Source organism: Kogia breviceps, chromosome 4 (assembly GCF_026419965.1).
Source record: "Kogia breviceps isolate mKogBre1 chromosome 4, mKogBre1 haplotype 1, whole genome shotgun sequence".
Lineage (NCBI taxonomy): Eukaryota > Metazoa > Chordata > Mammalia > Artiodactyla > Physeteridae > Kogia > Kogia breviceps.
In genome coordinates, this window is record NC_081313.1 from 3,823,486 (window position 1) to 4,111,843 (window position 288,358).

At 46.2% G+C, this 288,358-nt stretch overlaps 1 protein-coding gene across 1 annotated transcript; it reads left to right on the forward strand.

The window, feature by feature from the left end:
• Positions 1-39,463: 39,463 nt before the first annotated feature.
• Positions 39,464-197,763, forward strand: ADAMTS16 (ADAM metallopeptidase with thrombospondin type 1 motif 16). The gene is made up of 23 exons (XM_067033287.1): positions 39,464-39,595; positions 39,685-39,787; positions 46,690-47,015; positions 78,801-79,086; positions 82,069-82,268; positions 83,752-83,835; positions 85,987-86,146; positions 87,662-87,767; positions 95,434-95,571; positions 103,472-103,625; positions 113,633-113,728; positions 118,453-118,601; positions 119,753-119,925; positions 121,734-121,864; positions 123,803-123,926; positions 124,357-124,601; positions 126,468-126,606; positions 145,616-145,742; positions 183,600-183,801; positions 183,908-184,102; positions 187,001-187,225; positions 196,518-196,665; positions 197,416-197,763. Exons 1-23 carry the CDS (start codon positions 39,464-39,466, stop codon positions 197,529-197,531), a joined length of 3,759 nt encoding a protein of 1,252 aa, XP_066889388.1. The 3' UTR covers positions 197,532-197,763.
• Positions 197,764-288,358: the final 90,595 nt, after the last annotated feature.

Here is a 288,358-nt window from a genome sequence, read left to right on the forward strand (position 1 = left end):
GGTGCTTTGTGACCACCTAGAGGGGTGGGATAGGGAGGGTGGGAGGGAGGGAGAGGCAAGACAGAAGAGATATGCAGACATATGTATGTGTATAACTGATTCACTTTGTTATAAAGCAGAAACTAACACACTATTGTAAAACAATTATACTCCAATAAAGATGATTAAAAAATGTGTACTTTTTAAAAAACTCTAACACAATGGAAATAAGATGTACGTTTCTAGAAAATTCCACGTTTCACACTTTACTGTAAAATCTCCGTGGGTCTGATCTTTTATCTAAGATGGAATTTCTCTGTTCTGAGTGTCACTGTGTTTGTAGTTGGTGCACAGAGAAGGTGAAGTCTCTGAAGTGTCCCTCCCACAAGGGGACACGCCAAGACACTTATCCCTCAGAGGAGCCCTGCACCCGCCCCCCAGCAATCAGTTCTGGGATCCGAAATCAAATCCAAGTATTTGCTCCCTGGGAGAGAAAGATGAAGAGGAGGTCTGAAAGAGTAAACTCTGTGAATTGACTATATCATGGATATCAAATAGAAATATACAGAAAACTAGCTGGAAGAATAGTGAGTAAGTCTAAATAATAGAAATAAAAGTAGAAAGAGGAAGTGCTGGGTAGAGATTTACAGTGATGCAAAGTCAGAAAGCCAGGTTGAAGTGGACTTGAAGATGGGAAAAGGTCATTCATTCAACTATTTTAGGAACAGCTCCATGCATTTCTGGAATGCCAAGGAAAGCTTGCAAGAATCTCCAGGGCTGGAGGGAGGGAATTTGAAGCACCTCGGCCTGTTCCACAAGCACCCTGAGTGTTCCAGTAACAACTTCTTGCTTGATATTATGACATTGTTTATTGTCAGCTGCCCCTGGCACTGTCCCATGTGGCCAAAATCTCTTGCCCACGGGAAAGCCTTCCTCACACAATAGGCCTGGGAGAGAGAAAATTGTCCTTGAGAAGAATGGCATTTCAGCTGGAAAGGAATTCTACCAGAGGCCAGGACCCCTGTATCTGCAGCCCAGAGTTCTGTGTCTCCGTGTCTGCCCTGAAGGCCGGCCTGGAAGGCCTCAGTGGCTGGCGTTATAACCCCGGTTTCCAGATACATTTTCTGAAAGCGTAAACTTTGCTGGCTGGGAGTGTATAAACCTGGAGGGAATTTTTACTTTTTCTTGGAAGGCATTTGTCTCCCAGTATCTTAGAACTTAACAGTCTGCTTGTTATTGTGACAGTATGGCCTTCTAGCCCAGGAGCCCTACTCTGTGTGTGTGTGTGTGTCTGTGTGTCTGTGTGTCTGTGTGTCTGTCTGTGAAATGCATGATTTGCCCTTGTTTCCTCTGAATTGCCTCCTCCAGCCCCTGTCAGGCCACAGGGACCTTGCTCTCCGATTCCCCTCTTTATCTTCTCCAGAGATGTAGCAAGTTTGCTTCTAGATTGCCACGCTGCCTGATTTCCATGTTGACATTTAATTTTTAACATAAAGTTTGGATTTACAGAAACACAGAAAAGGGTGAGGTAACTGACTGTTTACCAGCCTGGGACGCTCTCCTCACGTTGGCGTCTGCTGTGTTAGGGACTTGCTATTGGACAAAACCATAAACCCTTCTCCTCAAAGCTGGTGACTCAGGGAAACAAGTAGGGGTACCAGAGAGAAGTAAGAAACCAGGAGGTATTGTTAAACAGAAACAGACATTCTCGCAGGCTGGGCGATCTATAGTAAAACATTTAGGCATGTAAATGTCATCCATCACACCCACTGTCATATTCCTTCATGGCCCTTTGAAGTGCAGCCTTGGGAAGGCAGGGGTTTTCACATCGGAGTTGCCAGCATCATCTTAAACAGTTCTGTTTCCTCATGTGTCCTCTTACCTGAATCCTATTTGCCCTCGCTGTTCCTCTCCACTGTCCCCCACTTCCCTACCCTGATATCAAAAACTCTTTCACCGGGCTTCCCTGGTGGCGCAGTGGTTGACAGTCCGCCTGCCAATGCAGGGGACAGGGGTTCGTGCCCCGGTCCGGGAAGATCCCACATGCCGCGGAGCGGCTGGGCCCGTGAGCCGTGGCCGCTGAGCCTGCGCGTCCGGAGCCTGTGCTCCGCGACGGGAGAGGCCACAATGGTGAGAGGCCCGCGTACCGCAAAAAAAAGCTCTCTCACCAATTGGTGGACCTCATGTTGTTTTCTTCCTGTGTCCCTTGAGGCCAAATTCTCCGCAATGGAGCTCATCAAACTCCAGGAATTATCCATCACCTCATACCCTTTATCCAAAACAACTTGTTCCCGAGTCCAAGCTTGCACTTGTCACCACACAACAGACCAGTAAATTGAGAGACAAGGTGTTGGGGCAAAGGAATAGCTACTTTATTCAGAAAGCCAGCAGACCGAGAAGATGGTGGACAAGCATCCTATAGAACCATCTTACCTGAGTTAGAATTCAGGCTTTTATACTAAAAGAGGAGGGGCTGTGCCTGGTTGTTGAAAACTTCTTGGTGCTGGAATCCTTTGTTCTTGCAGCTGTCCAAGTAGGTCTGCTCACCGTCTTCCTATACAACTGACAAATGTTATTGTCTATTGTGCAACTTTTTAATGGAAGTGTTATACTTTTAAAGGTCAGAGCCTTGGGAATGGGCTGTCCTGTGTGTGTAAGGCTATGGGCTGTCCTGTGTATGTCAGGCTACAGGCAACATTCTTTGACGAAAGCTGCAGAGCCAGCGTGACTCAGCACAGGCAGCAGACCAAGGGTTAGAGCTAAAGCAACAGGTTCACTATGGAGTCAGGTCTGTTCTTCTCTGGTACAAACTGAGTGAGAATGTGTTTGGGTACCTGGATAGTTTGCCTGAGCCTGGCCACGTCATACCTGGATGGCCCTTTTCTAAAATGGTAAATTCTAGAACGGATACCATACTGGAAAGGGGCCCCCTGGGCCCCAGCCCTGTGTCACTCCTCAGCTTCCTCCCCACCCACTTTCTCCCTCTTGCCCTGCGCTCCACCTGGTCTCTCTCCCTCCCGACTCAGGTGATTCCCTGCCCTCTTAGCAGGTTAAAGGCTCTGGAAGTTCTGCTACAGAGGAAACTTGCTAGCTCCATTCCACTGTGCTTTTCTGAAATGGATTTGGTCACAGATTCCTTCATCAAGAAATAGTGCCAAACACAAGTTCATGTGTCCAATGCACAGTGAGGCCAAACAAACTGAAATATCGGAGTTTGGAGCAGAGAAAGGTTTATTGCAGGACCATGCATGGAGAACAGGTGGCTTATACCCAAAAAACCCTGAACTCCCTAAAGAGTTTCAGCAAAGCATTTTTAAAGACAATGTGAAAGATGGGTGTGGTGGGTTGCTGCAAATTTCTTTTGAGATTTTTTAATTTTTATTTATTTATTTATTTGTTTGTTTGTTTATTTTGCAGTACGCGGGCCTCTCACCGTTGTGGCCTCTCCCGTCGCGGAGCACAGGCTCCGGACGCGCAGGCTCAGCAGCCACGGCTCACGGGCCCAGCTGCTCCGCGGCATGTGGGATCCTCCCGGACCGGGGCACGAACCCCCGTCCCCCGCATCGGCAACCACTCATCGCCAACCACTGTGCCACCAGGGAAGCCCCCAAACTTCTTGGTGTTGGAATCCTTTGTTCTTGCAGCTGTCCATGTAGGTTAGGTCACCATGTTCCTGTAAACCTCCAACGAGCAAATGTTATTCTCTGTTCTGCAACTCTTTTTATCTCTATATGAATGGAAAAGTGTTATACCCTTAAATGTCAGAGCCTGGAGAATGGACCATCCTATATATTTCAGGCTATAGGCTACATTCTAACTTCGAAGAAAAAGCAATAGAGGACAAAGGTTAAAGTAAAACAAACAGATCTAATATGGAGTCAGATTCATTCTTCCCTATTACAGAAACACCTATGAACATGTCCAGGAACACACAGTGGGAGGTGTGGGCCTGGAAGGTTTGCTTGGGTAGACTAAAACTTGACTGCTAGTCATGATGATTAAAAAATCCCAACTTGTTTTTTTTTAATGAGACAATCTCAAATTGGTATATGAAGGACAATGAATTGAGTACACATGACAAGACTTGATCATAGAGGGCTCAAAAATCAAATGCGGGCTTCCCTGGTGGCACAGTTGTTGAGAACCCACCTGCCGATGCAGGGGACGCGGGTTCGTGCCCCGGTCTGGGAAGATCCCACATGCCGCAGAGCAGCTGGGCCCGTGAGCCATGGCCGCTGAGCCTGCGCGTCCGGAGCCTGAGCTCCACAACGGGAGAGGCCACAGCAGTGAGAGGCCCGCGTACCGCAAAAACAAAAAACAAAACAAAAACAAAACAAAAAAATCAAATGCAAGGGCAGCCCAGAGACCAAATCAGCATTGACATTATACACAGTTACCATAACTAAACCCACAGTTACTCCTCAAATTATCCCCAAAACATGTGAGCTTTGACCAGAGATGGCAGAGGCTGGGTGTGCTGTCAGAAGGGGCACAAACATGAAACAAGCATGAGTTGACTGTTGATGTTTAGATTGGCGGACTTACTTGCCTCTTTAATGCATGGAAAGAAAATCAGACTGTAAATGTGGTGATTTCCTTGTATTTCCTCACTTCTTAGTGTGTGTGTAGCAAGAGTTCAAGGCATGTGTCTAGCAAAACAATTAATTATTAGGGACCTACTTTTAACATCAAAAAGGCCACCAGTGATCACTTGCCTTGGGAGGTCAGGACATATATTCTCAGAAAGCTGGCTGTCCAGAGGCACAGAGGGGGTGGGAAATCACCACACAAACCTCAGCTTTATGAGTCCTGATGGAATCACTCTTGTCAAGATGGTTCTTTCTTGATGCCCAGGGGCCTGAGGGTCTCAACAGCGGTAGTGTTTCCCTCATCCAGGCCAGCAAATCAGTCCAGTCATTAGACTACACAGCTCCGAGGACTGGTGGTGGGTTTCCAGGAACCTCTGCAGAGAGGATGTTGCCAGAAGCAAAATGCTGAAGGCAGGCTGACCAGGTCAAACCCCCACCCGGGCCATGGCTTTCCTTCACGCCTCTGGGTCTCCAAGTCCTCATCTGTGAAGCGGAGATCCTCGCCCACCTAATCTACTGCAGAGAGTGATGGTGATTAAATACACTGATAAATTGAGTCTCTGGCACATATTAGGTGCCATGGGACCGTCAGCTGTCACCTGGAAATTTATAATCAGATGGGGAGGTGCGGTCTTCCTGGTGCTCCCAGGAGCCACGTGGCCAGCTGTGGGCATCTCTGGTTCACCAGGCTCTTCCTTACTTGTTGGGGCAACCATGCACAGGGGCAGAGAACACCCAAGCCACGTGCACGAGGGCTTTCTAGGACAGAGAGGACTTGAAATCCCTGTTTCTGTACACCAGACACACTCCTGCTTGGCCCTCCAAACAGCCACGCTTCTTCGTAGCATCGCATTCAATGGAAAGTATTTTCCCAAATATGGGCAAATGCCTGAAGTGAGAATCTGGTGCACCTTTAACCAGATGCCTCGTTGAAAACAAATATCAGACAGGAGAGCCTCTGGTATCCAAAAGCCTTGAGGTTGCTGGCTTTGAGAGTTTGTGGACACAGTGGACATGCAAGAGTGCAAGCCAGGGCACTGAGCCCAGGAACCGGCGTCTCTGACCCATGTGATGAGCAAAAAGGTGGATAGAGCCAGCAAGGGGTGTTTCGATACCTGTTTAAACGTTGGCTTTGAACAAGATGCTTCAGCTTTTCCCCCTTGCAACAGTTCTGTGCTTTAGAAAACTGTGTTCCTGAGCCAGGGAGTCTGCGGTGACCCCAGCAGAGATGGGCAGGATCTCCCCTCCCTCCCCACCTGATACGTGTTCCTGTGTGTCCACATGGGGAGTCTCCTCCCCCCACACCTACTCAAACAGGGGCGCCTTCATCCGACATTTGGGCAATAGCCCCCTTGCCACTCTCAGCACCTGGATGAGCTGCTTTTTCTCAGAACCTTAGCCAAACTCCTCGGAGCTCCATTGCCCTCCTAGGGGTTACGCAGTCAACTCAGATAAAACATGAGTCTTTTGGTTGAAGGGCAATTGAATTCCCAACGTGATATATGGCCTAAGAAAGAACAATTTTGAGGGGCTGCGGTGATGTGTTCTGTGTTAAGCCCCAGTTACTCAGTGATGAGACCGGACGCTGGAACACTGGGAAATTCCACGCGGGTCAGGAGTAAGTGACGTGAAGGGTGAGGTATTCACCGAGGTGGAGAGGCAGGCCGGCTAAGTGGAGCGGGACTCCAGGGACATCACGTCCTCCAACCAAAACCAGGGTCAGGCGGAAGGAGCTTCACGGGACCCAGTGCCCTTCATCACAGGAAAGGAGCAGCGATTAGCTTGTCCCTGTACGTCTCTTACACCGGCACTGTCCCTTCCACTCATCTGCACGCTGGATGGAGACATTGTATTAAACATAACGGTGCCCAGTGGACATGGATGCTTCATCTGCAGGCTGAGCACCCACATTCCGGTGTCCCGCGCCCAAGAAAAACAACTGTGATCTCCCGATGCCCAGCAAAGTCACAGCCATTCAAGCCAGCTGCCCAATTATGGCAAAAAACGCAAGAAACTCATCAGTTAATAAAATGTTATTTACACACGAATGCTAACAAAAATGAAAGAAATATATATTGCTTTGATTTTAATCATTCACTCAGGTTCAAAGGGTGAATATTAAGTCCTTCTTATACCATTTCAGGATGTTATTGTTTCCTGAAATGCCTACACTTTCCTCATTCTCAGCTCTTTCCTATAGGTAACTAGGTGTCACTCTGGACCTGAGTCAATCTCCTAACCTGGGAGTGACATAAAGAACAGTCCGCCATTACTGCTGTCCCTCCAAGAAGTAGGTTGGCGTGAAACAGGGTCGATGTGTGTTTCTCCCGCACGAAAGAGGAATCTGGGCAGCCAGTGGTGGAGCTGGAGGGCTGCACAGGGTTACAGAGGCCCCTGCAATCTGACAGCAACCCACCCTTGGACACAGCACAGATCCATCTTAGTGTCCAAGATGGTCACTGGAGCTCCAGCCATTGCATGCACATTCCAGCCAGCAGGAAGGAGGCAGAGAGGAGCACACCGTCCTTTGAGGACCCTCCCTGGAAGGAGAACTTGCCACCTGCACTGACACTCCACCAGCCAGAACTGCTCTCCTGATCTCACCAAGCCTCACACAAAACTGGAAACATAGTCTTTATTCCGGGTGGCCACAGGCCCAAATGGTCATAAAACTCAGGGTCCTGTGAGGAAGGAGGGAGGACAACTTCCTGGCTCACCCATATCCCTTCTTCGTACGACAAGAGAAGAATATTTAAGGGACCACGAGGGTGACATTTATCATGCAATTCACGTTCCTTTTACGTTTCTGGTTACTGGAGCCAGGACTGGATTCTTGCTTCCTGTTTTTCTGACACCTGAACTGTCCCCGAGAATGCCGCACCTTAGCATGCAGTGAAGTCCCCATTCTCCGGCAGGGGCTTCTCCAAATGCGCTGTGAACGTGCAACTAACACTTGTGTCCAAAGGAGCATTGCCATTCCCGACCGGATTATGCTGTCTGGCCGCCCCTTAGGACCCGTCCTGCGGGAATAGGCTTCCGACCAGCTCCTGCGGAACTCCCGAATTGAAAGCCCGCACCTGCACGTCCCAGGGCTTCCTCCGCCCCGGAGACGCCCGGAAGCTGACGGAGGCCGCGCACTGCTTGCCGCGCCACCCCGTGAGCGGGATGACCCGCCGAACGTCAGGCGCCGCTGAACATCCCTTCCCTTCGGGTACCGCTTTGGACAGTCCGCACTGTGACGGGTGTGCTGTTAGGGACTTTGCATCTTACGGATTCGGTTTCCTTTGTATTTATTTACTTTTTAAACATTTAAAGTTTTTTTAACTCTTATTTTATATTGGAGTATGGTTGATTATCAATGTTGTGTTAGTTTCAGGTGAACAGCAAAGTGATTCAGTTATACATATACGTGTATCTATTCTTTTTCAAATTCTTTTCCCATTTAGGTCATTATAGAGTATTGAGCAGAATTCCCTGTGCTATACAGTAGGTCCTTGTTGGTTATCCTTTTTTTTTTTTTTTTTTTCAGTACGCGGGCCTCTCACCGCTGTGGCCTCTCCCGTTGCAGAGCACAGGCTCCGGACGCGCAGGCGCAGCGGCCATGGCTCACGGGCCCAGGCGCTCCGCGGCACGTGGGATCTTCCCGGACCGGGGCGCGAACCCGCGTCCCCTGCATCGGCAGGTGGGCTCTCAACCACTGCGCCACCAGGGAAGCCCTATCCATTTTAAATATAGCAGTGCGTACATGTCAGTCCCAAACTCTCTAAAGATCCCTTCCCCCCACCCTTCCCCACTGGTAACCATAAGTTCGTTCTCGAAGTCTGTGAGTCTGTTTGCTGTTTTGTAAGTAAGTTCATTTGCGTCATTTCTTTTTAGATATGATATATTTCTCTTTCTCTGTCCGACTTACTTCACTCACTATGACAATCTCTAGGTTATATTTTTTCTTGAGACTCTAGAAATAGACTTCTTAGCCCAGCCTCATTTTCCAGGTGAGGAAATTAAGGCTTGGAGATAGTAAGTGACAGTCCCTGGTCCACGCAGGTTGTGAGTGAGGGAGCTTGGCCGAGGTGACCTCAGAGCCACAGTCCCACACCCATTAGAGACACAGTCCACTGCAGCGCCCGGTTAGACCAGGTGGGGACTCACACTATATCTTTGAAATGTAGTTAAACTAAAATGCATTTTTAGATGAGTAGGCAGCACATGCTGCAGACTTTGCTTGTGCAAGATCCCCCGGAGACTTAGTCAAGCCAGTTTATCATGGCCTCCAACCAAATTTAGTTGCCACTTTTCATTAGTATTGTTTCAAAGCCAATGATGGATTTGGTAATGTGATTTTTATATGTCCAGCTTCTCATCGGCTGTCTCCCCAGAGATGGATTTTTAGGTTGAGAGTCTCACCACTCACATGTGTCTTTTATTGCCAGTGGTATTAACCAATACCTATTGATTTCCTGCTTATGGCCACTGGGACCCAGGTCTGGGAGCTGTCCCAGAACCAACTTGGCCCTCGCTGCTGTGATTCATTTTGTTAGGGTAAAACCTTTCATAATCCTGTGCTTACTAAAAGAGCGATTGAGCCCTAGACTGAAGCGAGCTGGTGGGTGAAATACCAGCCATGTGGCTGAGGCTTTCCTGCTCTGTCTCTTTCTTCTTTCTGCCTGTCCCTAGACCACGTCCCTTGCCACGTTATTTTCCATCATTGATAAAGTTCCCTCTAGGAAAACGGTGATATAAAACTCCATGGTAGACCTAGAAAACACTGCAATTATCAATAGCATTGTATTGAATCATTTAATAACTTGTGGTGTGGTACAATTTGACCTATATCATTTCGTGATTTTCACGGTAAACAGTGTAAAATGAGCAAAAAAGGGATTATTCTCATGTAGAGATTAGGATATTGGTTCAAAGCAATATGACTCACTCCAGTTCCTTTAGCTAGCAATTCAGAATTGCAAACTCACACCAAAGTCTTATCTCTACCCCGATGCTTTCTCCATACATAACACAGCACTTTAGCTTATGAATTTGACCTTCATCTTATTTTATCAGCATGTCAGTTACTCAGTGCGGCCCAAAGCAGAAGTGAGAATATTTTTCCAAATGCTATTGATGGTGGGGTTTTTTTTAATGAGTGCAACTAATAAGTCTTTGGAGCTTTAATGACTAGAGGAGTAAATTCCAGTTGAAGTTGTAAACCACCTAAATAAGGAGTGAATAGTGCTGTAAGGAAACTCTTCGCCAGTGGTTCCTGCCAAGCCTGTGTGTAAAATATGAACAAATCTTGGAATTGAAAAAAATATAATCATTAAAATAAAAATTAGCAATAGCTAGGGGGGGCTCTAGACTGACTGCAAACAAAGAGTTAATACATTGAATAGTTGTGCTGAAGACTTTTCTTTTTTTTTTTTTTTTTTTTGCGGTACGCGGGCCTCTCACTGTCGTGGCCTCTCCCGTTGCGGAGCACAGGCTCCGGACGCGCAGGCTCAGCGGCCACGGCTCACGGGCCCAGCCGCTCCGCGGCACGTGGGATCCTCCCGGACCGGGGCACGAACCCGCGTCCCCCGCATCAGCAGGCGGACTCTCAACCACTGCGCCACCAAGGAAGCCCAAGACTTTTCTTAAGATTAAGCCGAGTGGAAAAAAATATAAAAACAAAATGGAAAAGCAATAAACAGAATCAGAAGCTAAATGGCGAGTAAAGAGATTACAGAATAAAATAGAAAAAGAAGTTAAGAGGAATGGAAGACAGATTAGGAGAACAGAACACGTCTAAGTAGGACTTCCAGAAGAGGGCAGGATGACCCCCTGTCCAGTGGCAGGTCCCACCCTCACCCCACAGGCCTCCCCTGCCAACTGTCCCAGTGGTCCCAGTCCCTCCCCTGGTGACCAGCCCACCCTCCCCCATCTCCAGTGACTTAAGCTCCAGGCACGTCCCCCTCCATCGCTGCCCTGACTGCCCTCCGACCCTGCCAGTTGCTTGTGCTCCTTGGGAACCTTTTGCCAGTTGGTGGCTTGTCACCTCAAACCTGCCCTGCCTTGACTCTGCCCTTCCGAAGCTCTCCCAAGTTTCTTGTCCATCATGGCCTTTTTGTTTCGTTCCCAGGTGCCAGTGCCAATGCTGTTTTCTTCCCATTTTCCTTATCCCTTTTGTTATCCGGTAGAAATTCGGGAAGCAGCGATGGTTGGGCTCCTTCACATCTTTATGGTGAACCTGAACTGAAACGCCGGTGGGAAAGATGTAGCAGACAATCAATCTTAGAGGCATGTATGACCGTCTAAACTAATCCACACTTCATTTGTGGCAAGAGAGTTGATTGAAGCTGGAAAATGGGGATGCAAGTTAAATTACGCCAGACAGAGCTCAGGGTCTGCTTGGAAATCTTGAAGGTACTGCTGGATGTTATGTTGATTACAGTTAATACACCAAAAAAAACCAAAAAAAAACAAAAAACTTTTTGCTTTTCTTGTGTTACTAAAGAAAGCAACCATTCTTTATGTGACTAAGTAGTTGATTCATGAAAAAAAAAGAAACAGTTACATCTGGTATAAAGTCTACTTTTAAATCAATGTCTGAGAATGTTTGTTAAATCCCTAAAACCCTTTATTTTCTAATTAAGTTTTGTTGCAAGCATTATAAGTTTGGTTATAAAAGTTCTCACTTGATATGTTAAAATTCCTCATTAAGTATGTTTGTCATTGTTTTTGTTTACAGAAAGAGTCTTTCTCCCCAGTAACCTTGAATAGAGACAATGGAACTCAACAGAGGTGATGAGAAGCACATGTTTGTTTGTTTGTTTTCTCCCTCAGGTAGGAGGATATGAGAAGGATAAGAGTTTTCATCACAAAGGGGGTGGAAGGTGAGGAGAAAGCCTGAGGTCTGACAATGTCCCCTGAGACACTGTCTTGGGCACAGGATAGGCGTCTGAGAACCAGAATGTGTGCCTTTCCAAGTAGCTTTCTCCCACAGAAATTCTTCTCTTTATTTTTCATCTCTTCTTTTTTAGTTATCACAGAGATTCAAACTCTTTCTGCTAGTGAATCATGATAAAATGAAATTAGATCTGAGTTCAAGTACCACATTTGCCATTCCCTAAAAAAATAAATTGATTCTCTCCGGTTTGGGATTTTTAAGTTTTCCTCTACGTGAAATGGGAAAGAATAGCCACTGAACTGGATTGAGGCGCGATTTTTAGGAAATAGCACTGGGAAATGGGAGTCCGAAATCTCTGGGAGGCCCTCGCGGTGCTGCTTGGATTTAGATCCAAGGTCTTATTCATGCACAGCAGCAAATGGTGGGATTGGACACCCTCCCCTCTACCCCCAGACCAGTGGCCCAATCCTAGGTCCGCTTCAGACCACATGCTAAGCTACCAGCCTTCCCCCATTCTCGCCTGCAGATCCTGATGTGCCCAGAAACTCAGCACAGGACAGGACAGCCGGTGACACGGTGCGATCAGAACGGTCATCCCTCTGCAGGGAGATCCAGAAAACCACAGGCCAAGCTCCTACAGGAAGCTTGTGTCTAACACCGAAAGCCCAGCTTCAGTGTTTGGAGGCAATAGGACGAATAACACGTAACGAACACACACGTGACTCGTGCATCTGGAAACCACTCACGACTCTTTTCATATATTAGCACATACAATTCTCAAAGCGGTCCCACGAGTGGCCCCATCATCAGCCCCCCTCTGGAGACGGGCACGCCGAGCTGGGCGGTGGTGACTCACCCTATCTCTCGGGCAGCGGCTCTGGCATCTGTTCTGTTGACCTCGCTCTCCACTGGACAGACATGGGCTTCCACTGCTCTGGATTTAGGCATCCTCTGCTGAGAACAAGAAAACACACAGTTTAGGACTTAAACGAGCAAGAATGTGAAAGGAAGCAACCCAGCTAGAAGAGTTGAGAAAGGCTGTTGTATTGGGCAATAAGACAACCCGGGAGGGCTTCCCTGGTGGCGCAGTGGTTGAGAGTCCGCCTGCCGATGCAGGGGACGCGGGTTCGTGCCCCGGTCCGGGAAGATCCCACGTGCCGCGGAGCGGCTGGGCCCGTGAGCCGTGGCCGCTGAGCCTGCGCGTCCGGAGCCTGTGCTCCGCAACGGGAGAGGCCACGACAGTGAGAGGCCCGCGTACCGCAAATAAGACAACCCGGGAGACATTCACAGAGAAGTTTCAGGAGGTCCTTTGGGGGATGCAGCACGAGGAAGGGGACATGCTCAGGCTTTGGACAGCAAAGAGAAGGACGTTATGACAGTAGTTTAAGCATGTGATGAACTCAGAAGTTCCTCCTTTTAGGAGGTGAGACCTGCATGTGTTTTAGTAGAAGGAGCAGAGCCATGAAAGGGGAACATGTGGGAGATTCAAAGCCATTGTGGATATTGATGGAGCGAGGGTCTGGAGGAAGCTGGGAGAGGAAGGGGATTGGCTAGCAGAGCACAGGTGGAAGAGATGAGATTGACAAAGAGGAGGCCTGCTTGTCCGCCTAAGACGGAAGCTTGTGAGAGGAGCTCAGAGCCTATGACACCACCGGCAACAGCTCCCTGGCTCTGTCACCGATGTCACGGGTGTGCCCTGGAGCATGTCTGTGCAGAGACATTTATACAGAGTTCGCTGTGCTCATCGGTGAAGCAAGAGGACCGCTCCAGTAAGCTGTGCTGCTGTGTGAAAACAATCGCCTTGGCCTCATTAGCCCTGTAGTCTGGACAGTTCCACCGAGAGCTGCTGCTGTACTTATTCCTGAAATCCTGTGCTCAAAGAGGAAAGTGGAAAGGTATCTCTCTGGATTATGTCAAGTCAGAGCAGAGACAGCCACTTTCCAAAAGCAGCTTGTAGTCAAGGCTTGGTGTGAAAATCACCTGGCCAGATTTACGCCTCACTTGTAAGTATTAATGAGTGTCTTGTATTTATTCTGCTTTGAAGTTGTTAAATGGAGATAGATCATTAGATTAACACATACTGTACAAATAGTCCATTATCCTCCGAATCCCCCACTGAGGAAAAGAGGCATCTGCAAATCTAATCTGAAAGGTTGGTTTGAAGTAAAACGGTGGCAAACTTCCCAGAGGCTCACGGCTTTCTGGGTCCCTGAACCTGCATTTGTGTCCTGAAACCATCTCAGCAGTGTGAGCCCTGCCGCCAACCTCAGACCATTCCCCAAATGCCCAAGAGGGAGGGAATTTAGTAAGCATAAATACTCACGCCCACACCTGTAAAGTAAACATGCATTTCATATGCAATCTACTTAATCATAAAAGCCTCATGTGCTTGTACGGTTATCAACTTATAACTGTTTTTTCTAAGAGGTGCTAAAAGCGAGGATGTGAAAATAAATACCAGGTGAAGGAAAGGTAGAAGCGTTTATCCTTCAGCTCTTTTTATGATTTACTAATACTTTTGCATTTTGTGACGTTTTCTTTAGAGATTCAGTACACTAGACGATTACTAATAGATCATTCATTTACAGGTCAAATGGTGAGTCTTGCAGACTAAATATGCACGTCCTATTTACTTTGAGTTATCGGTCCCCCTGGGCCTGAGACACTTTATAATCACTCCTCTTCTCTGCTACTCTCTCCTCTCTGCCACATCCCAAGGAAAATGTCTGTTGTGCTGTATTTTGGTGAACAAATATCATTGAATATTTACAATAAGCATTCAACAGTAGAGGATGTTGCAAAATATACAAAATTGAGCAAGAAAGCGTCCCTTTATTAAGGAGGTAGTGAATTAGCTAAGTTAACAACCAAGAATCTATAGCAAGTCTCCAAAACAATAGAAATAAAAGCAAAAATAAATAAATGGGACCTAATCAGACTTACAAGCTTTGGCACAGCAAAGGAAACCAGAAATAAAACAAAAAGACAACCTACAGACTGGGAGAAAATAGTTGCAAATGATGCAACTGACAAGGGCCGAATTTCCAAAATATACAAACAGTTCATACAACTCAATAACAAAAAAAACAAACAACCCAATAAAAAAAATGGACATTTCTCCAAAGAAGACACATAGATGGCCAATAAGCACATGAAAAGATGCTCCACATCACTAAGGTTTTAGAGAAATGCAAACCAAAAGTACAATGAAGTATCACCTCACACTGGTCAGAATGGTCATCATCAAAAAGTCTACAAATAATAAATGCTGGAGCGGGTGTGGTGAAAAGCAAACCCTCCTACACTGTTGATGGGAATGTAAATGGGTGCATCCACTATGGAAAACAGCATTGAGGTTTCTCAAAAAACGAAGAATAGAGCTACCATATGATCCAGCAATCCCATTCCTGGACATATATCTGGAAAAGACGAAAGCTCTAATTCAAAAACATTCATGCACCCCAGTGTTCATAGTGACAGTATTTACAATAGCCAAGATATGGAAGCAACCTAAATGTCCATTGACAAATGAATGGATGAAGAAGCTATGATACATATATACAATGGAATATTACTCAGCCATAAAGAAAAGAATGAAATAATGCCATTTGCAGCAACATGGATGGACCTAGAGATTGTCATACTAAGTGAAGTAAGTCAGACAAAGACAAATATCACATTATATCACTTATATGTGGAGTTTTTTTTAAAATGATACAAATGAACTTATTTACAAAACAGAAATAGACTCACAGACATAGAAAACAAACTTACAGTTACCAAAGAGGAAAGAGCGAGGGATACATGGGGCATACGGTATTAACAGATGCACACTACTATCTGTAAAATAGATGAACATCAAGGGCTTACTGTATAGTACAGGGAACTATATTCCATATCTTGTAAAAAACAATAATGGAAAAGAATTTTTAAAAAGAATATAGATGTATACATATATGTATAACTGAATCATTTTGCTGTACACCTTAAACTAACACAATATTGTAAATCAACTGTTCTTCAATTTAAAAAAAGAATTTATGGCAGGATAAGTGCCAAGAGAAAAGAGGGTCTATTAACCGTGACTTTTCATTTTCTGTATGTTTGGTGCTTTGACATTCAGGCCTTGCTAACCCTGGAGACACTGCCCCTTACAGGGCCAGCCAAATTCAAGAGAGAGTGAGGGCACACCTGCAAGCAGGCCCTTCATATGCAACCCAACCCACTCAGAGCCCGTGCCCCAGCTGCCCCCTGTATGGGGCACTTACACTTGGGATGCTTTTCCCTGCCCTAGACGCACCAGGTGCCAGACAACTACAAACAGAGCCCCCTGAAATTATTCAAATTAGCCCAATCCTAAAACTGCCTACAGAGCCTAGCTTGTTTCTTCCTGTGGAAACCACAATAACGACTCTTGTCCACATTGACCCCTCACTTCCTCTGCCTCCTAACTGACCCTGGTGCTTCCCCGTGTGGCCCCCCGTCCGTCATGTGTTGCGTCCTCCTCTCCGGATCTGTGAGTCACAAACTCTATTTACGATGACTGTCATCTCCTGATCTGTTGGCCTCGCCAACCACTCCCATCCGAATTCTCTAAAATCTTCTAACTGAAAATGAGAGCGCCATGGACAGAAACCTGTTCTGTCTGGTTTACTCTTGTCCTGCAGCTTCCAGCACCATAATTGGTGCACAGTAAGCATGTAATAAATGTTTTTTGGATGAATAAATAAGTGAATGATCCAAATGCACTCTTCACTTCCCCGTGCTTGAAAACAAGAACTGTTTATCTTTTAACAATGGCAGTTTATCCAAATTCAAACAATAATAATACTGAAATTTCATGCAGGCATTTCATGGTCATCGTATCTTTTCTATCACATCTCCTAATCCATGTTGCATTTTCAAAGCTGTCAGATACACGTGACATGAGCCTCACACACGGTTTCTACTCAAGCAGAAAGTGAGAATCAATGGATGAGAGGATGTGGAGTAACAGTCACCACTCCACCTCCACTGTGCTGCTTCTGCCTGGGAAATGGTCCACAGGCATCGGGGACTCGCTTGTTCTTTTTTTCAGGGGGGATTTGCCCTTTAGCTCAAACTGAATGCATTAAGGTATAACTACAGATGGCCTCAGTGGAGTAAAGGGGTGACATGTGGACACTCGAACTTACAAAGAACATTTATTGTGCTCATTCCTTTAAAAGACTCTGTGTCGTGTGGTTATCACCTTCCCAGGCCCTCTGTTCTGAGGCTGTGCTCACGAAGAACAATTCTGGAACGATCTTTGCCCCAAACCACTAGTCTTCTAGCATAGAGATAAGAGCCCAGGCTTCGTAGCCAGAGGTTTTTCTGGCTTTTGAGATGATATAAAAATGAACCAGGTGTTGACCAAGCGGAACAAATGATTGCTTTGCCTCTCATGAAGTTCAAAAAGAATGTTACCAAATCTGCCTTTGGACCATACCCAGTGTTTGACTTTGCGATTAGGGGAAGGATATCAGTTGTCACTCTAGCTGTCAGCTGGGTAGAATGGAACACAGAGTGAATTTTGTTTTCTGTATGTTCACGCAGGTTGCTGTGAATTTCCTGAGGCAACTAATACTATTAGTTAGGTGAAGCCTCCCTACATCAAAGAGCATATGTGCATTGGCTTTTCAATGCACCCGGGGCCTGAACACATGAGCAATTGATTTGTGTCAGCAGCAATGGCTCTGAGGATATCACCCACATGCCTGGCCCTGGCTCTCTGAGTCTACTTGGGGTCCTTCAGGCAGCCTCTTCCCTAACTTGTGGTCAAGGCTTGGGCTTCACTTCCAAAAACACCTGGTGGGGCCCTCCAGTGACCCAAGGACTTGGATCCAGCTGGGTGTCTTGCTAGGTTTCTCTCCAGGATTAATTTTTTTCCCTCTGATCAAATCCTGCATTTTGGCTCAATAAAGGCTACAGAGAAAATTCCTCTATCACCTTAAACCCAACCCCAGATTCCTAGAAACCAAGCTTAGTTCAGGTCAGTGCCCAAGTCTCACTTTTCTGGAAGAGGGAATTGCACCCAAAAGACACACAGAGGAGACAAAATGTAACCAAGAAGAAGAGAGAGCCAGGCCATTCCAGGAAGTTTCTCAGTTCCAGGAGCAAAGCATCCCCCATAAGAAGGAGCGGGACCTGTCTGTCCATAGGCCAAGATTTACCTTTCATGACTTACTATACACAATTGTAGCTAGCCTAAGGAAAGAATAAATAATGTGAAACTTTTATTTAATAGTTAACTTTTATTTAATTCCAGCTGATTATTTTGTGGGATTAACAATCTGGGTTAAAGAAACCTTCATCATTGTTATCCTCAGATTTCCGGGCTGTTTGGGAAATTGAGTGCCGTTCCTTCAAATATGCTGCTTTCACAAGCTTACTTTTGTCTGGCAATGCTCCACATTAAAAAATGACACCAAACTCACAATAATTTTAATTAGAGTCTTTAAAATGGTGTCATTTTTTTTTTTTTTTTTTTAAGTATTCTCAGGGGCTTCCCTGGTGGCGCAGTGGTTGAGAATCTGCCTGCCGATGCAGGGGACATGGGTTCGTGCCCCGGTCCAGGAAGATCCCACATGTCGCGGAGCAGCTGGGCCCGTGAGCCATGGCCGCTGAGCCTGCGCATCCGGAGCCTGTGCTCCACAACGGGAGAGGCCACAACAGTGAGAGGCCCGCATACCACCAAAAAAAAAAAAAAAAAAGTATTCTCAGAGAAATCTGAAATTTATTGACTTATGCCAAATAATTAAATTTTTTAAACTACATTAAAGCTTAAAGACTACAGTACAACAATAATCTGGGGTAAATGTGTGATATTCCAATTTTGGAAACTAGTTTATTACATATATTCACTGAGCAATGTGAATTTCTTTTGACTCCAGAACCAAAAGTAAAATTTTAAGACAACTGGTAAGCTTGATACAAAAAAAAAGCAATTCAGGAGGTAGAATTTATACAACAGAATCTCCCATATGGGACAGTTATAAACCCAGGGAAGCAGATCACTCTAGAAGGACTGCATTTTCTGGAAAGACATATAGACACCATTACAGAGAATACAGAGGATAAAGGACAACCATACTTTATAGTTAACTCACTTGGCAAGCTAAGCACATGGCAGCAGAATCATGCTGCAAAATTCTAGAAAAGATCTGTTGAAATATACCAAGTCTTAGTGAGAATTTTGTCCTTACCAATAAGCCACAGTTCAACCTACTGCAGAGATAAAAGAATCATATAATTATATGCCGACTCTGCAAATTGTTGAAAGGGCAAGACTAGTACCCAAGGGCCAGGTCCCCGAGAAGAAAGGCATTTCCACAGATCATGTTTTCACAACCTCTCTTTACTGCACCAAAAAGCAATAAAGCATGTAATGTCCCAATGGGTGTCCTTGGGAACATTCCTTTTTCAAGTATGTGCTCCGGGAAGTCAACAGGGATCAGAAATAGGAGATAAGATGGAAAAGGAAAATCTTTCAGTGAGCAGCCAAACTGTACACCTTCCCACCGTGTCTTTTAATACTCTACAGGTACAAAAGGACATTCCAGAGGAAAAAGTCCAGAGGGGCTGTATAGACAACCGCAGAGCGCATGGGCTCCACCAAGCGTCTCCTTGTCCAGGCCCAGGCCAGTAGCAGGACAGGGCTCTCTCCCTCTGACCCTGCCCTTGGGGGAGAGCATCCAGGCTGGATGTCTGAAGGCCCTGAGATGGGGGCTCCAAGGGTGTCCAGGGGCTGTGTGTCCAGTACCCGCGGCTCAGCTGGACCTCTGCATAGTACTTTTAAAATGAACAGAAATAGGGCTTCCCTGGTGGCGCAGTGGTTGAGAATCCGCCTGCCGATGCAGGGGACGTGGGTTCGTGCCCCGGTCCGGGAGGATCCCACGTGCCGCGGAGCGGCCGGGCCCGTGAGCCGTGGCCGCTGAGCCTGCGCGTCCGGAGCCTGTGCTCCGCAATGGGAGAGGCCACAACAGTGAGAGGCCCGTCTAGCACCAAAAAAAAAAAAAAAAGAACAGAAATAACCAAGATGTACAGAGGAAATGTGCTTTTCTGCGCTTTTTTAGTACGTATTTATTCCATACATTTCATTTTTCATATTTGTATTTCAGCAGAGTCACTAATTGTGTTGTTATACAATCAAGATATTCACATCAAGTATGTTCTATATTTTCTTTCACCTCTTTATTGGAGTATAATTGCGTCACAATACCGTGTTCGTTTCTGCTGTACAACAAAGTGAATCAGCCATATGCATACATATATCCCAATATCCCCTCCCTCTTGTGTCTCCCTCCCACCCTCCCTATCCCACCCCTCTAGGTCTTTTGTTTTCTTAAAAAAATTTTCTTGGAGTCGAGTTGATTTACAATGTTGTGTTAGTTTCAGGTGTACAGTGAAGTGAATCAGTTATACATAAACATATACCTACTCTCTTTTAGATTCTTTTCCCATATAGACCATTACAGAGCACTGAGTAGAGTTCCCTGTGCTCGACAGCAGGTCCTTATTAGCTACCTATTTTACACAGAGTACTGTGTATATGTCAGTCCCAATCTCCCAATTTATCCTTCCCCCCTTACCCCCTCGTAACCGTCAATTTGTTTTCTACGTCTATAACTCTATTTCTGTTTTGTAGATAAGTTCATTTGTACCCTTTTTTAGATTCCACATATAAGCAATATCACATGACATTTGTCTTTCTCTGTCTGACTTACTTCACTCAGTATGCGCCTTTCTCTTTTCTCGGAATCTGAGTTCACCTGCAGTACAAGCCTTCGGTTTCCCTGCTTAATAGCAAGCACAAGACAAAACAAACACAAAACCAGAGTGAATTCTCGACCCGCATCGTAGGTGCCTTAACAATGGAAGCTGAAAATAAGCAGCCGGCTCCTCTGGGGTTGCTCACTCTCCTAGGGTGCCTCTCCGTCCTCCTGGGGTGGCATCTGCTCAGGGGCCTAGGAGCCATCGTGTAAGGCAGACCCCCCCCCACCCCGCACTGAGATCCTGAAGGAAACGCAGGGAGCCCCTTCTGCTCTGGAATCCCGGGCTTCCTGGGCACCCCTATTTCTCCTATGACCCGGGCAGCTTTGATGGCAAGGTGTCTCATAAAGCCATCCCAACTAGAGGCGAAGTTCCCTCCTGCCCCACCGGCCACTAGGCCACCCCCTCCGGCTTCCCCACTAACCAGGAAATGTCTTTATCCCCTTCCAAGGGGTAGGAACTCTTCTTGATCTAATTCTGGGTCCTCCCTGCTAGCGGCCTATAACAAAGTCCAGGCTGAAGCCTCTATGTTCCACTTTCAAATGATTACAGCCCAGGTTTCAGAGTTCTGGGAAAAACCCTTTTCTACCCCCAGAACTTGGCTCTCGCCTCTCACACAGGGCTCTGGTGGCCACTGTCCCCAGGATGCCCTTTCAATGCTCACTCGAAACATCACTGCTCAGCCTGTGTGTCATGTTTCAGGTCCCAATGTGCACGGTCCACTAAGCCGGCACTTTTCAGCTCCAAGGCCTGGATGGTCCCAACCAATTAGCTCAGAATTCCTGTGTCTGCCCACCGGGCCTGGAGGTGATCAGCAGAGGCTGACCGCACACGTCCATCCCTGATAAGGCTCTCAAACTCCTGCGGCGCCCAGCCAGTGCCACCGAGGGTTCCCTCAGGGGCAGGGGTCCAGACATCAGGGGTGCGGCCGCCCCCCCCAGCCGGCTGGCCACCTCCTCCCCAACCCCTCACCTCTTAGGTCCCTCGCGGTGCTGATGCTGACAGGTTACAGAGAGCATCCTGGTGTGCTCTATGCCCTTTTGGGGTTCCCTTTTCCAGAGTCGATTTCCTGTTCTGTCCCTCAGTGGGCTGGGCTCTCCCCCTATTGCAGGGACAGAACAACCTCTGAGGATGGCTGTGTGAGTGTGAGCCTGAGTCGGACTCTCCATATAAGTATGAATAAATGTCCACTGTGACCCCGCATCTGCACCCACCTACTCTGTAGCAGACCTAACTTTGGATCTCCAGCTGTCTCCCTCTGAGACCCAAGCTTGGGAGGAGAAAGGATGATGCAGGGAATGTTCCCCTAAAGCTCCGGGTTCCGTGCGTGACCCGGCAGCACAGGTGACCGACCGGTCCAGGGGCCGACAGCACTCCGGTGTGCAGACGGGTGTGAGCAGCCCAGCGGGCCCCTGGCCTCCTGCGAGCCCTGCCGGGACGCGACTCAGGCTGCGCTGGCCTCACAGGTGTGCCCGTGGCTCTAACCCGGGCTGGGTCACACGCAGTCCTGTTAGCTGTGGCCCCGCCACCGTGCTGTGCCTGAACGAGGCAGACAGGGAACCTACAGAAGCAGGTGTTGGGACCGGAATTACACTCCTTTAAAAAACACTTGTTGGGCTTCCCTGGTGGCGCACTGGTTGAGAGTCCACCTGCCAATGCAGGGGACACGGGTTCGTGCCCCGGTCCTGGAAGATCCCACGGGCCGCGGGGCGGCTGGGCCCGTGAGCCGTGGCCGCTGAGCCTGCGCGTCCGGAGCCTGTGCTCCGCAACGGGAGAGGCCACAGCAGTGAGAGGCCCGCGTACCGCAAACAAACAAACAAACAAACAAACAAACAAAAAAACCACTTGTGCCAAAAGCTAAACCACAGGTAATACAAAGACTGAAGAAAACACGTTTAGCACTCGGGGCTTGTAGCTGTGGCTGAATAATGGCCCCAGAGATTTCGAATCCTAATCCCTGGAACCTGTGAATGCTACCTTGTAAGGGAAAAGGGTCTTGGCAGATGTGATGAAGTTAAGGATCTTGAAATGGGGAGATGATCCTGGATTATTCGGATGAGCCCTAAAGGCAAACACTGATGTCCTTAAAAGAGGGGGAAGTGAGGGATTTGACTAACATGGAAGAAGAAAAGGTCATGTGACCAGAGGCCAACAGTGGAGGGATTTCAGTCCAGTGAACCTGACTTTGGACTTGTGGCCTCCAGAACTGTGAGGGAATGAATGTGTGCTGTTCTAGGTCACTCAGCTGGTCCTTTGTTACAGCAGCAACAGGAAACTTACCCACTGCTCTGAGAGCTTGCCACCAGCCCAGAGAGGGACAGCTACTCCCTCACAGCCACAGAGCCAGGAATCCCAGAGCCAGGACCCCAGCCTGGCAGTCTGGTCCCAGAGCCTCCTGTCACCTGGTGTCTGGTGCAGGCATAGGGCTGGTGCTGCTGGGCAGGCGACCCCAGCCTCCTTGTGAATGGCATTCAGGGCTACAGGAGCAAGTTGTGAGGACACTAACCTCCTGTAAGGCCGTGACCCATCCATGGGCTCAGGAAACACACATACCCCTCCCTGCACCAGGCCACGGTCTTCACTGACTCTGGATTCACTGATCACTTCTGCACAGAGAAAGGCCTGGCACACAGTAGGGGCTCAGGAGATACTGGTGAACGAATGAATCACAAATTGTTATACTTTCCGGCTTCCGTTTGCAGAGCCCCAGGATGTGGCGTCCCGCACAGGCAGGTGGGAGACTGGGTGAGCCAGTGCATCCACAGGAACTGGGGCCTCGCGCCATTACAGGGCCAGAGATGCAGCCTGGACAGCACAGCAAACTCCCCATCCCCCCAGGACTGCAACCTCCCCTTCTCTGAAGAGGTTGGAACCCCAGCCTTGGGGGAAAAAACCCTTCCACGTCGCTCCTTCCTCGGCCCAAGGGTGCCACACGGAGTCCTCTTTACACATGCAGCCACTCCATCATGCTTCCACAGTTCCTTAGGTTTATCTCCTCCTGCTCAAATCACTGTGTGCTCTCCGTCTCATGATCGAATGCTGCCAGATAGGAAGGAAATCTAAATAAAGGGCTGCCTGACCTGTGTCAGAGTCCTTCTGGGGACACTGGCCTCAGGGAGACCGGAGGAGAGATGGGGCACATCTGGAAATGGCTTCAAGCGGTGGACACAGACCTGTCCATCGCTCTCCAGGGGCAGCCGCACCTCTAATGGCTGCCAACCTCATCTGAAATCGACCACACTGGGAGAACCAAAGCTGTGGGTTGCTGGGTAACCTGATGACCTATTCCTCGCATCTACAAGGAGGACAGGTGTGGACAAAACACCCCCAGCTTCCCTCTGCTGTCCCTCTCCCTGCCCGTGGAGGAGGGACAGCTCATCTCCACGGTGAGCCGGGGAGCAAGCGCCGCCGTGGTCAACCCGCTGCTTCACGTCCTTGCCTGGGAAGCCACGCCCTCTGTTCCTTCTCGCGATAAGTGTGGGGCAGGGAGGGGACTGCGCAGCCCCGAGCGCTGCCCTCCTGCGCGCGTTCCTGTGCAGAAAAATGATTCTCGCATCCCTACTACAGCCACTGCAGCGATGTGCGAAGCCACCTCCCAGGTACAGGGGTTTTATGCAGATCTGCACGTTAAAGCAGGTGCAGGCATTCTTGTTTGCGGGTGAGATAAAGAGAAAGAGCCTGGGCTGGGAGGGCTGCCATGGCAACTCCGGGAGGCGAGGGCTCACCTACAGACCTGGGCCACCTGGACTCCAGCACGTCAGGGAATTTGCCAGACAGCCCTGATCTATTGCACCATCTCTGCAGGCACACCTGGGGAGGACAATTCCTCTCCCTTGCCTTCGACTTCCAAGACCCGTTCTAGCAACTTGAATATTCGTGAAAACCTGCATGTCTGAGACCCCTGTGACCCTTCCCCAGGTCATGCTGTGAACAGTAGGGCACTGCATTTAGATTTGTCTGGAGTTCAAACTACTAGATGCCTTTCAGGCTAGATTGTGTCCCTTCTCTAATTCCTGAATCTGACCCCTGGCAGCGTCCACAGCCTCTGAGCCGCCCCCTTACCTGGCTCCCAGGATGCTCTAGAGACAAGGCAGTTCCCCCACGTCCGAGGTGGCGCAAGGGCAAGTACTGGGTGGGTCAAGGTCACGCTTCCTGAAGCCCCTAGACAGGCTTGTGCCAGAGGACACATCTGCAGTCCTGCAGGCTGTGGCAGGCAGGGCGCCTGGCTAAATGCCAAGGCTGATAGAGGGTGGAGGATGCTGGACTGAGTGGAAATGCAGGCCTGGAGCTAGGGGTGTCAGAGGAGGGTGTCCTGTAGACCGCCAGCCACCTGGCACCACTCCAGAGGGTGCTCAGAGGTCTGGCCACGCATGTCCCCAGGACACGGCTGAGATGAAGCCCCTGCAGAGTGGCGTGCTCTCTGGACGTGAGTGATGTCACTGAGAAGTGAGGGACACGGTTGTCAGGAATATGCATGAAGTCACTGCCTCTTGAGAGCACTGCCCAGGGGGACTCCTCCGACCTGGACTGACCGGTCTGCTCCGCAATGCGTGGCCATCCTGTGGGGCCAGGTGGCAGCCTGCCTGCTCACTCCTGGGCAGTGGCAGGACCACCTGCAAAATGCAAACCCAGCCTGGAAGGCTGCGGGGGGGGGGGGGGGGCGGGGGAAAAATCAGGTCCCCATCTAAGCACCTTAGTTACTGTCCATAAATGGAATTTTTTTTTTTTTTTTTTTTTTTTTTTGCGGTATTCGGGCCTCTCACTGTTGTGGCCTCTCCCATTGCGGAGCACAGGCTCCGGATGCGCAGGCGCAGCGGCCATGGCTCACGAGCTTAGTTGCTCCGCGGCATGTGGGATCTTCCCGGACCGGGGCACGAACCCGTGTCTCCTGCATCGGCAGGCGGATTCTCAACCACTGCGCCACCAGGGAAGCCCAAATGGAATTTTTTTGATACAGAAAAGATTGCAACACTCACTGTTAAGTAGCATGAACGAGAAACAATAGGAGGACAGGGGAGTTAAACTCCCCGGGGTCAAGGACATGCACGTTTTCCTCTGTCTCCTCAAGCTCACAAAATCAGATTACCTGGCACGTGGCTGGCGGGTGAGGGCTGGAACGAACCCAGGGGCCGGGGAGAGGTGCCTGGGGCTCAGGCAGGCTTGTGAGTCGGGCTGGACCTCATCATCTGGTAGTGATTGTTGGTGGGAGTCAACAGAGGACCCGGGCAGAGGGCACAGAGACGGATGAAGGAGGCTGTGCAGAGGCTGCTTCGGCGGGGAGCCCTGCCCGACCAGGCTCAGGAACCAGGGCAGCAGGCTGAGAGTTTAGGCAGCTGGCTTCGACTTCAGCCTGGGAGTCACACGCAGGTCAGAAGTGTGGTATTTTGGATGGTGGCCATGTGTGCAGGAACTGGAGGCCAATTAAAGGATCTGGGTGAGACCCGAGACACTCTTCACGCGTTGTTCTTCCGACTTCCTTCAGCTACGAGCTACGATGACGGAGCTCAGTTTGGTAGGTTGCTCCCCAGTAAAGACAGTCTCTCTCTGTTTATTGCCTCTCTTAACCCAAAGCTCATCACACGCACATTTCTCTCACTTTAGAGCAAACTCTAGGACATACAGAGGAACCTACTGTGCCTGCTTTCCATGGGCTCCTAAGGAAAGGTAAACCTGAACTGGCCGGGAAAGCGTGATCAAGTCCATGTCCAGATCCTTATAAACGTAATGGGTTCACAGAACTGGGCAGGAATTCTTTTTTTTTTTTTTTTTTCGGTACGCGGGCCTCTCACTGCTGTGGCCTCTCCCGTTGCGGAGCACAGGCTCCAGACGCGCAGGCTCAGCGGCCACGGCTCACGGGCCCAGCCGCTCCGCGGCACGTGGGATCTTCCCGGACCGGGGCGCGAACCCGCGTCCCCTGCATTGGCAGGCGGACTCTCAACCACTGCGCCACCAGGGAAGCCCTGGGCAGGAGTTCTTGACAACTGCACCCACGCTATTGTGTACTCTGTGATTCGGTGCCACATTTGTGGGTGAATCTAGGGAGGGAGATTTTATTATGGAATTGCAAACCCATCTTATTGTATGACTATGAGTCCCCAGCTTGTTGGCACTTGTATCAAACACCGCACACGGTGCTCAGATCAGGATGCATGCAACAGGAGGAGAAGCGTCTAAGTGTAGGGGACACCTAACTGCTGCTTCCTCAAAATCTCACAGCATCTCAAAGGGCAGAAACTCTCCCTTTCATAGCCATCAGCTCCACCTGGCCACTGGGCTCTCTTGTTAAATCTGCCCTGTGCGCTGATCTTCTGATGGGCCTTTGCTCTTAGCATCTGCCTCTGTGCTCTTCGTTCCAGCCCTAGAGCCTGTCTTGGCTTTGCCAGGTTACTCTGAATTGATCTGATGTCCGCGTGGCCCAGCCCTGAGCGCTGGTGTCCCCTTGCCAGGTGACCCCTGAGGTCTACCAGCCGCTGAGCCTCCCTGGTTTCGATCCTTTCCTGGAATCTGATCAACCTTTCCTCTCCTGTCTAGCCCGGAAGCATGACCAAAGAAGAAGCCCAAAGCTTTTTAAATATGTGGGCAGATTTTGAATTGAGAGGCTTAAATCCGCTTCGTGTTCTAAAACACAAAGTTTCAGATTCTCCTCTCTGTGCTCACTGCCGAGTGTATGGAGGAGAGAAAGGACACAGAGATTAAATGTCCACAGTTTATAAGCATTCCACCTGGGGAGACAACTTCTCCCATGCCAGCTGCTCCGTCTCTTGGCAGAAAAAGAACGTCATTCTTCCAACAATTTGCATGCTGAAATATACACAGAAGGCTTGTACTTTCCGCCTATCACGGGTAGAGTTTGGAGTTTTTCAGGACAGGCTGGAAGATACCAGCTCTTCTTTGACTGTTCAGGAGGGAGAGAATCAAGCATTTTCCTGAGAACTATAAAAGGTAAAAGGAAACTTGAAAGTAGATCTGTTCCACCATCCAGGTAGCTAACAGACATTGAACCCTGTGGCGTGCTGGGCCCCTCTGGGTGGGAGAGACAGCGGTGAGCACGGCATTGCAGATGAAAGGTGATCAATGAGCAAGCCACCCGGCAAACAGAGGCTGTGGCACCAGGCGAAGGAGGAGGAAGAAGAGAATAAAGCCGGCTGAGCAGATAGGAGGCGATTATCTGTTCTGAGAAAGGTGTTGGCGAGCAAACCTTCTGACATGGAAAGATAGGAAACCGTGAGAATGGTGTTTCCCGCGACTGATCAACAGTGCTTTTTTTCTACAAAGTGACTTTTCAGTGTCTAGTCCCATGCCTGTCCCTGCTAAGAGGGGCCTGTCAGATGGATGTTTGAGGCAGTTTGAAAAAGGACAATCTACATTTCCATTGATTTAATTGGCCTTCATTATTACATATTGAGTTTATTTTTGAATCCCAAATTGTGCTGAAGGATGCTATCAGATTTGTACGCTTATCACACTGGACGTGGCTTAAAGACATTTCAGAGACATTAGCCAAATTCATCGGTCCTTTTGAGGGAACTGGTAGAGAAAGAGAGTGAGAAGCTTTTATTTGAATTATTAAGAAGTAACAATCGTGAACTCAAATTTTCCCAAAGTTATGATTGTTCAGTTATCAGGAATCAATGGAAACGTTTGTATCTTAGTGGTTTTACAGACCCACAGCTAGTTTTGTTCATAAAAGCAAAACCTTAATAAAGTAGTGATAAACACTCTGGTTTCTGTTTGTAAAGTAGTGTCACGTGGTACTGATTTGGAATTATGTAATTTGGGAACTTGGATTTTTTCATCTCATGAAGATAGAATGAGACAACTGAAATAAAATTGCTTAATAACAGAATCATGATGTTAATTAGTTGTCCAAGGCATGATTTCCCATTTGAATCTGACCCAGGGCATTAAGCACAGCACAAACTGTGGTGTTTGCAACATTGTAGATGAGATTCTTTATCTCTGAAAATTATTCATACTTTTCCCTTTTGCAAAGATAAAAACTGGGTTCTCTTCCTCCGTAATTTGTGTGAGTCTGAGGGACAGTTTTTCCAGTTATCCAAGTCTTTACAAATGAGATGTGATATGGGAAAAACAAATCCAATTTGTCACATCAGATTGGCTGTGCAGTTCTTGGTCTTGGGTCTGCAGAAACGCTGAACTCTATTCAAGAGATGCAATCTTTATTCTGGAAGGATCACTGCAACTATTTCCCATGTAAATCAACTGGATTTGGAAGCAAGACTTAAAGCAAAGGAAATGATATTCATGTTGAATTTGGTCTTTACTGATCTGATACTGCCAACTATTTTTTTCTTTTGTTTTATTTTTTTCAAAATAATATGCATTATTTTTCACTTACATGCGTTAAAATTCATTTAAGATAAAGTACTATTAAACTTATACATCAATTTCTACATTCCAGGCATTGTTCTAAGTTCTTTATAAATATTAACTTTGTCTGTCCTCATATCAACCTTCTGGAGTAGGTTCTGGTTTTATCATATCCATTACACAGATGGGAAAATAAAGTCTCATGTAGGATAGGAAACGCACTCCAGGATTCTCCATTTTATTATTCTTACCTGACAAATATTTTAAGTTTATATTAATTTAATATTTAATTCATTATATCAATTTTCCTTTGCAGTATGTATGCACTTTTAAGAGTATGTGATTGAGTTTTAGGTCCATAACGAAACCTAAGACTTCGTTTTATAATAAGCAAATTTAATCTATTGTGTGTGTTGATAAAATTTTTTTACATCTTCTGTTGTCACACCTATGTTTTCTGATTTTCATTTTTCTGTTGTTATTCTCTGGGTTTTTTTCCATGTACTCAAAATCTCTTTACTTTTCTCTTCCCATGTATTCTCTTTATTTTTACCACCACTATTTACTTTTAACTTTTCAAAAGGACTTTAGCTTAATTCTCTGATATTGAAAGTCATGAAGAAAGCAGTATATGTTAATACTAGCAGTAGAATAGAATTTTTATCAATCTTATTTAGTCAGACATACATATGCGGATACACTTTATTTTTCCATAATGGTCTTTGTCATTTTGTAATGTAAGCAGTTACCTAAGCCCTCTATTTACCTACTTTAATGGTAAACTCTACTCATGTAATATCATATCTCCCAAATAAGAAATACATAAGTATCTAGATCTTTTCAAAGCTGAAAAAAAAATCTATACACTTATGATGTTCCAGGCAAAATTAATGACAAAATACACAGCCAGCCGCATCTTGAAATAAACATAAGGACAAAGACACGTGATGATTCTACGAGGATCCAGGCTGAAGAGCCAAACAGGCCACCAAGAAAATAAGACTGAATTTGCCTCTGGACCTCTCCTCTGCCAAATCAAATGCCAGATCACAGCGTGCCATGTTTGAAAGAAAAAATGCACTGTGGTTTGGACATTCTATCCAAGTCAACTTTGTCATAAGGTGGCGAACAGAAATACCTTGTCAAATGTGCCCTATTTGCTCCTGGTATCCCTCCCCAAAGATAGTCTGACTTGAGTTCAATTCTTCCGTCGTCTTCCTTGAGGACGCTTGCTCCATGTTTTTGGCCTCCAGTCCTTGTGGTATCAGGGGGACAGAGAGGGGTGCAGGGATTCTGTGCTGTGTGTTTAGATTATTTCCTGGAGCCCTCATACATATGCAAGCCGCTGCTGTCACTCTGGTTGCTGTGTACGAAAACTGAGGCCCAGAGAGCCGAGGTCAGCTGGAAAGAGGCTGAAGGAGCATCTTAACAGGCTGGGAAGGACAGAGGGCGATTCTCGGCCTGAGAGGAAGGAGTGGAGGCAGCCCCTGTTGGAGCTGCAGTCAGGAATTTACTGAAGGATCCCCGACATGATTAATATTGAAAGATAAAGGGAATGCGGGGTGGGGGAGTGGGGGGAGAAGGATGACATTGGAAAAGAACAAACTGACTTTTACAGAAGGGAAACGAGCGAGAAGAGAGATGGGGTGGTGAGATGTTTGCTGCAGGTGCCTTGCTCCAAGTGGCCCAGGCCAGGCATGGAGATGACAGACACGGGTCCACGGGGGGATCCTGGACCCCTCCCTGGCACACTTGGTATCTACTCCTGCTGTGCTGCTCTCCAGAGCATCTAAGGGTGGCGGACTGATGCTCACTGCTCTGTGACGTGGAAAATGCAGAGGTGGCAAGTGGCATCCAGAAGCCTTCAAAGCAGCTCAGGGCCTTTTACTCTCACTTGAATCAATGAATTTAAAAAAGGATGGGATATGGTATGTCTACTTCATTTCATTGCTCTAGTAATCCTTATTTTATCAGAATATAAAATTTGTATTTGTGTGTCTGCTACAGTTTGAGAAGAACAAAAGTGACTCATCATCTCATACTGTTTGAAAAGCTACGTTCTGGTTAACTTTCCTTTCTGTTTGTGCCTCCTCGAGACTCAGGTTGCTATGATTTTTCCTAAATTTAATGGGAACGACCTCCAGTTACTGTCATGCTTCATTGTCACAGTGACACAGTCCACACACAGGGCATGTTAAACAACAAGAAATTCCTTGGAATAAGAGTCATTCTGAACCGTGTTCTCCTTCACACACCTGTGAAAGGGGATCCTCCCCCCCATCTCCTTCCACATTGAAGGAAGCTCTGGGAAGCACAGCCTTCCTGACTCTCCACTCCCTCTGCACTCAGTGCTTCCCAGGAGGAGGAGAGACGTAGGTCTGGTGATTTTGGAAGAGCAAATGGGCGCCATAATCTCTCCCTTTCTCTTCCCTCTTGGGAGCTGCCAGACCCCCAAGGGCACGTCCCCTTAATTTTGTTTGTCCCTGTGGCATTGTGTAGGTGCCGCCCCTTTCAAAAGGGCTGGAAGGACAAAACTTGGTGGTGGGGGGGCACAAATTTAAGGTCTGGGAATGTTGAGAATTACAAAATAGACTCATTTGTGGGAGCAGTATGTACTTGTAAGGAGGGTTTGGGTGGACTTGGGGTTTGTATTATAATATTTGGTGGGTTTGGAGGCCTTTCAGGCTCGACAGATGTTTCTGTGAGGCCATTCTATTTCTGCCACCAGTGCCAACGGATGTTTTACCGATCAAGCAAGAACAAGAGGTGCCAAGCTTCAGGCTACTTCCTACTTAGATTTTGGGAGGTGGCTGCAGCTCTGGGGGATATTTTTCCCAGGTCCACAGAACATGCAAAGGAAGAGCTGAGCCTGAGGCAAAGGCGGGAGGTGCTGAGTCAAGGTGTAGACCCAGAATGTGTGCACCATGCAAGGGCAGCCCTACCTAGCAAACGTGGCCAAGGCAAGGATTCTGTTCTAATTGTTTCTACCTCAGGAAGACTGGAAGGAAGATTCCAGGATGCAAAGCAGGGAGGTGCCTTCTGGAAGCGGGATCCAGGAGACCACTGAGAAGCACAGAGGCAGCCCCGAGAGCCTCCATAAGTGATGCTTTTTCCAGATGGAATTCATTCTAGTGTCTTTACTTGCCCCCCAGATTCCCCTTGAACTTTATAGCCTCCGTCAAGTCAAAACACTATGGATATCCCCTTACTCAACACTTTCTGCTCGTCATGGTTTCATTTTTTTAATTGTTTTACAGTCATGATATTTAGTGGTGAATGAAAACAATCAGGTCAACATAATGGGCATTTCATTAAGTTAAAGTCATTCAATTTAGACAGAAGTCTTCATTCTGAGATAACGCACTTACCGTATTTCATCTTACCTTAGGAAAATGAAAGGCTGGCGACCCCGTGTTGGGTTTCTTTTAGAATCTTCATTTGGAAGCTTTACTAACCCATAAAATCTAGCACTCTGCCCTCCATTCACTATTGCCTGTCCTAGTCACAGAAGTACTTCCTTAAAATAACCTGATCGCTCTCACCCGGTTTTCATTGGTGTGCGTTGTCTAATTTCCGGGCTTCTGCTAATCCTATTGCTTAAATAAACTTAACATCAGTCCATTTTTCCACAACCCCATTGTCACTGTGCTTGTCAAGGCCACCATCACTTCTCATCTGTTTTCTGATACATTAGCCCATCTTGGTCTCTCTCCACAGTGTTGCCATCTACCATCTATTTCCTGAGTCTGATCCTGCGACTCTCTACACAAACTCCTTCAGAAGTACACCACGACCCTTCTCATTCAGAGGGTCCATTCAGAAAAATCAAACGAGCAGCATGCAGGAGGATGGTGTGAAGAAGAGGCCGGGACGTGGGAGGTGAATTCCAGAGGCAGAGATGGAAAAACTGGCAGCGGCGAAACATTGGGAATGAAAACGTTCGATGTTCTAGAATGATTCAGAGTACTGGGGAGACATCACGGCAGTAAAGCAGAGGTACACTTGCTGGAAGCTTGTTGGAGGTGGGAGTCAGAGGAGAACCAGCGGTACTTGTAGGAAGAGGATCACGGCTGACAGTGATGGCTAGAGACGAGGGCACAGGTGGTTCTCAGCCTGGCCGCACACAGCCCCGAGTGGCGGGCAGCTCCCACTTGTGGGTACACAGAGATCAAAGACATGACTGAAGCAGAGCACAAAAGGCCCTGCCCAGCAGTGCAAGGGAAACAGCATTTGGGAGACTCAGAGGCAGAGTGTCTATGTGGAAATGACCTCCTGTAGGAGCCAGAAGAAAGTCTCATCGGCTCTGGTTATCCCCTCTACCCAAGGAGAAACCTGCCTTCTCTAAAACAAACGCACAAAGTCATGAAGAAATACGAGATCAACATGGAAGTAAAAAATATAGAGAATAATTTGCTCATTTAACAAATAGTTATTGGTCATGGAAACAAATTATGTAGTAATGAATTATAAACACAGCAAGTGGAACAAGCTAAAAGTAGAAGCAGTACCCTGAAAAAAAAATCAAAAAGTAAACTTTAACACATTGCACATAACACAGGAAATAGAAGAGAAAGATCAAACTGATGTCAGAAGATGCTCAACAAAGCCTGCGGATGACTGGTTTGTGCATTGGATGGGACAGAACTGGGACCTGGAGGGGTGTCAGAGGACCTCTGAGCTAGGATACCATGGGACCAGGAGTCTAACACTAATGACAAGAGAGAGGGAAAGGAGGAGGCTGGGAAGGTACTCTATAATATTAAACATCTGTTGAGGTGATAAGACACAATCCCAATTTAAGATGCATTAAATTGGGAAAAATGAATTTCACAACTGAGGAAATGCAGATAAGAATAAAAAGTCTACTGATCAAAACTAGGGGGGAGTTTAACCTACACGTTTAAATAGGGAAAACCAATATATCTACCTTAACAGTATAATGATGTGTTGGCAAAATCATTCCAAAGAAGCCCACATTAGTAGATGTACCCCTAAAAAATATCTCAAGTCTAAAAGTAGAGAAAAATAAGACGTGACATCATCATTCACACAGCCTCCTGTGCTTCTTCATAAAATGCAACCTCTCTTGAAAGCACTAGTTCAAAGTTTGTCTTTTCCCTGAGTTATAAGTTCAATGAAGAAGGAAGCTCCATGATGGATTCTCAGTAAGTATATATTACTCACAATTAATCGTGAGTAATGAGTGGCTAATTATAACAGGAAGGAGCAAAAGAAGCTATTCTAAAATGACTGAAAATCTTGATGAAGTTAACTATTTTCTAGGAACACATAAATTGAAAAATTGCTTCAGGAAGTAGGAGGAAAGCAGAACAGTCCATGAACGATACAAAACATTGAATAATTAGGCAAAAAGTTCCCTCCAGAACATAAATCAGACCCCAATAATTTTATAAGTGTGTATTTTCAGACCTTAGAGGCATAGATAATTGCTATTTGTTTGAAATGCTCATTCGGAAAATTTTCTGGTTAATTTTACGAAGTTGCCAAAGACTAAACCTGAAAAGGAGGTCTGCACGTGTGCATTTCCTCACCTCCGCTTCGCCCCGTCCCTGAGGGAGGGACTCCTGCCCCAGGGTTACGGGACAGCCAGACACAGGACGCCCAGCCCGGGCAGGTGAGACGGGCAGCATTTATTAGCCGTTCCTACTCACAGCCCTGGGAGGGGGGACACCGCACACCACGCAGGGCCCCACCAGGAACAGAGTCGACAATCAGGGCTGTGCGGGGAGGCGGGTGTCATCGTATCCACAGGGCGGGCTGTCCCCGGGTCCCGAGGGGGGTCGTGATTGGATTGTTTGAACAAGTCATGCACTGGCCCGGAACTGAAACCCACTGCTCAGGTAAGCAGGCCGCCTTCCTCCCCAATGCCTCTGCTTCCCAAAGAGCTACAACCCACCCATTTTCTTCCTCTCTAGTCTTTTTCTTAGAATGAAAGGCGTCCAATGACAATAGACACATTACTTGATAACTTACTTTAGGTGATAGGTGGATGGAGGAACACAGAGGCACGCACGCTCAAACCAGACTACCACTGCACTCGCAGACCTGTGCACGCACACACGCAGACACACGTAAAACATTTCTAGGCGGGATCCCTCGGAGGCAGCAAGGTATCCCGGAGGCTGGACGCGCCCTAGGCACACAGGCCTGTGCCTCTGATGAACGCTGGGCAGTGCCCCAGCCGTCGCCCTCCCAGACCCGCCTCCCTAGGGAGCAGGTGGTGAGATTCACCGCCCTCTCTCCATCTCAGCCTGGGCTGCTTACAGAATCCTCTGGGAAGATTTTACTAACACAGATGTCCAGTCACCGCCACACACCCATGATACTTCTCTGGTGGGGGGGGCCTGGGAATCAGGAGGTCTGCAGCCTCTAGAGATTCTGTAGGCAGAGCAGATGGAGGGCCACTGCCCTACGAGCCTTCGCAGGGCCAGGGCTCCCTGGGCCCCCACAGAGGGGTCCACTGGGAGGGGAGCTCTGCAGGTGCTGGGGAGAGCGGCAGGCCGGTTCCAGGTGCCACGAGCTGGAATGTCTTCCCTTGGTGAGGGGCTAGACCTCTGTGCTCATAGGTCTCCTGGGTGCACGAGGAGGACAGTGGCAATCCGGGCCCCCTCCCCAAGGTGGCACAGGGCAACTGAGAAGACGTTATCTCCCCCACGAGCTCAGAGATGTCCCCCCGTGCCTCGCCCACTGGCCCGGCCCCTCGGCTGAAAGGCGCCTGCTGGGATTCTTTGAGCTCCTCCAGCTGCTGGATTCAGTTGTTATCTTGTTGCTCGGGCCTTGGGATGGAAAGAGGGCCACGCGTGGATGCTCATGTTAGAATTTCAACTTGACCTTCCTTCCTGGTCCATACAGAACGTACTGATTGTAGTAGTTCTGGGGCTGCCGTGGCAAAGCACGCAGACTGCGCAGCTCAAACGGCAGAAACGTATTGTCTCATGGTTATCGGCCTGCAGGCCCAGATCTAGGTGTCCACAGGGTCGGTCCTTCTGAGGCTGTGAGGGAGATTCCATTCCATGCTCTTTCCCCGGGATTCTGGCGGTTTTCTGGCCATCTTTGGCATTCCTTGGCATGTACAGTCATCGCCCAATCCCTGCCTTCGGTGTTCACATGGCGTTCTCCCTGCGTGTGTGCCTGATCCACAACTCTCTCAGCACTCGTGAGCAAACCCAGCCAAGATCAGCGAGCCTGGTCTGCACCACCAGATAACCAACCGGCATATAAGTCCTTGAGCAAACAGAAACGGTTCTCTTTTTAAGTCATGCGGTGCTTTCTTGTGTAGGGATAGCTAGCAGATATACTCACCTTCAACACTGATTTTACCTGTGGAATCTCTAGAAGCAAATATGTTTAGCAGAAGCCAGTTTAATTCTGGACCAGATGACACACGGGAACAAATGCTGAGTCTTGTTAACCAAGGTTTCCAAGTGATGGATCTCCTGGCACTGGTTACCTTATGAACAGCTTCAGCACTGGCGGGCGGGGGGGGGGGGTCGGGGGCCTCACTGCAGGAGGGGGTGTCAATTACCAACAATACTAATAACAAAGAGTTAATGGATACTAATGATTATAATACATCTATCATATTATTTTAATACTAAATGATTCTGTTTTATATAATGATAGAAAGTATTATTATTATTATTTGAGCTAAATGTCTATGTGTTTAACAGGAGGGAGCTTTTACAAAAGCCACATTTTGAACTCAGGAATCCAGTATTGTTTGTACTTCTTGGTTCCCAATTTTCCTTTTCCTAAGAAAAGTCAAGTCTCAACGTGGAGGAACCCAGGTTCCAGAGTGTAGCCAGGAACAGAACCAGCGTCAGAATCAGCGAGCTGACCATTGTCAGGTTAGGTCCGGGGCATCTGGGCCCACAGATTGAGGGCATGTACCCCTGTTGGCCCCGGGAGCTGAGTGGCTCAGGTTCAGCCAGGACCATGCGGGATGCCAGGGAAATACAGGGGCTGTGTTATGCCTAGCCAACAATTTCAGAAGAGCATTCTTCCAGGATGGCCTGATTCCTAAAGTTGTACTAACTCAGGCTTCACGGCAAGTTCTAAGTTTCACATAATCCATAAGGCACGTTGCCCTGTCCTAACCTTTCCTTTTAGGAATTCAAAGTTTCTTGCATCAAAATTTCCTTTTTTGGTTTCTTGATATGCTATCTTTCACACTGTAGAAGTATTCTTTCCACTTTAAAGCCTGTCGACCAGTTTTGGGGAAAGTGTCATGGGGCCTGGCCCAGTCCGACCTCCCATGGGTCAGGGAACAGTGCTCTCACCCCACGCACCTGGGAAGCTGAGGGCAAGTCCAGGTTGTCACCCGTGCCTCTGACCCACCAGCAATAGATGGGAGAGTCCTACGACCCCCTGCTTGGGTTCCATTCATTTGACAGACTGGCTCACAGAACTCAGGGAGACATTTTACTTTCCAGATTACTAGTTTATTACAAAAGGATATAACTCAGGAACAGCCGTAGGAAACAGATACTTAGGGCAGGTATGGGGAAGGGTGTAGGGTTTCCATGCCCTCTCCAGGCACCACTCTCCCCTAAGCTCCACCTGTTCACCAACCTGGAAGCTCTGAATGCGGTCCTTTGGGGTCTTTATGGAGGCTTCGTTACATCGGCCTGCTTGATTAAATCATTGATCATTGGCAACTGAGTCAACCTCCAGCCGCTCTTCCCTCCCTGGAGGTCAGGGGATGAGAATGACAGTTCCAACCCTCTGATCACATGGTTGGGTCCCTTGGCAACTCGTCTCCATTTTGGTGCAAAGTCAGCTCATTAACATAACAAAAGACACCTTTATTGCTCTCTGCACTCAGGAAATTCCAAGTTTGGAGAGCTCTGTGCCAGAAATTGGAGGAAGACCAAATATATACATCTTATTATAAATCACAAATGGGTTCCACGTGTTCTGCGGCCTTTGTATACCTGGTCCGCCAGTTCTCTTCACCACAGCCCCCAACCTGGCCCCAGGGCTGGAGTTTGCCCTCTATCTGAGTCATTCAGAGCATTGAATTCAGTGAACGGCTAAAAAAAACTGGAAAACGTTCATCCCTGGAAAGGATATTGTTTCTTTCTTCACAACGGAAAGATTCATTTTGGTTGTATTCAAAGAGGGAAAAACATTCCTAAAAAGTGAACCCTTTTTATACCAGCTGTTCTTCTTTCATTTCATCTGTTGAACTTATAAAAAAGAGAGCCCCTGGGTGTCCTCATGTGATCGTAGGTAAGACTTGGAAAATCTGATTCCCTTGCAGGCTACATTTGACACAATCACCGATTATTAGAGACCCTCGTTTACCAAGCATGCAATGCCCTGAACTCGGGACAAAAGCACTCTCTGCCTACTGCAGAACCTTTGTCAGCCTCCAGTCTGGCAGACACTAATCAGGAACTGTGTGCGTGCGTGCGTGTGTGTGTGTTTGTGTGTGTGTGTGTGTGTGTGTGTGTGTGTGGAGCAGGCCGGAGGATCCCACTGTCCCTGCCAGGCTGCCTGGCACTGAAGGACTGCCAGAAGCAACAGGCAGCTACAGGCTCCGGGCGAGCTGGGCAAAGGAGGCCTGAGACGGCTGCCACCAGTTTCCTCTCCATGCTTTCCAAACTGTGCAGAACCGGCCAGGCTGGGCTAAAGTGAATATGAAGGACACCGGGACCTGCAGGAGGAAAGGGGTCAAGGAGGGCAGGAGCAGTCAGTGGAGCAAAGTGGTCTCAGGCGGGACTCGTGCCTGAGAACACGCTCCGGCACACACATGCACGGGGCGGGGGCACACGCAAGCCGACACTGATGCACATTCGCCTACACCCGGCTCATACACGCGCGTGCTCGCGCTGCAACGCGTGCACGTGCGTCCACACACACATGCCATCAACAGGTGTAGAACACGAGCTGGGCTGGTAGCCGGGCCGGTGGACGCGTCTCTACTGCTCCCTCAGACTCCTGGCGCTGGTAGCACAGCGGTGCAGTCCCCGGCCAGGGCCGGGACCAACCCGCGACCGCAAAGCCTCCGCGATCGATGGCTGCCCCTAGGCCCCCAGCAGCCCCGGCACAGGCCAGTCCGCTGCCGCCCAGACCCCGGGGCCAGGAGCGCAGCTACGTCCCGGGAGGACGAAGCTTCCTCAACCCCCCTCGTCTCCCATCACTTCACAGACTCGAGAGAAAACCACACGCGTGTATACTCAGATCCGCGCATCCCTAAGGAAGTCCGGGCACCCCTGTTTCGCAGCCGATCTCCCCACGGGGCGGGAGGGAGGACCCAGCGGGACCCGGGCGCCGTTCTGCCGCATTCCGGCGGGAGGCAGGTGTCCGGCCATTGGATGCGCCGCTCCGGCCCCCGGGGGTGGGGGTCGGGAAGAGCGGGGCGCAGCGCGGCGAGGTGCCAGCCAGTGCAGCCTTGCGGGGACTGCAGGTCCGGGGCGCAGAGCGGGCGGCGCGACCTGCTGACGCCGCCGCCCCGCGCTCGCGGGCCCCGCTCCACCCGCGTGCCCCCGGGACGGCCGGCAAGGCGCCGACCGCGGGCCAGCGAACGCCCGGGTCCTCCTCGGCCCTCCTCCCCGGGCGCCTCCCCCCGCCGCCCTCTCTCGCGCCTCGGGCGCCCCGCTCCCTTCTCCCCTCGCTTCCTCGCCCTCCCCTCCCCTGCCCTCCCCTCGCCCTCGCCCTCCCCCTCCCCCGCTCTCCCACGGTGCGGGCGGGTTCTCCGCCGCCGCGGCCGCCACTCCGCCCCCAGCGCGGCGCGGAGCCGCAGTCATAACCCCGGCGCGGGCGGCGCAGGGACGGCGGGTATCGTCCTGCGCGCCGGGCGGGCCGGTCCTCGGTGCCCGCTTGCACGGTCGCGCACCGAAGTCGCGCAGCACCGCTGCGAGCGCCCGTGATGGAGCCGTGCGTCCTCCCCGCGGGGGCGCGGCGCCGGCCGCGGGCGCAGGGCGCGCGGGGCAGCCCGGCCGTGCGGGCTCCCGGCTGCGCGGCGCTCTGCCTGCTGCTGCTGGCGCAGGTGGGTGTGCAGGTGAGTCCCCGACTGCGGGGGCAGGGTCCCCCGAAGCTCCCCTCGCGCAGCCCCCGTCTCACCGAGGTGTCGCCGCTGTTTTCCAGCAGGCACCTGCGTGCGCCGTGGGACCCGCAGCGGCCTCGCCGGGGAGCCCGAGCGTCCGGCGTCCTCCTGGCCCCGCGGAGTGGCCGGGCTGGGTGGAAAAGGGCGGTAAGTGCGCGAGGGGGGTTCGAAACCTTTTGCAGTGCCGCAGCTTGTGAACCCGCTAAGGCTGGCTTACCAGGCTCTGCGAATGTTCGAGACTCTGGGAATTCTCTGCAAGGTGCTGCCGTGCTTCTTTCCAACCGTAAGGGCGAGCGCCTCGGAGTCAACGCTCACCAGTATTTATATTGTTTCCCTGTAAAACGGCGTACCAGCTTTATTACCATAAACAGTAGGGAAGAACGCAAGGGGACGTATTTATTAAACACACACACACACACAATTAAAGAAGGAAGAAATAATCTCGGAGTTGTGTTAATGTATACACAGCAATTATAAAGAGCTTATGATGCCTTTCCCCATCCCCTCGTCCCCTCCCCCTCCTGTTCCCCCTCTGGCCTTTTACAAGGAACATCCTTCACTGTCAGAGCAGGGGACAAAAAGACGGTCATTTTGCTCAGTATTTATCACCTTAGTTTCAAAAGGATGGTCTTCAAGAGTTGGCAGAATATGGGTAGTTAGCGTTTTGTGACGTCACAAGCAATGTCCGAGTCCTGTGTCATGATTTGCCAAAAAACAAGTCAAATCTTTCTGCAGTGTGTGGTTTTACTTTCACCGCTCGCAAGCGGCATGTGTCATTTCATGCCTCAGGGGATGGACCTCTCGATCCTGAACTGCTTTTGGGTAAACCGGAAAGCAGGTGTGGAACGTCGGTCGCTACCGGGTCTTTAATCTGAGCCCAGTCCCCTGGCAACTGCTAAATATGAATACTTTGCATCAATTCCAACAATGCGTTGCCAACTCAAACGTTATTCGAGACTTAACAGAGGAAGAACTAGGTTTTATTATCCCAACATATTTTCAGAAAATCTAGAAAATTTGAGTTAATAATCCAGAATTTCTGAGTGTAGTTTCTTCATCTTGATAAAATTCCATAAAGACAATCATTTAATATGTGCATTAATTATTGAAATTATCTCCCCCCCCCCCCAGTGCTCCATGAAGTCTGTCCATAGTGATAAATCCGATGAACACGGGAACATAGGAACCTTTCTGCAAACACCAGAGGGCGCTAGATGTAAATGATAGAAAACGTTTAAAAATTACTTGTCACTATGTATTTGCAAGAGAAAATTATCTTTTTAAAGCTCACTTCCTTGGGCTGGCCCTTGTCTTCTTTAATGTTTCTCTTACGATTCATCCTAGTATGTAGTTATTTATATTGTAGTTAGTTGTCTTTGGCCACTTAAAAAAAAAAGATTTTTGTGAAAATTCTAGTTTTCTAAAATCATGAAAATTCCTGAAGATCTCAGGAGAATTTTCAGAGTGTTTTCTAGTCGTTATGGGGTTTTCCGTGAGGTAAGAGCATCAGAGATAGAGAACCACTTCCAGGAGGAGAAGCCAAGACTTCCTGCCCGAGGGCGCCCTTCTCCTAGGGAGGAGCGTCCTGCAAGCTGGATTCCAGCCTGGCTGGCATGTGGCTGTAATCACCTGGCACCTCAGCTGGTGTCACAAGCCCAGCGTTCCCATGACAACCACTTAGCTCGCTTGGTCAGAACCTCAGGGAGAAGGTGGGAGCCATCATCATTGAGGTTCTAGCCTAGTGGACACACCGCTCCCTCATCCCTCACGGTGCAGGTGGTTTAGGTCTTTAATTACAAAAGGCTAAGTTGAGAGAGCGGGTTTCAGTGGAAAGCTTTCACACGAGCAGAGAAAGGCTCTTTATGCTCAGCAGTGTTACCTCTTTTGACCTAGGATAGCAGATGTGGAATAGACTTTGTGTGATGCTGTGGTTCGTTTACTGTTGGATGTCTGGGTATCCCTTCAAAACCCAAAGGCGCCTTTGAAATAACTCTTTGGCCATAAGGTTTGTTTAACACATATTTCAACCTATATCGCCAGTGCTCCTGGGAGTCTGGAGTAATTATGCAATAAGATAGAGAATTCCATGTATTCTGTGAGGCAACAATAGATAACTTCATTGAGGTCAATTCTATTTTCAGACCTTCAGTACACCCATTTCATTTTGGCTGATTCAGCATAGCTTTTCCCCGATAGGAGCCTGGAATGCTTTTCCTACAAATTTACCTTTGTCATAATAACAGCGGGTATTGTTAAGAGCAAGCACAGAGCAGGAGTTTGTTAACTTTTAAAATTCTAGAGTAAACTAAGCTTCCAGGTCAAGAGTCAGAAGTTCTTTAGAACTTTGTTTCATTGGACATGAGAGATCTATGTTTGTGTGTGTGAATTTAAAGTATATATTGATTTATATTCACACAGTCACGTGACTTGAGACGGGGCAGGTTGGCGCAGGGAAGTGCTAGTAAATGTTTAACAACAGCTTCTCCAGGCCTCTGGTTTTGTAACACTTGCTGGTTCCCATGGGGTAAATACTCCCACCACGGCTGATTTCAAGCCTACGGATGTGATATGCCATTGAACACAGAGTTAGGACTTGATGTGCAAAATCTGTTCTCCGCAGCTGGTACCGGCAGCCCCTAGCAGGCTCACAGGTGAGCCACACCTCATGCCCTCAGGTTGGAACTGGAGTCTTCCTAGGCTTGATGCTGTGGTCAAAACACCTTTTGAAATGAAGTAGATCAGGGTGCTGACTGAAGCAGCCACGTGTGAATTTCTCCTCAGAAAAACCTGTGAGGGACCGAGGTCTTATTTCAGGGATTCGCAAGGATCAGGAATCTCACTAAATTCTTTTTTCTTGAAATCACAAGCCAATAGTTTGGGGGATTACAATCTTAAAACATAAGCTCAAGAGTTAGTTTAAAACTGTCATTTTATAGCAATGATATATTGCCTTCTGCATGGGGAGAAGCTATGCTTTACTTTGTTCATTCATTGAATTCTTTAGCTATGACCCTTTTCGCATTTATTTATACATAACCAACAGTGCATATCTGCACTAAAGACTGCTCTTTGATGAAATCAGGGTTTCTCTGCCTTGGCGCTCTTGACCTTTTGTTATGGGAACCTGTTCTGTGCATGGAAGAATGTGTAGCAGCCTCCCTGGATTCACCCACTACTTTCTCAAAGCACCACTATCCCCTGCCCTTTCGTGAAAACCAGAATGTCTCCAGACATCCCAAGTGTCTCCTGGGGGCAGGGGTGAGGGGTAGCACTTCTGCTGACAACCACGGGACTAAATTTTCACCCGTGTGCACCCTCATTCTCAGAAGGGACTGTAACTGGTTACAAGGAGTGGCTTTGCAGAGGTTGGAGCTGGTGTTCTGGGCAGCCTCAGGCCAGTTACCCAGAGCTGACTGTTACCTTGTCAGGAATTTTGTGAGCTGGCGTGCTGAAAATCAAAATAGGTAAACTTGGGTGAAATAAATAATATTAAAAACAAGATTAAAACACTGAAAGCTCATCACTTCGCAATTCTTTAAGTTTTGAGGTTACGTATCCTCTTGAGGTTCTTTGCCTGTATTGCCTCTGTATGGTGGAAATACTTGATAATGGTGTGCTACCGTGCAAACCTCTGAACTCCGTGTTCAGTGAAGTCACGTGGTAATTGAAACTAGCCACGGTAGGAGTCTTTATACCAGGGAAACTGGCAAATGCTTTCAACCAGGCCACCCCATGACCCCCACCCGTAGCTGGTTGTGAAAGATGTACCAGCACAACACGTGCGTTTCTGTACAAGAGGCTTAAAAGTTGTCATTTTGAAAAGTAGATATTATATGTCTCCCTCCCAATAAAAGATAAAGAGTGCATGCCCTCCAAAGTCAAGGTCGTAAAAATGACCTTTTAATGGTAATCGTCTTTTTAAGTGCAATACATCTGCTCGTTCGCCAGTGTTTGGAACAGTCCACGCGCTTTGTCCTCATCGCACGGCCTCTGCTGGGATGGAGACAGGCTAGGGCGAGGTGCAGACGCTCCCTGAGAGCCCGCAGGGCAAGAGGAAAGGCATTAACATGAACACGTCACACCAGCTTCTCCCGGGTCTGGACACCAGCTTCTCCCGGGTCTGGAAAGCCGGAGATGAGGAAGGTGGTTTGGAAAAATGCAAACTAAATGAGCAAGTGCTTTTCACCTTTTTTTAGGAGTAGCCGGGAACAGACTGTGATCACATACTAGCACCAGGCACATTCGTTCCTAATTTGTTTCCCCCTCTGTTTTTTTTATCATTGCATAGAATTTAAGCATATTTGTTTTACTTTCTCATTGTCCTAAGTAAAATGTGAAGCGATCCCAGTGTATTTTGCCTTGGCAGACACAAGTGCCCTGCTTTGACATCTGTTTCCAAGGTTGGCTGTCGAGCTGCCAGACAGAACCTGCTGCCTGTCTAATCTGCATGGGCCACAGTTCACCAGTTACCTGCAATTGGGAATGGGGGGCAGGCCTGCGGGCCCAGGAGTGGCCCTTTGACCTGAGGAAACAGGAAGCCTGGGCTCAAACAGGCCATTGCTAAGCTTTTGCTTATCCTGCTGCCTGATGGGTTGGCTGCCGGGCCTCTGACTCTCACCTTGCCGTGGCCTCAGCCCAGGGGACTCTGGACAGTGCCTTGCCATCCCTGGCCTTCTCTGTCTCTCCCAAAGCCAAACACATGCCTTTTATGCCCATCCCCTGGCTGCCACCCTCTCTGTTCCAGTGTAACATTTCAGATACCTGCCAGGATGGCCCAGGGACATGTGGGCAAGTACCTATACCAAAAGAGTTCTGGTTGTGAAGAAAAATTACTTTTTCCAGAAAAAATAATCCACCTGAGTACTGTTCCCTTATGACCAAATAGCGCTTCTGTAGGATGCTGTTTTAGTTCATCTCATGGCTCCAAAAAGCGTGTCCAACTCATGCTAAAGACCCGGTTATTAAGTATCTAACAGAATAGTCTCCCGAGAGCATATATTGGTAATAAAAGGGGAATATATATAATTTCTTAGGATGTTAGAATCAGGATGAGAATATGAGAATCAGGTCTTGTCGTACACGTAAGAGGAAGTTGCATTTTGAATCGTTAGGGACTTTCCACCTCCGTGCAGGGCTAGCCCTCTGGGGCCTGGGTCTGACATCCATTTCAAAGACATCTCAGAGGAAGCTTGGAGAAAGCCTGACGTCTTGTTGGCCTGTTATTTTCTGGTGTTTAGACAAAATGCAGGCTAGGAAGCCGGCCGTCTCCAAAGGTCCGTCGCTGGCATGCTGGTGGAGACACTCACAAGATATGTTTAAATATTTGAAAGGTAGAAGCCAAGCTAAGAGATTGTTAACTAAATTATTTTGTAAGCTCAGCTTTAACACATCTACCTTCCCATGGTCTAAAAGTCTAGGTTCGAGTTTAAAACATGGCGGTGCAGGAAGATCCTACCTCGGGCGTGAAGCTCACCCCTAAGTCTCTAGTCCGTGTCTGTCCTGCCGGCCCAGAAACAACCTCTCCCTGACCTCTGGAGGGCAGAGCTGATGTGTTAACGGTGGGAATGAAAGGAAGAAGCCCTGTCAAAGCAATGAAAAACACATGATGCTAGAAGGGAAGAAACCTCTTTGGAGAAGACAGCTACGATATTTTGAGAAAGGCAGGTGAGGGCCACCGCCCAAGATTCTGGTGGAGTTACAGATGTTTTCTCCATACTTTGCACAGAGAACGGAATGACACAGGTGCTGCCCATGCAAAACTATAAGACTGTCGGTGACAGAAGCCTGGCAGATCCTATGGGTGCCCCAAATCTGTTAGTTCCTTGGGGTTGTCTTGACCTTTTAAAAATAAATCATTTATCTGAATACATTTTGGCCTGGTATAATACAAATTAGAATTGGAAGAAGAGTGTGGTGCATGTCTTTGAACAGCCTTGAAGTGCGAAATGCCAAGAAGCCAGGCCAGTCAGAGGCTCAGCAGTGGTTTTCATTCGGAGAAAAGATACATCTAGCATCTACCGTACCTGCACTCTGCCTGTTCTGCTGTAGTTCAGAGATTTAATAATTAAATATTTTAAAATTAAATGCCAAAGAATGTCCATCATATTTGTATTTTTAACTGTTTTCTGAAAAATGATCAGTATTTTTAAGCTAAACTTTCTTATCAATAGACTGAAGAGGGCTTCCCTGGTGGCGCAGTGGTGGAGAGTCCGCCTGCCGATGCGGCGGACGCGGGTTCGTGCCCCGGTCCGGGAAGATCCCACGTGCCGCGGAGCGGCTGGGCCCGTGAGCCGTGGCCGCTGAGCTTGTGCGTCTGGGAGCCTGTGCTCCGCAACGGGAGAGGCCGCAGCAGTGAGAGGCCCGCGTACCGCAAAAAAAAAAAAAAAAAAAAAAAAAAAAAAAAAGACTGAAGATGTTGATAAAAGCCAATATGACTAAAGGAATATTTAAAACTATAAAAATAATGACATAATAATTACTCTACAGTAATTACTCTGTAATCTGAAAAGCCCATTCTTAGTTTCATTTGGTCTGTAATCTGTTTCTCCTTAAAAGTGTCATAGCATTTGCTGAATTGGTAATAACACACAAAAGGCACTTAAAGGCACTTAAAAGGCCCCTTTTAAGATTTCCCCCTTTTTTTTTTTTTTTTTTTTTTTATTTTTTTGCGGTACGCGGGCCTCTCACTGTTGTGGCCTCTCCCGTCGCGGAGCACAGGCTCCGGACGCGCAGGCGCAGCGGCCACGGCTCACGGGCCCAGCCGCTCCGCGGCACGTGGGATCTTCCCGGACCGGGGCACGAACCCGTGTCCCCTGCATCGGCAGGCGGACTCTCAACCACTGCGCCACCAGGGAAGCCCTAAGATTTCCCCTTTTGACTCCGATTTTATGCTTTCTGTAGCTCGGATTTGAGGCTGGGTGGTTGTTGACATTTCCTCCATCCTTCTTGGCTGGGTGAAAATACTCTCCTGTAGTAAATGATATTCGAAGATTCCTGATCCTTTTCAGAATTCTGAAATGACTCAGCCACGCCCCCCCTCTCACTTTCAGAGTATGACCTGGTGTCTCCCTACGAGGTTGACCACAATGGACACTATGTGTCCCATGAAGTCACTCACCCCCAGAGGCGGAAAAGGGCGCTGGCCCAGCTCCGAGCTGACTCTCTGCACCTCCGGCTGAAAGGCTTCAGGCACGACTTCCACCTGGATCTGAAAACTTCCAGCAAGCTGGTGGCGCCTGGATTTCTCGTACAGACTTTGGGGAAGCGGGGCGCTAAGTCGGCACAGACTTTCCCGCCTGAGGATTTCTGTTTTTATCAAGGTTCCTTACGATCCCACGAAAATTCCTCAGTGGCTCTTTCGACCTGCAAAGGTTTGGTGAGTACAGTTGTTGCCGCCCGTTGTGAGGCCGCGGGGGCAGGGAGGTGGGGAAGGGAGCAAGGGACAAGATTTGGGCTCCTTCTCCCATGATTGCAGTACAGATTTCTTTGATCTCTCAAAGCAGAAGGAAAATTGCCAAACAATGCTTTCTAAGATATGCTGGGCGCTTCCTATCCCCAATTTGGAAACGGCATCCGGGTTCCGCCTTCTGTTGTCGTTGGTCTGCAACGATTGTGGCAGAGCTCTGCGGTTTGAAAACTGTGCCTGAGAACTTACGGCCAAGTCTGAAGACTTTGACTTCTTTGGGGATGGTTTTACTCTGACTTACTGGTTACTCTAACTTGCTGGTCACTTACTAGCACTGGAAGAATGTTTTCATCTTGAATAGACCAACAGTAGTCAACTGATTGGCCCATGTGCTTGAAAGCACTTTATTTCTGTCCTTCTGATGTTGATAATATAGTTACAGATTAGAGCATTCATTTCAAAAACAGTGCTGAATCCATGGCAGGGCAGTGCTGGTCTTATTGGGCTAAAGATTCTATTAGTGCTTTCTTCATTTTCTTAATACCTGAGTTGGACATTAAGCACCCTTAGGTGCTTCAGGTGGTCCCCTTTGCTTGGATCCTAGAGTAAGGAGTGTCTGGCCAAGTTGAGAAGGTACCTAAATCCCTCAGGCTGACCTAAGCGGAAACCTTAATGGCTTATCTTTTACTTTTCTTAGAATATTTCCATAACTTTCGGGAAGGAAAGCTTAGTAGATGCTTAGATTCTTGGACACAAATTGATTAGTCAGACACAGATGAGGAAGACGTGACATAAGTAGCAGAGTGAAAATGTGTGGTCCAAACAATAAGGTCTTGATCATGTTAAAGGTTTGGCAAATAGATTTTTGAACATTTGTTACATCTCCAGAAAATGATCTAAGCCTGTCTTATTCCTTTCCCTCTTTGAAAAGAGATAATTCAGACTCTATATCTCATAAGGATTTTGTGTACACGTGTGTGAATACTGGATGCTGAAGGTGCATTCATAACCAATTCCTTAAAATATTAAATATGTGGAAATGCTATGTCCTGTGATTTTTAAAAAATATTAACATTCTGCTTTAGAGGGGGAATTCAGTTTGGGCTGGGCTCATATCTACTTTCTTTGGAAAGACTTTTGGTTTAAGAATGGACACAACGGGGAATTGCCAAGGGTGGGGTGGTGGTTATTTGGCACACTTGTTAAGCATAAGGACAGTGTGGTCAATTTCTCCCATGCTCTCTCAAGAAAAGTAGATCTTTCTTAATGAAAGAGCTAGAACTCTTCATGTAATGCACTAAAGGGAGATATCTCTTCCTTGGCTTTCTTCAACAAAGGCTCGCTCAGACCAGAAATGGAAGCCATCTGTGTGGTAAGGAGATGTGCCATGCCCTTCAAAGCACTCTTGGATTTGTGGAGACTGGGCAAGGTGCTTTCTTCCCATTAGCCCAGCAGGGGTGCAGGCTCGTGGATGCCCCTGGTCTCTGTGAGCCTAAGGCTTCCTAGTGATGGCGTGATGGCTGAGCTATGCTCTGGAGTCTGTCCCATGAATAGAGTTGGCTGGCAGCAGCTTGAAATTTCTGGCTCTCTTTGAACTCAATGGGAGTTAACAGCGAAAGTTGTAAATGACAACTACATGAAAGATAAAGAAGTGAAAAGAACAGAAAAAAGACTCCTCTGGATAATAAACACTGGAATGTAATATTTTGGTGACTGCAGTAGAAAGCTGTGTGCTTTCACCATTCATCTTCCAAATACATTAATTCCAACTAAAGTGATATTTTGTCTGTAGATGGTCACTACAAACATGACCTCAACTAGACTTATGAGTGTGAGATCCAGGGGCATTTGCCATATGATAGGACAAATCAAAGGCATTTTAAAGAAGAAAAGGGGAGGATTAAGAAGTCCTCTCTCTTAGCCAGATAATAAAGTTATTGAATGGAAATGCCCCTCAAGTAGTTGCCAAGTCTGTTATTTCTTTCCTGATTGATGGCTACCCCATCTGTCCTCTTTCAAATCTGTTAACACATGAAGAAAAGTAGCATACCTTTTGCATTAGATGATGGTTCCTTTTTGTTATTATTGTTCTTCTTGGTTCTTTCAGGTTCTAATTAAAGTTCCAGGTAGATCTCAGTTAAGCATTTTCAAATTTGGTTTCTAGATGACTCAGCTATCTGATGGGAGGCAGGAGTGTGGTTCTAATTTATAGTAAATACATATTCTTAAATAAGAAAGAAATCTAAAATGAGCATTTTACTTTGAATCTCTTGTGAATAATGAATCTCATGTGCTTCAGAAGTGTGTCTCACTGGAGCCTGTCAAAGTTGCATCCAAGGAGTGTATTGTCTGATGAGACAAGCAGGGAGTAGGCAATTGTACTGAAGAGTGATAAAATAAGGACAAATATGGGTGCTAGGAGAACGGAAATGAAGATGCCTCACCCTATCTCGGTGAGAGACAGCAGCATCAGGGTAGGTTTCTGGAGGAAATATGGTCCAAGCCGAATCCTTATTGTAGATTTGGAATGTGATGCTTATGAATGGAGGAGTAGCGAGCAATCTCAGGGAAGATGATGGAGATCAGTCAAGTTCGTGGAATCCTTGATAACACCATCCATGACTGTTCAGAGATTAATATTTGTATATGAAGCCCAAGTGTAGTAAACTCAGTAAGGTCTGTAAGCCCTAAAATGACTTCTAGAGTCACTCTGACATTGCCACCAAGTACATTGATTCAAGATATTTCTCGTTTTGCTAAATAAGGTTACTAAGAAAAATAGTATCTGTTATACTTATGCCTCTACCGAAATGACATCACAAATCTGTTCTGATTACCAATCACAAGCACATAAATGTGTGTCACACAGCAGGTGCTTTTCAATACTTGTTAAATAATGGATAGAATTACTGGGTGTCTTACAGTGTAAGAAACAATGATGACAATGACAGCAGCAGAAGGAACAGTAATAAGTTACTGAATGTTATTTGCCAAATACCTGCCTAATAGCTTCCAATTTGTTATCTCACTTAGCCTAATGATAACTCTTAAGAGATAGGTACTATTTTTTAACAGCTTTATTAAGATATAATTTACATATCATAGAGTTTCACACCTTGAAAATGTATAATTCAGTGTTTTTTTAGTATATTCCCTGACTTCTGCAAACATCACCACAATCTAATCTGAGACATTTACATCACCTCAAAACAAACAAACAAACAAACAAACAAAAAACAACCCAGTACAGTCCAGTCCCTCCCATTTCTCTCAAGCCCTCATCAGTCCTAGGCACCCATTAATCTGTCTTCTTTGTTTATGTTGCCTAATCTGGCCATTTCTGATAAATGGAAGCATACGATACGTGGTCTTTTGTGACTCGCCTCTTACACTTATTATACTGTGTGTTTAAGTTTCATCCACGTTGTAACATGTTTAAAGACTTCATAATTTTTATTAGTAAATAATAGTCCTTTGTATACATATGCCACTTTTTATTTTAATGCCTATCAATTGATAGACATTGTTTGTATTTTCTTTGGTTGTGTGAATAATGTTGCTATGAACATTTGTGTACAAGTTTTTGTGTAGACGTAAGTTTTCATTTTTCTTGAGTATTTACCTAGACGTGTAGTTAGTGGATCCTATGGATACTCTAAGCTTAACCTTTTAGGAGATTCTAAACTGTTTTTTCACAGTAGCTGCACCATTTTATGTCTACCCAGCAATGTATAAGGGTTCCAGTTTCTCCACATTCCAGACAACACTTGTTCTTGCCCACCTTTTTTTCTTATAGACATCCTAATGGACAGAAAAAGTGGTATTTCACTGTAGTTTTTATTTGCCCGGTAGAGATTATTGGTTCACAGTTTTGCTGTTGTTCTTGTTGTTGTTTTGTTTTGTTTTTCCTTCAGCACTTTGAATATACCATCCTACTGCCTTCTGGTTTCCATTGTTTCTGATAAGAAGTCTGCTGTTTATCTCATTGTAGTTTTGTTACACTTAAAGCATTGTTCTCCTGTTGCTGTTTTCAATGTGTCTTTGTCTTTCAGCATTATTACTGTCAAGTGTATAGGTGTGAGTATATTTGAGTTTATCCTTCTTGGGATTATATGAGCATCCTGAATGTTCATATTAATATTTTTCCTCAATTTGAAAAGTACTTGACCATTGTTTCTTCAAATATGTTTTTCTGCTCCTTTCTCTCTCTCCTCTCCTTTGGTACTCCCACTATTCATATGTCGGTATGCTTAATGATGTAGCAGGTTTCTCTGAGGTTCCATTCGTTTTTCTTCATTCTTTTTCCTCTGTGCTCTTTAGATTGCATAATCTTGATTGATTGATCTGCAAGCTCACGGATTCTCTGCTGGAAGTTCAAACCTACTGTTAAGCTTCTGCAGTAAATTTTTCATTTCGGATATTGCAATTTTCAACTTCAATTCTTTTTATAATTTCTCTTATTTTGTATTTTGTGAAACACTGCTATGAGGCCTTGCTTTAATTCTTTTGATATAGTTTCCTTTGGTTCTTTGAACATATTTATAATAGTTGCTTTGGAGTGTTTGTCTACTAAGTTAAAATCTGGGTCCCCTCAGAAGCAGTTTCCATTGCCTCTTTCTTTTCCTGTGTATGGGTCACACTTTTCTGTTTCTTTGTGTGTCTCACAATTTTCTTGTTAAATACTAAACATTATAGATAATATATTTTAGCAACTCTAGATACTGTAAGACTGACCACACACCACCACTCCAGTGCTTGTTGCTGTTGTTTTCTTTCTTACTTGTTTAGTGACTAGTTCAGTGAAGTCTGTTTTCCCTGCAGCATGCAGCCTCTAATGTTGCTTCTCAGAGAGTGCAACCTACAGCATGTGCACAGTCTTTCGGAAAGCCTGTGCTGATCTGCTGCCTCTATTGGTACCACAACCAACTGTTACTCTACACTAACTGCTAGGTGATTGCTTTTCTTTTTCCCCCCGGCACACTTGGGCATAGATTGCTCCACAGTCTAATCTGATTATAAAAGAGCTTTGCAGGATTAGGATGCTGCCAGGTTTTGAGACTACTCCAACACCAGGAGGAATCCTCTTGTCTTTTTCCCTGAGTCTCTCCGCTAAACTTCTAGTAAGTGTACTGTTTCGCTTATTGTTATGTGTATCATGGAACAACAACCTTCTCTTAATTGCTTGCAAGTAAGATACCCATTATTTTTGACAATACCGTTAGACATGAACTTTCACACACTCTGTTCCAAATATAGTCATTCATTTTAAATGAGTTTCTCGTTCTTAGAGCTTGCTTCTTGCTTCTCTTCCTGGGCAAAATGTGTGTGCCACTAAACAGGTGCTAGAACTAGTAGTATACTTCTCCTCCCAAAATGACACCCCTACTCTATGAGTGGAGCTCTGGGTGGAAATAGTAGCTCCTGGTCTTCTCTGCTTTTGCTTCCTGGCTTGAAATCTCTACCATACAAATGTTCCTCGTTGGGGATGTTCAGGGATCAATTATTCTCAACCTGCTGAGCCTGGAGTAGAGCTTCCATCTTATAAGCAGAGGCTGCTTAGCACAAGGGAAATCAGTTCTTATGGCCATGCCTGTCCAGAATAGAGCTTCTGCAATATAAAACTGAGGGGATAAGAGATGTTGGTGCCTTGTTTTTCCTGACTTGAAAATACAGCCCTAGAATGGGTGTTGGGGGGGATAGGGAGCCCTGGTCTTTTTAGAATATACCTAGAATAGTGCTCTGTCACGCTGAGCAGGGGGAAAGGTGAGCATGTGACTAGACCATGGCTCAAATGTCACCAAATTTTACCATTCTTTTACAGATTTACTAAATTTAATTAGATAGATGATTTTTTCCCCTTTATTTTTATTGGAGTATGGGAGGGATAAATCAGAAACTTGGGATGAACACACACACACTACTATATATAAGATAGATAACCAAAAAGGACCTACTGTATAGCACAAGGAACTCTACTCAATATTCTGTGATAACCTATATGAGAAAAGATTTTCCACTTTTTTTATGCCCTTAGGACAATTTCCAGAGACTTCAAATGGGGTGTGTGTGTGTGTGTACAATTTTCAACAGGAAAATGGTTGTTTCACTTGAGAGAGGATCTTTCACATTCCTTACACTGCCATTCTGGAAGTCAGTCTCTGCTAAATGCTATTATTAACATATTTTGCAAATCACTGCCCAAAGCTATTTTATTATCCCCATCTTACAGATGATTCCCTAGGTAATTCTTGAAAGAGTGGGATTTTGACCTAAGTTGATTGACTTCAGAAACAACACTTTAAATCACAATACTATTTTGCTTCCCTTGATCGTGAGGTCATTACTGCACTATAGAGACCTACAAGATCATTTATGTGGATTTCCATTGCATCATCCTTGAATACTCTCTAAAGTGTAATGATGTTTGCATTTGGTTTCCTCCTCAATACCACCTTCCTCAGTATCAAGCCCTCTCTGAACTTAGTAGGCCCATTTGTAACATATCAGGCCCTTATATTAAAAAAACATGAATTCATTCCATAATTATTTATTTATAGGTTTGGTTTTTTATACCAGACTGTGAGTTCTTGAAGAGATACTGTTTTATTCATCTTTGTATCCCCAAGTTCCTGTTAACACAACCTAGTTCTCTTTTTTCTTGCAATGAATGATTGTATTTCAAATTAACAACCAAAAATACTACATCTTCTCAACCTCTATTTTGAGATATGAATAAACATAAAATTCATTTTATAATTCATTTCATATGATTTCCTTCTGAGACTAATGTCAAATAATCTACATTTTCTTTTGAAGCACAGTTTATTCAGAAGTGGTCTAATCAATCAGATTTCTGAAAAACTATTTTAAAAAACCCCCATTGTCAATACTTTAAATGAGGTTTCTTTGGAAATATTTTCTGTTGCATGTAACAGGATTAGATTTTCTTAAAGGATTTCATGCACGTTCTGTACTTGGATTAGTACTTTATTAAAAAAAATTAAATAAAGAACAGCATCAAATCTATCATCTGTCCTTGGCATAAAATCTGCCTGAATTTTAGCTCCTCTTGTGTAATTGTTAAGGCATTAATGCATAGGATACATATCACTTCTCCCAAAATCTAATTATTCTCTTGCTTTCAGTAGTGTTGGGAAACTTGTAAATGCCACAGTTCTCAGTTCACTTTGAGAATTCCCTCACTTGGTTGCAGACTTACTTGTGGCCCTGGTTTGAATTGTACTAGGTTTTATTTCCAGATAAAAACCCCAGGGATTCTCTGGAAACTCTAGTCATTGAGAGTTTTCCTAAAGCACCCAATAAATCCTCGGAAACTGTCTGAAATGTTGCCAAGTTTTCAATGGACTTTGAAAAATGTTCTTGAGCCAGGAAAATAAAACAGGAGCAGAAAGGAAGAACCAACACAGGAGATGGCTAGAAGGGCTAATATGAGTTTTAAAAGAAAAGTATCACTGTCTGAGGAGGCCAGTGATGGCATACCAGTTGAAAATGCATCAAGCTTAGGAGACATGCAGGAAAATGGTAGAGAAAATAAGGTTTTTGGATAAAGTATGGCCAAAGTTATTGATCATTAGGAAATTTAAAAGGTGAGTGTGGGGAACTAATTGAAAGTACTGGATCATTACATGAATTTCTGCTAATTACTTAAGAATAAATATAGTATAAATCTTTAAATTGACACAATGGAATACAGTTCATTATTACAACTAGATCAAAGTAACATTTATGAGGTAACATTTTGTACTTATGACCAGATTTTTCTATTAGCTTACCATTAATTTTGAACAGAAATGAGATGATTAGAAAAATTCAAGTATAAAATGTATGGTTTTGTTCCATTTCCCTTATTTTTCAAGTGATGAACCTGAGAATCAAAGAGATGGAGTGGCTTGGCCAGTATTACAAAGCCCAGTGGGGTTTAGGAAGGTCTAAGGACGTATGTCTTTAGGTTCTCTGTCCTGTGATATTTTCACTGAAACAAACAGGATGCTATTACTTTTCATTATAGTGAGGGATCAGTTGAAGACTTTAAATGGACTATGTGCCAGAGGTTTTAAAGATAAAGCAAGGGAGTCCTTGCTCTGGAGGTGTGGGGCAGGTGGCAGGGGAAGGGGACAGAGAGACAGCCTTCCTTCTGGTGTTTGGTGCGCCTTGATGCCCTTTGTTGTGAATCACATGCTTCCACTGTATGGCAGTTCTCATATGGACAGTCTCTACGGCCAATAAAATATTTGCTGTGAGGGTCATTGGAATGGTGCTTATCTCCACAACCAGTAGGACCAGGATTTTCTCCAAGGCCAAGGTTAGCCGGAGAACAGCCATGTGATTCCCCTTGGAGGGGCAGGGATGTGATCCCTGTGGTCAGTTCCTCTGGGGGATGACTCAAGTCTAGGATTTTCCAAAGGACAAGGATACTGGAACCTACATTTTCGAGAGTGACTGTTTAAGAGAAAGTCCAGGCCAGAGAGAGTACAAGAGGAGCCCAGATGAAACCAGACTCTTAAAAGCACGATCCTGCCTTGCCTGAGATTCAACCAGAGCAGTCTGACTGTATCTGCTTAACACACAGGTAACATTTTTCTTCTTAAATATCACTTTCACCACGAGGACCTCCCTGATCCACCCCCATCTAAAATCACCTACTCTTCCCCCACACACACATACTTCCTATCCCCTTCCCTATCATATCTGTATTAATCATAGCCCAGTTAGGAAACAGAAACCACACAAATTAATGGAAAAGAGAGAATTAATACAATGCATTAAGTAGGTATTCAAGAACTGAAAAAAGAAAAAGAAAATACCCAGATATAACAGGGTAGCAAGTGCAGGAATCAGCTACTGGACCTGGAGCTGAGGGACTGAGGGAAGAAGTTGAGGCTATTAAAATTTAAATGCTTGGAGCTGGGCTCAAACCCCTGAGTAGGAGGAGCTGGCCAACTGGTGCCAGGACTGGGAGGGGCAACTTGCTGCTGGTTTTTTAAGTAACCTGTAAACTGCAGTCAGCTGCTGTTACTAGAATTAACTGCCACTGCCAGGATGAAGCCAGGCTGACAGGAACAGGAAATAGACAGGAAGTCCATGTCGGGCACACAGGAAGTCCACAAGTCCACAGGGGCAGACAGGAAGTTCACAGGGTGCAGACAGAAAGTTCACAGGGTTCAGACAGGAAGTCCATAAGTAGCAGACAGGAAGTCTAAAAGGAGCAGATAGGAAGTGCACAAGTCCACAGCGGGCAGGCAGGAACAAGTTCTTCCACCTTCTTTGAATTCGGATTTGTAGAGTTCCAGACCCAGTATCGCAAAGCAGAGTTTAAAACGGGAGTTTAGAACTGAGGATGGTTTCTTAATACCAAGCAGGCTATCTATGCTAAATATTGAGAATATAGCAGGGATTTATGTCTGACTTTTTCTTGCTTTATCCCCAGCACTTTCAATAATGCCTGATACATATTAAAGCCCTCAATAAAAATGTATTCAATGAACAAATTATTTTTTAATGGAGAAACTGGAATTCTGGTGCTTTGCAAAAATAATTTGCATAGCCACTGTTCTGAAGGAGTTGGGGGGGCGAGAAACGAAAAGCTAAAATAGTAGGGACATCCCAGCCCTAACTAGGGAAAGGGTTAGACCCCAAGAAATAGACCTCACCAGGCCTGGTGGCAGGCTTATTCCTGTGAGGGGATGGAGCTGTCAGACCCATGCATGCAGACACTTCTCCCCTATGATGGGCTATCCTTGCCCTTTTTCCTCACTTGATTAAAATTAAGTCCCATGTGTAGCTTGCCTGGAGGGAGAAGCAGCACAGCATTTCCTCAGTAGACTTGGAGGTGGTATTTCATGACTTATTACACAGGAATAAATTGGCATTCAGAGGCTCGTGTGTGCGTATGTGCATGTGTGTGTGTTCAGTGTCTGTGAGTTTGGTTACTCTAAATCACTCCTGAAGGAGACATTGGAGTAGCATCATCTGTAGGCTGAGGCCAAGCTCTGTATCAGAGTGAATTTCTACACTCAGTGGATCTTCTCTTTGCTCGTTCTGGACGACAGCCATCCTCGGTAATCACACCCCTACTCTCAGGTTCCCTGAGCCTCAAAACTCAACTGGAAGCCACTGTTTGCATTTGCTCTTCTGTCTATACTCCAGTCCCCATTTATTCCCAGTATGTGTCATTTTTACTAATTTTGATTCCTTTGTCTAATGACGGCATTCATCCTTTGTGCTCTATTGCACATATTTTTCACTACTCAAGGATTTGTCTTTAATTTTTTAAGAAGAGCAACATGTATTTTAAAGTCATTAAATTAAGTAAATCCAGTATTTTAAATTAGTAGCAAAATCAGTGCTAATTTCATATTCTCTATTTCTGTGAAATTATAGGAAAACTAAATAAAATCTCATTTGAAAAATTACAATCTAAAGAAATGTAGGCAGGATTCTTTTTTTTTTTTTTTTTTGTATAGTTAGTTTACAGTAAATAGGTGTATCCAGTAAGGCATGCACTGTCAATATATTAAAAGTTACCAGTTATGAAACAAAAATTAAACTGAGACAAAACTAAAAACAACAACAACAACAAAAACTACACAGTTACCAGATTTACAGTGACGTTAAAATGACTAGTTGCCTTTAGTTTAAAAATGGTACTAAAATGATAGAAAGCTTCAACAGGCAATGACAGATATATCCAGTTCTTCCCGTTTTCTCTCATTGAATAGGTATGTCCCCATCCCTTAAGACATTAGAAATTTGGAGTAAGACATGTAAAGTAACATGTAGTTTAGGTAATTGGTGATTTCTTTCAGTATGCGAAGCCTGAGAAAAATATTTGCCTTGATGACCTTAGGGTCATTTCATCATAGTTTAAATTTTCATGTGACTACATTGTATCTTTTTCTCTTAGATGAAAAAGCAGGGACTGTCCCTTAAATGCGGTAAGGCTGTATTTAAGTTCATACAAGTTGGAAACACTTTGAAAGAAGATTCTTAGTTTTGATTGGGCTTGCAGAAATAGCCAGGGCCTCCATGCATGGTAGTTCAAGTTGGACCCTGGGAACGGTGAACAGACATGGGGAAGGAGGGCGTCAGAGACTGTTCCATGAAAGTTGAGGCCACCTACCTGCACTCCTACCCTCCTCCTACTTCCCTACAGAGAGCAGCCTCATTGGAGGTTGAAAAGCACAGCTCGGATCTTTTCATTTCCTTACTCGTCATGTGCCCATTGCACTCTGGGGAAAGCCCACACCTTCACTGTGGCTGATGATGCCCTTGGCGTCTGCCTTTGCTTTTGCAACTTCAGCCTCATGGAGGAAACTCTCCAGGCTTGAGTGGCACCAACTCATTTCTTTCGCGATAAGACTGAGCTTCTCACCCCCTCAGGGCCTTAGCGGATGCTGTTCCTTCTGTGCCTGGAACACAGTTCCCATCCTTCCTCCTCCAGTTAAGCATCAGTTGGAAAGACACTCCCTTGAGTCATACGTCTCTGCCACTGCAGATTCCCTAGCAATACATTCATGACTCACCTTCATTTTTCTCTTTGAATGGAATTATTCTTATTTTGGTTACTACTTTAGTATTTACCCGTCTCTCCCACTAGATAGTCAACATCCTAAGGGTAGCGCTAAGGGTCAGAATCCCTTAAGGATCAGAGCACCCACATTGTTCCTGGCCCTTGGAAGGAACGAGATAGATGAGTGGAGGGGTAGGTGGATGGATGCATGGATGGATGGAGGATCCTAGTTTCAGATACTAGTTGGAGAAAGTTCCTGTTTCCAGAGAGAAGGTGCAGTGACTGTGAAAATCTCTGTCTAGAAATGGCTCTGAGTTGAGTTTGGACAGCATGCATTTCCCAGGCACCGCACAGATCCAAGCCTGTCTGTTAAGGCTCTGGGAGTGTATTTCCACAGCAAAAAAGAACAGAGCAAGTGCTGTTCACATTCTAGTAGTTTCAGGAAAACCCATCTGCAAGGGAGCACTTTGCAGTCCCACCTATATGAGTAATTTCTCTAATGACAGAGAGCATCTCTAAATAAATTCTAAATAAGAAACAGTGCAACATACTTAGGCAAGAAGGCATGTGTAATTTATATAAAGTACAATTTAAGAAAGTAAATGGCATTCTTCCACCTCTTAGCGTCTTATACCTTTTTACTGCACGAGCATAAAGACATAGTAATCTCTGTGTCTCAGTTTCTTGGACATAATCTTTATTTATCAATCTTATGACCAGGATGGATTGCCTATTACACATGACAATTTCTGAGAAATGATATTCTTCCCTCCGTGAATCCTTCACAGAAGGTGATGCAGCAAGTTCTTTCTATACTAACTTTCAGCAATGTCAGAAAATCTGACACTTCTCATAAAATAAGAAAAACATTTCCATATTTACTTTGTTTAGTTAGTTAAGATACATGAAATATTAAGCAACTGTTTCATTTAGAAGCAAGCTGGTCGGGGCTTCCCTGGTGGCGCAGTGGTTGAGAGTCCGCCTGCCGATGCAGGGGACGCAGGTTCGTGCCCCGTCCGGGAGGATCCCACGTGCCGCGGAGCGGCTGGGCCCGTGAGCCGTGGCCGCTGAGCCTCTGCTCCGCAACGGGAGGGGCCACGGCGGTGAGAGGCCCGCGTACAGCAAAAAAAAAAAAACCACCTCTAGAAGCAAGCTGGTCAACAGCATTTTCGAGCCGCTACCAATTTAAGGGTTGTGATCGTTTTCCAGACCAGCAAGGGGAGGGAAAAGCATGAACTCTCCATGTGTGAAGAAAGATACCAACTTAGACATTCAAATAAGAAACAGAGTAAAATGACTCCTTAGGATAAGCAAATGGGAAATTGAATGAAAAACATAGCCTTTGGACTCACACAAGTCTTGTTCAAATCTAACTTCTCTTACTACTAGCCAAATCGTTCACTGCTATCCTTCCGTTTCCTTAGTTTGTAGATAACCTTGGCCTCACAAGGTCACATCATGAGGATTGGGTGAGACGACATATATATGAAAGTCCTTTTTTTTTTTTTTTTGCGGTACGCAGGCCTATCACTATTGTGGCCTCTCCCGTTGCGGAGCACAGGCTCCGGACGCGCAGGCGCAGCGGCCATGGCTCACGGGCCCAGCCGCTCCGCGGCACGTGGGATCCTCCCGGACCGGGGCGCGAACCCGTGACCTCTGCATCGGCAGGCGGATTCTCAACCACTGCGCCACCAGGGAAGCCCTTAGCACAGGAGCCCTAGTAGGAGCTGAGCACGTATCTGTTCTTCTCAGGATCCCCCCATGACTAAACTATGAAAAGTAGATTAAAACCTAATTAGAAGGTGACTGCACACACTGTCATGCCAGCAAATTCAAGTGAAGTTAAAGAACCCAGAGGTGGGCTTCCCTGGTGGCGCAGTGGTTAAGAATCCGCCTGCCAATGCAGGGGACACGGGTTCGTGCCCCGGTCCGGGAGGATCCCACATGCTGCGGAGCACCTAGGCCCGTGCACCACAACTACTGAAGCCTGTGCGCCTAGAGCCCGTGCTCCACAACAAGAGAAGCCACCGCCATGAGAAGCCCGCGCACCGCAACAAAGAGTAGCCCCTGCTCGCCACAACTAGAGAAAGCCCGCGGGCGGCAACGAAGACCCAACGCGGCCAAAAATAGATAAATAAATAAATAAATAAATAAGTGATGTGTGATCACTACACGCTTATTTAAAAAAAAAGAACCCAGAGGTGGACTTCCACTGACCTTCAGAGAAGACCCACAGATGGGATGGGGATAGGATTAGAATACTTTGATATTTACACTAAAACCTTTTGGGTGATTTATTGAAAGCACTTAGGATGATTAAAAGACATATCGTTTAAGCAGGCAATTTAAAATGCAAGGAACTGTTTATGTACTTTTTGGAAGCATTGCTTATGCCCACACATTTGAAAGAAAGTTGTCCATTCCCAACACCTGGGAGATTACTTTGTGCTTACAAGGTATCATAAATGAGAAAAGTGCCCAGAATAGCTGACATCTTGGCTTTGTATTCCCCCTGCAGCAGCCAAAGGAGCTATAAACTTTGTTTTATTTGCAGAGATTATCTCTAACTGAAGCTGGGGGAGTTTTGACTATTCCCTTTGCAGGTCATCATTAGGTAATAAAATAAAGAGTGATGGATTGCAGAATAATAAGCCAAAAGAGAAGCTAGGATATTTTATAGCACCAGTCCATGTCTAGATGAAGTGTACAAGTATGTGTAGAAGACTTTGGAGAATAAACAGTAAATGTTTAAATATGTAAGGACTGTTCTGTGTAAGTATGGCATATGTGGAAACAGAAGTCGTTATATGTTTCTTAAGAAGGTCAACAATATAAGCTGGCCTTTTCTTAACCATTTAGTACTATTATTCTGAATTTCTAATATTGATTTGACACATACCATAGTTATGTTTACTACTTCAATACATTTTTGTATTTAATATCAATCATAATTTCCTACCTCTGCCTCCAATAATCCAACGTGTTGTCCACTGGGGGGGTAGTTTATGGGCTATACATTCTAATAAAATTGAGCTTATTAATCCCCAACACTTTCAAGTGTCCTGTTATTAACCCTCTGAAAAGATACAGCAACACGTGTGTCATACCTTCGTCTACTGGAGGATTAAGGACACTTTTATTTATGAGAATTTTAGAGGAATGACTTATGCCCACATATTTGAAAGGGACTCACATCTAAAGTCTCAAAATGACTACAATCCCAAGCTGTGGTTGGTGCAGAGGCTTTATGGGACAACAGTTTTCTTTGAAAACGATGAAAATACTCTACATTGATTTAAAACTTTAAAAGCGTAAAGCAAAACAAAACCCCAGCTTCACTCCAGGCTTGCATTACACGTGTGCACCAGCAGGGGGAGAATGGGCAAACCCAGCTTTTAGCCTCGCCAGACAGGCTGAGTGCCCCGGGAGCCCTGTGCCTCTATATGTATGAAGGAACACACGTGTTTGAAATGATTTGGCCACTTCTGTCTTAAAATGTGAAGTACATTGGGAAGAATAATTGGACAGTTTCACAGATTGCAACTTTTTAAATTTATTTTATTTTATTTTATTCTAATTTCTTTATTTTTGCCTACCTTGGGTCTTCGTTGCTGTGCATGGGCTTTCTCTAGTTGCGGCGAGGGGGGGCTACTCTTTGTTGCGGTGTGCGGGCTTCGCTTTGCGGTGGCGTCTCTTGTTGCGGAGCATGGGCTCTAGGTGCGCGGGCTTCAGTAGTTGTGACTCGCGGGCTCTAGAGCGCAGGCTCAGTAGTTGTGGCGTGTGGGCTTAGTTGCTCTGCGGCATCTGGTATCTTCCCGGACCAGGGCTTGAACCCATGTCCCCTGTATTGTCAGGCGGATTCTTAACCACTGTGCCACCAGGGAAGTCCCACGGATTGCAATTTAAATGTAAAAATCTCTTAAAATCCCATCATTTAAAATTCAACTGTTGAGCGGCGGTCTTCAGCCATAAGATCCTGGTATGTTGCCTATATTCAAATCCAGCTATGGAGTCCAAGCACATTAATTACATTTTGACATTGTATCATGTTCCCCTGTGTAATTTGCAAATTAATGCTCTCATTTGGCAATTATTCACGGTTCAGATTTCTCCTTTATCTTGTACATTCTTTGTTTGATCTTGGTTTCAAAGTCAGCCCCAATCAGCTTCTTCCTTCTCTGGTTTCAAGCCCTTTCATCTGTGCTTTGTCAAAGGTGTGACTGCCTCAGGCTCTGTCAGGGCATGGAGCGGCCATGACACAGCTGTTGTAGAAACGAGGCACACGTGGGTAAAGTTGTAGGATCCCTAAGCATAATAGGTAATGTATCCTTATATTTGCCAGACATAGAGACAGATATATCAGAAAACTCTGGTCGCTATTGCCATCATGTTTAGTCGGATGCTGGTTGGAGAATTCCTTTCACGATGAGCTAACTTGCCAAATTCCTATGGTGTTTTAATTATCTTCCATTTGAATGTTCTTTCTACTACTTCTTTTTCATGTTAATAATATCACATTCCGCGTTTCCAGCTCTTGCCCAGAAGGGTAGCCCCTGGTAATATTGATACATTTTCTATCATAGGAAAAGCAGACACATTGTTAGGCTTTGACCTGCTTCAATTTGGTGGTTCTTTGGAAACGGTGGTTCCACTGTTCCCTATAAACAGACAAATGGGGGTTGGGGGACCGTGATGCTTTCATGGAGAGGCTGTTTAACACACTTTCTTCCTGTTTAACCCACTTTCTTCCTGTTTAACCTACCAAATGCTTTTCTCCAATTCCTAAACCAGAGCTTTGGAGAAAAATATCTGAACATAATTCAACGTACCTGGGTACCAATGTGTCACCATTTTGAAAAGGTCTGCTTGCAACCTATGTTCCGTGTTTGGTTGTTATGGAACAAACATATGGTGAATTCTGCCTTCTTACCGTAGGAACATGTACATTAAAGTATGTACCAATGATGCAATTTAAATAGTTTCAAATACAACATGAAAATGCACCATCATAAATAGGGAGGAATATTGATATTGAAGTGAGCACTTACTGTATACCAGGGCAGGCACTTCTGCACTCAGATTCATTGATGCATTTCATTATATTAACAATATAAGAAGAATCTTTATTTCCATTGTAAATAAGAGAAATCTCAGGATCAGGAAGATTTTGTAGCGTGCCCAAAGCTGCCATCCTACAAGGGACAGAGCCCAGATTCCAAGCCATGTCCATTGGAACTGAGAATAAATGGTGAGATTCCCCGCTAGCACCCTTGTCTCCTCCAAGGACATTCTTCCTCTGTCTTCTTGGAGTCTAATTGACTGATTGGGCAGCACGGGAAGAACTTAGATGTACAATACCTGTGCCTTTAATCACTTTGTTGCCTGCACGGGGGACAGCTGATCGCTCCTGCAGAACCTCGCTCAGGTGGCATGATAGCTCCAGAGAACTCCGGGGGGCCTCTGCGTCCTTTATGGCTCTAGTGGTTACCAGCTCACGTGACTATAAGATTTAGTGATGGAAGACCATAAAGACAGACAGAGAACATCTGTTTATAGCATTTTTTAATCCAAAACTAATCAAGGAAGGCTACAGAGATTTCTAGTCATAGATAGTGGCTGGTCCCTGTCATTCAGCCTAATTGACAACTATTGGGCCCTGTGCCTTTCTTAAGGATGTGACAGCAGGGTTTCTAACAGCATTATTTCTTTCAGTGTGGTTGAGCTACAAATGCATGTAGAGAATTGGCGAAAGGGCAACCGGAGGGTGTGTTGTGATCGTAGCCATAACAGGCTGATTGAGAGAAGTGAATGTCTCACCTGGAAATAACTGAGAGAACGGGTCCCTGGCATTCTCTTTTTTCATTTATTGTGTGAAGAACAAAAAATACGTAATTTGTCAGGAATCATCCTTGTCAATGAAATACACACATACATACTCATATATACTGATTTCAAAAAACTGTTCTTCCAGAAACTTTTTAACCTTCTGGATTATATTTTTTAGGGGGTTGGGAGGTAACCGGAGCATGAATAACTTCACAGGTCCAAGAATTGCCCTATAAACACCAAGTCCATGATCTGACCAGAGTCGTGGAGTTCTGGTGTATTGATCGTCTTCTGTGTTTCACGCTCTTCCCTATATTTCTATCATAATATTTAATCATGCTATTTGCGCAATATCTTACACTACTGCAGAGCTTGACATGTGGATTTTGAGGGCTGCCTTGGGGACCACGCCCAAGGGTTTCAGTGTGCTGACCTGTAGGAGAGCTGGTTACTTGGGGCCGGGCCTCAGTCTTCAGCAGTCATTGTTTCCTGTGCATGACTTATGTGAAAATGCCAGAAGTCAACAAGTCAGCAGATTCCATGGAGTCACTGGCCGATACATCCTTTAAGGCAGCGGAATGTTCCCCACCCTCCATTATCTATCTGACAAACTCTTTAAGGATACACCCATTCTAAAAATAATGTACAAAAACCAGACACATACTACTATATATAAAATAGATAACCAACAAGGACCTACTACATAGCACAGGGAACTCTACTCAATACTCTGTAATGACCTATATGGGAAAAGAATCTGATAAATGGGCTTCCCTGGTGGGGCAGTGGTTGAGAGTCCGCCTGCCAATGCAGGGGACACGGGTTCGGTCCCTGGTCTGGGAGGATCCCACATGCTGCGGAACTACTGAAGCCAGCGTGCCACAGCTACTGAGGCCCGTGCGCCTAGAGCCCGTGCTCCGTGGCAGGAGAGGCCACCACAGTGAGAAACCCATGCGAAGCAACAAAGACCCAATGCAGCCAGAGATAAATAAATAAAATTTTTTTAAAAAGAATCTGAAAAAGAGTGGATATATGTATATGTATAACTGATTCACTTTGTTGTACACCTGAAACTAACACAACATTGTAAATTAACTATACTCCAATAAAAACTAAATTTAAAAAACACCAGTTTTTCTCAATAAACAAGACTAAATTATGATGTATAGGCATGCACACTTGAATATTCAAAGTACAAGAAATTTTAAAAACTAGTTACTGTAAAAATAGTAATAGTGGTTACTTCTATGGGGTCACTGGGGGTTCAGATTGAAACTGGGCCCACAGGGGCTTGTGAGATGTATGGAAAAGTTCTATTTCTTTGCCTGAGTGATAGTTGCTTTACCTTATAACTCATTATATATAAATGTATAATTTGTGTGGGTTTTCTTTTCTATATTTGTGTATTATTTTACAATAAAATAAAAAAATATCAAAAAAATTAATTAAAAATGTACAAAAAACTCCCAGATTGGTGAAAGTCCAGCTGAGCCATGATACCCCTCTGCTGGGTTCTTACAGAAGGGACTCTGGAAGGATTTGAATCACAGTCAACAAATATTTATTGAACACAAACAATTATGGGAGAGATAATGTAGGTGACCGTCATCTATGTGGGGGGCTCTCTGGAGGTTGAGAGAATTGAAATGGTAAGTCGTGGAGGAGGCTAAATCATCAGTAATGTCCAGTTAGTGCAGAACAGTGTATTTGTATGATCTAGAATAGCTGTCTGTCACTCTCAGGACCGCAGGCTTAGTCTGCGTTGCTGGGCTACTTTCATGGCCATAGGAGAGGAGGATGGAGCTGATCCCAAGCTAATTTGGACTTGCTTTCTCTGAGCCATCATGGGAATTGAATCCTTTTCTCACTGGTTGGCAAAGGTAACCTGCCATACAGTGGTTTAGAGAAACCGGCTGTGAATCACAGGAAGGAATCAACCTTGGCCTGGTTTCTTTTCCTTACTTGTTGTTTGTCTTGTTTTGGTTTTTTTGTCCCTCCGGAAGTGATGGATCTGCCTGTTTTCTGTAGTGAGCTGTCTCCTTGAGAGGATGTTATTTGGAAGACCCCTAGTTTCGTATGGACTAATTTTGCCATAGTGTTTTCAATGCTCTATTTCTACCAAACAAAAAAAGAGGTGGTATTTGCCTAATATGTGCTTGATAACAGCTTATTAAGAAGGCATTCTGTTTTGTTTTTACAAATCATGGTGCTATTATTATTTATTTCCCATCTACTGTTTAACGTAGGAATATGTAGCACATAATTGTTCAATTCTATCATTCTTATGTGACCACTTAAAGTTTCTATTTGTATTTAAAATTTAAAACAGTGAAACAGAGTACAAACCACAAGGTGTAATATATTAGTTTGGTTAAGAGCAAATTCTATTTCACAGTTGAAATGTTTTTACTAAATTTGAATACTTTAAAATTGAAATGTATTTCTATTTGTAATGACTAACTTTTAAGACTAAAGAAGAAATCAAGAAAATTTTTTTTAAAAAAGAAAGCATTCTAAAATAGACCATTTTGAATATACACTGCCATATTATAATGATCATGCAATTTGAGCTGACAGTCTGGAAACAGGATTAGTCGTAATTTCTATAACCCGCTCGGGATTCTGACAGGTGTATGAGAGTATATGCAGTCATCTATGTAACTAAGGTTGGAATCTGTGAATGGTCAAATTTGGTATCCATAGGGATGGATGTTTAAAGGAACTGCCTGGAAGGTTACACGTGTAGCAGAAGTTGTGTCAAACACACAATGTTGGTACAAATGACCATTCCCCAGACCCCACGTTACAAAAGCCGTGATGAGGCCATATTGATACTGGTGTCTGATGTCCACTTGCTTGAAAACAAGGAAACTTAGTTATAACAAACCTCACCCAAAGTTGAATTGTGTCTTAGCAAGCCATTCAATAAACGGTAGACATCTGACAAAACCGTATAACCCCACGGGGATCTTGCCTGCCCCTCTCCCTGAGTGCAGGGCTGGAAAGTGAAAGATGCCAGCTGAGCCCAGGGCCTTGGAGACACAGACGCGGGGTGTGTCTCCGTGTCAGGTCTGTGAATCTTATTAAACATGCACGTTGTCACAACGCACCCCCCATAGACCTGCTGACTGAGCACTTCAGGATGGGGGAGGAGAGCATGGGTTTTGGTGGACAGAAAGTTTTGAGAGTCATGGCTGGACCTGCAGACTCCATAAACAATACCCTCAACCTGCCAGTCCCTCCTCAGGGAAAGTCCGTGAGGTTCCTATCGTGTATCTGCAGCAGGGAACCCGCAGATGAAAAGCTCGTGCCTCTCCCTGTGCTTCGCCTGGTCCAGGGCCAGTGGGGAGGAGACATATCCCCAGCGGCACAATCAAATAGCAAAACCAGCTGATTCAAGAGCTAAGTGTCAACTTGATGAGCTCGTAGCAGAATTCACCTAGAGCCAGCAGCTTGCCGACGCCGGGGCGGGGGGGGGGGATGCCTGGATCGCCCACTGGGATGGATTGAGTGTGTGCGGAAAAACTTGGATGACTTCAGGAACGGCTAGTAGATGCAAGGGACAACACCCCGGGGACCCATGGCCTCTGGTGAGAAACACGTGTGCCCGCCCTGCCTCGCGACGCTGGCCGACTTCTCTGCCCTGGCCACGCAGCCATGGCTGTCCAGCTCTGCCGTGACCCTCCCGAGCTGCCGTTGGCCTCTCGGTCGTGGTTTCCCAACCTGCACACACTTCACTTCCTCTCTCTGCAGCTTTCCATGTGCAGCCCTCAATCTCCAAAATATCTACTGCGATCTTGATTGACATCATTAAAATATCTTTTTTTTTTTTTTTTGGCCACCTTTGAAATGTATATATTTCATCTGCACCAGGTGACCTGGGAAATAGTGGTAGATTTTTCCTCTATTTACAAAGATAGAAGCTAGGTCTCAGGACACATGCGCATGTGCATGCGCGCGCGCATGCGCGCGCACGCACACACCCTCTGAAGAGAGGCAGAGTCAGGACTTGAACCAGAGCTTTGGCCTCAGGAGCCCCCACCGGCCTTTGCATCGCTGCAGCACGTGTCACAAGGCTGGCTTTAACACCTGCTCTGCCCTTAAGAGCAACGCAACGGCAAGCAAGTCCCCACACCTCACCCTGTCACTCCCAGCGGAAAGGTAAGGAGGAGCCAGGCCGGTGGAGGGCTGGGGGAGGTGTGCACAGGAAGCAGGACTAGTGGGCGCCAAGAGAGACAGAAGGGAGCCTGGGTGTTCCCAAGGCTGCGGGGTAGCTGGTGCAGCAGAGGCGTCCTGAGCCCCCCGGGGGGCGGCGGCAGCAGCACAGCCCGGAAGGAAATTGATGCAGGTCAGAGGGTAAGGCTCCAGGAATTGTGTTTTCAAATCAAGGGGTGCAATTGCAGGGTTGTAAGTAGTTAGTGATCTGATTTATGCTTCTTTTTTCCTCCAAGAAAGTAGAGAAAACATTAGAAGGAGGGCAAGAGTGGAAGAGGCAGGCAGTAAGCATAGCCCTCTGGGGGAGAAGGTGGAGGCGGGATGCAAGGATGAGCCCAGAAGCTTCACGTGTCCCCTCTACCAGATGGGCTGCAAGAGATTTCCCAGAGCGTTTGTCCAATGCAAGCAAGGCCCTGCTGAATTAGTGTTAATATTATTAGTTGGTGAATCTCTCACAAGCGGCTATTTTGCAGAGAACGTGAGCTGATGCCGTGCGGGGCCACGGGGCCGCTGCCTTGGCTGTGCTCTCCGCCTGGTCCACAGCCTTCCCTCTGCAATCCGCACAGCCAGATGCTCATCCATGTAGGGCTTGACTGAAATGCCGCCTTCTCAGTGAGGCCTAACTGGTTACCCCATCTAAAACTGAAACCCCCTTTCCTGCACTCCTGGCGTTCTGCATTCTGAGTTGTTTTTTTAATATAATTTATTTTTAGGGCATTTTTAGCAAAACACAGCAGAACTGGGTGCAGAAGTTTCCCATCTACCCCCTGCCCCCCCCCCACACGCACAGCCTTCCGCCACCAGACGGCACATATGTTATGACTGATGGACCGACACTGATACGTCATAATCACCCAAAGACCGTAGTTAGGGTTCACTCTTGGTGTTGTACACACTATGATTTTGAACAAATGTATAATGACATGTATTCATCATTATAATACCGTATAAAATAGCTTCACCACCTTAAAAGTCCTCTGTGCTCTGCCTCTTCACACCTTCTGCCCCCCTAACCCCCGGTAACCACTGTTTTGTTTTGTTTTTCCTGTTTCTTGTCTCCATAGTTTTGCCTTTTCCAGAATGTCACATCGTTCGCATCGTACACATGTAGCCTCTTCAGATTGGCATCTTTTACTTACTAATATGCCTGTAAGCTTCCTCCCTGTCTTTTCATGGCTTGGTAGCTCATTTCGTGCCGAGCAGTATATTCCGTTGCCCGGATTCACCGCAGAAGGACATCATGGTTGCGTCCAAGTTTTAGCAACTATGAAGCTGCTGTAAACATCCTTGTGCAGGTTTTGATGTGGATGTAAAGTTTTGAACTCTTTTGGATAAATACCAAAGAGTGCAATTGCTGGATCTTATAGTGAAAGTTTGCTTAGTTTTATAATAAACCTCCAAAATGTTTTCCAAAGTGGCTGCACCATTCTGGATTCCCACTAGCGATGAGTGAAAATTCCTGTCGCTCCACATCCTCACCAGTACTTCATATTGGTGGTCTGGTACTTCTACTACATTTATAGTGGCATCTCATTGTTTTAACATATGATGACATATGATGTGGAACATCTTTTCATATGCTTATTTGCCATCAGTATATCTTCTTTGGTGAGAGACTGTTAATGCCTTTGGCTTGTTTTTTAACTGAGTTGTTTTCTTATTGCTGCGTTTTAAGAGTTCTTTGTGCATTTGGGATAACGGTCCTTTATCAGGTGTGTCTTTTGCAAATTTTTTTTTTTCCCAGTCTGTGGCTTGTGTTCTCTTTCTCTTGACGGTGTCTTTCACAGAGCAGACATTTTAAGTTTCAGTGAAGTCCAGCTTATCAATTCTTTCTTTCATGGATCCTTCTGGTATTGAATCCAAAAAGTCATTGCCAAACACAAGGTCATCTAGAGTTTCTCCTGTGTTATCTTCTAGGAGTTTATAGTTTTGCACTTTACATTTAGTTCTGTGATCCATTTTGAGTTAAATTTATGTGAAGGGTATAATGTCTGTGTCTAGATTTCATCTTTTCACATGTGGACGTCCAGTTGTTCCAGCACCATTTGTTGGAGAGACGATCTTTGCTCCGTTGTCTCGCCTTCGCTCCTTTGCCAAAGATCAGTTGACTGTATTTATGTCTGTATCTATTTCTGGACTGTCTATTCTCTTTGTCTATTCGTTCTCCAGAACCACATGTCTTGGTTACTGCAGATTTCTAGCGAGTCAGGAAGTTTGGTAGTGTCAGTCCTAAGACTTTGTTCTTCTCTCTCAATATCGAGTTGGCTATTCTGGGGCATTTGCCTCTCCCTATAAACTTTATAACCAGTTTGTTGATATTCACAAAATAATTTGCTAGAATTTTGATTGGGATTGCATTGAAGCTATAGATCAAGTTGAGAAGAACTGACACATTGAATTTTAACTTTTTATGATTTACATTTTATTACATCAATTGTTTCCTACCTGTCCCCCATCCCCCAACTCCACGATGGAATTTAAGCTTCACAAGGGAAGCTGTGTTGTCTGTTTTGTCCATTGTTGTATCTGGAATGACAAGAAGAGCAGCCAGCCCATAAAAGGCAATTAATGAATATTCACTGAATGCATGAGTGCATGAGTGGACATGCTACATATTCCCTGGATGAGAGGAACCGTGAATTTCCTCCACTATGGGATCAAATTCGAGTCTAAATGTTACACAACTCTGTAAATGAATCTATTGAATATTAGAGTGTTTAATCCATGGTGTTCTGATTATATTAGGTAGCAGCAATATATTCAATGCCTTGACTGGATGACTGTTTGCTTAAACATTTCTCTTTGTGTCTTGGGAATGTGAAGAGAGATACAGGATCTGAGAACTTAAGTTCGAGCTGTTCTTAGTTCAGATATTTGTGTGTCAACCAAAGGCAGTCTTACTAAGCAATCGGTCTAGGACAACATGTTCCGATTATTTAGCTGGCGCAGTTTTATCAACACGCTAGTGGATGTGATTTATAGGAATGTTCTTATGTGATATATACAATTTATTATGGACAAATACCACGGCCGTGAATTTAGCAAACTAGTCTTGAGAGGTAAGCTCCCAAAGATTTGTTAATTTCCAGTTGTTCTAGAGCACTGTTCTTCCATAAAACTTTGTGCCATCATAGAAATATCCGTTCTGTCCAGGACGGGAGCAACTACTCATGTGTGGCTATTGAGCAATGTCAAGACTAAATTTTTAACTTTATTTGATACTAATTTAAACTTGAATCCCCATGTGTGACTAGTGAGCAGTTGGAGGACTGAATTTTTAGTTTTCTTCAGTGTTAATTAAAATTAGTGGCCACCATTTTGAACAGCACACATCTAGAAGTTTTCCTCTAACAGAGATTTAAATCCTTATCATAGATTGACCTGAAAGATGTCATAACATTGAAAGCTCAAAGAAAAAATTTACTAATGAAAAATAAGAATACACACTGCAATGATATTTAAGCTCCGAGAGAAATTTGATCTCCCTTTATAAATAACTGCCATGTCCCATTAGGTTATTATGTTCTTGACTTTTTTCACATTCATTGTTCTTTGAAGAGGTATTCCCGTTTCAATCCAAAAACCAGATCTTGGCTTTATTAGACATTTTCAGCTTAATAAGCACATTCTTTTACTATTTACCGATTCATTTATTCTGAATTTATTTTTTAATAAGTCCTTTCTGGTTTCTAGGTGGTCATTCATTGAATTTTTAAAAACCTTTTGGGTTAATACTTGGTTGGTTGGTTTTCTTTATTTTTTAAAATTTCTCTAAGTGCAGCATGAGTACATCTCACCATTTTTAAAGAACCAGCTTTTGGTTTCTTTGTTTTTCCTCTGTTGATTTCCTGTTTTCTATTTTATTGATTTATGCTCTAATTCTTATTATTTCTTTTCTTCTGCTTACATTACACTTAATTCAACCTTCTTTTTCTAGTTTCCTATGTTGGAAACTTAGATTATTGATTTTAGATCTTTCTTCTTTTCTAATATCTGCATTCAGTATTATAAATTACCATCTTAGCATTTCATTGCATCCTACAAATTTTGATAAGTTGTGTTTTCATTTTAATTTAGTCCAAAATATCTTAAAATTTCTCTTGCATTTCTTTTTGTCCCATATGTTTTTCAGAAGTGTGTGGTCTAATCTCTACTTATTTGGGGATTTTCCAGTTATCCTGTTTGTTATTGATTTCTAATGTAACTCTGTTGTAGTCTGAGAGCAGACATTGTATAATTTCTATTCTTTTAAACTTGTTAAGGTGTGTTTTATGGCCCAGAATGTGGTCTATCTGGATGAATGTCCTAAGCAAGCTTGAGAAAAAAGTATATTCCGCTACTGTTGGATGAAGTAATCTACAGGTGTCAATTATATCCAGTTGACTGATGGCGTCGTTGAGGTCAACCATGTCCTTAATGATTTTCTGCCTGCTGAATCTGTCCATTTCTGAGAGAAGAGTGATGAAGTCTCCAGCTACGATAGTAGATTCATCTGTTTCTCCTTTCAGTTCTCTCAGACTTCACTTCATGTAGTCTGGCACTCTGTTGTTAGGTACATACATGTTAAGAATTGTTGTGTCTTCTTAGAGCACTGACTCCTTTGGTCGTTATTTAATGACCCTCAATCCCCGATAACTTTCCTTACTTTGACGTCTGCTCTATCTGAAATTAATATAGCTACTTTTGCTTTCTTTTGATTAGTGTTTTTTTGTGGTATAGTTTTGAACCCATTTACTTTTAATTTATCTGTGTCTTTATATTTAAAGTGGGTTTCTTGTAGACAGTATATAGCTGGGTCATGTTTTCTGATCTATGACAATCTCTTTTAATTGGTGCATTGGACCACTGACATTCAAAGTTGATGTAATTGAATTAACATCTACTATATGTGTTGCTGTTTTTTATTTGTTGCCCTTGTTCATTATTCCTGTTTTTGCCTTCTACTCTTTTTCTTCCTTTTGTCGTTTGAATTTAACATTTTATATTGTTGTATTTTCTGTGCTTCTTTAGAATATCAGTTCTACTTCTTCTTTTCTTTTTTACACTTTTTTCGCCCAAGAGTTTTCAATATACATTTACAACTAGTTCAAGTTCACTCTCAGCCCCCACCAGCATTGCATTTATTCTCCAGGTGTACACGGTGGTAGAGAAAGAACATGGTGTGCTGACAACAGTGTGTAAATCTGAGTAATTCTGAATTTTAATCTTAGCTACCCCACTTCCTAGCTCTACAATGTTGGGCAAATGTATGCATTTAATGTCCCATTCCTTTAAATGGGAATATTAATTCTCACTTCATATGGTTGTTATTAGAATAAGAATAATAAATAGAGCAAAACACCTAGCATATTACCTGCCACATAGATGGTGCCCAAGACAAAGTAACTATAAAAGTTCTATAAAAGTTGCATCTGTCTTGTGTTTTAGAAACATCACTAAGGAGACTAGAATGAGTAGAATATTCCCAACACAAATCACACTTTTGAAGAAATGACAAAGAAGTACAGTAAAAATGAAATGAATTAAGAATTGAAATGCCTGTTTCTTCTAATGAGCTGGATCACTTTTTCACAGTATTGATTGACACTCGTGGTGTCACGTGAGACAAGCTTGCAACCAGTTCAGTGAGGAATCCCTTACGCAGCAGGAAGGAATCTGATACACTGCCCAACCAGGCTCATCTCTTCCTAATCTACATTTTATTTTTTGATTCATGCAACTTTTATAGATAGCCTTTCTAAACAGATATACATTAATAAAGATCTATCAGCATTTAAGTGTGAATAGCAACAAATATAATACAGAAAACATCCTACCTTCAAGCTTCAACACTTTCTTACATTGTTCAGAACCAGCATTTTTTTTCTTTTTGTTTTCTTTTATTTTTTTATTGAAGTATAGTTGCCGTACAATATTATATGTTACAAGTGTACGATATAGTGATTCACAATTTTTAAAAGTTATACTTCATTTATAGTTATAGAATATTGGCTATGTTCCCCATGCTGTACAGTATATCCTTGTAGCTTATTTTATACCTAACATCATAGTTTGTACCTCTTAATCCCCTACCCCTTGATTGCTCCTCCCCCCTTTCCTCTCCCCACTGGTAAATACTGCTTTGTTCTCTGTATCTGTGAGTCTGAGAAACAGCACTTTCTCATCACTGACAGGGCACCCACTCTTCCTCTCTTTATAAATGCAGTACAAGTGTTGAGTTTCCCACTGTCAAATGATTTACAGAACTGGCAATGAGAGATGCAGGTGTCTGGAGACCTCCCCTGCAATGCCTGGGAGACCCTGGCCTTTTCTGAAGCCTGGTTAATAATCCACCCAGCTTACCTCCCAGTGGTTACTGTGGGCAGGTGTGCACCAGACATTTTATGAGCTACTAAGTAAATATTCACGATTCAGTAAAGAAAAACATTGATAAGAAGAAAACATTAATCTTCCACAATTTACCTAATCATTTAAATTGCTTGCAAACTAATAATGCAGCAAGATTTATTGCAAGATTAATGCAGCAAGAAAAAAGGAGTAACTTTTTTCTTGTATTTTTCAGTATGTATTGATTATAGAGGAATATCAAAATATCAGTCTTATCCATTATTTCATTCTATGTAGTTAATGAAATAGGGGATTATTTAAATACAGAATACCGTAGCTCAGACTAAATTATAAATGAAACAAGCATAAACACTTGACTACTTTATTTGTGAAAATTCAGAAGTCCTCCAGAGGCAGTTCTCTCTTGCCTGCGGATCTGGTCCTCTGGGCCACCCAGGATGTAGCCTTTAACCCAGGGGAAAGCAGGAGGTGGTTTTGAACCTGGAACAACTGTCATAGAACACAAATGTTTTAGGGGAGGAAGCCAGAAAGCCTGAGGCAGCAGGCCAGAAGCAAAGATGTGTTTGGGGTGATGGTGTTGGTATATACCCACACACGGCTTCAGAGGGATCTCGTACTGTAGAGTGAAAAGTCCCCCAGAAACACCTTGCATTACAGAAGGGAATCAGAGATCGTCAGGGTGAAGTAGGATATTTTACACTCTTTGTTTCATTAATGCAGCAAATCTTTTTGCTTAGGCCATGTATTTTGGAGGCCATGTAGTTTAAACATATATTATTGTTAAATCTTACAATCTCGTGGCAAGTAGCTGCCTTTGTATCCACTCCCGAGAGGACGAAACAGCAGAGAGGAGATGAGTAAATCATCCGAAGTCACAAAGATCATGTTAAAAGTGTATAATCAATGCTGGGCGTCTGACTCATCAGTCTGTCCTCTGCGAGTCCATCCAGTTTCACACCAGAGATGCTGAACATCAGCTACTCTAGAGAACCCACAGGAGCTTATCATCTTTTCAGGGTGATTTGAAAAGCAAGGGATTGTTTGCATGTCAGAAAAGATATTTTTAAAAGCCAAAAATTACTATTTTTTTTTTTTTCAGTTTAACATGTCAACTAGTTACCTTAAGTAGTGTGCAAAACCTCTCTGGGGAGAGTTACCACCCAAGGTTGAACGTATCCATGACTGCTCATGCGACTCCTGAGTTAGTTTAATGCCCAGAAGGATGAAACCCAACCGGCTTTAGCTATTATTTAATTCCATACTAGGCTCTTCCTTGATAGAACTGAAGACTTTAAAATATTGTCTATCCTAGTTTAGTTGGTAGAGTTCTAGGCCTAAAAGATTCCCAGGGCATCCATGGGGTTCACCAGTGAGAGCCCCCCACCTCCTCCTCCTCCTCCACCTCAATCCAGAGCACACATCCCAAGTATTTCACCTTTCCACTGCTAGCTGGCATTTGGGCCCCGGGAGGTCTACACCCCATGGGGCTGATGGCTTCATTGATAGTTTACCAAGTTTGCCTTCTCTTACCTCTTTCCCACCAGCAGGAACACCATGGCCAATGCTTAATCTCTGAATGTACGATAAGCCTGGTCGCCCCTCTCTTTTCTATCTCCACCCCCAACCCTCCTGTCCCTGAGAGGTGTATTTGGCCCTTTCCCAAGATCTCAGAAGTGCTTCTCCATGTCTGTCGTCCTACACTGTACAAATATTCAGACCCATGCAGGACACCTCAGTCCACCGCAGACCTTTATTTTGTGCACAGGGGTGGGCATTAAGCACCCCCAGATGAGAATCAGACTCAGGCTCCTGAATCAGAGGCGCTCGTAGAACAGGCAACCAATCATCAGTGTCTTTGAATACCCAATAAGGGTCTAATGAGTGTCCTAAATTATCAAAATAACTTGGAAAAATCAGCACACCTATAAATACTGTACTGGAGAGTTCTAAATGATAGCTGGATAGTTCTGTAGGACTAATTCTTTGTATTGTAAAATCATAAAGGTATTTTAAAACATGTAGAAGGTTTTTAAAAATTAATCTGTAATCCCATGATCCAGCAATGCCATTGACATTTTTTTAAAGAAAGGATGCACACAGAGTTTTAAAACTTTAGTAGTGCCTAAGGATGTAAAAATGGAAGTGGAATCCCCCTCTCGCACCCCTCTTCCTTGATCTTCTCTCCCTGAACATAACCAGCATCAACAATTTCTCATCAGTCCTTCTAGCAAAATTCTTTAAGTGTAGATGCACACTTTTAAAAATGAACACATTTGGAATCCCACTTTATACTTTATTATACACGTTAAAATAAAATAACAACTTCTGGGACCCCTACAGTATAAGCCTTAAACTTACAGTTTTTTAATTTATTCTGATTTTGTTCCAATCCTTATACTTTGTTTCCCAGGTGACCTTGAAAATGTTGTTTTATCAGCCTGATTCTCTATTTCCTCATCCATAAAAGGAGGAGCATAATGATACCTACCTCACAGAATTGCTGTGAGTGATAAATAAGGTGTAATATAGAAAACGTTGGCCATAGTCTTAGGAGCTCACACACACACACACACACACACACACACACACACACAAGTTTAGTTAAGATTATTATCAGGACATAATTAGCTGGTCTTTTATTTATTTTTTTTTTTTATTTTTATTTTTTTTCGGTACGTGGACCTCTCACTGTTGTGGCCTCTCCCATTGCGGAGCACAGGCTCCGGACGCGCAGGCGCAGCGGCCACGGCTCACGGGCCCAGCCGCTCCGCGGCACGTGGGATCCTCCCGGACCGGGGCACGAACCCGCGTCCCCTGCATCAGCAGGCGGATTCTCAACCACTGCGCCACCAGGGGAGCCCTCGCTGGTCTTTTAAAATCATTATGTTGTTGCCAAATATATAAATGTACTTTTAAAGATTACCTTGAATTAGTTGATAAACATTTAAATTATTTTTTGTCTTAATTATTTTTTCATTTTGTTTGTATTTTTTATGCTATTACAACCAATGATTCAGTTATACATTCACAAATACTTATCAATATTAGGGAAGTGCCTACAAGAAGTATTTGGCAAGATTCCAAAAGGGTAAAACCCTAGAATTGAATTATACGTTTTCAATGTTGATAGATGTGGCAGGTCTGGCCCCAGTCCCCCCTTTCCCAGTGTCGCTGACTGTTTGTTCCCATTTCTCCTACCTAACAATTATCAAGTTTGAAAAAAAAAATACTTGTCACTCTAAAAGGCAAGTCTCTCAGTTTTCTCTCCTTTAAGATATTTTTGTCATTGTTTGTGCTTTCATTGTCTGTTATGGTGTACAGACATGTTTCATGTTTTTATAATCAGTTCTTTCCTATTTCCCAAATACTTTGCTTAGAAAGACCTCCCTGATTCCCTAAGAAATTCCTTGTGCTTTCTATTTTGTCAAGTTACACTTTTATAGAAAGTGTCACATTGTACTGAAGTCTGAGTAGAGTTTTGCTGCTTTCTATATTAGGATTATAATTTTATGTCTTTATTTGGGAACTCCCCTCACCACGTCCACCCATATTAATACCTAGGGTTTTGTGCTTTCTCCTCCATTTTTTGCTTTAAAGGACCTGACCTTAGTATGTTGTGCGCTCTCTTTGCTCCTGGAGTCGAGTCAGGACACCTCCACACCAGTGTCTCTGCAAGGGTGCGGGTGGGGAAAGGGCTCAAGAGTGAGGCTGTCCCGTCCCTAATTCTCAGCCCCCTGTGCGACCCCTTTCAACGTGTGCTCTCAGTGGCGGGAACAGCACGTTTGTGAGCAGATAAAACAGTGATGCGCATTTCTTTCCCCCTCTCTATTTTGCAGGCAGGCATGATAAGAACCCAGGAAGCGGACTACTTCTTGAAGCCCCTCCCTTCGCACCTGGCAGGGGGCCTTGCCAAGGACTCTGCGGGGCGGGGGCCTCCCTCCCACATCCTGTACAAAAGATCCACCGCGCCTCGGGTTCCGGGGTCCCACCAGGTCGCGATGATGGAGAGAAATCGGCGGCTGGAAAACCGCCACCTCTTCCACCACAAAGATCAAGCCCCGCGCGGCAGCTTCCGCCTCAGGCACCCACAGAATCTGCATTTCTGCGGAAGACGCAAGAAATGTATGTAAGGGCGATTCTTTTTAGTATTTAACGGTTTGGACATTTCTGTAAGCCGACGGAGTATTTTTAATTTTCCTCAAAGTAGTCTGCCCTAGAGGCGAAATGTGTTGACTACCTTTGCTAAACTTAAGCGATGGTTCCAAAGCAAACCCGTCAGCTGTACGTTCAGTTTAAAACATCTCTCCCTGGTAGATGGAAAGATAATGGTAGATGGTTTCCTTTGTTTGTTTGTTTGGGTTTTGTTTTGTTTGTTTTGTTTTGTTTTTAAAGAGCTGTTCCCCGGGCAGATTAAATGACAAGGTGCTCAGAAATGCAGAATCCACCAGACGTCTTCAAAAGAACCGTGGCATGTCTGCCTGGTAATGCTGTACTTTTGAGGTCTAGATTTATTAAAGCTCACATGCTTTTCCTGCTGAGGTGCTTTGTCCCTATGCAGGTTTATATGCTTCACTCACCACGTCAGAAGACAGAGTATGCATGACAAAATGTATCTGCAATTTATCACCAAGGCTTTATCGAAGTTCTTTTTGTTTGTGTCACGAATATTTAAGAATAGATGTGATATTTACATTTTATGTAGGAACGTCTAACAGACTCAGGAACGGGAGTTCAGTGTTTTCTGGACTTTTCCTCACTTCCTTCGGCTTTCCCCTCAAGCATTGCTTTATTTAGCAAACCTTCCCCAAGGAGCCTCTGGAAAGCCCATCCTTCCCTGCGGCTCGGTTTCGTTGGCTGCTAGACCCAGCGCCCTCAGATAGAGGTGGGCATGTGCAGGGTCTCCGTAAATACTGCGGAGAAGAGAGGATGGCCCAGAATCACTTGGCATCTTCGATAAAAGGACAAGTACCGTTGACCGGTCAGCACCTGTGCGTCATCTGAACTCATTTCGTCCTGTAACTAACTCTCAGGCGACATTCAAATGGACTTGAGAAACTCAAGCCAGATTACGACGAGTGAGCTCGGCCTTAGGGGACACAGCGGGAAGCACAATGCGGAGCACAGGGGAGGGAACGGGAGGCTGACAGGCTGCGCGGCCATCGGGACATAAGTGCGTGCACATCTGTAGGTGCATTTGCTTCCGCAGACGCTTCAGAATCTCAGCAGAGGGGGTTGGGTCGTGCGAGGCAGTTATCTGAAAAAGATGCTAAACCGTACAACAGGGTCTGTGTTTGGAAAATGGAAAGAAGTAGCCACTGTTTTCATAATAAAACTAGAAGAAAAAGTGCCACAAAACGCCACTTGCTGGTGGGCGACCTCGGTGGTCGATCTGGTGCTGTTTGACTTGACACAGTTTCTGTCCCCTCCTGCTGGGCACGTGGCAGTTCCCGAGTGACTGGGGGCCCTATCTAGCAGAACTGACACACAGCACCTCCAGGATGAGCATTTAATTCTCAGGACTCAGTTACTTGTGCAGGACAGTTTCAGGTTGTCCACGAGGCTTGGGGCTTCCCTGGAGGAATCCTGGTCTTCTGTCTCAGGGGGCTTCACACTACAAAGATTCTTGCCGAGAGTTCAGAGAATGAGAGATTTCTCTGTGTGTTTAGGCATCTCTCTGTGGAAACGGGCAGACAAAAAACAGATTGATTTGCTTAAAATCAATAGTGATTCTGAACCGCAGACTCATGAGTTAGCTCGCTACTTCTAGCTGCAGCCTTCATGGGTGGGTTTTGAGCTGGGACTCACGCGTTTGGGAAAATGCTGCAGTACCATATTGAGGGGGGAGTGACTTGTTTTGAGGGACTTGTCAGAGCCTTGGCTAGTAAGGTCACCCCCCGGTGCTTCTGTTCCAATACTGGGGGCCTGGGAGGCTGCTGTGCTCCTATGCTATGGCCATTTGCACCCTGTGCCTATGGGAATTAAGACTAAGGGCCCCAGGACCACACGACCAGATCTGAAATCCATTTCCAACACTTTCTAGGGAGGGATTGTGAGAAAGTTACGTTCATTCCCCATGCCTTCGTGGCCTCACTGCTACCCATGGCTGATGCAGAGAGTGAATGAGTTATACATAGACATCTCTTAGGGTGGGGATCACATCTGTGTCAATTGCATCAATGTAAACGGCGCATGACGACTGCTTATTAACCTTTAGCCAGTGTAACAGTTATCCTCCGAAAGGTTCATTTAGGTTTGGAAGTATTTTAGCAGAGAGAGATGAAATGCAACGGACATGGGAATCAGTCAAACTGAACAGCAGCGTGTTCCATGAATAGAATTGGCATAGCTTTTGAATTAGTGCCACCTAAATATGTGGATATTTTGAAGGCTGCTTTCACCTGAAACCATTCTAACCACACTTTCTGAGGCATCCACTAAACCTAGTGATTTTTAACATAGTGTTAATTTACTGATTATTAATGCCCAAATTATTTTTATATGGCTTACTCCAAGAGGACCGAGTATATTTTGTCTTTTCATTAAATTAGATAAATATTTGCAATACTTTCTAGGAAATTCAGCTCTGCAGTGAAGTGAGCAGTTTATAACCCATTGGAAATACTACAGACAAACCAGTTGTGTGTCTAGACGTGGGAAACAACTTTAAAAACTATTAGGTCATTAAAAGTCTTCAAATAAGAACACAGTATAAGGCAGCACTCCTTTTTGTAATTCTTAGTTTCATTGTTTTGTCAATAACTCCTTCGCAGAGGCCTATTGAACAGACCTTTATGTTCATAGTCTTTGAACATCATGCTTTTAGATGCTAAGAGTGCAGAGCCAAAGTGATCTTTATGCTTTAACTCAGGACACATTTATACAAAAGTCAAATATAACAATGAATTCCATGACATGTAGGCTATGCACACTTTACTTCAATGTAGTGTTCCACCTTAACACATGTTTTGCATCACAGTTTTAAGGGTTTTATGATTTGTTTTATGAACATTCATTGTTAAAATCCGGGTTTTTTTAGCACGAGTTCTACCACTGGTTTTGTGTGACAACTTTACATTCATTTCCTCTCTGAACGCCCCCCTGTAGACATGCCCAAGCCTCCCAAGGAAGACCTTTTCATCTTGCCTGATGAGTATAAGTCGTGCGTAAGGCACAAGCGATCCCTTCTGAAGTCCCACAGGAACGAAGAACTGAACGTGGAGACATTGGTGGTGGTTGACAAGAAGATGATGCAAAACCACGGCCATGAAAACATCACCACCTATGTACTGACAGTACTCAACATGGTAGGAACGCCCTTCTTGTTGAAGTCATGTGTGTAATTCCACCTAATGGGGTGTGTGTGTGTGTGTGTGTGTGTGTGTGTGTGTGTGTGTGTGTGTGTGTGTTTTGCATCCTACTTTTATTTGTGGATTTATGTCTTACACACAAGAAATATTTTATCTGTGATAACTCCTTCACTTTTACTACGTGCCAATCAGAAGATCCTTTTTCAATCCTTCAGAGAGTAAAATTCAGAGGATGAATAATTTGACTTTCTCTGTAAGCCAGTAACATATTTCAAGTTTACTGATGTCTTCATTTATCAGAAATCTGTAAGAGGAGGTGGAGTCATCTGAGTGCAGTAAATCTGCCCATCCGCATTATATGTGAGATTTTAGATGGCTGTATAGAAGTCCCCATCTTTTTAGGGATAGGGGTGTTCAAATACTGAACACGCATTTTTCTATCGACAAGAACAAGGAAGAGTACTCCCTTTAGAAGGTTGCAGCAGAGAAGATATGACTGTGGCAGCTTTAGTCCTGAATGAAGAGCGGAGCAAGGTGTCTAAGCCCTATTCCACCCAAGTGAGACCTGCATAACAGAAGACAAAGCATGGGGCTATCAAAGTGTATTTTAACATAGTTGTGATGACAGTGTTTGAAAAATGTTTTATGTCCCACCTCTATAAACAGAGTGCCCCTAAATGTATTTCAACTTCCCATGAGGTGGTGTGGTTGCTATTACCGTCCTCGTTGTTGGTGGCCAGACCCTCACGGTTTATGATCTCCCAGGGAACTGAGGGAGGAGGTGACACAGACTGCAGGTCTGTGACAGCCCCCACTGCAGGTCTCTGATGTGTCCAAGCATTGCCTCTGTTCTGCAGAGCTTTTCCAGCATTTCTACACCTCGGTGCCAAATTACCTCCTTGCTGCTTCCCGTGACTGTCGACTTGTCCTGGCTCATATGCCACTCGGATCACTCATTTATATACATGTGACCTTCATCCCTAACGATGGTCACATCCTCCTTCCCTGATCACCTTCTCTCCACATAGTTTTCCTTCTCTTTCTTGTATCCTCTTGGTCTTTTCCCAAGAACTTCTCTTATGCTTCTGGAATGTTTTGCAAGGACAGCTTCAGGAGGGCTCACCTGTGTATCATCACTATGAGTTAAAAAATAATTTAAAAGAAACAAAAAGAAACCTCCTTATGTCTAAGGAGGACACTTACCGACTAGGAGGCCTGAAAAGAGGTGTTTGATAAGAGGTGGAACCTGCCTCCACAGACTTCATTATTTTACTTCCAGGCACCAACAGTAAGGATCCAACGATTGGTGTAATTGGCTGTTAGATATTCCCATACCTGTGTGTCTAGCAATGTAAGAAACTTAACCTTGCTATGTCCCTCGAGAACACGGGATTGGCCTTCAGCTGTGGACTCCAGGCTAAGGGCTGGGGGAAAAGGGTGCCATGTATAGGGACTGATGTGGATTACCTGTCCTTTTCAGGTGTCTGCTTTATTCAAAGATGGAACAATAGGAGGAAACATCAACATTGCCATTGTAGGTCTGATTCTTCTGGAAGAAGAACAGGTATTCTTTGAAACCAGTAGCTTTTTTCCCCCCGAAAAATAAATGCAAAATAATGCTTTGTTTTCCTAAATATAATTGTTCTATGGATTCTTTACTTCTCTTTCCCATGGGGACAAAAATATGCTAATATTTTGTGTCTAACGCAATGAGTTTCTTGTCAGTTCCTGCCATGCTCATTTGGTTTTATGTGTGTGTGTGTGTGTGTGTGTGATTTTTGTGCATACCCTGTTGGAAATACACTAGGATAACGCAAGGTGCGAAACTTGTCCTCAGCCGCCGTGAGCTTTGAGGATGGAGATGGAGTGAGCCCTTTGGTCTTGCGCTAGAAGACTAACAATAGCCTGTAGCCCAGAGGTGACACCGTGCTGTATGGCAGCGCGTCATTGCGCTCTGTAGCCTCCCAACTGCTGAGACTGACCTTCACCACCTTCGGTCTCAGGACTTGATTTTTGTAGAGATTCTAGGATGTCAGACCCATTCCTCTCGTTGCACACAAACCTCCAGATGACGCTGGATCTTGGGAGCAGTGGGGATAAGACTGTCTGTTGCCTTCATTTCAGAACCCTGTGTGAACACACAGAGGTACCCCTCCGTTAGCAATAAGGACTCGTGTGAATATTCCGTGGCAGAAGTAAGGGGGACGTCTTAGCCATAAAGGGCTCTCACTTGTATTTTTGCCCCAAGCTGGTCATTGATTGGACCTGGGGGAGTAAACCCTGGGTCCTAGTCAGGCACCCTGCGCCCAATTTCACCCTCGCCGACATCTTCACAGAGTCTCCTGTTAGCCACAGTGGTCTTGTTTATGAAACAAATGATTTCTAGATGAAATCTGAGATCATTTATGAAATCTAAGTTGCCTTCAGATTTTCAGGTTCTGGGGTGCTGCCCTCTTTCCCTGCAGGATGGGGCATGCACGGGCTGACCTGCTTCTAGCCTGAAGAGTCAGCACGATACAACTCCATTGTCTGTTGTGTGAGTGTGTCTGCAGAGGGGGTGCTGAACTAGCAGGGCTTCTCAGGTGACAGGTTAATTATTCTTTGTATTAAAACGTTTCACCTTGGAACTCATCCAAGCTGCAAAGAATAAGCGAGGTTATCATTTGATCGTACACCTGTGTTAACTTTAATTAATGCAGTTTTCCTGGAAATCACCCGCTGAAGAATGTAAGGCATGCCCCAGGGTTGATGTACAGCTTTTAGCTTGGGTGCATTTGACTCTCTGGAAAGACACAATAAACATTTAAGGAGAAAACATAGTCAGTGACTGAGAGACGCAATTTCAAAGCAACACTCTCGTCATGAAAGCTTTAAACAAGTTGTTGTCCTGAAATTGAGGTATTTAACCTGCTTTTCTCTGACCATCCTTAGGAAAATATAGCATAACTATAAATAAGCTTTAAGGAACTCATCTGCCTGCCAGCTCTGGGAGATGTTCTTGCCACCCACCCCCCAAGTTCTTCATTTACCAAGACTTCGGGTAGCCTTCACTCTGATCTTTCACTGCTGATCTATTAGAACTCGGTATATATGGATAAGGTTAAATGTCATCTGTATAGTTTCCTTCTAGTTCCAGCCTATTTGCTAGAAATAAAGCTTTGTCAGTTGAGCTTCCTCTTCTCATAAACATGGTGCCTCTGTAGGAAAGTGACTTAATTTAACACCGTAATAATAACTCTGAGAAGAGTTGCAAATTTGAAATCTTACTTTCCCAACTTGGTTATGAAATAAACACAACACCATCTGGGTGTGTTTTTGTGTATGTGCAAAGTCTCACATAAACGATTCTGTTGCCTTATATAATTCTGCGGTGTTTTATAAAGACTTTGAATGCGAACACTTCCTGCACAGAAGTCATCTTTCTTGGGTCATTGAAATATGTTCAGAGTCAGCAAATACATCCCAACTGTTTTGGTACAGAACTAGAGAACTAAACATGAGTGTCTACACTGAGTCTGTACAGGGTTTATATATGACACCCTCCTTTGGATTTTAACACATAAAATGGGTAAATTCGTTTCTGTGCCATCCAGATCCACCTGTGTCACTGAATCCAAGTTAGTGCTAGTTTTCTGTGATGACAGGGCCAGTAACAACTGCTTGACAACGTGTTTTCTTCCTGTTATCTCGGGCTCCTGGTCTGTCTCCTGCGTAGCCAGGGCTGGTGATAAGCCATCATGCGGACCGCACCTTGAGCAGCTTCTGCCAGTGGCAATCTGGATTGATGGGGAAAGATGGGACTCGCCATGACCATGCCATCTTACTAACCGGCCTGGACATATGCTCCTGGAAGAATGAGCCCTGTGATACTCTGGGTAAGACCTTCTGCCAGGGTTTTGAGAAACACGTGTGTGCTGTGCGCCTTCAACGGCCTGGGATGTGGAGTATTTTTGCCCTCATTCCGAATCTGTAAGCTGTAGCTGCTGCTGGGTGGAGCTGTAAGGAATAAACTCCCTTCCCTGTATAAACGGTGGCCAGACTGAAGAGTATGCATTTATTCGCCAAAATCAGTTCTTTCACAAGAAAAGGCCTCTCGCAGATTCAAGAGCTTCTATCTCTTCTAATTTAAGAAATAATTTCTTCCATTTCTTCTTCCAGTGGTGAGAATAGGGTCAACAGATTCAAGGGTGTCTCATTCTATGAAAAGATAATAATACATTTATGAATATCTGTAGAGATACTACAACAGTATGGGATTCCTCATTTTTCCATTTCTCTATGAATATCTCAATCTTAGCCATTTTCAACATGTTTATTGGGCTGGGTGTATCTTGGTGGTATTTTATAATATGATAAAAGGTTTTTACACTTTTCCAAATAGTGTAAAGCACAGTGTGCTACTGACCAGGGCTCTCCTGGACTTTTTTTTTCCTAACTCTCCATTTCTTCCCAAGATCTTAGGGAAGAAGGGTCTTTATTACAAAAACATTCAGATAAGACTTGGTTCAATAGAGGTTAGTCCTGACTACTTGTTCCCAGAAAGCCCTGAGTGCAAGGTGGGCCCTGGGCTGCCTCTGAGGACTTAGAATTCAGGAGGTTCCCACCCTGCACACGATAGGCTCACTGGGCCTAAATTGTACAAATAATGCGGTTTACATGGGAGACTTGCTTTCATTCTGGGGGCCTGGAGTTTTGGCCCACTCCAGGCAGGGGTGCTATGTGACCAGCCCCCAACCACAGGCCAGGGCTCTGAGTCTCTGATGAGTACCCTGGTGGGATTGTTCCCCTTGTTGGAGGAATTAAGTCCGTTTGTGCGACTCCACAGCGGGAGGAAGCCCTGGAAGCTCCTGCCTGGTTTCCCCGGGCTTCTCCCCAGGGGAAGAAGTTGATGCGTGTCCCTTCTGCTGATTTTACTCCGTATCCTTCGATCCCTATTAAATTACACCCGGGAGCATGACAGGTGATGAGTCCTGTGCAACCTCCTCGAAAGTCCTCCACCGTGGCGTGGCCTTGGGGACCACCTGACACCCACCCTCTGCAGCACTTTCTCTCGGGCTTTTGAGAACACAGTTGTTTATAGAAAAAGGATGAAATTCTCCATCTGCAGGGAATTCCCTCTTCAACTTCGCCGCCGTTATAACCTGTAACTTGAACATTACAGAGAAGCATGGATTGTTTTCCACGAAGGGAAAACAGACCCCCTTCTCCCACATAATTCAGGGCCCTTTATATGATTGTCCAAGGGTTTCCTGTTTCATATTTCGCCTGACAAAGATGAGAACCAAATTTCTCTGAAGGACAGAGGTAAATACACACGTGTGACACACCCTCTTTCTTTATTTTACTACAATATTGCTCCCATATGTTCTTTTGATCTTTATGTCCTGTAGGATTTGCACCCATAAGTGGAATGTGTAGTAAATATCGCAGCTGTACGATTAATGAAGATACAGGTCTTGGACTGGCTTTCACCATCGCCCACGAGTCTGGACACAAGTAAGTGCGTCTCCGTGGGAGGTTGGAGCCTGGGGTCCTCTCTGGACTGGAAGATTGTCTAGAGACGCTGGTGCAGTCGCTCAAGCCTATGAGGGGAATTCACACATTTTCAGTGAGAACGCCAGTAGGAAATGCTCACGTAGGCACTTCTGTTTTATTTGAGTGTCTCGTCGCACACATTCTAAAGCTGTGGCAACACACATGTTTGCACTTTCCTCGCTCCCTTCTTCCCTTCCTGCTCACACATGTGCGTAGAGTCACAGACTACAGACTCTTCTGTGTCTGCTCCTTTGTCCTGGCTTTTGAACTTGGTCCTGTGGGCTCATCTCATTTCACGGTTAACTCCTACGGGAGGACTCCACACGACTGAAGATGGTAACAAGCCCGCCCATTGGTAACTTCCTATTCTCAAGTTTGCGTTCTTATATCACTTTCATAGTTTGTAGAGATGGGTTTTGACTGGTGTGCAGAGTTGGGGGCATACAGGGAAGACAAGAGATGGCGCCTGGCGGGAGCTGGTTTGCTTCCCACGTCCCCACGTTCCCCCCATTGTCAGTTGTGAAATGGGGCAGCATCAGGGGGAGTGGGGAACCCGGGGCTTTGGCACAGATGGATCCACACCGATGCAGGACAGGCAGCTCCCAGCAATGGGTGGCATGTCATTAGGAGTATCTTTTTAAGTGGGAAACTTACCTTTATTCCTGTAGAAGGAAACACTTCTATCCATTACTTATAGTAGCTAATTATTCTTAAATAAGATTTCTTAGTCTAATAACCTATAGGCTGCCTCACTTTGAGGCACCATCTATTTAAAAAAGAAGTTTTTCTCAATAGGGCCCACTTGCTGATTTCCTGCAATCGCCTGATTTACATGAGCATCAGCAGTGATAACACAAGTGTTTTCCTGCTGGACTGAAACTGTACTTGAAGCTTCTCCTAGAAATTGCACTGCCAGGAATTACAGCTTTTCTTTTTTTTTTTTTTTTTTTTTGCGGTACGCGGGCCTCTCACTGCTGTGGCCTCTCCCGTTACGGAGCAGAGGCTCCGGACGCGCAGGCTCAGTGGCCACGGCTCACGGGCCCAGCTGCTCCGCGGCACGTGGGATCCTCCCGGACCGGGGCACGAACCTGTGTCCCCTGCATCGGCAGGCGGACTCTCAACCACTGCGCCACCAGGGAAGCCCACAGCTTTTTCTATTTTCACCTTCATCCTCATTTTATTTGCAAATTACAAAACTTGCAGAAGGCAATGTGTGTGATATGGTCTTTGCAAAGTTGATTTCTCCATCCCCTGTTAGAAATTGGACTGAGGCCACTCATGTCATCCCGACCTGTTCAAAACATCTGTGTGTGTATGTGTGTGTGTGTGTGTGTGTGTTTGTACACGTGTGCCCGCCCTTAATGGGCTCTCACAGAGGCCCTGCAGACTTTGGCTCTGTGTGAACTGATGACCTGAAAGTGAAGCTTATATCTTATTACTGATCCCTTCATCATTATAGGTAATGATTGACTTTTTCAGTGCCTAGAAAATTGCACCTACACTTTACAAAGCTTTCAGTTAAGTCATAATTGTAAATAGGCTGCTAGAGTTAAAACTTCAAAAAAACTCATTATTTTAACGACATGGGGCTCTTGCTGTCCTCTGAACCATACCTGAATTTAATTAAACAATCAAAGTAAGAAATATTTAAGTCATCAAGGGCTGAACAAATCAGCATTAGATAAGCCGTTGAGATTCAGGCCCCCGGTGCATCCAGGACGAGGCTCCCAGTCTTCCAGTCAACAAGTATTCGTGTTTGCTTTTATTTTTTTCTTAGAAGTCAACTATTAATATTTCCTTTCATCACTAGGGCTGGGTGTAGACGGAAAAAGAATTTCTTCCGAACAAGAGAAAAGTGTTTTTACTTGCAAGTGAGAATATAGATGGGAGGAAGGAAAGGAGCTCTAGATTTGAATGCAGGCAAGCCCCACTCCTGATAGAACTGACCTCCAGAAAATGATCAGTTCCTCCTCGAGCACCTGCTGCTTAGAGAATATTGCGCAAGAGACAGAAGGACTGGGAGCTCTGAGCCTTTGATGTCACCAGTGAAATAGCTTCTGATCATACTGAGGAAATAGGAAATACACGTGGGAGGTGTGCACATAAAAAGCACATGCTAATTGCCAAAATAAGTGATCGTAATAGTGATAATAATAATAACGACAATACCTGCTCTTTGTGAAGTAGTTTCACATGTAACTCTGAGCCTGGAAACCCCTGGGGATGATCTCTTATCTTCCCTTCACTAGCTGGGCAAGTAGACTGGTCTGAACATTCAGCACAAGCGGCGTGGAGGAGCTGCAAGGGGTCAGAGGTGAGCTGAAGGGGGCGTATTTCTAACACATGGTTAGCTGTGGCAACTGCATCAAATGAGAGAGGCCACAACAGGGACGATTCAGCAACCCAGCTCCGTGAATTTCAGGTGAATTGAAAACAAACACATTTATTCCGTTTATTCTTTTAATAACTATTAAGGAATCCTAAGTTTAATGCATGGATCAAACAGCATGCCTTCCTCTTATCCTTGGCAATGAGCTCTAAGCAGAGCTCATTTCTGAGTTCTGTACCTGAAGAATTAAAAAATAATTTTACATGTATTAAGTTGTAAAACATCCTGTTTCACAGGTGAATTTTCCTTCCTCAGTTTGGTGGACATTATGAGGGTGGAGGAGTGCTTCTCTGTGCCTTTCAGCCACAGGTTTCCTACCCTTTAACTCAAAGAAAGATTCAGTTGATGCCCAGCTAGTTTCTTCTACGAGATTCAGTTCTTTTTATCCTAAGACATCTTGTGGTTTCTACTGGGGAAGCTGACCTAAAAATAGGAATTGCTAAGAACCAGTGCTTAGACCTGTGTCGGGAAGGGGAAAGGAGGGACTGGAGCCGAAAGTGAGGATGTGTGCTTTCCCTCGTGTGTGGGACTGAGCCAGAACTGGTGCAGGGCCAGTTTCCTGCTGGTGTTAAATCACTTGTCACAAGAGGTGTGGTTTCCTCGATGCAGGTGTTGCAGAATGGCACAGGCACACTGAGGGCTCAGCTACACACTTTGAAGAGTGTGTCACCTGGGCACGAATCCATTGGCAAAATTCTCATTTGTCAAAGGAAGGCATGCCATTCGATGGGCAGGGCCCTGGGACTCGTATTCTAGATACCCCGTGGTTCTCCGGCAGCCTGACAATGACCAGGCTGCGTCTCCGGATCTCCTCTTACGTGGGTTTCCATATGCAAAACCTGTAGAGCCTGAGAGACCTCAGCAGGTGCGAGCAGGTGCGTGCAGGTGCAATCTAACTTGCATTGTTTGAGCTGAACATTCCTTGTATATAAAGTCAGCTTAAATACTTAATTTGCATGATCGTTTCAGACCATCAAGACAATATTAAACAGACTTTCTGTGCTCAGGACTGTTCGTGATCCGTCATTCTGTCTGCTGTCGTTTCCACTACTTACTGACCCACTCACCAGGCACAATTGCCATCCTGCCAGCAAAGCACTGTGTAGGATTCTATAAAATGACTAGAGATCCATGCCCTCCAAAGCCTAAAGAAAGATAAGATGGGCATGGCACGCAAAGGGGTCAAGCAGTGAGGGCTGTGACCACTTCAAGAGATGCAAAGAAAATCAGGGAAATCTTCTGGAAAGGAACAGAGTTGGTGTGCTGACACCATTCAGCTCAACCACACTTGGCTGGTGATGTTAGACTCCCTTTCAAGCATTTGATGGTGATGTGTGCACCTCACTGATTTATGACTGTGCTCTGTCATCCACCTGAGCCCCGAGAGCTGGGTCAGGGAGGCGCCAGGTGATTTTAAGGGTCTGCGGCATATCAAAGCAAGTGGCTGCTTAAAGATCACCCGGTCTGGTGACTGTCAGGCTGCCCCCTAGGGAACCCCAGCAGCTTGGAGCATCATTTCTTACCAATTTTATTTACTGTCATTCCTCCTAAGATTTTTGTTTGTTTCTGTGTCCAGAAAGTATTTGAAACCCATTGACCCTTAGCTAAACTGCCTCCTCACCCCCCTACACACACACGCACGCACGCACGCACGCACGCACAAAATATGTATGCAGGTGATATCTGATATCTAGGTGTTGAGAGATTTGATCAAGACCACATTTGAATCCGGGAAAGAGACATTTTGAATTTTCCTTTTTGACATGCATGGTGCCAGGTATTCGGAACTGTTTAAGAGGAAGGTTTTATTATCCCATTTTATAGGTGAGGAAACTGAGGCTCAAGGACTTGAGAAATTTGCCCCAAATCAACCCACTTGTGAACGACAGGAGCAAGACCCTGACGGAGGTTCCCCCGCCCCCACAGCCTGTGTTCCCCCAGGTTATCTGCCCTGCCCTGCCCCTGAGAGGCCCACATGACTGCTGTCCCCATGTCCACTTCCCGTCTCTCTGGGAGGATGGGTTTGCTTCTTGAAAAGCCTGCATCAGCCTCTGGACAAGTAGATCCTACCTGTGGTGCTATCGTCACCTCCAGGGTGTGATTTACCATCCAGACGACTTTGACCCGTCGTTGCTTTGAAGAGTTTCTCCTTTCCTTGACCCACCGCTGTCTGATCAGCCTAAAATATTGGTACAACCTCTAAAAACGCTTGGCGTTTTCTGGGTATATCATTAGTAATAAAGAAATACTTGCTGATGTAATTGAATAACTCAAGAAAATTCTATAGGAGACATTAAGAGCATCTGATATTGAATATAATTCTCAAGTCCAAGTTAACCTGAAATCATGTTTACATTTGGGTATTTGAGTCGGTGTTGTAGCTGGAAGGTTGTCCTTTATTCATTCAACAAACATCGGTGGAGCACCTGTCACGGACTAGTGAGTCCACTTGCACTCAGGCTCTGAGCACAGTTAGGAAGAGCCCCTGCAGAAAAGAAAGAGAAAAAAGTGCATTGTTTTAACATATAGGGTGATAACCACTTTGAATAAAGTACTATGAGTCATGGAAGCAAAAAAAAAAAAATGTCTGGTATGTATAACTTGAATAGTAATTTTATTTCTTCGTTGCCAAATACCAACCTTATCTTCAAACTGTTCCCTATTCATTCTTCCATGACTTTGTTAATGTTAATATCAACCGTGATTGTTGTGTGGTATTTTCATGCCACTGTGCTAACACCCACAGCAGTGCAGAATATGGGATTTGTACTGCTTGGAAAAGCAACTCGAGACATAGTAGTGCTGAAGTTTGGGTGGGCATCGGAATCACGTTATTGTGTTAGGATTCACCCAGGTGCCAGAGCCTAACCCCCAACTCACTAAATCAAAAATCTAACAGGGTGGGCTTTGGGGAGGCACATGTGTGGTGCATTTCTCAGATATTCTGATACTCAAAAAAGTCTGAGAATCACTGACAATGCCTTAGGTGAAAATGGTTAAGACCAAGGTGTCCCCAGACCTGGGATGTTGTGGCTTTGAATTCCTTAGAAATGTAGGCAAAAGTGGTAGCAAATTCATCTAGGGTACTCGCAGGACCCTAATTTGTCTTCTTTATATTCAGGTCAAGGGCCAGCCAGGGGAGGGTACTTTGTTATTTCGTTTTTATCACTTTCTCCCCAAAGCAGCCTCCCCGTGAATCCTCTCCATCACCGTGGCACATTTCTTCTGCCATATGGTTACCCGCTCACCTTGATTGATTGCTTTTAATAGAACTTCAGAGAACGGGTGGGGGCCGAAATGACCACATCTACATCACCCTTGGTACTGAGCAGGAATTTTGCAGAAATTCGACAGTGTTTGTGCGCCAGATTTCCTTGGAGACACTCTTCAATCACGCTGCAGTTACACTATTGCACGGGTCCCGCCCGGGCTCTGACGTCAGAGTGTCGGGTTCCAGTCCGGACTCTGAGACCCTGGACAAGCCTGTCTCCAGCCCTCAGTCTTGCTGTCACTGTAGGCTTGTAGTAAGATTCGGGTTAGAAAATACAGGTAATGTGCTTAATATCTTGTCTGAAAAATAGTGCTTACAAATGGGAGTTGTCATTTTTACCGATATTATTAAACAACTCTAAGAAAAACAGTTAAGTCTTCAGCCTCGGACACAATTGCAGACTCCCTGGTCCCCTTTTGGAGCCCACTTCCCCTGTGTTGGTGTCTCCTATCCCTGTGGCCCTTCCTCCATTCATCCTGGGATTCTTGGTGGCAGAAAGCCCACGGATTCAGTCACCCACCTGTCCTTCTTTGCTTTCTCCCCTCTTGCTTTTCCGCTTCCTTCTGTATCCCACTCATTCAGAACTGCTCTCTGGCAATCCATACAGTGATCGGGTGGGTACCAGACATTAATGGCCAAAAATGGCTTGACTCTCCAAGGGTGTATCTACCCTAATGGGAAGTCTTCAAGGTCACGGAGCTCCCAAATCCCTGAGGCTTTCTTCCCAAGGCAGTCAGTTGAGCTCTTCTGAGGTGGGTGAAGACGGTAACATGAGGCTATCCCACAGGACTAGCTTTAGGAAGTTAAGAAGAAGAGACCTACTTGGTGGGGAGAGGTAGCAAGTCAGTCAATGGGATTCTTATAGGTGCAAGCCTGCCGTTTTCTCGAGTGACAGTAAGGGGTTGTTGCTGTTGGCATTGTGGGATTTGAACATCTGCAAAGGACCCTATTAAGAGGTCCCATAGCCATTGCAGCCTGAGGTGTGCCCATATACTAAGCTAGGGCTGGAGCCCCAAAGTGGTCTCGTTTCAGTCAAGAGTAACAGACGTACCTTCAAACAACGCCTGCAGATAAACGCCACCAGAGCTACTCACTGGGGTTCCATGGCGCCACTTCCTCCAAAGGGATGTAGGGAGTCTGGTCGGGTACTGGCCTGCTGTCAAAGCCTCCAGCAGTGAAGACCTGGCGTAAGCTGGATCAGCACTGGGTGTAGGGACAAAATGTCAGCACCACCAAGAGGGGCGGTAGTGGTTTAGTAGTTCTTAAATTGTGTAAACATCACACTCACCTATGGAGCCTGCGTTGGTGTTTCTGACAAACACCTGGAAATTCTGACCATGGCTAGTGAGCAGCAAAGGGTGTAGAGAGAGAAGAAAGCAATAAGAACATCATCAGCTTTTTCAAGATCAAATAAACTTCCCTCTACATCCCACTAGAAATGCTTTTTATGTTTTTTTTTCGGGGTTTTTCTTTGTTTTTTGTTTTTGTTTTTTTGCGGTACGCGGGCCTCTCACTGTTATGGCCTCTCCCACAGGCTCCGGACGCGCAGGCTCAGCGGCCACGGCTCACGGGCCCAGCCGCTCCGCGGCACGTGGGATCTTCCCGGACCGGGGCACGAACCCGCGTCCCCTGCATCGGCAGGCGGACTCCCAACCACTGCGCCACCAGGGAAGCCCAGAAATGCTTTTTTAGAATTAAAATGTCTGTCCTTGGCAGGCATCTGGACATGTGCTCTGTTTCGATGTTGGTGTGCACTTTCAAACGGCTGGGCAGATGGTAGTTCTCCAGGAAAGGCCTGTGACCTCGTGGATGTTCTCCCCTGTTTGGCTGTTAGGACTCTTTCTTCTGCTGCTTAGCACACAGGAGAAGGGGGGCCTTCGCACTGTTGACCTGTGTCTGTTAGAGTGTGTTAGACAGTTGAAACTGTTGTTTGTTTTGAAAGACCCATTCCTTTCTCTCTCTCGTAGCTTCGGCATGGTCCATGATGGAGAAGGGAATGTGTGCAAAAAGTCTGAGGGCAACATAATGTCCCCTACGTTGGCAGGACGCAACGGGGTCTTCTCCTGGTCACCCTGCAGCCGCCAGTACCTGCACAGATTTTTAAGGTATGAGCCCCTAAAGCTGGTTGCGTATCTCTCTCTCTGCCTTTGATGTTCACTGCTGGGTTGGCCTAAGCCTGTCCAAGAAGCCCCAGGCTCAGGCGCCCCTTCTGCACATGGTTCCCATTTGGAGGCATCTGGAGACATTCGTTTGACCAAGGAGTTTGCTAGACACGTTCTTAGGGCCTCAATTTCTGCAAGCTTAATCTGACATCATTTGACCTTTAGAGTCAAAAGAATCCCTTAAGATACTTAGCAAACCAAAATATTTGTCACTACCATTCAGTTGTTTTTTTTTTTTTTAATTCTTACTTCTATAACCAGACATTTTCAGTCCATGATTTTTTTAATTTTTTGATGTTTAAATATTTTCTTGTAGTTCTATTGAGATATAATTGACATACCATGAATTATTATTTTTTTTTTTTTACAAAATACATTTCTCATTAGGAGGAAAGAAATAAAAAAGAGTATATAAACCTTCACCTGGGTCTAAAATCCTATAATTTTAAGGATTATTTCTGGAAGGTTTTATCATAGCTCTAATTCATTTAGGGTATAGAACATTAAGGAGGTAGAGTTTGACCCCCTGAAAAAGAGATAGTCAGTAGATTTTAAAATTTTAGAGAAATAAGGGACTTTAAGAAACATTTTTAGATCTGCTAGTAAAGTGGATTATCGCCCTGGTTTTCTCTCTTTCTTTCTTATGTTTTCAGTAGAGCCCCTTTTCTTTGTTTTCTGCCGCACAGATGAACCCGTCTTGTCTCTAGCACATCATTTGGGTTAGGGTCCCAGGCCTACTTCTGTTGGCTTCACTCACCACGCTCTGCTCATTATCCTACGGATGGCTCTCCGTGCTCACCTGGGGCAGTGAGTGCGCAGCTGGTTTCCCTTTCTCGCTGCCTCTTGCGTCACTTCCAGACCTCATAACACATCTTCTGAGCTGTGTCCTGACTACCAGCCTTGGGGGCTCCAGCCTGCAGCTGTGGTCCTTCCTCACAGCCTTACTCTGAGACCTCGGCTGAGACATTCTGCCACTTAAAGGAAGGATGACTGCTTTCCATATTTTGTGCTACCCGGAAAGAGTAAGAATTTTGTAGATGTTATCTGTACCCTGGTAATATAAACCTATATTCTAGGAATATACACTTGATCATTTTTTAAATTTCTATCACCCAAGAGACAATATTCACATGACACCATCGGTCCTTCCAACATCTGCTCTTCCCTGTATGGCGTTCTCTTGGAGTCAAGCTGGGGATCGTTAACACTCGTTTTAGATTTCTCATGCACCTGTTCAAATGTGCGTGCGCGTACGCATGTGTGTGTGAAGGACTCTGCTTTCCCTGATAAAGAAGATAATTCACTTTAGCTCACAATGCTCTTATTTGTATTAACAAGGACATTTTTGAGTTTTCTATATCCCAAATCCTTTCTATAAACGTCTACATTCTTTTCTTAAAATTTTACTTCTTTTTCATCTTAATGGCTCTGATGAAGATATATAAACATTTTAAATTTTTTGAAATATGCTCTGACAACTTGAAAATCCCAGGGATGCAAAGTATAGGCATGCAGTGAGAATCAGCATCATGAAAGAGTCCAGAAAAAGTTTTCAAACTGCCAAGAAATATAGGAAAACTCACAGAAAGGAAATAGTTGTAGGCTTAGAGAATAATTATTTTGATGACATTAAATATGGGCTGTAATCTTCAAGTCAGAATATGATCCTGAGAATACTTATTAAGATTCTGGAGTTCAAAGCCATTTTGTCCAGTGATACTGGAATGGTTAGACATATGCTGAAGTATGTCTATTTGTTTTTGTGCCAATCAGTAAAACCCTTCTGTAGCCATGCAGTAACAAACATTTATTTTCAGGGACTTCTCTGATTTTTTTTGGACCACATAATAATAAAAATGCAAGATTTTACATGCTCCCAAATTTGATTTCTCACAAGATTAAATTTTCCAAGATAGCCTTCCATTGTCAAATTCACTCTTAAGATTCATTGTACTTGAGGTGTCTAGTTGTGAGTTGGACGCGTCCACAGTGCATCGATCATGATTTTTCATGGGCTTAATGACCCTGAGACCATCTTTTACATGTTTGCTGACTTCCTGATTTCTAAGTCATCAAAATACTGTTATATTCTCCACCAATTAGTTGGCAGTTTGGACATGATCCCAACAGTGAGTAAGGATAAACGGCCAACTTTACAAAGATGAGTCTGTTTTCCTTTATGAGAAGCCTAGCATTGGGTACACGGAAAAAATGTATATAATAAGGGAACTCAAGTAGCCTGAAGTTGTCAGCACAACTTTTCTCTATACTCGGTAGAGTTAAGAAGGCCAGATATGTTTTTGCAGTAAATTCCTCAGCCTCATCAATAAGGACATATGTCACTTCCTATGGGCAGACACAGACCTCATCACATTCACTCATGTCCGTATCCGGGAGGCCTAAGACTTTGGAAGTTTTAGCTCGTTATTTTAAACTTAACAACAACACGGACACATCTTCAGTTTGCTTTTTTAAAACTTGAATCATGTGCTTCTGATCAGTGAACACACCTCCCCGCTTGTCCTATGAATCTGCATCCATACATGAGAAAGGTCATCACAGGAAGGCAGGAGTTTGAGGGCTGCCCTGCCGTACCCCAGACCACCCTGTCGATAGGAAAACCTGATTTGGCCTGAAAGAGTATGTTTGGGGGCCTAATAGAAATAAGACATTTCAGTTCACATCTTGCTCTGCTGTATAATGTTCGTCTTAAGGAAAACAAGCCAGCGGGTCGTGGCTGAGTGCAGTTTCTGTGAGACTGGAGAATGGGCACTGCCATGTCGTTGATCAGCGAGGGAATGAGAGCTCATGTGCCGATCGGGTCTTCATCACTATGCCTGGGAAGGCCTTGACCTTGGCAGCTAATATAACCTTTTCTGGGGGCTCCCGTTGTCTCTCTAGGAAAAAGAGGGGATACAAGTAACAGAACTCTCGAGCTCTTTAACGTTTTATGGTTCATGAATCCGAGTGGGAAGGGGACTCTGAAATATTGTTGCAGAGCCTCTGGCCTTGCCCTGTTTTCTTCATTGACGTTATATATGTAGTTAAGCACATATACAGAAAAGTACAAACTTATAAGCGTATAACTCAATAACTTTGCACACAGTGAACATTCCAGTGGAACTTCTACCTAGATCACGATATGGGGCACGTTATAGTAGCCAAGTCATGGAAACAGCCTAAGTGTCCTTCAGTGGATGAAAGAGTGAAGAAGGTGTGAGATATATGACGTATATGTGGCATTTATATGTATATATGCACTGTATCTAATTATATCTATCTATCGACCTGTCTACCTATCTACACACACACTGTAATATCATTCAGCCACGAGAAAGAAGGAAATTCTGCCACTTGTGACAACGTGGGTGGTTTCTGAGGGCACCATGCTAAGTGAAATAAGTCAGAGAAAGACAAATACTGCAGGATCTCACTTATATGTGGAATGTTAAAAAGAAATCAAACACTTAGAAACAGAGAGTAGATTGGTAGTTTCCAAGGGCCGGGTGAGTGGGAGAGAGGTAATGGGTGAAAGTGGTCAAACTTCTAAAGTAGATCAGGTGAATGAGCTCTGGGACTGTCACGTGCAGCATATGTTGACCACAGTCAACAATGCTGTATTTTATCGTTGAAGCTTGCTGAGAGGGTAGATCTTAAAAGTTCCCACTACCAAATAAAAGTTCTAACTTTGTGAAGCGATGGATGTGTTAATGAACCTAAAAAAAACCTGGGGGCTTCCCTGGGGGCGCAGTGGTTGAGAGTCCGCCTGCCGATGCAGGGGACACGGGTTCGTGCCCGGGTCCGGGAGGATCCCACGTGCCGCGGAGCGGCTGGGCCCGTGAGCCGTGGCCGCTGAGCCTGCGCGTCCGGAGCCTGTGCTCTGCAACGGGAGAGGCCACAACACTGAGAGGCCCGCGTACCACACACACAAAAAAAACCTGGAACGCGGCTCTCCCCCGCAGAATCCCCTTCCTCAATCCCACCATCACCTCCTCCTTCCCCACAGACAGCCATTCCTCTGACACAGAACGCCACCGTAGACAGTTTTGTCTGGGTTTGAACTTACTATGAACGGAGTCATGTGTTATGTGCTCTTTTGTGTCTGGAGTCTTTAGCTAAATATTTTGATTATGAGATTCATCCTTGTTTCTTGCGTAAAAATATGACAGTCATTTACTTATTTGTAATTGTGTGGATATGCTCCAACTTATTAATCCATCCTGTTGGTGATAGACATTTGCATTTCCAGTATTTGGCTATTATAAGAAATGTCACGGTGAATATTCTTTCGGTTTACGCATATATCTCAGTATACAGAGCAGAGGAACTTTGGGGTCATAAATATATACATACAGTGTCAGTAGACACTGCCAAATAGCTTTCCCAAGTGGCTGTGCAAAGTTACAATCCCCCAAGCACTTATGAATATTCAGATTGTTCCACAATCTTGCCAACACTTGATCTTGCTGGTCTTTTTCATTGCAACCAATCTTGTGGGTCTGTGGTGGTGGATCAAAGTGGTAATTAATGTGATTGAACGCCTTTTCACATTTTAAAGGCTACTTTAAAAACCTCTTGAGTGAAGTGTCTGTTCAAATCTCCTGTGTATGTTTTTGAAATTAAACTCCTGTATTTTTCTGATCTCTTGTTGGGAGTACTTGATACATACTGAGTAGGAACATTTTGTGTATTACAGGAAATATGTATTGCAAAATCTTCTTTCACTCCATGACTTAGTATTTACACTTTGAATGGTGTCTTTTGATAAACAGAAGAGTTTTCTTATGTTTTTAAGGGAGTCCAGATTATTCATATTTTTCCTTTAGGATTAGCACTTTCTGTACACCACTGGAAAAAAACTCTGCCTACCCCAGAGCCATGAATATATTCTTCCACAAGCTTTGTTGTTTTGCTTATCACGTGTAGGCCACCTGACTTTTGCGTAGGGCATGCAGCAGAGTTCAAACATATTTTGTCCTGGTGGATATCGGGTGATTGTCAAATGGCTACAATGCTTTTTCTTCATGCACCCACACCCTGTTGGAACCCTGTGCTCACCTCACTGACTCTGGACTTAGCTGTGTGACCTGCTTTGGATGAGGGGACAAGCGCAAACTTGCCCAAGCAGGAGCCCAGCCAGAAGGGTCAGGGGTGGGATCTGCTCACGGCTCTTCAGGTGCAATGCTGACCAGAGCCGACTTTCACAGCGCAGTGTTGACGTGTGTGTCGCTGTGTCTCCCCCTGCATGGGACCTTCCAGGCCCCTAGTCTGTGCACTGGATCAGGCAGGGACCTCATCCTCAGGGCCACGTACAGATTCTCTGTGGCTCCTTTGAAAGTTTACATGTCTCTTGTTTTCAGGTTACTTTTGACATTTTTCTGTGATTTTGGTTTTCTATAGAATTTCTTTCATGTACCCATGTGTGTTTTTCTTTTTCTTTTTCCTGCTTGGGGTTTTAGAACTGCTTACATTTTTGGTTTATTGTCTTTCATCAGTTTTTGAAAATGTTCAGATATTTTATCTACAAATATTGATTCTGACCCTCTCATTCTGTTTTCTCCTTTTCGGATTCCAATTATGTAAATGTTAGAACTTTTCGCAATACCTCACATACATATTTTGTATATATTCGTTCTCTGGTGAAATTCTCCATCTTAACCTCATTTTCTCAAAGCTAATAACCGTAATAATTTTAAATTCCATTTCTGGCTACTCCAATATATGGATTCCTTATGAATCTGTGTCTATTATTTGTGTATTCTCTTGGGTTTCAATGCTTTGGTCTCATCTCCCAATACATTTGGTAATTTTGAACAAAAGAAGGATATTGTTAATGAAAAAATTGAAGACAAGATAGAGCCCCGAATGATGTTACCTTTTCTTTCTAGCAGACAGGGCAGTTTCAGTTTATCAGTAAGTCACTTTGGGGTTGAGCTGATGTCACCCTGGCATTCGGTCTTCCTAAACCGGCCTTTCAAGTTATTTCTTTACTCCTTCAGCAGAGACCTGGTATGGCTTCCGTGAAAGTCTTGTTTACCAGGGCCGACCCACAATTTCAATCTTTATCTCCCAGCCCCACCAGATTGCCAACACCTTGCTCAGCTTCTCAGCCCCGTAAGGACCACTTTCCACTCGGCCACTAGGCTTCTTAGCATCTTTTTATGACTCATTAAATTCCTTGAGGAGGAAAAATATTACTGGGTATTGGGTTCACTTCTCTACTTTCCTTTGCTCTGGAAATGTTCATCCCTCATGTGCTTTTTACTTTGATGGTCTTCTGATGCCTGTAGAACAATCAGCCTCATACGTGCTGGTCCACCATAGTTAAAAGTGGAAGTGCTCTTTGAATTAAATTTTAAGGGTGAATACAAAATAATAGGTTACATTTGATCAAACTATAAAAATTCCTGAATCTGTGAACTTTAAAAAGTTGTTTTCAATCTCTTGCTTGGGTTCATCAATGTAGCTGCCTTTTCCTAGTTTCCTTTCTATGCAATGGGAATAGTATCGCCAACCCTGATGTGACTTCAGGGAGATAATGGGGAACATCTAACTAGTATGTAGGAATCACTTGAGATCATTAGAGAGAGGTGCTGTGGAATTCCAAAGCTGCCAAATCACTTCTGTCATGGGGTGTTAGTTATGCTTTTATTCATTTTTCTCTACTTACAGAGCCTTACATCGTGATCATCGTAGCAGTAATAGAAAGATCATTTATTCAACACCCACAGTGAGCCAGTCACTGCTCTTAGCACTTTCCTAGCCTTTGATTTAATCTATTAAAAGGCTTCTGACCTCCTTGCATGTATATTTAATGTCCTGTCCGCAGTGACTGGTGCCCTTGCTCATGTTTTATGTATGTGGATATTAATTAAGGGCACACAGGCATCCGTGGGCTCCAAGGCAATAGAGTCTGGGACCCGAGTCCTGGAGACTGGGGCCACTAAGATTCCGATCCAGGTGGACAAGCACACAAAGAAAAGTTTGGCGATGCTTAGGCGGATCTACTGTTGTTAAGTTTATTGTGATTACAGAGGTGTTTTGTTTTTGTTTCTTTTTAGTTTTTGCTTATTGAAATTTATAAATAGGATTTAGTTGCTCTTTGCAAACACTTGTTTCTCCTCCCTCCAAATGCAAAAATTATACCGAAGCCTGCTTCTGGTAGGGAAGAGGATACCCTATTTGTGGAGGAAGAAATCATTAGTTGGCCTTCAGCCCATCTTCTAGGGAACTTAAGGAGAATTAATTTTCTTCTGACTTTGGAATCTAGTCAGAAATCAGCCTGCGTGTAGAGCATTTCTGGTGGAAATCATTGCAATGCTCCATGTGGGAGCTGGAAGCTACTGTGCAGGAAAGGAAGGAAGGAAGGAGGGAAGAAGGAAAGAAAATTCCAGCCTTTGAAATTGGCTAATGTGTTTTGCTGTTTACAGTGCCCATTTCATCTTTTTATTGTTCCTGGCAAGAAGTGTACCTTTTAAGGTGTCTGTTATAGAAGCTCCTCACATCAAACATCTGGTTGTATCTTCCTATTTCACTCTCCCCATGATAGGTTTGAGAAATCTGATGAAGAACAAATTGCCTCCCTGGAAAAGGTGAAACATATTATGAACAATTTCAGAAAATGTGGCCTCTATATTTTAATAGAATTAAGATAAATGTTATATTGGACCGGAGGAGAAAGATGTCCCCTCTTCTGTATACAAGACCTGTGGTAAAATTGCATGAGAAAGAAAAGGCATGATTGAATTACGTGTCATGACACGTAATTCAATCATTGAATTACATGATTGAAGTTACATCTTTGGTAATTTCCGGCATCACCAGCAGTTCCTCTTTGTTTTAGCACTGCCCAAGCTACATGCCTTGCTGATCAGCCAAAGCCTGTGAGGGAATACAAGTATCCAGAGAAGCTGCCGGGAGAGTTGTACGATGCAGACACACAGTGCAAGTGGCAGTTTGGAGAGAAAGCCAAGCTCTGCATGCTGGATTTTAAAAAGGCAAGTGACTGTTGGCAAATGTTCAATGTAAGATTCTTCATAAAACCATTTTATTCAGTGAAGCTGACGTTGATGTATTCTGCGTTTATTGGGCACCTACCAAATGTCAAATCCTGTATGTTAGGGCTGGTCCTACATAACAGGAAACACATGTTTCACTGGCAAAGCAAATGACAGTGGATACTGTTGTGAGGATCAGTTTCCTCTCAAGTACTGACTTGGCCCGTTGGGTCAGTTCTTTCTTTCTGATTTATCTTGTGGGAGCTCAGCAGGAACTCTTGGTTGGTGTAAGATGGCAAATTAATTCACTGCATTCCTTTCAAATGGTATTTAAGAAACAATGTCCCCCCACCCCCCTTACCTTCCTCAGATATAGGCAAAATTTACTATAAAGCAGTAGCCTATCTGGGACTTCTGATTGTTAAATTCCTCAAATTAAGTGTTTCTAGAGAAGTCTTTCATAGAACTCCATTGACCCCAGGGACACCAGCAGACTGGTTTCCTCATATAAATTCCTCATATAACACAGAGACATGTGCTATCGCTAGACAAGGGAAAATCGAGATTTCACAGCTTGCCCTACTAAACCACTAGGAAAGCTACCCATAAATTAAATGAAATTAACTATTTTTGAGGTTTCTTTTATTCTAGTTTATAATGAAATCAAGAGGAACATAGACAAAAATATATAGTCTTCCAGAAACCTCCAACATTTCAGAATGCACTGGGAATATTCCCAATTTCAATCTAATGTGATAATCTTCTTTCTTCTAAACTAAAGTAGACTCCCCGCAAAAGTCAATTACAGCCATGTGCCAGAACTGGATTCTTATCTCCTCAGCTGGCTACTCTCAGCTGGGAACAAGAATAATAAACCAGTCAGCATCAGCATATATTCCCAATGTTGCCTTTTCGTTGGCAGAATATGTGAAATCCCTGAGAATTTTTTGCGTGTCACTCTCCTGTTTGCTAAGAAAAAGGAGCATAAAACTTTTCTTTCAAAGATGGAATGTTCTACATCATACTGCTGGTTTTCACATTATTTTGCTGTGACCATGGAGTATCCGTTTGGAAAACACAGGAAATAAGAAGTTAAATGCAGCAGGTCTTTTTATTACTGAGGAAATATTTACCTGCAGGGAAATGCATTTCTTATAGGTATACAGTTGGGTTTTAACAAATGTATTCCCTCATGTTACCAGCATAAAGCTAGAATGTTCCCTTTTGCCCCTTCCATTCAATCCCCTTCCCACCCCAGTAAGCAACCATTGTTCTGATTTCTGTCACCATACTTTCATATTGCTTATTCTGGAACTTCATAATTGCCAAGCAAAGCTTTCACATTTTGCCATTAAATATGATGCTTTCAGTTTTACATAGTTACCTTTTATCAAGTTGAAAAAGTTCCCTCCTGCTCCTAGATTGGTAAGAGATTTTATCACAAACTTATGTTGACTTTTATCATACTTCTTTTTTCTTCGTCTATTGATATAAATGTATTTTTCTCCTTTATTCTGTTAATGTAGTGAATGGTACTGATGGGTTTAAAGTTATTTTTCTTTGATTTTTGAATGTTAAACCAACCTATATTCCTAGGATAGCTTTACTTGGTCATAATCTATTATTCATTTTTATATTTTGTTGATTTGATTTGAGACTATTTTGTTCAGGATTTTTATATCTGTGTTCTTTTTGTTGTTGTTGTTTGTTTATTGGTTTATTTATTTATTTTTGGCTGTGTTGGGTCTCCGTTTCTGTGCGAGGGCTTTCTCTCGTTGTGGCAAGCGGGGGCCACTCTTCATCGTGGTCCGCGGGCCTCTCACTGTCACAGCCTCTCTAGTTGCGGAGCACAGGCTCCAGACGCGCAGGCTCAGTAGTTGTGGCTCACGGGCCCGGTTGCTCCACGGCATGTGGGATCTCCCCAGACCAGGGCTCAAACCTGTGTCCCCTGCATTGGCAGGCAGATTCTCAGCCACTGTGCCACCAGGGAAGCCCAGTATCTGTGTTCTTGAATGGTATAATTTAGAATTTTTTTTTTCTTAAAATTACCATTCAAGAATTTATATCAGGGTTATGCTGCCCTCAAAAAATGATTTGAAAGTGCTCCCTACTCCTTTGCTTTCTTGAAGAGCTTGTAATAAAATTTCTATCGTTTCTTCCTTAAAGTTTTCTTAGAACTTACCAGTGAATCCAATCTGTGGGAAGGTTTCCGTAATCACTAATTCAACTACACTAACACATGTAGGTTTATGCAGAAGAAATTCCCAGCTAGACTGATCAGATTCATTGGAAAAAAAAATTAAACATCAAAAAATGACACAGGAAGAGACCTTTTCCAATGAATTTTTTTGTTTTACCTGGGTTTTTTTTTTGGGGGGGAGGGGGTTACCAAAAGTTGTTTGTAATATTCTCATTTATCCCTTGAATGATGGAAAGATCTATAGTGACATTTCCTCTTCCGTTCCTGATAATGGTAACATGTGTTTCTTTATCTCTTTTCTTGGTCAGTCTAACTAGAAGTTTATCAGATGAATTAGTCCTTTCAAAACATCAGTATTTATCTTTATTAATTTTTAACAGAAATATTTGTTGGGTTCTTTTCTATTTCATTAATGTCTGTTTTGTCCTTATTACATACTAAGGCTTAATATGACTTTCTTTTCCTTGCTGTTTATGGGATAAACTTGGATCACTGACTTTAAAAATTTCTTCTTTTCTAATATAGCCATTTAACTATAATTAAAGCTAGTAATTTTTTTTCTCAGCAGCATTATTAACATATATCCTGAACACTTTTAGATGTTGAATCTTTCATATTATTAGCTATGAAATATTTTCTAATTTAAGTGGTGATTTCTTCTTTAACCCATGCATTATTTAGGAGGACACTCTTTAACTACCAAATAATTGGTGATTCTCTAGACAGCTTATTAATTTTGATTTCTAATTTTGTTCAATTTTATCAGAGAATATACCCTATAAGTATACTTTTGAAATTTATTGAAACATATTTCATAGCTCAGCATTTGGTCTACCCCGGTGAACATTCTGTGGCCACTTGAAAGAATTGTGAATTCTGCAGTGGTCAGGTATACTGTTCTAGATATATCTATTTTGTTAATTTGTCTGATAATATTGTTTATAGCTTCTATATCCTCTGCAATATTTGGTACTTGTTATGTAACAATTTAATAGATATGAGTGTTAAAGTCTCTAACAAAGATTATGTATATTTCTATTTCTCCCATTAGTTCTATTAGTTTTTGCTTTGTATATTTTGAAGCTGGGTATTTAGGTGCATACACATTTAGGATTTTTATATCTTCCTGACTCTTTCATTAATATACAATAACTTTATTTTATCTTTGATAATGTTAATTTCCCTTGAATTATACTTCATCTTCTGTTAATACAGCTACATCAGCTTATTTAGGAATACTCTTTGCATGATATCTTTCTCCACGCTTTTACTTCCCATTTCTCTGTGTTTTTATATAAAATATGTCTGTCGTAACATCCTTTAGTTTGGCATTGCTTTTCTATCCAGTTGAACAATCTATAGCCTTCCACTGGGATGCTTAATCCATTTATATTTAATGTAATTATTGACATAGTGGATTTAAGTCTGCCATTTTGATATTTGTTTCCTATTGTTCTCATTCCTTTTTCGTTTGTTTGTTTTCTTTTGGATTAAACATGCTTTTAAAAATTCTATTTTTGCATCAATTCGCTTTTTAGCTATATTTTCATGTATTTTTAGTGGTTCCTCTAGAGATTACAGCTGCATCTTTAATTTACAACCTACAGAGAATTAGCATCATGTCACTTTATGCAAAATTCAGAATCCTTACAACAAATAAGTCCATGTATCCCTCTTTCACAGTATGTACTATTGTCATCATGTATTTTATTTCTATGCATTCTGCCACATGACGCAATGTTAAAATTTTTGTTTTAAAATAATGGGTTGCTTTTAAATAAAATAGGGTCATCTTTTATATTTACCCACGTTTGCCATTTATTATTTATGCTTTCTTATAGATCAGTTTCAAATTGTATCATTTCCTTAGGGGATGAAAAACTTCCTTTAGCATTTCTTGTAACACAATCTGTGGCCACAAAGTCTGTCAGGTTTTCTTTATCTGAAAATGTCATTAACTCACCCTCAGTTTTGAAGAACACTTTTTCTGAGTACAGAATTCTAAACAGTTTATTCTTTTTTTTTCCTTTAGACACTTTAAAGATATAATTCCATTTTCATCTGGACTCAGCTGTTTCTGATAAAATGTTTGTCATCATTTGTATCTTTCTTCTAACATTTCTAATCATTTGTTTAGACAATTCAGCAAGCTATGCATTTGGGTTATTTTAAGTTTCAGTTCCAGAATTACTATTGGGTTCTTTTTTTATAGTCTATATTTCTCTAGGGAATGTCCCATTTGTTCACTTATTATGTCCATTTTAAAAATATATTTATAACATATTACATATGTTACAATTATATATTGTAACGTATTGTTATTTTATGTTACATGTATTTATATTATGTTATTATAATAGGTGAATCCTTTTTAATCCCCCGAGGCTTGTTTTACTCTTCCTTAGGGCTCATCTATTCTGGTTTTTCCTTAGCCCTAGGGCATGGCCTGTACTCTAGTTTACGGTTCTTACTCATGAGACGTGGACACCCGGGATGCTCACTGAAGTCTCTCCACTTTGTGTGGCCATTACACTGCTGTCTCCTAGCGTTGTGCACCTCTGTCTTCTAGCCCTTATCAGCTTTCAGCCTAAAGCTGTTGCCCTCTTCCAGGCCACTTGGAGTCTCATCCTGTGCATCAGCCATTCACTCCCCAGATAAGGACCTGCAGGAAATCCTCATGGAGACCTCTGGTGCTCCCTACTCAATGCAGCTTTCTCCTTTCTGGTCCCATTCCCACAAATTCTAGCTACTTCTGCAGCCCCAACTCTGATCTGTGCACCCTCCATTCAGTGAGACTGCTGTTGTCTTCATGGGAACCATGTCTTCGCACCGTGGTCAGCAAAGTGTTCCCAGACAGAGAGCTGGGCAAAGGTGACGCCCACCTTACAAATTCCCTTCTCTTGAGAACCATGTACTGTGTTGCTTGTTGCAAGAGTCTGAAACAACCTGCCCATACACGTTGTCCAGTTTTATAGTTTTTATATGTAGAAAAGTAAGCGTGGGACCAGTTACTTCACAATGAACGGTAGAGAAAATACCTTTTGAAAAATATCCATTAAAGTCAATATTTTGAGCTTATTCCCTATGCTGTGAAATCGTTTTTCAATCCAATTAAACTTAACATATTTTTCTTTTTATGAGTTAAATTCTACTTGTGTGGCCAGACTCTCTAATATAATGAATCTCAACTTTAGATACAGCATGACAATTAGATTCTTTATTTTCCGTATGAATTAAAGCATCTCAAGAAAGTCTCAATTATAAAAGTTAATTTTTTAAATGAACTCCTACTGAAATTTTATGAGAATGGGTTTATTAGGTTGAAATGTAAAGATCTGGAAGTTTTCTGACTGAAGAATATAAAATAATAAATAACAAGGAAACTACCCAGTGCCTCAACCACCACTTGGCACTTAAGGCCCATTCAGTAAGACTTTGCTGGGAAGGGTGATAGATGGATGGATGATGTTTTAGACAGGGTTGAACCTTTTTTAAGTACCACGTGCCATTTAGTTTGGAAAGTTAAGAGATAACACGAATGCATATGCATTCTTCTTTTGGATTAAATAGATGTGTATTTGGTGTATATGTGTGGGTGTTTACATACTTGTTTATAAATCCACACACGTATATGGCCATGGCTTTCTCTGTCCACTGATGACTTGTTGATAATCAAAATTAGTGATAAAAGCACACCACTGCTGGAAAAACAAATAATTGCAACAAATTATATATCCTATTATAACATCATTTGTGTATGCATTTTTAGTTTGTGTTTTTGGAAAGTCTGATACTGACAGTTTGAGAAAACTAATCTGGTGGCATTCTATTCACAGTATGGAAATGCCACAGTAAATCCAGCACAGTCATCTGAAAGTGTTTGTTTTATTTGGGGTAGTAGGTTGTAATGTTAAACTTAACTAAGCCAGTATTATCAAAATAAGTCATTGTGAGCATAGCTCTTAATTATGGGAAGGAATAGCAAGTGAGAGAGCCTTCATTGAAGAGAGTACAGTATTCCTTAACAACAAAGATAAAAGCAAGAGTGAACTCTGTACATGGGCCTCAACTTTCTTCTTCGTAAGTCAAGTATTAGTTATTTTAAACATTGTGTCTTTATCAAGTTCCTCTTCTGCTTCATCAACATTGCTTGGTGGCCTGACCCTGCAGTCTGAGATGCAAGTTGCCAGAATTACTTTGAAATGTGATCACCTAAGTGTCCTGGGTACTGTTGGTAAATTGGGAACCCACCCTCCAAGCCAGCAGGTACTGCATTCCAACTTCCTGGCCCTAGAACCATGATTTAATAGGGTCTTTGTTCCAAGAGGACCCTGAAGTTTTATTAAGAATGTAATGACCTGCAACCATAATGCAGAATTTAATACAACCATTGTACATTATGTCCAGAAGTTAGCAGCTAAGTCAAAGTATGATAAAACTGAGAGGAAGTAATCGGTGTTTGGTTGTTTAGATAATAAAATAAACATTGTTTGAGGTACTAGAATTGTTATTTGTTTTCCAGGATAGAATGTCACATTCTTATTAAATGACCAGCAGTTACATCTATAGGGCACCAAGGTCTCGAATCCTTTTTGATATGTTGGAACACAGTAACATGAATTATATATTTCAAGGCTCATGTAACTCTGATTTCTTTCTGCCTGGAGGCCTGGAATTAGGAATTGAGCAGCTTCCAGAATGAGGCTGAAATACACAGATGGCATAAGCTGGGCACAGACTGAGTTACAGTCACATGCTTTAGTGGTGAGCTGTCACCAGCATCCTATACTTGAGAGCTTCTTACTTAGAAAACTTAAAAACTATTGCCTTCAATAGTATCTTCCATCCATATTACTTTATCCTGCAAAATGTTCCCCCAAACTACAATGTAAGAATATTATGAAAATCCTTTGAGTAATAGTCCAGGTGTAGTGTTTTCATATCATCAGGTCACCCTCTTAAGTCATCTTAGAAGTTTTTATGATCACAATTCGCTGATCACTATTCATTTCATTTTACACTAAAAATGTTCCCGCTCATTCTGTCCAAGGTTTCCATGGAAACAAACTAACAGATGTTCAACTCAGACAGCATTTATTGAAATCCAGCCAGGTGCTAAACACTGTTCCAGGTATTGATGACAAATACATAAAAATAATTTAACATTGTAAAACACCATTTATTTTATCGTCTTGCATCATCCCTGAAACTGCCTCCGGACTTAGTACCGCTGGCTCCCTCAGGCCACAGCCATGAACCAACCCAGTCTGGGGGCTGGGATTGAGCTCACATCTCCTCACACCTTTGACGTGAGAAAGGACCCTGATATGAGTTTGGTGCCTGTTAGGTGCCAGGCCCTGAGTTGGGCACATTACCTACCTATGACGCTTCATTCGGCCCCCAGGACCAGTCGATGGGTGGTTGCATTCAGGGAGGATACCGGGACTCTGCCTGCCCAGGTCTGCCATGCCCGATTCACACCAGATGTGCTTACCTCCTCGGAAGCCCAGACCCTCTCCTGGACCACTGTGTCCATGCCCCGGTGACCTAACCACAGGAGCAGGTATCTCTGTCACACCCGCCATTCACGTATCATTCACTCATCCATCCGTGTGCTCATCTGTTTGTGTGTGTACACACCCAGCCACCTAAATCAGTAGGTCTCTGAACCAGCGCTCACGGGCAGGTACGCCTACCCTGCACCACTGTCTGGATTCTGGCTTTGATCGACCATATTTCCAACCAGATGTTAAGCCAGAGTCCACAAGTTCAGGTTTCAAGGGAGCTTTATTTATATCCTGGTTTCTGTCAAGATGTCATCCCGGGAAGCAAACAGAGCTTCCCAGTTGTCTCTGTGGGGACTTACAGATGCCCAGGCCCCTGCTTTTATGGATGCCTTGAGGTCCTCTTATGACTCTGATCTCTAACCACCATTCTGGGCAAGAAGAGAGGCTCCCAGCACAGCATGCTAATTAATGTCATGAGAGCCAGGAAAGCGCTAACCACCAGCGTGACACATTTGCCCCAGTAGCACTTAATGATTCTGGAGGACTCCCAAGAAAATGAAGTTTAGTGGTACAGTGATTGTAATCTTAAGAGGTTGCTGTGAATACCTTGAAATAAAAGCAATTAATTGATATCAAAATTAAAACATTGACACTTTGCCTCTGAACAGCCCATGCTCTGAAAAGCTGTCTTATTAGTGAGAGAGATACAAGCAGAAAAAAAATATAAGGCAGTGCCTTTAACAAATGCCTTAACTTTTAAATATAAAATAAGTACATTTATAAAGGAGATTTGAGAATTAGTTTTATGAAGGTAAAATTAATATGGATTATTAAAAGGGAAATCCTTCAAGAGTTCACTCACACAATGCAGAAAGTCTCCTGTGAGCACATCTCTAGCATCACTGAAACAGAAAATAAAAGCACAAGTGCCGTGAAATGCCAGCTTTCAAGCAAAATTAGGTGGAAGTTTTGCTGTGTTGCATTTTCTTTATAACACGAAAACACCCAGTAGACACAGCTATTAAATGACTTGGGAAATAGTGCAGCACTTGTTCAAATGTCCAGAACAGTTGTGCAGATAATTTAAGAAATGTTTCCATCACGTGCAGCTGAAGCTACCACCAGCATTCTTGAAGGTCCCGTCATTTCATGAGTCCTGCTGCTGACTTCCCTTCACTAAGATGTTCCTTTGGGCTCAAAAGGATATAGAAGTAAAAAGAATTCCTTGTACTTGGAGAGGCCTTTATTGTGTATAAATCTCAGATCTTGTTTTATTTTATTGACAGATCAGCCGTGTGGGGCTTCCTTCCTCTGCACACGCCTTTCTTCTTCTCATCTTCCTTTGCATGAACTCTTCATTCCTCCCCCCTTGAATGTGCCATCCTTGAACTCAAGAGTTGGCTCAGATGTCCATCTTCTCTGACTCCTTCCCTGGGTCCTCCAGGCAAAGCCCTTTTCTCCTGGCAAGCCCACCCTGCACTGTGTTCTTCCCCTTGTAGGGGCACCTCTCCCCATGTTCCCCATGTGCACCACATGGTGATTTACAGCTAATCTATCCCTCTAAGACCATTCTTGAGAGGGTAGGTCTGGCCATATTTCTTATGGAACCTCCTGCCTAGTAAGATAACTGGCATATTCTAGGACGTCATCGAAGATTTGGGGACGGTGGATGAGTGGGTGGCTGGATGAATGGATAGCTGGATAGAGGAATGGACAAGGAGAAGTTAGTGAAAGGTAGGATGGAGAATGAATTATAAAATGTTAGGTTTGGGCTTCCCTGGTGGCGCAGTGGTTGAGAGTCCGCCCGCCGATGCAGGGGACGCGGGTTCGTGCCCCGGTCCGGGAAGATCCCACGTGCCGCGGAGCGGCTGGGCCCGTGAGCCGTGGCCGCTGGGCCTGCGCGTCCGGAGCCTGTGCTCCGCAACGGGAGAGGCCCACGTACGGCAAAAAAATAAAATAAAAATAAAATGTTAGGTTTTACTGGGTTTTTTCATTTTAATTTTTCGCAGTTTTCTTCAGTGCCTGGATTAAGCATATTTTACTTTTTAATTTAGAAAGTGTGATTTTGTTAAATGTATGATGAATAAATATAAATAAATAGAGCTTCATGGATAGAATTAAATTGAAGCAAGTCTAGAACATGAGTCTTCTAGGTCCTCACTCTATCATATTCACGTATGCCTAAGTAGATGTCAGCTTTCAAATTATATCAGTTGTTTTTCCCTTAAATTTTTCAGTGATATTTTATCAGAGTTGTGTGGATCATTTGTAACACTAATGAGCTTTTTTTTCTCCTTTAGGATATCTGTAAAGCCCTGTGGTGCCACCGGATCGGGAGGAAGTGTGAGACTAAATTTATGCCAGCGGCAGAAGGCACAACTTGTGGGCGTGACAGGGTAAGAAGCTAGTCTTAGGTACATACATCATATTCAGATGTCAACCTTTCAACCATGCATCTTTCCTCCGCTTGCCTTGGTATTTTGTAAGCCCACCTTTCTGATATATATGTCCATATCTATACCCATGTCCAAAGATTGTGTTAATTGATATTAATACTATGAAGAGGACTCCCCTTCATACCTTTCCAGTGATATAATTGATGAGCTGCCTGGAATAAATAGACATAACTGTCAGGCAACAGGTGATGGCTGAATCTGTTTAATGAAGGAAAATGTTAAACTCTTGACCACCTTTTAATCAAACAAAGAACCAGCATTCAGCAGTTCTGTTAAAGCCCCAAAGAGTCAGCTTGAAGACTGTGGAATAGGTCCGTCTGACCTATTGCTGCTCCTGTGAAAATGAGAGAGGTGCTCTTGGGGGGGAAAGAAGAAATTCATGAGACAGCAAGTTTATTACTAACTGGGAGACAATGACAATTCTGTCATTAACACTTAAAAATAAATCCTCTTAACACTCAAGAATAATCTTTTAATCCTTTTGATTTAACCTGTGATGGTATTTTTTTCAGAATATAAAAGCCTATTGATAAAGATAGAAATATATTGGAACCAAATTGTCACTGTAACCATTTTTATCCATATGTATCTGAACTTTTTAGTGATGCTAATGAGAACGAAAATCTATGCCTGAATTTCATTGATCCAGGATGTTTAAAGTCCAAAGCAAACGTATCATACCATAAACATATTTAAATGTGAATACAAATAGAAAAGGTTTAAATGATTAGGAAACAAGGCTAACATAATGCTTTTGGGTTAAATTATTGCAAACTTGACTGAGGAAATGAAGAGAAGTGAAGTAAATTTGCTTAAGAATAGCACCCAGCAACCATCCATCCTACACATGTTAATATGCTGTATCTTCATACTTTCCCAGGGTGAGACTGATATTTAAATCCTTCTAGGGATGTAGGCAGCAGTAAATTAATCCATAACAAAAACGTCTAATTAAAATGCTTTTAGTTTCTTGGAAGAGAAAATAGATTTGCTGAGGTACTGCAATGTGGAAATACCAGCCATGGTGGGATACCAGGGGATTTACCTGAACATTAGCTGCAGGTGATCACGACTCTTTGCACATAACTGACTAAAATTGATCAAATTTTGCAAATCTGATAGTTTGCAAAATTATGCCTATTTCTGGAAAGATTGGCAGTCCTTCCATTGTTGCCTTGGTGATGGTTCACACAGGTACGGTGTGGGTCTCCAGGTGTCCTACTTTCTTTAAAATCTGCTACTTTCCTTGGATGAAGTTACAGCTGTGATGCTACCCATATATTCTTGTTACGTTCTATTTACCTTGAAAGCAATTAAAGTGGTTTTCATTGGTATTTTAAAATATTTTTTCCTGGTGTTTCCCCCTATTGAAAAGAATTAGAGCACATTAAGCCGGACTGGATGCCTACAAATTACACAGCATTGAGTGTTCTGCCCAGGATTGAATGGCTGCCCAGTGGCCGTGCTGGGACAAGCATCCGAAGTTCATGTAAAAGCCCCCTTTCGTGTTAATTGTGTCGTCCTGTATCACTGGTCCATGAGGTTTATTGATCGAGAAGCGTGCATTACCAAAAGTCAGTATCTCAGTACTTTGGAATATTCCAGAGCAGTGGATGGGCTGCAGACAACTGACAACAGCTGTACTGCTCTGTGCATCTTTCTCCTGGACCTATTTTCCTCCATCTGCTACCGACACAGAGACTCTGCATGGATATGCATGCTGGTGAACCTGAGGGCTCAGTGCATCTTTCAGTGGGAAGCACTGAACATGATATACGTTGAATCCTCACAGGCACCCTGGAGGGTGAGCCTAGGGCAGCCCCCCACTGTACACCAAAGAACTCTTCCAGGAAAAAGACACTCGGTTTCTCTGCTCTCATGCCATGAGAAATCCAGAACAGGGGGCAGAACCACAGCCCGTATGCGTGCTGAAGCAGATTCCGGTTCTTTAATGATCCCTGGTAGAAAATTAAACCAGCTCTCACTTTGTGATTGTGTTGCAAGTGGTCTGAGGCACTTGGCCTGTGTCATTGCGTTGGGTCTTTGTAACAAGCCAGTCTGGTGGTCTCCCTCCTCCCTGATGTTCACAGGAGGACGGGCGGGCTCAGGGCACCTGAGTCAGTGCCCCAGGTCACACACCTAGTTGAGGTGATACGCAGGGCTCGTTTTCACCTCAAGAACGGTGTACGTTCTTGTGCCTTTTGCTGCCGCCCTGTCTGTACGGGGTTTAAGTGTGGCAGTGGATTCCTTGAACAGTATCGCAACAGGGTGTGAGCCTTATCGTGACATCACACCGTCCGAGATAAAGCCTCTTTCATCAGGAACACTCTCTGTCGGTAAAATGTAAAATTGTGATAAACGTGGGATTGTTCTCAGAAATACAACTGGTGCTTCAGCGGACACTTTATGTGTCTATTTCACACAAGGGTCTTACCCCCAACCACCCCACTGACTGGCTCCACAGGTCTGTGATCTGCATGAAATTAGCCTCAAAATTATATGTATGCGGATCCGTGTTTGTGTGTCTACGTGCACCTAGGCATTCCCCCCAACCTCCTTGGGAGAAGATGTAGTGCTTTCTCCTCAGAATCTCAAAAAGTTTTCTTAAATAATTTTTAAGGATAGTCACTTAAGGATACTCCTGGGCATATATCCGGAGAAAACCATAATTTGAAAAGATACATGCACCCCAGTGTTCATAACAGCACTATTCACAGTAGCCAGGACATGGAAGCCACCTAAATGTCCATCGAGAGATGAATGGATAAAGATGTGGCACATGTATACAATGGAATATTACTCAGCCATAAAAAAGAATGAAATAATTCCATTTGCAGCAACGTGAATGGACCTAGAGATGATCATACAAGTGAAGTAAACCAGACAAAGATGAATATCATATGATATAGCTTATATGTGGAGTCTAAAAAATGATACAGATGAACTTACTTATACAGAAAAAGACCCACAGACAAAGAAAACAAACTTATGGTTAACAAAGGGAAAGGGGGTGTAAATTAGGAGTTTAGGATTAACACATACACACTACTGGATGCAAAAGAGATAGCCAATAGGGACCTACTGTATAACACATGAAACTATACTCAATATTTCTTAATAACCTATAAGGGAAAAGAATCTGAAAAAAAAATGGCTCTATATATAAGTATAACTGAATCACTTTGCTGTACACCTGAAACTAACATAACATTGTAAATCAACTATACTTCAATTAAAAAAAGGATACTCTGGCAAAAACCAAAAAAAAAATGCATTTGTAAGACTGTTAATTGCAGCAGTAATTATCAAAGCAAAAGCCTGGAAATGCTGCAAATGTCCATCAGAAGGGGACTGGTTGGAAATATACCTAATGGAACGTTTTGTAACTGCAACGGAGGAAGGAGGGATGTGTCTATCTTCTGTGGAATGAACTACAGAACATGTTGTTAAATGAAAAAGCAGGATGGAAAAGATGTGGGTAACATGGGGTCATTTATGAAAGAAAAGGAAATACTAGTCTGTCTATAATTACTTTTATTAAAAACTAAAAGGATAAACTAAATTTTTTTCAAAAGTAGACATTTTCTGTAATTTTAAAACAAAACTAGACCAAATTTTATTAAAGTAATTCATAAACATCCCAAGCAAAATGAAACAATCTAACCTAAATAGGTTCCATTTAGGCTTTAAGTCAAGTTATTGGCTTAACTATGACCACAACAGAGGAATTATCCAAGTGACTTTAAAACCCAGCAGCTTGTGCATCTCAAGAAGAATTCATCCGGTAGACACCAAGTACTGCAAGGGACCTTAAACGGTTCAGCAATCATATCAATATTGATAGGTTGGTTTTGCTCTTCTAAAACTATTAATTTTATAGACTCCTACACAATGTTTTGCTGGCAGAATGTCAGTTGTGCCCGGTGAATGGGTCCATCAGGGGGAAAACCAACACCATTGAATGCACGCTAGATCTTGTGTAGTTTTTGCTTGTGGTGGAAGTGAAGAAACCATGTAGATTTTAGCAGGATTAACATCTATGAACGTTTCTCTGGAGAAAGGGGAGCTGATAGCATCTCCAGCCTCGTAGGGACAGGAGGAGCCCTGTGTGGGTTGTTTCGTGTCCTTAGAAAGCTGTGTGACCTCTGACATGCATCACTTACAACCTCCAGGCTCCCAGCCCAGGTGCTTTGGAGCAAAAGCACAGAGCACCAGCCAGAAACGACAAGGTGTTGAGCCACATGGAACCTCCAGCTGGATTTTTCTGCCTGACAGTCAGTCTGTTCCGACAGCGAGAGGTGAAGGGAGCGTTGTTTCCAGGAAAGGTTAGAGCTCATCCACCTGCGAGGTGAACAATTGGACTGAGTGTTCCTGCAACACGACTTAACTACACGGGTTAGATGCCAGCAGCTCCTACAGACATCTGAAAATCATTTTGCCCTGTCCCTTCCCTTTATGTGGATTTATAGAACAAGGCTAGGTCTGGAAAGAAGAAAAGAAGCTGCATTAAATGTTTTTTATTTTTATCATGGGCTACCTGAGGGTAGGTTTGCTGATGTCTCTGCCTATGTGACCAGACTCCCCACGGCTCAGCATTGCAGTAGTGATGTACCTACTCTCTACCCACAAGTCATATCACTGTTTGGGTCTTTTTTAATTTTCAGTGGTGCCGCGGAGGGCAGTGTGTGAAATATGGTGACGAAGGCCCCAAGCCCACCCACGGCCACTGGTCAGACTGGTCTCCCTGGTCTCCTTGCTCCAGGACCTGCGGAGGAGGGGTGTCTCACAGGGACCGGCTCTGCACCAACCCCAGGTGAGAGCCCTGGACCTCCCTCCTCATCAACACCCATCTCTCTGCTACAAACTTTCCAGACAGCGTGTGGACATAAGCTCCGTGAAAATAATTCTGTACTCCCCATATTACTGTGAAAGAACGCTATGTCAGAACGCCCTTTTACTCAAGCATTTATCGTACAACGATGTCTCTGTGGTATAATTTAAGATGCTTAAAACTACCTGATCACCGCAAAAGTAACGGAGCCGACAGGGATATTCAAGAACTGGATTTTAACCATGCTTACATGAAATACCAAGGTTCTGCCTAAAATAAGGAGATAAATCATAAGTATAGAGAGCACAAATCAATAGATACGAATCAGTGAGAACAATTTTTTCATGTGAGAAAACCAAAGTCTTGGTTTTTCATCAAATATCTTTCCCTTCACAACATGTGGTCTCAGTGTGTCTTCTGTAGAAGACGAGGATGTGAAAAGCTGTCACCAATGCAGTGGAATGAAGGGGTTTTTCAGTTCTCCTTTTGCACCTATATGCGTTTAACTTATGTTAAGACTAAGTAAAATGATTTATTTCAGTCCTGTCTTTAACGCATGAGACCTGATTGGTCCCCTGCCTCGACAGGGTGCTCTGGCGCTGGTGTGTCCACGTGAATTCTAAGGGGTGAGGGGGCTGTTTGCTGCCTCTTCCAACCAGTAGAAGACGAGCGCGTGTTCTGTCCCCGTCCGGTGTCCTCGCCTTGTCGCCAGGAGGCTGGTAGGGGAAAAAAAGTTGCCATCTGGACAGCGAAGTCGTTGAATTTCAGTCTCTGTTCTGCTTTTCCCAGCTGCCCTCCTGTAGTCACCCCCTCCTTTATGGAATTCGGAGGACACGATGCTCGCCCCGCCCCCTACAGGGAGCCGAGCAGATACGTGCACACTCACTTCCCAAATTCTAACCTGTTCTACCAATGTCGCGATTATTTGCACACTCAATCGAAAAGGAAAATACTACCCATATCGTTACTATGTAAGAAAATGCCAGTGACTTCTTAGGAATGCACTTCTTTTAACTGGTGACCGTAAGTATCTCTAACATTATCGGCTCCATCTCCCTAATAAGCCTCATTTCAAGGGAGGGGTGAGGAGCCATTCAAAGGCAAGGTTTCTCACTGTGGACTATACATTGCAGACCATCGAATGGAGGGAAGTTTTGTGCGGGCTCCACGCGAACTCTGAAGCTTTGCAACAGTCAGAAATGTCCCCATAACAGTGTCGACTTCCGCGCCCTGCAGTGTGCTGAGTACAATAGCAAACCGTTCCGAGGCTGGTACTACAAGTGGAAGCCGTACACCCACGTAGAAGGTAAATCTCAAATCCCACTTCCTGGTGGCAGCCTCGGACTTCTTTACTCTTTAAAGAACTGTGTGATCAATAGCGTGCATCCAGATAGACCGAATTGCCGTTAGGGCAACGTCACGGGTTCTCTTCCTGTTGCTAGTTTGATTCTGCCTGCCCCAAGGCCACTGGCATCTTATCTAAACTTGACCAGCTGTGGGCTCAGAATAAAAGCAAACAAGATAGAGAGCATGTGCAAAGTACCATGAAGTCTGTAAAGAAGTGGTAAAGCACTCAAAGTAGACGATGTATTGGTCATGAATCAATTCTTTTTTAATGCAAGTTATGGTAGTTGATGGTGATATGGTGATGAGTGTGTCACCCATCGAACACTCATTATTGCCGGAGAATGAAAGCAAATTCATGTCTTTGGGAAAATCAAATAATATACTCCATATCTGGAAAGTCTTGATCTACAATTTATAAACCAGGAAGTTTATTTGTACCATATATAAGATTTTACTCTCCAGTTGAAGAGAACTATGTATTGTCCTTGTAACTTGAACTCAGTAGCTCAAGTAGCATAATTGGAAGATAAATTCAAAGCACACCTAATCATCTCATTCTTTGGAAATGAGAGCACCGTATTGTCCAAGAAACACTGGAGAAGTACATACGTTGAGCCATCTCATGTGGCACTTAACTTTTACCATCCCAATATATATAATGTTACCATGGTGAGAGTTTTACGGAATCAGCAAATTCTGGAAGGAAAATTTAAGCAGTTCCAAACAAAGCTTTTCTTGTTGGGTTTTTACTCCTAAAATTTAAGTAAAAATTAAGAAAAATGAAGCCAGTGAGAAACAAAGACACAGGAGAAAATCGAAAGAACTTCGAAATTGGGGTCAAAAAATCTGTGTGCTATTCCTGGCTTTGCTAGTCTGCAGTAAATAAATTCATTAATTTTGGAAGCACATATTAAATTTGATTCGTAGAATTATTCAGTTGGGTCTTTTATCCTGCACTATAAAGAAAATATTTGTGCATGAGTCTCGGGCCTGTGAAAACTCCTAAGGCAGATAAATTTTTATTGTCAACTGTTCTCTTCTTTACCAAGAAGAGAACAAAGGGAAAAAATAAAGGTTTCTACAAAAGTTCATGTTAGCCCTATAAATCATAAATCCTTGAAATGGATTACCGAGAGAGTATGTGAACTTGATCTGCCAATCTGAAGTATATAATGAGGCCTATATTCTCCATGCATCAGTGTTTTTTGACAATCCATTATATTTATTTAAAAAACAATGTTCTCTGGAGATTTCATCCAAAAGTTATTCTATTTATCAGTTTAAAAATACTATGTATTTTAGTAAATGCATTAGCTATTAAGAAATTTTGTGATTATTTTAAGTATTTTATTACACTTTATTTGTAAGAACTTTGTGTATTGCTACAAAATAGTAGTGACTTTTTGCATTTCTAGAAAGAGTAATTAATTATACTAGTAAAATAGTTGAACAGTCACGTAGTTCAAGTCAACAAATGTTTATTGAATGCCTACTATGTGCCAACCACTGTGTACAGAGCAAGGACTGATAAAGGACACAGTCAAAAACAAATTAAGAGTGAAGCTTTAAAAAATATCTTTAAAAATTCAAGGGGAAAAACCAAGCCTAAAGAGGCAATTTATAAAAATGTCTTTGCAATGTATTATTGTGTGGGAGTTATTTTATGGGCAAAAAAGAAAAAAAAGTCTATCTAAACTTTAGAGCAAAAAAATGATCAGAGCTTAAGTATCTTTCTTATTTGTGTTTGTGTGTGTATTTCTTTTTAAGATCAGGACTTATGCAAACTCTACTGTATCGCAGAAGGATTTGATTTCTTCTTTTCTTTGTCAAATAAAGTCAAAGATGGGACTCCATGCTCGGAGGATAGCCGTAATGTTTGTATAGATGGGATATGTGAGGTAATAATGATCATTCATTCATTCAACAAACATCTCCCAACAGTCTGCTTTACTCCAGGCATCCTGTAAGGGGCTAGAGAGACCAGACATTTAAAACACACCCTTTCCCTCCAAGTCACAGCCCAGAGGGAGAGAAAGCCAGATGAACATCTATGGAGACAGGCAGCGGCTCGTGGCAATGGAGGGGTGTGCAGAGAGCACGCTGGGGGGAAGGGTGGAGCTTAGGTTCCTCAGGGAAGGGAAAGGGAAGAGGGGTGCTGGAGAAGCAGGGAGGGGGACACAGGGGTACAAGAAATCGTAGGAAGGTAGCAACCAGTTCAGGGGTCCGAGTACCCAGAGGCAGGCCAAAGCTGGGGGGTGTCGAGGAGGTGAGCAAAGGGGAGAAGCTCGCAAAGGGCCATTTGCTGCGGGGATGAGGACTTGGGTTCTTTATCCACATGTCCCTGTGGAAGGCACTGGGACCGCGGGTGCGTAGCGTCGCCCAGTCAGACGGCGGTAGCCGGGCAGTGGCGCCACAGTAAATGAAGGCAGGGACAGCACAGAGGACAGGGTCCGCTTCACAGCTGTTGAGGGGGTCTCAGGAAATCGGCAGCCTCACTTCTGTTGGAGAGGGACTCGGGGCACAGGCTGGGAAAGATAGGCGACTAAGTGAACGCAAAGTTCTGAGCTTGTTACCAGGCACAGAAATGAGATGTAGGAAGACTTTTATTATAAACAAAGGGAGGGTGTTACACGCAATGGTCAGATACATTGCATGTAAATAATGGGCTTTTCAGTGAAGAAGTTACTCAATATTCGTATTCAGTGGAGTCCAAAGACCTTGGTCCCAGGTCTGATTTTCTCTAAGGTGTAGACCATGACCGCAGTAGAGTTGAGTCATACACTCAGACCCTCAGTGTAATCGTTGGAATGCATGAAGATTAGACTAAATGATTCTGTTCGGATCTCTTTCAGCCTGAAAATGCTCAACTGTCCACCCATTGTGTCTAATTATCAGCTGATTTGTTAAATATGTCATTGTTGTTATGTATTCTTAATGATACAGTATCACGGTCCTTTATCTGTAATTCTGAAATCCAAAGATGTGTGAAACGGAAAGTTTATTTGACTGTAAAAGATAAGCCGACCTGACTTTATCTGGTGGCAAAACTGCCTTGAATTGGTGCGAGTATCTTCAGTTACGTGTATCCTGCTCACTGTAGAGATGTAGAGATACGCATTTTAGAAACATCGTTGCTGTCCGGAGCCCTGCAGGGACTCTCACGTCATATGCGTGTTAATTACCTTCCCACAATCCAAAACACTCTTGAGTTCTGAAATGCATCTGGCCCTAGGATTTCAAACAAGGGATTGTGGACTCTAGTTCATCCATCATTTCCGAATGGATTTTTTACATAGCTAGCCTGTATTCTTTGCTAGGAAATGTAAAATTGGCAAGCATCACAGAATATATAAACAGCTGCTAAAATTCTAGACAGTAGCCAAATGTGCCTTTTACATAATTTATTGCTGGGAATAATCGCCCTGTGGCCTGTGTGCGTTCTTTGCCTCTGCACAAGGTGATTCAGAAAAGCACAAGGCGAATTCCAGTGGAACCTCGTGAGGCCACATTGCTTGTCATTTGCGCTAAGTGCTTTATATCGGTCTGAAATTTACCCACGTCTCCAACATGACAACCCGATAGGTTTAATTCTGGGCTCAGTGTAGGACAGTCGTGTAGCAATTCCAAAGAGGACAGGGTATGTTTGCCACGCGAAGGTCTCCTCCTTTGGATGGAAGCGTAGTTGACAGTCTTGCAGTGCACATACTGGGTATCCAATAAATATTTGTTAACTCTCCCGTGTTGGTGAAACTTTCAACTCGACAGGAAAAGGTTTGTGACTTCGCCCCTGTTGTCTTGTCTTTCATGAACGACACGTGGCCTCGTGGGTCCCACAGAGAGTGGGATGTGACGATGTGCTGGGATCCGATGCTGTGGAAGACTCCTGCGGTGTGTGCCGGGGAAATAACTCCAGCTGCACAACGCACAGGGGCCTCTATGCCAAGCAGCACCGTGCCAACCGTGAGTCCACCCACCGGAGCTGCCTTCCTGGCTGAGCAAAGAGCGAAAGGAACCACCTGGTGGGAAGGATGGGAGGTGTAGTGCAGACAGTGCTCTCAGACAGAGTCCTGAGAGCCCTACACAGACTCCTTGCCTGCTTTGCTTCTCAAACCTTCTGTTTTGATTGGAAGTGGTTGCTAGGGTATTTGAATTCAAGTGGCTTTTAGAAACAGTGAATATTACAATAGCTCTGCTCCAATTAAAGAAAAAAAAACAAACTCATTTATAGGACTCATGCAACTGGATTGCCAAAACAGATCTCCAGTTTCCAAATTCTGATTCTCAAGGTTTGGTTATGGAGAATAGAATTCTCAAGGTTTGCTTAGGGATTTGCCTTGGCAGTACTGAGTGAAGCATCACATCCTCCTCCTTCCTGTCTCCTTTGCTCTAGAGTATTACCAGATGGTCATTATTCCTTCTGGAGCCCGGAGTATTCGCATCTATGAAATGAATGTATCTACCTCCTACATTTCTGTGCGAAATGCACTCAAAAAATACTACCTGAATGGACACTGGACAGTGGACTGGCCCGGCCGATACAAGTTTTCAGGAACTGCCTTCGACTACAGACGGTCCTACAGGGAGCCCGAAAGCTTAACCTCCCCTGGGCCAACCAATGAAACATTGATCGTGGAGGTAGATTCCAGCCTCTTGGTCTCAGGGGTTGGATTTGGGGTCTCAGGGTGTTTTTGTAGGTTCAAGGCTGCTGGCAAAGTATTACATCCACACAAAATTGTTTGCAATCAGATAGTGTCTCAGAAGCAAAACTAATCGATACATAGACTGAATGGGCCAGTGGACTTGTTTCGACCGCCTTTCATTTCTAGGCGCGTGATGAGATTTGCAATTAAGCACATCATGCAGTCCCCATTTTTGCATCTTGATGAGTCGGTTTTGACAAAGATCTGCTTCTCTCCTGTAAGCCCTGTGGCTCTGAGAAGCAGCCACTGTGGGTGGCTCTGTGTGTGCCTGTTTGGGCGGGGCCAGCATTGCGCCGAGTTTTGTGGAAGTGGGAATGAGGTGAGAACCCAGCACCTGGGCCCAGTGCCTGGCAGGGGACTGCACACTCACCCCCTACGCAAGCCCCTCTGTGCTCTACCCCAGATGGCAGAGGCTCACGACATGCAAACGGGCATCTTCTAACAATGTAATTTGTCCCCATGGGACTGGGCAGGTGGGGGCAACAGGCAGTGGGCATGCTAATTTCCGACTTTCTTGTATTTCTGTGCACATTTAAAGAAAAGGCTCGTTCAAAAGTTGCCCCCTCAGCCCACACCTATGGGTGCAGGTGTGAACCACCCACAAGCCCTCCACCTGCTCTCCAGGCCTGGCAGCCCCGTCCCGGTGTCCTTGCATCTTCCCGGGAGACACCCCATCTCCGCACGTCCCGTTGCCATCGCCCCTCCTGACCCAGAGCTGCTTCCTCCACCCCTTTATAAACATGTTCACTGTGAATTTCTGCCTTGGTTATTTCTCTCCCCCCATCTCAGGCTTTTAGCTTTAATACCCATGAAGAAAGAGAGATCGGTCAGGGTTGAAGGTAATTGAGGCTTGTTGGGAACCTGTTTCCTGTGCAAGAGGCTCAGAATGTCAGGGGGTCGAGCGGTTCAGTGGTCGTACAGTGAGGCCACCTGTCCAGGGCTCATACCTGTCCTGCAGCATTCTCTCCAACTAGACTCGAGCTGTGATGTCAGGGAGGGAACTGTGGGGCCAGGGAGTTTAGGGAAGCTCCAGTGACTTCATCCACTGGAACCTCCCATCAGGGACCAGTGAGACTCCAAACTTCAGAGATGGGATTTCTATTAACAGGCTAATGGTGAGGTTTCCAGAAAAGCCTCTCACCCAGGTCAAGGGATCGATACCTTTATGAAGGAAAAAGTAATTGGTCCATGTGGTCGAGTTTCCAGCTAGGAGATGAAGAAGAGTCCAAATGCAATTCCATGTGCTGAGCTTTACTCACAGGTGTGCCCAAGCTAAGAGATCTTTACTAGTAAGATGCTTTTCTCCTGGAACCATACAGTCCATGCCAGTAGGCAAAAGTCCTCTGCACCCCACCACAGGAGGAAGTACTCAGAGTTAGCCTTCATCCTGCGTGGATGAGATCCAGTCCCGTGTTTTTGGTGGTTTGGAACTCACTGGGAATATTGTGAAGGTGCTTTTTAGGTATCATTTTCTGATTTGCTCAGATGGAGAGAATTGGTGGGGCTCCCAAGGTAACACGGAGGGAAAGAACCAAATGCTCTTGTTAGGTGGTAAAGGCTGTGGAAGAAACACTAAATGTAAGGCAAAAGAGTCAACGGTCTATATATTTTATAGATGTGCTTGTGTCTAGTGTAATTCCTGTTTAGAAAGTTAATGTGAATTTTGGAGGACGGACAGTGCTTATTACTGTAATCACCTTCTGATGGATATGTCTGGTGTTTCAAGTAGTTTAAAACAAATTAGCTTCTATTTATTGGTTCTAACTTAACTCATTTTCTTCTTCCCTTTCTCTTTTTCTAGCTTCTATTTCAGGGAAAGAACCCGGGCGTTGCCTGGGAATACTCTATACCGCGGTTGGTGGGCGACAAGAAGCTCAGCACCCAGCCCAGCTACACGTGGGCCAGCATCCGCTCCGAATGCTCCGTCTCGTGTGGAGGGGGTAGGTCACTGCCCACGGCTGTCCCGGTGACAGGCACAGAGGTGCTGAGAGCCTTAGGGCCATAGCGCACGCTGCCCTTGTCTGCGTCACACTGCCCTTGTCTCCACCGTGCTGCCCCGGTCCTCCTCACTCTACCCTCGTCGTCCTCACTCTGCCCTGGTCCTCCATCACTCTGCCCCGGTCCTCCTCACTCTGCCCTGGTCCTCCTCACTCTTCCCCGGTCCTCCTCATTCTGCCCCCGTCCTCCTCACTCTGCCCCGGTCCTCCTCACTCTACCCTGGTCCTCCTCACTCTACCCCGGTCCTCCTCACTCTACCCTGGTCCTCCTCACTCTACCCCGGTCCTCCTCACTCTGCCCTGGTCCTCCTCACTCTGCCCCGGTCCTCCTCACTCTACCCTCGTCCTCCTCACTCTGCCCTCGTCCTCCTAACTCTGCCCCGGTCCTCCTCACTCTGCCCCGGTCCTCCTCACTCTACCCCGGTCCTCCTCACTCTGCCCCGGTCCTCCTCACTCTACCCTCGTCCTCCTCACTCTGCCCTCGTCCTCCTCACTCTGCCCCGGTCCTCCTCACTCTGCCCTGGTCCTCCTCACTCTGCCCTGGTCCTCCTCACTCTGCCCTCGTCCTCCTCACTCTACCCTCGTCCTCCTCACTCTGCCCTGGTCCTCCTCACTCTGCCCTCGTCCTCCTCACTCTACCCTCGTCCTCCTCACTCTGCCCCGGTCCTCCTCACTCTACCCTCGTCCTCCTCACTCTGCCCCGGTCCTCCTCACTCTGCTCCGGTCCTCCTCACTCTGCTCTCATCCTCCTCACTCTGCCCTGGTCCTCCTCACTCTGCCCTGGTCCTCCTCACTCTACCCTCGTCCTCCTCACGCTGCCCCGGTCCTCCTCACTCTGCCCCGGTCCTCCATCACTCTGCCCCGGTCCTCCTCACTCTACCCTGGTCCTCCTCACTCTGCCCTGGTCCTCCTCACTCTGCCCTGGTCCTCCTCACTCTACCCTGGTCCTCTTCACGCTGCCCTCCTCATCATACTTCCCTGGTCCTCATCACGTCCTGATGAGGAGTCCAGGGCTTCTGCCTGAGGGAGGTACTAATCTTTCTAGAGGCAGAGTAGAGAGCAGTGCTGCTGAGTGTTACTTGAAAACTTGAGCTATTTTCTCTAAATCATCTATGTCAGCGTGTGGCCTTAAGGTTTAGTGAATTGGTTTCTGCTTTTCCTCTAATTTAAGATTTTTGAAAGGGTAATTTTATTTGAGACTATTAAAATGAAATTCACTCAAATTATTATACATTTCATGTTGATGATGAGAAATAGAAACTTGCATGGAAACTATAGGGATACAGAGTGAGGTTTTTGGCAAATGGTCTTGTTCAAAGATTTGCTGGAAAAAATTTTGCTGTAAAGTCATATACTTAAATTCACTCAGAAAGTATAAGAATTTTATGAAAGTTGCAGTGAAAATGACAAGAAACAACATGTCGAAAGAATTTCACATGAAGATAGATGGGTTTATCATCTTAATACCATAAGAATTTTAAGCCCATGTTTAATTGATAAAGCTACTTCACTAGAGGGACATTTTTAGCTTAGAGCCAGTATGCACTATCTAGTAAAGGGTGGAGAATAAATACGTGCAAACTTAGAAACAAAATATTAAGTTCTATCTGATATTTTAAAAACAGACAAGTTTCCATTCGGACAAATGCATTTCAGCTTTGTGCATTCCAGGTTTTAATAATTAAGAAATAAATCCAGACAATACTATATATTTAAGTATAATGGTACACGAACAAGAATAGTACCAATTTAGAATATAATGAATAAATAAGGAAAAAAATAAAAGTAAACTCATGCCTTCTTGGTAGTTGCTCTAAATAAACGAAATGAAGAAAATAAAGGGAAAGTGAATGATTAACCAAAAAATAAGTCCAAAAATTTAACACTAGATACTTAATATATATTAATTCTTCTCATTATAAACTAAGAATAGAATATTTAAGTCATATTTAAATTCTGACATTAAGAGCTTTCTAAGGTGAAATAGAATCCCTTCTGTACAGCAGGCTAGCAGCAAATGGCTCTAAAGGCAACTAGAGAAAAATGGGCTGTCCTACACCGGTGATGGACCCACGGGAGGTGCCGTTTCACTCCATTCAGAAAGAAAGTAGAATAGAACCATACTCGTGGACATCTCTGTGTGTGACCTGGGACTTATTTCCCTTCCCTCTTTCTTATAACCATCGTCTGCGACTCTCTTGCCCATATTGGGTATGCTTGAATTTATCTGTCCCTATTTAGGATTATCTAACAGTGTTTGATTAAAATAACCATTAAATCAGAAAGCCTTCTATTTGTGTAAGGACATTACGATTTTCATGTGGTGCAAGGTGTGTAATGAATCACGTGGCAGCATCTGTAAAGACGTCTGGTCTGTGAGAGTATTTCATCAGGACAGTTTCCCTCACATCTGCCCTTTGAGAGTCAGGCCTGCAGAGGGATGCTCAGTTTCCTCAGAACGGACCAAATTACCCACCTCAGTCGCCTGAGAAACACCGAGGGGATGATCACCGTACTAGCAAATCTCCTAATTTCACCTAAGGACTAATTTTTATATTGAGGTTTCTAGAGGAAATCAACCCAAAACCCGTTCCCTAATCATTTGCCCAAAGAAGTGTGTTATAGAGTCAGCGAATGGGCGTTTGTTTTTAATTTTGGTGGAAAATTCATGGAAACTCAATGTTTCTCAATTCAACAGCAAGGACTGTCGGGTGTCCGTCCTTTATCACCTTGTGTAGGCTGCGGCTCTTCCATTCAGTCCTCCGGTGGTAACGCCCACGCCATACCGCTCCCAGGACTCAGCACCTAATCAAAGCATCCCCTCCCAGGCCACGTGAGAGCACTTGTGAAATCCCATGGGCTTGAACTGAAATGGACCCTTCCATATTTTCCTGAAAGGACAAAAGCACAACCTCACCCTCCCTTCTCTCTCTCTTTCCTCTCTTACGTCCCCAGGGATTATCTTATTTTCTGTACAAACGGGAGGAAAATTAGAAACACATCACTGTAGTTAACTGAGCACCTGCTGTGTCTTGTCACTTAACCTGGCTTTGTGGAAACCCTCAACGGGGCTTAAAAGTCGAAAGAGTCCACGGAGGCTAGAGGCAGCCAGATCGGGTTCAAGTCTTGGCTTCATTTTATCTGCATGGTTTATATTTTGAAGATTTCCACTTGCATAGACCTCCCAATAACCTGGATTTGGAACCTTTGAAGCATCTTTGACTTAGCTATCTTCTTGTGACTTTCATGTCTACAAGGGGGTCTTTAAAGGAACCAGTTAGGGAATTAATGAGCTGGGAGAAGATACCTGGGAAATCCCACACCTCTTGTTTCATTCCAGAAACAGTACCTGGCATCAGTAAAGAAGGATAATCCCGTTTCCTTATCTGCTCTAATGGGCCTGTCTCTTTGTAGAAAATAAGATTTCCTGACAGTGCCTCTCATCTTCTTTCCTGACAGCTTCCTCTGTTCTTTTTCTCCCCTTTCCGCTCACTTTGATGACATAACCATGGGATTTTATGTCAGTTATCCTGCTTAGTCGTACCTTGACGGGACCCTCACTGGGGCGTTGGTGATGGGCAAGGACTCATACAATGAGATGCTAAACAAAGAGTCTTTGGGGGGATAGGAACCAGCTTAGCCGATTATGTCCTACTCTAAGATACGGGCTTTTAGACATGGTGGTGACTTCACCAGACTCTTGTTGACAGTGTAAAGGCATCAGCAATTTCTCAAAATTACACATGCTGCAATTTTTAAAAATCTACTTCTGTGATTCAGTCAGTTCAATGCTTTTCAAATAGTAACAAATTTCAAACCTCTGATTTACTTCCTCATGAAAAGGCTTATTCAGATGTGGCTTATAGTTACGTTTAATTTATCTGATATGCATCATACAATGTCTGGGGACTATCATCTTTCAAATGGAACTATTCATCTGGTTCACAATTAGAGTTCCTCAGACAAGTTTTAAAACTGGCTTGTAAATCAGGCTCTTTCATACTTTCCTAGTAATGTTGTCTTCACCATCTACAGATATTTCTAGGGCTTAAACTTTCATCAGCTTAGTGGTTAGGTTTAGAAAATGGAATAAAAAATAAAATGGAATAAAATTATGTATTAGCAACCTTGCCCTTGTTTTGTTGATATGAAACCATTCATTAATTCATTCACTGTTCAGTCAGCAAACATTTGTGGGTGTCAATCTGAACCTCAGACTCCTTTAAGCCACATGGGGAACATGTAGAGACCTTTGCTAATTCTGTCTCTGAGGTGGATGATGAAACACCCATGTAATTGTTACTTTTTATGAAAAGTATTTAGTGACTTATTATTAGTATTAAGGCTAATTGAAACATGGTACCTCTGTGCAGCTCAACCAAGGCGTTGAGTCCTTACGTTCTTCCTTAAGTGTGCAAGGCGCCGCGCTGAGTTCTGAGTCTATAATGAGGAATCACACAGGCCAGCCCTGTCCTTCAAAACATGAGACCTGGAGGGAAGAATTACCGCACACCCATACCTAACATGCGAGATTATAAACTGTCGTATGCAGGCATTCGTGAGAACTCAGAGAGGACCCCAGAAATGTGACACAGAGAGTGCTGGGTTAGCTGCATTTTGAGTATCTGTCATAGTCAGAGGTGGAGAGCTGAGACGGCTTTTGAACATCCGCCATTCATATTACTCGTCTCACTGGCTAAAAATCACATCTTTTTCACAGGAACTACTTCAAATTAGACGTCCCCCATCCTTACATTCAAAACATCCTTACCTATTTTGAATCTTAGAGTAAATGTGCATTTTACTTTTTAAACTTTACCTAAGGCTTGGGCTTGTCCTTCTAAGTCTCAGAGATCAACTGAAATGATTCTGGCTTTTTCCTCCCTGCCTTGGGTCACCTTTGAGCCAAGTTCATGAAGCCACTTCTCTGTCTTCATCCAAGGCCCAGATAAGTTACAAAACACATCCCCACTTTAGCCCTCTTGCCCCCCGGAATAGCAGAGGAGAGGAAAACAAGTCCATTCCCTGGAGAGGGACCAACTTCCTCAGGGGGCCTGTGCGATGTCCCCTCCATCCATCTCTTCAAGAGCCCCCAAAGGCTCAGGGTAAGATGAAGCAGTCCATCTTGTCCACTCTTCCTGGGGAGCAGGAACACTTCCCTGTTCCCAGAGCCCCGCAGTCCTGCACACCCCCCCTCGCTGGGGGCATTGCGACCCATCCTAGGCCCAGCCCCTCTCAGGCCCCTGTGGTGGTCACGTGGTCATGGATGGCTCCCCCTCCACCATCTTTATGCCGGGGGTGGGTAGGGAGGTGCACATATGGGTTTCAAGTCCTGCTGCCTCCTTCTCATTAACCAAACTTGGAACCTTAAAGACAGGGAACGCCTGCCTACAGCAGAAGGAAGGGCATGTCCTGCTGTCATTTCAGACAGGTCAGTGTGGTCAGGAAAATCAGATATCGGGCCAGCTTCTTGTTAAGCAGAACAGACACAAGGATGTCACGGGCCATCCATAAATGGCCATCCTCACCGCCCTCCAAGCTCTGCTGCCCGTTAGGACGCCATCACGCCAGGAAAGCTGTCCCTTAAGCACACCTGGGCATCATTTAGACTCTAGCAGCAGCTCCCAGGAGTTCACCCACTCTGCTTTCCTGGAGTTACCTTCCTTCTTCCGCTGTCAAGATCCTTCAATGTGCAGGCATTCATGTCTGTACTATATCTCGCGCTTACCACAGAGAAGATGCATGCTTCTCGCGAAAACTCATGCTTCGTTTATGGAATATTTTCCAGTTTTCTGTGTAGTTTTGCTTAAATGATGGGTTTCTTTTCCTTTATAAAAAAAATGATAAGGATTTTGTCAACAGCTGGAACTCATTCTATTGTTAGAATTACTGAAAACTTAGATAGTCTTTGATACAATCACAATCTTTTAGACTGAATACTCCTCATCCAGATATTTTGGCAAAATGTGAAGATTTTAAAATGATTTCCAAAGAGCTGGCAAGAGCTGGTTTCTGTAAAAAGATAAAGGTCGAGCTTCATCACATTGCTCGTGAAACTCACCACCTTCTATGGCTAGGGTTCAGCTTTGGGCTTTCCCCAGTTAAAGGACTATTCTCTCTTTTTACATTTATTCTTCGAATTTTATACTCGTTCTCTCTTATCTATTAACATGGATCATTTTAGAAGATTGGCCAGCTTGATTCTAACATTCCTGTGGACTAGGAGATTTTTCTTTCTGACAGATAGTTGAGAGATTGGAAGGACAGTTGAGAAATTGCTTTACAGATGTGTCCCCAGTCAGAGAAATGATACCTGAATCTCCGTAAACATTCAGCCAGGTGGCTGAGGAGACCCCCAGCCCACATGAAACTCGTCTGAAAGCATAATTATCTAAAACCTAGTGTAAAAATAGAGCCCAGAAACCCTAAACACCACTGGGCATATGGCTGTCTATATTTTTATTTTCCCAGAATATTCAGATGTTTGAAAACAAAGGAAGAAACATTTAAATTCGCCTTTAGAGTTACTATTGTTTATATGGGGAAAGTAATTTTAAATTAAAACCTCGAATATCCCTACCACCTACAAACAGATTTGACCTCCAAAATTCATCATCTCTTGGTGCATTGCTGAACTTTTAGATTAGTGACCATTTCAATGTGGGGTAAAGCAGAGGGTCTAGTGTCCCCAGGCTAAATCCCTGTGAAAATCTTGTCTTTTGGAAAATGCTGTGACTTGATCTGAGATGCAGAGCCAGGAGTGTTTTCCGGCATCCTCATATCCATAGGCAACTCGCTCCCAACCAGGTCAGAGCCGCATTGATGCCTGAGGGTCTTCACCCTGGGATGGTGTGTTCCATCTCCTCTTTGATGTCTGAATGTCTCTAAGGACCCCTTCAATTAAGAGAATGTGCAGTTCAGCCTGGCCATTTCGACTTTAATAGTCCAGAATTTGGGGCTTCCCTGGTGGCGCAGCGGTTGAGAGTCCGCCTGCCGATGCAGGGGACACGGGTTCGTGCCCCGGAGCGGCTGGGCCCGTGAGCCGTGACCACTGAGCCTGCGCGTCCGGAGCCTGTGCTCCGCAATGGGAGAGGCCACAGCAGTGACAGGCCCACGTACCGCAGCAAAAAAAAAAAAAAAAAAAAAAGTCCAGAATTTGGGCATCACTGGTCCATCCCGTAGGCACCTGGCACGTAATGTTTCATCCATTCACCTATTCCTGTCCATGCTGAGAGGGAATGCCTGCAGCCTGAGAAGCCCAGCCTGTGGCTAGGAAGAATGCCGACCAACAACCCGCCTTGGCTTTACTTCTTCATTCTCGATTTGACTTAATCTCGGTGAAAATGCACAGAGACATCGGATGCAATTCTCCTTTTAAAAATGCAGAAATGGAGGTAAATGGCTCTAGTATAACCGAAAGGATATTTTGTCTATAGGCTCCCAGGTCAGTCTCTGCAGCAAGCCCAGGATCTGGGCACGCTGCATGGAAGTGAAAAAGTGTCCTGCAGAGGAAAGAATTTGTATTATTCATCCTCATATCTCATCATTCCTGCATGCTATTGTGTTGAGCGATGCTTGGATTTTTTTTCCCTCTTTCTTTGGTTTTGATTTTTTTCTGCGCTGGTTTCAATTTTGTAAGCTTTCTCAATGTTTTAAACTCTGATTGGGTCTGAGGAAGTGCTTTTTGTAGGTTCAGTGTTCCCTGCACCTCTGGTGTGCCTTTGCTCTGCTCTGCTCACCAGCTGTCAGCTCCAGGAGGCCCTCAGGCAGCAAGCCGTGGTCCTCACCAGCCCAAAGCAGCACCACCCTCAACTTTCCTGCCCGGATATTTGTCTTCATGCGTGACGCGTGGACATGTCACTGCATTCTCTCTGTGGTTTAGATTCTGTGACCGTGATGGGAAGGTCTAGGGTGCTGGTTGGTTGGTGACGTTTGCTGTTTGTTATTAGCTGCTATGTGCACAGGATCCAGCATATCCCAGGCATCAAGTATATATATTTGTTGGATGAACAAATGCAAGATCTCAACCACTTTTCCATGTATAAAGATGCTAGGGCCGCAGATGGAAATGGCAAAGCAGGGTCAGCCCGCTGTCACCCCCCCATGGTGGCTTCCCCAGGGCTGCCCCCAGGCTTCTCATCCTCTGCTCCCGGACGTAAAGAAGGGAGCCTACCTGAAAGTGAACTGAAACTCCCTAGAGTTCAAATTCCCCTGCTTCTAGCGTTCTACTCAGCGCCCAGTGAAATCGAGTTTAAGAAATTGTCCTCCAGTATGTGAAGAGTTCTGAAACAGAATATATTATGAATCTCTTTCCTTCTCAAAGAGGAATCCGGGCTTCCCTGGTGGCGCAGTGGTTGAGAGTCCGCCTGCCGATGCGGGAGACACGGGTTCGTGCCCTGGTCCAGGAAGATCCCACATGCCGTGGAGCAACTGGGCCCGTGAGCCATGGCCGCTGGGCCTGTGCGTCCGGAGCCTGTGCTCCGCAACGGGAGAGGCCACAGCAGTGAGAGGCCCGCATACCGCAAAAAAAAAAAAAAAAAAAAAAAGAGGAATCCAACAAGAGCTTAAAATTTCTACACGTGTATGTCACATTGGATAGAAAGGCCAGGCCAGCAGGTGACCGGTCATGCCAAGGCTAGAACGTGCAGCATGGGGTTTTGGCCAGACTGTCAGGGATCGAGTCCTGGCCCAGCCTCTTTAAAACTCGTGAGCTCCTTAAGCCTTTTACGCCTTAGCAAACCCATCTATGAAGTGAGGATAATAATGCAATCAACCGTAGAGGGTTCCTTTAAGGATTAGAGGAGAGAGTACCTGTAAAGCTCTAACACTTAGTCTGGCCAAGTAAATGTCAGCTTCTGTTCTTTTCCATTAGTGTTATAGCTTTGCTGAAGAAATTGGACTGTTTAGGTTACTAAACTCTTAAAGCAAGAGGGAATTACACCATGATACTAGTCACGTGGCCCCAGGCAGGGGAGGGGAACACATTCCTCCCTATTTGGGATTGTGCTGCTGTCTTCAAGGTCCTGTGTGCTTTTGCACACTGGTGTGTGTGTGCAGGCGTGTGTGGTGGACACACACACTTGGAGAGGGACCTGCAGCACGTCTCTGTGTGCCCACGGGGCGTGCAAGCTGGTAGCTGCCACAGTGAGTGGACAAAGCGTGGCCTGCCCTTTTCCCACCAGCATGGGACGATGGCCAGTGGGCAGGACTTTGCGGCAGCTCAGGAGGAGGAGCGGAGCGAAGGGGACAGGAAGTACATCCTGGAAGCTGCAGTTTCCAGCGTAACAGATGAGTTCACTCTCTTGTGCGGCACTTAAAGGAGACGCAGAGAAATGGTCCCGCGAAACGCCTTCTGGTTCCCCAGCCTCGTGGATGGAGCGTGCCTTTCTGGGGCGGCCTCAGGTCACCGCGCGGAGTTCAGTCCAGCACGTGGTATGATAAGGCAGCATGTGGTCCTGTCCACGGGGGCAGCCCTGACCTTGCAGAGCCCTCGGCCCCCCGCCGAATGCCCCAGACAGTTAGGCCACTGGTTCTGAAGCCTGTCATGCGGAGCTCCTATTTTCCCTTTCTCCACCCAGGCTGCTATCGTAGCATCTGACTCTGACAACATGCCAGCCTGTAACCGTATCAGACTCACGAACTGAGAACTTTAGGTCCCGGGAAATGCTGGACCCAAGATCTTGAGTGTACAGAGTATATGCATATGGTGAGCGAAAGTCTCTGATTAAGGACCTAAGAAAAGCCCTTTGGAACAAAGGCATAGACACTCTGCACACAAACATAAGGGCCGTTTCCTTTGCTTACTCTTTAGTTCACCATCTTTCCTCCAGGTGAGGTTATGGGATGGTTGAAATATAGGTAAAGCACAATGTGATGAACAGACAACAGAAAAGCAGGAGTTTGGGAGAGGTTTCAGAGGCAACTCATGAGGGAGAAATGACCTGATAAGAACCATACAGAAATTAAGAAACAAAATCAGGCATATGAAAAAAGAAATGCAGATGTTCTTGGCCACCACTGTGGGTTCAGATTTTCAGGTTCTCAAGTGAAGCAAAGACCTTCTGTTCTCATAGAATTTTCTGCAGCCCTGGATAAACTCTGGAAAATGGTTTCTCAAAGCATAACCCAAACCTTTGCAAGCAGCCTGGCCATGTGATACCTGGGATGCTCCCTAAGAGTTCAAGTGTAAGAATCTGGGCACAGCCCGAGGAGCAGAGCCCTGACGCGGAGTCTGCCTTCCACTGCGCCCTCTACTGAGGAGGGAATCTGAACAGGCCCAGAGCCCTTCCTTCTTCTTCAGTGCCTGTGTGGGTGTGTGCTTTATGGGGCCCCTGACGTGCTTCCCAGTTTGATTTTCTGTGTCAATCAACCATCACCACGTGGGTCAAAACAGAAACCAGGATATCAGCTTCCCCTGCTCCCGGCTCCTCCCTCCCTGGTGTGTCTCTTAGGCTTCTGTTGCTGAGCTTTCTGGGGGGCAAAGGACAGGAAGGGGAAGGGGAGGCCCTAGCAGGTAGGCGGACAGGCTGCAGGCCAATATGAGGTCAGGTGAACATCACCTGAGAGGTAGGGCCCCTCCTGCCCCATCCTGCATTGCCCAGTGTCCTTGAGAAAAGACTGCCCAGGATGTCAGACAGAGGGGATCTGCATTTTCGTGAAGACCCAAATCTGTAGACGTTGGAATTATTTTTCATTCCAAATGTCACAGACATAGGAAATAGGGAAGACAAATCTTCCTCTGACCCAAGGTCACTGCAAACATTTTAATAAGTCCTGTCCCATCTCTTCCTTATGTTCCGGTTTACATGTGTGTGTTCTCTTTCACAAGTTCGTTAATGATAAGCTTTTCCATGTTATCACATCATGTGTATCCTTCATTTGCAGAGAGTTCCTCCTTACGTATTAAATGAGTAGCTCATTTTTAATATGGGAGTTCACATTCTTGAGCAAATACATTCAACCATTATTGATACTTTTGTTGACCTAAAACAATAAAACAGCTGGTTATTTTACCAGCAAAATGGGTTTATCAGGGAACACAAAGAACTGCAATTCTGGACATGCGATTTATGTCAAACCACAGGCAAGTCCAGAGAATAAAGGAGAGGAACATTCTTTTATAGAGGAGAAAAGGAAGTTGTGATGGGCTGTTATAAATGAAAAGTCCATTGGAGGAAAGTGGGAGTTCGAAGTATAGAGACTTTCCATTGGCTGAGCTGTGCAGTTTCTCACTGGCTGAACTGTTACCAGACAAGGAGAAATTCTTCCTTCCTTCTGCTAGTAGTAAAGTAATAACCTTCTTCCTGTTGGAGACGCAAGGTACCTCTCTTCTTGTTGATAACGCCGTTGACATCGAGTGGTGGGGCACGAGGGCTCCCCCTTCTGGCCTTCCCATTCCTTTTTCTTTTTTTCTTTTGAAGGTAAGGGACCTGAATGACTCTCTTTTCTTTGAAAATAAAGAGTATTATCCTTATATAAATTTAAAAATGACCTCTCTGTGTGTGGTGCTAGACTACAGTTTTAAGTAAGATGTCATCATTTAAAGTGTGAGAGTCTGGTAGCCAACAGTTTACCTTCACTAATTCAACCAACGTTTATTGAGCACCTCTTCATTTTGTGTGTCAAGTACTATGTGTTGAAGTGTTTACAATAAATACTCATGAATTTCACATGCTATGCATTAAAACTTTAGTAATATCAGAATATTTACTCATATTCTCTTATTAATTTTTTTGAAGAATATAGATTACTTTTTGAAAGGAAGACTATCTGTGCAACCACTACCCATATAAAGAACTGGAACATTGTCGGCACTGAACCAATTGCATTGTATGTATGTATGTATTTTTGGCTGCATTGGGTCTTTGTTGCTGCGCGTGGGCTTTCTCTAGTTGCGGCGAGCAGGGGCTACTCTTCATTGCAGTGCACAGGCTTCTCATTGCAGTGGCTTCTCTTGTTGCAGAGCATGGGCTCTAGGCGTGTGGGCTTCAGTAATTGTGGCCCATGGGCTCAGTAGTTTTGGCTCGTGGGCTCTAGAGTACAGGCTCAGTAGTTGTGGTGCAAGGGCTTAGTTGCCCCGTGGCACGTGGGATCTTCCCGGACCAGGGATTGAACCCACTTCCCCTGCATTGGCAGGCGGACTCTTAACCTCTGTGCCACCAGGGAAGTCTCTCATTTCTTATTTTGTGTATGTGTGCTTATTGTTTATTTTCTTCATTAAGTTAGTATGTCAGTGACAGTTTAGCCAGGAAAGCAGAAACCACACTAGGTATTTCAAGCAGGAAGGTTTTTAATATAAAGGATCGTGTGCTTACAAAATAGCTGGAGAAGTTGGAGGAGTAAAGGTCAGAGACAGACCCATGTAGCTCTCAGAGTTGCTCTGGCTATTAAAGAGGTAGAAGGTGTGGAACATTCCAGAAATTCCTGGTGAGGATTAGAGTTAAGCCAGCACTGGAGCAGGTGATTCCAGGAAAATGTCTGGAGACTACTGCAGACCTCACATCTGCCAAAGCCAGTGTTTATCCTCTCTGCCAGGGACATGATGCTGTGGCTCTGTCCACATCTTGTGCTTGCACTTCTCGTTGGTGGGATCTCCCTGACAGTCTCATAGACAAGAGACGTAAAGACTGCAGTGCTGACATGGAGCCCCTGTAATCGAGAGAAGAGCAGGAAAGAGAGGAGTGAGCTGGGTTGTAGGTTGTTATGCTTGAAGACAGCCCCCTCCCCCAAAACATCAGCTCTTGGATTCACCATGTTCTCTTCCCTAACATATTAACTTCTGCTTCACATTTTTGTCTGCATCCAAATATATTGACGTCTGTTCATTTTCTAATATATTGACTTTTGTTCCAATCTATATCAGTTCCTTCTTTCTGCTTCCTTGATCTATCCTTTCTTCTAACGCTGTAATTAAGTATTGGCTTCATTTATTTCCATTCATACCTATTTTTATCAATATAAGTATTTAAGGCCATGAAAATACCCTCTGAATCTTACTTTTAGCTACACACCGTAAATTCCGTTTTATAGCATTTTTGTCGTTGTCATTTTCTTAAGTGAATTTTGCTCTGAACCTGATGACCACTCTCCTGTCTTGTTCTACTTCCACTAATGGCTTAAAATTTCCAGGCAACACTCTACATTTTCCCTTTCTTTTCCTAATCATATACTTTCTTCCTTGTCTGCTTGTGGCCTATCGGTGTCCGCGACTGAAGGCTGTACTGTCCTTCAGAAGGAGCATTTGGAAATGTGCACAGGCATTTCAGTTGCCATGAGGAGTGGAGGTGGGTTGCTTCCAGCCTCCGGCGGGCAGATCCAGGGGCGCTAAAAGTCTTACTATGTGACAACCATGAGCACAAGTAATACTGGTACCTAAATTGTCAGCAGAGCATCCCGCTAGGAAAAATGGAAGGTCTCCAGTGTCACCAGCTAAAAAAATTTACTGGCAGAGTCAGAACTTGGACAGGCATTGGACAAATTCAGTGTTTTTTTCTTTGGGTTATATTTTTTCTATCACATTGTTACTCAGTTATTCCATGAAAGACTAGATCTAGATTTCTCTCTCGTCCAATTAACAGGTAAAATTTTGGGACTTGGCTGACACCAAGGTCAAACAAATGTCTCCGCTAAGAATGAAAAATGAATACGTTGATAGAGTAAACTTCTGTTCCTATTTCAAAGAAAAACAATTTCCTTTTTGCTTGATCGAGAGCTTGTACCTCACTCAGGACCATCAGTGACCATGAAGGCCTGATTCTTTGTTAAGACTGGATCATAAGGATTGAATTTCACATGTCTTCAATCTCAAAGCTGGAAACCAAACTGAAGACATTATTCATAGAGTCACACCTAAAAAGCCAGAAGACTTTGGTTAAAGAATTTAAAAATGGACTTTTAAATTGTCATATAAGTGGAGAGAAAAGATTAATTTTCCTTCTCTACTATTAGAACTGACAACCAACAGTTGTAGAAAATGGTACTCTTGTTCAGTAGGTCCTCATGTAAATTGGGTCATTAAGATTATCTGGCTTAATTTAAGGGAGTTCGCAGGATTTAATTTAATGGCGTTCACAAGATTCCCTACAGAACAGCTTTAAAATGACATGTGTTTCTTTTTTCTCATTTAATAGTCTCTTATTCCCTGTTAGCAAGTGGAAAAGTAGACTCATAAAACATTGATTCAGATTTCGTCTCTGCATTGATACATGGGTGAGTCATCAAAACTGTGCCTAGTTCCTCCCAAGTACTGTATAAAGAAGAGCATATACCCTTACTTGGATGATTATTTTTGCCAAGTATTATTAACTCACTACAGTCGTCCTTCCCTGTTGGTTCCAGGAACCTGCACAGATACCAAAATCTGCAGATGCTCAAGTCCCTTATATAACATGAGGTGGTATTTGCAAATAACCTATATGCACATGCCCCCACATACTTTAAATCATCTCTAGATGGCTTATAATACCTAATATAATGTAAATGCTACCTAAATAGTTGTAAATACAAGGTAAATGCTAGGTAAATGGTTTCTGGCACTAGGCAAATTCAAGTTTGTTTTTTTAGAACTTTCTGGGATTTTTTTTCTGATTTTTTTCCATCTGTAGTTGGTTGAATCAGCAGATTCGGAACCCTTGGACCAGGAGGGCTGAGTGTATTAGCTTGCTGGAGCTTGGAGGGTACCGAATAGAATGGAATTGGCCAATGGCTGAAAAACTGCCTAATAAGTGTGGGGACAGATCAATCCAGGCGGGCTGTACTCTCCGCTCTCAGGGAATTTGACCTAAGGGATGACACATATGTGTCCACTGAACTTTGACATGAGGTTCACCATATAATGTCTTACCCAAACCTGGATGCTGTTGAGAGGGGAAAAGGGTTGCTTACCATTTTTCTAGGGCAAATGAGCACAACCGGGGCCAGCCTGGCGGGAACTGTCTTTACTCGCAACACGCCGGACACCAAGTGTGTGGGTTTCGTCCACACCAAGCACCATTGCCGGATTTTCCAGCCTCCGACAGGGTGTCCTGCATTAATCTAACTCCGGTACTAACTACCTAGAGTCAGCGTCAGACCCCACAGGTGAAGGGCTCAGTCCCACAGCCCTGCTCCCACTTCAGATGCCATTTGCATGCCAGGGCACCCACACTTCTGTCTGACTTGCCTACAGAGCTGTGGGTTCTACACTCTCCCACCCCCCCCCACCCCCGGTTTCACGTTCAATTATTTGCTACACCAGCTCACAGACCTAAGGAAGGCACTTTACTGACTTAGTGTCACTGGTTTATTGTACAAGGATACCAGGGAAGGGCGAGATGAAGAGGTATGCAGGGAGAGGTCGGGAAGGGTTCCAGACCCCATGAAGCCGGGCTGTGCCATCCTCCTGGAAGCTCTCCGAACCCCGTTGTTTAGGCGTTTCCATGGAGATTTCATTACACAGGATTGATGAAATCATTGGTCATTGGTAACTGAACGAAATTTCCAGGCCCTTTCCCCTCCCCAGAGGCCCAGGATTGGGCTGAAACCCTCTAATCACGCCTTGATGCTTCTGGGGACCAGCCCCGTCCATAAGCTGCGAAGGGACCCCGCCACCCGCCAGCGCAGAGGCACACAAAAGACATTCCAAAGGTTCTAGGAGCTGTGTGCCAAGAACCAGGGACAAAGACCGGGTATTTATTTTTCACTACGTGTATATCACAGCCGTGTAACCTGAGACATAAAAGCGGTGGCCTCGGATATTGCGTAGAGCCGCGGTTCTCAAAGTGTCGTCCGCAGGGCAGCAGTGCCAGCAGCACGTGGGCATCGGTTAGAAATGTAAATCCGCAGCCCCCACCCCACGCCTGCCGAATCCAAGGCTCCGAGGTGGCCAGGATTCTGTGTTTAAACTACCAGCGAATTCAGATGTGCTCTCCAGTCAGGCAGCACGGGAGTTCCGAGGCAGGGGGATGTGGGTCTGACCTAAAGGGATGAGAAGACTTCTGCCAGGTGTGTCCGGGGTGGCAGTGGAGGACCGCATTCCAGGTAGAGAGACAGCTGAGAGTCAGAGGACTCTCGGGGGGGGGGGGGGTCGGCCTGAGAGGGTTGCAGCAGGGCTGGAGAACAAGGCTGGGAAGTCTCCAGCTTAAAAAGAGGAAAAACGGACTTTTAACCTGGGAGTGGTGTGTGTGTGTGTGTGCGCGCGCGCACGTGTGAAGGAAGTATCCGTGGTATCGGTCCAACAGCTGGGCCTGGAGGAGGAAAGCCTGGAGTAAGGCATGGGGGTGGGGGGCGGGGGGCTACAAGACTGATCCCTTAACCACACAGAGGCCACAGAACCCCGGGCAGGGGCCGCTGGAGGAAGCCTGCTCTGAAATGGATGTTTATGTATTTGTGCATCTGTTAGACGGCCAGGTCTGTGAGTCCAGGAGGCAGCCTGGGGACATCGGGGCTAAGAGCGGGGGCGGGGCGGGAGACGGTGAAGGGTCAGTAAGCCATCGCCACGTGCGGTCAGGGTGATGCCCAGGAAAGCACCTCCGGGAAAGTGGACGAGGGCAAACCTGTGCAATGCAAGGCTTGGAGCGTAAGACGTGAGGGACCCCCCTCCAGCGTCCATCACTGCGTGTTTGCACCTGTGCTGTGTGTGACGTAGTGACGGGGCACGCAGCTGGCTCGGTACCGCGTCAAGGACACTGAAAGAGGCGGGTCTCCCATATGTGCTTCCTGCCACGGTGCAGCCCGGCAGGAGGTGTCGGTGGGTTTGCGTTGCCTGGCGTGCCTCTTGGTGTCCCCCCCACCCCCCGCCGTCCCCAGGAGAGCTGTGGCCACGAGGGCTCCATGGCCTTGCTACACAGGTCACCAAGCCCATCTTTGATTTTACTAAATCTGTATATTAGAACAAACGTCACGGCTTCGGTCTTAGCAGAGCCTGGAAATATTCCTTTTTATTATCCTTCTTCTGCCTCGTGGGGCTGAGGTTCACCTTGACCTTCTTCCCGTTACTGTTCAGGGACACTTGCTGTATGTGACTTAGATCTTGTTCTTTCATAGAAATACTCACTTTCAAGATTCTCAACATGTTTAAGTGAATTTTCTTGTATTTCTGCAGAAATAGTCCATGACCTTTATCCAAGTCTCTTTTAATATGCCGCTCCTGATGAGAGACCATCAAAATCAGGAGGATACAGTTGTGAAATCCACACTGGGGTGCATCAAACAAAAACTGTTTAACTTGGTTAAAATGTGATTGGGTCGAGTTGGCAGAGAGCTGAATACTCGCACGAAACCACAAGGGTCCTATGTCACCTCGGATGCCCTCCATCAGCAACGACAGGGCCGTACCCAAGGCAGGAAGTGGTCTGGGGCCCAGGTGCATGACACCTGTGCTTGGGACCCAAGAGGCCTCTTCTCCCTCTACTGATCAAGGAAACTGATTCTCTAGAGAAGGGAACTTTCCCCGTCGACTTGCCTTCTTCCTTTTGACAAAGCAAAGCCAAATGTCAAACTTGTTTCCACGTATATCTTAGAGACTTTTAGTGTTCTTTAAGTAAGGGACTCGGTCTCATAGAGAACCGAGCATTAGATGCTGTTGAGCCTGGACTTGCCAGCCTGTGGCTTTGGTCCTCTGAAACCAAGTCTTGGGTCCCTTCCTTTATGAGACACCGCTGGTCACCTGCCTTTGGGGACCAAACTGGATCAGGTCACTCAGCAGTGCAGCCTTGACTGCAGAGCAAGCAAAACAGATAGGCCTCATGGGCAGGAGGACCCCATCCGTTCTCCAAGCACAGCAATAAAAATCATTTTAAATCTTAATATTAATTGTGTTCATTTTTAAAATCAACACTGGTTTGGTTCTTTTTCTTTCTTTTTTTTGTTGCTCTTCACTGAATGAACTCCTTAACGCCATCCTTCAAGATATCTATCTACAGTCCTTTTGTATTGTGGTAAAATATATATGGTATAAAGTTTACCATTTTAACCACTTTGGGATGCATGGTTCTGTGGTATTAAGCACATTCATATTGTTACGCAAATGTCCAGATCTCTTCCATCTTCCCAAACTGAAACTGTACCTGTGAGACACCTCCCCACCCCCTCATCCCCCATCCCCTGGCAACCACCCTTCTACTTTCTGTCTCTGTGAGTTTGACTAGTCTAGGTACACTGCTGTAAGTAATGGTTCCTTTTTTTAAAATTACTTATTTTTTGGCCATGCCCTATGGCATGTGGGATCTTAGTTCCCCAACCAGGTGTCGAACCTGCGCCCCTTGCATTGGGAGTGCGGAATCTTAACCCCTGGACTGCCAGGGAAGTCCCATTGGTACCTTTTTTAGTAAATTTAATGAATTGAAATATCGAAAGTATTGAGGGGTGCTCAGAAAGCCTGAGTAGCCCTGGGTACATAAATGGAGGCTGAGAATCAGACCAACTTTCATTTCCGTTGACCTCATTTGAGGCAACATCCAAGCCATTATTGTGAAAAGGTCACCATCCGCCGCAACCCTGGAGGTACTTTGCTCTGTGAAGTCTCTGGTGGTGGAGCGCTTATGACTTTGTTGTCTGTATTTCTTTCTGGTTTATTACCCATCATTTCCTGTTGTGCCCTCTCACTTAGAAACACAAGTGAGTGTACTTAATACGTGTTTTGAAAAAATGGCTGGTGTTTCCAACTCTGGAAACAATAGAGAAGAACCAAAAGATTGTTTCGTCAAATATATGTTGGCACCCATAGCAAGACGCGCGTTACAAGATGTTAAAATGTAGGGGGAAGATACAAGCCGTCTTAGAATTGATGCAATTCACTGATAAAAATCATCAAGACAGGCTGGAAAAGTAGAATATGAGTAGTCAGACAAAGGTCATTAATGCAAAGACGTGCCAGTACAGTAAAGATGTGTTTCAAGAGATTCCGTCAGCTCTTCGGCTGCCTTTTACCCCGGGGCACGTCTGAGTCTTCACCGCGCACCCCGCTCTCTCACAGGGCACATGACCACCAGAGCCGGCTGCTACAGAGACCTGAGGTTCCCGGTGAACACGTCGTTCTGCAGCCCTGACACCCGGCCTGCCACAGGGGTCGTGCCTTGCAAAGTGTCCGCCTGTCCCCCCAGGTAAGAACTGCCGCGTTCCTCTGAATGGGTGTCAGGGTCTTGCAGATTTAATGCTGAGGCCTTGGCGCTCCTGAGTCTGGAGGATAGAAGTGCCAGCCGCTGCCACATGATCCGTGATGGCAGAGGCAAAAGGAAGGAGAACTGCCTGAACAGGTGAGCCAAATAAAGTGCCCTGGGGCTGGAAATAGCCCGCGAAGCCTTGTCGGTGGGAGCGAAGGTCTCCTAGTAGATGGCGCTTGTCTGTCTGACTCCGTGCAGGCCGTGGGAGGGATGGTGTGCCGTGCACATAGGAACGCTTTCCCTCGCAGCCTCTGTCCCCGTCGCTGGTGTTTCCTTTTCCTACTGAGCGAAACCTGTTAGAAGAACCTGCCGGAGAGGCCCGACCAGGCTGTGGAGGGAACGTGGGCGCTGCGCATGTGTGGGACGGGCCGCAGAAAGCGGGGCTCGGTCACCCCCTCACCTGTCCCCAGGACCGCCGCCCCTCCACGTTTCTGAAGAGCTCAGGTTCCCGGACACGGGGGTTGGGAAGGAGCCCTAGGAGGCATCCGTGGTCCTGCCCTGCCCTCCTCCGCCGTCACTCCCCGGGCGTGTCCGTAGTCTGTCTGCTTCCCGCCTGCTTCATATTCACAGAGGGGGCTGTGCAAATCATCTGAGTAACGTATTTACGGGATGAAAGGCCCAGTAGACCCTTCAGACAGCGGAGGTACCCGCCGCAACACACGTGATCTCATACGTCTTGATTTTAAAGATCCACAGGAGCTGGCTCTGCTGAGCTGGGCCTCAAAAGCACAAAGCTGGATGCCTCTCCCAGAGATAGTAAAACCCAAGCGGGAGGGAGGCACTGTCTCCCTTCTCTCTGAGTTCATGGGTCCCTGGTCCCCTATTTAGGGTAGAGATGGAGGACACATGCCAGCATCTGAGAGGCTGGGACCTTGCCCCCCGCCTCTGTGAGGGGCGGGGGGCCTCCTTGGGAAGATCTGTCCTCCCTCAGAGGGCCAGGGGCCCGACTCAGCCAGACTCCTCGGCTGCCACGCCCCACAGCCTGGTAATGAGAGAGAGAGATGGGTCAGTATTTGCAAAAGGAATTGAGGGCCTGAGGCCCATCACCCACCGAGGCGTTGGAGGCCCACCTGGGGGTTCTTCTGGGACCGAAGGAGCTCCTGGAACTGACGCTCGCCCTGGTCCTCGCTTCACCTGTCAGCGATCCTGCAGGCAGCCGGGCGCCCCCGTGGTCTGTGCAGGGCTGGACGGCAGACAGAAGCCCAGCCGCCATGGGCTCCTTCTGTGCCTGAAGCAACACACCAAGTGCGCACCGTCCAGGATGGTTTACGAAATGAAGCCCCTGGTCAGCCAAGAGAAGATCTATCACAGCACCATTTCTGCAAAATGAACCTCCTGTCCAAAGGAAACAAGGGGCCAGACAGCCAGGGCTCCCCGGGTCCGCTGAGGTGTTGCACCACCTTGACCCCTTCTCCCCGGACAGCTGGTTCTGCACCTGTGTTCCAGGTGACACAGTGTGGACCTCACTGTGACCTCTGATCATACATCTCCAAGGAGCCTTGGGGAGGAGGAGGTTAGGAGCGCTGCTGCAGGCACTGGGCTCTCTTTCTACATTTTGCACTGAGTTCTGGCTAAGGCAGAGGAATCCAGGGTGCCTCAAGGCAACTAGTTAACGGTGTTGAAAAGCCGAAAAGCCTCACTAATTTAGACTAAGAGGGGTGTGTGTGTGTGTGTGTGTGTGTGTGTGTGTGTGTGTGTGTGTGTGTGTGACTTTTATGTGCAGGGGAAGCTAAAGTTACTGGTGACTTGGGACTAAATCCATGGGAATGCGAAAGCTCAGGCTGATTGGGAATATTTAGTCCTCGCATGGAATCTCTCCCTGGAATCGTGTGAGTGGCTCATCCCCTTGCAGTGCAAGCCGCCCCGGTGGCCTTGGCGAAGCTCATTACCCTGGACTCAAGAGAGCACTTATCCTAGCCCCGGGCTAAGTCACCCACCCCTCGGCTTCCAACTTCGTGATTTTAAGCATCCCATAACTCAGACGCGAAGTGGTGGTTGGGACACCCTGACTAGGCCCTTCTGCATCTCCAAACCGTGCTGGACTCAGCCCAGGATGCAGGAGTGGCTGGTGGCCCCGGGGTGGGGAGGGGAGGCAGAGGCAGCCGCGGTAGGCAGCAAGTGCTGCTTCCCCGAGGACGGCCTCTGCCCCGTGGCGCGGGGAGAAAGCTGGGGCTTCCCCTCCCCTCCCTCTCCTGGGCTTCCTCCTCGTGCTGAGCCCTTAGGGAAGGCGTTTAAGCGATGCCCGGCTGCTGTCTGTTCAGTGTTACTGCAGATGGCAGGCTGCTCCTCCCCGCGTCTGGTCCCGTGTAAGTGCACCAGAAATAGCACTTTCCAGAAAGCTCACTTATTGGATTGGATTATTGGTCATTGGGTTTCAGCGATAGAACTCTAGCATACCTTACGTGGTCGGGCAAAACTGTCCTTACTCTCAACCATTATCAGTGACTATCATCATCATCTCTTGTGTCTGTTTAGATAAATCTTTGTTCCTGGTACAGAATTTTCACGCTCATTGATTCCAGAAAATCTCTCCAGGGTCAGATGTTGGTTTTGTCCACTGACGTATCCTGAGGGACGAGAGCTGTGTCTGTCCCTCTATAGCTGCTCGTAGAATTCAGGGATGCATTAGGGCCCTAGGGGCCAGGGCAAGAACTCCAGGCCTGCGGCGTGGTCTCGGGAGAGTGGCTTCACCTCGCGGTGCCTCGGTTTCCTCGGCTGTGAGTTGACAAAGAGAAGACACGCAGACGTGTGCCCTAGGTACGAAGCTCTGTGACCCCACTCTCCCTTGGAGGGGGGCCTTGTAGGTGAGCCCAGCCGGTCCTGTTTGGATGCTGCCATTGAGAAATAAGACGCTGCTTCGTCAACTGTCCCGTAATCCGTAATAAGCCTTATTTGTATGTTTCCACGTGTCTCTCACGTAAAGTACCCGCCGGAGGCCAGCCTCCTTCAAGATCTGCCCCGAGAGTAAGCGAGCTTGTAGTATTCTTGATGAGCCATAGCTTTAGGGACTGAGGTCTCGTCGGATGCTTTCGGCCACCAGAGCCACGTGTGGTCGTTAACATCCATGTGAGTGACCCCGCTCCCTGACTCTCCAGTCCTGTCCCAGCCTCTCACTCCTGCCCAGCAAGGAGTGCTGGCGTTGCTGCTCCACGCGCATTTCCTCTTTTTTGTCTTTGTTAGCGGAACCCCAGACCCACGCACTGACACACCCACGCTCACGCACGGACGCCCTGGTAGACGTTCCCCATCCCCCTCCCAGATCATCGTCAGCCAATGGGATGCGAGCACAAGAGATGCAGGTGCCTTCAGGGGGCCCCGCAGAAGCTCTGCTTCCTCCCCTCCTGTCCCCTCTTCTGGGCAGTAGCGGAGCTGGCCTTAGGCAGCTCCAGCCCCGGCGAAGCATGTGGAGTCACAAGACACAACCCCTGATGGCTCCCTGGGGCAGAGCTACCCCCCTCCACCCCGTGTCTCCAGCCCAGCCTTCCTGTGAAGGGGAAGCCCTCCCTACCACGTCTGAGCTGTGCTTCCGTGGTCTCTGTTGGGGCAGCTGAGCGCTCTCCTGCCTCCTGCCTGCTGCCCCTGTGAGACCTTGTTTCTAAGCACCCTGCCCTGGCCATGGCCTCTTTGTCTTTGCAGCTCCTGGGCTCCCAGAGACACCCATGCTCGAGGTGGCCTCCTGTCTCACCAGGTGTCCAGGCTTTAACTCCCTTGTCCAACTCCACTTGCTCAGAAAACCCATCCTGGCAACACCTCGCTCATCACTCACTCTGCTGCCTGGGGAGCTCGGGAGCTTAATGGTGCCAGAAGCCCACAAGCCCACGTTCTCACTCGGAATGTACGGCCACCGGCTTCCCTGGCCACCCAGGGTGGCAGGCCGTCCTGTCACCCTTCCCTGGGCATCTGGTCCCTCGCAGGACGGTGATATCACATCACCTCCTGTCTCCTCCAGCTGTCGTCTTCTCCAGCCCACACTCTTGGCCCAGGACCTCAGACCTCAGAGACGGGCTCAGGCAATGGCCACCCCCTCCTCCCACCAATGCCACCTGAGACACCCCAGCACTCTGCCTTCCTTCCCTCACGCTGGACCAGGGTCCCCCTTCTCCCCCAGAGCCTTCATACTTCTGTCTCTGATGCCCCTTCTCCTTCATGCTGATGGATTCCTTCCAAGAAAGATTTTCAAATGGGTGTTGGGTTTCCTTAAGCAAGATTATAAATGTATATATATATATATTTGTCTGTTACTGGTTTTTCCGGTAGGTCCCCTGTTCAGCCCAGTGTTTCTCTCCCTTGGCCTCCTCCTCCCCCTACGGTCTGTCTTCCTGGTTGTCAGGAACCCAGAGCCAACAAGGTCTCTGGATTCTTCTACATCTTATATTCTGTACTTAACTCATTGGTGTAGAATTTTGCAAGGGAACTCTGTCAACAGCTTTGTGCGCTGAAAGAAAAGGCACAGCTCGGTAGCAACAGGACGAGTCTAGGGGAGACAGCACGTGGTGTATGGGAGCAGCCTGTAGAGGGCACAGTGAGGGCGCCCAAATCACCCCAGAACACCCAGAGGCCCCATCTTATTGAACTCTTTGATTTACACATCTCATATTTTTTGATATGTATATTTCCTCTGAAAGAGAAAGCTTTGGGAGACAATACAAAGCCTGGCAGTGAAACTAATGCCATGCGTCCTTGCTGGGAGACCCCCCCCCCCGAGGAGGACAAGAGGGGTGCCTGCGGGGTTCCCGCTTCACCCCCAGCCAGTTGCAGGAAGCTGATGAGAAGCCAGCCCGCAGCTGTCTATGGTCCGGGTGGGACAAAGTTTCCCAGTTCCCAGCCCACAGCTCTTCTGCATCCGAGTCCTCTGGTGGAGCAGACTTAGCGCGCTAAGGGGCTAGAGCAGCATGGCCCATGCCTGCCAGCTCGCACCTGCTCGAAGGTGTGGGCTGAGCTGCCACCTTGGGACTCCCACCTGTACGTAATCAGGGCGTCACAAGGCCAGGATTTGTTGAGGGAGTATCCACGTAAAAGCTCTTAGCCCAGTACGTGTGCTAAAACACTCAGTAAGTCTTGGCTGTTTTATTTTTTGCTGCAAAAGGAGAAACAAGTTCACATGAGTTACTTATTTAGTCTGTGAAGCAAAACGATCAGTGACAAACACAGAAGAGTGAACCTGTATTATATGCCTCAGTCCTTGCGGATTGTCATTTTAACAGTTGAACTGGGAAAATCGATCTCGATGTTAAAAGTTGTTTTGTTGTCCTCTGAAACGTGAGATACGTTTCTCTCTCGCCCGGAATACCGATGGTGGTTTTGTCCCTGATTAAGTGGGCCGCAAACCCGAGCTTTCTGTGTCCAAGCAGGAGGGCCCTTGCCCTTCTTACTAGACGGCTCCTGCGAGGCGGCCGTCCACGACCCTCTCGAGCCGCGTGTTCACCTGCTTCTCCGCGGCCTCACAAAGCCACAGCGGCCACAGCGCGTGGCTGCGGTCCTCAGCCTCCCACCTCTTCGGCTGACTCGGGGCAGGGAGGATGCAGCCGGGTGCCATGCGCCGTCTCCCGCTCCACGTGAAGTGAAGGAGGCTCTGTCGCCAAAGGACCGCGGAGCGGAGACTTTCAAACAGCCTAACCCACAGCCCTTCTCCCTTGTAAGTTACAAGAACAGGAAGGCTGCTCCGCTGGTGGGAACCCCTGGCCTCGCCGAGCCCTCCCCATCCACATGTGCGCGCAGCGCGTCGAAGGCGCGCACGGTGTCGCGGATGGGATCCCAGCTCGTAAATCTCCGCGGGGCGGAGACCTGGGCGTCCAGGAGCCTCCTCGCTGGAGGAGGAGGATCTCAAAACGTCTGCGAGGCCCCGGCCAGCGGGAGCATCGCGGCCAAATAATGGAGCGTCAGCACTTCGAGAGCTGCCCGCCTGGGACGGAGCGAGGCCAGGGCCCTGCAAGGAGGCTCTGAGGGCCTCTCACAGACGGCAGCGTGCGGCTCTCCCACGGCTCATTTGAGGAGAATCAGGCATTTTTATCGCTTGCTTTTGAAACGTGAACTATAAATCACACGGCTATTTATTGCCTTTCTATTTCTCAGTTTATCTAAATGGAGTGGCTCTTCCTGTCATTTATCTTATCTCTCTAGTTTTCAAAGCACAAACACTAATTGTACGCCTTCCTGGACCACGGACTGAAGGTGGAACGTGAGGAAATACTTTCCAGATGGTAAACGAACACTCTTCCTCTCGCTTCAGTGTTATTCTAGGAATGCAGAGTAAGCGTGTAGATAAAACATACTGTCATCGGGTGCCCCCCCCGTACACATGTACCCCCCTCTGTATTCCTCACTGCTTGATATTTGGATGGTCCTATTGTTTTTGCCTGCACTTTGCTGACCCTCTACAAACCCATCAGCAAAACTGCTTCTTTTTTTTTTTTTTTAACATCTTTATTGGAGTATAATTGCTTTACAATGGTGCGTTAGTTTCTGCTTTATAACAAAGTGAATCAGTTATATATATACACATGTTCCCATATCTCCTCCCTCTTGCGTCTCCCTCCCTCCCACCCTCCCTATCCCACCCCTCTAGGTGGTCACAAAGCACCGAGCTGATCTCCCTGTGCTATGCGGCTGCTTCCCACTAGCTATTTATTCTACGTTTGGTAGTGTATATATGTCCAAGCCACTCTCTCACTTCGTCCCAGCTTACCCTTCCCCCTCCCTACATCCTCAAGTCCATTCTCTAGTAGGTCTGTGTCTCCATTCCCATCTTACCCCTAAGTTCTTCATGACTTTTTTTTTCCCTTAGATGCCATATACATGTGTTAGCATACGGTATTTGTTTTTCTCTTTCTGACTTACTTCACTCTGTATGACAGACTCTAGGTCCATCCACCTCACGACAAATAGCTCAATTTCGTTTCTTTTTGTGGCGGAGTAATATTCCATTGTATATATGTGACACATCTTCTTTATCCATTCATCTGTCGATGGACACTTAGGTTGCTTCCATCTCCTGTCTATTGTAAATAGAGCTGCAATGAACATTTTGGTACATGACTCTTCTTGAATTATGGTTTTCTCAGGGTATATGCCCAGTAGTGGGATTGCTGGGTCGTATGGTAGTTCTATTTTTAGTTTTTTAAGGAACCTCCATACTATTCTCCATAGTGGCTGTATCAATTTACATTCCCACCATCAGTGCAAGAGGGTTCCCTTTTCCCCACACCCTCTCCAGCATTTATTGTTTCTAGATTTTTTGGTGATGGCCATTCTGACCGGTCTGAGATGACATCTCATTGTAGTTTTGATTTGCATTTCTCTAATGATTAGTGATGTTGAGCATCCTTTCATGTGTTTGTTGGCAATCTGTACTTTTACAACCAAGATACCGAAGCAGGTGACTGCATGCATTTGGTAGAAATGACAGAGAAGATGCACCAGGAGAACTTTATGACTAATGATCTTCTTATGGCCACACTGCCAGTGACAGGAGAGGGGGCAGCGACTTTTTTGTCTCATCTCTTAGATACAAGCCTTGAAAATATTAATGCCCAGTAGTGTACAGGTTAGCAAGGGAATGAAAAGGTCTGTGGTCACTGAAGTGATCCGTATAAGTGAAATGGTTTCACTCCCAGGATGCTACAGAAGTGAGTATTTCAGTTCATTTAATTAGCAGAGTGGCTGGGAATAAACGAGCCACAGGACTGGCTTCCGGGTCGTGTGACCTGCCCATTCACCCAGGGCCAGGTGCTCAGAAGGTCCGCCTCTTGGTTTAATTCTCTGATGCAGCCAACTTGAAACCCCTCATGATTTTGCACCTTGCACTGGATTCCACAAGTTATACAGCAAGCCCTGCCCCTCAGCCCAACTTCTGTGTCAACATTCTTTTCTGGAATATCTGGAAACAGTACTGGAATGTTTCTTCTTTTCGTAAATCAATTATACATTACTCTTGAGTTTGGAACACAGTAACTTCAACTCATGGATTTCTCTGGTGACACCACAGTGGCAGATGTGAAGGATATACTTGGTACAATTATCTTTTCTTATTTTCTTTCCACTTACGGGCTGAGTGCCAATTTTCCTGGACTTCAGAATACTTGCAGATGCGTGAAGTAACGCTGAGGAGAGCTTTACAGAACCTGTGTCCTCTGGGTTCCCCAGCTTCTCTGTCCTGTTCTTCTCATAACGAGCATGCCTGTATCTAGGGCACCTGGTGCTGCAGCTCAAGCCCACAGATGCCACCTCCCTAAGGGGACCTCACTTTTCTTGCGAAGCTTTGTCCTCCCTCCACTGCGCCCCCTTTGAAAAGGCATCTAACCCTCTACGGTTAATCGGGGAAACCAGAAGTGTTATAGCATCTCTGTAATTGACACTCTTTGGAGAAGCATTCGCTTAAGTGTGAAGTTGCCAGTTCAGGTTCTAGGGTCATGACTTGAAACTGTATCATCACCTAGATGTGACTATCTCGATATAAAAGAGGATGTCTTACTCTATCTCCTTCAGGAAAGGTGTCACTTAACCAAAACAGTGAGGTTCAGATACATTCAGGCTGGTATAGATATTTGTTACAATATATTCACAATGAAAATCAAGTTACAAATATGGACCAACTGGTCCTAAACAAGACTGATTTGACTTATTTCCTCAGCTGAAATATTAACATGGACACCGTTGCAGAAGCAGTGGGGATATAAAATTTATAGCTAACTTTTTAGATCTGGCTTCATCATTTCACACCTAAAAATCTGCCTTACGTAGTTCTGTAAAATAGTTTGGGTTTTGTTTTGTTTTTTTGTCTGCTTATTTGTTTTGGTGCATGCATGTGGCAGTATGTGTGTGTCTGTGTATTTTGTTGTTTTAATATATATATATATATTTATTTATCTATGTGAGCAAGGCAGAAAGGCACTTTAGGAATACTTCTATATTTCAAGGGACTTACTTGGAACTCACTTATCAAGGTTAAATAATACCTAAAATTTTCATAATACTTTTATTATTCTGGTCTTCAGACTTCAATATGATCAGAACTAAAATTCATCAAGTCCCCTAATAATATACACTATGGCATATGCTTCAAATACAAAAATGAAAGACAAACCTACAGATAGATAAATAGAATAGATAGATAGATGACAATTAGATAGGTAAATAGGTAGATAGATAAATAGAATAGATTTTACTACACATCTATATGTATGTCTGTATATTCACTGCAAGTATACTAATCAGGGCTTCTAAAAATATCTGAAGCTTCTCTCAGAATCATATCTCTTTTGGGAGAGAACACAGTATGTTGGTTTTTATGTAAGATTAGGCACCATTGTTTTATTCTCTGATCCGTGAATTATTTAGAATGATTATTTTTTGCATTTCTAAAGTTATTGAGGCTTCAGGAAAAATTTTTTGTTATTTCAGATGTTACTACATTGAGATCAAAGAAAGAGTTAAAAACTATATCATTTTTAGCATTTTCAAGACTTCCTTTATGCCTTAGGAATGGGACTTTTTATAAATATTTTCTGTGGGAATGAAGGAATGTGTGTTTTGTGTTGTATTAGGGTTATTTATATGACAGGTCAAGCTCCTTACTTATTTATTCAAATATGTTCTGACTCTTTGTCTATCTTGTGTGTCTATTTCTGAGAGAAATACTTAAAAATCTCTCATTATGATTGTTAATTTTTCAGTTTCTCCTATTAATTTTACTTCATAGTTAACATTAAAATTCCACTCTATGTTGTTAGGTAGGGTTTTCTGCATGTGTGGTTTCTGCATGAATTGTTCTTTATTATTAAATAATGTCCTCCTTATCCCTAATATTGTTTTTCAGTGGATGATCTATTTTTTTCAGAAATTAACATTATGGCACTAGCCTCCATTTACTTATTTTTGACCTGGCTTACATTTCTTCATTATCTTTATTTTTAAACGTCTGTATTATTAGGTTTCTCTGCACCTTGGTTAAATAATTTTCTGTTGGATTTTGACTTTATCAAATCAGGAATATCTTTTACACACAAGCTTATCCCGTTTATATGAGGTATGGTTGCTCTTGTACTAAATTTAGGTCTGGATTTAGGATTTGTGTCCTCCATTTACCAGGCCTTGTCTTTGTGTCTGATTGTTTCATGGCTTTACTCTTTTCTGATGAGTTTGTACAATTCTCTTTATGCTCTTTTATGGCCACTCCTGCAAGAAATTATACCTTCTCCTTCTTTCACACCATTGCTTTTTGATATAAATAAATTAAAAAAAACCGTATAAATCAGTGTAACTTTTAAAATATACAAGATTACCCACACATGATTATTACAGAACTCTCAGAAATAAGTAACTTATAGAAAAAAGCTAAGGGAACTGTGGCAGAGCTTAAACTAGATTAAATCTCCTTACAGAGCAGTTACAGAGAACTAGCAAAATTGCTAGAGTTCTCTGTGTGCTTTCTTTGAGGAGGGTGAGAAAGCACTGGGTCAGGAGGCAGACAGCAGACAGAACACACCTGCGGGAAGGAGGAAGGGAGTCCAAGCGTGTGTCACCTTGGAGGCCAGGCCCACTCACATCTTGCTCCTCAAGTTTAGGCAAAATTCAGGAAGCTCAGGACAGTCAGCACCATGTGACCGCTTCCAGTGGGGGTGGGAACAAAGGCATGGGGCTGGGAGAGAGAGAGATGAGAAAGCAGAGCACATGAGCACAGGAAAGCAAAGGGACAGAACCGCACCTGGAATGGCCATGAAGCCCAGGAGGGTTGGCTGCTGCTTCCCTCTTTTTCACATGACAGCTGGTGCAGCGAGCCTGTGCACCCTTGGAAATGATCAGGGAGGGGACAGAGAGCTCAGATGTGTCAGCAGCTCTGAGGGTGGCCCTAGGTGGGAGCAGGGAGAGGTGGTAGACAGACGCTGAGGAAGTTCGTTTTCCCGGTGAAAGAAGCCAAGTCCTTCTGTTACCAAACGCAGGTCCAGCTGAAAGCCAATACTCGAGAGACAAGTGTTGGTTGGAAAGGAAAATTTGCTTTATTCCGGAGGCCGGCAACCCGGGGAGAAGGTGGACTTATGTCCCAAGGCCAACTCCCCACTGCCAGTCGGAGGGCAAGAGCTTTCAAAGGGGAGTTTCAGGGGTGCACAGGCAAAGAGAGGGTGCTACATGCAGAAACAGCTCAGTCAGCTCTGAAATCAAAATCACTCATGCAGTGGTCTGATCAGTATTATCTTGATTGTTGTAAGTACAGTTAATCTTCAGTTCCAGGGTTGGTTTGTTCCCACTTCCTTGAGGCCAAGTGCTCAGAATTGTGTAAGATGGCACAGCTTTTGTCATGGTTACAATCTGGTCATCATGTAGTTAAATTCTTCCACCTGGTGAAGGTATCAGTAGCTACAAAAGAGCTTTAAGAACATGACTCAGAATATGATCTACAGCCCTTGAGAAGGAACTAAAGGTCCTTGACTTTGTTTAATGGCTAAACTATTCTTATTTTGTCTTGTTTGACTGTTTTTCTTTGCTTCTGCATTTTCTCACTTCTCTGAATAAATTCATTCTTCGGCTAACATCTTTCTACAACCAGAAGGCAGGTGGAGGACCTGGGAAGGCCCTGTAGGGTCCTGCTCCATTTCACTACCTGGGAGTGATGGGGGAAGCAGCTGCTGCCTTGAGGGGAAGGAGAAATCAAGGTGGGCAGTGCCCTGACCAGCCATGTAAGTTCCAGGTGGGCATCTCCCTGAGAGCCCACTTAGGCCTGCAGGTCCTGAGTTGAACCCTAATCACCCAGGTCATGGGTGCAGATTTGGTGGGGAGAGTTGGCTTAACCAGAATTAGGATAAAAAGAAAAAAAATAGGTTATAATTCATCTCATTTCAGTGATTCACCAATAAAAATATGTGTATCCAAGAAACCCCTGGTGGTTAAGAGGGCTCACATTTTGGCCGACATGCATTTTGCCAAAATGCATGATCAGTATTTTTCAGGTACTGGTTAGTACTCAATCAATGAAACAAGGAAAACAGGTAGACTCAATTCTGGAAAGGGGGGTGGCGTCCTGTTCTTCCCCCCAAGTGACCTCAATTTTACCTCCATCTAACAGGGCTTAGTTTTTATCTGGTGTTTAAAGATGTGCGTTTTATTTCCCACCTGGATACCAAATGTGAATAAACTAGCAGTCAGTCTGTGGCTCCGTTCAGGAAGCAGGAACACCCACTGCAGGAGGCCGCCCACATGGGCATCCCACGGGCTTCTGCTGCCCCTTTCTAGAAGCGTCTAGAAGCATGTGACTGGGTCCCGCAGGACGTCCCCAGGCCCATGTCTGTGCTGAAGAGCTTCGGATGGACACTCCCAGGAGTGTGGGACGTAGGAGCACTTTGCATCCTGAGGGGGCCGTGTCTCAGGAAACATGACTTCAGAAACCAGAGAACCGGGCCGTTCATTCAGTGGACTGAAATCATCCCTGATTTGTCATTTCAGGCCAAGTTGGTTTGTTTTTCATGTTGTATTTTCCGGAGGGCAAGGCCAAAGGGCAGGAAAGAGGATGGCTGTTTGAATATTCATTGAATATTGGCCAAGTATTTTTGAACAATCTGTCAGTTCAAAATCAGTTATTGAAATTGAATACTCTTCTCTAGGAACCTCCTTGAAAGAGATGTTGATCTGCAGACATCTCTTCTGTGCCCTGTGTGTGATGAGTATCTATATCCAGGGCCTGTGTGCAGCCTCCCTGCCAGGCAGACATGGGCTCAGGCTGCCGGGGTCTTTTGGATTTTAGCCCTCTCCTGAGCCAGGCATAAGGTGTCAAATATTCTGAGTCTCAGTCCTAGAAAAATCACATATTCACCTGATGATTCAGGTCACAAAATGAAAATCATGTGACTTAAATATAGACAGTAAGGATCAAAAAAGAAGGAAAAAGCACTTCAGACTGCTACCAAATCCATCTACCAGAATGTCACATTACTGTCTTCCTCAACATAGTTGAATAATATACTCTCCATATTCAGTTTACCTATAAATCATCCTATCTTATTTAACAACACCCAGTGACTTTCATTCATGAGAGCGGGATTTTTAAACAGGGTTTAGGTTTAATGAGAAGATTCACAAACTCTACCGTTTGTATATTTGGGGTGGGTCACACATGATAATTCAGGCCCTCAACCTGAATTTATGCTGAGAAATCAGGCATATTCTTTTTATGCTGGAAAACAGGTGACAGGTGTCCGGCTTGGCTCCTGGTACTTGACATGATATGACACTGTAATAAACTAGGTTTTTAGAGGAAGATACTTTAAGAAGACTGTCTCCCTTTGTTTTGTTTTGTTTTGTTTTAATGTATGAGAAGTCCAAGGCCATAGTGTCAGACAAAATTCCTGAACCTTCTCTTCAAAAGTAGCATGTGCCCTCCTCAGCTTTCCCAGATTCAGAAGTCAGCGTGAACATGGGAAGTGCAGGAGGGGACCCATCCTTTAGTTCTTCCCTAAAGATGACCCCACAAGTCTGAACTGAGCAGGTCGAAGAGGAGGGGAGGGAAGGGGAGGGGATGGAAGAGGCCAAAGGTGGCTCTCCCTTTGCTGCCATCACCGTAGCCCCTCTAAGGGCTGGGTTCCTCCACCACCTCAGAAATTCTGCATCCTAGGCTGGCGGGATGCTCATCCACGCATCTGTCTCCATAGCAACCTCTGCAAAAGTGGGCTCCTGACTTGTAGAGCCTCTAGAGGTTCCTTAAGGTTTCAGACCAAACTTACAAGGTGGTACCACGTGGTAAAGTACGAAATGGCTCCTTTCGGCTCCCTGAAAAGCTACCTGAGTCATTTTGGAAGGAAAAGTTACTTTTTCCCACCATAATCTTTCTCCATTTTGCCTGCTTCCACACCCCCAGCACCTTAAAAAAAAAGTTTCACTTAAAAAAAAATAAAAAATCACTGACCTTACCGGACTAGGAAATTGAAAAAATGAGTATAGTGAACTCATGTAACCTTGAAAGAGCTTTAGCTTAAGAGGGCGACCAAACTAATTGACTAGAGTTTGATACAGGAATTTAATAATTTATTTTGCAGATCACATTAGAATTTGCTTAAGAATTCAGTTTAGTTCTGATTGACTCTTCATGTGTTGTCATCCCAAAGTCACCTATAAGCCATGGTTTTGCCAAGCATATTCACAAGTTGTAGAGATCTTATAACATTATTGAGGTCTAGAAGGAAAATGAGATATATGCGTTAATTTTATCATGTGGCTATGAGATTTTTTTTGACAAGTATGAATATCATTACTGCAACTTAGATTTTTGTCATCCATTTTTTGGCAGTGTTTCTGCTTAAGCAGTCCTTATTTTATTTATAAAGTTTCCAATAAATATTACCTATGTTTCATTGCATCTTTGAAGGTATGCATGAATTTTTCAACAATATTCCCAGGACCAAAGAGATCCTCAAATTAATTTGTTTAGATAAGCTACATTTTCAATTAACATACTACTTTTAAGACTAGGCCCCATTTCAACAAAGAAATGATGTTGCAGGATGAAATAGGACCGCATGACAGCATAAAATTTTTTGTGTTCAACTTGATTTCTTTTCCTACAGGTTCCGTATAAGTTCAGGGCAAAAGACCTAAAAGAGAGCAAATTCTTAATATGCTTCTGACTGTGGCCACCAGGAATGTAATTGTCGTAATGACCACAGTCTCCTAGAATGTTTAGATTTGTCTGGATCCCACGCAAGACAAGAATCCACACAAGTATCCCCCTTCTCCCTCCAGCTGCCACATTCTCGCAGCCTTATTTTACTTCTACATCAAACAAAATTCCAACAAGAGGGATTTTTTAATTGTTTTGAAGCATTTATTACATTTTTTAATGAAAAAGAGGACTGAAGAGAAGAATTCATTTAAATTCTCAAAATTCAACTTTTGCACTAAGCCTAGGTTTTTGCTTCTTACCTCTATTATTTTAATTGATTTTTATTCTATTTAGTAACTCTGCAGATAGTTTAAAAAGCCACTCTGTACTTTAAGGGTTACTTTGGGAAGTCACACTCCCTGCCCCACCTGCCCAGCCCACCCCCAATCTCACTGACCAGCAGGAGTAATTCAGTGTCCTTGGGGTCTATTCCATTATTTCTAAACACTATGTGTAATTACCATTTTCCTATTTGTTGGTTTTGGAGATTACCCTTTTACCCATCACAGGAGAGGATGTGGCTCTTCTGCATCACTTTGTATCACTCTCACATCACCAAGCCCTCTCTTTACACCAACTTCCTTTCCCTCCATCCTCTCAATAAGGGTATATCCCATTAGTATTCAGTGTTTACATCATTATTTATTATTCTCTGCTGTCTAGGTAGAATACACTGATGCTGTGTCCTCTTGTATATAAAATTGTATTTTTCTAAAAGTGAATAATTGCCTGAATTTTGCCTGCTTAGGTTTTTTTGTTTGTTTTTTTCTTTACATAAACCCCCAAAAGATTCATGTTCATGGATTCATTTAACCAATACCCATTGAGAGTCTGCTCTGTGCCAGGCACTTGGCCAACATCAGTGAGCAACTAGATTAAAGTCTGTGTTGTGGAGAGCTTCCTTGGGGAGAGACACAGTCAACAATAAACATAGTGTACTTTTTAAACAACGGCATATTTAGGAGGTGATAAGAACCATGGATAAAGAGAAAAAAAATAGAGCAAGGCAGAGGAGGTTGGAGCTGTGGAGGCAGGAGGTGCAGGGTGGTGAGCAGACTTCACTGAGCAAGTGTGGAGTGGACGGGATTTGGAGGAGGTGAGGTTGTCCCATGCCTGTCCCGGTGCTTCCCACACAGTTCAACACACCAGAGACCTCAGTTCCTTCTCCCCTGGGGATCTCATCCTGGTGCCACCATTTCTGCTCCAACCTGGGGCTGTCAATCTTGGGACTTCCCTTGTTTCTCTAGGATGTGGACTAATGCTGTTTCTTGGTTGCCAGGCAGGCCATTGTCTGTCTCGGTTGACAGTGTATTTGAGAAACAGCCTCGTTCTGCTCTCTGAGAACGTGTCGGGGGAGTTGAACTTTCTGAGCCTTTGGGGATGACAGAGTTTGAGAGAAGAATTCAGGGGTGGAGTTCACTCTCCATTGGAGTTTTATGGCCATGACATCACCATCTTCCTTCTCCTGCGGCTGCTGCAAAGTCTGCTACTATTCAGATTCCCAATCCTTTATTTGGGAACTGTTGGGATTTTTCATGATCACCTCTCCCTTTCTGAAAGCCTTTGGGTCTTTTATTTATTCCCAGGTTTCTGATGTTCATTTGTTTGCTGAGCCTATAATGGGCCCTTTCAGTTTAGGGAAAAAGAAAAGTTTAATAACCTCCCCCTTCATTCTTTATATTCTTGCCTTCTGAACTCTTAATACATGAGACTCAGGTTTTAATGTGCTTATGTTTTCTTTTCAAATGTCCATCTCTTTATCATTTTGTTCTAGGAGATTTTTTTAATTTTATCTTTGAGGTTTTCTACTGTCTCTGTTTTGATCATTTTTTTAATATCCGACAAATGCTTCTTTTTTTTCTCTTTTTTTAAACTTTGTTCCCTCTCTTTTAAGACATCCTGGCCTCTCTTTCCTTTTTGAAATTCTATTGTTTCTCTTCCTTTATTTCTATCTTTTTTCTCTGTTTCCCTCTCTCTCCTTCCCTCCCTCTCCCTCTCTCCCTCCCTCCCTCTCTCTTCCTCTCTCCCGAGCTCTCTCTCTCTCTCTCTCCCCACCCCCACCCACCTCTCGCCCACAGATCCTTTTCCCTCCATATTCCTTTCCTCTAGTAGTTGGATGGTGGATGTTTCTCTTTGCCTTTCATGATAATGTCTTCCTCCAATACCTAGTAATCCTTCTCTGTCTAGGCATACTGAGACTGAGGCATCAAGATGCTCATTAGACATTCTCTGGGCTGAAACAGGATCCTTCAACTGCTCTGTCCCTTCCCGAATTTTCCCCCAGAATTATCTATTTCTCCAAAGAAGGGTCCTGTTATTAGTTGTGTGTGTTTGGGGGTGGGCCAGCATGTGTGCCCAGCACAGCAGATAAGGGCCCTGGGGCTGGGGGTCTCAGAGCTTCTCATTTTAATAGTTCCCCTGGTTCTCCCAAGTTGGCCTCAGCAGTGGGAAACCTCCTTTCTGGCCCCCTTTAGCATTAAGGGAGGCAACAGAGATAAACATGCATACTCAGTCCACCATTTTACTAAAGGCATCTACCATTGTTACTTAGATTGACAATTAAACAGTCGTAGGATACTGCAGCTGTGTACATTGCTGTGCTATTAGCAGTGGTAAATAGAAGCAAGACAATTGAAATATGGAGGAAAATTATTGGAATTTTTTACCCAAGTCTATGGTTACATCTGTTTTGTATTGAGAAGAAAAGAATATGTTACCCCTAGAGTGATCACCTCATCCCAAATGGTCCAGGACTGTCCTGGTTTTAAAACTAAAAGTCCCATGTCTGGGGAACCCCCTCTGTTCCAAGTCAACCAGAGTGGCTGGTCACCCTGTCCCCTCCCTCACTGTGTGACATGAAGAATTGAACTATGGTAGAAGATGCTCGTCTACTTCTCTTATAACCAGTGATATTCACCCTTGGATCACTTTCAAAAGAGTGGAAATGCCCAGGGGATCCAGGTGCAGTGTCAGTGCAGGAATGTTAGTGATTAGGAGGTTATGTGGAGCCAATGAAGCTGAAGCTTTAAGGCTCCTGTCAATCTCATCTAATTTCCCAATGTTGATTTTACTATTCTTACAGGGGTTGTCCTAAATCACATAAGCTTCAGGCCCCACAAAACCTGGATCTCCCCACTGATGGTGATGATGATAATGATAAAATAATAATAGTACCTGGCAAGAACCTAACGCTTGCTTAAATGAGGGATTAAGTCATTCAATCCTCAGAATAACCCCAGTAAGTGGATACTATTTCTATCCCCAGGGTATAGACATGGAGACTGAGGCAGATGGGCATTGGAGAGTGTATACCAAGAAAATTATCAAGGAAATGCTTAAACCAACCAGACAGTTGTTATATGTAAGTGAATCAGTATGAAATTGTATTCACAACTCATCTTTACTTTATTGGTTGTGTGTGTGTGTGTGTGTGTGTGTGTATAACATAGAAAAAAGAAGTCCCATACATTCCAATTTGCCCAGAACAGTTCCAGTTTATCCCCAGTTATCCAATTCCTTCTGTCCCACTGTAAGTATCGTGCTCCTTTTACCCTCAAAAGTGTCCTAGTCTGGATGATAAACTACTTGGTTACTCAACACATAGCCCTTGCTCTCTAGGTCATCATTCATGGAAATTCATTGTAGGACCTTGTCAGACGCATTTCTTATAACTGTTACGTAATATTTTTTTTAATTAGTATGCAATGAAATTTACAGTTTTAGTAAAATCTTGTTTATATAACATCCTTAGAAAGTTTTTTATACTCTAATGTTATGAAATATTCATTCATACTCTCTTCAAACATTTTGGTTACTTTAAATATTTGACTTTGGTCAAAGTGAGATTTATTTTGATGTAAAGAATGAACTGAAGGGAACTACAGTTTTTCTCCAATTCCCAGCAATCTGTCCCAGCAACATTTATTGAAAATTCATCTTCCGCCCACTGAGTTGGAAGGCTACCTTTTGTCTTAGATATGATATATCCCTGTATATAATTGATAGGATATCAATTTGGATGCCAGTGACATGGATAGGATATATATCCATGGATATAATTGCTTGACCGGCCCTACTGCTCTTCCCTGTTTCACTGGTTCATCCTTCTGTGCCAGAATCTTACTGTTTGATGACTGTAGCATTTGACGAATGACTTGTCTTTCTTGGAACTTTCCTGACGCTTCTTGAATCCTTTTTTCCAGACGACCTTTATATTCATGTTGTCAAGTTAGAGAATGAAAAAGAATCCTTTTGACATTTTAACTGGTATTACATTGCATTATCAGGTTAATTTAAACAATTGAAATCCTGAAAATATGGAAGCTACCTATCAGACAGCAATGTTTTCTTCTTCCTTATTCCATTTGGTCATTGAGTTTTTCAAGAACAGTTCATAGATTTATTTCCGTAAGTGAATGTATTTATATTTTTCCCTGAATATTTCATAATTTTATTAATAGTATTAGTGAAATCTTTGTGCCATTATATTTTAACGAGTTATTATTTTCTTGAGTAAAATATTAATTTTGTAAACTGACACAAAAATTTTATACTTTCTAATTTTTTTCAGTAATAATCTTATATTTTTTATATCATAAACCAATAATGATAATTTTAGCTTCCTTTCCTAATGTTTATACCTCTTGTTCACCCCCACCCCCAGTTTAATCCCAATGACATATGCTTCTAGAATAATACTAAAATGTGTTCTTTCTTTTTTGATGATCCCTATCGGACTATGTCTACATTTTCACAAGTAAGCTCTGGCTCTTCACGTGTAGAAGCTACCCATTGCATTTTTATTTGTTTATCTTATGGAAACACCACTTGTTTCTCAGGACTTACTGAATTTTAGCTGATGCCTTTTCTTCCTGACATAACAGTTTTGTGGCAGACACAAAGAGAGTTTAAGAAAAGACGTTGACAAATCTGTTCTATGAAGTTTGTGAGATTCTATACATACACAGGGTAGGGCCATGATCCTACCCCCACCCCACCTCGAAGGAAGCCCACAGGACACTGTCATCTCAGGATCTGGAGCTGTAGTACCTGGATGAATATTCCTTTGATCAAGAATATTGGCCTTCTCTATACACAGAGGTCTGTGGTCTTTACAGGCAAAAGATGGAAACTCACAGGAACCAAGGGACCGCACACTGAGTGTTGACTGATGTTCTGAGGGTTTATGTAAGTGACACTGTGTCAGTCCCCAAGTCACTGGAGGACACTGGAACTAGGGCACATTTCCATCATTCAATTAAGTGAGCACTTGTGGCATTAAATTTGTGAAGAAAATAAAATCACATCTCATTCTCCAGCCTGAGATGAATGAGGCCTGGGATGTGTGGTTAATTGCACCATCCTTGCATTCCTATCATGAACCTCAGCAATCACTATGCATTGGTAGCTTTAATTTTATAGTATTTCTTTGTGATTTTTATACATTTCTTAAGATTAGTCTGATTTTATTTGTATGCTGTTTTTTAATAGATAAAGTCTTGTAGTAATTATTTCATCTAAGTTTGCTTCCTATTTTTAGTTATTTAATGCTTCTCTACTGTTACTTTTCTAACTTTTGATTTGTGGCCTTCTCTTTTTCACCCCACTGGTTATTTAGGAAACATACAGTATATTTCTAAATCTACTTTAGTTACCTATACTATTTAAAATCATATTCTTTGGCATTCTTTTTTGATTTATCAACTTCACAAATTAAAGCTATTAAAAACCTTACTGGGTGAAATAAGATAATTAGTATATTTCTACTTCTTTCATTCTCTGCTCTTCACACTTCAGTTCATGCTCTAATCTTTGTTTTATTTGCTTGCATGTTTCTCATTTCAATTTAGCTTTACTATTATTTTTTTATATCATGTATCTCTATCATTTCAATAATGATAGCATGTTAATTCTGTGTTACAATCTTGACCACAGTTGTAGTCAAGCTTATTGGTTAAGCTAAATTGTCTGTTTAAATGGATCCAGTGGCCTCACCTGTCTTTCCATACAATAGCTTTCTCATTCTTGAGTTTAATTTTTTTCCTGGTTAGCAGGAGTGTGTCTCAAGGAGAGTTTTCAAGTCAGATAATTAAATCATGAATGTCCTCACTCCTTGCCTATCTGGGAGTGTCCTTCTGTTGTTTCTCTTCTAACTGCCTTTCATGTCATCCTGTCATCCTATCTCTTCCTGGATGTCTTGCTTCATAGAATTCTTACTCACTTCTAATTTCCTGACAGTGTAATCTGTTTTGTAAAATTGTTTTTGATGAGTAAGTTTTCTTTCAGAATATTTCATTTCCTTAGTCTCTCTTTTGAGTGCTGTGTATCTCTTCTGCATGTGCATTTTGGTGGACAGAGGGTTGCTCTACAGTCGTCACATAGGTTCCAAGTAAGGTTCCTTTTTCTCAGTTCAGTTTTGACCAGGGCATTTGCACAAAAGTCTTTTATACACCAAAAATGGAGCTGATCTCCTTCCTCCCAGCCTTGTTCCTGTGGTGTAGTTTTCCCAAGTGCTTTATGGAGCAAATTTGAATGATTTGTAATGTGAGTAATGCCTTTATTTTGATTCTTTTGATATGTTCACAGTTCTCAGCCATTTATTTGTTCTGGGAAAGGAAAACAAATAAATGGCTGGGAAAAGGAATCTCTTTCTTGCCTCACACCATCTTTCCCAAAATCTCCACCATGATTTTTTAATTAAAAAAAGGAGTTTCAGAGACATGTGCTGTTTTCAAAATAAAGCTTTCAAAGAGTTTTCATACCCATCAAACGGTTGTGTGGCCTACCTGTGGCTATTAGAGATATTAACTCAGAATCTGGTCTATTGATCAGCAACAGCATTTTTTTTTTTTTACCTCTATAGACAATGCTACCATCCTGACTGCAGCAAAGGATGTTTGTGAAATTTTCTCCAGAATTGGCAGTTAGTCACACTGCCCTAGAGGCCACTGTCCCATATTTGTGACATACCTCCAGTTGGCCTCTGAATGGTGGGTCTCTCTCACAACTCCAGAATCCTGGTTCCACCACCTGCTCCTGCATATCCTTGAGCACATGAATTAGTATTTCTCCACCTCAGTTTCCCATCTCTGAAATGGGCATGAAAATCATAACTGCCATATAAATTTGTTGTGAGAATTAAAGAGTTAATATAGGTAAAGCATCTCATTAAATACTAGCTGCCGTTACTAGTATTATTGGAACTCAATAGACTAGAGGGACCTTGGCATTGGATTCATCAGTCCAGGTTGTCTGGCTATAGATTCCTCAGGACTTGGAATATATATTGGTTTCTCTAGGGCCATGAAAATTTTCACAGCCTGGCCGATGTCATGGCACACCTGTTAGACTGGGGTACACAATGAGCTGTACACAGGACTCTGCATGCAGCTGTCCACTGGCCTCAGGATTTTCTGATGCCTTTACTTGTTCTTCCTCAGGAGACCCTTTTCTTTAGTTCAAAGAAGTGAATTTTCCACCAATTTCTATCCCGTGTCTGCAGACACTAATGCAATTCTCTTATGGCTACTTGTGCATATGTAGACCTTACATCATATGGGCAGTTAAAGAAAGACATCATTGTACTGTCTAAACTGCCCAGACATCGTTTCCATGTTCTGCATATGATATTTTAGAATAAATTATCATAAATGCTACACTGGTTGGCCGCTGTCCCAATTTGAGTCGTTTAAACTAGCTGAGTTAGAGAATGAAATCTTTACATGTGGGGTTTCTCTCTGCATCAGCTCACTGTAAGACTATTGAGCATATGTGAAACCTTTTAAATATAAAAGAGTGTTTTCTTTTGTCTATATAGATAATGTAAATACCACTAAATTATTAGGCTCTTCTGCAGCATAGGCTAATCAAGCATGCTGATTGTAATACAGCAAGTATCATTAATGAGATACTGGGATAGTACATGCCTTTTCATATTCCCTTAGTCTTTGTGCATCAGCGTGTTTAACGGGGTGGGGGGGATGAATTGGGAGATTGGGATTGACATATATGCACTACGATGTGTAAAACAGATAGCTAGTGGGAACCTGCAGTATAGCACAGGGAGCTCAGCTCCGTGCTCTGTGGTGACCTAGATGGGTGGGGTGGGAAGGAGGTCCAACAGGGAGGGGATACGTGTATACATATAGCTGACTCACCTCATTGTACAGCAGAAACTAACAACATTGTAAAGCAACTATACTCCAAAAAAAAAAAAAAGAGCAGTGGATCAATAAAACGTTTACAACACGATTCATCTGATAAGTTTTGTGATGTTATATCTGAAGCTTTAGATTAGGAAGTTGATTCCAAAGGATAAAACAGTATTTAACGAAATAATTATTTAGTAGCTAAATAGAAATATTATTTAACTAAATATTCTTTGAAGTGTTATAACCTTTCAGTATTTACAAATACGTAAGACCCACCTGATGGGAAACAATTCAACCAATGAGTACCTAGGACTTAGTAAGAAACTAAGAAAGAACTGATCTGCAGTGTCTTGAAGAAGAATGAACACAACTCAAGAAGGTAGTTTCCCGGGAATGAGAGCCAGGAGGTTACATAAATATTGTTCTACATACTCTGTGTGTTCATTTCCTGGATCTGATTAATCTCCTCAAAGTGCTACAGTGAGAAGTCTGTTCCTGCAGAGGATGGAATGGTTCCCGCCTTATGGAGAAAGAGGACCCCAACATCAAATATTACCCACACATTCTTGGCAGACGCCCGGCCTAATGGCACCCCATGGTCAGAAACATCATCACAGCATGGGTGCCTTCATACCTGGACCTCAGTTTAGAAGCTGTTTGACAGCTTAACAGATAAAACTTAGAGAGTCTTTGAAATCATTGTCAGGTCAGATCCTGCCGTCATCTTGTGGAAACTACAGTAAATATTCGTATGTCTGCTGTCATTTCTGTCCTTTACTTTTAAACTCTTTACCCAAAAAACTCTCTATGTAGGTTTACGCCTCATATCCCCCCATCATTCAGTTGTCATTACTGCTTTCATAAATTTAAAAAAAAAAAAACAAGGAAGGAACTGAGTTTACCAGTTTTGTTTAGTTTTAGCACACTAACCACTCAGAAAGCTCTGTGGCTACTTCGTGGACTTGGGTTGTGTGACCCTATGACCATGACCTTCTTAGTGTCTCTTATTACCTTCCAGCAAAGAATGTGATCGAGACTCTGGACAGGATATTGACGTTGATTTCATGCATGGTGTCAGTTTGCTTGCAGATTTGCTCTGTGTAAAATATGGATTCAATCTACTGCTTTGGTTTCTCTTTTAAAACCCAGTGGACTTATGGCCATTCCTGGCAACCCTGGTACATAAACCCTCTGTTGATGGTAAGTGACCAATCCCACGTGGCCCAGACCCCTGCAGCATCCCCGCCCAGGTCGAGGGAAGAATCCCTGGGAACTGAGTGGCTGTGGTCCGGCTCAGACTGTCCAGATGTGCTGGATGAGGCCACCTGGAAAGCTTCCTTAGAAAATTGACTCCTGTGTTTGGAGAAGATCATTGCAAAGTATTTATCTAGGAGTGAAGATCCAAGAAACCCTACAGCTAAAACACCAGAAAAGGCTGAAACTGTAGAAGTGATGCCATCATTTTAAAATCCTTCCATAAAAGGAAGAAGCCACAGTGGGGAGAGTTCAACTTCTGTATTAGAGCAAGAAACTGACATTCCTTTCAAGGAAAACGAGGATCCAAGGAAAGTGAGTCGGCACAAAGTTCTTAGTGACTCTTCCATGACTTAAATTACATTTTGCACCTTGAGAGATGAATTTAACCATCTCCTATGGGAATGTCATCCATTTTAAAAGAAAGAAAAATGAACCTAAGCCAGTTATGAAATGTTTAAATTCATGTTAGACACATGGGCTTTCCCTAGAGCATCACTAATAGGTTTTCTTGAGAGGCAGGAAAAGATATTACAGTTGTTACAGAAAATCTGGATGTCGTGATGACTAAGGGAAGAGCATAGACCTAACTGAGTATTTTGACACTGATTCAGTCGTGAATCATTACAGATGTCTCAAAAAACTGCTCTGTACGGCAATTAGCCATAAAGTAGAAATACACAGTTTTACCGGAGTCGTGAATTCCACACTTACACGTATGTGAAAGAAATACACATACAATTTGCAGCTATCCAATTAAGATATATAATGCCCCCCAAATCCCTGACTATATGCATTTATCCAGGATGGTTTATTGCTAAGCCACACTGGATAACTGTCTCGTTCGCCTTCCTCACTGCAAAGCCCACCTTGCTGAAGCCTTGACTCACTGAGCAGCAGTACAGAAAGACGGGCGGGAACACAGCTCTCCGCGTGTTCCCCCAGCCTTGCGGCTCACCAGCTGTGTGACCTTGACCATCTAGGACCTGAGTGGCTGCATCAAAGGCTCTCACCATCTCTGGGCCTCGGTTTCCTCATCTGTAAAGTGAGAATTCTGATGACACCTCCCTGGCATTGTTAAATGTGTGGATGTGTGAGTGGGTTAGTGTGCATAAGCCTTTGGAAGAGCTCGGGGCACAGAGCAGGCATCGTGTTTGCGTACAAAGGGACCCAGAGCGTGTCCAGGTCCCGAAGCTGGACTCTGGGCACGAACAGCGGCCCACACCGCTTGTAAGGCCTTCCTGAGCTTCACCTCCATCTTCGTGGAAATGGGATAAGGAATAGCGCCCACCTCACTGGGGCTCGGGACAACTAGGAGTTTCACAGCTTTCCAGAGCCTGGCTTGGCTGTGCCTTCACTGAGGCACTGGCCGTCCGCTTGCCCCTTCTTGCCACGTATGAAGCCATCTGCTTTCGGCCTTATTCTCTCTTTAAGGTTTACAGCTCTTTTGCTAGAACTTCAAGATTTAATGTGTGGGGCTGGGTGTTTTTACTGTTAACGTCTGTCTCCCACAATATCCCACTCCCCCCAGTAATCTGCTGTGGCTGCACTCAAGCTAGGTCTAAACCTCTGAGGCACCGACTTTATGAAGCCATCCTGGCCATTGTAACAATACCCACCGCTTCCTGGTTTCTGCAGACGTGAGCAATCCTATTCCTCCTAAGTGGAACTGGGTAAGCCTGGGGTTGGTAAACTGTGGCCCTGGGGCCGCGTGCAGCCCGCCACCCCATTCTGGAAATCAGGTTTTATTGGAGCACGTCTTGCCCACTCACGTACGTGCTGCCTCTCCCCGCCAGGGCGAGGTTGAGAATTTGAAATCGGGTGGCCACCGACCTAACACACGTACGACCCAGCTCTTTGGTAAAGTTTGCCAACTGCTGGGCTAGATGAGAGCACTTTTTCAGCAAGACGAGTGTCTTAATACAAAATGAGGTCTCTATTATCTGTCACCCTTTTTCAGGGCAAAAGTAGTGTTAATGTTATTGTAGCGACACAGTCCGACACCAGAATCTCACCCTGCAACCTCAGAAGCTTCCGGATGGGTCTCCACCACCAGTCCAGCTCCCCGTCTCTTGTCCCTTCTGCAAGGGCCAGGATCTTTGTCAAATACAAACCGGACATAGACAATCTGCTCCATCAAGGCCTGCCGTGCCCCTCCATTGACGTGTGCCTGGAACCCAGATCCCATCGTGTGGCCCCAGGATCCTCAGGGCCAGTCCCATCAAGTGCTCCGTCCTCTTGATCCCCGATCCTTGGTTACTAGGGCTTCTTGCCTTGCCTCCACCGGCCCTCCCACCTTGGCTCTCTGCAGCGTCTATCTTAACACTCACCCCTCTTAGGGGGTGTGTGTGTCCATCCCTTTTCACAGTTATTCTTGAAGACCCACCAGGTCCAGGATCGGGTCTGGCTGAACCACGTGCCCGTGGGCATGGCCCTTGGGCTGCCCGTCCGTGTTTCTTACAGGATGACCTGCATTCACGGAGTCACTTCGGAATGCACGGAGTGGCGTGAAAGTGGCACACGCAGCACGTGTCGCAGGAGTGTGAAGCTGGGAAACCACAGGTGACCTTGTGAGTCTGCAGTCAGGCTCTGGAGAAGAAGCAGTACCTGAGGGCGGTTTTCCTGGGATGTGAGAAAGTTGCCAAAAGATGCCTCTGAGGGGTCACAATGTCCTAGTCATGTTTCATGTGTGAGGAGTATTTCCTGACGTTGTTTTCTTGATGATGGCAGTGGACACGTTCCTCACTCAGTGAGGGTGAGACGTAACCTACAGACGCTTAGGAATTATTGCTTCTTATAGCTGTTTGGCCCCAATTTCCTCTCTCCTTTTCTACACTCTTGTCCTTTGTATGAGGAGAAGAGATTCAGGGGGAACACTCCTATCAGGACGAAGTGGGATTCTCATCGAGATTTGATTCTTGCCCTTCTTACATTGTGATTTCTCCTGTTGAGCCCTGTCAGAAAGGAGCTATAACTGAAGAGAAACACCAGGCTGGGAGAAGGAGTGACTGAGCCTCATCGTGCAGGCTTTACTAGTACTCTGCACTTAGTACTCTGTGCCTAGTGCTCTATACCTGGTACCCTGCACCTAGTACTCTATACTTAGTACTCTGTGCTTAGTACTCTATACCTAGTACTCTGCGCCTAGTACTCTATACCTAGTACCCTGCACCTAGTACTCTATACTTAGCACTCTGCACCTAATACTCTATGCCTAGTACTCTATACTTAGTACTCTGCACTTAGTACTCTATACCTAGTACTTTATACCTAGTGCCCTGCACCTAGTACTCTATCTATACTTAGTACTCTGTACCTAGTACTCTGCACCTAGTACTCTGCATCTAGAACTCTATACCTGGTACTCTGCACCTAGTATTCTGAACAATCAGTAAGTATCTGGGGAGGAAGGGAAGGAGCACAGCACTGCAGCAGGTTCACCTGGGTGGTGAACGGTGTATTCTAGGAAATGGAGCTGACAAGGACTTCAGACAGTGAAGGAAGCACGTTCATGTTAGCAATGAAACTAATTTTTCCTAGTCTCAGAATGGAGATTGGCTTTTATCAGACCAAACCCAGGAGCAAGGGGCCAAGGCAGAGGGCATTCAGATGAGAAATGACAAAGATCTTGTACTAGTCTGCGTTCTCAGAAAAACAGAACCAGTAGGGTGTGTGTGCCTGTGTGTGTGTGGTGTGTGGTGTGGGGGAGGGCGGGGGGAGAGAAAGAGAGAGAATTGTAAGAAATCAGCCGATGTAGTTGTGGAAGCTGGCATGTCCCAAATCTGGAGAACCAGCAAAGGGTCAGTGCCACGGTTCAAGTCCAAAGGTCGTCTACTGGCAGAATGTTCTCTTCTTCTGGGGAACCTCGGTCTTTTTCTATTTAGGACTTCAACTGATTGGGCGAGACCCACCCACATATGGAGAGTGATCTGCTTCACTCAAAGCCTACAGAGTTAAATGCTCACTTCATGTAAAAAACACCTCCCTAGAAACATCTAGAATAATGTTTGAGCAGATATCTGGGTTCCATTACCTGGTCAAGTTGACGCATAAAATGAACCATCATAGACCTGGATTTGGTCAGATGTGCCGGAGGCAGACGTTTCGCTGAGAAGAGGGCAGTAGAATCTGTGATTTGGGGAGACGTGGGAAGGGTGGAGGACGGAAGTCAGGAGGGGTTCCACCCCCTGGAAGGGCATGTAGGGCAGACGGGCAAAGGTGGGGACTGTCGTCTCTGGTGGCCACTGCACATCAGGTGGAGATGCTCTCTGCTGGAGATGCAGGGCTTTATATAGGCGAGGTGCTAATGGGGCATTCAGGGGCTCTCACCAGACGGAAGAGATGCTCTCCTTCAGCCCACTGAGAAAAATAGTAAATTAAAGGAAACTCATTTAAAAATAACATACATACACATACACCTTGAACCTTTATTTTTGCTTAAAATACATACATGCATATCCATTTGCTAATTCTTTTTTTTTGGGGGGGCTGCGTCGGGTCTTCGTTGCCGCCCGCGGGCTTTCTCTAGTTGCGGTGAGCAGGGGCTACTCTTCGTTGCGGTGCGCGGGCTTCTCATTGCAGTGGCTTCTCTTGTTGCGGAGCACAGGCTCTAGGCGCGCCGGATCCATAGTTGTGGCTCGTGGGCTCTAGAGCGCAGGCTCAGTAGTTGTACACGGGCTTAGTTGCTCCGCGGCATGTGGGATCTTCCCGGACCAGGGATCGAACCCATGACCCCTGCATTGGCAGGCGGATTCTTAACCACTGAGCCACCAGGGAAGCCCCCTGCTAAGTCTTTTAGTTATAGCCAAAGCTTCTTTTGAGTAGGAAGATACCTATTAAAGATCTAAGTTGATTACTTGCATAAAATATGCCCAATACCCATGATGTTCAGTTTGAGTTTCTTGACAGAAGGCTGAAACTCGTCCTATTCATCCAGTTGCAAAATCATCTTAAATCTTTCATTTTTTCTTCATATTTTACTTTTCCCTCAGCCACACCTAAGCTGAGAGCAATTCCGTTTAATGACTGATCTCTACTGAGCCATTCCAAAGATTCAACTTAGTTTTCATAGAAGCAAGTGTCTCGTTTTTTGTTTGTTTTGTTTTGTTTGTTTTTTTGGTGGTATGCGGGCCTCTCACTGCTGCAGCCTCTCCCGTTGCGGAGCACAGGCTCCGGACACGCAGGCGCAGCGGCCACGGCTCACGGGCCCGGCCGCTCCGCGGCACGTGGGATCTTCCCGGACCGGGGCACGAACCCGCGTCCCCCGCATCGGCAGGCGGATTCTCAACCACTGCGCCACCAGGGAAGCCCAAGTGTCTCGTTTTCCACGCTCGTGTCCCATCGAGCTACACCAAGCTAATTCTATGACCTAATTCCTATACCAAGTTCCACTGGCGGAGGCAGATTGAGGGCAGGCTCAGCTGCTTCCCCGTGTGCCCACTGTCGCCAGGTGGTAGCAGAAGGATGTTGACAATGTGGGCGAGGCTGGCTCTTCACCCCGCCTGGCGCTCAGCATGGCGTGGGCAGCGGCCTGGGGGTTTTGCCGACGGAGAGGCCCCAGAGCCTGACAGGTCAGTTCGGAGTGGAGAGCTGCTCCTGAGGCTGGAGATGAACTCATGGCAGGAAGGCATCCATCCAGCTGGTGGCTCCGAGGAGAACAGGTGTAGACTGTCCCCAGGACAGTCACTGATGGGGGAGGATCCCCCTGCTCTGTTCTCCTGGGGGGCAGACCTTGGAGGAGTCTCACGTAGGAAGTTATATCGGTCCTTCCCAGTGGAAAACCAGTTGACTCCCTGGAGGGCAGGGTGGTAGAAGAGGGGTCTTCATAACCTAAATGGTGTCCCCAGCTATGAATGGAACCATTGTCACACCCTGCCATGCCCAGGCGAAATGTACATTTCCAAAGACCTTGCACCCCATGGAGCCGTCCTTGGATAGCATCTGCATCTCCCCAGCTGTCAAGTTGGGTCGTCTGGGAGGATTGGAAGCGTGTCAGCCCTGGACATGTTTACCTTTCCTTCTCGGAGCTCATCGTTTTGAGGTTAGAAGGGCCAGCACAGGAGGAAGCAGCTCTGGGCCCTCCCAGCTCCTCAGCCACTTTGGTGCTGAGGAGTCTTTCTTCCCGAAGGAGCCGAAGCCGGCGTGACTTGCAATCCCGGAAGCTCAGGCGCTGGGTCTGGAGCCAGACGTCCTCCCCAGATCACAGTCTTTAAAGCCAGGAGGGCTGCACAGAGCAGGGGCGGCTGGACCAGGGGGCTGCTGGGCGATAGGGCTGCCTGGGTGGGCTTTTCTCATTTGCCCATGACAGGGAGTGAAGGATGATGCCTTCCTACGGAAGAACCCGCTCACCAGGCTTTTCCCCTGTTGTTTGAGTGGCACATCTCTGTTCTTAGAATCGTGAAAAAGTAACCTCAGTACAACTTTAATACAAAGGAGGGAGCAAGGGCACTTACCACCTTCCAGAGCCAGAGCCCTGGGCTCTCCTGAAGAGCAGATGTCCCGTTCCTCACAGTGCGTCTGCAACCCTGATGGCCATCTCGGCCAGCAGGCTGCGGAAGGAGGGCTTCGTAAAAATTCAGATTTTTGACCGTCAACCCCAGATTTGTGATTCCTGCAGAATGGAGGAGAGGCCGGGGATGTGTAGATGCTTGAGAGGCCTGCCACGCAAGCTGTGGTTTGGGAAACATGGTCTCAGCACCAGGCTAGGTCACAGGGTCCTCTCAGCCCCTTGGTGCCCTCCTTGGGCATGAGAATTTGGGATGTTAAACTTGTTAAAGTGGAGGGAGGGCTTCCCTGGTGGCGCAGCGGTTGAGAGTCCGCCTGCCGATGCAGGGGACGTGGGTTCGTGCCCCGGTCCGGGAGGATCCCACATGTTGCGGAGCGGCTGGGCCCGTGAGCCGTGGCCTCTGAGCCTGTGCGTCCGGAGCCTGTGCTCCGCGACGGGAGAGGCCACAATGGTGAGAGGCCCGCGTACCGCAAAAAAAAAAAAAAAAAAAAAAAAAAGTGGAGGGAGGTACCACCTACCCAGTCATTACTCGGTTTCCGTTGCAACTTGGCGTAAATTGCTAACTCGCCCGCCTGTATGTGGTTACCACCCGAGTTTTTTTATCCCATAGCAGAGGGGTTTGCGATAAAAAGTGTTGGGTACTGAGTGGATGTGAAAGAGGGGTGAGAGGAGGTTGCCTTCCCCACGTTGAATTCTGATGATGGGAAAGATGTTTATTCTTTCCAGTAGAGCGGGGATGAGTCCTGAGGACAGAGCTCTGGGGGTTCCCTGCATCCTCTTTGCATCTTCCACTAATCTTCTGCTCCCTCCGTGACCGTCTTTGCTTCCTGGGCTGCCATTTCCCCATCCGTAAGACACAACCAGAAAAGCAGACCGTTTCTGAAGTCCTTCCGAGGTCTCCTGGCCAGTCTCTTCTTTCCAATTTTCCGTGGAAACCGGATGGAGGGGCGGCCCCGCAAAGAACCAGCCCTTCACCGTCCGTCACTCAGAATCTAAGGATTTCCCTTTCACCTTCTATGAGCTGAGGGTTTTCACTTGAGCTAATGGCATGCACACACCCTCCGTGGTCTGCAGAGAAGGACCTTCAGATGAAGGATTTTTGCTGAAACAGGGAATGATTAGGGCTGTCTGGAGCAGCGAGGTAGGTTTCTTTAACCTGTGTGTCCCTCATAATTCCATTTCCCTGCCTCCCACGTGTAAGTGAATCCTACTGATTCTTCTTAAGATAACATCGATGACAAGACAATGAGACGGGAAAATCTGGTTAAAAGATAATAAAAATCTCCATCTCTTTGGCTTCTCACAATCCATAAAATTAACACCCACCGCACCTCCTTTATGGGGAGCTTTTGATGTCCTGCAGTTTGGCTCGATGTGAGTCAGCAAAGAAATGCTGCATTGCAAGACGAAAAACTACAGTCCTGTGTCTTCCTCGTTATAAATCTCTCCTTCAGTTTCACGTCGAGCAAAGTAGTTTAACTTTTGAGGCTTGAGCAGAATGAAGTCACTGTCAAGCTGCAGGCTTCCAAGTGCTGATGGCAAGAGCCTGGCTTCCCGATCCAGGTCCCCTGTTTCCTGAAGTTTGGCCCCGTCCTTGCCAACCAGTGGTCAGCCATGGACTTTCCGTTCTGAGGTGATGGTGGAGGCCAGTCCCCGGCATTGCTTCTAGAAGAATCTGCGTCCAGCAGACAGTCGCAGGGTCCAGAACATCCGTGCGAACAGGCTGTGGTGGAGGGGGATGCATGTGTGGCTGGCGTGTTGCTGTCTCTTCTAATGCACTTACTACTGGACCTCGGGAGGATTTGCTCCAGACGTTAGAGCATAAGCACAGAGTGCACGCTGTTTGTCCAGGAGCTCTGCCCCACCGACACCGTTCACTTACACATTTGCTTACCAAGATCTTTGGCCCTCTCAGAGCTGGATTTCCGCCCTGGAACTTGCCTGGAGTGTAGCTGGCACCCTATGATACTGATGGAACATCCTTAGACATAGAACAATAATTCCCCAGTCAGCCGATGGAGCAGGCCAGCTACTGGCCTGTGCGTGGCCTGTGCTGCCAGACGGGCTCAGGAATCAGCTACTCTCCCTCCTCGTCCTCCGAAGACCTCTGATCTCGGCTGCTGTGCTTTCAGCTCACAGCCTCTGCCTGTTCTCTTTACGTTAACTTGTTAGCTGGCTTTTTTGGTTTTTTTTTCCCTGTGGCTAAGGCAGGTTTTTTCAAACTGGCATCTGTTTATTGTTGGACGTGCACGATTACCTTGGAAACAGTTCATTTAGATGAGAAGCGTGGTAAATCTCAAATCACCTATGCATGTGACGGGGCTGTAGTTTCATATGAAAACAAGGTCCTTCTGTCTTCAAATCCCACACGCTGCCCTACCCGTAGGGCCGCAGTGGCATCTGTCATAGGCCCTGAGCCACTGAGTATGGAGCCTGTGAATGTCTGTGTTTATAGTCACAGAGGATTTTAAAGATCATGTCGGAAAGTAAAAAGTGGGCGGTTTGATTAAGTACAGCCGACTTGAAGGTGGTTCTGGATACACTAACACGTGAAGGTCACGACTGACTGACGGGGGAGACGCCTTGTAATCGGAGCTGTGTTCGAATGTTGTCCTTGACCCTGTCCAGCTCGCACCTCCCTGGAACTAAATCCAGCTGTGAACATGGCCTTCTCTAGGTTCAGGCTGTGACCCGGGCTCTGCCCTGTCATGACTCCTGGTGTTTATATTGAGTTAATGAAAGACTAACTCCGCAGAAGATCAGGAGTTAGTCCTGAAAATGGAATTGGCTTAGTGTTTCGTCTTGGAACTTTGAAGAGAACAGAAAAAGAAACTGAAACCGAATTCCAAAATGAAGGGAACAGTTCCTGATGCTGAATCCGTGACAGCCCTGGGCTGGCGGTGGGTGATGCTGGGCTGGGAGCCTCAGGCTCTGGTCCCCACCGAGGGTGGCCACTTGGTCCCCAGTGGCCGTTACAGCACCGTGCCTGCCTGGGGTGGGGGGGAGATACTTCATGACAACGTATTTCACTAAACCAAATACCCTTGTTGGGAATTTGCGTTTTCAAAGGAAACATTAAATAACCAAAACCAAAACGTTTTTATATATATATTTTTTATGGGGAGGTGAAAGCCGTTTTCTGAGAAACAAACAATGGCTGTTGACAATTAGGGATGTTGAATATGGAACAGACAGTGCCAGGAAATTCTGCCCAGACTGTCAAGTGACGACCAGAAATTCCACCACCTCTCGTGGCAGCACCGAGAGCTGTAAAGGGGAGCCCCAGGGGAGCCCTCAGCCAGGGCCAGTACCGTGGTGGCCGGGTAGCTGAGCCCTCCAGATCCTGCCGGGGAAAGCTGACCCATCTGGGTTATGCAGCCACCTGCTGTGTTCCAGATGGCAACCTTGAGAAAGCAGAGCACAGCAGGACAGGTCTGGCCACCGGTTAGCCACCCAACACATCTTGTTCTGCTCACGGGACCCTCAGATGTCAGCACAGAAGCTTGCGTGGATTTCGACTCTCTCATGAGCTGGAATCAGAACATTTCCCCAGAGCTCCGCCTGTGAAACAAAGCAGACGCTTGGCATTTCCAGTTGCTGTGTGAACGATCTTTGTTCAGGACCACTTCTTAATGATGTGCAGAAGAGAAGGGCAGAGAGTGGAACAGCCCAGTTGGAGCAGCTTAAGATGGTGGAGATAGAGGACTTAACTCAGGGGCGTGAAAAGCCTTGGGGCAGCCAAGAGGCCTTTGCACACCAATTACAGTTTATGAGGCCGCGGGGTTGAGAGAGCAAACTTAAGAAGTGGGAGGAAACAGAAAAACAACAGAAAAGCGATGGAGCAGCTCCAAATGCAGAATCATCACAGTGCAGAGGCCAAAGCCCGTGTTTCATAAGGAGTAGGCATAATCTCCATGGTTTAACATGATATTAAAGAACGCTAATCTTGTTGACATTGAAAAATGGAAGCATTTCCACGGTTGACAGGGAACAGTTCCTACAAACCTGACATAGTTTGTCCTTATATGAGTAAAACTTTGCATTCTTTTTAAAATAATTTTCTTAGAAATATAATAGAGTCTGTTCATGAGAAACACTTGCTATAAAATCGTTCAAGGCTTCTACAAACAAAAATAAGTAAAAATATCATGGTACACCTCAGGCTAAAGGCACCAGGTGATACTGCAGGGCTGCTGAGAGCCCAGGCATGGCGGGGGCGGGGAGGGGGGCATTTCCACTTCCCATCCAGGGGAACTTTCACAGGAGTCCGAAACCTGGCTCTAAAATGATTGGGATCACAGACCCCTTTGAGAACTTGAGGAAACGTGCTGGTGGTTTGCTCAGCAATCTTGGAGGCATGAACCACCTAGAACTTGTAGGATTTCAGGTGTCTGTGGATCCCCTGGTCCTTTAGGCCTTTATTTCCTTATTTCGATATTCATATACTCAGTCTGGTACTGCAAAATATTACAGACTCTGAAAATATGTTCATGGAGGCTTTGCAGGATAAGAAAAATGTTTGTTTTAGACAATGAGTTGTAAAAATGCTGAATTTAAAAGTTGCTCATACCTCCCTCCATCATGTTAAAAAAAATAACATATATTTACACACACACACACACACACACACACACACACACACACACACAGAGAAGGCACCAGAGTCAAAGGTGAGGAGCTAATGAGGCAGCACTGTCCCCGGGAGGAGGGATGGTGAGTACTTTCCTCCTCCCATGTTGTGTTTCTCCCCACGTATCCTGGTGCACACACTCCGTCCTCCCAGAATCCCTTCTGTTGGGGCGGCGTCTCTGAGAGGCCCCTAGCGAGCTCTCGGCCAGGCTTTCTGGCCACTGCTTGGCATCCTCAACCCAGGTGTGACTGTCAGGGCACCCTGTGTGGGGAGAGGATGGAGGCCACCAAGACAAAGGAGAACCGGGCAGCTTCACAAATCCTGTCTTCCCTCCAGATTCAAGAGGAAATCTTGTTCTCTGAGTTCACACTCAGAAATGCTGTGCAACAGGAGACAAGTTTTCTCCTCGGGACCCTTGAGCCCTCCTCACAGACTTGGCCGAGGCAGAGCCTCCTGGCAGCTTCCCGGGCCCTGCTGTCCCTTGATGCCCCATCACGCTGAGAGCTGGACGCATCGCCGAACCCTGCAGGGCTCACGCTGCTCTGTCTGAGGGAAGGAGGCCACGGCTTCTCCTTTCCCCTTGGGGATGATTTCCGACAACCACCGACGCGGAGCCCCACGCACCCCGAGTTTTCTGTAGAGTTATCAACTTTTGCTTGCACGCCCCGAACAGGGAGACAAATAGGAGTGAAAAGCAAGCCCTCTTAGAGTCCAAATGCCAAATGGCCGTCTCCCCGGGACCCAAGGACCTCCATCCAAATGGGTACTCCTTACGGGACCACATTTCACCTCCCGGCTCTCCCCCCCTAGATGGGCCCCACCCTGGCTGTGCCCTCAGCCCTCCTGCGGGTGGACTTGTGCAAAGCTTTGGGGACACACACAGGCTTATCTGAGAGCAAACGGTGATGCCACGGGGCTGAGCCGGACGCGACCCCCCCACCCCCATCACCTGCCGACATGCCAATCAACAAAGAATGCGTTTACAGTCAGAAGAGAGAGAAACAGGGCTGCTTCGAGAAGCATCCTCGAGCATCAGCAGCTGCTAACAAATTGAAAGAAAGACGAGCAGACCTTATAGGCCTCCTGCTGGAAGTCATCACTTTAAAAGTAATCATTGCAGCTCTACTTACTATAGCCAGGACGTGGAAGCAACCTAAGTGTCCACCATCGGATGAATGGATAAAGAAGATGTGGCACATACATACAATGGAATATTACTCAGCCATAAAAAGAAACGAAACTGAGTTATTTGTCGTGAGGTGGATGGACCTAGAGTCTGTCATACAGAGTGAAGTAGTCAGAAAGAGAAAAACAAATACCGTATGCTAACACATACATATGGAATCTATATATGAAAAAGAAACAAAAAGGTCATGAAGAACCTAGGGGTAAGACGGGAATGGAGACGCAGACCTGCTAGAGAATGGACTTGAGGATATGGGGAAGGGGAAGGGGAAGCTGTGACAAAGTGAGAGAGTGGCATGGACATACATACGCTACCAAACGTAGGGTGGATAGCTAGTGGGAAGCAGCCGCGTAGCACAGGGAGATCAGCTCGGTGCTTTGTGACCACCTAGAGGGGTGGGATAGGGAGGAAGGGAGACACAAGAGGGAAGAGATATGGGAACATATGTATATGTATAGCTGATTCACTTTGTTATAAAGCAGAAACTAACACACCATTGTAAAGAAATTATACTCCAATAAAGATATTAAAAATAAATAAATAATAAATAATCACACAAAACAAACAAGCAAAAAACCCACATCTGACAAAGGCTTTAGATCCACCTAAATTACAGGAAGTACAGAGGAGCATACTAAGTGATACCACGGGGATGTAACTTGCAAAGTCCTGAAATCAGCAAAAAAAAAAAAAAAAAAAAAATGGAGACGCAGTAAGGTATGCAATCTTTCTGTAACAGATAAATGGAATAGAAAAATAAATGAGATTACAGAAGAACCTACAGACTAAAAGAGAAGAAAGACACATCGACCAATTGCAAAATATGAGCTTTATTTGGATTCTGACTCTGACAAGCGTTTTGACATTGACGACACACTTGGGAATGGCACGCTGAGTATTTAATGACATTAAGGGATTATCGTTAAAGTTTTTAGATGTCACAGTGGTATTGTGGTTAGGTTGAAAAATCTAAGACTCCTTATCTTTTAGAGAGGTTAATTGAAATATTAATATGTCTAGAATTTGCTTCAAAATGCTATAGGGATGGAGGCATATACTGATCATCTTTGGAGCTGCATATGGACACGGAGGGCCTTTATTTTTGTACAAGTTTGAAATTTTCTTTAGCAAAATGTTTTCTAAAGGAAAAATGTTCTTTAGAGAAAAGGGAACAGACACACTGTTGAGGGGAGTTATTTCCAAGTACAAGTGAACCTGAAAGCCAAGGGAGGGGACGTATGACCAACAGGAATGCTAATCGTGGGAGTCAGAAGGGGAGGGGCCAAGGGAGACTGCCCGGCGACTGAAAATAACTGCGCACCTATAGACAGTAGGTGGGCAATGATGCAGGTCGATGCCCGCGCAGACGCGGCCCTCCGCTCCGGAGAGCTGGCGCTGTCCCTCACCGTGGGTCTCTCTGTCCCCCAGGTGGTCCGTGGGGAACTGGAGCGCCTGCAGCCGGACGTGCAGTGGAGGCACCCAGAGCCGGCCCGTACAGTGCACGCGGCGGGCACACTTCAAATCGGAGCAGGTCTCCGCCAGCCTGTGTCCGCAGCCCGTGCCCGCCAGCCGACAGGCCTGCCAGCTTCAGAGCTGCCCACCCGCGTGGAGCGCCGGGCCCTGGGCGGAGGTAACAGGGCAGGGCCGGCGCGGGGGGGCGGCCGGGCACCTCCTAGGCAGCGTGGGGCTGGAGTCTGACCGGGCCTTGCGGGAGCTGACGCGCTCTTCCCGTGCAGTGCTCTCGAACCTGCGGGAAGGGGTGGAGGAAGAGGTCCGTGGCCTGTAAGAGCACCAACCCCTCGGCCAGGGCGCAGCTGCTGCCGGACGCTGTCTGCACCTCGGAGCCCAAGCCCAGGACTCATGAGGCCTGTCTGCTCAGGCGCTGCCACAAGCACAAGAAGCTGCAGTGGCTTGTGTCCGCTTGGTCCCAGGTAGGTGCACTGGTCCCAGGTGGGTGCACCGGTCCCAGGTAGCTGCACTAATCCCAGGTGGGAGTACCTGGTCCCAGGCAGGTGCACTAGTTTCAGGCAGGTGCACTGATCCCAGGTGGGTGCACTGGCCCCAGGTAGGTGCACTGGTCCCAGGTAGCTGCACTAATCCCAGGTGGGTGTACCTGGTCCCAGGCAGGTGCACTAGTTTCAGGCAGGTGCACTGATCCCAGGTGGGTGCACTGGCCCCAGGTAGGTGCACTGGTCCCAGGTAGCCGCACTAATCCCAGGTGGGTGTACTTGGTCCCAGGCAGGTGCACTAGTTTCAGGCAGGTGCACTGATCCCAGGTGGGTGCACTGGCCCCAGGTAGGTGCACTGGTCCCAGGTAGCTGCACTAATCCCAGGTGGGAGTACCTGGTCCCAGGCAGGTGCACTAGTTTCAGGCAGGTGCACTGATCCCAGGTGGGTGCACTGGCCCCAGGTAGGTGCACCGGTCCCAGGTAGCTGCACTAATCCCAGGTGGGTGTACCTGGTCCCAGGCAGGTGCACTAGTTTCAGGCAGGTGCACTGATCCCAGGGGGTTGCACCGGTCCCAGGTAGCTGCACTAATCCCAGGTGGGAGTACCTGGTTCCAGGCAGGTGCACTAGTTCCAGGCAAGTGCATTAGTTCCAGGTACGTGCACTGGCCCCAGTTGGGTGCACCGGTCCAGGTAGGTACTCCAGGTCCCAGGGGGGTGCACCGGGTCCAGATGAAACTGGGTCGACCAGCTCCTGCCTAGGGGCTGCCTCGCGCCTGGTCTCTCTGCTTCCACTTCTCCTCTGCTTCTTCTTCCCCCGAGTGTCGGGTCCCTGCCCATCCCCTGGTATTCAGTCCCCGCTCCTGGCACCCACTCCTCGGCATGTCCTTCGGCTTTTTCATCGCATCCCTGGAGCACCTCACCCAGGTCGTCACTCCCTCGTGTTGGGCAGAGGTTGAGTGGGCGAACGGGTGCAGGTGCGAGGGGAGGGGTGTTCACTGCCCTGACCAGGGGGTGGGGGCACGCACCGCACCGCACCTGCAGCCGCTTCCCAGGCGGTGCTTAGGTAGAAGAGCAGGTGGATGATCTCAGGGGGCAGAGGGCCCGTTCCCTGAGAGGAGCGTGCACAGGCAGGCTTCTCGTTTGGGGGACGCTCTGCTGGTGCTGGGTTTGCTCGATGCCTTGTGCTGCTGAAGGCTGGGAAGCCCCTCGTTTGCACTGCCGGGGGGCTGTCCCAGCCCTGCTTCTCTGAGACCGAGGTTGGGAAACACGAGTTTGGAGTGTTAAAGGTTTTGTGACTCGCTTTGGCCCAAGCGGGGGCCGGACACCCTGCCGGGGAGCAGACAGAGCTGCCCAACCCCCGTGCCCGGGAGGGGACGTCGGGAGGCCGTGCCGGCCCCCTGCCCCGGCGCAGCGAGGCCAGGGGCTGCCTGAGCGGCCTGTAAGAGGCTCCTTCGTCGAGGTGTGCGTCACTCAGGGGCACGGGAGTCAGTGAAGCAGAGAGGACGTCAGAAAGCCAGCAACCCAGAGAACAGCGGCCGCCGCCGCCTCGGGAGCTCACCTGCAATCCCAGCTGCGGGGCTGCAGACTCGGGGCCGCAGCCCCCGTAGCCACGCCCCCAATGGCAGCCTGTTCAGGAGGGAGGAGTGAATCAATAACGGGATGGTGTGTGCCGAGCAGGGCATCTAACCCGGGTGAGAGAACACTTGCGTTTGCCACTGAAAACTAAAAACATCATCACTCTTGGATAAAGCCTGCTGCTGCTGAGCTAGAATTCCTGGTCCTCTCTCGCCTGGGACCCGGGAACGTCAGCGTCTCTGGGACTGAATCGCAGTCCTGTCGTTAGAAGACTTTTGTTTCTGTGCGTATCCCCAGAGGCTACGTCCTTAGGAAGGAAGCAACTTGGGCTGCATAGTGTCTGGGAGGTGTCCCCCTGGGAAGCCCTTGCACTGGACGTGTAACACATGCTTGTGTGCGTACACACACACACACACACACACACACAACACACACACCCCAGAGCTTCTCTCTTAGGCGTGGCCCCAGCAAGGCCCTGGGAGGAGTCCCCCAGCTCCTTGCCGGCCTCAGGACCCACTGAGCATGCCTGTAAGCCGGGTCTGAACAGGAGTGTGAGGCCAGAACCTGGGCACCCGGGCTCCTCCGCTTATGTGATCTGCGGAAATGTCAGCCCGAGGCAGCACAGCCAGCCGCTGGGACCTTCCCCGTGACCTCCGAGCCGACCTTTTGGTCTTCTGTGTCATCCCTCTGTGACAGGTGGCCGCAGCCTCCGCCTGGCCACAGATTTGCCCAGGGTCCCACCTCCCATGCCAGAGGGTCCGGCTGCGGTGACAGCGCAGGCTCAGAGCACGTCACCGTGGGACTACATAGGTTTGCCGTCTGTGCTCGGCTCTCTTCAGGGCAGCACTCGGCTTTCTGAGGGGGACTGGGAGCCCGGGGTGCCCCCCGCCTGCCCCTGCCTTAGGGGCCAGCATCACGCAGCAGCTGGGTGGTGTGAATCCACGGAGCCTCACATGCAGCTATGAAATTTCAGTGCGTTCTGGTATCACTTACAGCCCAGCATTTTCATTTCCCAGTGAAGCAGTAGCTCCAGAATTACTCTCTTCACGGTTTCTGACTGCCCTGCCCCGACTCATGTCCCCAGGGCCAGACCACTGTGACCGCAAGGTCTTTCTTTTTATGGCAGAGACGGTAACACCTTTTTAACATGCCAAGGTCCCGTATATTCCACTGACCATTGACACTTAGCTAAACGGTCGAGCTGATACAATCAGGAGGCTTCTTGACTCAACGATTTGCTAGAAGAGACAGCCACTGCCGGAGAAATACCTTTCACTCGCATGCTTTGTTGTCTTTTCTTTTCAGTGCTCTGTTACGTGTGAAAGAGGAACACAGAAGAGGTTCTTCAAATGTGCCGAGAAGTACAGTTCTGGGAAGTACCGCGAGCTGGCCCCGAAGAAGTGCTTGCACCTACCGCAGCCCCACCTGGAGCTGGAGCGCATCTGCGCCCCGTTCCCCTGCCCTAAGCACCCCCTGTTCACGGCTGCAGGCTCCCCACAGGCTGGCTGGTTTGCCTCGCCCTGGTCTCAGGTAGGGATGAAGGCACAACGGGCAGACCCCTGCTCAGTGTTGGTGGCTGGCCTGGGTGGAGAGGTTCCGGCTGGATGTGAGCTGCTCGAAAGCAGATACAGTCACAAAACAACCATCCCGACTGGTATTTACCCAGAGATCACTCTGGCAAGCGTCCTGCTAAGTGTTTTACCGTGTATCCTACACACCGACAGGTGGGTATGTACATACATACATACATACATACATACATACATACATGTACATTTTAGGTATACAGTCCCCAGTGCCTACCAGGGCTCTGAGCCCATACTGAGTATTCACAGAATGTTTGCCGAATGTGGAATTCTAAACGAAACACAAATTCAATGCGTGACTCAGGAGGGCTTCCCTGGTAGCGCAGTGGTTGAGAATCCGCCTGCCAGTGCAGGGGACGCGGGTTTGAGCCCTGGCCCGGGAAGATCCCACATGCCGCGGAGCAGCTAAGCCCGTGCGCCACAACTACTGAGCCTGTGCTCTAGAGCCCACGAGCCACAACTGCTGAGCCCACGAGCCGCAACTACTGAAGCCCACACGCCTAGAGCCCGTGCTCTGCGACAAGAGAAGCCACCGCGAGGAGAAGCCCGCGCACCACAACGAAGAGTAGTAGCCCCCGCTGGCCGCAACTAGAGAAAGCCCGCGCGCAGCAACGAAGACCCAACGCAGCCAAAAAATGTTTAAATAAATTAAATAGAAAAAAAAAAAATGAGTGACTCGGCGCGGCCGCTTCTGGTCCTTATTCAGAGAACTACCCCCCAGCAGTGCAGTCAGAGCTCACACGTGTCTGGGGGGCTCATCGTCACTGTCCTCGACACTCCACGCCCTGTTGAAAGACCGTGTGCAGCGGCATCTTCTTTAGAAACCAAAGACCGTTCTCCCTCACCAACCACATGCCTCCTCCTGCTTACCTGGGACCGGGTTTGAGACAAGCACACCCAGCCCACGTGGCTGGGGGCCAGGCTGGAGCACATGTGTTTCTGGTCACTGAAGAGCTCCCCAAGTCTGTGTACCTGATGGGAAGAGGGAGGAAAGCTCCCAGAGGAAGCAGCAGGAACGTGGCCAGACCAGCTCCTAAAGAAGCAGGCTGCTGGGATCCCAGCTCCACAGAAGTGTGTAACCAGCGTTGATCTGGCCAAGTTTTACTAAGCACTGAACAATTACTGTTACTGATCTGCCAGTGGGGCAGGCCACACCCCAGGCAAGACACGCTCATCTGCACCACCTGTCCTGGAAAGGACGTCAGTGTCCTATGTGGAAATCAGTGCCAGCCAGGGGCCGGGCAGGAGGAGTGACGGGTGCAACCACAGTGCTTAGCCAGACGGGACCAGTGGTGCCTGACCTTGACCAGCTCTCCCTCCACCTGAGTCTCCTCACGTATTTCCTGGTCTCCGGGACCCATCGTCAATCCCTCCTGATGCAAAATCCCTTTCCTGAGGCCCCCGCGCCATGGCAGCCTCTGCGCGTGGCTCCTCTCAGAAGGGACACCACGTCTTGCCTCCTGGGCATGTCCTGTGTGTCTTGTCGTGAACAGTGTCCCCAGAACTCATGTCCACCCAGGACCTCAAAATGCGATCTTATTCAGAAATGGGAAGTTTGCAGGTTTAATTAGCTAAGATGAGGTCATTCTGGATTCGGACGAACCCTAACCCAATGACCAATGTCCTTATAGGACACACAGGGGAAAGGCCATGTGATAATACAGGCAGAGGTCACACTGATGCAGCTGCGAGCCCAAGAACACCCAGGACTGCCGGCAGCCGCCGGCCTCTGGAAAAGGATGAGCAGATTCCCCCTCAGGACCTCCAGAAGAGATGGAACTTGCTTCTTCTGCCAATGTCTTGATTTTATGCTTCTGGCCTCCTGAACTGAGAGAGTTGTTTCTGCTGTTTCAAGCCCCCCCCCCCAGCTTGTGGTCATTTGTTCCAGCATCCCTGAGCATCTAACACGGTGGTTATTGGTGTTACCGAACTTAACCCGGGTCTGCTTGCCCAATGCACAGCAAAGGCAATCTACTGACACCATTTTGTGGTGAAGGAAGGTACAGTGTTTACTGCAGGCACCGAGCAAGGAGAACAGGCTCGCAAAGACCCAAACTCCCTGAGAGCTTTCAGGAAAGGGTTTTTAAAGACTGAGGGAGAGGGTTGCGGGGTACATGATCAGCTTGTTCACAGTTCTCTGATTGCTTGATGGTGAGGTAACAGGGTGGTATTTCAGGAATCTCAGTTGCCAATTTTTCTGGCCCCAACTGGTGTGGGTTCTGTGTGCCGGTTGGTGGCCAGCATGCAGTTAACTTTCTCCACCTGGTGGGATTTCCGTGTCTGCGAAACAACACAACGACATGGCTCAGGATGTTATCTGTAGCCCTTGGGGAGGAACCAAAGGTCCTTGACTTTGTTTTATGGCTAAACTATTATTATTTTGTATGGCTGGACTGTGTTCCTTTGTTTCTGCATTTTTTAACTTCTCTGATTAAATTTTAATTTTTGGAACCCGGGGAAGGCCTAGGAGGTTAAAGCTTTTCTACAAACAAGAGGTGGGGGACACTGGGGGTGTCTGTCCCCAGGAAGGCCCTGCAGGGTGCTGCTCATTTCCAGTTGTGTCCTTGTCCCATCATGTTTCCTCCTGACGCCCCGAGGGAGACTCCCAGCAGCAAGGGCTGTGCCTTAAGTACCCTCACATTCCCCTTCTGCCAGCTTGGAGTCTGAGGACAGTGGGCATGTGAGCTACAGCAGCTGCATCCGACAATACCATGGCATCCGCCAGCACAGGGGCTTCTCCAGCGGGAGGAACATGAGTCTCAGAGGCGAGACCTCAGGGCTCTGTGACCTGCAGTCCCTGGATCCAGGAATGGCCAAGAGGTGACGGGCGGTGGGCTCTTTCACTCTCGTCTCTCATGATTCCCCGCAGATCGGGGTCCCCCAGCAAGGCACCCACCCTCCCTCCTGTGTGCCCGCCACCAACAATTCTATCGAACAATCTTCTGACGTAAACCCAACTCTGAATGCAAACCTGAAATGAACAAGTTTGACAGAGCAAAAATCACACGGAATTATTATTTTTATCTAAGGCCAAAGGAAACAAATGGAAATATATATTGGAAGCAAATTAATCCACCACGGAATTTTTTTTCAGTATTAGCTAAAATTTTACTAGAGTAAAACCAGTTCAGAATCCCCCCAGATGAAGCCCCAATTCATTCTGTTGGAGCTGGGCTGTGTATGTGAGCCCAGGATTGGCTGGTAATCAATAATCTTTAGAAATGGCAACATCTCAGCCCAGCCATTGACGTCCCTCTGGTGTCTCTGCCATATCCCTGGTCCCAAGCTCTGAGCTCTGCGGAAGGAAGCCATCCCTCAGTCCTTGGAGAGGAAGAGACGGAAAGACCTTCCACCCACTGTGTGCACTGCCCTCTAGCTGTGTTTTTGCTTTGCTGTTGGTTCCTCTTATCTTCACACTTGATGTTGCTTTTTCATTTACAAATATATGAACTCCTCCCCAAATGGTATTTAAATTAGAATTTGTTTAATTTAGACTGTTGGACCAGGGGACATTTGAACCACATCCTTTTCAAGCATTTGCTATTTTAAGTAGGTCAAAAGTATCACTAGCTACAAACTTTTCCCTTCAATTTTCCTCTGAGTGCACAGGCTTTCCAGCAAGGTGAAGGGACGGATGAGCTGAGAAGCTGAGTCGAGTCGTTTCTGAGGCAGATGCTTCGCTTTCTCTGTCTTTTTGAGAATGCGAGTCAGAGACAAGTACAGGTGGTTCCCAAGACCATGGCCCCTCTGTCCCTCCTGAGAGCGAATGAGGCCAGTATTCACCCCACTCTGCTCAACTCAGAGACTTCAGGCAAATTTAGAAAAAGAAAAACAAGGTTTATCCTTATTTAATTTAAACCAAAACCTAAAACCTAAAAATACATCTTGCATAGCTTTCACCAGCCTGAAATATTCAATCTGTCTGTCTAATAAGTCATTTTTATCATAAGCTGCTTGAAGATCTTATCCAGCGTGACTCATCTATTACATTCTGAGTCCCTAACTTTTGGGAGTAATAACTCAAAGGCGATGTTTGCCATGAGCTCTTGTACCCAGGGCTCTGCGCCCTTCGATCGTGGGAAATTGTGGGACAGAAATGCGTGGCCAGTGCCTGGCTCAGCTTTGCCCCCAGGCAGGTTATTCCTGTAACGGCAGGAAGATGGCGGGTCCTGTTATTTGATCCGGAGAGTTTCTGTTGGTCTCAGTGGCCTGGCTTATCATTTTGGTTAGTAGTGCATCGCCTGGCAGGACTGGCTTCATTCATTTGGGTCGTTTGGGCTTAGCATCCAGTGGGTCACACCCTACCCCGGTCTTGGCAAGGCTTAAGTACGAACACCTGCCAGACCGTGTCTGACTCCAGATGACAGAGACTGGGTGTGTTCTCAGTGCTGGAGTGCCGGGGCCCTGTCTTGCCCCGGGCTTCCTCACCAGGACTGTGCACAAGTCGACGTGGAGGCCCTTGGGTTCTCAGGGGCAAAGAGCCACGTCCCAGGCGTCATCGATAGGGCTTTCCATCGTGGCAACTATGACTGCAGCAGTGTATCAAACACACACACACACACACACGCACAGACTCACACATATGGGCGTGCACGTGAACACACACACGGCACCCACAGAGCATGTGGGGGCTTCAGCAGGCTCGGTCTGGAAGAGTGTGGTCAGTCCGTCACAGAGGGCTGCCCTGCACCCGTGATCCATCCGCCCACCTCTAATACTTTGCTCTCATCCTCTTCTAATCATGAGGGTGCACAGGAAAACGAACCGTTTTGTTGACATTGATGGATAAGGTCCCCTGAGCTGGAGGGAGTCTGCCTGTAACCGATTGAATGCATACAAAAATGCACAGCCCCATCTATGTTTAGAGCAGAAATGGTGTGTGTTGTCCCATCCTGACTGAGGAGACATTTGGTCTCTGGGAGAAGTTACGGTGGCTGAAGCTCCAGACTTGGAGAGGTCCCCGAAGGTGATAAATAAGGGAAGAAACTGCCCCCCTCCCTCCCCTGTAGAGACTTCACAGAAGGAAGATGGTGTGAGACCTCTGGCTCCGCAGTTAACATGCATTTGTTTACTCACTGTACATGCATTTGAGAGATGAACTTTGCCCTGGAAGAAGCCCCACGGTTTTACAGGTTCCTGTGAATGTGACAGGTGGACATTTACATTAGGCTAAGACCACGTAGAACATCAATCGGGACTTAGAGCTCTCAGACGTCGCCTTCCACTAGCATTTTTCCATGAAGACCAATAACGTAAACAAGAGTAGTCGCTCTAATTTAAAACAAACCCGGAGGCAAATGTTATTCTTTAAAAATGCATCGTTGGGGTTTTTTTGATAATGACTAGGAGTCATCATCCGTTCCCCCATTCCTCCAGTCGGAGGTTATGCAGAGCCTCTTATGCAGGGGAGGCCAGTCCTCCTAGGAGCACGGGGATCCCCGAGGGGACAGGGCACACAGAGGACATCTGAAGGGAGAGAGGTCTTTCAGCATTTCAACGTCCGCAGAGTCTGTCTGAGTGGATGTCTGCCCTGAGACTCCCCTTCCTGCAGGGGCCCTTTCAGAGCGGAGTGTGCTGGTCTGCATGGGGTCCAGGTGAGGACGGACGTGCGTCACCCTCCAGAAGGCCGTTTAATTCTAGAATGACAAGAAGACCCAGGGCTTCCCCGCGGTGGCGCGGTGGTTGCGAGTCCACCTGTCGATGCAGGGGACGCGGGTTCGTGCCCCGGTCCGGGAGGATCCCACGTGCCGCGGAGCGACTGGGCCCGTGAGCCGTGGCCGCTGAGCCTGCGCGTCCGGAGCCTGTGCTCCGCGACGGGAGAGGCCGCAACAGTGAGAGGCCCGCGCACCGCAAAAAGAAAACAGAAGACCCTCATTGCTAGACCTCAGGGGGCCGTCCCGCGGAATCCTGCCTTGACGTTTTTCTCCATCTGGTTCCTTGGTTCTTGGACGGAGCCCTGGTCTCAGGCCCTGTTACGGGCAGCGGCGTGTGGGGCTGTAGGGCCAGAGGCAACGGGAGGAGCCTCAACAGTGGGTTGAGCAGCCCGTGCCGGCTCTTCAGTGGCGATGTCCCCGCTCTGCACCCTGAAGCCACACGGCCCGGCGTCCGGAGGGACCCCCTCACCCCTCAGCAAACAGACACAGAACTACCCACCCCCCTGCAGAGTGGGAGTCACCCACACCGAGGCCCCTGCAGGTGAGCAGGCTGCGGAGGGGAGAGTCCACGGACTGCAGAGGACAGTGAGCTCCAGGCCCCCGTCGGGGAGCGTCTCGGGGGCTCAGCTAACTGTTTGCAGTCGAGCTGCGGGTCAGCTTGACGCGCTCGTTCTGTTAGGTCGAACCGGACTGAAATCAGTTCTGAAAATAGAAGAGGAGGTGCTCTTGCCGTGTTGTTCCGGTCGCTCCCCGGACGGCAGTTCCCCGGACGTGTCCCGACCCGTAGCAGCGTGGCTGCACGAGCAGCTTCTCGGGCCCAGCCCGGCCCTGCTGGCGCTCGAGCTTTGGGCCTGGGCCCCGGCATTCTGCGTTGCTGAGGCCCGTGGTTCATTCGGACGCGCATTCGAGCTTCAGAGCCACTGGTGCGGAGGGTGTCTCCAGCAGCGGGGGGTCTGGACAGAGGGCGACAGCGGCTGTCACCCTGCGGGTCAGGGAGCAGGACGCCGTCGGCGCACAGCACGGCGGCCGCCTCTCCTGCCGTCAGTACGAGGAATGGCCTGAGACGCCCAGGCTAGACCCCAGGAAGCTGAGGAAGAAGACTTCGACTTCGACTTCAGACCTGAGTTCCGGACTCTCTTTCCCCTGAGTATTCCTTTCCCAGCAGTGCCGTGTCATGTGACTTGCCCTTCACACCTGCTGGCCCCCTGCTCCCCCTGCAGCCCCAGCCCCTCGCTCTCCACCCGAGGAGCCTGCACGGAGATGCTTAGGATCAACCCATCTGCAAATCCAGTGGAAAATCTGGAATGTGACTTCGGAACCCCATGCTGAGTTTGAGGCCATTATGTTTATGATATAGCTGAACCACTTGCATAGCTTTTCCTTCTTGGGGGGAAAAAAAAAACAGTGAATAAACTTTTTCAGATTCCTTCTTTTTCTTCCCTCTGCTGCTCTATCTCTGGTTTTATCAATGCGAAGTATTTTCAAAATCTGCAGCCAAACATCTTAGTTCTTTCTGTTTACTTGAAGAAACACAAAATTTGAGCTATTTGGAGGCTTATTTTCCTGAAACCGTGTCTCTCGCGGGGAGTTTAAAATCTCTCTAGACCACCGCCTCTCACCGTGGGTGCCCTTATGGATCATCTGGGGGTTGTGCAGATTCTGAGGCGGCGTCCAGAGGTGTGGGAGGCAGGGATGTTGACAGGCTTCCAGCTGTTGCCAGGGCTGCTTGTCCAGAAACCGAGCTCTGAGTAGCGGCTTTGGAAAGGGCCCCGAGGAAGGGCGAGCGACCTCTGCTCACCACTAGCGTCTGGGGCCTAGAACAGTGCCTGGTAAGAGGAGAATGATCCCTCTTTTTGAATCAATTAACCAATGACAAAAAAAAGAATCAGACCACTCGGTGCTGTTCAGGTGATGCAAAACGCTGGCCAGATCTCCTGATTTCTAATTGAGGCATAACATCTTTAGCACGAGTGGAATTCTGCCCCTGCTGCTGTTGATGAAAGAAACTCAACTCACAAGGCAGAGACATGCAACACCTACAGAGGAAGCTGCGACCGAGGAGGCCCTAGGAACCCTGTGGCAGTGCAGCCCCGTAGGTTCTCAGCCCACGATGGGAGCTGAGGGAGGGCCTGGAACCAGAGTGCAAAGCGCCAAGGCCGGAATTGCGGCTCTGCCGGAATGCTCAGAAAGACGCAATGGGCGCTGGGTGACACCTGGCTCTGTCGCGGGTGAGCCTCATGGTTCAGGGATCAGACATGGGTCTGCCCACCGCACTGTTCCTTTACCGGCTGCCACAGTCCTATACTGAAACGGAACCATTGACGACTTCGGCTGAAATTGGTTTGGAAGAGAAGGGGGAAACCTCACAGAATGTTCCAAACCCACATGCTTATCAGCTAAAGCCCTGGATTTTCTCCCCAGGGGGCCAGCCTAAAGAGAAAAAAAAAAAGAAGAAGGAACAATTCCTTCAGCTTGTGAGTTTTCAGGACTCTCTGTTTCCAACTTTTCTCCCGCCGAGGGGCAAGGTAGAGATGTTTTACTTACTCCATCGCCGGGTCCCTATCCCAGGGGATGTCAAAGCCACTTCTCCAGGCTCTGTTTGCAGCGGGTCCTGAACATCGGCTGCAGACAAGCGTCTGGCTGCGGGCTGTTTCGGCTGTGGAAAACCAGCCCCAGGGCTGCTCCAGTGGGGTCCTGGCACACGGACCCGTACATTCTGGCAGCGGCCTGAGTTATGTGTGTCCCTAAATCCGCACGGCTTTAGCCTCGTGTTTTAAAGCAACCATTTGGCTTACCCACGGGACATCCAGAACGTTCTCTGACCCCGACTTTTTGCAGGTGCTCCTTTCATTGCTAACCTTCTTAACGGTCTTGAACTCACAGCCTTGTCTGAGCGCAACTCACACGCTTCCGTCTAGACCTCGAGTCTCCTCCTCTCCGGGCATATTCACCGCTACGAGTTTGGGCCCCTCCGTCTCTCTGATCGCCCACGTCGCTCCCGGTTTATTGCCGGCAGGGGATCTCAGAGGGACCCGCCGCTGTGGTCTGTGGGGTGTGCGCCCGGCCAGCTGGTGAGAGGTAGATGGTCTGACCCAGCCTCTCCTTCCTCCTCTGGCTCCGCTGTGTGCTGCGCCTTAGAGCGCGGGGGCCTCGGCGTCGGGAAACAAAGTTCCCGGGAGCGTGCGAATGAGCCCGGGGCACCTCCAGACGTGCAGAGTCCCTGCGCATGGGGTCTAGAAGGGGCTGAGTGTCACCTCCTGGGGAGTTGGCTTGTCAAGCTTTTCCAGGTCGGGGGCGCCAGAAACGCTGGCTTGGCGATGGCATCTCATGAAAGACCCCTAGCCTGTATCCCCAGATGCGTGTGCCACTTTGGGGCGTCCATCAGACCCTTGCTGACTCAAGGACACTCAGACTTCTGGGCACGTCTCCCCGGTGTCCATTCCAGGGAAAAATCCAGAATCTGCTCGGCCACCCACAGTGGTTGAGGCCGACCACCCTGAGGACCGTGGCGGGGGGAGGGGGGCGCAGCTGTGGCCCCAGGACCTGGTGGCCCCGGGCGACTGTTGTTTGTGCTTCTCGCAGTGCACGGCCAGCTGTGGAGGCGGCATGCAGACGAGGTCCGTGCGGTGCCTGGCGGGGCACCGGCCGGCCGTGGGCTGCTCGGCGCACCAGAAGCCCGCGGCCTCCCAGGCCTGCAACACCCGCTTCTGTCCCATCGCACAGAAGAAAGGTGAGTGTCGGAGTCCCTCGGCTCGACCTTGACATTTTTTTTGGGGGGGGGCGTCCCGTTTCCGGAGTGTCTCCTAAGAGGGCTGAGCAGGTGCGGGGTGCCCGCTAGGTCGAGGGGCTCCTGCCGGCTCCGCGGTTCCCTCTGCATCTCCACCCCCAGCTCTCCCGTGACGCAGCCCACAAAGCAGACCCCTCGCTTCTCACGCCTCCCCAGAAATGACACCGGCGGTTGGGAACTCAGATCGCTTCCGTTTCACTGCTGCTCTTTATATTCAGAGAAGCCGATTTTAAGTAGAGCCGCCCTCTCCGCCCGAGGTAAAGGAGAACCCAGATTATTCGCGGGATGCGCTCTAGCCGGCATCCCCGGGCACACGCCCTCGGTGCCTCGGGTCTCTGCGGGGACCCTGCCCTGTGTCTGCCGAGGCTTCTGGAAGAGCAGACGGGGCTGGAGGAGAGTGCGCGGTCTGGCTCAGTCAGGGGCTCGGCAGTTGGAGTCCAGTCCGCAGAGGCCCCATCGCCTTGGGTGGATGCGCGGTTGCGCGGACGGGTTTAGCACAGAAAAGCGGTGTCAACGTTGCGGGCAGCTTCCGGGAAAGAGCACAGCCCACGTGGCCCGTGTGACCGGAAGAGCCGCCCTCCTTCGGCGGCTTCGGGGCAGTGACAGATTTACGCTGACTTGCCGGAGTTGGTTCCGGCGGCGGCAGACGCGCGGTGCCGGACCGGTGACTAACGCGGGGCCGCTCGCTTTCAGACGCCTTCTGCGAGGACCGCTTCCACTGGTGCGCCCTGGTGCCCCAGCACGGGATGTGCAGCCACCACTTCTACGGCCAGCAGTGCTGCCAGATGTGCTCCGCGTCCAACCTGTGAGCTGACAGGGCACGGGAGGTACCTGTTTCCAGCACCAGCGAGCTGGGCGGTCTGCACCGGGGTGCGTCCGCGGAAGATGGAGAGCTGCGAGAAGAAAAGCCACCGCGTGGGGCTCTTCGCTACGATTCTGTGCGTGCCCGTGTGTGCGTGTGCGTGTGTGTGTGCGTGTGTGCGACTCGTGCGTGTGAGCGCATCCCCGGCCACACGGACACGCTCTCGGGGGGGGGAGGGAGTCGGAGTGAGGCCGTAGGGCGCGCTGTGCGGCAGGGCACGTGCTCCCCTAGAACCGCAGAGCTTTGTCGAGGGAGGCGGGCCAGGAAATGAGGGAGAAGTACGGAACACCTGCCTCCAAGGACGCCGGCCCAGCTCCCCGCTGGAGGTCCCTTCCGACAGCGGGATCGGCTTTGGGCTGCGGCCCCAGGCCCCATCCTGCCCCAAGAGCAGTTTCTCTGCACAGGGGCCCGGGGCCCGGGCAGGGGAGCTGGTCTCCATCCTGACTGGGGACCTCGCCTCCGGAAACGGGAAAATGAAATCCTGCTGTGGCGCTCCTGTCCCTTTCAGACTCCTGCGCTGGAGGAGAGAATTTTCTTATTTTACGTTGTATCTTTCTCAGTTATTTACCAGCGAGTGTTCCTATTTAAACCCACGTCTTACTGCTTTTCTATTTCAAGTGACAGAATGACAGGTTGTATCTGAATTAGAGACTTACCGGTGATACCCAATCCCCACCGCCCTGCTGAGGACTGGCGGTGGGTCCACTTGGGCAGACGTCAAGTGATGACCTTGGAGCCCTGTGTTTCGTTTTTGTATTTTGCGGGGTTTTCAAAAAAAAAAAAAAAAGTTTCCGTAAATTCTGGTTGTTTTTGTAACACCCATTCGGAAGGAAGGCCTATTTCCTGGTGAAAAGCTGTGCGGCGGGCCTCTGACCTCCTCCCGTCAGTATCCGTGTGGCTTTTAACCCTTTCCTGCAGTGCGATCTCCATTCCAAATGGCACCTGGATATTTATATTTGCTGAAGTTTTATAATAAATTTTATATTGTGCGGTGTGCTTCTGAACTGCTCGTGAGTCTTCATGAGGTCTGCTCCGAGATGCGAGGGCTGGGACAGAGACCGGGAGATTGGCCTCAAAGAGGGAGGAATGGGGCTCCAGAACCTGGTAGAAAGTGCTGGAAGCAGTCTGAGGAGAAGGTGCCCCCAAATGAGCAGGTTTCAGGAAGACGGTTGGTGACGGTGGCAGCCTGTGCAGGGGGGCGCTGCTGCGGGGTCCTCCTGCCCAGGGATCAGGTTTTCTACGGCTTCACCTGCAACCTGCACAGGGCAGGTGCAGCCTCTCTAGAGATAACACAACTAATTGAAAGGTGACCCCTGACCCTGTTATCCCTGCTGAATGAGTCAGCATGCTCTAGAGACACAGGCACAATATATTTATAGAGGGGGTGGGATTGACTCACACGATTGTGGGAGCTGGCAAGTCCCAAATCCAGAAGTTCGGGTAAGAGTTGATGCTGCAGCCTTGAGCCTGCGGCGGTTCTGCAGAGCAGCAGTCTGGAAACTCAGGCAGGGTTTCTTTTTCTTTTTGAAATTGAAACTGTGATCAAAAATCCTCCAACAGACAAAAGTCCAGGACTAGATGGCTTCACAGGTGAGTTCCATCAACAGTCAGAGAAGAGCCAAAACCCATCCTTCTCAAACTCTTCCAAAAAATTGCAGGGGAAGGAACACCCCCAAACTCACTCCATGAGGCCACCATCACCGTGATACCCTGCTTTTTTCTCCTGTAGTAGAGAATGGAACCACCATTTACTGACTTCGCATTGAACATGAATCTCAGAATTCTTGGTTGTCCACTGGTTAAAACTTGGTGCTTTCACTGCCACGGGTTTGATTTCGATCCCTGGTCTGGGAACCAAGATCCCACTGGCTGGATCATACTCACGGGTGTGGCCGTCCCGGCAGAGTCTGTGGGTGAACATGGGACCGGGGCACAGAGAAACCTCCCAGCCCCGAGACAGGGCCAGGCCAGATGGTGCCCACGCCAAGCCTTAGACCCTTCTCAGAGCAGCGGGCACAGCGCCCTCCCGGCTCTCTTTACCTCATGCCGGCCCAAGGTACCGAAGCGCCCCACCAGCGAACAGATCCCTCCGGCAGGGTTTCTATGTTACAGTCGCGAGGCCGAATTCCTTCTTCTCAGGGAAACATCAGTCTTTGCTCTTGGGACCTTCAACTGATTGGATGAGACCCACCGCACTGCCGTGGGTGATCGGCTTTTCTCCGCGTCCACTGACTGTTAAACATTAATCACGTCTATACACGCACCCCAGCGTTCACAGCAGCTCTATTCACAATAGCCAAGACATGGAAGCCACCTAGGTGTCCATCAGCAGACGAATGGATAGGGGCTTCCCTGGTGGCGCAGCGGTTGAGAGTCCGCCTGCCGATGCAGGGGACACGGGTTCGTGCCCCGGTCCGGGAAGATCCCACATGCCGCGGAGCGGCTGGGCCCGTGCGCCCCCAACTACTGAGCCTGCGCTCCAGAGCCCGTGAGCCACAACTACTGAGTCTGCATGCCACAACTACTGAAGCCCGCGTGGCCTAGAGCCCATGATCTGCCACAAGAGAAGCCACCTCAGTGAGAAGCCCCCATGCTGCTACGAAGAGCAGCCCCCGCTCGCTGCAACTAGAGAGAGCCCGTGCGAAGCAACGAAGACCCAACGCAGCCAAAAATTAATTAATTAATTATTTATTTTAAATGCTTGAAAAACATGAATGGATAAAGAAGATGTGGCACATGTATACAATGGAATATTACTCAGCCATAAAAAAGAATGAAATATTGCCCTTTGCAGCAACATGGATGGACCTAGAGATTATCATACTAGGTGAAGTGAGCCAGCCAGAGAATGACAAACATCGTATGATATCACTTATATGTGGAACCTAAAAAGTTATGCAAATGAACTTATTTACAAAACAGAAACAGATTCACAGGCATAGAAAGCCAACTTACGGTTACCGAAAGGGATAGTGGGGTGGGTGGGATAAATTATGAGTGTGGGATTAGCAGATACACACTACTATATATAAAATAAGTAAACGACAAGGTCCTACTGTATAGCACAGGGAACGGTATTCAATATCATGTAATAAACTATCAATGTAGTGGAAAAGAATCTGCAAAAGAATATGTATATATATATGTATGTGTGTGTATATATATATGGAATCACTTTGCTGTACACCAGAAACTAACATAACATCGTAAATCAACTAAACTTCAATTTAAAAAAATTTTTTTTTAATTTTTAAAATGTTAATCACATCTAAAATACACCTTCACAGCAATGCCAGTCTGGTGTCTGACCAAGCAAGTGGACCTCAGAGCCCAGCCTAGTTGATACGTACAATTAACCATCACACCAATCCCCCTTGGACTGGATTAAGCCAGCCCTAACTGGGGACCCAGAAAACCTGCAGCTGCGCCTGGGGTTACAGTGGACACCTGCCCTCCCAAACGCCAGCTGCCCCAAGTGCAGATCCTGGTGTGCCCAGCCCCACTCACCCTGCGCCCCTCCCTGGCTTGCAATGGCACCTGCACCCCCTCAGCGAGCCCCTGGGCCCGCCGTGTGGGAGACGGTCCGAATCCCGCTTCGCTGGCCTGGCTCTGCGAAGGATGCAAAGTGACCCGTCACGTGGTCCCGTCTTCAGGGCTTGTTTCATCAGGAAAGTAACGTCCGGCCCCAAAGCGCTGTATTACAGAAACAGGTAGGAGCAGAGGAGGGGGAGATTCGCTCCCACTGGGAGGGGAGTGACAGACCAGAAGGGCCAGGCTGCCCTCTAGACACTTAAGGCAGGGAGAAAAGAGTGAGAAGAGGGGGCTGCAGAACTTAGCTGCCTGGTCTGCCCTCAGCTCTGTGCTGGAGGAAGAGAAAAGATAAAGGGCCTCACTGGGCAAAGTTTTGCAAAATCCTTTGCAAGACAGTATTATAGCAAGAGACTGAAATCACAGGCCAAATATAAAGGAGGCTGGGTTTTAATATGCAACTCAGATGCCATTGTGTGGGTGCCAGAAGCCGGGGCAGTGGGCTGGTTCCTGCCATCCTGAAGGGGGCTCAGTTCCAGCTTGAGGCCGCTTGCCCACCTCAGGCACATTTTTTCTGCTAAAAGAGTGTCACTGATTTCAGCATCAAAATTACAGCTCAAAATTTGAAAATAGTCATTCTGCATTTTCCACATACTAAGTTTGCCATTCCTTTATTTAAAAAATTGTATTGAAATATAGTTGATTTACACTATTGTGTTAGTTTCAGGTATATAGCAAAGCGATTCAGTTATATATGTATATATATATATATATACACACACACATATAAAACTATCTATAGATATATAACCATCTACATATTCTTTTTTAGACTCTTTTCCCTTATAGAGTATTACAAGATATTGAGTAGAGTTCCCTGTGCTGTACAGTAGGTCCTTGTCGATTATCTGTTTTATATATAGTCGTGTGTATCTGTTAATCCCAAACTCCTAATTTATCCCTCCCCCCCTTCCCCTTCGGTAACCATAAGCTTGTTTTCTATGTCTGCGAGTCTATTTTCTGTTTTGTAAATAAGTTCATTTGTATCATTTTTTAAAATTCTACATATAAGTGATATCATAGGATATTTGTCTGAATTACTTCACTTAGTATGATAATCTCTAGGTCCATCTATGTTGCTGCAAATGGCATTTCTTCATTCTTTTTTATGGCTGAGTAGTATTCCTCTGTGTGTGTGTGTGTGTGTGTGTGTGTGTGTGTGTGTGTGTGTGTGTACACACACACATATATATACCACATCTTCTTTATCCGTTCCTCTGTTGATGGACACTTAGGCTGCTTCCATGCCTTGGCTGTTATCAGCAGTGCTGCTGTGAACATTGGGGTGCGTGTATCTTTTCAAATTAAAGTTTTCTCTGGCTATATATGCCCAGGAGTTGGATTACAGGATGGTAGCTCTCTTTTTTTTATTCGTAAAACTTAAAGAGCATTGTAATAGGCTCTAATTTTCTCTGCTGAATCCTAAAACGGACTATCACATCATCACAAGCTCTGGGCCACAAAATTCACCCCTCTTTTCCCAAGATTCCTGCTCTTTAAAAGTCAGGTTTGCAAAGACATTAGGAGGTTGGATTATAGTGAAACTCAGCTTATGAATGGCAGCCCTCCAACAGAGTCATACATTCAGAGTCTTCAAATTAAGTCCCTTTGCGCAGAGCAGCCGTTCCAGAAAGCAGGGCTCCTGCCGCTCGCAGAGGACGGGTCAGGGACGGCAGCCTTAGCCTGGTCACCGGCTGGTGAGGGGTCATCAAAGGCCGGAGCCCAACGAACCCAGCTGGTTTCTCGCCTTGGCCTAGTGTCCGATGCTGGTTTCCCCGGTCGCTCTGTAATCATCCACCTGCCTGGTGTCATGACACCCAACACTCAGAGACTCAGAGTGAAGCCTGCTGTGCACTGGGGGAAGCTCTTGACCTGCCCGGGTTGCTGCTTCTCTCAGGTGGAGCAGAGTCACTGGCTCAAGGGGAGATGCCACAGGGATGGGGCTCTGCCCCAGAACCCAACCCGGCTTTTCTCGGTCCCTGAGACGCGGAGAAAGGGTGCTGAGATGAGGGACCGGAAACAAAATCTGTCAAGCCGGAGTCCTGTTTTGTCTCTCCACAGATATTGACATGCACGTGCAGAATGCCCGGATGGGCGTGTATTTGAAGTCAGCTTTTGTTCCTCATAATTAAATGTGACCTTTTTCAACTCAAAAGAAGCTTTTGGCTTACACACTTCAGCAAGTCCTATCTGCTAATTTCCAGGTGGAAACAGGATCACTTCGGAGAGTGCAATTAATATGCACGCCAGGACGCCAGGGCCAGATACAGGAGTCTCACCTACACACACCGCAGACCACTTCACTCACTCACGCCTCTTTAATGCTCCTCCAGCTGAGAAAATGGCTTTACTTACCACACTTACCAGATGCCCCGAGGCCGCCAGAAGTGAAGGCAGCAGGGCTCACGCCCTCGATGGGTCCGGATCGCTGAGGCCTGCAGTTTGCACCAGCTCTGCGGAGCGCAAGGGAACGGGAGCTTGGCCCAGGCTAGTTTCTAACACAACACGGCCCAGCCGTCACGGTGAGCCCGCCCAGGCCCAGATGCCTCTGGCTCAGCCTCACGTGTATCACACCCCCAGCCTGGAAGAAGCCATGGCCGCAGATGAGCACGTCGTCTAGAGGCACTGAAAGAAAATGGATTTTACTCACCTTGTCGCTTATGCCACCGTGAATTCCACATGGGGTCACCGCACACCAGCTCTGTCTCTCAGCTTGGTGGCTGCAAGGACAAGCCCAAGGTCGCAGAGGCTTAGAAGGACAAAGGTTAATCTCTGCCTCTGTGGCGGCCCCGGTGCCTGCGGGACTGTTCTGGGTGTTTTCTTCAATCCCGAGTCCAGGGTGAAAGGCAGCCCCCCACCCAGGCCATACTGTTTGGATGGCAGAGAGAGGCAGGTCAGCAGCTGCTGGTCGCAGCCTCTGCCCAGAACAGGCCCCGGGTCACGTGTACTCACCCCCCACCATCCAGAGCAAAGTGTACTCAAAACCAGGGTGAACGGGGGGCGGGGGGGGACCTGAACTCCTCCCCCGGGGAGGCCCTGGTGGCAGAGGGCGTCGTGAGGTGTGCACTGCACATACCAGCAAGGGCTTGGCTCTCAGACCAGCCGAATCACCCATCTCACAGCTATGCACCAGGCACAGCACTGCTTCTACACTCACTCACACGTGGGCGTAAAGAGGGCCCCTTCCCTTAAAGCAGCTTCAGTGTGATGGTCCTGGACAAGCCATTTCCCCTCCTGCTGTTGGATGTGGTGCCTATAAAACAAAGCAATTAGATCTTTCAGATTCCTCAAAAATTCCACGAGCTCTCCCTTCCACTTTATTTATTTTTAAACTAACCCTTGACCGGAAGTCATGAATTAACCCTGAGCACAGACTCTCGTAGCATGCAATCCAGCCAGATGGAGGGGAGGGTCCCACTCTGCATTAGAAGCAGATAAAGAGGGCTCGGGGGAATTTTTAAGGACCTTTTGGGTGGTGCCTATTGAAACCCTTACACCTACACTCATGGACTCACAGACTCCAGAAAGGAGCAGAGCAGAGCCCACCTGTAATTCTCCAAGAGGCCAGGTGGGTCGAGTCCAGACCAGGGTGTCCAGGGCTACCTGCCCCCCTGGCAACGGAGGGAACCAAAGGCAGTGGCGAGGCTCCTCCTGCCAGGGTCTCCAGCAGGAACTGTCGCCGGGCCCACGTGCCTGCTGGGCTTGCCCCGACAGCGGCCTGGCTGCCGTCCGTGGCCTCGGGCCTGAGCCGAGACGCCCAAGGCTCCCACCTGGGTCACGTGCAGCCGTGGGTCACAGTGGCTGAAATTTCTTCTGACCTCAGGTTTGATGGCTGACGCCGGTGGCCGACACCCCAGCTGGGGCTCTGCGGTGGGTTTGCAAAGCATGGAAGCTTGAATCTGCAGTCCGACAGAGACTCTGCGGCGCCCGTTGTGCCCTGTGGCCGAGAGGCGGGGCAGCCTGGCCAGCAGGTGGGGCGAGAGGTGTGGGCGAGCACATTTTGCTGCTTTGCTTGGATGTCTGTCCGTCACCATCTTCTCGGGGGCCGAGGAAGGATGCCAACCTCCCCAGGAAGACCGGGGTCGAGCCGGGAGATGAATGTGCAGGCCACCCGTCTCCATGATTTCCCCAACACCTCGTCCTCCAGCTTATTGCAAGCGTGACTCTGTACCTCGGGGCCCCTCTCGCCCCCCTGTCGCCTCCAAGCAGAGAACCACGCCTTCCCACTGGGGGCTGGGAGGCCACAGAGCTGTCCACCCCGGAGGTCTCCTCCTGCAAATGCAGATGGGGCCCTGGAGTTCTGCTGCAGCCTGGAGTACCTAAATGTCCCATCACAGCCCTCAGACCCACCGCCTCAGGGGAAAGAGGCCAAATGCTTGTGCAGCTGTAACTCTCTCCCCGCGTTTTTGAGTGAGAACAGTAGTCCTGCAAGGTGCTGCACTTGGTCACACGTCTGTACCCTTCAACGTTACTCCCAGACCCTAAAACCCCTCCTCCAGCACACCGTTGGCTATGGACTGAATTGTGGCTCCCCAGTCACTGCTGAAGCCCTAACCCCCAAAGTGGCTGTATTTGGAGACGGAGCTTGAGCGGGGGTAATGAAGGTTAGATGAGGTCATAGGGTAGGGCCCTGATCCCATAGGACTGGTGTCCTTATGAGAAAAGGAAGAGGCACCAGAGATTCATTCCTTCTCTCTCTCACACACACACACACACACACACACACACACACACACACACACACACTCACCTGTGTGTGGTGGGGTAGGAGACAGGAGAACATTATAACATTTGCAAAACCAACCAAGTTATTTTTGACTCTTCCCTTACTCTCAAAAAACAGGTAAGAATAGTTTTCTTATTCTTTCTTCCACTTTTGTTTTTTTTTAACGAGTGCTATATATCCACCTACACCTCTAATCAACTCTTAGAAAATTTCAATAAAGAGAGACGGCAGGAAGTAGGGCTTCCCTGGTGGCGCAGTGGTTGAGAGTCCGCCTGCCGATGCAGGGGACGCGGGTTCGTGCCCCGGTCCGGGAGGATCCCACGTGCCGCGGAGCGGCTGGGCCCGTGAGCCGTGGCCGCTGAGCCTGTGCGTCCGGAGCCTGTGCTCCGCAGCGGGAGAGGCCGCAACGGTGAGAGGCCCTCGTACCGCAAAAAAAAAAAAAAAAAAAAAAGACGGCAGGAAGTAAAAAGAAAACGTGTGATATCTTTAGAGATTCATGGTCCGGTTAAGGTTCTACACGCAACCATTCATGTTAGAAGTTTCATCAGGATGGAGCAGCCTGCATGAACAATTTGAAAGCAAACACACACAGCGGTTTCTTTATTAACTGAGGGTACGGCATGTGGCAAGTGGCGTTCTCTTCCATTTTGAGAGACCGTACTGTGCGAAAGCGCAGTAAATGAACGCGAAGGATCCTCTCAGCATCACTCCTTCTCTGGTCCTTCTGTCCACAGCAGGAGAGCATTCTTGCTCCAGTGGTCATTAGTTTTACATCAGTCCCTTTCTTCTGTCTGTACCTGGAGGTCAGCATCCCCTCTCCCGTGGCGCGAGGACGATGCATTCTGGGTTTTCTGGTGAGTTCCAACCTCAGACTCTAATTTGTCAGCCTTTCCTGTATGCTCACGGCTCTCCCAGCCAGAGGGTTGAGGTGCAGATCAGGGGCAGAAAGGAGAAAAGGCCGCATGTGGAAAAGTCACCCCTTGTGTTTGGTGGGCCATGGGGCGGGAGGACCTCTGCGTGCAGGTGCCGTTCAAGGGGCTGCAAGAGGCGCCATCAATGACCCGGGTGGTTTCCAGGTCTTTGTGGAGGACAAGGCCCCTTCTTAGACTCTGAGCTAGAGGACTGATCTTTCTACAATGTCCCCTAAATAATTTACCAACCTGTTTTCCACATTTTCACCATGGCAACAATGGTGACTTGGGAAGCTGAGCTCACCTGGATATTTTTGCCCACGTCAGGACCAACTGAGTCAGAGATGTAGGGAAACAAACCCTCCATTCTGATTCCAAGTGGCTTCTCCCCGAATGTCCTCCCCACCTCGTTTGCCCGGCAGCAGGATCCCCTGCAGCTCTGCTGTCCTCCGTGGGCCCCTCTTCTCTGGAAGCCGCGGCCCCTTCCACAGGCCCCGCTTTGCTCTTCAGCCTCAGAATCCTTTTCCCTCTAGGCTCTGCTTCTCAACTGGCCTCTGTCTGAGTCCATCCAGGCTGCCATCCCAGGACACGACAGACCGAACAGGGGGTTTAAACAACAAACGATTCTATCTCATACTTCAAGATGCTGGGAAGTCCAAGATCAAAGTGCAGGCAGATCTGGTGTCGCTGAGAGCTCTCCTCCCGGCTTGCAGGTGGCCTCTCACGGCAGATAGAGAGGGCATCCGGCTCTTCCTCTTCTTTAAAGGGCAGGAATTTCACCATGGGAGCTCCATCCTCAGAGCCTCATCCACATCTAGTCACTTCCCAAAGCTCCCCCCCCCCACCTCACAAATACCGTCACAAAGAGAATTTAGGCTTCAGCATATGAATTTGGAGGGGACACAAATAGTCTCTCCACAGCAGCCCCTGAGATGTGCCCCTTCAGGGGCCCTGGGAGAATCACCAATGCATCACGTCCAAATATGAGCGCCCCCCAAGCTGCGCTGTTCTCTCGGCAGGCACCTCCCACCTCCCATGGCAGGTCACCATCCTCCTGCCTCCAGTCGCTGCATGGTACCTCTGAGGTCCACCTCCCATCCTCTCCCCCGCCGCCTCCCTTCGATCCGAATAGCCTCCGGCCTGACTGACACAGACATGCACCCGCTTATGCAGAAAGTGGTTTTCATGCGGACAAAGCCCCTTCCTCAGCAGAAGCACGTTTTCTTTTTCTTTTTTTACCAAAACTGAAAGGACCAGAAACTTCTTCAACACGTTCCACAAACATCGTAAATGAGCAAATACGTAACGAGTAGAAGAACAAAGATTATCTTCCAAATAGATTCTAATTCTCTTGCAAGTTCTTTTGGTGGGGAAGGGAGTTGGGGAATCACCAAGGAGAGAAGAAATGTGCGTGTCTGGGGCCCACGGCTTGGCCAGTGAAACAGCAAATGCAAAGTGGGTAATAAACACTAAGTATTTAATAAAGATTTGCCGAAATGAAGTGGAATCGCCCACATTATGCATTTGCGCACAGAACCACGTAAGGAGGAGGCCGTGTGCTGGGTCCGGCTTCCTCTTGAAAAGCAAAGGCGTGAAAGACATGAAAATGCTTTGAAAAGTCGAAGACCTGTAAAAGGTAAGATATTGTTAGGATAGAGTCACCGTAACCCAGGATTAATCACCATTTAAACAGTGGTCTTTGTGTGCAGAGCTCCGATCTCTTTAAAGCCCTCCTCAGTGGCTGTCGCCTGACAAAGGAAAACACAGCCCATCATTGGGGGTGCCTTTTCTTTTCTCCTCTTCAACCCTAACATCTTACTAACTAGAGTTCACTGCACGGGGAGTGCGAGAAGGGGACACTCTTTCTAACACAGAGAGAAGCTTCAAGTAAAGAAAAGACCTACTTTCCCGGCAGTTTGCTTTCAGCCGCTGTGCGCCAGGAGTCTCCTCCCGAGGCCATGCTTTGAGTTGGGTCACATGGGACATCCTCTGTGAATGTTCGCAGATCACGGCCCTTGGAGCGAATGCGCTCAGCAGCCCATCCTTAACGCCAGGACCACAAGCTTGTGGATTCTAGGGTCACAAAGCGCAAGAAACGTTCCCTTCCAGGAATCTCGCCCAACTCTTCGTCTGTCTCTTCTCCTCCCTTTCATCCCGTGCTACCCACCCAAAGTCCTGGGAGACCTCAAGGTGTCAGAGGTCCAATAACACCATGAGGATAGACAGCATTGCTCCCCAAATCCCAGAGGCTAAACATACCAGCAGTTCAGTGAGCTTGTAGATAAATCCATTCCGTTCATCACTGACTCCATCTGGGCTCCCACTGGTGTGTGACCCAACCCTGTCCTGAGCTGATTTCTGCACTTGTTGTGGAATACGTGTCACAGACGTGAAGCAGGGAGCTCCTGGCGCCAGAGCAGGAACAGACACGTGAAATGAACATGTTCAGGTTAAAACCGTGGTGTCAGGGTTGAGGTTGGGGTGAGGGTGGAAGAAGAGCCCACTGATCAGATCAGGGGGACAGGCTGGGGTCCAAAGAAAAAGGTAGAGACCCTCCAGGCAGATGCCACAAGGTGAGCAAAATATCCAAAGTGCACAAAACCGCGGCAGGCAGGCACAGGGCTGTGTGCGGAGGGGGGCACCTCCTCCCCGGAGCCCCCTCTGAGTTGCGGCGGGGCTGGAACTGCCTCCAGAAGCCAAGTCCAGCCCTTCCCCATTACTGAGCGAAGGGGCAGATGGTTCAGGTTGCTGAGTCCCTTGACTTGGGTGGGACAGAGACGGGGAGTCCGCCCTCAACGCGGCGCAGCACCCGTAGGGACCGGCCATCGGCCGGGAAGTGGGGAGTAAGTTAGTGGACATGGAGGAGGTACGGAGGATGCGAGGTGCCTCCAGCCGCTGCCGAGCACCTGGGGAGACACTGCCAGAGCAGGCAGGGGGCAGCCGGGCGTGTTCCGGCCTCCCCGCTCAGCATCACAGAGGACCCAGGACTGCACTGGATGGCCCACTGATCTGACTTCGTCTTCTGGAATCCTGAGTCTCCGGCACTGATTACGTGACTGATGGTTTCTCAAGAAGTACTAAATGAAATTTCTGGGACTTTTCTTTAACCTGGTAATGAGGTTTTTAAATCGTTTGTTTGTTTGCTGTCTTAGGAGGAGTCAGGGTTCCCCAAAGTAGGCACCACTGCGTGGGGGACAGGATAAACCTGCCCCATGAATAAATGTCCTGCCCACCGTGAGATGGTCAGTGCCATGTGCCCCAGGTGAACGCCAGCCGTGCCCTGCATCAGTCCTGACCAACGAGACCGTACCACGCTTTCCCAGTGCCCCCCGGTCGGGGCATCGTTCTGGGAAGGGGATTTGTACGCACGGCTAACATGAGTGCAGCCTAAGCCCAAGGGCCCACTTCCAGCCCGAGTGGCTCCGTTTCATCTGCTCAGAGAAAAGGGGAGAAGAGGGCAGGGATGTAAGTAAGTAATTGCACTTCAGTAATGGAGGCGTGTAAAATACCAAGTCCAGAAGCCCCAGGGGTGACACAGAAGCCCTGGGACAGCTTCCCCCCAGGAGGACAGACTGGAACTGAGTTTTAAATAGCAAAGAGGAGGCCAGAGCATTTCAGGAGTGGTACAACATGAGAAGGGCATAGGGTTTGTAAATTATGTATTTTCTTACGCAAGACACACGGGAGAAATTTTTTTTAAGCACTCGGCTTTAGTGCCTGCCTCAAATCATTTTGAACACGGCAGGTAAAATCACCAAAAATTTTAAGAGATATTGTCCAGTGCAAACCACCAGAAATGACTCTAGTGGAACTCTGAAATTCAAAAAAAACTAAGTCAGATAGTAGATTTCAACTTTTTATTTACAATAAAACTTCAGTCAAGACACTTTAATGGAGAAAGAGCAGTCCTTTCAACAAACGTCGATGTGACAAGTGGATTTCCACATGCAAAAGAATGAGGACCCCTACTTCACACCATACACAAAATTAACTCCAAATGGATCAAACACACCTAAATGTAAGAGGTAAAACTATAAAACTGTTAGAAGATATAAATCTGTATGATTGTGAATTTGGCAATAATTTCTTGGATGTGACCAAAGGAAAAAACTAAAATCAGATGCCATCAAAATTATAAACATTTGTACATCAGAGAACACTATCAAGAAAGTGAGGGGCTTCCCTGGTGCTGCAGTGGTTGAGAATCTGCCTGCTAATGCAGGGGACACGGGTTCGAGCCCTGGTCTGGGAGGATCCCACATGCCACGGAGCAACTAGGCCCGTGAGCCACAACTACTGAGCCTGCGCGTCTGGAGCCTGTGCTCCGCAACAAGAGAAGCCGCGATAGTGAGAGGCCCGCGCGCCGCGATGAAGAGCGGCCCCCGCTCGCCACAACTAGAGAAACCCATGCACAGAAACGAAGACCCAACACAGCCAATAATAAATAAATAAATAAATAAAGTGAAGGGCTTCCCTGGTGGCGCAGTGGTTGAGAATCCGCCTGCCGATTCAGGAGACACGGGTTCGTGCCCTGGTTCGGGAAGATCCCACATGCCGCGGAGCAACTAAGCCCGTGAGCCATGGCCGCTAGGCCTGCGCGTCCGGAGCCTGTGCTCCGCAACGGGAGAGGCCACGGCAGTGAGAGGCCCGCATACCACAAAAAAAAAAAAAAAAAAAAAAAAAAAGTGAAAAAAAACAACCCAAAGAATGGGAGAAGGTATTTTCAATTCATATAGTGATAAAGATCTGATATTTAGTGTATATAAGGAACTCTTAGCAATTCAACTACTTAACAATAAAAAGACAAATAATTCAACTTAAAAATGGGTAAAGAATTTGAAAAGCCTCCAAACAGAACATACAAATGGCCAATAAGCCCAGAAAAAGATGTTAAACATCAGTAGTCATTAGGGAAATGAGAATCAAAAACCAGAGTGAGATAGTTCATCATATTCACTGGGAGGGCTACGATAAAAGAAAGAAAGAAAGGAAGGAAGGAAGAAAGAGAAAGAAAGGGACACAAAATAACCAGGTTGGTGGGGATGCTGAGAGATTAGAACGCGAAGATCTTGCTCGTGGGAATGTCAAGTGTCCCAGCCACTGAGAAAAACCCTTTGGTGGCTCCTCAAAAAGTTGAACAAAGAACTGCCGTGCAAGCCAGAAGCTCCACCTCTAGGCGTGTACCTAAGAGAACTGGAAACGTGTTCACATGAAAACATGTACGCCGTGTTCATAGCAGCATTATTCACAATAGCTGAGCCCAGACAGGAGGGTCACCAAGACACTAGATTTTGTGAGGGGAAATTTTAGTTCTCCCCTCGTAGAGCAATCTATTAAGAGCCTAATAATCATCACCCTTTTAGAAGTCAAGAAAGAACCAATTTCATCAGGCAGAGAAAGCCAGGGGCCGTTAGAACTGGGGCCAGCCTTTCACCATCAGGCTCCCGGGGCTGCACCAGTAAGCGGGTGTCCCCCAAACTGCTGCTCTCCCCCACCTCTTGGGTTTCCATGACTCCCACTGGCTTAGATCTCAGTAGCAGGAGAAGCTCTCTCACAGCCCAGGGGTAGCTGTGCACCCACCCACGTCCCCTCCTTGATTTGGCAAGCCCAGGACCTGGAAGAAACTCGTCCAATTCCCCCCTTCACTTTCTCCGGGACATTTCTGTAAGCCACTTCCCAGAGCTGAGTTTAGAACTCAAGGGCAAACTCACCACCACGTGGCTTTCTTTCCTTCTCAGAGATACTAAACCATTTCTAGAGCAGGGCCTTTTTGTTTTAGTTACTGTGTTTTACAATTAACCCCCAACACTTCAGACATTTTGCTCGAGGAATATTTAGTTCTTCCCTCATGGTACTCATGCTACAGGATATTCCCACGCAGAAGTCCCTACCAACTCCTTTACCTCTATTATTCTTTTCTCATAACTTAGATTTCTTTCTACTTATAGTGAACAAATCATGCCTCCTAAAACTGTAAACTCTTTGAGGCTGAAATTCATTTCCGATTCATCTATCTCCTAACCCACCTTGCAAAATTTCTAGCATCTATTAGGTCCTCAATAAATCTTCAGTGAATTAAGTTTAAAAAAAAAAAATTAACCCCCAACTGTTCAGGGTGTCTAAACAGTCCAGTTTTATGGAACCGTTTTCATGTTGCCTCTTCTATTTGTATTAATACAATTTGTAGGAGAGTAGATTAGGTTTGGCAGCTTCGTCTTGGGACTTTGCTCTCTCCTAGAAGGATTTGAGGCCAGAAGAAAAATGCACGGGTCACCAGAGAAGCAGATCCTTGGCGTGGGAGGTGAGGGCCGTGGGCAGGACCTCAAGAGCAAATAACCAGTCCACTGAGGGAACATTAATAGTGATGCAACACTTCAAGGGGGTTGTAATTGGCGATGAGGGAATCCCAGAAAAGCTGATCCTAAACATCAGAGTACTTTTCCCGGACCTCCCAGCACATTCTGTCCCGGGGGCAGGCCTGGCCTCCCTGCGTTTGTGGAAAAGCCTTTATACGTTTGTTTCCTCTCCGTGTTACTCATCTTCCACAGGGCATGGGACCCCCTCCCAGCTCCCTACGGCCGACACATCACCTTGGCCTTTCTTTTTCTCTTAATGGATTCTGAATGATGTATCTTCAGTCATCTGAGAAATCCACTGCAGATGGAGCTAACACTTCCCTACAGCCTGTGCGGGGGCTCGTCAGACCCAGATGCTGGCAAGGGGTCCCTCACTGTGCTCACAGAAACCCGGCCCTCCGGCCCTTCAAACATATTCAGCCCTTCAGACTGACTGGGGAGTTTATTTCAAGGAATGCTAGCCATGCTGCAGAACCGGAAATGGAAGTTCACGTCTCAGAGCAGCGTTATGAATCCATGGACCACAGGCTCTCCCTGCGACTCTAAGACCTACTAGAGAATGGTCTTGAGGATACGGGGAGGGGAAAGGGTAAGCTGGGACGAAGTGAGAGAGTGGCATGGACGTCTATACACTACCAAACGTAAAATCGATAGCTAGTGGGAAGCAGCCGCATAGCACAGGGAGATCAGCTCCGTGCTTTGTGTCCACCTAGAGGGGTGGGATAGGGAGGGTGGGAGGGAGACCCACGAGGAAGGAGATATGGGGACATATGTATATGTATAACTGATTCACTTAGCTATAAAGCAGAAACTAACACACCATTGTGAAGCAATTATACTCCAATAAAGATGTTTAAAAAAAATTATTCTTTAAAGAATAAAGAACCCATTAGAGAAGATGCCACCTCAAAGTTTCTTAAAAAATGGATGTAGAGAGTTCCCTGGTGGCACAGTGGTTGAGAGTCCGCCTGCCGATGCGGGGGACGCGGGTTCGAGCCCCGGTCCGGGAGGATCCCACGTGCTGCGGAGCGGCTGGGCCCGTGAGCCGTGGCCGCTGAGCCTGCGCGTCCGGAGCCTGTGCTCCGCAACGGGAGAGGCCACAACAGTGAGAAGCCCGCGTACGTCAAAAAAAAAAAAAAAAAAAAAAAAAAAGGATGTAGAGAAATCTTGTATAATCCTTTGAAAATGGTATGTCAAGAAATTAACAAATAAGAATAAATTTTAAAAAGAATCTTTGCGGCGAAAGGAATGGCGGAGCCATGCAGACACCCTCCCACAACATATGCATAAAAGAGGGGCAACTGCAGGCAAGGGACCCTGCTAATGGATGGGTTTTGTACCACGGGGGGAGGGGGAAGGTGCCCGGAGAAGAGGGCAGGGTGAGGCTCCCCTGTCTGCTGCTTGATTGGGCAAAGGCTGGGGTTGAGCAGTAGGTCCAGGACCCCCAGCCAGGGCTGGATCTGGAGCTCACAGCTGGATAAGGCTCTGTGGTCTTGGACTTGGACCCCAGGGGGAAAGCTGGGTCAGGCCCATCGCCCACTCCACTCCCTGCCTCACAGGATGTATCATCCACCGACCCACTGGTTCAGCTGAGACATATACAGCAGCCCATTACCCATAACACCCCCAAAATGTTTATATATATTTCTGGCTGAAATAATTGATGATCCAAAGCTTTGACCTTTAAATACGACTCCCACTGTCTTGTTTACAAATGGTTCATGTGTGCGCTACGCCTTCTTCTTCTTTGCTTACTTTGAAATCATTAAGATGTAATTTACATATGATAAAATGTATCCTTTTAAAGTGTACAGTTCAGTGTTTTTTAGTATATTCACAAAGCTGTGTAACCATCACTGCTGTATAATTCCAGAACATTTTTACACCCAAAGAAACTCCATACCATTCAGAGTCAGGTCCTCAGCTCCTGGAAACCACTAATTTACTTTCTGTCTTGATGACTTTGACTCTACTTCATATAAAAAGAATGCTACATATGTGGCCATCGTGTCTGACTGCTTTCACTCAGCATCATGTTTTCAAATTCATCCCTGTAACATACATCACTGCTCCATTCCTTTTTGCTGCAGTTAATAGAAATACCAGCTCTTGTTTATCCATTCATCAGTTGATGGAGATCTGGGTTGTTTTCATTTCTTTAGTATTATGAATAACACTACGATGAACAATTGTGTGCAAGTTTTTGTGGGGATGTTTGTTTTCTTTTCTCTCAGGTTTAGAGCTAGGAGTAGAAGAGCTGGGTGATTCTATATCTAACGTTCTGAGGAGCTGCCAAACTGTTTTCCAAAGAAATTGCGCCGTTTGACAAGCCCACCAGCAATGTGTAAGTGTTCTGTTTTCTCCACATCCTCACCAGCACTTGTTAATTTCGATCTTTTTTATGTTAGCTGTACTAATGGATGTGTAGTGGTATCTCATTGTGGTTTTCATTTGCATTTTCTGATGACTAATGATATTAAGCATCTTTGAATATGCCAATGGAACATTTGTGGGTTTTTTTTTTTTTTTTTTTTTTTTTTTTGCGGTACGTGGGCCTCTCACTGCTGTGGCCTCTCCCGTTGCGGAGCACAGGCTCCGGATGCGCAGGCTCAGTGGCCATGGCTCACAGGCCCAGCCGCTCCGCGGCATGTGGGATCTTCCAGGACTGGGGCACGAATCCGCGTCCCCTGCATCGGCAGGCGGACTCTCAACCACTGCGCCACCAGGGAAGCACTAAACATTTGTATATTTTATATGGAAAAATGGATACAAGTCCTTTGCCCATTTTTAATTGGGCTATTTGTCTTTTTATGGTTGAGTTGTAAGAGTTCTTTATATATTGTGGATACTAGCTTCTTATCAGATATATAATTTACAAATATTTTCTCCTATTATGTGGGTTGTCTTTTCACTTTCTCCATAGCGTCACGTGAAGAACAAAAGTTAATTTTGATAAAGTCCAATTTATCTATTTTTTTATTTTGTTGTTCGTGCTTTTGGTATCATACCTAAGAAAGGAATGCTGAGAGAAGGTCATGAAAATTTATGCTTATATTTTCTTCCAAGAGTTTAATTTTCTTTTGCTTCTGATGACTCCAGTGATGATTTGCACTTTTCAAAGAGGGCAAGAAAAGGAGGGAAAGTACTACAGAAAAGATGAGTCAGTTCATTTGATTATTTTCTAAGTAATCCCAAGAGATTAATTCCTGACATGATAGAAAAGACCAGTACTCAAGACAAAATGTAAATAGCTTCCTTGTGTATTTTAGGGAAACTCCTGGTCCTTCCTCCAGCTTCTCTTCCTTATGTAGCACCTATCTTCTTAGGGTTTGCATTGTGTGAGTGTGACTTAGTTGAGTGTGGCTGTAGGTCAAGGGCAGTGGACACTCTGAGACTTTTGATGCCTGTCTCCCGCCAATCATTCTTCTGCAGTTGAACTTCCTTCTTCTCCCCTTTTCCAGCAACATCACTTCTTGCTGAATCCATTGTAACCTGACCCTGATGACTGGCCCTTGTCCAGTGCGTGGCTGGGCTGTGACATGCAATGCAAGATTCAAGGTCAAAGCACACTAAAGACGGTCCTTTTATGCTGCATGTTACACTCTGAATTCGAAATCTTCTCAAGGGAGTAATCCATCTTTTTGGAGCCATTCATTATTTTTTAAAATTAAAGTATAGTTGATTAATAATGTGTTAATTTCTGCTGTACAGCAAAGTGATTCAGTTATACATATAGATACATTCTTTTTTTAATATTCTTTTCCACTTCAGTTTATCATGGAATATTGAATATACTTCCCTGTGCTATACAGTAGGACCTTGTTGTTTATCCATTTTATATATGAAAGCTTACATCTGCTACCTCCAGCCTCCCAATCTAGCCCTCCCCCATCCCCCTCCCCCTTGGCAACCACTAGTCTGTTCTCTATGTCTGTGAGTCTGTTTCTGTTTCATAGATAAGTTCATTTGTGTCTTTTTTTTTTTTTTTTTTTTTTTTTTGCAGTACGCGGGCCTCTCACTGTTGTGGCCTCTCCCGTTGTGGAGCGCAGGCTCCGGACGCGCAGGCTCAGCGGCCATGGCTCACAGGCCCAGCCGCTCTGCGGCACGTGGGATCTTCCCAGACCGGGGCACGAACCCGTGTCCCCTGCATCGGCAGGCGGACTCTCAACCACTGCACCACCAGGGAATCCCCTGTGTCATATTTTATATTCCACATATAAACGATATATGATATTTGTCTTTGTCTGACTTACTTCACTTAGTATGGTTCATCTCTAGGTCCATCCATGTTGCTGCAAATGGCATTATTTCATTCTTTTTCATGGCTGTGTAGTATTCCGTTGTATATATGTACCACATCTTCTTTATCCGTTTCTTTGTTGATGGACATTTAGGTTGTTTCTATATCTTGGCTACTGTAAACAGTGCTGCAATGAACATTGGTGTGCGTGTATCTTTTTGAATTAGAGTTTTGTCTGAATATATGCCCAGGAGTGGGATTGCTAGATCACAAGGTAATGGAGTCTTTCTTAAATCATCCCACATCCACACCTGAGCCCCTCAAGGCCCTCCCTTCCTAGTTTGAACTGCAGAACAAGAGGCCTCCCAGTGTAGGGCCAGCCCTGCCTGCAAAGGGAAAGCATTTTCCAGCCACCTGCACATGACATGTCAAGTGACCTCTAGGCCCTCAGCGTGGAGCCAACTCATCCTTCCTACACTCCCAGACACGGAACCCAGCTCAGCTCCACAAATGGCCTCCCTGAACCATCCTCCTTCTCTCCATTCTGTAATTCCCTGAGAGTGTAGGTGCATGACCGCAGCGCCCCCGGCAACCCCGGGCCTTCAGGGCTCACAACTGTTGCCTACATATTCAGGAAATTAAGAGAAAGTCAGATAAAAAGCCATTAAACCCACACATCCTGTGAACCCCCAAGGCTTATTCTTTCCTGGGCAACACCCTTAAAGTCCCTCCGTGTGACAGATTTGACCACATTGGCCCCTGGAGGCTGGAGTTTCTCCTTAATACACAAGGATTCCTGGAGTGGGTTTGGTTTGATTTTCTGTGGCCAAGCTGGGGGATTGGCAGTTAAAGCCAAATCTTGGTGTTTAATCACATTTTACATTTCACCCATCCATCCCCCCCATCACTTTTACCAACTGATGTTTAACGGGAAAGAGAAAAAACTCCTTTTAAACAGACACATACACCATAGTGGTAGCAATATCTCAAATATATTCAACTAAAGGATTGGAAATTATCATCATAATGCGTGTTAATTTGTAATCACTGCATATTTCAAATTGCTTATTTAATGTCAAAAAATTAGACATTCCTTAGCTAACGCCCTTCCTCTCTACCCCTGATGCTTCTCTCTGACCGACACTGTCAGGCTTTGCTTAACAGATTTGAGATAACTCAAGTGTCAACCGCCCCTTGGATACATCCATGTTCTCCACACTCTGAAATATGATGCAAATCAAACAAACAGTTTTTACAGGTAAAACGTACCATGTGACCGTCCTTCAAGGCAGAGAGTAATTGTGCCATCTGCTCGGAAGACGAGAGCAGAAAATATCAAAAGTCTCCAAAATATCTGAAGAAAAACTGTCCCCAGCCCCTTTGGGAAATAAAGAACGAACAGAATGCATCATCCAAATATACTTCCCTAGTTCGGACAGTAGTCTTTATTTTGTTTTGATGTTTAGGACACAGAAATTATCCGAGGAATTTTAAACTGCTAATAATGTATTTAATAACAGATCTCTGTGAGCCAGGCAAAATGTTAAGTGTTTATAAACAGGAACCCAAACTGTATAAAATAGTATTGGTGTCTTAGCTGACAATACAGTAAAATCCAGTTATCTTTGAGTAGCTAACTCGAGGTCATACGGATGAGAAGTGGAAGATGGAAGGCATTATAAGCAAGTCCACCTGCCGTCTCCCCAGACGGCTTCTTCATCACTGGAGGGGGTCTCAAGTCCCACCCCATGTGACCCTCAGGCTGAGACCCCGCTTGGAACAAAACACAGCAAAACTGGAGCTGAGGTGGTGCGGACCAGGTGCTGAATAAAGGCAGCACAGAGTGTCCCCAAGACAGAGCTTAAAGGCAAACAAGTCAAGATACACACACACACACACACACACACACACACACACACACACACCCCTTACATTTTTAAAAGTAAATTGTGCTGTGTATGTGTGTGTACTTTGGGTGTGGCTATGTGTGAGGGTGGTGTAAGCATGTGCACACATGTGAGAGTGTGTTCATAGATTTGTATGCATGTGCGTGTGTGCGTGTATTGTGTGTGGTGTGTGTAAAAGCATAATAAAGGGGACTGAGCTAGACTGACTCGGTCTGAATTTAGTAAAATAGAACAGCCGCGCTCCGGGTCCCTTTCAAGTACTATAACTGAGCTCTTTGCCGCTCACGGCCTCATTAGAAGCTCAGGTGAAAGAAATATTATTAACGGAGGCTTTCCTTCCTTAGAGCAGCCCCTCCGGCCGACGGTCTCCTCCTTCCCGCCTCGGCTCGGCGGCACCAGGAGAAAAGAGCAGAGCAGCGTTCTTGCATCTCGCTTGTCGCTCCCTCACCTGCAGACACGGTGCTCTGGTCCCATTGCAGGGGACATGCTGTGCCTTTGCCCCCGGAAGCACCACACGGGTCCCTACCCCCAGGCACCGGGGAGAAATCGCCTCTCAGTTACTGGAACATTCGTAGGCTTTCTAAACGTCTGACTTATTTTTTTATTTTTATGGGCACTATAACTTGTAAACATGCATGGTCTTGCCCTGCTAAGTTTTCTACCAAATAAAATCAGGGACTTATGTCTCGCAGACCACTGGTCACCGTCATTTCATAGCCCTGGTTTCACTACCTTTTATGCTTATTGTTCTTTTCCCCAGATGCCCTTCCGTGTTAATTTTGTTACCCTGTATTTATTGTTATAAAAGTCCTCAAAGTCTTTGCTGATCTAACTAGACTTAACGTAAATAGTTATTTATTTTAGAAAATAAATGATTATTAATTTTCTAGAGATTCTGAGACAAAGGCATGCATCCCGGAGGTATTCTAGAAGATTCCAAGTAGTGTATGAAGAAACATTTTAATTTCAATGCTTTTTTTTTTTTTTTTTTTTTTGCGGTACGCGGGCCTCTCACTGTTGTGGCCTCTCCCGTTGCGGAGCGCAGGCTCCGGACGCGCAGGCGCAGCGGCCACGGCTCACGGGCCCAGCCGCTCCGCGGCATGTGGGATCTTCCCGGACCGGGGCACGAACCCGCGACCCCTGCATCGGCAGGCGGATTCTCAACCACTGCGCCACCAGGGAAGCCCTAATTTCAATGCTTTTGAATGTACTTTAATATATTTTAGGACACAGACATATACACACACATGTATTTTATTAATCCTATGACCTCATAGATATTGACATTATTAATTAGGACAGGTAATTAGGACTTAAGTAGGTAGCACCTATTTAAATTTTTAAATATTGAGTAAATTTTAATATCATTGATTATTGTTTTCATTATCAATTTAATTTTATTATTATTACATAATATTAAAGAGGTTTGAAGGGAGGCAAAAATCATGAAGGACTTCCTTGCATGACATGAATTCAGGAAACATGGGTACCCCAACACAATGAAAACTTTCTATAACTAGACAGAAGCTGTCAGAGATCATTTTTAACTTCGAAAATCTGGCTATATGCTGTTACACGTGATGCATCTATAAAATCAAAAAGTTGTGTAAAACCTGCAAGAAGGAAAAAGGGAAACCAGTACAAAGAAAATACTAGTGCAATTATGCTGCAGCGGAGGCAGCTATGCTAGTGTCAGACTCTAAGGCAGGAAGCACTCAGGGTAAAGAAGGTAGCACATCAGCAGAGGTGGAAGGATGAGAAGAGACATGCTTATAAACGTGTACATACCTAATAACAGAACCTCGAAACAGATGAACCAACAAGGCCCAAAGAACAAGGCGGACATCCACAGCACAGTGGCAGATGTTGTAAAGAGAGAGAAGGGCAACTTCCGCCACAGCCAGCAAGCGCCATGTGCCTGCTGCCCGGGGCCTGCAGGGGGCGGGGGACGGGGCGGGACGTGAATAGCAGGGCGTGTCCGAGGAGTTCTAAGCGCTCAAACGTGGGTCAGAGGCTACTGCTGGGGAGGTACAGAGGATTCGGCTGCCCCCCACACCGCAGAGGGCTTGGAAGGTAGGTAGGCGGCTTGAACTTCATCCCCGACGGGCTGAGAACTCACCAGTGTGTCCATGTAGGCTGTGGGAGGGTGTGGTACGATCAGATTGTTTGGGAAGAATTGGCTTATAAGTGTGGGGTTACTAACTGCGCCCCTCCCAAGCGTTTAAGCAGAAAGGGAACTACCCCAGTGTCCGGAGTCACTGCAGCCTGAGGCCAGGTGGAAATTAAAGCAGTTGTTGGGCTTCCCTGGTGGCGCAGTGGTTGAGAATCCGCCTGCCGATGCAGGAGACACGGGTTCGTGCCCTGGTCCGGGAGGATCCCACATGCCGCGGAGTGGCTGGGCCCGTGAGCCGTGGCCGCTGAGCCTGCGCGTCCGGAGCCTGTGCTCCGCAACGGGAGAGGCCACAGCGGTGAGAGGCCCGCGTACCGCAAAAAAAAAAAAAATAAAAAAAATAAAGCAGTTGTTGACTAGAGGCCTGCCCCGCTCTCTGAGCCCAGGATCCTGCATTTGGATTAGTCTGGATTTTTTATTTCTTAGCTCAGATATTATCCTGCTGCTGTGGGCCAGGTAACACAGGTAACACAGCCTCCATGCACACGTTTCTTAGTGAGGACTCAACGTGCATCACCTGCTTCTAAGTCCAGACATCCTTCTCTTTGGCGGGATAGGGTAGGCTGAGTAATGACCCCTGAAGGTACCAGGCCCTAGTCCCCGAGCTGCAAATATCATCCTCTACAAGGCAAAAGAGACTTCGCAGATGTGACTGATGTTGCTGAGATGGGGAGACCCTCCTGGATTATCCGTAGGTCCGTAATCACGAGTCTCCTAGGAGAGGGACAGACAGAGATTCGACCACAGCAGGGGGAAATGCTGAAGACAGGACACAGAGAGATTTGAAAAGGCTGGCCTTGAAGATTCCAGTGATGCAGCCGCAAGCCAAGCGATGCCTGCAGCCGCCAGAAACTGGAGGAGACGAGGGACGCATTCTCCCCTAGAACCTCCAGAGGGAGCACAGCTCTGCCAAGAACACCTCAGTTCTTCCCCGAGACGCTGATTTCAGACATCTGGCCTCCAGAACTGTGAGGGGATACACGTGTGTGATTTTAAGCCGTGAAGTCAAGTCTGGGGTCATTTGTCACAGCAGCCCTAGGAAACTAACAAGAGGGCTCCATTGTAGGGCACCTGGCATGATGGCAGGGAGGTGGAGGGGGAACTGGCCCTAAGAGGTAGATGACCAAGTGAGCCAGCACTTCCTTAGAGGCCACGGGGAGCCTGGCCTGTCTCGGTGCAGCGTGAAAACACAGGTGAGCAACACTCAGGCCTGAGTGACCCCAGCCGGAAGCACGGTGTTCGAAGTTTTAGAGCATCCACCTGCGTGAGTCCTGACAGAGAGGGAGCGTGGGGGAAAGATGGGAACAGACACGGCGACGTGGGAAGAAATCCTACAAGGTCCCTGGTAAAAAGCTTAGTGCTAGAGACAAGTTTCCATTTCTCTAAACGCCTTCTTCGCCAGGGGCTGCTTTCCCAGAAGCAGTCTCTTCCCCTCGTCCGCTCACCTTGCAGAAGAGAGGCGTTTTCCAGGAGCCGCCCCGCTGGTCTCCAGCAGGAAGCCCTATCAGTTCCTGCATTTCTGGGTGCTGCAGGTGATGAAGTGGGGGTGCTGAGTTTCTTCCTCCCGTATGCCCCTTGGGACTCTGAGCTGCTTGCCTGGAATACCCATTCCAGGAGAAGCGGGGGTGCTTCACAGGGGCTTAGGGAGCCCAGAGGGGAGCCCTGTCGGAGTGGAGCGCCCGGCAGGAACACACAGCCTGGCAGAGGAATCTGCTGGGATGGAACAGGGGTCTGTATCCACCGCACTGAACGAAATAGGCTCAATTCCATTTCCAAGGTAGCATATCCTTATGCCGAAAGTCTTCGTCTCAATTCTGTAACCAAAAAAAGGAACGAATATCTTCTACTTGACTAACTCCTATGACCTGAAACGGTGTCGTGCTGCACATATGCCTCGAAAAGTGGCACAGAGATTGACGATTGAAGCTTAAGTCTGTTTGTTGGCTAGGGTCCGCAAGTAGCAGATGGGTGGTTTGCCTCCGCGTCTCGGAACTCGCAGATCACTGGCTCCGGGGCCAAGGCTCACGCGCAGAGAACGTTTGCTTGGCCCCCAGTCGTCTGCTTTGCATGAGCCCCTTTCTGTAAGATGTGCGCATATTCTGACTGGCCAGCTTCTCCAGGTGCCAGTTCTCTCACGCTCTGCCACTCTGTGGAGGACGTTCTTACCTGCATCCTAAGAGCTTGAGTGTGAAACCCTTATTTCACGTGCCTGTTCACCTCAGAATGATTACTTTTTTGCTAAAGAAGGCTGGGAGCAAGAATAAATGCAGTCATAATTTATAAACTGCCTCTACAGAATCATCAGCGTTGGAACAATCCATTATTTGCTGATCTTTGGTGACCTTTCCATAATGGTTGAGCTTGACCTGAGGTAGCTCAGTTTAACGATATACATAGGTTTGTTTTTCTTTGGTTTTGAAATTTAGATGTGTTTACTTGAAAAAAGAACCTTAAAGATGTCTGAAAAGTCCTCTGTCTGGCAATTTCTGTTTATGGAGTAATCTAAGATGAAGAACAAAACTAGATTAAGACTTTTTTAAAAATTTTCCTAGTTGGAAGAGACTTTGGTGAGCATCTGAGCCCCTGATTTTCCTTTTGAAAGAACTGAGGGCTGGAAGAGGAGTTTGGACACAACCAAAATGCTTGACTTCTTGTTTGGTTGGGGTTTCTTTTTGTTTTTTCTTTTTTTGTTGTTTTGGGATATTTTGGGGGGGCGGGTAATCTTTCCCTTTGAATATATTGTAAGAGGCCAGTCCCACCTCTGCTCTGCTGAGAAGGTATTTCCTGGAACGGGGTGCTGGTGCTACAGGCAAACCGGGTGTACCTGCAGTGTATGCAAATGATGTAAGTGCAGTCTTTTGTGATTAGATGAGCCTGCATTGTATGCAAATATGTAAATGCAACCATTCATGCTGATAGAAAGAGAAAGATGAGTCATCACCTGGGCTCAAGCACCAAGATTCAGCTGAAGAATAGCTAATGTGACAACCAGAAAACGTGAATGGAAAAAGTGATCTGGCAGGAGATGGGGGTCACCGAAAGAACCTGAGATTCCCTAGAGAAGGTCAGCTGTTTGAACAGTCAAGAAATAGGAAACCAACCATGATCACCCTGTTTCTGTGATTATAAAATGCTCGACTGTAAAAGTCCCTATTAATTATCAACAGCCATGCTGAGATTACTGAGGTGGAGATGTTAGCCAGAAGAAACTAAAATGTGTACGTTAATAATAATTACAAAACAGAGGAGCAGTCACTTGATGTCTTTCTTTAGCATCACAGAGTTTGAATCTAAACCTTTTCATATTCAGTCCAGAGACGCTTGTGAATCCCTTTTTTTTTTTTTTTGCATCGGTAGCTATCCCAGCAGAAATGATCAGGTGATGGGAAGTGACCTCTTTACCCTTTGGATTAACTCCTTTCTGTTGGGCACTACCATAACCTTGATTCTGTTCCAGGGGCCGAATGGATAGGGGTGAACAGGGCAGCTACACTTCCTCCCATTCTAGTAGGGGGTTAAGATTGTAAGTTGCAAATTATAAAAACGCCCTGTCATGGGCTGAGTTTTGTCCTCTCAAATTTGTTAAGTCCTACCCAAGTACGTCAGAATATGACCTCATTTGGAAATAGAGTCTTTGTAGATGTAATTATATTAAAATGAGATCCTTAGGGTAGATCTGGATTAAAAGGATGTCCTTACAAGAAGAAGAAATTTGGAACACAGAGATATATACTCAGGGAGAAGGCCATGAGCATGAAGGCATGTATCAGAGTGATTTTACTACAAACCAAGGAATGCCAAAAATTGCCAGCAAACCACTAGAAGCCAGAGGAGAGGCCAGGACCGGATTCCTTCCTGCAACCTCAGAATACATAGGTGCCAGCGCACGCACGCACACACACACACGCACACACACACACCCCTGCACGATATGTCAAAGTCTTGAGTGCTCTGGAGTGCAAGTGCAGAAATGCCCTGGGAGCTGGGCTGATGGAGGGCAGGTCGCCACTGTATCGGGAAGCCTCTTCTTTATTTAGGGACACCTGAAATCTGAAAGAAGGAGGGGGGAGCCATACATGCATGCAGAGAAGAGCGCACTGGTCAGAGAGACAGCAGAATCATGCCTAGAGAGGGTGAGAAATGCCAAGGAGGCAGGGATGTAGGAGTGGGAGCTGGGTCAGGGGTCACAGGCACCATACCGTGGGACCCTCCTAGACCACCGTGTTCACGTGTCTGAGTGAGCTGGGTGCAGGGCAGGAGGGTGGGGTGATGGGTGAGGAGAGCTGCAACTGGTAAAATCATTCTCTGGCTGCTCTAAGCCGACGAAGGGAAAAGGCAGGAAGGCAGAGAGGGGCGCCAACTAAAAGGCAATGGCAGCTGTCCAGGTGGCAGGTGCTAGAGGTGGAGACAGAGGCCAAACCTGGACACGTTCTGCAGATGGAGGTCAGGAGACTTGCTGATGGATGGGATGTAGGTGTGAGCGGAGAGGGGGACCAAGGACGCTGCCGAGGTTCGGGGCTCACACAGCTGCAAGGACGGGCCTGGGGTCCCCGCCGTGACTGAACAGGGATAGAGGCAGAGCCAAAAGGCAGAACCAGTGCGGCAGCAGGACAAGCTAGGTATTGAAGAGGGCTAGGTTTTCATCTATATTTTCTATTTGGTTAAACGTTTTCCTCCTTAATCTGTGTATTGTTGCAGGTTAAACAGCAGCTCTTGGATGCCAGCCTGAAGATTCTGACAGGTAAACACTGGCTTCCATCACCCTCACCTGCCCCTAGAGGTTGAGCAGCCCTCACCGCCTTCCGCTGCTTTGACTGTCAGTGGACTGGTGACCACCTGGGCTCACACAACTTTTCTTCTTCTGGTCGCCTCACGTCAGCCCCCAAGGACAAAGTTTGGAGAGTGTCCAGGTGGGTGATCCCATGGAAACTGTGGACAGTGGTGCCTGAAGAGAGCATGGGAGCTCCAAGCCCTTCCCCATACCTTCCCTATGCATCTCTTCTGTCTGGCTCTTCCCGAGTTATACTCTTTTATAGTAATCTGGTGAATTATTAACCAAACTGTTTCTCTGAGTTCCATGAGCTGCTCTAGCAAATAAATTGAACCCAAGGAGGGAGTCATTGGAACCTCCAATCTATAACCATCAGTCAGAATCACAGTTGACATCCTGGACTTGTGACCAGCATCTGAAGGGTAGGGGACAGTCCTGTAGGACTGAGCCCTTAACATGTGGGATTGGATGCTGCCTCCAAGTAGACAGTATCAGAAAAGAGTTGGATTGTAGGACACTCAGCTGGTGTCAGAGAATTGCTTGAAATGGGGAAAAAAGGTCCCACGTATCATAACTAGGAGCAGGATAATAACACTCAACACAATCCCAACAACGTCAGGCTAGGCTACTGTTGTGGCTTAATTGTTGAAATACACAGATTTTGCTAAAGGATTTAACCCTTTCCCTTCAAATCATGTGGGTTTTCACATCCTCTTATGAGCTACTTCTAACTACAAAAGGATGTTCATTACACAGTATACCACAGTGGCCACCACCAGCTGTCAGGGAGACACCAACATGGCAGCTTCTAATCATACCTGCCAACGTATCCACAGCCCAGCAGTCAAGAAAAAGGACCAGGGACCACGTTGCTGACAGCGAGGGAACATGACAGTGTGATATTCCCTGACCACAGAGAAGCTAACCATAGATTTATGTGGGTCAGTTTCAAAAGAACTGGAAACTGGCTATTTAAAGTGGCTCTAGCTCCTTAGTCAGTGGTCATTGAGGCATGTGATACAGGTTCTCCTCCAGTTTCAGGAAAGCAAGGAGGAGGTGGTGAAGTCAGTTACTGATTGGACTGTAAAGAGTCTGGCATCAGCCACTGTCATGGCTACACTGATCGTGTTACATGGTGGAAGGCAGATCAGGCTTCGATCGTCATGTATGGAGGAGAGTTGAACCAGGAGATCTGCACCACAGTGCACTTACTCTGGTGCCGAAGCAGTTCCCACACAGCTTGGGGTGAGGGACAAGGACCATTTCTCATGTTGAAAAGGCAGAGTGGACAGGCCACATGTGGCATGCAGAGAGTCTGTGCTGAACTTGTGTATGGGTACATGTGTGTAGCTGTGTGTATACATGTTTGGATGTGTGTATTGGTACATGTGTACGTAAAACAGTGCAAGTTGAAGACAAGCTGGGACCAGCCGTGCAGACCCGGCCTTTTGTTACTTGCTGATTTGATGAGAAACTTCCTTGCTGGCTGTACCTGCACATTTAAAGTTCTTAGGTTTAAACTCTGTTGGTCCAATGAATGCCAAGAAAATGAGTTTCCACTGATAACCAGTGGTTCAGGCATTAGGGAGATACAATCATAGAAACATTAGACATGTTGGTACTAGTTCCATTTCATTTACTTGGGAAACACCTGCCCGCTGGATTCTAAGGAAATCAAGACACTCACATGGAGGGAGAGCCAGGGTTGGCTTGCTCTCCCCAGGCACAGCAAACCTCCTCTTTGATAAACCGATAAAATGCCCAAAAACCTTTCATGTGTTTGTTGGTAATCTGTATATCTTCTTTGGAGAAATGTGTGTTTAGGTCTTCTGCCCATTTTGGGATTGGGTTGTTTGTTTTTTTGTTATTGAGCTGCATGAGCTGCTTGTAAATTTTGGAGATAATCCTTTGTCAGTTGCTTCATTTGCAAATATTTTCTGCCATTCTGAGGGTTGTCTTTTGATATTGTTTATGGTTTCCTTTGCCGTGCAAAAGCTTTTAAGTTTCATTAGGTCCCATTTGTTTATTTTTGTTTGTATTTCCATTTCTCTAGGAGGTGGGTCAAGAAGGATCTTGCTGTGATTTATGTCATAGAGTGTTCTGCCTATGTTTTCCTCTAAGAGTTTGATAGTTTCTGGCCTTACATTTACATCTTTAATCCATTTTGAGCTTATTTTTGTGTATGGTGTTAGGGAGTGTTCTAATCTCATACTTTTACATGTACCTGTCCAGTTTTCCCAGCACCACTTATTGAAGAGGCCATCTTTTCTCCACTGTATATTCTTGCCTTCTTTATCAAAGATAAGGTGACCATATGTGCGTGGGTTTATCTGTGGGCTTCCTATCCTGTTCCATTGATCTATATTTCTGTTTTTGTGCCAGTACCATACTCTCTTGATTACTGTAGTTTTGTAGTATAGTCTGAAGTCAGGGATCCTGATTCCTCCAGCTCCATTTTTCGTTCTCAAGATTGCTTGGGCTATTCAGGGTCTTTTGTGTTTCCATACAGATTGTGAAATTTTTTTTTCTAGTGCTGTGAAAAATGCCAGTGGTAGTTTGATAGGGATTGCATTGAATCTGTAGATTGCTTTGGGTAGTAGAGTCATTTTCACAATGTTGATTCTTCCGATCCAAGAACATGGTATATCTCTCCATCTATTTGTATCATCTTTAATTTCTTTCATCAGTGTCTTATAATTTTCTGCATACAGGTCTTTTGTCTCCTTAGGTAGGTTTATTCCTAGATATTTTATTCTTTTTGTTGTAATGGTAAATGGGAGTGTTTTCTTAATTTCATTTTCAGATTTTTCATCATTAGTGTATAGGAATGCCAGAGATTTCTGTGCATTAATTTTGTATCCTGCTACTTTACCAAATTCATTGATAAGCTCTAGTAGTTTTCTGGTAGGATCTTTAGGATTCTCTATGTATAGTATCATGTCCTCTGCAAACAGTGACAGCTTTACTTCTTCTTTTCCAATTTAGATTCCTTTTATTTCTTTTTTTTCTCTGATTACTGTGGCTAAAACTTCCAAAACTATGTTGAATAAGAGTGGTGAGGGTGGGCAGATTGCCAACAAACACATGAAAGAATGCTCAACATCATTAATCATTAGAGAAATGCAAATCAAAACTACAATGAGATATCATCTCACACCAGTCAGAATGGCCATCATCAAAAAATCTAGAAACAATAAATGCTGGAGAGGGTATGGAGAAAAGGGAACACTCTTGCACTGCTAGTGGGAATGTAAATTGATACAGCCACTATGGAGAACAGTATGGAGGTTCCTTAAAAAATTACAAATAGACCTACCATACGACCGCACAATCCCACTACTGGGCATATACCCTGAGAAAACCATAATTCAAAAAGAGTCATGTACCAAAATGTTCATTGCAGCCCTATTTACAATAGCCAGGAGTTGCAAGCAACCTAAGTGTCCATCATCGGATGAATGGATAAAGAAGATGTGGCACATATATACAATGGAATATTACTCAGCCATGAAAAGAAATGAAATTGACTTATTTGTAATGAGGTGGATGGACCTAGAGACTGTCATACAGAGTGAAGTAAGTCAGAAAGAGAAAAACAAATACCATATACTAACACATATATATGGAATCTAAGGGGAATAAAAAGGTCATGAAGAACCTAGGGGTAAGATGAGGATAAAGACACAGACCTACTAGAGAATGGACTTGAGGATATGGGGAGGGGGAAGGGTAAGCTGGGGCAAAGTGAGAGAGTGGCACGGACATATATACACTACCAAAGGTAAAATAGCTAGCTAGTGGGAAGCAGCCGCATAGCACAGGGAGATCAGCACGGTGGTTTGTGACCCCCTAGAGGGGTGGGATAGGGAGGGTGGTAGGGAGGGAGATGCAAGAGGGAAGAGATATGGGAACATATGTATATGTGTAACTGATTCACTTTGTTATAAAGCAGAAAGTAACACACCATTTTAAAGCAATTATATTCCAATAAAGATGTTAAAAAAATAAAAAAATAAAGATGCTATGATGATCCACGTAAAAAAAAAAAAAAAAAAAAAATGCCCCCAAACCAACAGTGCATTCTGGAGAATTGTTGAATTGGAAGACCACAGATGCACCAGGAGGTCGCTCAAAGTACATGAAAAATCCAAACCTTAGCATCAAGCGTAGAGAGAAACGTTTCATGAATTCCAATTCATTCAGCCATGCATTTGCCATTGCCAGCGCACATGGATTTCAAAACACTTAAAGAATTACTTTACCCACTTTGGCTTATTTGATCCTCAGAGAAAGCAGATGACATGGCAAGGACAGGATGCCCCTCCCTCTTGTACAGGTAAGATGCAGGCTCGGGAGTGCAGTGACGTGTCCTGTGAGCAGTAAGATGAGCTGGGCACCCGACCCTTTGTGGGGACGTGTTTCCAGGGCTGCCCTCGCTCAGGCCTTTCAACAAAAAGGTGCCGCCAGCTTGGAATGCAAAATGCGCAGCGTCATAACTATTTCACTTAGGTGTCTCTTCCTTTCCAATACACTATCTCTCTTGCTCTCTCCCCCACACACCTACTACAATAAATACAAAACAAAGTCTCCTTAAAAAAGTAATTGTTATCAAAACATCTTAACTGTGTTAGTGAGATGCAAATGTGATTATGCATGGATACAGAATTCACAGTTCACTCAACAGAAAAACAAGAGCTAACATCATCCTTCCTTGAAGACGTTTTTATTGGTTACCATTTAGGAAAATTACTCCTTGGAGAATCTTTAATGCAAAATTCCCATTTGTTCCGAGCAGCGCTGAACCACCGATAGCAGCCGCAATCCCACTGGGAGGCCTGTCTCTCCAGAAGCACCAGCCTGGTGTGGCCGTGCCTCTCCCTCTGGTTCGCCACACGAAGACAGTTTGCCAAAAACTGCAACCCACTTCACTTGCTCCCTGATTATGAAATTCTCTCAGAGTCACTGTAAGGGGGTTAGAAAGTACTGGAAAAAATTTTAAAAAGAAAGGAAGGAAGGAGGAAGATCACTGATCCTACCAGCTGGAAATAATCACTACGAAACGTTTTTGTATATTTCCTTCCAGCCTTTTTAGAAGTATTTTGTGATTGCAACTTTGTGGATGTTAAGATTCCTACTCCATTCAAAAATAAACTTGCAGAATTGGTATTGGATGTACAGAATCTCACAATGGAAGAATGAAGGGATAAGAACGAATGTTTATGTGTGTGTATATATATATATATATATATATATATATACATATATATATATATATATATATATATATATATATATACACACACACACACATATATATTCACACACACAGACATAACTGAATCACTTTGCTGTACAGTGGAAGTTCACACAATGCTGTAAATCAACTATACTTCAATTTTTAAAAAAACAGTGAAGGGACCAATAGCTCCAGAAAGATATTCCCTTGCCCAGGACTTGTCTCGGGAGGGTCTGGGGTCCATAAGTGTGTATCGACCAGGGGCTTCTGGCTTCAGTCTAACCCATCTACATGCTCTACCTACTGGGTTTCTGTGTGTGCTTATGTTCTGAAAGTAGGGTGGTGTAAAATGCTGCCTGCTTCTTTCGGTAAAGGACAGAATCGCACTTTCTCATGTTGCTTTCACGGTGTACCTACCACCATCTAGTCCAGCCCATTTCCACTCCAGGGACACACCTGCCAAGGACTCGAGCTGTGTCTCAAGGTCAAGCATCTGACAGCATGAGAGAGACACTTCCCAGCTTCCTAGGAATTTAATTTTGTGGAAAGCACATTGTTCCTGAATTTCAGATATTCTCAAGCGTGCTGGTAAAGCATCTGGGTGAGTATGTAGGTGGTGTGAAATTTACAGTACAACTCAGATTTTCAAGAATAGATACGGCCTCTTGATTTTCTTTTTTCTTTTTCTGGCCACGCCCTGCAGCACGCAGGACCTTAGTTCCCCGACCGAAGATCAAACCCATGCCCAGTGCATTGGGAGTACAGAGTCTTAACCACTGGACAAGAGGCTGGGAAGGCCCCAGCCTCTTGATTTCTTGATACTGAACTGAAATCGTTCAAGTGCATATCATACTGCTGACGGCGGAGAAAACTTGAGTTGGCTAGTGAACCATTGACTTCTCTCGCTGCTACCTTTCTGATGAATGTGTTTGGTCATGGTAGAGCTCACAGCCTCGGCCAGGGATGCTCTCTCCTCCAAGGGGGCCCCAGGGGCCTTACTTCCAAAAGTGGTCACCCAGCATCCAGGGCTCCTCTCCACCTAGGAGCTCCCTGCTCTGCTGTGCACATCCTGGGATGTCCTCAGCTAGAGGGCCTCGTGGCCTGAGAGTGTCTGGTCGGAACTAACCCTGTAGAAATGTACTGGTCTATCAACATGGTTTCACTTGGCTCTTCCCTGGTGTCTGATGATGTTTTGCTCTTTTCTATGTACTTAATTGATACCTGCTTATCTTCTTTTCACATCTTTTGCACACTTTTACTGTAGTGTTTGTTTTCTGATTATTGAGTTTTGATTATTTGGTATAGGAGCCCTTTATCAGATGTGGGTTTTGCAAATATTTTCTGTCTGGGGCCCATCTTTTCATTCTCTTGACATCTTTCCCAGAGCAGGCTCTTGCCATTTCGATGAAGTCCGATTATTTAAAATTTTATTTTATGGATTGTGTTTTTGGTGTTGTATATGAGACGTCTTTGCCTAATCCAAGGTCACAGATATTTTCTCTTATATTTCCTCATGGAAGTTTTACCAAACTAGGTATTCTATTTGGGTCTATGATCCACTCTGAGATACTCTCTGTATAAGATGTGAGGACCACTTTTTGGCATATGGAGGTTCAAAGGTTCCAGCACCATTTGTTGAAAAACCTTTATTTTTCATATTACGTGTTACAGCTACACAGCCCTGGACAGAGGGTTTACGTGAACGTCTTTATTTAATCTTCAGAACAATCCTGTGAGCAAGGGGGTGGGGTTATCCATCATCTCTGTCTGTGACAGACAGGGAAACCAAGGCAGAGGGGGGGCGAGCGTTTGCCCAGGATCGCCCAAGCCATGAAAGACAGCGTTGGACCCGGATGTTGTCTCACTGGCCCTCAGCCCAGGCCTTCCCTTGGCGAGGAGACTAGTGGACCAGCCTAAGGCAGCTTCTTGGACTTTGGGGCAGAAGACCTACCCCATGTGCCCCAAGGCTCCTGCAGGGCTAGGAAAGCAGATCTCATGGCCAGCTCGCTATGGGGCCAACCATGGTTGGTCAACCCAAACTGTGGCCAACCCAAAGTTTCATGGCATACTTAACCTGCCCACCCCCAGCCCCCAGGACTGGCCTGGGAGCCCCTTCCTCCACCACATAGCACCCTGGCTGGGCGAGTGAAAGGAGGGGTAGTCAGGAGACACGGGCCCCTACAGGCCAACCAACATCTTATAGGAGGAAAAGGGATTGACTGCTTCAGACCAAAAGAGATGGCCCTCCCCTAGTGCCAGGCTTTGCTTCAAAAGACAGGAAACGGGGTCCCACCCGGGATAAACATCTTAATGAAAAAGCCAAAGGGCTTGCATTTTGTTGCATTTTTGGGCTTCCTTTATCCTATTCTAAACATTGGTTTTGGACGGCATGCTAAAGCTCCACTCCCATTTGATCTTATCCTTTGTAAAATCATGACCATCCCAATGGTCTTATACTTCTTTTAAGTTTTCAGTAAATAACCACAGTCTAGCGCAGTTGCCCTCTGTGGGGTGATAAATCAGTGTCTCAAACGTGTCTCATCAATCACAGGATGGGTAAACCCCACTGATTTTGAAAAGGTCGTGTAATTGTGCATGTTCCTGATATTTCTTTACTTAAGAAAATCATGGACTCGGCGCTTTAAAAATTATGTTTCATCTTAGATTATTCAAGAGAAATCCTTGCCCAGTGAAGCCCAGAAATATGTGAGCCCTGTAATTTTAGATCTTTGATTCATTGAAAGGGACCATAATCTGTCAGAAACCACTAATATTGTGCTCTGTTGGATTAAAGTGTGCATTTAACATTGGACTTAGCCCACAGACTGATTTGTTCTTTTCTCTTGAAAAAGTAAATTGCTTCATCTGATTGCTGAAGTTTGGTTGTAAGGTCAGCAGCACTGATTTGGTCAATCAGTCAGTTTGTTCTGCGGCTGATCTCTATTCTGACTGCAACCGTCCCCAGCAGTGTCTAGGTCTGTGTAACTGTCTCAGATGCCACCATCATCAGGAAAAACTGGTTCCTCCGTGGCCAGTCTGGCCACGACAGTGGCACAGGCTGACCCACAGCAGCCCCCGCGATTGCAAAGTGGTCCCCCCCACACCCCAGAGGAAGTAAGAAACCACCAGTGATTCGGGGCAGACACCCACCTTCTTTCCAGATCGTGCTCCAACTGCGAGAGTCAAACTGGCAAGAAGCACTGTTGTGAGAGTCTGCGGGGCTACTCCGGCCTCAGTCCCTGGGCTGCTACAACAAATCACCATAGCCCAGCGGCTTAAACAGCAAACGGGAATTTCTCTGGGGGCTGGAAGTCCGAGATCAGAGTCCCAGCAAGGTGGTTTCTGGGCAGAGCTCTCTTCCTGGTTCACAGAGGGCCACGTTCTTGCTGCATCTTCACACATCACAGGAGGAGCCAGGTGCCCTCTTCCTCTTCTTTGAAGGGCACCAACCACATCATGGGGGTCCCACCCTCATGACTGCATCTAATGCTAATGACCTCCCAAGGCCCCAGTTCCAAATGCCATCCCCCTGGGAGGAGGGCTTCAACATGTGAATTGAGGGGTACAAGCATGCAGTCCATTGCACTTCTATTTCCATAGCAGTTCTAAAGGCTCTGATCCCAGGCACGTCTTGGCTTCAAATACTCTCCAAGGTTCCCACCATTTGTCTAATGCTATATTCTCTCTAACTCTTGAAAATGAATGAATGCTGACCTGAGAGGCGGAATGAAGTCGAGATAAAGGCAATATGTGTCATGCTGCATAACTCTCTGCATTATTTCCCACAACAGAAGGAGAACCCAACTCATGACCTTTTGAAAATAAATACAAGCATGAATGATGGATGGATGAGTGAATGGGTGGATGGATGATTGTATCCTTAAAACTTGATATTGCTGGCAAATCAACTTTATTTTGTTTAGTATGGCCAAAATATTTGGGAGTGAAGGTCACAGGGGTTTAAATTACTCAATTATCAGAAATTTGAGGCCCCCAATTATATTTTATTTTTCTATGAAAATCATTTCACCAAATTCCACAATCATTCCTGTAATAATGAATTAAAGTTCAGTGTTACTAAATACTGGAAAATATGCCATTCCTTACTTAGGCATTGTCAATTATTTGTAAGGTCTCTGAATTAGATGTGCATTTAAAAAATAAAAACCCAATTCTTCAACAATGAAGTAGGAACCATAGTTATGAATATACTTGTATATGTGTGTGTGTGTGTGTGTTCTCTTAGAAACAACTTATGATCATAATATCTAATATTTAGTTCTTTATAGAATACAAAGCATAATCATCCATTGTGTCCATCAAGCCCACAGATCTGAGACGTTTACCTTCAGAAAGATGTAATTTTTCTAACTTTATCATCTCCTGGGAATGTCAATAAAAGAAAACTTATAATTTTAATTTTTTCCTCAAGATGAAGCCATAAATATTATTGGACAAAGAGGATGACATTTTTGGAAACCTGGAGTGAACTCTACTCAGTGAAATTCTTTAGAATGTAAACAGCCACCAGTAATGGCACAGAGGTTCACTTTTGGACAGGAAATAGTCCCACACCTAAAAGCAAAATAAACCAGCCCCAAATACACAAACATAAAGCACAGCATCACCAAGGAGGCACTAAGAGACTTCTTTTCTTGCTGCAGGTCATGAAAGCAATAGACTAGTGAACAGAACCCACAGAATCAGCAGTTGGAGCAGCCCTGTGCATCGGGGGTGCAGGTCCTGGGGTGCAGCAGGTCAGTGCAAAGACAGAGAGACGGCTTGGAAAATGAATCAAGATGTCTAGTCAGTACAAAACGTTTTGATTACCCTGACTAATGCAGTAATTTCTTTCCAGTTGTAACAAGATGAAATGGCCACATCCTCTGATGTTCCATGGAGGAAATATAGGAAGGAAATGCTATAAAATTGATATTTCAGATTTTGATGTTTTGGGCTGCCTTTTTACAAACTTTAGTTTGGCTTTTCAGGTCAGCTGTAGCAGTGAAATCACTTTGTATGATCAGATACAACCTGGACTGATGTCCCTATAATAGTGACAAGCAGGTTCCTGTCGTACGTACTAGAGATAGGAATTAAAATAGTAGGTGGGAGAAAACTTTGTCTCATGACCGCCAGATATACTCTCCTGTCTTTCCTTGTACAAACGTGTTTATTCTTTTTTAAAAATGTATTTGGCTGCACCAGGTCTTAGTTGCGGCAAGCGGGCTCCTTAGTTGTGGCATGTGAACTCTTAGTTGCAGCATGCCTGTGGGATCTAGTACCCTGACCAGAGATCGAACCCAGCCCCCCTGCTTTGAGTGCATGGATTCTTAACAACTGAGCCACCAAGGAAGTCCCAAATATGTTTATTCTGTGAGTACCTATATTTCCAGAAGACAAACAAGACAAATATGTTACTTATATGTCTCGTTCCATTGAGGTTGATCTAACAGAATATCGTAGGCTTATAAACAAAAGAAATGCATTCCTCATAGTCCTACGGGCTGGAAGTCCAATGTCAGGTGCCAGCAGGTTTGGTGCCTGGTGAGAGCCCCTTTCCTGGTTCATAGATGACTATCTTCTCATTGTGTCCTCGCAGGGCAGAAAGGGTGACAGAGCTCTCTGGGGTCCTTTTTTTGGAAGGTTTTTTTTTTTTTTTGAAGTATAGTTGATCTACAATGTTTCAGGTGTACAGAAAAGTGATTCAGTTATGTATATATATTGTTATTCTTTATTATGTATATTAATATATATATTATTATTCTTCCATTATAGGTTATTACAAGATATTGACTATAGTTTCCTGTGCTATACAGTAGGTCCTTGTTGTTTATCTATTTTACATATAGTAGTGTGTATCTGTTGATCCCCAATTCCTAATTTATTCCTCCCTCCCTTTCCCCTTTGGTAACCATAGGTTTGCTTTCTATGTCCGTGAGTCTATTTCTGTTCTCTAACTAAGTTCATTTGTACCACTTTTTAAAATTCCACATATAAGTGATATCATATGATATTTGTCTTTCTCTGTCTGACTTACTTCACTTAGTATGATAACCTCTAGGTACATCCATGTTGCTGAAAATGGCATTATTTTATTTTTTATGACTAAGTAATGTTCCATTGTGTATATCCCCACTTCTTTATCCATCCATCTCTTGATGGGCACTTAGCTTGCTTCCATGTCTTGGCTATTGTGAATAGTGCTGCTGTGAACACTGGGGTGCATGTATTTTTTCAAATTAGATTTTTTGTCTTTTCTGGATATCTGCCCAGGAGTGGGATTGCTGGATCATATGGTAGGTCTATTTTTCGTTTTCTAAGGAATCTTCACTGCAGTCTCTTTTACAAGAGCACTAGTCCCATCATGAAGTCTCCACCCTCATGACCCAATCACCTCCCAAAGACTCTAGTACCATCACATTGGGGTTTAGGACTTCAGCATGTGAATTTTGAGGGGACATAAACATTCAGTCTATGGAAGTACCCTTCCATACATTTCCAACACACAGAATTCACTGGGAGAAACTATTCTGGTCTTGACAGGGGAGAACAAAGATCAGGTTGTAAACTGTAACTGACAGACTGTCCAGGCTGCGAGCCCACTCTGGACAGCTGTTTAGAGCCGGTCCTCTCCTTTCTCTTCTAGTCTTCTCCTACCTCCTTGGTTCGGTATACGGATCCAATACCCCAGGTTCTGGATTTGATAAGGCAACAAACACTCCCAAAGTGTGCCTCTACTGGCTTCCATCAGGCCCTTATGCCCTGCCTGGCTGAGAGCTCGCCAAGGCTTGGGGGTAACCAGCAATCTCACTCTAACGCTTCAGAACCAAAACCTGAAATAAACCCATATGCAAACATCACCACTCATGCCCTCACACACCACATGCTTCTCCTGGAATGGATTTCAGTCTTTTGTTCTAAGTAACAGAAATCACTGAAGAAATCAGAGAGGCTGGGAAGAGAGTAGGCTACTAGGTCCTGGCAAGAGGGCTCCCACTTCAGCAAACCCAGGATGGGGGCACATCGTCCGAAAGGCAGCACCATCTCCTGACACCTCACTCCTGTAAAATGTCAGAGACACACCCACAGTGTTCATACAAAGGAGGGTTTTCTGGTATGCTGTGGTGTTTTTACTGCTGAAATTGTTTTCAAGAACCCTTAGCAGAGTTTGACCTGAAAGATCTTATTGTTGTTGTTTCCATCATTGCTTTCTTTTTATCATTTTTAAGTAAGATTGGCTTTTGAGGAGACTCCATAGAAAAACTTTGGAAATGCCACAGTTTTGTGCCAGGAGACATCTGTCTAAATGTTTGTATAGTCAAACATGTTCCTAACAGTCAACCGTTTATTAAGTGTTGAGTGCCAAGTGTGACCAAGTAATTGCATCCGTGGTCTCAGCACAAACTTGGGAGTATGTGGTACTCTCTCCAGCTTACAGATGCAGAAAGACCAAAGTGGAAAAACCTTGTCCGAGGCACTCAGTGATAAAGTAGATGGAGCCACAATTCAAAATCAGGTACTTCTGGTCAACCCAGCAGGCCTCTCTGTTTGCTGCCAGAGGAAGATTTCCAGTGAGGCTGGTAAAGCTTTGCTCTCTGGGTCCCAATTGTAACCCTAGGCTGCTCTGGGCAGGGAAGGGAGCAGCCTGCCATCATGGATCTGTACCAAGGAAACCTTTCTGATAAATCCCTCCACCAGATCTTGGAAGAAAGTGATCTGAACCACCAAGGTTCTGCAGTCTTTTGCTTGGCTTTCTTTACTTATTCTAAATGAATGCCACTATCATACCTAATTTTGTATTATTTCTTCCTACAGAGGGCCCCTGCAGTTGTAAAGCTTGAGGCCCCCCCAAACCTGGATCTACCCCTATCAGCCTCTAAGTTATAACCTTACAGTGGATTCCTTTAGTGGATTCTTTGGGAAAGAGCAACGTCCTAAAGCAAAGGGGTGTGGGACAAGCATGCTTTGGATGGAGTGGGAGGAGGCAGAGGTTCAGGCCTCCAAGGACACACTCGGGGCCTGGGAGAGGGGCTTATTTGTGGATATCTGTGGCAAAAAGAAGTGGACAGAGAAAGCAAAGCAAGGGGAAGGGAGGGCAAAGGAAGGGCTGGGAAGGGTCCCACTCTAGGGATGGCCCTGTTCTCCCTCCCCAAGGCACATCCACTGGGGGATGGAGAGGGGCCTGGCTTCGTAATGGGGGCAGCCACGAACTCAGATCAGCAATGGGAGGCCGAGGTGTGCAGGGCACGCATGGGCTATGGACCACCTTGGAGGAGACAGATGGTTACAGATGGAAGGCAGAGGGCGGGGCTTAGGGCGGGGGAGTGTTTAAAGTGCACCTGTTTAATTGCAGGCAGCAGAAACAATCTGTCCGGCTTTGCTGCACTTTGGTATTTTATAGTTGGCTGATATAATGTCACTAAGAACTGTAAATCTCTAAATGTCATGTATTCTTGCTGAATGAATCCTGTGTTCATGAGCATGCCTTGCTGAAAGCATGCCTTCTCTGGGGCTGCATTCTTCAATTCTGCAGAATATGAAGAGAAGAGAGCTCTGGTGAATCTTCCCATGTGTGTTGCTACAGGCTTTTAAGAGTTAGGCTCAGGACAGCTGTCGTATTTGATGGAAAATTACCAATGGAATGAAGAATTGTCAGACAACCACTACCCCTTGCCCAACATCTGTATGAAGTCTCTAGAAAGTATAATGTCTAGATTTAGAAGTTAAAGCACAACTTCATTAAATGAATAGTTCCTGCAGTTTTGCCTAAATAAAGGCTAAGTATTTGAGCAGATTCTGAAAGTGAAATGCAGAAAGTTAATAGAAGACAAGTGAAAAGCTTTTTTTTCTAATCTAACCCAAAGAAATATGAGGTGTTTGTTAGAAGGTGCTGGCCTCTGTGAACTTTGAATACACAAGGCTCTTTCCGTCTGTGCAGGAGACAAAAGCATCTCCAGAGACACCAGACAGGTTTGGCAGAGCTGGATGGATACAAAAGGTGCAGTCCCATAAGTCTTGATTTCTCTTCATCTGTCTGGAAGAGGTAGGATAAATGTCTATGTCAGGGATGTTCACCTGGAAAATGGTGGCAGACGCGGGCAGATATCCCAAGGTCGAGATGTGAAAGCAGGTGATGAAGGGTGTTAACAGGGAGGGCGGGGTCTTAACACCTGTCCGTCCTGCTCTCGCCACGCCCGTCATGGACAGACTCAGATTCCAGGGCTCCTGGTAATGAAAGAGCCCCCGTCAAGAGGGGATTCATTTATGAATTTGAACTCAAAGAGAGATTCATCAAAGGAGCTCCACACATGAGAAGCCACTGACTTTGTCCCTGATGTCGTATAAAAAACGATGAATAACACATCCCAACTGAATGGGGAACTGCCTTCTTTTTGGTGTTTTGGGGTTGGTTCTGTTCTGAAACCATTGTTTCATGTAACGATCTCAGATGATGGTTGTTTGCAGTAGTAAAAGAAAAAAAATCTTTAAATTGCCTTAAATTTTAAAAAAAAGATTAAAATGACCACTTTATTTTTATTTTTTTAATCCTTGAATTTTATTTCATTTATTTTTTATACAGCAGGTTCTTATGAGTTGTCCATTTTATACATATTAGTGTATACATGTCAATCCCAATCTCCCAGTTCACGCCACCACTTTCCCCCATCGGTGTCCAGCAGTTTGTTCTCTACTTCTGTGAAAATGACCACTGTATTATAGCTCCCTTTATATAAACGTAATATTGAGACGAGTTAGGTTTACCTGAAAAGAATGTATAATTTACATTCACTCTGAGTACAAGGCAAGTGATTGATTTAAAGATGTTTACAAACAGAACTGCATGAAGGGTTTGAAGCTCTAGTTACTGGAATCTAGACACAGAAACTTGTTGTTTTGGGCTTTATTTTTCCCAGTTTTCAGTCCTTTCTGAGACTTATAATAATAAATTTATAATAATTATTATGTATGTACTTTTATGTTTATCATTATAAGAATAATTTATAATCAATTAATGTTCTCTAGCTTATTGAAAAGTTTCATTTGCAAAACGGGTTCACAGATTCAATAGCTGCTTTGTTCTCGGGGAAAACTAAGGCTTTGCAATTCTTTTGCCTCATAAAACGATTTCCCTCTTTTCGAGGCAGGGTTTCGCCCACCGCAAACAAAACTGTTTTATCCGCCACGTTATGTTTGAGGAGAGCACTACTGAATAGTGCCTCTAAATAGTCACACTTTCTTGTGGGTCTTTTCTATATTCTCATAAAATCCTGCCTGAGGGGTTCTCTGTTTCCCAAGGTAGCGTGGGTGGGGTCAGGCAGGCTCCATTTCAGAGCTGAGACGGGGATTTTAATCTCCTTCTGCTCAAGTTCTCTCTTTGACACCAGGAACAAGGCCTCCATTGCTCAAAGAGGGAGACAAGGGGTTTGGGACTGTTCATTCTCTGGGGCCTCTTTCAGCTTGAGTTGACCTAAGTGTGCACCTCTAATTTTTTCAGTTTCTCATCCAGGCTTGAAACTTTCCTGCTATAGTCACTCAGAGGCTCAGTTCTTCATTCTTCTTTTCCCGAAACCTCTGGTTTTGGTCCCAGACTCAGAGGTGAGTCTGGGGGTCCTTGACCCACCGAAGGGCGCCTGGCCTGAGCCCTGGGCGCACTCACGCTGCCAGTGTGCCCGAAGCAGATCCTGCCAGCCCCACGGGGTGACTTAGGGTCTCAGTCCCTCCATCCTGGGGTGAGGCTGGCCCTGGGGCCTTCCTCCTCTGCGGGGGGGGGGGAGGGGGCGGGGGGGTCCAGGCAAAGGGAATGACTTGAACAAAAAGTTGTCGAAATTAGTTTTCAGAAATCAGAGAATAATCTGTAGACCAGAGTCAGCTTAAAGGGAAAATTCTTGTTCAGGCAAGAGTGGAGGGTCCCTGAGGGAATTAGGCGGGAGCTTGTGGGAAGTTTCCGATACCCCCTCTAATGTCGGGGCGTTCCTCTTCCAAAGAGTGAGGAGCCTGGGGTGGCCGAGGGCTTCAGCTGAGGGCTACTGCTTCGGGTTTAGTTCATGTTATTTACATAGCTTTTATTTTGGTAAAATTCACATAACATAACACTCACCGTATTACTTTCAAGCGTGGAACTCGGTGGCATTCAGTACATTCACTGTTCTATTTTAGTGTATGAGCCCGCTCTAAATTGTATAATAACTAGTTTTATTTTTAACTCAACTCTTAAATCTGGACATAAGCATGGTGCTTGGCTTTTATTCAGATCAGAAAGGACAGGAAAGAAGTAGCTGATTCCATAGTGTATATGTACCACATCTTCTTTATCAATAACTTTAAATGGAGTATAGTCTATAAAAATATTGAATTGCTATATTGTACACCTAAAACTAATATAATATTGTAAATCAACTATAGTTCAATTAAAAAATATTAACTAAAAGAAATTAGAAGATGTGGAACTCTCTGCTCCCTTGGCAGGAGATGAAGGAGCAGTCACTCCTTATAAAATGTGTTCCTACCTCTCGTTGTCACCGTTTAGCTTCTTCCATCCTAAATTTATGTGCTGCCCTTTCCATGGCCTCTGAATAAGAGTGCGCTCCTCAGCAGGGAAGGACCAGCCCAGGGCGGTTCTGGAGAGGAGAGCAGGTGGGCATGTGGTTAGAATCCTGCTCTCGGGCAAAAGCGTGGCCCGTTGTCTGATGAGCTACAAAAGATGCTCTGAAGAAGTAGAAGAAAATGTGAAATTTTTCTTGAACTGGAGTTAACCTCCAGCTATAATGCATTTCTCACCACTAAAATGCTTACTGATGGAAAAATATGTATATTCGTAAAAGAAGAAACAGCAGGGAAATGAATTATGGGGCTAAGAAAAGAGGATTCTTGGACCTAACTTGTCCTGAAATAAGTGAGTTTGGAAGGCCCTTGTGTGTACGTGTGAGCATGTGTGTGTATACATGTGTGTATATGTGTATGTGCATGGGTGAGTGTATATGAGTGTGTATATGTGCACGATGTATATGTGTACGTGCTCATGTGTATTCAGTGTGTACGAGCATGTGTGTGTATGTGTGACTAAGTGTGTGCATTTGCAGTGAGTGAGCGTGTGTGTGTACACTCTCCTTGTAACCTCCAATCAACAACAGAGCCCCGGTGGTCACTCAGGAGTGGCAGGAAAGAGAAGGAGAGAGGGGGAAGGAGGAGGGGGAAGAGAGAGATGGCGGGACCCAGGTCTCGGGCCTGGTGGGGATGCCCGTGGCAGGCTCGGCCGCCAGAACAGCTGAACACAGGCTGGGACACTGACCAGGGAGGACGATGGCAAAGCAGTTGCCTGTCTCTGTATTTCATTTCATTCTCTTTTTGTAGAGAACTAATACCTTAGTTTGACAGGTATGGCCAGGGAAGAAAGAAACATTTACTTATGCTTGTGCAGAGGACATTGGAGACTTGCAGGTGTGGCTGAGACCCTAAGTTCTAAACCCAGCCTTGCCAGCAGCACACCTGGGATTATGGCTTCACCTCCCTGACCCGAGTCCTTTATCAGCCAGTGAGGATAGTAATAAGCCTATTCTACACATAATACATGTGTATTATAATATATGTAAAATACATATATAATATGTAATATATAATAAATATAATAGGTAATATATAATAAAATACATATATAATACATGTATTTTACATATATTATAATACACATATAGTATATATAATAATCATATTACTATCCTCATTGACTGATAAAGGAATAGGCTCAGGGAGATGAAGTCATATATACATATGATGTGAAAAATCGTTTCTTCACTCACAAGACCCCCTTGCAGAGAGAACGTTCTAAGCACACACACTCACACGTACACACAAGGGCCTTCCAAACTTACTTATTTCAGGACAAGTTAGGTCCAAGAATCCTCTTTTCTTAGCCCCATAATTCATTTCCCTGCTGTTTCTTCTTTTACGAATATACATATTTTTCCATCAGTAAGCATTTTAGTGGTGAGAAATGCATTATAGCTGGAGGTTAACTCCAGTTCAAGAAAAATTTCACATTTTCTTCTACTTCTTCAGAGCATCTTTTGCAGGTCATCAGACAACGGGCCACGCTTTTGCCCGAGAGCAGGATTCTAACCACATGCCCACCTGCTCTCCTCTCCAGAACCGCCCTGGGCTGGTCCTTCCCTGCTGAGGAGCGCACTCTTATTCAGAGGCCATGGAAAGGGCAGCACATAAATTTAGGATGGAAGAAGCTAAACGGTGACAACGAGAGGTAGGAACACATTTTATAAGGAGTGACTGCTCCTTCATCTCCTGCCAAGGGAGCAGAGAGTTCCACATCTTCTAATTTCTTTTAGTTAATATTTTTTAATTGAACTATAGTTGATTTACAATATTATATTAGTTTTAGGTGTACAATATAGCAATTCAATATTTTTATAGACTATACTCCATTTCAAGTTATTGATAAAGAAGATGTGGTACATATATACAATGGAAAATTACTCAGCCATTAAAATGAATGAAACAATGTCATTTGCAGCCATATGGATGGACCTGGATGTTATCATACTAAGTAAAGTAAGTCAGACAGAGAAAGACAAATATCATATGATATCGTTTATTTGTGGATTTTTTTTTTTTTTTTTTTTTTCGGTACGCGGGCCTCTCACTGCTGTGGCCTCTCCCGTTGCGGAGCACAGGCTCTGGACACTCAGGTTCAGCGACCACGGCTCATGGCCCAGCCGCTCCGCGACATGTGGGATCTTCCCGGACCGCACAAACCCGCGTCCCCTGCATCGGCGGGCGGACTCTCAACCACTGCGCCACCAGGGAAGCCCTATATGTGGAATCTTTAAAAAATGATACAAATGAACTTATTTACAAAACAGAAACAGACTCACGGACTTAGAGAATGAATTTATGGTTACTGGGAGAAGGGTGGGGTGGAGGGATAGATTGGGAGTTTGGGATTGACATGTACACACTGCTATATTTAAAATGGATTACCAAGAAGGACCTACTGTATAGCACAGGGAACTCTGCTCAATACTCTATAATGACCTAAATGGGAAAATAATTTGAAAAAGAATAGATACATGTATATGCATAACTGAATCACTTTGCTGTACACCTGAAACTAACACAACATCGTTAACCAACTATTCTGCAGCATAAAATTAAACTTTTTAAAATAAATAAAAAGTCATTACAAAATAATGGCTATATTTCCCGGTGCTGTACAGTATATTGCTTCTGTTTTATGCATAGTAGTCTGTACGTCTTAAACCCCTACCCCTGTATTGTCCCTCCCCTATCCCCTCTCCTCACTGGTGAACACTAGCTTCTTCTCTCACAGCTTCTAATTTCTGACCTTGACTTTGGTCTTTGCTACTCAGGCCTTTGAAGCCTTCTCTGAGGTCTGCATCCAAGTTCCATAGAAATGAGTGTGGTGGTGGATGAGGCGGGATCCTGAGCCCCTCCCACCCCCCCTGAGAGAGCCCTGCCTCTTGGCCGAGTTGGTAAAGAACTTCCTACTCCAATCACAGACTGTATTAGTCAGTAGAGGTGTCAGGGGCAGAGGGTCAGGGAGATCAGGGTACACTGGAGAGAGGGTGGAGAGCTCCTTGGCCCAACGCCTTTCCCCCCAGTCCACTGAGGAAGGCAGCCTCGCCCTCCGACATGGGCCACAGTGGACTACAGCATGGGTGGCTGCAGAACCCACGATCCCACAGGTGCCAAAGACAAAGATGAGTTGGTCCCTGTTCCCCAACGCTCCAGTGGCCCCCAACTTCTCGAAGGGTGCCGTTGACAAAGGGAAGCACAGCCCTGTGCTTGTGAGCTCAGGGCTGATGGGCCCCCCACCCATTCCAGACCCTCATGGTTTGCAGACCTCCACCCAGTGGCGTCTGCGCCCTGGTTCAGGCCAGAGCCTGCGGCAGCTCTCCTGGACACCCATATGCACCCTGAAATGTGCAAGGACTTGCCCACTCTGAATGGGAACATGGCCTCAGCCTGAGCCCAGCACCCCCCTCTCTCTGACACTGTGCCCTCCAGAACCCGGACAGTGAGCAGGGGCACCGACAGGGCAATCTGGGGGCACACACGTGCCAGTCTCCTTGCCCGGCCCCTTCCGCAGGAAATCCCTGCCCTTCAGAGGGAAGTCCGACATGCCCCACAAGTCCTTGTCTGTTGCTGGATCCATAAAGGAACGGATTCTGTGTGTCATTTTGCAGCAAGGTTGAGCAAACCGCTTCAAATTAGATAAGTCCAGTTTGATGTGATTTTGAATAAACAAATAACAAGAGAAAGAAAATAGAAAATGAGAAATCTTCTGATCAAAGTACCTACATTTACAACAAGGCACGATCATTTGGTTGGCTCCCCCCAAGTTTGCAGGGAGTGATAGAACTGGATTAAAACCTGGCTCCTTGAGCAATTGACATTCCATTGGAAATGAAAGCTGGAAATGAGATGTAGCCCAGCTGCTGTCACACTGTAGTGGACACGGAACCACCCACGGGCTTGTTAACACACCCAGAGCTCTGAGTTGGCAGGTCTGAGTGGGACCTGATCGTTTGCATTTCTCAGGTTCCCGGGTGGTACAGCTGCTGGTCCAGGGACCCCACTTCGGCAACCACTGAAGTTGTCCCTTTAGCTTGGCCACGTGGCAATGACACAGTCCCCCTCGACTCTAGATGTTGCCACGAGGGAACAAAATTACGCATGCAGGAGTGGCTGATGTAGTCACGAGGAGCTCAAGGATTTTCAGATATATGCTGATCCAATTATGGTCCACTTAAAAATGAGGATCACTGAAATCTTGGGGTCTAAGTCATTGGATTTTTTTCGTTCTTTCTCTTACCCCTGGGGCTTTAGTTCTTAGCTGTGGTTTCCGTGAATTGATGTCAGCTAATATTGGGCAGAATTACATCCTCTAAATCACTCTTGAAGGCCTTGTGGTATTTAAAGTATCTTTTGTTTCCAACATCCTGGAATACTTAAGTAACTCTTTTCCAGATCAAATAATGTCCCCTGTGTTTTGGTTTATTTACAGTTTTTCTGAGGCTGCAGGAGAGCCATGCCTTACTGTTGGCATGCAGCTGGGCTGTTTTCACCCTCTGCTACCTGGGGGTTAATTGAAACAAACATCCTGGAAAAGAGAAAGTCGCCAAACAGGGGACCCAAGAGTGCAAGCCCTCAGGCCGGGCCTGCTACCGCATTGCTGAATTCAAACAGCAAACCCCGAAACTGAAAAAGCTCCTATTGCCCAGGCAGTCTGGGGTTTCTTCCTTAGGGATAGATTGCACCACTTTTGCTGTGGTTTTTAACATTTTAATGGGAAATATTTTGGAAATTAGAGAAAAAGTTTTAAAAAATCGAGCAAGAACACTCATATACCCTTTCCTCAGCATCAAATATTATTTCCTTTTTCCCCATCTGCTTTTGCATTTGTTCTCTCTCTGTCTATATGTGTGTGTGTGTGTGTGTGTGTGTGTGTGTGTGTGTGTGTGTGTGTGTGTGTATAATGTTTTCTGAACCGTTTGAGAAGAGCTTGTGTGGGTCATGGCACTTTACTCCTAGAAGTGGGTGTGCTTTTGCATAACTGTAGTACTGTTATCAACTGCAGTGAATTTAACCTTGGTGCAATTGCTTCATCTAGCCCACTATCTATATTCCAATGTTGACAACTGACCCAGTAATGTCCTTTATGGCATTTCCCCCTCCAGTAAAGGAGCTGGTCTAGGACCATTTCCTTCATCTGTTTATCCCATCTTTGAATCCCCTTTCACGTGAAACAGTTCCGAATCCTGGCAGTGTGGGTCTGCCAGTGTTTGCTCATCTACAGCTGGACCATGCCCTGCGTGAGGGATGCTATGCATCGTGCATCACACCCAGAGCACAGGCTGTGGTCTGCCCTCGTTGCTGAGGCAGATTTTGATCGTCCAGTCACTGTGTGATACAATGTCTCCACTCTGTATTTACTAGTTTTCCCCTAATTTCTAATAAGAAATCTGTAGGGAGGCACATTAAGACATATCAACATCCTGCTCCTCATCCAAATCTATCCCTGCCCCCAAATAGACGGAGCATTCCCTGATGATTCTTGCCTGAACCACTTTCTACAGTGACGGTTGCCAAATGGAGCTTTTTCAACCCAGCTCACCCTCCACTTTATCGGCTGAACGAGGCATTCCACAGTAGGCCAGAGCCCGCTCTTCTCCCCCACTTATCTTGTGTATCTACTTATTGTTGACACAGAGGCAGGAATTTTTGCAAAAATTCATTACCATCCTCAATGATGCTGAAATAAAAATTGACCCAGATGTGGCTGCTGGGAGCTCCTTCCAGTGGCAACTGTGATTTGTGTACTCATGACAAGACTCTGTCTTTTTAATTTATTTTTTAACCATTTTCTGACTTTCTGACACAATAAGATGTTCCAAGTTCATCTTCTACTTTCTCTGTCCCAACCCTGGGATCTGCCATTTTTATATCTAAAACAAGATAGTTGACTTCTACTTGGTTTACTTTGATGCTACAAAGAGAGTTTTCTTTAATAAGTACTTAGAGTCTAAATTGAAGTCTCCTAGTTAAATAGGACTCCTTTGGTGACAAGAAACAGAAAGCTTGACTTGAATGAGTATAAACAAACACAATTAAATTGGTCGACAGAATCCAAGGAAAGGTTGAACAACCAGCCTCTGGAAGTAGTGGTGCTTCTGAACCCCAGGGGGCACTGACCCCCAGATATAGTTGGTGTCAGGCTTCCTTAGTTTCAGGACCTGGTCTTTCCTTCTCTCAGGGGGGAACCGTGAGCCCAGACCCTTCCTCTGAAGGGCAGGAAACATGGCACCCGGAGTGCCCTTGGCTCCTGTGGTTCAGTTTCCACATTGGGGAATTCCTGCTCAGAAACCCTGGGGAGAGACTCAGTGTTTCCTAGAGGATCAGGTTTCCATCCCTGGATTAATCAAGAGGGCCATGGAGAAGGTCTCAGAAAAGAACAGGGCAGCTTCTGAGCTGGTGACCCAGGGAGCACTAAGCATCCCCGCACACACATCTGCTCAGACACCATAATGGTTGGTTGATGTCCTGCTCACCGTGCTCAGGTGCTGCAGATGAGTTATTCTTTTCTTCTAAGAGACGCTGGAATGTAAAGTTTCCAACAACCACAAAACCATATCATGTCCCCGACAGAGATTCACGGGTGGCAACAGTGAAGTACTTAGAGGAGCGGCCAGCACAACCTTTGCCCCACACTCACCTGTCTGCCCTGTGACATTAAAAAAAAAAAAAAAAAATTGGGAAAAGGCCACTGGAAGGGAAGGGGACTTGGAGACAGGTCCCAAAGCTCTGTGACCTTAGGCAACTGGTCAACCTCGTGAATCTTAGACTAGCTTGAAAATGAGTTTCTGCTCTAATGTCCCATGACTGTGTGGTCTGTGCTCAAGCAGAGATATTATTTTGACAACTCTGGCCTTGTTTCCACATAGACCTCGGCCAGCCATGACTGTTGGTGACCACAGACAGAGAGTCCAGTTCTGGACTAGGCCCTTCCCCTCCCTATTACCTAATCCTCAAATCCCTTCTGGCATGCCTTGGACATTTTTCTGGTTTGGACCCAATCTCTGGGTCCTGTTTCACCCGTCAAATTCCAAATTAGGTGTGTCTAGTGCCATAACAAGGTGTGGCCAGAAAGAGGCCATCATGCCAGGCTCCTCTACCCCAAAGCGGCAGACACTGCCCTCATCATCCTAAGAACAGCCTCACTGCACTCAGCTGACCTCGTATCCCCAAACTTCACCTGATCACCATCCACGGTGGTCATAACATAGCCACTCCCACCACCAGCTAGAAGGGTCTTTTCAATGAGTCCAGGGCTCCCACCAAGGTCATGGAACCTGCAGGAAGACACTTGGAAGTGGGTGCTAGGTTACAGGGCTAGGTGACTCGTGTTTTGGCTTGATTATGAATGGGTCACATTTCTAGGACTGTGAGCATGCCTGCAGAGTGGATATGAGACTAAACTATCAGTTCCACCATGAGGGATGGGATTAGTGGTTCTGGGGCCCTGCCAGAAGCGCAGCTGTATAGACAAGCCACAGTGACCTAATCTCCCAAACTATGAGCTGGTCCTGGCCAGCTGCAATGGGGGAGTGCTGGTTGGGGTGTGTGGAGGGAGCCTGAGTGGAGCGGGAAGGTATGTGAGTGTTTGTGGATATGGGAGGAGGCAGGGAGAGGACTGTATAAAAGAGAAAGAGAAAGATTTCAGGGAGAGGCCATATGAGCAGATGTGAGCAGTCCTGTACTTGGAGAGGAGTGAAGACATGACAGCTAAACAAAATGAAAAGAAGCCAGTGCCCTTGGGAGGAGCAAAAAAACAGCAGAAGAAGGGATGGACTGCTTTTGTCCAGAAGAAGTGAGTCATGTTTCATTCCCAGAAAAAAAAGCCTAATAAAAAGAAATTGTTGGGAAAATAAGTGAGTTTTTAAATACTTGGTTATTTGCAAGAAGGGATGGGTGAGCCGTTGAGTTCTCACCTTGACAAGGTTTCCCCTGGAGATAAGTGTACACAGGCTCTCATCTCTCCGCCATGTGACTCCCTGAGGCTTAATGAGTAGGCATCTGGTGGGGATTCCTTCCATCCCCTTAGTCGATGTCTACTGAGCACCTACTGTGTGCTACACTCTGTAGAAGGTGCAGGGGAAACACGGAGGAGGAGGCCTCGCAGCCCAGCCTGGAAGAAGAACAGAGATGGGGACAGGTGAGAAGAGGGTAGCAGGGCACATGCTGCACACGGGTGTATGGGTGACAGCTGTTCGGTTCTGTTCACTCTGGGGACACCAGGGTGGTGAGGCCCAGGAGAGAAGCAGCTAAATCTCCCTGGGGAATCAGGGGATATGCAGGACCACAGCATCCCTCCAGCACATACAGGATGGTGGCACGTGGGGCTGGTGGACAAGACCCGGATCCCAGCTGATTCCTGTACGGACCCTGACAAACACCAGGGTCAGTGCGGAGCAGATACAAACGTGATGAGGGCTCTTCCCTGGCCTGGGATGCCCGTCTCACCCACTTCACCTGTTGAATCCTTCATTCCCCTGCGATCAGCTCAAACGCACCCCCTAAAAGACAGGCACCTGCCCTGAGTCAGCTCAGCCCAGGCTGCTCCAAAGTCCCAAGGTTTTACATACAGTCTCCCAAAGTAACTGAATTCTTATTTGACCCTCAAATGAACAAGCTCTTATTTTATGTTTCCATCATAGCAAAGCAAGCCTTAATGGAAATTTCCTTTAAGTCTAAAAATGACAGGGCCGTCTCAGTTCATTCAAAAGCGAGTCATTTAAATTCCAGCTTCAAGCTGGAATGAAACCACATGTCTGACAAGAAAGAACATTGTGTTTTCTTGTGCCCATCAATCTGTTAGTACTAAATAGCATTTTCAAAAGCGAGGAATTTCAAAGCAGTGACAAGTCTATTCTCTAAAGGGACACTGGATGTAGGTGCCTAAGGCTCCAATCATTTGAGAACCCAAGAAAAGGGGCGGAGGATGCTTAGAGCCAACGGGGATGCTTAGACTTGGGGCCTAGTCACCCCTGTCCTTACCACACACTGACAGGGGAGCTGCTGCCCTGGGACACAGCCCAGCTGCCATCCAGTGAAGTCACAAGTTCAACTGAGGGGAGGCGTGACCAATTGGTGTGAAGAGATGCAGGATAAAATCATTGAGAAATTAAGTACTTCAATCTCAGTGACACTTGTTTGCGCATCTGAACGTTCTGTCCAGCTACATTTTTGTCCCCTTGTCATTTTGGTGCTGATACACACATCTGCTTCCTTGAGACACCGAATCGAGTTTCCGCGTGACACTTGAATTCCGAGGTACGAATGCAGGACACAGGGTCCCCGTGATGTTGCAAATAGTTGTCCGGACAAGAGGTCAGGGGTTACTCAATTGGCCCCGAGATTTGCCGACTTTGAAATAAAAACCAATCTTCTCTCCTGTCGGTTTTCAGTTTCGCAGTAAAGGTAAAAGTTGGTTTTCCTGGTTAAATATGCAAAACCAAGAACAGCCTGAGGGTTTGTAATGAAGAGCAGAGGGCCAGGCTAAAAGCTCTCTCACGCTGAGGTGATGGAGGCTGATGGCAAACCAGTTGGAAATAAGGTGCCTTCAGTCTCATTGTGTTCTCCCTCCCGAGCAAGCAGGAGCGGTTTGGAAAGAGGCTTTCAAGCCTTAGCACAGATTCTACCGAGATGTACTCGAGCCATTTTCCCTGATTTTTAAAACTCCATGATAACTTGCCTCATAGGTGAACTTTTACAAAGCAGAAAGGCAGACTTAAGGAAACAAAAAGACTGTTTGTCCAGAGTGAGGTCAAATCTGAAACTGGATTCCATCCAATTGGCGTTATTAATTCAAAAGACCCACTGGACTCTGAGGCTGGAATAGCTCAGGCTGCTTATTTCCATCCCTTGCTCTCCCACACCACACCAGTTCAGGGTCTTAAGAAGATGCCAAATTCAATAGGGACAGACCTTTAAGAAGAAAAACTCATTTTATTTAAAACTTCATTTTATTAAACTCAAGGAATCCGTCTCTAGGTTTAAAGAGAGTTGATCCGATGACTCAAAGTTTTTTGTGTTGGCCTCCTCTGAGGGCTTGGGAAAGCCTCACATACCCACAGAGGATGCAGCTGACAAAACAGACAGTTACTGGTCCTGACATCAATGGGTACTTGCACTTGATTCAGATGGGTTAGAAATGCCCCATTTGCGTTGAGTTCTCTAGGGCAGGAAAACAGAGAGGAGAGGCATCAGGTGCGTCCGAGGCCAGGAACAGTGTCTTACCTTTTCATCAGCTCCGTCTATGACGGTTTCGAAATTTGAGAAGATTGTCCAGCTGCTGATGTGTCCAGATCTCCCAGCATACCTTCCTGCAGTGTCAACGCCACAGACGGAAGACAGTAATGGATGTCGTGCATGGAGAGGATAGATCCCCGGCAGAGCACAGCCTCGGCAAAAGGCAAAGCCTCCTGCAGAAAGGCAGTCACGCCCACCCCCAGGCACGGCCCGCGCAGTCCCCAAACATGAGCTTCAGCGGGTAGCTTGTCTGGCAGCTGTGTGTTTGCGACCACCAGGAGAAACACGTTCCGCACAGCAAACACTGCAAACTGCCGTGTATTTGCAGAACAATGAAGTACAGATGTTGACCCTTGTAGGAGATGTTTTACAACAGATTCAATTATTGAACATTTTTGTCATTCGTAATCCCGTCAACCATCCTCAAAGAGCATATAGGCCTCCTTTCAACCCAGAAAATGCTGAGTGATGCCTGGATTAGAGGTACAGTTGAGACCGTATGCCTCTGTTCAAAGGGGAAAAGAAAATGTCTTTCTCCCTAAAAAGACCCTATAAGAGTGACTAGAGGTCATTTTCTTAGAAAGTTCAGTGTGAAACAAAACAAAACATATCTGCCCAACACACACACACACACACACACACACACACACACACACACACACACACACACATGCATGCATCCCATGCAAATATCTGTGTCTTTAATTATCATAAGTAATTAGGAGAGTAGATTTTACTCAGAAGAGCTTAGTTGAGACATTTGTTTGTGATGAGCTTTTCCCCCTCTACAGAGTTAGAAATATCACTGTAAATGTGCTGGTTAACAATGTCTATCTCCAGCTCAGGAAGTGTTGACACAGATGTTTGGCTAATCATTGATAGCAAACAGCTATTCCCATAAAGGCGAAGATTAGTCGGAATTGGCATACATTTCTTTCTTCTGTGAGCCTCGTTTGATTATAGATGATGTTTTGTTAGCGTGTATCCATGCAACCTCATAAATGATGTAAAACCCAAGAAAACAGGAACCTGTGCCAAAACCAAATTAAATATGCGTCCGAAAAATGCAAGCTTGATTCAGGTTCAGGTACCATGAAGCTTGCCTCAATCTATTGTTGCTAAAACCTCCAGGGAAACTATAAAAAGCAACCCTGACATTAATATCAATTTAAAGTTGGTATCGCTGCCAAAATTTATTCCACATGAAGCCCAGCTGGCTGTGTCATCTCGAGCACAACATAGAATGGCAGCATTGCAGCCACCGAAAGGCTATGAAAAATGGTCCACACAGACTGGGTGAGGAGAAGCCTTCTTATCTGTGTAAATGCACTGCAACTGTCCTGGTTTTCCTTGTGAGCAGCAGAGGTGGCCTGGGATTTGGATGCAGAGCTCGTTCCCTGGGTAAAGCGGCTTCAGAGTCTCTGAGCTGTTTCGTGTCCCTTTCCTCCTTCCATCAAGAAGCACAAGAAGCCCAAGAAGTACATTCAGATGGCTGCCTCTCCTATGCCACCCGTCTCACAGGGGTCCCTGGAAAGCCACACAGAATTACCATATGGTTACTTCCAGAGCATCTTGGGAAATCTAAAGTCCTCTGTCTTATTTCTCTCCTACTCACCAACATGGGATGGGGTTCAGGGGAACCAGAACAAGACCAGAGTTCAGCTGAGTACTGGGTGGCTTTCTTTCATGTACCTTTTTAAAAGGCACCCATTCCTAGGTGAAATGCCTGCTTCCAGGAAGAACCCTGCCAGGTGCCGTGGAGGAAAGGAAGACCGGGATATGAAAGAGTTGCACAAACTTTGACCTGGAACTGAAACATGGACTCCGGGAAGCAAAGTCACAGAGGAAGGAAGATGGTTGGTTTGGGATAGTTGAAACCCGTGCATACCTGTCAAGAAAGTCACTGACATCAGGTGTGCAGGGAGAAGGCTGAACAAGCTTCCCCAGCAGGGGAGTAATGTCTTGTGTCCTAGGAGGACCCACACTTGTGCATGGACCTGTTCCACAGCTCATCACAAGGGAACTCCCACTGTAGCAGGTGTGGACTCTGACCATCCTCATGGCCTTACATTGAGACGTTTTATTCACTTGACAATACAGCACCTCACACAGTCTTCTGCTCTTTCTTCCATTTGACAAATGCTAGTTTAGCTTCTTCTATGCAGAGTGGTTTACCCCAAATGCCCATTTTTACTGTGATAAACCTCTACACAGATCCTCCTCAACTTACTATGGGGTCACCTCCTGGTAAATTGAAAACGTGGTAAGTCAAAAGTGCATTTAATATAACTAAGCTACCAAATGTGGCTTAGCCCAGCCTGCCTTAGATGTGCACAGAACACTTACATTAAAAGACAGTTGGGCTTCCCTGGTGGTGCAGTGATTAAGAATCCGCCTGCCAATGCAGGGGACACGGGTTTGAGCCCTGGTCCGGGAAGATCCCACATGAGGCGGAGCAAATAAGCCCACGCACCACAACTACTGAGTTCGTGCTCTAGAGCCTGAGAGCCACAACTACTGAGCCTGCATGCCACAACTGTGGAGGCCGCTCACCTAGAGCCCGTGCTCTGCAACAAGAGAAGCCACCACAGTGAGAAGCCCGCGCACCGCAACGCAGAGTAGCCCCCGCTCGCCGCAACTAGAGAAAGCCCATGCGCAGCAACGAAGACCCAACACAGCCAAAAATAAATAAATAAATAAATAGACAAAGAAAATTTAAAGATTGTTGGGAAAAACCATCTAACACAAAACCTATTTTATAATAAAGTATTGAATGTCTCACATGATTGAATACTGTGCTGAAAGTCGTATGGGCACAGGATGGTTGCCAATGTATCAGTTGTCAACCCTCATGATTTTGGGGCTGACTGGGAGCTACAGCTCGCAGCCGCTGCCCAGCATCATGAGAGAGTATTGTGATACGTATCACTAGTCTGGGAAGAGACCAAAGTTCAAAATTCAAAGTACGGTTTCTACTGAATGTAGAGACATTTTGTGCCATCGTAAAGTCAAAAAATTGTGTCAATATTTCCCTTTCTCTCTCTGACTTACTTCACTCAGTACGACAAATTCTAGGTCCATCCATGTTGCTGCAAATGACATTATTTCATTCCTTTTAATGGCTGAGTAATATTCCATTGTATATATGTACCACATCTCCTTTATCCATTCTTCTGTCGATGGGCTTTTAGGTTCGTTCCATGTCTTGGCTATTGTAAACAGTGTTGCAATGAACATCGGGGTGCATGTATCCTTTCAGACCACGTTTTTCTCTGCATATATGCCCAGGAGTGGGATTACAGGATCATACAGTAACTCTATTTTTAGTTTTTTAAGGAACCTCCATACTGTTCTCCATAATAGATGTACCAATTTACATTCCCACCAACAGTGTAGGAGGGTTCCCTTCTCTCCACACTCTCAAAAGAAATGATACAAATGAACTTATTTACAAAACAGAAACAGACTCACAGACTTAGAGAATGAATTTGTGGTTACCAGGAGGGAAGAGTGTGGGGAGGGATAGTTAGGGAGTTTGGGATTGACATGTACACGCTGCTATATTTACAATGGATAATCAACAAGGACCTATTATATAACACAGGGAACTCTGCTCAATATTATGTAACAACCTAAATGGGAAAAGAATTTGAAAAAGAATAGATACATATATATGTATAACTGAATCACTTTGCTATACACCTGAAACTATCATGACATTGTTAATCACCTATATTCCAATATAATATAAGATGTTAAAATGAAAAAAACCATTGCATGTAGAACCATCGTAAATCAGGGACCATCTATATATGTCAGTCTCACCAAAAACAAAGGTGTCATGTTCTTTCTTGTTAAGTGAAATGAATAAGGAAGTGGGGAGAGGATGCAGGGCAAGCAAACACACTCTTGGGGTGTTACATCTCCTCCTAAGGTCTTCAGATATTTATATTTACTTTCAGGATAGTCGGTAGGGTCAGCCCCTCATTTCCACACTCAACTTTACCTGATGGCTCCTGCTCATGCTTGAAAACTCATCTCAGAGTCATCAAGGGCAGGGCTTCTGTGCTAAGTCCTCAGCACCTATGCAAACATCTACCAGAACTAATTAGATGGCATTTACCCATCTGTCCTTCCCCAGTAGACTCTGAATTTCTTGAAGAGGAATTCTATTCCTCTTCTTACAAGGGCACTAATCCCATCATGGGGGCCCCACCTTCATGACCTCATCTAAACATAGTCACCTCCTAAAGGCCCCACCTCCAAATACCATCACAGTGGGTGAGGACTTCAATATGTGAATTTGGGGAGACAAGAACATTTAGTCTACTACAGGTAACGACTAGCCACATGTGACTATGGAGCCCTCAGAATGTGCATAGTGTGACTGAGGAACTGAATATTTAATTGTACTTTATGCTAATTAATTTAAATATATATTTCAATAGCCAGATACTGGGGGTGGCGCTCTCAGCTGTCTGCTGGGAGAAACGGCCTGGCCAGAAGGAGAGGCAGAAGAGGCAGAGCCAATGGGCCATCCTGTCATTGGATCTGATGACATGAGAGGCCCACAAACACTTCCAAGAGTGAGGTCTGTGGGGAGGGGGAGCTACCAACTGAAAAGGGAGAGGTTCCAGGGATGCTCAGGTCGACTCGGGGAAGACATGTGTGCAATGCCTATGGGACCTCTACGTGGGCATCTCAAGGAAAAAACAAGCAGGGAAGCGCCTGTAATGACTGACTCCAGAGCCATCACCCTATTCTCTGAAATATGAAGTCTGTCAACAGGACAAGACACTGCGTTAGAGGCGGTCCAGCAACGTGTCTGTTTTCTCTCTCAGAGAGGATCAGGCAAGTCCTACAGGTCCTGGTCAGCCACTCAGCTCAGATCCAAACAGCCTGTCATGGGGCTGGAACATTTATTTAGGGGCAAGGGGATGGCTGAAGCCCTTTAAATCACCCCCACGCTCTATTTCCCACATACCGAACAGTTAGATAAAGTTGTTGAGAAATCCTGGAATGCCCCCCAAATTTCCTTAAACTTTACTTCTCACAGTGAACTCTCAGCAACGAGATAAAGTGAGATCCCCCCGTTCAGCAAGCCCCACACCCTGGTGATTGTACAAGATGATGTTTTCGATTACACTTTTATTATCTCATGTTTCTCTTCCAACTGAGCATCCCACTTTCTCATCACTCTCCAGTTCCTCCTGATCTGTATTCCTTTCTCCTCCTCACAAGACCATCATGAAACTGCTTCAATCACCAGTAAATGGTGGAAAGAATGAATGAGTTTGGCTTTAAACACTCCTAAGTAGACAGTTGGGAAGTGGTTGAAAATTAAAACCAGGCAGCTTAATGACATTAGTGAGGCCTGCTTGAGAAGATGGGCCTGACCTCCAGACTCTGGGCTCATTGTACCGATGACATCAGAGTTCCGAGGGGGTGGCTGAGGCCAGGAGCCCTGGAGCAGAGGAAACCGTGCAGTAGGGCTTGTCTCTTCTGTCCCACAGGAGCCCAGCTTGTCTCACGTTGAAGTAGGAAATCGCAGCTTCCTCCAGTCAAGGAGGGGAGCTGAGGGTTCCTGAAGAGAGAAGCTTGGCATGGAGGCGAAGGGGAGATAATCCTTTAGCATCTCCCCAGGGTTCAGCCCTCTCCCCCCAACACTGGCTGAAAATGTGGAGCTGCAACCATCCAATCACTGACCCCAGGGAGCCTGATTTGACTAGATGTTTTCACTTGCTAGATTTCACTAAAAACTTTACAAAGTGACTTTTACAAACTTGTGATCCAAAACTCAGAAAGGGAGATTAGGTGTAGCTTGGGGAAAACAACGGGTTGGAGCATGTGATGCTTTCCATATTAACAAGTCTCAGTTTGGGGGTTTGGGATGGGGGGTGTCTTCTGATGTATCATTGAGAGCAAACAAAACATGAATTGTCCTGGCACCCCATAAAGAACATCAGTGCCACGATTGTTAATTATCTAATCGCCTCAAATATATTGAGCATTTTATCAACCACAAGCAACAATGAAGCTTAAAATAGACTCTTATTAAAATATTCATTAAGGGCTTCCCTGGTGGCGCAGTGGTTGAGAGTCCGCCTGCCGATGCAGGGGACGCGGGTTCGTGCCCCGGTCCGGGAAGATCCCACATGCTGTGGAGCAGTTGGGCCCGTGAGCCGTGGCCGCTGAGCCTGTGCGTCCGGAGCCTGTGCTCCGCAGCGGGAGAGGCCACAGCAGTGAGAGGCCTGTGTACTGAAAAAAAAAAAAAAAAAATTTGTTAAAAGGCAACCATGGAACCAGCATACAGATTCTTTCAATCCCCAGAACAGCAAGCCAGGCAGCAGTGGGGAAAGTGATTTTGCCAGACATGGAAAGAACTTTGCCAGGTTGTCAGCGTAAAACTCTTGGGAGCCTCTCTGCATTTCCCATGCATTCTACTTCCCCTAACCAAGATCAAATCTCTTCTGACTCATTTTTATTTTCCCAGTCACACAAGGAACATCTCAGTAGCACAGAAAATATCTAAAGCCAGCACAATCCAGGTGCCCCCAGCAAAAAGACAGTGAGTGTGGAGGCAATTCTAAGGCAGCCCCCAGATTCCCATCATGGCCCCTCAACCCCATGGTGTACACATTGGCTCCCAGTGTCTCAATCAAACACCGATCCAGGTACTGCTGTTATGGGATCTTGTTGTTGGAATTAAGGTCCAAAATATTGAATACATTGACTTCAAGTTCAGGAGATTATCCTGGGTGAGCCTGACCTAATCAGATAAGCCTACACACTGGATAAGACTCTTCCTGAAGAAAGAAATTGGAAGCCTGAGGGTGAGTCAACATGAGGGAGTTCCTCTGTTGCTGCCTTTGAAAATGGCGGGGGAGGACACACACGGCAAGGAATGTGGATGGCCTCTGGGACCTGGAGTCCTCAGTCCTACAACCATGGGGAACTGAAATCCAACAACAACCTGCGTGACTTTGGAAGCAGAATCTCTCCCTGAGCCTCTGGGAAGGAAAGAAATCCAGCCAACACCCCGGTTTCACCGTGTGGGAACCGGAGCAGAGAACCCAGCCTCACTGTGCCTGGCCTTCTGACCCGCAGAACTGTGAACTAATACATGGCTGCTTGTTTACACTGTTAAGTTCTGTGACTCTACACAGCAAAGGAAAACTAACAAAATCTGCTGTGCAGTCAACAGGTGCAGACTCTTGAGCAGAGTCCCCCATCGCACAGCCGCGGGACGTCAGTGTCCTCAGCAAAGAGGGCCGTCCTCCAGCCCTCACTGGGGAACGGGGAGGGCTGCCCAGAAAACGTACAGAAGTCGGTCAGAAGAGTAGAAACTGACTCCAAGATAGCATGCGTCCTGTTGTCTTATCAGTGCTCATCGTTAATTACACGTTTTCTTTTTCACCTAAGAGAGGTATTTTGTCTTTTTCACAATTTTGCTTGAAAAAGCATAGTATCAGGGAAAGAGCATTTCCTGGGCTGCAGAGCTTAGAAGGCTGGTATTCACGGGGATACTACCAGGGAAGTCCCTGTTTTTAACTTTTTAAAAATGATACTTTGGGGCTTCCCTGGTGGCACAGTGGTTAAGAATCTGCCTGCCGATGCAGTGGACACGGGTTCGATCCCTGGTCCGGGAGGATCCCACATGCCGCGGAGCAACTAATCCCGTGCACCACAATTACTGAGCCTGTGTGCCACAACTGTGGAGCCCGCTCACCTAGAGCTCATGCTCCACAACAAGAGAAGCCACAGCAGTGAGAAGCCTGAACACCACAACGAAGAGTAGCCCCCACTCGCCGCAACCAGAGAAAAGCCCGTGCACAGCAACGAAGACCCAACGCAGCCAAAAATAAAATAAATAAAATAAAATAAAACGATTTTTATTTAAAATGATACTTTGACAGAAATTTGGCAAAAGGATATTAAAGTTCTCAAGTGGATGTTTCTTCTCTGCAACAGTAATTTAGCATCAAGGAATTTACCCTCTGGATATAATCGAATGGATGTGGGAAGACAGCTATAAGGAAGTTTGGGCAACTTTGTTTAATGAGAGCCAAAAGAAAGAAAAACACAACATACATCACTGGCTCTCAACCCAGGGGGATTCTGCCTCCAAGAGATGCTTGGCCGTGTCTGAAGACAGTTTTCATTGTCACAGCTGAAAGGACCTGTTCCTGGCATCTAGTGGGCAGAGGCCAGAGATGCTGCTCAGCATTCTACCATGTGCCCAGGACACACCCACCACAGAAGATGACGCAGCCCAAATTGCCAACAGTGCCAAGGCCGAGAAACCCTGACCCAAATGTACAACTGCAGAGATTAGGTTGAATCACTTAAAGTGCGATGTTTTGCAAGCATAAGAAAAAACTATGGTATTGTAGGTGTAGATTCATATTTATGCTTAGAACTCATTGCTAAGTGAAAAAAAATGATTATAAATTTATACCTGAAATTGTCATATGGCTAGAAAAAACATAATAAAATACTTACATATTTATAGAATATTATACCTCATGTTTCCCATGGAGAGACTAATTATATGTGTCTATAGAGAGTAGCATATGAATGAAATATATATATATACATATTATCATATTTATTCTTCCATATCTTTTGTCAATTGATTTATATTTCAATTGACTTCCTCTGTGGTGTGATGATGCCTGAGTTTCCTTCACTAAGGAGTTCTGTCTATAAGTGAAGACACAGTTAAAGCTGTTATAATGAGACACATATATACAATGGAATATTACACAGCCATAAAAAGGAACAAAACTGAGTTATCTGTAGTGAGGTGGATGGACCTAGAGACTGTCATGCAGAGTGAAGTAAGTCAGAAAGAGAAAAACAAATACCATATGCTAACACATATATATGGAAACTAAAAAAGAAAAAAGAAAAAAGAAAAAAAAAATGGTCAGAAGAACCTCGGGGCAAGATGGGAATAAAGATGCAGACTTACTAGAGGGTGGACTTGAGGATATGGGGAGGGGGAAGGGTAAGCTGGGACGAAGTGAGAGAGTGACATGGACATATATACACTACCAAACGTAGGGTGGATAGCTAGTGGGAAGCAGCCGCATAGCACAGGAAGATCAGCTCTGTGCTCTGTGACCACCTAGAGGGGTGGGATAGGGAGGGTGGGAGGGAGGGAGACGCAAGAGGGAAGAGATATGGGAACATACGTATATGTATAACTGATTCACTGTGTTGTAAAGCAGAAACTAACACACCATTGTAAAGCAATTATACTGCAAGGAAGATGTTAAAAAAAAAAGCTGTTATAATGCATGTGCCTGGAGAGATAGCACATAGACCCCTTACGAACATGTACCCTTCCTAGGAAGCTATTGATTAAATCGGGTGGCCTGCCTGTCACTCAGCTGAGGAGCAGACAGCTTTGGTGCTGAGCTACAGGACTACTCCTAAGAAGGGTGGACCTCTGAACAGCCCAGGAAAGGGATGCGGGTGGGGTGGACACAGGTCCTGCAGCTTTCCCTTAGGCCAGCCCTATCTCTCCACTCGCTGAGTCAGCCTGAGAGCAGCAGATCCAAAGAGATGGGGACACGCAGGACTGTCCATCCCAAACCTGGCCTCCAGCCCTGGCTCTGCCTATGACTCCAGGTCCCTCGTCTGTGAAGTGAGCGCGTTAACCAGCGGTCTCCAGGAGTTTTGCAGTGCTCTGACCCTCTGGATTCCCCGTCATGTATCTGTCTCTGCAATGCTGCAGTGAATGGTCTCCACAACGACCACTGATGTGCCTTTTCAAATCGTTCTCTTGGCTTTTGACAACTTTCTTCTCTTACTTTCAAATGACCACAGACTCCAGGGAGGAGTTTAGGTAAACCTCTTTCCAAGTTCTGGGCCCCAAAAGTCCCCCCAAAATTTCTTCTTACAAAACATTCTCAATCAGGGATGTGTAACCGTGGAGATCCAGAGGGTCAGCCAGCCCTGCTGCTCCCCTGGCAAGGAGGCTGGCCGTGTCCTGCATTTTCTAATTTTTTGTTGGTTCCGATCCTTCACTTGATAACATAATTTTCCCCTTTTTCCTTAAAGCCCAATAAATATCCCACTCTCCAATGCTTTATTCTGGGAGTAATATAATTTCTGCCTGATCTGTGAGTGCACGTGTCTATCTACTCAAGATTGTCATGTGATTTAAGGAGCGTTGAATTCTGTAGATGCCTTGAAACCAGGTGACTTTTGCTCCTTATTTCTATTGGGTTGAGCTGTGCGGTGTGACTGAGAGAGAAAGGAGCAGCTCTGTGAATAAACAAAACCCCCACAGTATCTTCAGCTTCACTATCCTGTGTGAGAATGAGGCCAGGGAGCTCAGCCTGGGCGCTATTGATGGTTGAGGCTGGACGACTGGTGTGTGAGGGTCTGTCCTGTGTGTTGTAGGGTGTGTCCCACCTACTGATGTCAGTAGCCCTCCCTCAATCCAGACAGTGTGACAATCAAGAATTCAAGAGTGTCACATCACAGGCCACATGGGACTCCAATGACCTCCAGTGATAGGTGGGGAAGGAGCTCCCGAAGCTTCTCTCTCTCCAGTGAGGAAGGAAGCCTGCTTTCTGTGCTCCACAGGGCATGTGCTCATTCCCAGACCACGTTTCCGAAGAGTCATCGGTCGTGCTGAGCAGTCAAATACCGTCAAAGCCAATCATGACTAGAGAAGCCAGGCGGATACAAAACACTGGGTCCGGCACATACATTTAAGCGTTACAAGTGATCGTCGCTTCATGGTAGAACGAATGATAATTAGGACCTATTTTATTTTATTTTTTGTATCTATTCATTTAACCTAGATTTTCCATTTTTTAAATAATCATTAAATTATTCATTTAAAATTTTTTATTATTTTTATTTTTATATATATTTTGTGGACGTATAGTTGATTTACAATGTTGTGTCAGTTTCAGGAGTATAGCAAAGTGATTCAGTGGTACATATACATATGTTCATTCTTTTTTAGATTCCTTTCTCATACAGGTTATCACAGAACATTGAGTACAGTTCCCTGTGCTGTACAGTAGGTCCTTGTTGCTTACCTATCTTATATATAGTAGTGCGTGTACGTTCATCCCAAGCTCCTGATTTATGTGCTCCCCCTAATGTTTCCCCTCTGGTAACCACCAGTTTGTTTTCAATATCTGCAAGTCTGTTTCTGTTTTGTAAATAGGTTTATTTGTATCATTTTTATTTTTTTTATTTTTTATTTTTATTTTTATTTTTTTTTGTGTGTGTGTGTGATATGCGGGCCTCTCACTGTTGTGGCCTCTCCCGTTGAGAAGCACAGGCTCCGGACGCGCAGGCTCAGCGGCCACGGCTCACGGGCCCAGCCGCTCCGCGGCACGTGGGATCCTCCCGGACCGGGGCACGAACCCGTGTCCCCTGCATCGGCAGGCGGACTCTCAACCACTGCGCCACCAGGGAAGCCCTATTTGTATCATTTTTAAAAATTAGATTCTACATATGAGAGATACCTTATGATATTTGTCTTTGTCTGACTTACTTCACTTAGTATGATCATCTCTATATGTATTCCTTCTGAAAATTTTGAATGCTTAGGAAACACAAGAATGCATACAAATGTTTAATATACACTTAGGTGATGTAGTGGACACACCCTAAGATGACTCCAACCCAGTGATTTATGTCCTACGTTATCTGCTCCTCTTGAGCGTGAGTGGGCTCTGTGACTTACATTTGAAGGACAGAATACGGCAAAGGGGAAGGGTTGTCACGCCCATGGCTATATATCATGTAAGACTCTGCCTTGGCAAGGCTAGAGGAAGAGAGACTCTCCCTTGCTGACTTTGAAGAAGTGAGCTGCCGTCTCTTGGGACCACCTGCAAGAGGGCCATGTGGCAGGGGAGTGCAGGGCAGCCTATAGGAGCTGTGAGTGGTCCCCCGCTGGCAGCTGGCCACAAGGTAGAGACCTCAGCCCTACAACCTCAAGGAATTAGATTATGCCAATAATCTGAAAGAACGTGGAAGCAGATCTTTCCCCACTTGAGCCTCTGATGAGACCAGTGCCGTACCTGACACTTGACTGCAGCCTGGCGAGACCCAAGGAAAGGACCCAGCCTGGCTGTGCCTGGACTTCTGGCCTGCACAGAGCATGGGATCACTGATATGTGCTGTTTGAGGTGAGTTGTTAACCGGCAATAGGTGACTGATACAGGCAGCTTCCTCTCCTTTGAGAACACATGAACAAAATAACCTGCATAAGAGGTTTATAATCTCCATCAGAGATTTCATAAAATAAAGATAAAATTCAGAGCAACTTGTAGCCAGTTAAGTCATCTACCTCTCAGCACTTACCGTCATCACTGATGTTAGGAGTGAACTAATGGGCTAAAAAAGTGGAGCTAATGAACTTCAAAGTCTTCAGGATATAACAATTACTGTATAGTATAACACAGGAAAGCGTAGTGTGTGTTTTGGCAAGATTCGTCCATAAAAGGAGGAAGGGAAGGGGATTTTACTGTGACCGTCACTTGCCATAACGTTCTGGTAGTGTAGGAACGTGTTATACTAAACAGAAACAGTGGGTGGGTTCTTAACCTTGGTTCCTCCCATCATCTCCCGCCTAAATTCTCTGAAGTGGCGACAACAAGCTGTACCTACATCTTCAGGCAAGGGGGCCCTCTGTGACTGCTTTGGGGTGTTCACACATTCCAAGGATTCCCTGAGAGCAGCCTGCCCCATCGCCCGCGCTTCTGGGCTGCAGTGGACACTCATCCTCCCCGCTGCCAGGTCCGTGCGGCCTCTCAGCTGTCCAGACGTTGGTCAACCAGCCCGATCCAGCTGCTCATGCTGTCCCCACGCCTTTCCCCTACTGCCCTGTAAGCCAGTGACTCATGACGTTTCCAGTTCCGGCCGCTTGCTGGGCCGAGCCGGGCCCGATCACTGTTCTGTGTCTCTGTTGCATGCAGTGCTTGGCGGAGGCTCACAGCTACTCATTGTCAGAAGAAAAAAAAGCTACACAGGGCACAGGAGCCCGTCACACCTGGCAAGGTGAGGGCTGTACCCCTCACAGAGGTGCATCTTCCCAGGTGGGTGGCCAACCAGGCCAGCGCTGCCTTTAGTGTTAAGGGAAGATATTCCCAATGATGACTCCAAACCACGTGTTCAGTAAAGATTTGTATTTTTATTTTATTTTATTATTTTTTTTGTGTGTGTGGTACGCGGGCCTCTCACTGTTGTGGCCTCTCCCATTGCGGAGCACAGGCTCCGGACGCGCAGGCTCAGCGGCCACGGCTCACGGACCCAGCCGCTCTGCGAGGCATGTGGGATCTTCCCGGACTGGGGCACGAACCCGCGTCCCCTGCATCGGCAGGCGGACTCTCAACCACTGTGCCACCAGGGAAGCCCAGTAAAGATTTTTAAATGCTGGTTGTTCCTACAGTGATGGGAGGCTGCTCTCTTACTGAGGGGAAAGGAGATGGGTCTTTTTACAGCACCATGTGAAAACAGAATTCTGGAAACCTGCTTTGGAGAATGTCTCTTTTAAGTTAAATATTTTAAGTAATTAGGACAAAGTACTCTAGCCAGGAATAATTTTTTAATACCTTTATTGGAGTATAATTGCTTTACAATGGTGTGTTAGTTTCTGCTTTACAACAAAGTGAATCAGTTATACATACACATATGTCCCCATATCTCTTCCCTCTTGTGTCTTCCTCCCTCCCACCCCTCCAAGTGGTCACAAAGGACCGAGCTGATCTCCCTGTGCTATGCGGCTGCTTCCCACTAGCTATCCACCCTACGTTTGGCAGTGTATAGACGTCCAAGCCACTCTCTCACTTCGTTCCAGCTTACCCTTCCCCCTCCCCATATCCTCAAGTCCATGCTCTAGTAGATCTGTGTTTTATTCCCATCCTACCCCTAGGCTCTTCATGACACTTTTTTTTCTTAGATTCCATATATATGTGTTAGCATACTGTATTTGTTTTTCTCTTTCTGACTTACTTCACTCTGTAGGACAGACTCCATGTCCATCCACCTCACTACAAATAACTCAGTTTCATTTCTTTTTATGGCTGAGTAATATTCCACTGTACATATATGTGCCACATCTTCTTTATCCATTCATCTGTCGGTGGACACTTAGGTTGCTTCCATGTCCTTAGCCAGGAATAATTTAGATCTTCATAAAGTTTATCAGAATTTTCCAAAACTAAGGAAAAGGTATATGATCAAAAATCATATTATATAGAAATGTCTCATTATAAAAGATGTGGTAAATAACTTTCTAAAGAAAGAGGACATTTTGACAGAAAAAAATACAGCAATAAAAGCCCCTGATTCTATGCATCCTCAGCTATTATTTATAACCGTTATCACGTTTGAGATACATTTGAGAAAACTGGTGTTACACTGAAGTTACATGAAGCACAGAAAATGTGAGCTGAACCATTGGGATTGACCAGTATAGCCTTACAAACGGCCATTGTCTTCATACTGATGGCCAACCAAGGCTAAGATCCCTGTTTAGCGAATGTCCTGTGATCCTCATCGATGCGTGGGGTAGAAGAGGTACGCTGCCTCCAAGGCTGACTCCGTCAAGCCAAGCTGCATTCACTATGTGTGGATTCTTCTCTCTAACAAACCTCCCTCTGGTAAGAACACTTGAGATTACATTTAGAGCCCTCCTGGATAATCAAGAAAAATCTTCTCACCGCAGGATCCTTAACCTAAACACATCTGCAAAGTCCCTTTTGCCATACAAAGTAACAGCGTCGGGATATGGATAAATTTAGGAGCCATTACTCAGCCCACCACACAAAAATGACACCAAGAGCCTGGGTGCTTGGCCAGGATGGCAGTGCAACCTCCCTGCCCGTGGCCCCTGATGGCCCTCAGAGACGCACATCTTCAACACAGGGCACAGGGCAGTGAGGTGACAGGAAGGACCTGGGCATTGAGACACCCATGCTGCTGAATGTCAGATCCCCGAAAGTCCCACCCGGGCAGGCTGATGACAGAGCAAAGCTGAGTCTGTTGCTCACCACGGTACAGGCAAAAGCAAAAGCACTACCTTGATTATCTTAGATTTGTCTTGGAGGGGGTGGGGCAGAGCCGGGATATTTATGAGATTTCTGGTGTCTGGTTTAAGGCTGGTCTCTCAAAGTGGAGAGGCATGGGATTAGGACTGCTTAAGGTTCACAATACAATCGTTTAGGAGAGGCAGACTCAGCAAGTCTTGAGGGCCTATCAGCATCCACCGTTATCCATTGCAAATCAAGTAAACTAATGTTCATTTAAATTAATATTGAGGAGGCTCCTGAAATTAGCAAATAACTTATTTGCAAGTTTTATCCTCCTGGGCAAGAGTTATCTGGAAAGGTGAAGTCAGGTTGATTTAGACAGTGGAATGGTAAACCCATGTTAATGTAGACAGTCAGTTACTTGGGTAGACTTTTAGGGTCTCAACACTCAGTCCACCAAAAATTCCTAAATGAATCACATTCCAGCAGAGCTTGCTTCTGGGAGGTCCCCACTTGATAGAAAACCCAGAAAGCAACCCTAGGAACTGAGACAGTCAGACCAATGGTGAGGGCAGGATGCCGTGCCCTGGGTAATTTGCAAAGAGGCAGCTGTCAGAGAGGAACATTCTCTCCGCATGATTTCCAAAACCCACGCCCCGGATGACTTCCAAGGGTGTGTTCAAATGACAGAAAATGTGGACACGGATATGGGAAGGGGGAAGAATGCCTTAAGTGACAGCCGCATGTGTTTCAAGTGACCAGCGCACAGCTGGATGCCCTAACCAACCATATGGGATGCGTTCCTGCTCCGAGGAGTGGGTGGGTCAGTGCTCCACACCAGGGTGAATTCTGGATGCAGACAAAGTGTTAGCCTTTTTTTTTTTTTTTTTAAATTCAAATAAAACAACGTGGTGTTCGCCACATAGACCTGCTTCCAGTGAGAGGTCACCTGTGGCAACGGAGGAGAAGACAGTTAACAAGCACTGAATTTATGAACACGAGGTGTCTCCATATTGTAACATCTGTCTCTTACTAAGCACCTACTGGTCGATCAGATATTATAGATGCAACTAACTCGATAAAGGAAAGTCTCGTTGCCCCATCTTACAGATGTGAGAGTAAAGACCCTCTCAGAGATCAAGTGTCCAGCCAAGGCTTCGCAGTGAGCGGCTGGGTCTTAAGGCTGGATGTCTTTGCATGATCCCACACTGCCCCCTGGCATTTGTAGGAGCTGCTGCTGCATTTGCTGTTGACTCGGCGGGGTTGCACAATACTCACGACTAATGTGCACACCTATACCTATACGGCTTAGCATCAATCATCCACAGTACTGTGTGCATTTTTATGTCTGTCCTTCGGACAAGAGAAGAAATCCATCCGAGAAACTTGTCTTCCTTGGAGGTCCAGCTTGTTAGACAAAACCCTTCTCTTCTCTGACTTGCCGCAAAATACAGTGTCCTTGGGGCCCAAACTCCTTTTCTGGAGCTTAAAGACCACCCACAGCCCACCTCTTTTTCAGTCTTCCCTCCCTTTGCCCCGCACAGCCTTCCCCTGGTCACATGCTATTCCTCGCCTGCCCTGGATAAGCCAGTACTTTTAAAATGCCCAGTGACTTTGCTAAAGCTACTTCCTCCCCTGGGAATGTTCTGATCCTAATGGCTCTGTTCTTGGCAAAATCCTTTCTTAACGTGCAGCTCAGAATTCCAAGCTCATCTCCTCTGTGAAGGTCCCCGAATAGCTAGTAAAATTCCTGCCTCCCCACACACTGTACCTCTCTGCTCCTCTAGCACAGTGCTTGGGGCAGAGCATCACAGCACAGGAGGTGCTCACCTGGCCAGGTAGTGTCCCTCGGCCATCGCCACACCCAGAGCAGGGCCCAGCCTGGAGCAGACACTCAGTTCACATGTGATCAATAAACGAAAGTGGAACATACGTGCTGATTTCTAACACGGACCCTCACTTTTCGGGGGAGACTTTAGATGAGGAAATAATGCATCCTACTCCTATAACAAATGGGAGTTTCATCAAACCTACTGCATAAAAAGACTTCTCCTCAAAAAGGAATAAGAGGGACTTTTTGGATAAGGGAATTGAAAACATATACTCTGGCAAGAGCAAGGTTTTGGGGGTTTTTTTTTTGCCTTTTTCTTTGCCAAATTAGTACCATTTGGTTCAAAGACAATCGATCATATTTGTCAAGTTTAAAATGTATTGGATTCCTCTTATTTTTCTCAAATTTCAGATCTATGACTTAAACGTACTTCATAAAGGAAATGACACCGCCCTCTTCTTGTTGCTATTTATCAATGAGAAACAAGGTGCTTTACAAATTACACTGCACTTCACAGCATTCCTGTTAAGTGAGTCAATATACATACCCCCATTTTGGGGACAGAAAACTTAAAACACACATGAAAAAAATGTTCTAAGCACACAAGAAATGCATGCCCGGGTTGCTATTAGAACGTAAAGTAGTTAACACCACCCTCCAAGGTAGATGGCAGTTATTCTCAAGTGTTCGTTTCAGTTGCATGATCATGGAGTAAAGCTTGCTTTATGAATGGATTTGTGACACGCATCGTGGAAGGTGGCGATAACACAAGTTTCTAAGCAGAGGCTCAGGCTAAAACAACAGCAGCACAGAGCAGTGCAGGGATTTAGTGCATAGCTCAGCTGTATTCTAAATCTTTTAGGAGTTCATAGGACAAAGCAATTATCCCGAGCACTAGATAAATTAGGGGATTGTTATGGACAATGTGGGCTTGGGCAGGATATCAAAGGTGGCAGAATTTGGGTGGGTGAAGTTATGGGCAGGCAGTTCTCTCCGTGAGGGAGATGCTTGGAATGCAGGCACAAGGTGAGGTGACCCAAGGAGTGACTGGGAGACCCAGGGTGGATTAAATGCACTAATTGGTAAGAAAGCTTCAGAGGTGCGGGAAACGTGGAGGGAGGGAGGAGGATGTTAACCCATTCTATGGCATCTGGGCTTTGTCTTGTAGGTTACCTTAGTGACAGAGATTTGAGGCAAAGAGAATAACCTGTTTTTTTAAAGACTGGTTTAAGAGAACAAATGTGTCGATGCTATTGAAGACAAGTGGAATGAGATGTCTGAGGCCGCGTGGGTCAGCAGCAGCCCGGGTGCAAATGGGCCGTGATGGAGCCAGCCTGAGCCAGGCGGGAGGGAGTAAGGATGGGGAGAAGAAGAGAGAATAGGGCAGAAACAAGTGAAGCACGAGCTGGTGGGGAGACTGAGGGGTCTTTGAGGGAAACAAGGGAGGTGGGGAGGGGAACGCGCTTAGGGTTCAGGAGTTCAGGTGTACTTTGCATTCCTGCCTCCAAAGCCCATACGCCTGCTAACAAGCCAGACGCAGGCATCACTAGGTATTTTAAACAGAAAGGGATTCAGTGCAAGGGATTGTGTGCTTCCAGCAGGGTCAAAAGGTCACTGGGCTCGGGGGAATAATTCCGGAAGTCTTTTCTGGCTGTACTTCCTCTATGAAGAGGAAGGTGGAGAATCATGGTGGAACCGGTGGCTTCAGGAACACACAGCCTTCTCTGTGTTCCAGGTACCAGAAAACTGTCCCTGGAGGTGCAGGAAGTGAGGGCCTAGACAGTGGACCACGGCTACAGGAGCCCGACATCTCTGTTCTGTGAATCAGCTGAAATGGCCAAAGTGGCAGCAAGGTAAGCGCTGCTGCCCTTCTGTCTGGCAACCGTCCTGGGAGGGTATCGGCTTCTCAGAAGTGAATTCCCATCCAGACCCAAACTGGAAAGGAATAAGAGAAACACCGTCTCAATCCTGGCCCTCTGGGAAGATGCCGCAGGGGTTTGGAATGGACGTTGAGAGCTGCCGCTGCAAGTGTGACCCCAGAACACCCCACACTGAATCTTCCAAACCGCTAGAAGGGCCACAAAGCTCCTGCCCAAAGGAATAGGTTCATTCTTCACACAAATAAAAAGTAACTCCACCTTCTCCGCAAAAGGGGACAGATCCCAAGTCTTGTCCGTCAGCATGTCCATCATTGGACCATTTCCTCTGAAGCCACAATATCACCTTCTGCAACCTAAAGCCTAAATTAAGAAGCTGACCATGGTCAACACAGCATGTGTAAAACAGAAAGAGAAAAGTAGAGAACGGACAAAGGAACCTGGCTAAGCTACCTTTACAGAACAGGAAAGAAACTTCTGTGGTTGCTGTAGTCCTCCGTCTGGTCACAGGGGGTCACAAAGCCAGAGATATTATTTATATTTATGTGATTACTTACAAATGACTTCCTTTTCTCCACTCAGAAAATATGTCGGCTATTTACCTGGTAAGTTGAACCTTTATTCTTAGTAGACTTGAGCCCTTTAGGGTCCTGTCCCTGTTGGATGATTGAATCTTCCATTAGCTTTTGCCACTGGTTGGGAAATTCTAAGAGCTGCCCCTGAGGATAACCTGGGTTTCAGCACCTCTTACCTGGGAACTAAAGCCTTTAAACAAGTAAACCTCAAAGTTGAGGACATGGAAGCAAATTCTGTGTGATGGTCACTAGGGGTAATAACAAAAGGAGCCAACCCTACCTCCAAGGGTCTGGGGTCCACGTATTTCAGCCCCTGGGAAAATAGCACCAAGTATTGGTCAGCATTTCAAAGCATATACTGCATCGTATAGGACATCACCCACCCTCACGTGATGTCTCCTGACGGATGTCTTGTCTGGGTACCCAATAGATCATTCCAATATTTTGAACCTCCAGCTGCCTCTGGATGCTGGGAAAGAAAGAAAGACTGCAGAATCCAGAGGTGTATGTCTTTGCCACACTACTCTTTCCATAAAATGTGTACTTTGGTCAGAAGCAAGGGTAGATGTGCCACCATGATAGTAAATAGCACTCCTTCAATGGTAGTGTAGGCAGAAGCTTTCCATACCCAAAGTGTCTATTCCAGAGAGGACAAATCACGGTCCCTGTCAAAATGGAAGGGTCCGATGTAATTACCTTCCTCTGGGTGTTCGTCGGACCCCTGTAGACTTTAAAAAGAAATGAACAACCTGAAAGTTGAGAGTTATGTTTTATTCGGTGGACATTCATAGGACTTCAAGCCTGGGAGACAGAATCTCAACTCTGAGAGACTGCTCCAAGGAGGTGAGAGGGGAGCTAGGATCTACAGAAGTTTTGCAACAAAGGGCAGGTAGTTGGAACATCAAAAGATTATTGTTAATTAAAGAAAACCAGGTATCTCAAGTTAAGGAATTTAGCTCTTTTCTATGTGTGAGAAGATGCAAGAGTTTGGGCTCACTGAAATCATTCCTTTGATGTGCACCTCAGCTCTCTGGGGCCAGCATCCTGTGCTTTCTCATCCAGAGTTTCCTCAAGCTGCACCGCTGGGGTGGCTGCAGTGTGATGATGGCTAGATGGCCGGCCGGCATTCCTTGTTTCCATCCTGAGTTCCCTCAGCCATATGGGGTGACTGCAATCACTGATGGCTGTTACATCCTCTGTTTACAGATATGGCAGACAATATTTTCTCACTCCCCATCGAATGACTCCATGTCTGACACTTGGTACTGTTAGCTCTTGGCAGGCTGAGCCCATGGCAGGCTGACAGATAAGCTTTGTGAGGGAAAGCAGTGCTGTCGTCCCACCTTCATCTTCACCATGGCCAGCTTGCTCGTGGAAAACCAAGGTGATGTGGGGAAAGGCTGACTGACTGTCACAGGTAGACCATCTGGTCCACCTTGTTGCTGCAAACGTCTCTGAGGTTGGTGCCCTTCGGAGAGCACCTGTAGGAAATAAATTCCCTTATACTCTGGTCTGTGCCTCTGCTCCAGACCCCTTGTCACCAACCATCCAACCTTATTCCTTCCAAGTCCCTAAGCAGCCAAACTCCATCAACTTCCCATGGATCAGTTAAGGTCTGCACCTCTGGCTCTAGCTCCTTCCAATAAAAATGAGACATTACATGAACTGCTCGATTTCTGCCCCAGGGAGAAACTTCTTTCACTACTCAGCTACAGGGACAAACCAGAAGAGCTGTAATTCTGCAGAAATCTATCCTGGCCTGTTACCAGCATACCATGCAGGACCCTCTGTGAACTAGGCTTAATGTTTCCCTCCTTTGACAGCTGAGCATAGGACCTTTCCATGAAGCCTGTCAGGAAAGGAGCAGTGAAGGGTCAGTGGGGACGCCAAGAGGGGGAGCCTCTTGTTCAAGCGATTTTAATTGACCTTCAAGACCTGCTGATGCTCAGGCTCACCTATGTCACTTCCCTTTGACCAGGTGCTATTATGGAAGCCACACTTCATGACCCAGTCAGTTAGCTCATAAGGACACACAATGCCCCTTGGTTAGGCAATCTCTTCCAGGGCTCGGTAGGGGAGAGCCATTTTAGAAAAAAAAAAAAAAATGTTATACTGTAGGGCCTTAACTATACTTACACCCCTACTGCCCTATCGATACTTTTGAGCTTTAAGCTTTTTCGGCTGGCAATAAGATACTGGAATGTCCCCCCTGGGCAGAAACCGTTCCGAGCAAACAAGTATGGAGGGGGATGAGACCTTGAGCAAACCAGTATGGCGGGTGATAAGAATGATTAAGCCAGAGTTTAAAGGTCGCCCTAGCCAACCATAACTCATGTGACTCAACCCCCCACCACAAAAACACGAAAATGTAAAGTAGGCATCCGACAGCTAACCAATCAAGGAACTAGAGCCAAGACCCCACTCCGGTCCGGAACAAACAAACCAATGAGAAAAAAACCCTTGATATATCCACACTTTGCATAATGAAAAATGAAAGCTATAAAATGTATGTGATTCCGCTTGGGAGGGGTTCCTCTTCGGCCTCCTGCGTGAGGACCAAGGAACCCCGGTGCACCGGCTCCTAATAAACCTCTTGCGTGTTGCAGCGACTCTCGACTCTTGGCGGTTCTTGGGCGAGCTGGGATCCTTCGGAGACCGTTCAGGTCTAACAGATTGGGGGCTCGTCCGGGATCTCCACTCGCCCCGGGTCGCAGGAACCTCGGGAGTTGGAGGTATCAGGTAGGCCTAATTGTCTGTCTGTTCGTCTTCTGTCCTCTGTAAGCCGCCATCAGAAAGAAGCCGTGTGAACCGGCTCGCTGTGAAATCTGTATTGGACTCCTGGCTAGGCAGACGTGCCAATAGCTGGTGTCCACGGACCCTGGGGGACGCCCTGGTGGTCCATCTGGAAGGAGAGACAAATTTTGTCTCCCCTTCACCGGTCCTGGCAGGATATACAAACTGCCATCTGAATCTGAGTTGGTTGCAGTTTTAAAACGAGCTCGCGGCGGCAATATTAAGGTGTGTCTTCTGAAATTTTATTGTTCTCCTGTGCTCTATCTTTCTCCTGACGGACGATAATGGGACAAACTATGACGACGCCTCTCTCTCTCACTCTAAGTCACTGGACCGAAGTTAAGTCTAGGGCCCACAACTTTTCGGTAGAAGTAAGGAAAGGGAGATGGCAAACGCTGTGTACCTCTGAGTGGCCTACATTTCAGACAGGGTGGCCACCCGAGGGATCCTTTATGTTAGATCAGATCAGGCTAGTCAAGTCTAGGGTCTTTAACACAGGACCCCACGGACACCCAGACCAGACACCATACATCCTGGTCTGGGAAGATCTAGTTCTCTCCCCGCCTCCGTGGGTCCGGCCCTTTGTTCCCTCAACAGGCATGTCTGCATGCGCACCAGCACGGTCGGAAGTACTGGCCCTGAAAAAGGCCCCGGACGCCGAGAAGTCATCTGAAGCCCCGGACCCACGGAAGGCGATATATCCAGACTTGCAGTCCGATCTGCTTCTCCTCGATCCCCCACCACCACCTTACCCTCCAGCCCTAGACCCCATACCGCCTCCCGATTCCCCAGCTCCACAACCCTCCGCACCAATAGGGTCACCTGTTGTGGCAGAGGGGGGGGGTCCCTCGGCGGGCACCAGAAGCCGGAGGGCTATTTCCCCGGATTCTACCGCTCTACCCCTTAGAGAATATGGCCCCCCCGATAACCACGGGAATAGGCCCCTCCAATACTGGCCCTTTTCCTCTGCAGATCTTTATAACTGGAAGATGCATAACCCTACTTTCTCTGAAAATCCACAGGCTCTCACTGCTTTAATAGAGTCTCTTGTCTTCTCCCACCAACCCACCTGGGACGATTGTCAACAGCTCCTCCAGACTCTCCTCACAACTGAGGAAAGACAGCGGGTTCTCTTGGAGGCTAGAAAGAATGTGTTAGGCGCCAATGGGCAACCTACCCAGTTGCCTAACGAGATTGATGCCGGTTTTCCACTCGTCAGGCCGATTTGGGACTTCAATACCCCAGAAGGTAAGGAGCACCTAAAGATGTATCGCCAGGCTCTGGTGGCGGGTCTCCATGGAGCGGCCAGGCGCCCCACGAATTTGGCCAAGGTAAGAGAGGTAACTCAGGGGCCCCAGGAGTCACCAACCGTGTTCCTAGAACGCTTAATGGAGGCTTTTAGACGGTTAACTCCTTATGATCCAACTTCTGAGGAACATAAGGCCACCATAGCAATGGCCTTTATGGACCAGGCGGCCCCTGATATTAGAAGGAAGTTACAAAGACTGGACGGCCTACAAGGCTTCTCCCTTCAGGATTTAGTGAAGGAGGCAGATAAAGTATATAATAAGAGGGAAACAGAAGAGGAAAGGGAAGAAAGGAAGCAGGAGCAAGAGGCCCGCGAATTAAGGCGGGACAGGCGGCAAGAAAAAAATTTGAGTAAGATACTGGCCACTGTAGTCAGAGGAGAAAATATTAGAGACAGGAATAGACAGGAAGGGCGGACAGGAAGGCGACCATTAGACAAGGATCAATGTGCTTACTGTAAAGAAAAAGGTCACTGGGTAAGAGAATGCCCTAAAAAGAAGAATGGGGGAAAACCAACCAGAGACAAAATTTTACCCCTGGAAGAGGAAGATTAGGGAAGTCAGGGCTCGGACCCTCTCCCCGAGCCCAGGGTAACTCTTAAAGTGGAGGGGGAACCCGTCCAGTTCTTGGTAGACACCGGCGCTCAGCACTCAGTCCTCCTCCACCCAAAAGGCCCCCTCTCAACTAAAAGGTCATGGGTCCAGGGGGCTACAGGAAATAAGCAGTACTCATGGACCACACGAAGGACAGTAGACCTTGGGATGGGACAAGTAACCCACTCATTCTTGGTCATACCTGAGTGCCCATACCCTCTGCTAGGCAGAGACATACTCTCTAAGGTGGGGGCCCAGATCCACTTCCAACCAGAAGGACCCACCATAACTGACCACAAAGGGAGATTACTCCAAATTTTGACTATGAAGCTGGAAGATGAACATAGGTTATATGAAGTGCCCTCGCCTCCACAAGTTGATATGCAAGATTGGGTGACCAGGTTTCCACAGGCTTGGGCAGAAACTGCCGGTATGGGAATGGCAAAATATCGCCCCCCCGTGGTGGTAGAACTCAAAGCAACCGCCACCCCGGTGACAGTCCGCCAGTACCCTATGAGCAAGGAAGCCCGGGATGGCATTCGTCCTCACATACAAAGGTTGCTGGAATTAGGGATCCTGGTAAGGTGCCAATCTGCATGGAATACCCCTCTTTTACCAGTTAAAAAGCCAGGAACTAATGATTACCGGCCGGTACAAGACCTACGTGAGGTGAATAAGCAAGTAGTGGACCTCCACCCCACGGTGCCCAACCCCTACAATCTCTTAAGTACTCTTCCACCTCAGCACACTTGGTACACTGTTTTGGATCTTAAAGATGCTTTCTTCTGCCTGAGACTCTCCTCTCTCAGCCAGCCTTACTTTGCATTCGAATGGAAGGATCCAGCGTCGGGGATGTCAGGCCAGCTGACCTGGACTCGCCTACCCCAAGGATTCAAGAACTCCCCCACCATTTTCGACGAGGCCCTACACCAGGATTTGGCATCCTATAGAGAGTCCAACCCACAGGTAACTCTCCTTCAATATGTTGATGATCTTCTTTTATCGGCAGAGACCCAAGAAGACTGCGTCAGGGGGACTGAAAGGCTATTAACGGAACTTGAGACACTGGGATATCGGGCTTCAGCAAAGAAAGCACAAATATGTCAACGACAGGTCAGTTACCTGGGGTACTTGCTAAAAGAAGGACAGAGATGGCTCTCGGAAAGCAGGAAAAACACCGTTGCCCACATACAGGCCCCCAAGAGTCCTAAACAGGTTAGGGCATTTTTGGGGACGGCCGGATTCTGTAGGCTATGGATTCCGGGGTTTGCTGAATTAGCAGCCCCTTTGTATCCCCTGACCAAGAACGGCATCCCTTTCGCTTGGGGTGATAAAGAACAACGGGCTTTTGACCAAATTAAACGAGCCCTGCTATCAGCCCCGGCTTTGGGGCTACCAGATGTAACTAAGCCTTTCCATCTGTACGTGGCCGAGAATAAAGGTATCGCAAAGGGAGTACTAACTCAGAAACTGGCCCCCTGGAATCGCCCGGTTGCGTACCTATCAAAGAAATTGGATCCTGTGGCAACAGGATGGCCCGCCTGCTTAAAAATAATCGCCGCCGTGGCCGCTTTGGTCAAAGATGCTGACAAATTGACTTTGGGACAGAACTTAACGATAACAGCCCCCCATGCATTAGAAAGTGTGATTCGTCAGCCACCCGACAGGTGGCTAACAAATGCCAGAATGACTCATTACCAAACCCTGCTGTTAAATTCAGACCGTATTAAGTTTACATCAGCCACAGGACTTAACCCGGCCACCTTGCTGCCTGACCCCGACCTAGAAGGCACCACCATCATCCATGATTGTCAGGAAGTATTGGCTGCAGCACACGGTAGCAGGCCAGACTTGATGGATCAGCCTCTCCCCGATGCCAACTTTACCTGGTTTACCGATGGAAGCAGTTTCCTAGAAGAAGGTAAGCGTCGGGCGGGAGCAGCTGTGGTAGATGGGAAAGAGGTCATCTGGGCAGCCGCATTACCGCAAGGGACATCGGCCCAGCGGGCTGAACTAATTGCCATGACCAGGGCATTGGAACTAGCAGAAAACAAAAAGGTAAACATCTATACGGACAGTAGGTACGCATTTGCTACCGCCCACGTCCACGGGGCCATCTACCAACAAAGAGGGTTGCTCACCTCGGCGGGCAAAGAAATTAAAAACAAAGAGGAAATAGTGGCCCTGCTAGCTGCCCTCATGCTCCCCACTAAAGTCAGCATCATTCATTGCCCCGGGCACCAGAAGGACAATACCCCGGTGACACGGGGCAACAACATGGCAGATAGGGTGGCACGAGAAGTGGCACTAGGGGAAATCATACTAGAACTATCGGACAAGAGTCCTGGGGAACGAAACGACAGGGGAATAACCCCCCCAGCCATAACCAAAGACACATTGTCTCCTCAACAAGCAAAATCCATGCTACAACAAATTCACAGATGGACACACTTGGGAACCAAAAAGATGGTATCCCTACTACACAAGGCAGGTTATGATACCCCTGGACTAACCAAATTAGCTGAACAGACTGCCCGGGAGTGCATTCCATGCCAACAGGTAAACTCCCATAAAGGAAAACTTGAGAGCGGGAAAAGGCTCAGAGGAGACCGCCCAGGAGCCTATTGGGAGGTCGACTTCACTGAAATACGCCCTGGAAGGTATGGTAACAGGTATCTCCTAGTTTTCATAGATACCTTCTCAGGATGGATAGAAGCTTTCCCAACGAAAAAGGAGACAGCTACTGTGGTGACCAAGAAGATCTTAGAAGAAATTTTCCCCCGGTTCGGGGCACCAAAGGTAATAGGATCCGATAATGGTCCTGCCTTCGTCGCCCAGGTAAGTCAGGGTGTGGCCAAATACCTGGGGACTGATTGGAAATTACATTGTGCCTATAGACCCCAGAGTTCAGGACAGGTAGAAAGAATGAATAGAACTCTAAAAGAGACCCTAACTAAATTGTCCATAGAGACTGGCGGTACAGATTGGACGGTGCTCCTTCCCTTAGCCCTGTTTCGGGCTAGAAATACCCCCTCCCGCTATCATCTCACTCCATTTGAAATTCTATACGGGGCCCCACCTCCCCTTCTCACGCTCGGGGAAGGAATAAGTCCTGACTGCCAGAATAACACTGACTTATATGCTAGGCTATTGGGACTCCAGTTGGTCCAAAAGGAGGTGTGGTCCCAGCTGGCAGAGGCTTACCGACCCGGAACACCAGCAGAGGCTCATCCTTTCCAAGTCGGAGATTCCGTGTACGTCCGTCGACACCGAACCCAGACACTAGAGCCTCGGTGGAAAGGACCATACATCGTCCTGCTCACCACCCCCACGGCTATAAAGGTAGACGGCATCGTTGCTTGGATTCACGCCTCACACGTAAAAGCTGCGCCAGCGTCTGCATCATCATCGGAATGGCGGGCCCAAAAGACCAGCAACCCGCTCAAGCTCAAGCTCCTGCGCTCACCAGACTCATAACTCTGACTTTGTTACCCCTACTGGCTGTGAGTAACTTTAGTCCTCACCTGCCCCAGCGTTTAACCTGGCAGGTAATTTCCCAAACTGGAGATGTAATATGGTCTGTTAGCCATACCGCTGCCCCTTGGACCTGGTGGCCAGACCTCTTCCCCGATGTTTGTAAGTTGGCCCTGGGAGCCCCCCCTAACTGGGATGTAGGGGGATATCACGATCAACAAACTGCCCCGAATCAGCGGCCGGGGACAGCGCCCGGGGACTGGGGATTAGTCCCTGGGGGGAGAGGTTGTTCGACCAAGAATCAGAGAATCATGCTCAGGGCCCTCTCCTTTTATGTATGCCCTGGATTCCATCGTCACCGGTCTTTGAATTATCGGTGCGGGGGAAGAGAACATTTCTATTGCAAGAGCTGGGGATGTGAAACCACTGGGGACACCTACTGGAAACCCACCTCTAGCTGGGATTTTATCAAGGTAATGGCCAACTACACTCATCACGACAATGTGCCCGAATGTTCAACGTGGTGCCATCCCCTTAAAATTTCTTTTAGTGAACCTGGGAAGAAAAACAAAAATTGGATAGGTGGCCATTCATGGGGTATAAGGTTTTACAAAGCAGAATATGATGATGGGCTCCTAATGACCATCAAATTAAAGATCGAGACCCCTACTCCCGTCCCTATGGGCCCCAATCCTGAGATTGGGCACCCTCTGCTACCCTTGGCCCCACCCACAATACTACCAGGGATAAGAAACCAGACTTCTGGACTAAAAGAAATAACAATCAAACCCAGAGCCCCCCGAGACCGAATGCTCTCATTGGTCCAGGCGGCTTTTGGGGTCCTAAATGCCACAAATCCAGAGGCTACCAAATCATGTTGGCTTTGCTATGCTGCTCCTCCCCCTTATTATGATGCTATAGGATATAGTTCTAATTTTAGTAATGTCAACTCTTCAGATCAATGTCGATGGAAACAAGAAGGAAAGAGTAAATTGACCTTGTCTTCAGTATCAGGAAACGGTACATGTGTAGGAACGCCCCCCCCCCGTCCCATCGACATCTCTGTACCAATTCAAGCCTCCCACAGGGCTCAGGATATCTCCTCCCTCCTCAGGATGGATGGTGGGCATGTAACACGGGATTGACCCCTTGCATTTCTCTAGAGGTCCTCAATGCTTCGGCCGACTTTTGTGTGTTAGTCCAGCTGGTCCCCAGACTCATCTATCATTCAGATTCATCTTTTCTAGACGAATATGAAGGCAAAAGGAGACTTAAGAGAGAGCCCGTAACCCTCACCCTGGCTGTACTCCTAGGACTAGGAACGGCAGTCGGGGTAGGAACAGGTGCAACAGCCCTCATCCAACAACCTCACTACTATGCTAACTTAAGACAAGCTGTAGATGTCGATCTCCGGGCGTTAGAAAGTTCCATAACTCAGTTAAAAGAATCACTCACCTCGCTCTCAGAGGTAGTAATGCAGAACAGGAGGGGACTAGACCTGCTGTTCCTTAAGGAAGGTGGACTATGTGCCGCACTAAAAGAAGAGTGCTGTTTTTATATTGATCATTCTGGGGCTATCACCGAAACTATGGACAGGCTTAGGGAGCGCCTGGACAAAAGGCAACAAGAAAGGGAAAATCAAAAAGGATGGTTCCAATCATGGTTTGACAAATCACCCTGGCTTACTACTTTAATTTCCACCTTGTTAGGACCCCTCATTATTTTGTTGCTGCTCTTAACTTTTGGACCATGCATTTTAAATCGCTTGATAGCCTTTATCAGGCAACGTGTCAGCGCAGTACAAGTGTTAATGCTAAGACAACAATATCAAAGCTTGCAGAGAGAGGCTGAAATTCCATGATTGAAATTAATTGCAAAAAGAAAAGGGGGGAATGTAGGGCCTTAACTATACTTACACCCCTACTTCCCTATCGATACTTTTGAGCTTTAAGCTTTTTCGGCTGGCAATAAGATACTGGAATGTCCCCCCTGAGCAGAAACCGTTCCGAGCAAACAAGTATGGAGGGGGATGAGACCTTGAGCAAACCAGTATGGCGGGTGATAAGAATGATTAAGCCAGAGTTTAAAGGTCGCCCTAGCCAACCATAACTCATGTGACTCAACCCCCCACCACAAAAACACGAAAATGTAAAGTAGGCATCCGACAGCCAACCAATCAAGGAACTAGAGCCAAGTCCCCACTCCGGTCCGGAACAAACAAACCAATGAGAAAAAAACCCTTGATATATCCACACTTTGCATAATGAAAAATGAAAGCTATAAAATGTATGTGATTCCGCTTGGGAGGGGTTCCTCTTCGGCCTCCTGCGTGAGGACCAAGGAACCCCGGTGCACCGGCTCCTAATAAACCTCTTGCGTGTTGCAGCGACTCTCGACTCTTGGCGGTTCTTGGGCGAGCTGGGATCCTTCGGAGACCGTTCAGGTCTAACAATACTTATTTCCATGAAAGGCATTACTTTTTGTGCCAAAAGTGTAAGGGCTTCACCCGTTCCCCTAGGAGGGCCTGCAATAGGTTCCATGACACATCTGGTCTGTTCCTCTGCACCTGCTGGGAAGCCAGGGGTCAGAGCGCCTTGCCTTCTCTTGCTTTGACTTCTCTAAAGTTGGTTGTCTTTCAGGTTACTCAGTAAATGGGTCAGGGCTGCACACACAAATGTGGTGCGTTCTACCTCAAAAAAAAAAAAAAAAAAAAAAAACTCTGACGTCTGACGAAGTCTTGAGCTTCTTTCTCAGTGGTAGGGTCTCAAAGACCAATAAACTGTCCTCTCCCATGTTGGGATATATCTGGACCTGCAAAACATTCACTGGTTGTGGTGGCCTATGAAACTTTTCATAGTTTTATCTTGCCTGTGTTAGACCTGAACGGTCTCTGAGGGGTCCCAGCTCGCCCAAGAACCGCCAAGAGTCGAGAGTCGCTGCAACACGCAAGAGGTTTATTAGGAGCCGGTGCACCGGGGTTCCTTGGTCCTCACGCAGGAGGCCGAAGAGGAACCCCCCCAAGCGGAATTACATACATTTTATAGTTTTCATTATGCAAAGTGTGGATATATCAAGGGTTTTTTCCTCATTGGTTTGTTTGTTCCTGGACCGGAGTGGGGACTTGGCTCTAGTTCCTTGATTGGTTAGCTGTTGGATGCCTACTTTACATTTACCGGAGTGGGGGTCTTGGCTCTAGTTCCTTGATTGGTTAGCTGTTGGATGCCTACTTTACATTTACCGGAGTGGGGGTTGAGTCACATGAGTTATGGTTGGCTAGGGCGACCTTTAAACTCTGGCTTAATCATTCTTATCACCCGCCATACTGGTTTGCTGAGGTTTCATCCCCCGCCATACTTGTTTGCTCGGAGCGGTTTCTGCCCAGGGCGGGGACATTCCATTATCTTATTGCCAGCGAAAAAGCTTAAAGCTCAAAAGTATCGATAGGGAAGTAGGGGTGTAAGTATAGTTGAGGCCCTACATTCCCCCCTTTTCTTTTTGCAACTAATTTCAATCATGAAATTTCAGTCTCTCTCTCTGCAAGCTTTGATATTGTTGTCTTAGCATTAACACTTGTACTGCACTGACACGTTGTCTGATAAAGGCTATCAAGCGATTTAAAATGCATGGTCCAAAAGTTAAGAGCAGCAACAAAATAATGAGGGGTCCTAACAAGGTGGAAATTAAAGTAGTAAGCCAGGGTGATTTGTCAAACCATGATTGGAACCATCCTTTTTGATTTTCCCTTTCTTGTTGCCTTTTGTCCAGGCGCTCCCTAAGCCTGTCCATAGTTTCGGTGATAGCCCCAGAATGATCAATATAAAAACAACATTCTTCTTTTAATGCGGCACAGAGTCCTCCTTCTTTAAGAAATAGTAGATCTAATCCCCTCCGGTTTTGCATCATTACCTCAGAGAGTGAAGTAAGTGACTCCTTTAACTGAGTTATAGAGCTTTCTAATGCCCGGAGTTCAACATCCACAGCCTGTCTCAGGCTATCATAATAGTGAGGTTGCTGGATAAGGGCTGTTGCACCTGTCCCTATTCCAGCCGCCATTCCCAACCCTAAAAGCACAGCCAGGGTAAGAGTCACAGGTTCCGGCCCAAATTTGAGGAAAATTTTATCCGAGTTATCATGTGGGGTGTTAGCTAGGTCATAATGATCAGACATGCCCCATGCTGACATCCCAATTGCCAACTTACATACATCAGGAAACAGATCAGGCCACCAAGTCCAAGGGGGTGCGGTGTGACTAACCGACCAGATCACATCTCCAGTCTGGGAGATGACTTGCCAGGTCAGCCGCTGGGGCATGTGAGGGCTAAAGTCACTCACGATTAGCTGAGGCAGCAGAGTCAGGATTATGAGCCGGATGATCGCAGGAGCTTGAGCTTGAGCGGGTTGCTGGTTTTCTGGACTTTCCATTCTGGTGTTGCTGAAGTTGGGAATGGGGTCAAGCCTCCGGTGGATGTTGGGGCCGCCTTAACGTGCGAGGCGTGGATCCAGGCAGCTATGCCGTCTACCTTGACTGCAGTTGGAGTGGTGAGCAGTACGATGTAGGGGCCCTTCCAGCGGGGTTCCAGCGTCTGGGTCCGATGCCGGCGGACGTACACAGAGTCTCCGACTTGGAAGGGATGGGCTTCTGCAGGGGTCCCCGGCCGGTATGCCTCTGCCAACTGAGACCACACTTCCTTCTGAACCAGCTGGAGCCCCAACAGCCTGGCATATAGATCAGTATTATTTTGACAGTCTGGGCTAACACCTTCCCCCAATATGAGCAGAGGAGGAGGAGCCCCGTACAGAATTTCGAAAGGAGTAAGGTGATAGCGAGAGGGAGTGTTTCTGGCCCGAAACAGGGCCAGGGGAAGGAGCACCGTCCAATCAGTACCGCCAGTCTCTATGGACAATTTAGTCAAGGTCTCTTTTAGAGTCCTATTCATCCTTTCTACCTGTCCTGAACTTTGGGGTCTATAGGTACAATGTAATTTCCAATCAGTCCCCAGGTATTTGGCCACACCCTGACTTACCTGGGCGACGAAGGCGGGTCCATTATCAGATCCTATTACCTTAGGAGCTCCAAACCTGGGGAAAATTTCTTCTAATATCTTCTTGGCTACCACATTCGCTGTCTCCTTTTTGGTGGGGAAGGCTTCTATCCATCCCGAGAAAGTATCTATAAAGACTAAGAGATATCTGTTACCGTATCTTCCTGGACGGATTTCAGTGAAGTCGACTTCCCAGTAAGCTCCAGGTCGGTCTCCTCGGAGCCTCTTACCGCTGGCCACATTTCCTTTGTTTGTGTTCACCTGCTGGCATGGAATACATTCCCGAGCAATGTGCTCGGCTAATTTAGTTAGTCCCGGGACATCATATCCTGTTTTCTGCATCAGAGATACCATTTTCTTAGTTCCCAAATGAGTCCATCTATGAATTTGCTGTAGCATAGATTTGGCTTGCTGGGGGGACAAAGTTTCTTTAGTTATGGCTGGGGGTGTTACCTCTTTACCCTTTGGTGTTTCTGAGCCTGTTAATTCTAGGATGATTTCCCCCAGAGCTACTTCTCGTGCCACTCGATCAGCCATATTATTGCCAGTTATTATTGATGAATTTCCCTCTTTGGTGTCCGGGACAATGGATGATGCTAACTTTTGTAGGGAGCATCAGGGCTGCCAGCAGGGCTACAATTTCTTCCTTATTTTTGATTTCTTTTCCTGCCGAGGTCAATAAACCCCTCTGCTGGTAAATGGCACCGTGGACATGTGCAGTGGCAAAAGCATACCTGCTGTCCGTATAAATGTTAACCTTTTTATTCTCTGCTAACTCTAAGGCCTTTGTCATGGCTATCAGTTCAGTCCGTTGAGCGGATGTTCCTTGTGGCAATGCAGCCGCCCATATGACTTCTTTTCCGTCTACCACCGCAGCTCCCGCCCGCCGCTTACCTTCATCCAGAAAACTGCTTCCATCCGTGAACCAAGTGAAGGCGGCGTCAGAGAGGGGCTGGTCCATCAGGTCGGGCCTTGTTCCATGGGCTGCCGCTAGTACCTCCTGACAATCATGGATAATTGTGGTGCCTTCTAGGTCAGGGTCAGGCAGCAAAGTAGCTGGGTTCAGCCCCGTGGCTGAAGTAAATTTAATGCGGTCCGAATTCAGGAGCAGAGTCTGATAATGTGTCATTCTGGCGTTGGTGAGCCATCTATCAGGCGGTTGGCGAATTACACTTTCTAGTGCATGAGGTGCAGTTATTGTCAGATTTTGTCCCAAAGTCAGTTTATCTGCATCTTTTACCAGTGTGGCCACGGCAGCAATTATTTTCAGACAGGCAGGCCAGCCAGCTGCCACAGGGTCTAATTTCTTTGATAGGTATGCAACAGGGCGATTCCAAGGGCCCAGCTTTTGAGCCAGTACTCCCTTTGCAATACCTTTGTTTTCTGCCACATATAGATGAAAAGGTTTAGTTACATCGGGTAGCCCTAGGGCCGGGGCTGATAGCAAGGCTCTCTTAATTTGGTCAAAAGCCCGTTGTTCCTTGTCACCCCATGTGAATGGGGTGCCGCTCTTGGTTAGGGGGTACAGAGGGGCTGTCAGTTCAGCAAACCCCGGAATCCATAGTCTGCAGAATCCAGCCGTCCCCAAGAATTCTCTGACCTGTTTGGGACTCTTAGGGGCAGGTATTCGGGCCACAGTGTCTTTTCTGCTTTCTGAGAGCCATCTCTGTCCTTCTTTTAGTAAATACCCCAGGTAACTGACCTGTCGCTGACAGATTTGTGCTTTCTTTGCTGAAGCCCGATATCCCAGTGTCTCAAGTCCCGTTAATAGCCTTTCAGTTCCCCCTGACGCAGTCTTCTTGGGTCTCTGCCGATAAAAGAATATCATCAACATATTGAAGCAGAGTTACCTGGGGGTTAGATTCTCTGTACGATGCCAGGTCCTGATGCAGCGCTTCATCGAAGATGGTAGGAGAATTTTTAAATCCTTGAGGCAGGCGTGTCCAAGTCAGCTGGCCTGCTATTCCTGAGGCAGGGTCCTTCCACTCGAAAGCAAAGTAGGGCTGGCTGAGGGAGGAAAGTCTCAAACAAAAGAAAGCATCCTTAAGATCCAAGACAGTGTACCAAGTATGTTGAGGTGGGAGAGTACTCAAGAGGTTATAAGGATTTGGCACAGTGGGGTGTAAGTCTGTTACCTGCTTGTTTACCTCTCGTAGATCCTGTACTGGCCTGTAGTCATTAGTCCCTGGCTTCTTAACAGGCAGGAGAGGTGTGTTCCATGCTGATTGGCATCTCACCAGGATTCCTAATTCCAGCAGTCTCTGTATATGCGGACGGATGCCGTCCCGAGCCTCTTTGCTCATAGGGTATTGGCAGATTGTTACTGGTGTGGCGGTAGCCTTAAGTTCCACTACCACCGGGGGGCGGTATTTTGCCATCCCCATCCCAGCAGTCTCAGCCCAGGCCTGAGGGAACCTGGTCATCCAGTCCTGCATATCAGTTTGAGGAGGTGAGGGTTTCTCATAGATCCTGTGTTCATCTTCTAATTTCATAGTTAAAATCTGGAGGAGCCTTCCCTGGCT

Excerpts from the sequence above, each read along its gene's own strand:
- ADAMTS16 (XM_067033287.1), top strand. The coding sequence starts at position 39,464 with ATGGAGCCGTGCGTCCTCCCCGCGGGGGCGCGGCGCCGGCCGCGGGCG. Across the intron at positions 118,602-119,752 it reads CGGCTCTGCACCAACCCCAG|ACCATCGAATGGAGGGAAGT; the intron begins GTGAGAGCCCTG and ends TATACATTGCAG. Across the intron at positions 123,927-124,356 it reads CAAGCAGCACCGTGCCAACC|AGTATTACCAGATGGTCATT; the intron begins GTGAGTCCACCC and ends CCTTTGCTCTAG.